Source organism: Polistes dominula, unplaced genomic scaffold, assembly GCF_049000335.1.
Source record: "Polistes dominula isolate Pdom_NZ unplaced genomic scaffold, Pdom_raw_medaka contig_29, whole genome shotgun sequence".
Classification (NCBI taxonomy): Eukaryota; Metazoa; Arthropoda; class Insecta; order Hymenoptera; family Vespidae; genus Polistes; species Polistes dominula.
In genome coordinates, this window is record NW_028300865.1 from 2,970,007 (window position 1) to 3,234,954 (window position 264,948).

At 31.9% G+C, this 264,948-nt stretch overlaps 32 protein-coding genes, 4 long non-coding RNA genes and 1 pseudogene across 55 annotated transcripts; 18 read left to right on the top strand and 19 right to left on the bottom strand.

The window, feature by feature from the left end:
• The first annotated feature begins 525 nt into the window (after window positions 1-525).
• LOC107066433 (uncharacterized) lies at window positions 526-20,237 on the top strand. Its single transcript, XM_089175326.1, has 6 exons — window positions 526-2,073; window positions 10,767-10,969; window positions 11,065-11,381; window positions 11,859-12,020; window positions 12,179-12,805; window positions 15,464-20,237. Exons 1-5 carry the CDS (start codon window positions 2,004-2,006, stop codon window positions 12,801-12,803), a joined length of 1,377 nt encoding a protein of 458 aa, XP_089031452.1. The 5' UTR covers window positions 526-2,003; the 3' UTR covers window positions 12,804-12,805; window positions 15,464-20,237.
• LOC149033777 (uncharacterized) lies at window positions 7,698-9,529 on the bottom strand. The gene is made up of 2 exons (XR_016178917.1): window positions 9,149-9,529; window positions 7,698-8,036 (listed from the first exon to the last, which is right to left on the bottom strand). It is a non-coding gene; the product is annotated as an uncharacterized LOC149033777 (long non-coding RNA).
• Window positions 20,238-20,390: 153 nt separating the features above from the next.
• On the top strand, window positions 20,391-27,487 carry LOC107066360 (uncharacterized). Its single transcript, XM_015320903.2, has 5 exons — window positions 20,391-21,665; window positions 24,978-25,246; window positions 25,316-25,655; window positions 25,769-25,906; window positions 26,007-27,487. Exons 2-5 carry the CDS (start codon window positions 24,997-24,999, stop codon window positions 26,143-26,145), a joined length of 867 nt encoding a protein of 288 aa, XP_015176389.1. The 5' UTR covers window positions 20,391-21,665; window positions 24,978-24,996; the 3' UTR covers window positions 26,146-27,487.
• Window positions 27,347-29,995, top strand: LOC107066458 (E3 ubiquitin-protein ligase RNF34). The gene is made up of 6 exons (XM_015321100.2): window positions 27,347-27,487; window positions 27,768-27,960; window positions 28,026-28,137; window positions 28,229-28,490; window positions 28,573-28,753; window positions 28,842-29,995. Exons 1-6 carry the CDS (start codon window positions 27,440-27,442, stop codon window positions 29,015-29,017), a joined length of 972 nt encoding a protein of 323 aa, XP_015176586.1. The 5' UTR covers window positions 27,347-27,439; the 3' UTR covers window positions 29,018-29,995.
• A 702-nt stretch (window positions 29,996-30,697) lies between these two features.
• mge (translocase of outer mitochondrial membrane 22 homolog mge) lies at window positions 30,698-32,137 on the top strand. The gene is made up of 3 exons (XM_015320960.2): window positions 30,698-30,976; window positions 31,205-31,310; window positions 31,386-32,137. Exons 1-3 carry the CDS (start codon window positions 30,869-30,871, stop codon window positions 31,589-31,591), a joined length of 420 nt encoding a protein of 139 aa, XP_015176446.1. The 5' UTR covers window positions 30,698-30,868; the 3' UTR covers window positions 31,592-32,137.
• Window positions 32,138-32,441: 304 nt separating this feature from the next.
• Window positions 32,442-33,443, top strand: mRpL17 (mitochondrial ribosomal protein L17). The gene is made up of 3 exons (XM_015320961.2): window positions 32,442-32,713; window positions 32,881-33,091; window positions 33,186-33,443. Exons 1-3 carry the CDS (start codon window positions 32,519-32,521, stop codon window positions 33,341-33,343), a joined length of 564 nt encoding a protein of 187 aa, XP_015176447.2. The 5' UTR covers window positions 32,442-32,518; the 3' UTR covers window positions 33,344-33,443.
• BckdhA (Branched chain keto acid dehydrogenase E1 subunit alpha) lies at window positions 33,422-35,905 on the bottom strand. Its single transcript, XM_015320969.2, has 9 exons — window positions 35,784-35,905; window positions 35,409-35,610; window positions 35,163-35,333; window positions 34,873-35,068; window positions 34,632-34,793; window positions 34,385-34,529; window positions 34,110-34,313; window positions 33,757-34,020; window positions 33,422-33,687 (listed from the first exon to the last, which is right to left on the bottom strand). Exons 2-9 carry the CDS (start codon window positions 35,469-35,471, stop codon window positions 33,612-33,614), a joined length of 1,281 nt encoding a protein of 426 aa, XP_015176455.2. The 5' UTR covers window positions 35,472-35,610; window positions 35,784-35,905; the 3' UTR covers window positions 33,422-33,611.
• AGO3 (Argonaute 3) lies at window positions 35,901-41,867 on the top strand. Of its 2 annotated transcripts, none has more exons than XM_015320967.2 (12): window positions 35,901-36,060; window positions 36,947-37,281; window positions 37,350-37,601; window positions 37,696-37,894; window positions 37,989-38,302; window positions 38,394-38,661; window positions 38,753-39,100; window positions 39,189-39,439; window positions 39,535-39,685; window positions 39,766-39,966; window positions 40,066-40,257; window positions 40,362-41,867. In XM_015320967.2, exons 2-12 carry the CDS (start codon window positions 36,968-36,970, stop codon window positions 40,689-40,691), a joined length of 2,820 nt encoding a protein of 939 aa, XP_015176453.1. In that variant the 5' UTR covers window positions 35,901-36,060; window positions 36,947-36,967; the 3' UTR covers window positions 40,692-41,867. The 2 variants fall into 2 exon arrangements, with proteins under 2 accessions (XP_015176453.1, XP_089035475.1); XM_089179349.1 differs by lacking the exon at window positions 35,901-36,060 and adding an exon at window positions 36,292-36,537.
• Window positions 41,868-44,510: 2,643 nt separating this feature from the next.
• On the top strand, window positions 44,511-51,777 carry chico (insulin receptor substrate 1 chico). Of its 4 annotated transcripts, none has more exons than XM_015320962.2 (10): window positions 44,511-45,003; window positions 45,538-45,683; window positions 45,750-46,038; window positions 46,460-46,573; window positions 47,589-47,885; window positions 48,612-49,024; window positions 49,120-49,541; window positions 49,651-50,062; window positions 50,164-50,404; window positions 50,510-51,777. In XM_015320962.2, the coding sequence occupies exons 1-10, from the start codon at window positions 44,517-44,519 to the stop codon at window positions 51,475-51,477; spliced, it is 3,789 nt and encodes a 1,262-aa protein (XP_015176448.1). In that variant the 5' UTR covers window positions 44,511-44,516; the 3' UTR covers window positions 51,478-51,777. The 4 variants fall into 4 exon arrangements, with proteins under 4 accessions (XP_015176448.1, XP_015176450.1, XP_015176451.1 ...); XM_015320964.2 differs by having other exon boundaries at window positions 49,123-49,541; XM_015320965.2 differs by lacking the exon at window positions 47,589-47,885.
• Window positions 51,778-53,451: 1,674 nt separating this feature from the next.
• Window positions 53,452-58,810, top strand: LOC107066394 (uncharacterized). Its single transcript, XM_015320970.2, has 11 exons — window positions 53,452-54,807; window positions 54,890-55,251; window positions 55,324-55,671; window positions 55,741-56,011; window positions 56,089-56,507; window positions 56,626-56,847; window positions 56,932-57,404; window positions 57,539-57,650; window positions 57,724-58,275; window positions 58,372-58,510; window positions 58,721-58,810. The coding sequence occupies exons 1-9, from the start codon at window positions 54,150-54,152 to the stop codon at window positions 57,877-57,879; spliced, it is 3,021 nt and encodes a 1,006-aa protein (XP_015176456.1). The 5' UTR covers window positions 53,452-54,149; the 3' UTR covers window positions 57,880-58,275; window positions 58,372-58,510; window positions 58,721-58,810.
• Window positions 58,811-59,019: 209 nt separating this feature from the next.
• On the bottom strand, window positions 59,020-59,880 carry UQCR-6.4 (Ubiquinol-cytochrome c reductase 6.4 kDa subunit). The gene is made up of 3 exons (XM_089179518.1): window positions 59,739-59,880; window positions 59,505-59,626; window positions 59,020-59,242 (listed from the first exon to the last, which is right to left on the bottom strand). The coding sequence occupies exons 2-3, from the start codon at window positions 59,543-59,545 to the stop codon at window positions 59,128-59,130; spliced, it is 156 nt and encodes a 51-aa protein (XP_089035644.1). The 5' UTR covers window positions 59,546-59,626; window positions 59,739-59,880; the 3' UTR covers window positions 59,020-59,127.
• A 73-nt stretch (window positions 59,881-59,953) lies between these two features.
• CNPYb (FGF signaling regulator protein canopy b) lies at window positions 59,954-61,315 on the top strand. Its single transcript, XM_015320888.2, has 4 exons — window positions 59,954-60,227; window positions 60,375-60,501; window positions 60,567-60,701; window positions 60,889-61,315. The coding sequence occupies exons 1-4, from the start codon at window positions 60,113-60,115 to the stop codon at window positions 61,172-61,174; spliced, it is 663 nt and encodes a 220-aa protein (XP_015176374.2). The 5' UTR covers window positions 59,954-60,112; the 3' UTR covers window positions 61,175-61,315.
• On the bottom strand, window positions 61,309-61,955 carry mRpS33 (mitochondrial ribosomal protein S33). The gene has a single exon (XM_015320972.2). It carries the CDS (start codon window positions 61,777-61,779, stop codon window positions 61,453-61,455), a length of 327 nt encoding a protein of 108 aa, XP_015176458.1. The 5' UTR covers window positions 61,780-61,955; the 3' UTR covers window positions 61,309-61,452.
• A 345-nt stretch (window positions 61,956-62,300) lies between these two features.
• On the bottom strand, window positions 62,301-65,761 carry Inos (Inositol-3-phosphate synthase). The gene is made up of 7 exons (XM_015320971.2): window positions 65,156-65,761; window positions 64,368-64,540; window positions 64,013-64,280; window positions 63,658-63,912; window positions 63,345-63,587; window positions 63,162-63,270; window positions 62,301-63,073 (listed from the first exon to the last, which is right to left on the bottom strand). The coding sequence occupies exons 1-7, from the start codon at window positions 65,273-65,275 to the stop codon at window positions 62,694-62,696; spliced, it is 1,548 nt and encodes a 515-aa protein (XP_015176457.1). The 5' UTR covers window positions 65,276-65,761; the 3' UTR covers window positions 62,301-62,693.
• Window positions 65,762-66,641: 880 nt separating this feature from the next.
• Window positions 66,642-70,469, top strand: LOC149033779 (uncharacterized). Of its 2 annotated transcripts, XR_016178901.1 has the most exons (3): window positions 66,642-68,729; window positions 69,078-69,128; window positions 70,198-70,469. XR_016178901.1 is itself a non-coding variant. In XM_089179487.1 (2 exons), exon 1 carries the CDS (start codon window positions 68,355-68,357, stop codon window positions 68,721-68,723), a length of 369 nt encoding a protein of 122 aa, XP_089035613.1. In that variant the 5' UTR covers window positions 66,642-68,354; the 3' UTR covers window positions 68,724-68,729; window positions 69,078-69,392. The 2 variants fall into 2 exon arrangements, 1 of the variants encoding a protein (XP_089035613.1); XM_089179487.1 differs by lacking the exon at window positions 70,198-70,469 and having other exon boundaries at window positions 69,078-69,392.
• Window positions 70,470-70,913: 444 nt separating this feature from the next.
• Window positions 70,914-73,247, top strand: CysRS-m (cysteine--tRNA ligase-like protein, mitochondrial). The gene is made up of 8 exons (XM_015321007.2): window positions 70,914-71,311; window positions 71,399-71,694; window positions 71,774-71,972; window positions 72,050-72,315; window positions 72,394-72,530; window positions 72,604-72,726; window positions 72,809-73,066; window positions 73,137-73,247. Exons 1-8 carry the CDS (start codon window positions 71,067-71,069, stop codon window positions 73,179-73,181), a joined length of 1,569 nt encoding a protein of 522 aa, XP_015176493.2. The 5' UTR covers window positions 70,914-71,066; the 3' UTR covers window positions 73,182-73,247.
• On the bottom strand, window positions 73,189-74,686 carry Non3 (Ribosome production factor 2-like protein Non3). The gene is made up of 5 exons (XM_089179455.1): window positions 74,495-74,686; window positions 74,282-74,414; window positions 73,761-74,200; window positions 73,531-73,675; window positions 73,189-73,455 (listed from the first exon to the last, which is right to left on the bottom strand). Exons 1-5 carry the CDS (start codon window positions 74,515-74,517, stop codon window positions 73,237-73,239), a joined length of 960 nt encoding a protein of 319 aa, XP_089035581.1. The 5' UTR covers window positions 74,518-74,686; the 3' UTR covers window positions 73,189-73,236.
• Window positions 74,687-74,773: 87 nt separating this feature from the next.
• Window positions 74,774-76,467, top strand: spict (magnesium transporter spict). The gene is made up of 4 exons (XM_015321010.2): window positions 74,774-74,997; window positions 75,075-75,197; window positions 75,285-75,427; window positions 75,491-76,467. Exons 1-4 carry the CDS (start codon window positions 74,901-74,903, stop codon window positions 76,214-76,216), a joined length of 1,089 nt encoding a protein of 362 aa, XP_015176496.1. The 5' UTR covers window positions 74,774-74,900; the 3' UTR covers window positions 76,217-76,467.
• Window positions 76,468-76,619: 152 nt separating this feature from the next.
• On the top strand, window positions 76,620-78,517 carry cni (protein cornichon). Of its 2 annotated transcripts, XR_016178882.1 has the most exons (5): window positions 76,620-76,946; window positions 77,127-77,195; window positions 77,282-77,538; window positions 77,622-77,757; window positions 78,081-78,517. XR_016178882.1 is itself a non-coding variant. In XM_089179473.1 (4 exons), the coding sequence occupies exons 1-4, from the start codon at window positions 76,866-76,868 to the stop codon at window positions 77,644-77,646; spliced, it is 432 nt and encodes a 143-aa protein (XP_089035599.1). In that variant the 5' UTR covers window positions 76,620-76,865; the 3' UTR covers window positions 77,647-77,827. The 2 variants fall into 2 exon arrangements, 1 of the variants encoding a protein (XP_089035599.1); XM_089179473.1 differs by lacking the exon at window positions 78,081-78,517 and having other exon boundaries at window positions 77,622-77,827.
• LOC149033780 (uncharacterized) lies at window positions 77,540-78,292 on the bottom strand. Its single transcript, XR_016178909.1, has 2 exons — window positions 78,161-78,292; window positions 77,540-77,753 (listed from the first exon to the last, which is right to left on the bottom strand). It is a non-coding gene; the product is annotated as an uncharacterized LOC149033780 (long non-coding RNA).
• Window positions 78,518-78,671: 154 nt separating the features above from the next.
• LOC107066411 (alpha-2-macroglobulin receptor-associated protein) lies at window positions 78,672-80,507 on the top strand. Its single transcript, XM_015321009.2, has 7 exons — window positions 78,672-78,872; window positions 78,963-79,104; window positions 79,186-79,356; window positions 79,430-79,540; window positions 79,641-79,755; window positions 79,828-79,984; window positions 80,071-80,507. Exons 1-7 carry the CDS (start codon window positions 78,672-78,674, stop codon window positions 80,272-80,274), a joined length of 1,101 nt encoding a protein of 366 aa, XP_015176495.2. The 3' UTR covers window positions 80,275-80,507.
• A 141-nt stretch (window positions 80,508-80,648) lies between these two features.
• Window positions 80,649-82,236, top strand: Dnali1 (Putative inner dynein arm light chain, axonemal Dnali1). Its single transcript, XM_089179521.1, has 6 exons — window positions 80,649-80,828; window positions 80,905-81,066; window positions 81,134-81,266; window positions 81,340-81,485; window positions 81,550-81,747; window positions 81,811-82,236. The coding sequence occupies exons 1-6, from the start codon at window positions 80,736-80,738 to the stop codon at window positions 81,844-81,846; spliced, it is 768 nt and encodes a 255-aa protein (XP_089035647.1). The 5' UTR covers window positions 80,649-80,735; the 3' UTR covers window positions 81,847-82,236.
• Window positions 82,237-84,786: 2,550 nt separating this feature from the next.
• scrib (scribble planar cell polarity protein) lies at window positions 84,787-112,674 on the bottom strand. Its single transcript, XM_015320909.2, is given in 36 exon segments — window positions 84,787-85,105; window positions 85,107-85,124; window positions 85,944-86,144; window positions 86,390-86,515; window positions 86,593-86,706; window positions 86,871-86,976; window positions 88,491-88,605; window positions 88,692-88,748; window positions 88,880-88,991; window positions 89,400-89,888; window positions 94,068-94,223; window positions 94,297-94,680; window positions 94,764-94,922; window positions 95,273-95,302; window positions 95,989-96,168; window positions 96,240-96,347; window positions 97,687-98,499; window positions 98,592-98,672; window positions 98,743-98,895; window positions 98,976-99,113; window positions 99,197-99,372; window positions 99,459-99,623; window positions 99,999-100,086; window positions 100,152-100,388; window positions 100,464-100,691; window positions 100,802-100,912; window positions 101,427-101,578; window positions 101,651-101,817; window positions 101,880-101,991; window positions 102,068-102,201; window positions 102,302-102,594; window positions 102,724-102,844; window positions 102,936-103,025; window positions 103,108-103,186; window positions 111,784-111,901; window positions 112,353-112,674. Coding segments are annotated over 36 exon segments (6,258 nt in total). The 5' UTR covers window positions 112,515-112,674; the 3' UTR covers window positions 84,787-84,820.
• Window positions 112,675-112,977: 303 nt separating this feature from the next.
• Pex11c (peroxisomal biogenesis factor 11c) lies at window positions 112,978-115,080 on the top strand. 2 transcript variants are annotated; one of them, XM_015320918.2, is made up of 5 exons: window positions 112,978-113,109; window positions 113,193-113,514; window positions 113,592-113,770; window positions 114,615-114,683; window positions 114,765-115,080. In XM_015320918.2, exons 2-5 carry the CDS (start codon window positions 113,284-113,286, stop codon window positions 114,982-114,984), a joined length of 699 nt encoding a protein of 232 aa, XP_015176404.1. In that variant the 5' UTR covers window positions 112,978-113,109; window positions 113,193-113,283; the 3' UTR covers window positions 114,985-115,080. The 2 variants fall into 2 exon arrangements, with proteins under 2 accessions (XP_015176404.1, XP_015176403.1); XM_015320917.2 differs by having other exon boundaries at window positions 112,988-113,109; window positions 114,762-115,080.
• Window positions 115,081-116,710: 1,630 nt separating this feature from the next.
• orb (polyadenylation element binding protein orb) lies at window positions 116,711-126,209 on the bottom strand. 5 transcript variants are annotated; one of them, XM_015320920.2, is made up of 13 exons: window positions 125,982-126,209; window positions 125,381-125,559; window positions 122,313-122,700; window positions 121,919-122,073; window positions 119,962-120,218; window positions 119,722-119,851; window positions 119,255-119,627; window positions 118,944-119,176; window positions 118,752-118,853; window positions 118,510-118,675; window positions 118,310-118,437; window positions 118,166-118,246; window positions 116,711-118,078 (listed from the first exon to the last, which is right to left on the bottom strand). In XM_015320920.2, exons 2-13 carry the CDS (start codon window positions 125,399-125,401, stop codon window positions 117,908-117,910), a joined length of 2,205 nt encoding a protein of 734 aa, XP_015176406.1. In that variant the 5' UTR covers window positions 125,402-125,559; window positions 125,982-126,209; the 3' UTR covers window positions 116,711-117,907. The 5 variants fall into 5 exon arrangements, with proteins under 5 accessions (XP_015176406.1, XP_015176408.1, XP_015176409.1 ...); XM_015320922.2 differs by having other exon boundaries at window positions 119,722-119,848; window positions 125,381-125,566; XM_015320923.2 differs by having other exon boundaries at window positions 118,761-118,853; window positions 125,381-125,566.
• Window positions 126,210-127,561: 1,352 nt separating this feature from the next.
• On the top strand, window positions 127,562-135,414 carry LOC107066372 (protogenin). Of its 2 annotated transcripts, XR_001475713.2 has the most exons (21): window positions 127,562-128,038; window positions 128,413-128,675; window positions 128,761-128,911; window positions 128,977-129,133; window positions 129,225-129,293; window positions 129,369-129,595; window positions 129,674-129,819; window positions 129,900-130,059; window positions 130,145-130,429; window positions 130,517-130,684; window positions 130,771-130,962; window positions 131,050-131,234; window positions 131,341-131,491; window positions 131,721-131,819; window positions 131,889-132,042; window positions 132,125-132,258; window positions 132,335-132,700; window positions 132,779-133,050; window positions 133,124-133,231; window positions 133,316-133,570; window positions 134,859-135,414. XR_001475713.2 is itself a non-coding variant. In XM_015320924.2 (20 exons), the coding sequence occupies exons 1-20, from the start codon at window positions 127,972-127,974 to the stop codon at window positions 133,514-133,516; spliced, it is 3,555 nt and encodes a 1,184-aa protein (XP_015176410.1). In that variant the 5' UTR covers window positions 127,562-127,971; the 3' UTR covers window positions 133,517-135,414. The 2 variants fall into 2 exon arrangements, 1 of the variants encoding a protein (XP_015176410.1); XM_015320924.2 differs by having other exon boundaries at window positions 133,316-135,414.
• Window positions 135,415-138,377: 2,963 nt separating this feature from the next.
• LOC107066374 (uncharacterized) lies at window positions 138,378-141,611 on the bottom strand. The gene is made up of 7 exons (XM_015320927.2): window positions 141,009-141,611; window positions 140,674-140,847; window positions 140,400-140,602; window positions 140,164-140,317; window positions 139,790-140,058; window positions 139,368-139,586; window positions 138,378-139,310 (listed from the first exon to the last, which is right to left on the bottom strand). Exons 1-7 carry the CDS (start codon window positions 141,055-141,057, stop codon window positions 139,257-139,259), a joined length of 1,122 nt encoding a protein of 373 aa, XP_015176413.1. The 5' UTR covers window positions 141,058-141,611; the 3' UTR covers window positions 138,378-139,256.
• A 457-nt stretch (window positions 141,612-142,068) lies between these two features.
• put (activin A receptor type 2 punt) lies at window positions 142,069-150,436 on the top strand. Of its 3 annotated transcripts, none has more exons than XM_089179395.1 (10): window positions 142,069-142,167; window positions 142,230-142,452; window positions 142,823-143,013; window positions 143,115-143,277; window positions 143,359-143,498; window positions 143,598-143,977; window positions 144,071-144,257; window positions 144,331-144,468; window positions 144,540-144,671; window positions 144,769-150,436. In XM_089179395.1, the coding sequence occupies exons 2-10, from the start codon at window positions 142,404-142,406 to the stop codon at window positions 144,967-144,969; spliced, it is 1,581 nt and encodes a 526-aa protein (XP_089035521.1). In that variant the 5' UTR covers window positions 142,069-142,167; window positions 142,230-142,403; the 3' UTR covers window positions 144,970-150,436. The 3 variants fall into 3 exon arrangements, with proteins under 3 accessions (XP_089035521.1, XP_089035527.1, XP_015176417.1); XM_089179401.1 differs by having other exon boundaries at window positions 142,070-142,163; XM_015320931.2 differs by having other exon boundaries at window positions 142,071-142,452.
• LOC107066398 (uncharacterized) lies at window positions 150,204-167,889 on the bottom strand. 6 transcript variants are annotated; one of them, XM_015320976.2, is made up of 14 exons: window positions 167,606-167,889; window positions 166,120-166,165; window positions 158,310-158,460; window positions 157,966-158,179; window positions 157,474-157,569; window positions 156,999-157,236; window positions 156,614-156,915; window positions 154,891-156,541; window positions 154,521-154,807; window positions 154,325-154,433; window positions 153,904-154,246; window positions 153,562-153,802; window positions 152,591-153,480; window positions 150,204-152,200 (listed from the first exon to the last, which is right to left on the bottom strand). In XM_015320976.2, the coding sequence occupies exons 1-14, from the start codon at window positions 167,609-167,611 to the stop codon at window positions 152,029-152,031; spliced, it is 4,746 nt and encodes a 1,581-aa protein (XP_015176462.1). In that variant the 5' UTR covers window positions 167,612-167,889; the 3' UTR covers window positions 150,204-152,028. The 6 variants fall into 6 exon arrangements, with proteins under 6 accessions (XP_015176462.1, XP_015176459.1, XP_015176463.1 ...); XM_015320973.2 differs by lacking the exons at window positions 166,120-166,165; window positions 167,606-167,889 and adding an exon at window positions 162,173-162,718; XM_015320977.2 differs by lacking the exons at window positions 166,120-166,165; window positions 167,606-167,889 and adding an exon at window positions 160,468-160,626.
• Window positions 166,248-167,597, bottom strand: LOC149033781 (uncharacterized). The gene is made up of 2 exons (XR_016178919.1): window positions 166,902-167,597; window positions 166,248-166,809 (listed from the first exon to the last, which is right to left on the bottom strand). It is a non-coding gene; the product is annotated as an uncharacterized LOC149033781 (long non-coding RNA).
• On the bottom strand, window positions 167,753-176,768 carry LOC107066400 (angiotensin-converting enzyme). Its single transcript, XM_015320978.2, is given in 16 exon segments — window positions 167,753-170,661; window positions 170,664-171,023; window positions 171,025-171,118; window positions 171,194-171,298; window positions 171,387-171,479; window positions 171,545-171,788; window positions 171,880-172,007; window positions 172,144-172,295; window positions 172,413-172,507; window positions 172,587-172,769; window positions 172,850-172,990; window positions 173,070-173,151; window positions 173,259-173,417; window positions 173,615-173,812; window positions 175,719-175,798; window positions 176,213-176,768. Coding segments are annotated over 14 exon segments (2,163 nt in total). The 5' UTR covers window positions 173,804-173,812; window positions 175,719-175,798; window positions 176,213-176,768; the 3' UTR covers window positions 167,753-170,523.
• Window positions 176,769-177,694: 926 nt separating this feature from the next.
• Window positions 177,695-186,202, bottom strand: LOC107066449 (putative peptidoglycan muropeptide transporter SLC46). Its single transcript, XM_015321083.2, is given in 8 exon segments — window positions 177,695-178,505; window positions 178,787-178,943; window positions 179,997-180,080; window positions 180,562-180,699; window positions 181,020-181,121; window positions 184,149-184,523; window positions 184,526-185,388; window positions 186,087-186,202. Coding segments are annotated over 7 exon segments (1,722 nt in total). The 5' UTR covers window positions 185,214-185,388; window positions 186,087-186,202; the 3' UTR covers window positions 177,695-178,327.
• A 5,766-nt stretch (window positions 186,203-191,968) lies between these two features.
• LOC149033782 (uncharacterized) lies at window positions 191,969-195,730 on the bottom strand (annotated as a pseudogene).
• A 1,470-nt stretch (window positions 195,731-197,200) lies between these two features.
• On the bottom strand, window positions 197,201-197,995 carry LOC149033783 (uncharacterized). Its single transcript, XM_089175365.1, has 2 exons — window positions 197,597-197,995; window positions 197,201-197,314 (listed from the first exon to the last, which is right to left on the bottom strand). The coding sequence occupies exons 1-2, from the start codon at window positions 197,993-197,995 to the stop codon at window positions 197,201-197,203; spliced, it is 513 nt and encodes a 170-aa protein (XP_089031491.1).
• A 24,007-nt stretch (window positions 197,996-222,002) lies between these two features.
• LOC149033784 (uncharacterized) lies at window positions 222,003-222,872 on the bottom strand. Its single transcript, XM_089175635.1, has one exon. The coding sequence runs from the start codon at window positions 222,870-222,872 to the stop codon at window positions 222,003-222,005; it is 870 nt and encodes a 289-aa protein (XP_089031761.1).
• Window positions 222,873-232,127: 9,255 nt separating this feature from the next.
• On the bottom strand, window positions 232,128-232,676 carry LOC149033785 (uncharacterized). The gene has a single exon (XM_089175697.1). It carries the CDS (start codon window positions 232,674-232,676, stop codon window positions 232,128-232,130), a length of 549 nt encoding a protein of 182 aa, XP_089031823.1.
• A 19,857-nt stretch (window positions 232,677-252,533) lies between these two features.
• LOC149033786 (uncharacterized) lies at window positions 252,534-253,205 on the bottom strand. The gene is made up of 2 exons (XR_016178804.1): window positions 253,026-253,205; window positions 252,534-252,584 (listed from the first exon to the last, which is right to left on the bottom strand). It is a non-coding gene; the product is annotated as an uncharacterized LOC149033786 (long non-coding RNA).
• Window positions 253,206-264,948: the final 11,743 nt, after the last annotated feature.

The following is a 264,948-nucleotide window of genomic DNA, read 5'->3' on the forward strand; positions in this document are numbered from 1 at the left end:
CCTGATGCGTTCTACAAAATGGCGACACGATCAGTTGTGATCCTAGAGACTTTAGTTCGTTTGATCGACACAGGGGCGTAAAATTATCGTACGCGCCGGAAAATTATCGTACGCCCCGGGAAAATTTGAAATCCGACAATTTCTCGGACGAGATTTTCAAAATGTGGAAAAAGTGTGCAAGTTCCAACTTTTTTTTTTAGTCATCAAGTTCAAAACCCTATCATAAAAACGATAAAAACGGCGGTTCGCAGGGAGATAGACTTGTTCATAGATGTTCGTACAAAGATCGTACACGGATCGTGGTGGTGGTAGGGGTGGTGCTTACCTTTCCAAAATTTGTTGACTAAAAAAAAAAAAAAGGTCATCAAGTTTTCGAAATTCCAAATTAGATCGTACAGGGCCTCAAATTATCGTACGAATGGGATCACTACGATCAGCGTTGGTGGTTGCGTGATGCCTGATGATGCGTTTCCGGGAAGGAGCTGGGGAAGAGAAGGGAAAGGCTCAGTGCTGCCACAATACTGCCATAACGCGCGGGAGCTAGGGAAATGAATGAATACGTTGAGCACTGCGTCCGCCATTGGTTGTCACTAGACTTTTCGTTTAAGCCGCGTCAGTCATTGCTGACTGAAAGCGTATAACATAATATTTGCAAGCGGCGCGCGTGGCCTAACGGAGACTTCCTTGAAAATGATGAAAACTAACTAAGTTGCTTTAAAATTAACTTCCCCATGCTGGTATTTGTTTCTACCGTTAGGTGGTGTGGGATGTTTGTCTCTTGTCAAGCCGGATTCAGTCGTGTTATTAACTCCGTACGAGGAGGAGTTCGATTATCGATATCACCACTCATACGATAAAAAAACCTCATCGAAATGTTTGATCGATTTCAAAGATCCTTCTTCTCTATGGTTTTTTTCATACACACACAATTATTATTATTTTTTAACCATTGTAATTGAGTATTTACTCTGTTTTTTTTTTCTTCTTTATTCTTATAATTTAGCCGCGTGCATGCATAATATATGCCGTATATTATTATCGTTTGACGTTCGATTTGTTGTATTTGTTTTTTTACCAAAAAAGAAAAGAAGAGAGAAAGAGTGAGAGATAGAGAGAAACAAACTAAGAATGTCACAATTATTTAGTATTATTATTATATCCCATAATCATTGTTGTTCTGTTGTTCCTGTCACGTGTGTGTTACCTTGTTGATAGATTTTTTTTTCTTTTTTTCATCAAGGACAAATATTACGTTAGAAGACTAATTCGAAAGTTTTATCAAAAGTTCAAGATAAAATCGAGAAGAAATCATCTTTCAACTAATAATAATAATATTAATAATAATGTTACCAGTAATGTGTGTGTATGTAAAATCCAACCAATTAAATAGAGAAGAAATTAAATTCATATGTATATATATCGCGCGCGCCGATGGGGTTTTATTATAAGTTAAACGTAATTAAAAGTAATTAACAAGGCGTCGTTAAAAAACCTATTTTTATTGTCATTGTCATTTGTAAATTCTGCTTATCCAAAGATTGTAAATTATTATCGTGAGTGGAACCTAAAAAGGGTTTAGAAGAAGAAAGAAAGAAAAAAGATTTACAAACTACTAGTTTTAATCTGTTTTTACCAGAAGATTAGATTTTGTTTTCAAGAGAAACAGAAAGGGAAAGATTACTATATCTTGTATATACATATATTTCACGCGCGCTTTACACGCGTGAGGACGTGATATTTCTTATATTTACTTTGTCAAACTTAATTTTGGAATAGTAATCGTAATTCATTGATATTAAGGCTAATAATACGTACTTTGACATTTTACATTGAACGCGTATTATCTGTCACTACTGCTAGTTGTGGGTATATTTTTTCTAAATTATTATTATTATTAAAAAAAAAATAAACAAATAAAACGACGACTATCGAATGAATTGGAGGAATGGGGTGGTGGTTGTAAAAACGATGAAAATGTAAAAGTATCGGATAACGAATTTAAGATGTTACAACGAGTTAATCAACGATTGAACGAGGAGCAGAACATTTTCGATGACACGAGGTACATAGAAGGTATGAATAATAATAATAATAATAATTCTATTAAAATTGAAGAAAATAGTAAAGAACAACATTTAATGACATTATTATCGTAATTGTGGTGTTGGTGGTAGTAGTGATGGTGGTTTAGTGGTGTTTGTGAACGTAATCGAAATAATAATCATTGTAATTATTATCGATGTCTTATTTGTCAAATGAAAAACGATCAAATAGAATCATCTTCATCGTTTTCATTTTCTTCATTTTCAAAATCTGTTGGTGGTGTTAATGCTGCTACGAACACGATTTTTTTTATCAGGTAAGAAAGATAAGTACATTTGGGGAATGTGTGTGCATAGTGGAGGTGAAAATTAAGGTCAAGGCGAAATTGAAAATGCATATGTTTCCACAATAAAATGACAAAAATTTGATGGCAGGTATAACATCCACTGGAAGATCGTAGGTCAGGATAGAAAAAAAGAAAAAAGTTATAAGGGATAAGAAAAGGTTCGTCTCCTTTGTACTCATTCAACTGTCATTCTTATTAATCCTCTCTATAGTTTAGTTTTTGTGTCAAGTTAGTTCGAAGGTTGGAAAGGTCCGAGAATTCCTTTCATCTCCCCCATTCATTTTTTCCTGGAAGGACTGAAAATGTGTACATTAGTATTTTCTTCTTCTTCTTCTTCTTCTTCTTCTTCTTCTTCTTTTTCTTTCTATTTTTTTTTATTATAAATAGAAGAAACAACAATAGAAAATCCCTTAGGGGCAATTTTCTTCAAGATAGATATTTTATAGTTCTCAAGTTTCTCAAGTGCTCCCTGCGATTCTTCTTCTCACTTTTATTTCCTTTTTTCAGTATCGTTCTGTAACCAACGAGAAGAAAATATAAATAATATTATATTATATTTATTATATTATATTATTTAATAACTCGATTGACAGAAACTTGAATGACATTTTGAAGCCACGTGGTGCGAAACAATGACGTTTGAAACTTATTGAGAGGTTACGTTTAGTAGCGGTGGGGGATAGTGGGTTGCGCAAGGAAAAAGTTATGCGTACACGATAAAACGACATAGGCCTTCGTCCGCATTCCCGTTCGACATTGTGTTTCTTGCATGAGCGACTAAAAGGGAAAGGGAAGGGAAGGGAAGGAGAAAGGGAAGGAAAGGGTCAAGTCAAAGGAAAAAAGGCAAAAGAAACACACATGTGGTTTCTGAACTTCACACAACACATTGGCAACCCAAATAATATTTTTCTCATGTGTTTAAGATCATTTTTCAATATTAATAAATATATAATATATTAAAATTTGTATTAAAACCGGAAGAAGAGAGAATATAGTTTTAGCATAGGCAAATAAATTCTAATTAATCTCGTAGACGCGTATAGATGATTATCGTAAACGTTAAACGCTATAATTGACGTATTCGACGAGTCATGGTCGTACTTAGTGTGTGTGTTTATATCAATGAAACGAAAGAACTATATAACAAGTTCCACTCTCTCAAAATACCGTTGTATGTTGAAAATAAGCGAGAGTAAAACTAGAATGAAAGAACGAGTAATCACCTCTCATTTTTTTTTTTTTTTAATGTAGCGTTATAGTGTGTATGACTATTAATAATAAAAAACCGGTGAAGAATAACATTTTTTTCTTTCCTCCGGGAGAAAAGCGTTAACTTTTTTCCCGCTGTTCAAAACGAAGTTGCCGCTTTGCGTAAACAAGAAAGCATCAGAGAACATGTTGGTTGACATTTCTTACTTTACCGCCCTAGCTGAGTAGTATACTATTTTTTATACCTATGTGAATGATGAATTCTATTTATTGGGAAATCCGATTTTTTAAATTTCCACCTTAAAAATCGGTTTCCTTTATTCCCATCAACTATTAACCCAACTCACATTCTCGGAAAAAAAGGAAACAATGTTACCTGATTTAGGAATCTCTTTTGTGATCAGGAATCTCTTTTGTGATCAGGAATCTCTTTTGTGATCAGGAATGTAGTTTCTTTTTTTATTATTCTTATTGTTAACTTGATCATATGTTCAAAATTTACTCTCCAATGGTAGAAATTTTGGATGGATGGATTTTGAATGGTAAAAAATTTGGATTTCATCAATAAATCAATAGCTTGACAGTAATATAAATTAATGATACTTATAAATAATTTAAATATACCCACTAGAAAAATATTACAAAATTTGTTGTAAAAAAATTCAAAGTGCATAATTGATAATGACACTAAAAGTGTCCTTGCTTGTTGATTCGTTCAACTTTGTTTACTCTGTTCTCTCTCTCTCTCTCTCTCTCTCTCTCTCTCTCTCTCTCTCTCTCATTCAACTTTCATCAGGAAGTGTAAGGAAAAGGATAGGATGACAATGATGTATTTATGCAGTGAGTAATCGGTCTCACCATCTTTAAGGACGAAATGCGAACGAACGCAGAGTAACTCGGACGGACGACCGTGACCCGTTCCATATTTAGATACGATTATGTAGTATAACGTTGTTCTCTTCGTGTATTAACATTATTTCCTTGTTAAAATATTCGATAAGATATTTGGAAATCAAAGAAAAGTTAATACTTTACATTCGTAAATGATTTTTAATATTATGACCGTTAATAGAAAAATTTTTCAACAATATTTCGATCATATGTCAAATTTATTGTATTTTTCGTTTTTTTTTTCCTTTCTTCGAAATATTTTAGAAAATAAAATATAGTCATCGATTGAGGAAATTCCGAGGCTTCCTTGTATCTCGTTGTCTTCTTCTTCTTTTTCTTCTTCTTCTTCTTCTTCTTTTTGACGTCGTTGACATCGTCTTACACGCACACGCATGAGCTACACGCTCTTTTCGTTTCACTTTTTAAATTACGTGCTTTTCAACGCTTGCTATCATTATTTTTCTTGATTTTTTCTTCTTTTCTTCTAAACAAAACAAATCTAATTGAATAAAAATTATACATTGTTATTAAACCAACCTGATGTTTTTAACTTACAAGAGGAGAGCAGCAACAGGTTTTGAAGTTTGAGAGTTTGTTGAATGTAGGTTGTTTTATGGGTATGGGTATGGTAGAAATGTCATTGAAAGTAGGACGGGGTATTGACGTTCTACATTACGAAGCAGTCAAATATTCTCAAGATTATATTTCAAGTTTTTGGTCTTCAAAAGAAAATATGATGACAACTACACAACTAAAAAGAATTGAAATATTTAGAAAATAAATGTACTTATAAAAGTAAACATTTTTATTTTTATTAACAGAAACAGATAGGTCCTTGTTTGAAAAGATAACATTAATAATGGAACCACAAATACGTCATTCTATTTTAATCAGGTAAAGATCTTGAAAGGATCATTTAAAATTCATGAAGAGTTATCGATGACGACAATGTCTCGAATTGAACAAAAGAAAAAAATAAGAACAAGATTTTTCACTAAATAAGATAGTATTTTTTCTTCTATTTTTTTTTTTTTTTTTCTAGTAATAATAATAACGATGCGCTTTTTGGTAATGTCGCGTTGTGTTCATCGATCGTTTTAACGATGCATATGTATTATTCTTCTTGTTCGATTTAACGTATGTAATCGACGTATTCAATGCAAAACGTTTGAGGGTGATGATCATCGTATACGTAAGCATATGTCAACGAGGTTACCGTTGTTTGTTATTCGTTATTATTCATTTTAACTATATTGTGTGTGTGTGTGTGTGTGTGTGTGTGTGTGTGTGTGTGTGTGTATGTGCACATATATCGCACAATGAATCGTTTACCAAGGTATATATTTTTACTATGTATTGAAATCTTACGTAGGGTCATTTATTATTACTATTAAAATTTATTAAATCACTTTTACCGTGTGAATATTTTTTTTTCACACACACTAGCAAATATTGTCACGTTGCTAATTTGCATAAGTATTTTACGGTATATCATGAATTTTTTGTCTGTATTTATTATCATTATCCTACGTTAATATTTTGCAACTATTTTTGTAGATTATTATTATTATTCGTATACATTTGTAATGGTTATATTTGTATATAGAAGAAATGAAGTTTAGCAAACATTTTACGTATGATGTGTTACCATGATTTATTTGCTTTAACATCTTCTCTTACCCTGACATGAGGTCAACCTCAAGTCACTAGTAGAAGTGTCATATTACTTAGAGAAAATGCCAAGGAATTTCCAAAGTAATGTTAGGTGGTCGCAGGTAGAAAAAAAAACGAATTCTTACAAAAAAAAACGACCTTTTTTTCTATTGTATAGGTGTCAAAATTTTAAAGGTCCTTGTTTCCTTTTACCTACCTGGTTAAAACCGGTTATTTTTCATCCTCTTTCTTCTTTTTCTCTTTCTTTTTCTCTCATCAATCTATCTGACATTGATCATATCGTTCTAACGTCAAATCTGACGTTTGGTAACAATTTTTCATTTTCTTTTTTCTTTTTTCTTTTTTCTTTTTAAAATGCCGAAGATTTTTAAAATGGCGTTGATATACATTGAACAGTGGTATATTCATATGGTAAATTATTAATACGCGTTTGTATAAAGGGGAAAGCTCTCTCGAGTTGGTATAGTTACTCTTGTCAAACCCTAAGAACTCGTTCGAAATGAACACGCAACTAAAGTAATTGAACTCGGTTGACTTTATAAACCAAGTTGGTATCGTTTCGCGTCTATACGATCATTCTTTTACAGCTTCTTCTTCTTCTTCTTCTTTATCATTATCATCATCATCATCATCGTATTTTCTAATTGTTACACGAACAATACTATATCGTTCGAAATGAAATATTTCTATTATATTATATATAATAGAAATTATTATTCCAACACCGAATGTGTCGAGTATTCTTGAAGATATTTGTTACACCACTACCACCGCCACAAGCAACTTCAACATTTCGGCCAAGATTCCTGACCAGATGCAAATAACATTATCGAACACCCCCGTTATTTGTGTTGTCCAGGTACTTGCTTGTTTGCTCGCTTAGCAATAGCAAATATATTCACCTAAGGTTTTATACTTTATTCTTAGTTTGTAAATGAAAATAATATGAGTACATTGTAGAAAAAGATATCATCATAGTTAAACGATGACAATGTGCGCGTGTGTAACTAAATAAACTAAACTAACTGCCAATCATTTTCATCCTACGCGTCATTCAGACACCTCGCCAAAATTCTAAGTGTAATTTATTTAACAGCAAACACACACATACACAATGTATATATATATTATTATTATTAACGAGAGCGAATCATCCCTTACGAGGACAAGATAAAAAGTTTATTTAACTTTTTGTAACAAAGTTGATAGAGATTATTATTACATCATATGAAAAAGTAGCTAATGAATATGTTTTGTTTTTATTTGTATTGCATTAAAATAACACGATTAAATGACATAACGAGTTGTTAATCTTGAATTTATCTTCCTTATGTGAAAAAAAATACATTTTTTTCTATTTTTTTTTATTCTTTTTTTAACTTATTTTTTAATTCATTTTTTGTTCTATATCTCTCTCAAAAATAGATAAAAATATATAAACATTATTTCATAATTTCTTTACCTTCGTTATGTATATCTACTTAAATTCATTTGAACATTTCGTATAAATAAATGCAATGTTGTACTTTGCTTCTTAGTTATCTATTATATTATTTTATTTGAACAAACTTGAAAACATATTTTTTTATCTTAAAAGTCACAAGTCGTGTCACGTTATATTTATCATATTATTGTAACGACCTTAAACGAAATAACTAATAAAAGTAGTTCGTAACTTTTTAAATGTATTCATTAATTAATTCGTTGTTGTACTCGTGCACATGCATCTCGAGTTGTAATGATGAACAAACATTTTGCTAAATGAAAATTCAATCGTACTAACATCCAATTTCCCAGACGATGAGAAGTGCAATTCTATGACCCTTAACAGTATTTGGATGCAATCCAACTCGAGCAACGATTCCACGATGATCTAACGCAGAAATAATATATATATATATATATATATATTCATTAATTTTTTTACTTTGTATATATATTGTTCTTTTTTTTTTTTTTGTAAAAAATTTACTTCTATTTTTTTTTTTACTATTTTTTAAAAATAGTGTAAAAGTTTTTGGAGAAGATATATCATTCATATGTTAGGGAAAAATAATGCTTAAGGTTTAGGGAATGGATGATTAATCTTTAGTTAGAGAAAATAATGATCGAAGAAAGTTTAACGTGACGATGATTCTCTGAGACACATATACTCATGCACACATGCACGCTGTATTATTGTGTGTGTCTAGTCGAGCCGTTTAGATCCTAATTTTACGCCGTCAGGTTACTGGACCTTACGTAACTACAAATCCGCGAGTTCTAAGATTAGGCGCCTATGCAGACCCAGAATCATGGATTTGGTTACAAGAAGTTATCTATTCTGCTTAAATGTATTATTTTTTATAGTATTTATTATTTATATTTCAATAAATTAACATCTTGTCTGTTTGTATGTGAAAATATCAAAACGTTTGGAAAATCATTTATTGAATATTTGTCTATATTAATAAGAAATACAATGAAATTTGATGAATCAAACACAACAACGTTAAATATCCTAAATGACATATTTTCTTCTCCCTGTTCTTTTTTTTTTTTTTTTGTACTACACCTAGAGACGAAAATACTAATTCGTTTGAAGATGTGCCCCCATCGTAGACCTGGGGGTAATTAACCGTTCTTAAAATAACTGATTGTCACGAACGTACGAGAACGAGTTTAACGATTTCACCTTACACCACCACCGCTTAAATTAGTTTAGTCTAGGAAATGGATTAGTGTAGGAATTTAACCTGGTCACAATTCACAATTGTATTCATGATTCATAAACCAAATCAGATAATTAAGTAAGGGATGATATTGAAGGGTGAGAAAATATATACAAAAAATAAGAAAGTGAGGGGTAAAATAATTGAACGATGTTAATTAAAAATATTCGTTCATAAAACTTTGCTAATACTTTCAAATACATGATCAAATGTTGAATATTTAGTGTTTTAATTGCATAGAAAATGATATTCTATCTATTAGAGACATTTTTACCTCTGCCTTTTACTAGCTTCTTCTTCTTCTTCTTATTCTTATTCTTCTTCTTATTCTTCTTCCGTCTCTGTCTGACCTTAAACGAGAGAAGTCAGTCACGACACTCGGCGGGCTAAATATGGAACCGGCTGAGAGCACACACTGGTTATTTTCAGATACAGAAAGATCTTCTGTAGCATTACCTAGCTACGTAAAACTACTACTACTACTACTACTACTACTACTACTACTACTACTACTACTACTACTGTCTCCTATCTTCCAACATGTAATCTGTTTTCTTCTTCCTCCTCTTCTTTATCTTCTTTTACTCAAGCAAATAGTCTGTGTACACCATAGACCATTATCACCACACCACCACCACCACCACAATTCACCCAACCAAACCACCAACCCTCTCAACAAAATCATTTGTGATGTTTTAATATTAATTTTTTATTATTTATAGTATTATATTGTCTTCGTTAGTATCAATAGATAAATATTTGTCTTTTTTTATTACATTCTCTTATTCACTGTTTTTCAACAAAACACGTGTTGTCACTTTTAATGTATTGATATATATATATATACAAAAAGAACAAGAAAAAAGAGAGAAAAAGAAAGTAGCAAGAAAAGCATTATTAATCAAGATTTCTTTTTTACTATTCATACATTTATTAAACCAATATCTCAACACAACTGTCTAAACAAGTCTTCTTAAACGAGAGGATAATATATATATATATACATCATTTGTAAAATAAATATATTTTACACAACAAATATGTAAAATAAAATAAAAACAAAAAAAAACAGGTCTCTTTCTAGATGATGTCAAACGAGTCCAAAGTAGGTGGTGGGGAGAAAGTCGTTAAAAAGGAAGGTCGAGATATATCCCCCACGTGTTTCAATTCAAGGTCTCTCTCATGTTAGATTCTTTTTCCTCCTTCTCCTCCTCCTCTTGTTCTTCATCGTATCTCACCTTATCACATTTTTGTTCTTTCTTTCTTTCTTTCTTTCTTTCTTTACCTATCTATCCGTAAGTTGTTGACTTTTATGTAAACACAAGAAAAGGATGAAATGAAAAAGAATGATGATACCAAAGCAAACCTCATTGAATTTGCCATCACGGATACTTGGTATTCTTCGAAAGAACATGCTAACGCACATATAAACCGGTATTCGAGCCTCCTCTATATTCCCATCTTTCTCTTCCTCCCCTTCTTCCCTTCTATCTCTTTCATTATATCTTATTCTATACTAAAGCAACACACTCTGAATTTACCGTTGGGTTCTTGTTCAAGTATACGTGTATATATTATTTGCTAAGACAGTAGGAAATACACCCTTCAAAGTAAAGTTAAGTCCTTGGATTATTATCATCCCCCTTCATATACTCACATAAACTCTATTTCGTTTTGTATACAATAGGGTGTTAGAGGATTTTATTCTTCTTCGCCCTGTATACAAATGTTTTGAGTATATTTTAATCGTTTGAAAATAGTTGTTCATAAGGTTGTCAAGTCCTTGAAAATAGGTGAACGTTTTGTTTTTATATAACAACATTATATACCCTTTTCCTTAGTTTATCTATCTCAGTAGTATCGTAACTAATTGTTTGAATGTTTGTTTTTAGATGAGGATTTAAATCATCACTCAAATTCCGAAGATGACTCGCAAAGTATGCAAAATAATGGTGTGAGAAGACGTCGTGGTAATTTACCAAAAAACGCTGTAAAAATTTTGAAAAAATGGTTATATGAACACCGGTATGCCGCATATCCGGACGAAATTGAAAAAACACGTCTCAGCATTGCAACGGGTTTAACCCAGTTACAGGTAAGATTTGTATTTATTAAGGTTATAAATAAATATTTGTAAAACATATTGTATAACGCAAATTTAATAAAAACTTGTGATTTTTCTATTAACAGGTATGTAACTGGTTCATCAACGCGAGAAGGCGATTATTACCTGAATGGATTCGGGATGATGGTAGGGATCCCGAAAGCTACACGATTTCTAGAGGTAAAAATGCGAATAATAAGCAAACTGCTGAAAGCATTAGAAGAAATTATCTAAATGGCAAACACCGTTATGAATCAAAAAAAATTATACTAATAATAAAAGAAAAAACTATAAATACAATACATCTAACACACCTAACCAAGATAATGATGGACCCAGCACATCTGAGATTAGTTTTGATGATAAACCTAGCACATCTGCTATTGTTGGTTATGGTGGACCTAACTTAATTTCCAGGACAGATTTTAATCATAACCAAATAAGTATAATGGACACAAGTAGGATCAATTATGGGTAAGTTAATTATTTGTTTAATCCTTTATATTGTAAGACTAATTATTTTTGGAGGTGGAAAACGTTTATATTATTTTTTGTATCCTTTTACGAACAATTGGAACGAACGATTGAACGAATGAACGTGTGTTAGTACGAGTGTGTGTTAGTAACGAGTGTGTTTCATTCATTTTCATTAATTCAGAAAAAAAGAAAAAGAACAAGGAAAAAACATCCTATTGAAAGAATATATGTTTTTGAAATAATGAAATATCATCATTAAATAACATGGAAAAAATGTGGTGGTGGTGTTGTTGTTGTTGTTGTTGTTGTTGTTATTGTTGTTGCTGCTGCTGTTGATGCTTCATACGTTAATATATATTTATTTATTAACTATATATCTAATCGTTAATATTATCTTATACAGAAGCGAAGAGGATAGTTTTCATGAATCTGGCAGTAGTTCGCATAGCGAAGAGGAACGAACTGTTAATAATTGTCAAAGTGTCATTGTATATCCTCGGTCACAAATGGTGCAAGAAGTTTTTGTACCGGATTACAACTCCCAACTACACCCAGCACAACGGGGGTAAGAAATAAAGCAACAAAAACGAAAAACAAACAAAATTCAAATATGCTCGGCCAATCGTTTCCCACCTTATTTTCATTTGATTATTATACGAAAAAATAATAATCTGTTTTCTTGAATTATCTTTCATTTTCTTTTTTCTTTTTTCATTTTTATAGATCAACGGGATACACTTGGAATGCACCAAGACAACACTTAACGTCAACACCTGATGTCCAAAACGAGACAGAAATATACAGTGATGTATATGACTATGATAATTTTACCAATACTGATTATCTACCTAATACTGATCATCCAAGGTTTCATAATAATCGTCGAGAAAGTCTTTTTAAATTAATTTCACCATATCATTTCCGCAACATTGATCACGAAGAATTGCTAAAAATAGTCAGGGAGCTTAACAATCGTGTCAATTTTCCAGAACAATATGCCTATATGAATATAGAAAATGAACTGGAATTAATATTTAGATATGAACAAATAATGAGATCAACAGGAATACCAAAGGAATATCTTATACGTATACAACGAGACTATGAACAATTAAGAGAAATCAACCTTAGACGGTTCTCAAATTATAATCTTCTCATACTTGTCGAAGTAGCAGTAAGAATAAAAAAAGCCGAAGAAGAAATAGAAAAGAAACGTGCTGCTGCTGATGATGCTGCTGATGATGCTGCTGCTGCTGCTGCTGCTGCTGCCGCTACTACTGGGGCAGAAACATTTGAAAATTTTATGAATGATTCTGAGACAACAGAAGAATCATTAAAAGAAGAATAATGGTAATGTTTTGCTACTGTCCAATTCTATTTTTTTTTATTTTATCGTGTATATATATATATATATATATATATATATATATAATACAAATTATAATATATTATATAAATATAAATATATATATATATATATTTCCTACTTTTTTTTATCTATTTCTTTTTTCTCTCTGCTTTTCTTATCAGTGAAGACAAGACAAGATAAAAAAAAAACTTAAAGGCTTTTTCACACGCGCCAATAATAGAGATAATTAAATTTATAGTTGTACTACGAAATATGAAAAAGCAAAAAAAAGAAAAGAAAAGAAGAGAAGAGAAGAGAAGAGAAGAGAAGAGAAGAGAAGAGAGAGAATAAGAAAGATGAAAAATATACATAAAGCATATTATTGTCGTAGAAAAAGAAAGAAGAAACAAAAAAATGGACATTTGTTGACGAAATAGAAAATGTTATTTTTCTGAGATATATATTTATTATGCTTGTCGAATAATTTATCATTCATTATTAATATCTCTAAAGAAACAAAAAAAGAAAAACATTGATATATATATTCACGTGATTCGATAATCGGACAAAACGGAACTTTCTATAGATAGTTCCGTTCATTACTATTATTACAACATTAACGTTAATTTAAAATTACTTAAATCTTTTTTCATCTCATATTAATTAATATTTAATCTCGTAATGTATTTTACGTTAGATATTATGTTCATCACTCAATATTTTTAGCACGTTATTATTATTATTATTATTATTATTTATTTTTTTTTATTTTTTTTATTTTTATTATTATAAATATTATTATTCCGTAATAATAGCTAAAAAGTCTTTTTCATTATTTATATGAGTTTTTTTTGGTATTATTGGCAAAACAAATTGAATTGAAGTTCCATATTTTGAAATAATGTTCTTCCTTCTTTTATTAGAAAAATTTCATCGTTATGATAATTGCATCGATAAAATAATAGGAATTATTGTTGTAATTACGTCGTGAAATGATTAATTTTACATTTACGAACAAGTATATAATTTGATCGAGATATTCATTTTTTCAATAATATTCTGATCAATTTTATTATTTTTGTTGCTACGATTATTTCTTTTGTTCTGTAAATTTCCTTTCTTTTTTTTTCACGCCTGTTTTTCTGTTTCATAATTGAATAACATAATATACTATTGTGTTATAGCATTATTTGATTTTCTATATGGTGTAAGATTTAAAATTGTAAATTACGCGAATTTAATGATTCTATATATAGCATTATTAATTCTATTCCAGAAGAGAGTGTTAAAACTGATCGTTTCTTTATGATTATATATGATTATAAAGTTATGTATATATGTATAAAGAAGAAAACAGAACAAAAAGAACAATTGTAGATAAGTGATAAAAAAAAGAAAGGAATCTTTTACATAAACTAAAAATTATAAAAAATACTGTGCCAAAAATAATAATAAACTCAGAGAGAAAAAGAGAGAGAATTAAAGACGAAAATGCATGTACATTTTTTACAACAACAAAAAAAAAAAAAAACATACATCACAAATGTGCCTCTTTTTTCTTAAATGAATCGTTTTGGAAAAAGTAACGTATCGAAATAAATTTTAAATTATTGAATTATTTGTAGACTTTGGTAACGACCTCAATCGACTTTTAAAACTAAAATTTTATTAGTCGTCAAATAAATAATAATAATAATAATAATAATAATAATAATAACAACATCTAACAACACGAATGTGTTTATACCATTCTAAATAGATTATTATTATACAGACAAAATAATTGGTACAAATACCAAAGACTTATTATAGTAAATATTAATATTTAATGATAAACAATAGATAAAAAAAAATATCGAAGTAATTAATGACGTTTCTGACTTTTTTTTGATAAAGAAAGAAAGAGAAAGAGAATAATAGAAAAGAATGAAATATACAAAGTACAAATTTCTCTATGTCCGAACATAAAATAATACAAAATAACTTTTTACATTACGAATAATATTGTTTTATTAGAAAAAAGTAAAAAAAAAAATTGAAAAAATATTGAAAAAAAAAACAAACAAACAAAACCGGAGCATTTTTGTATAAACGTATAAAAAAAAAAAGAAATGCTTGCCATGAAATGATACAGAATAAAAAACGAATAAGCAAAAGAAGAATATGTAAATGTAAAATGTTACATTTATTTTTTATTCAAACGTATTCTTGTGTATAAAGTAGTCGTACGATTAGAAGAAAAAGAAAAAAACGTAGTTTAGTAAGTTTGTTAATTAGGTTAATGATAAATTTAGACACGAGAAAAAAGGAAGAGAGTTCAAAAAAATTAGATTAAGAATATTGCATTGGTGCTTTTTCTTCTACTTATCTTCTACTTTTAACACCATTTTGTTGATCTTGCTTTTCACGATTTCATGGATACATTACTTAACAGTTACTTTACAGTACTTAAAAATACTTTCGACAATAATTATCTAAATGCATGATAACATAGCAAACAGGGATTTTCTGCTATTAATTCATTGAAATCATTCACTGCCACAAAGAAAAATATATTTCCCTGTTTCTTTTCGAGTTTCACTGTATACAAATGAAATTCTTTCTTTCTTCTTATTTTGGATATAAAAAAGTAATTTGACTGGTTTTTTTTTTTTTTGCAGCGGGATAAAGCTTATGTGTGTTCTGTGTATTAATTGAAGAATCTACACACATACACACATATGTATGTTTTTGAAATTTATTTTTCTCATCTTAAAAACCGACCATGAAAAACGTACAATATAAAATTGACTTGTTAAATCGACAAAAAAAAATGAATACGCCATTTGTAATTATTAGAGAAATTAAGAAGAATGCTGTGTGTCTGTCTCTATATATTTGCGTATGTGTCTGTGTGAGTGCCTTTTTATTCTTCCCATTTTACATGGGTTTAGAATTCATTTTTCTATACTTTATCAAAACTTTGATAGAGTAAAAAGACACAAACATTTAGTTCAATTAATAATTAACCTTAATCTTTAAGGATGATATTGTAATGCGTTGAAAAAAAAATTTTTCTATCGTGTTTTTTTTTCTCGTAAAAGTACAAAATTACAAATGGCGAGGCTTTTAAATTAAAAAAAAAAAAAAAAAAAAAAAAATAAAGCTAAAAAGAATAAAAAGGCGCACAAGCGAGTGCCGAATATATTCGGCGCTCGAAGCGAAAGGGAGGTAATAACAACCGACCTGGCTAATTATTTTAAGAAACGATAGAAAAATTCTTATAAGATATTTTAACTTGAAAACGAGTAACTCTAACCTCGATTCCTCTGTGAATCGAATATTACGCGCGAGTACCGTTTGTCAAAGTTTTCTGAGGATTTTTAAAATTCTTCCTTTAACACCTTGTTGACCGGCTATTTTTTCTAAGAATTTATCCCATGTCACCGACTATTACTTCGTAATTCAATTGAAAAGTAAAACAATATAAGTAATTTTTCATTAATTTCACTTATTATTAGACTTTAAATATTTCTTCTTCGTATGATAAACAATATAACAATAGTACAAAAAATAATAGTAACATAAACAAGTAACAATAGTATTTATTGTAATATTTATTTTCGCTGGGTTTATCCTTTTAAATAGCGTGATGCGAAAAAAAAAGCGTATCACGAGTTAACTCGGGACCGGTCGTCAACAAGGTATTAATATCATCACATGATTGTGTGTGACATTAGAACAAATTTTATTAAGAGTTCCAAAATGATTTAAAAAAAAAAAAAAAAAAAAAAAAAAAAAGGAAGAGCGATCAAAAAAAAAAAAATTAGATTAAGAATATTGCATTGGTACTTTTTCTTCTACTTATCTTCTACTTTTAACACCATTTTGTTAATCTTGCTTTTCACGATTTCATGGATACATTACTTAACAGTTACTTTACAGTACTTAAAAATACTTTCGACAATAATTATCTAAATGCATGATAACATAGCAAACAGGGATTTTCTGCTATTAATTCATTGAAATCATTCACTGCCACAAAGAAAAATATATTTCCCTGTTTCTTTTCGAGTTTCACTGTATACAAGTGAAATTCTTTCTTTCTTCTTATTTTGGATATAAAAAAGTAATTTGACTGGTTTTTTTTTCTGCAGCGGGATATAGCTTATGTGTGTTCTGTGTATTAATTGAAGAATCTAACACATACACTCATATGTATGTTTTTGAAATTTATTTTTCTCATCTTAAAAACCGACCATGAAAAACGTACAATATAAAATTGACTTGTTAAATCGACAAAAAAAAATGAATACGCCATTTGTAATTATTAGAGAGATTAAGAAGAATGCTGTGTGTCTGTCTCTATATATTTGCGTATGTGTCTGTGTGAGTGCCTTTTTATTCTTCCCATTTTACATGGGTTTAGAATTCATTTTTCTATACTTTATCAAAACTTTGATAGAGTAAAAAGACACAAACATTTAGTTCAATTAATAATTAACCTTAATCTTTAAGGATGATATTGTAATGCGTTGAAAAAAAAATTTTTCTATCGTGTTTTTTTTTCTCGTAAAAGTACAAAATTACAAATGGCGAGGCTTTTAAATTAAAAAAAAAAAAAAATAATAAAGCTAAAAAGAATAAAAAGGCGCACAAGCGAGTGCCGAATATATTCGGCGCTCGAAGCGAAAGGGAGGTAATAACAACCGACCTGGCTAATTATTTTAAGAAACGATAGAAAAATTCTTATAAGATAATTTAACTTGAAAACGAGTAACTCTAACCTCGATTCCTCTGTGAATCGAATATTACGCACGAGTACCGTTTGTCAAAGTTTTCTGAAGATATTTAAAATTCTTCCTTTAACACCTTGTTGACCGGCTATTTTTTCTAAGAATTTATCCCATGTCACCGACTATTACTTCGTAATTCAATTGAAAAGTAAAACAATATAAGTAATTTTTCATTAATTTCACTTATTATTAGACTTTAAATATTTCTTCTTCGTATGATAAACAATATAACAATAGTACAAAAAGTAATAGTAACATAAACAAGTAACAATAGTATTTATTGTAATATTTATTTTCGCTGGGTTTTTCCTTTTAAATAGCGTGATGCGAAAAAAAAGCGTATCACGAGTTAACTCGGGACCGGTCGTCAACAAGGTATTAATATCATCACATAATTGTGTGTGACATTAGAACAAATTTTATTAAGAGTTCCAAAATGATTTAAAAAAAAAAAAAAAAAAAAACAAAAAGCAAAAAAACAAAAAACAAAACAAACAAACAAAAGGAAGAATTTTATGTATCTTTTTAATTTTAATTTTAAACTTAGATATAATTGTTGTTTCTTTATTCCTTTCTACATATATATATATATAGAAAAAAAAAAAAATATATATATATATATATATATATATACTTTTTATTATACATTTTGTGCTTACAAGGAAAAAAGAAACAAAAAAAGAAGGCAATAACAAAATTATTAATAATCTGCCGTTACAATAACACTTTAAATATCTACATATGGACCGTTTATTTTGAAAGTGGTTTAAGCTCACTTTCTTCTGTTTCGAGAATATTGAAGATTTTTATATCAATGATTACTCAATTTCTTGTATCGATCAATTTTAAATCGTACAAAACATGGACACTCTTTAAGAAATTAAATATTAACTTGTTAGCCACACACAAAAAGTTTACATTAAATTAAGCATAGATTACGTGGATATCATCTAATTTTTGTAAAAAAAAAAGTGGACTTAACCACTTTCAAAATAAACGGTCCATTTATAGATATATATATATATTATATAGATATTATAATATATATATATATATATATTTTTTCAGACTTATAAAGCCCCATTGTGCATTTAAACTGTACTTACTACTTAAACCAAAACGACGATGACTACATTAATTTTCTATAACTGTCTGATATTTTCAAACGAAAAATATTTAATAGAATTGGGCTTTATTTTTTTTTCTTTTCATTATGGTCGATTATTATCATTATTAGTCTTCTTTTTTTATTATCATTATTAATCTTCTTTTTATATTATCATTATTAATCTTCTTTTTTTATTATCATTATTAATCTTCTTTTTTTATTATCATTATTAATCTTCTTTTTTTATTATCATTATTAATCTTCTTTTTTTTATTATCATTATTAATCTTAATTAATCTTAATTAATCTTCTTTTTTTAACATTATTATTTCATTATTTTACTTACATATGTTAAGCTAATCCTTATATGAGACGTTCAGTGCACAACATCGATTAACTCTATAAAACAAAAAGTTAAGACAAAAATGTTGCCGTTTAATGGTGTTAATCTTTATTATTGAGGAAAGTTATGACTATACCAAGTGCTTTGACACTTAAATTGAAGATTTTTCAAAAAGTGAAATTAATCGATGTGTTCACTGAACGGCTCATATTATAATCAATTTCTCTGAACGTTTTTTTGTAAAAGAACAACATTTTTTTCATTAATGTTTGACATTTTTTTCCTTTTTTTCCTTTTTTTCTTTCTTTTCTTTTTTCATTACTCATCAATAAAATTTGAAACATTATATAAAATGTCGGAAAAAATTGTTGCGATGATTCACATATCTTACTCGTTAAGAAAATAAAATGAATATCAAAGTAAAGAGAGAGAAGGAGAAGAAGAAGAAGAAGAAGAAGAAGAAGAAGAAGAAGAAGAAACACGCGAGAAGAAGAAGAAGAAGAAACACGCGAGAAGAATTCTATCATCATAGAAAGAACAAAATGATAGAAAATAATGAATACTGTCTCTTTTGATTCTCTCTTTATTTCTTTCTTAATTAATTCTTACGAGAAAGATGATCATCAAAAATGAAATAGAAAATAATAAATTAATCCTTCATCGCAAAACGTGAATAATTGTTTCTACTTTTTGTCAATATTAATTATAAATAATCCAATTAACCATCTTAAAAGGTATTCATAAATTATTTCCAGTTTTGTTGTTCTTGTAAATAACGATAAACATCGAATTAAATAAACCAAGCAACTTATTTCCGATGGAGAATTAATTTAAATGAAATAAAATAAATAAATAAATAGACAAAATGCATAATTAATTCAATAAAGTATATTATATTTTTCATGTTAATCCTTAGTATAATAAATATCATTATGTACAGGTGCCATAGTAAAATAAAAAAAAATGTAATGTTTCCGATTAATCTTAAGCGTATAATTCTGTTGTTATTATTATTATTATTATTATTATTATTATTATTATTATTAATTCTGTAAGGGATTTATATAAAAAAAAAAAAATAGAAATAGAAAATAAAAAAAAGCGCAAATAAAATGAAAAAAGAAAACAAAGAAACACCACGTTTCGTGAACCACGATGGTGGATGTAATGATCAAAGTTTAATAATAAGTGAAATTTATGAAAAATTACTTCTATTGTTTTATTTGTCACTCCAATTACAAGACAAATTGCAAGTCAACAATGTGTTAATATATTAAAAAAGTACAAAGAGGGGATTATTATTTAAAGCATGAATACTATATGGGATGACAAAGCCAGGAATCATTTTGTTACATGCCTCCATAGTTGATGTTATGGGCGACACCTATAGAAGGATTTTCTTTTACCCTAGGGTAGAACGCTTAGTCCTCGCCCTCGAACCCTCCTTCTATGCTACGCGATTGGTAATAGATTTAGAAATTTCAACTAAATGGAGTTGAGTCTCAAATGTCATTTATTTCATTGTTAGAAATACATTCCAAACATTTTCTAAATAAATAGGAACAGTACAATATTAAAACAAACACATCAAAATTGATCAATTTCAAGTGCAATGCGTCATTGATTTTGTTTTTTTTTAATACAAAAATAATGTCAAAAATAAATTCGAATGCGTCGTCGTCCACACACACACACACATATACACTCTCACACATGCACAGAAGGTGCAAGTGCGTGACCACCATTCTCGAAAGGATGTTATGGAAAAAAGTAAAAAAGAAGCAGAATAAAGTGGGGGAACATCATTCGTGTTGCGGATCGGTACACACTATTCTATAAACTCGTACGTAGAAGGCGGAAGGACTTGCAAGTGTTCGAATAAAGCGCGGTCAGTCTGAAAATCGACGTTATTCGTGTAACAACTTGCGTTTTTCCTTCTTCCTTCGTTAATAACAAACATTTTTTTACTACCCTTCTCTATCTTATTATATTTTTGTGATAAACAATGTTGCACTAGGCAGATATAATATAAAACGCGATTATTACAAAACGTATTCCGACTTAAATCTATCATCTATCAAGAAGAAAAAAAGAGAAAAAACACAAACACATATGCACTTAGTGTAATAGATATGAAGAGTGCCGTTGTACCTATCCGTTCGCGAGATTCGTAATAATCTAGTTTAGAATTTCCATCGGTGATTTATAGTAATAATATCTATTCCAATTGTATCAAATACTCCAGTCATTTGTGATACATTTGAAAATACTTATTGTAATACTCGTTGCAATAATTGTGCAAATGTTGAAACGTTTAAACGATATTACGTTATTATACATAGTGGGTGATAAATTAAGAAACAAACAAAATCATAAATAATATTTAATAGCGGCCTGCTTTAAAGCAGCCGCGTGCCAAAGAATTATGCCATAAGCCTTATTGATAAACGGTGTGAATCAAAATTAACCCAGTTAAAAATTGCAAATTATTTCGCGTTAACGAAAAATACTAAAATATAAATTAAAAATTACATAATCCAAGAAAAGAAGACAAAAGGTGGGTGGACGACATCATCTGTTGGACAAAACGATTAGGCGAAGAAACAATTTGGAGAATATATTACTTCATGCTAAAGGTACGTAGTAATACAATTTGTCAGAATTCTTCTCTTGTAGCGGTTAAGAATCCTAATTATTAGCTTGTTGCGGTCATCACCCTGACGGAAGAAGAAGCAGAAGAAGTATCTTCTATATTATTATTATTATTATTATCACTTGTATTGCGTGTATTAAATTGATGTAAGGGATAATAGAGCAAATTTTACTATGTACGCACGTTTTAAAAGTAGCCCAAGAATCTACAAGTGGGTGAGAAGGAGGATAAAGGGGACTCAAGAAAATGAAATAACAATCATTGAACGTTATCTCGAATAAATATTATATATAAATTAATAATTTTTTTTTTAAATAAAATTTTCCTGTTACATTAGCGTAAGTGCTGCATCTCGTGGCGTTTATTGAAACGTTCAAAATAGTTCTTCAATGTGAGCATAAGTGTCACTGTAAATATCAAGAAATAGTAATCAGATGTTCGTCGCGTAATATTTATTATTTTTTTCATTATTTTTTTTTTTCTGTAGTTAGGTCAATCCATGCTCGAGAGAGACTTTTTTTTTCTTTTTTTTTTTCCTTTTTGTTTATCCCATATATTCGTTCACGTCACGCTATGGTAAGTTAATGGCGTAGCTTCTTGTTAAAATTAAATTGTCGTAAAATATGAAACATGTAATAAACCGGTCAATCTTTCAACACGTATATATACTTCACGATATTGTAATAACTTATTCAATCAATGAGGAAAATTTTCAAACACGAAAAACTACCTATTTTATTGTAATTCATTTTTTTTTTGTTTTGTTCTTTTTTCTTTTACTTTTAATGTATTTCATTAAATTAATCGAAAGTGAAAATTAGAAATGAATAGTAAATGTAATATTGTTCTTTCATCTAATTAAATGATCCTTATTGAGTAATATAAAATGACATCTTTATTATGTCTAACCATAAACAGTAAAAAAAACAGAAAGAAAAACAAAAAACAAAAAAAGTATATCTAGCAAGGCGTGAAATTCAAATGTTATGCATCGTTAAAGTATAAAACATAAATGCTGCCGTGATTCGTATCAGTATGAAATAACGTAATATTTACGTTCATCATAAAAATCATTTTTATTATATCTTTTTGTTTAATATTAACGCGAAGAGAGTAACTTTCTAAGTTAATAAATTACAATTTGTAATTTAAATAAAAAAAAAAAAAGAAAACGAATTATTATAATACAGATTGGAGGTGGAATACTTTTATTTCACGAAATCTTGTTACAATGTAATCTCGTCACGCGCGTGCAAAAAAAAAAAAAGAAGAAAAACGCGTATAATGCTAATGCTTATCACGTATAACAAAATTACAAATTCGTATCACATTTTTTTCTTCTTTTTTAACACAAATAATGAAAATCTATTTCGTCCTATATAAAAACGAGTTAAAAATGAATTCGTAACAATTGACATATACATATAACATTTCAATCCCGAATAAATTGCACGATTTTGATTAAAAAAAAAAAAAAAAAAAAAACAGATAGAAGAAATATTAAAAAAAAAAAAGGTTGATTTTAGAATTGATAAAACTGTACTTACGTGTAACACAATTGACTAACCGTTAACCGAATATAAGGGAGACACTGGGTCAGGAATTTAGTAAATTTCTTGATAAAAAAATAAATAAATTAGACATAAGACATATATGGTTAAATCCAATACTCGATAGATATGGAAAAAAATATATATATAGATATTTTCCAGAATTTATGCAAATAAAATAATGAATAAAATTTGCATATTTAATTTAGTATCAAGTTAGCCGCCAAGCAGTTCGTTAGCCTTCCATAATATACTGTATACATATGTATGTTACGTATATTCATCCACGCTTGTAGCTTTCAGCAGGACGTAATAATGCTCCTTTGCGTAATAAATTTTTATATATATATATATATATATATGTATACATTTTTTTATACTCCGTGATTTCGGTTTAAGAGAAAAAAAACAACATTTTCGGCTCGTAAAAATTTGCGATATTTGGATCGGATACCAACATTCGAATATAACTCGCAACAAATACCGTTATTGATCGTAAACAGAAGGCCAAAAAAAAAATAAGAAAAAAAAGTAAGAAATAACAAAAAGTTGATATTTATATGTATTTTATAAGACAGTCGTTGTTAAATCTATTAGCTTGATGTTTTAAATTAGTAATACTGGTAGATAAGATATATTATCTAAAGACGTGATTCGAATCATATACCATCGCAACCATAATTATATATCATTATATCGCGTAGGTAATGTTATTCATGTGTGCTATTACGGAATAATCAGCGTCCAATTTGAAACAGAGATTAACCCCCTTTAAGGAAATAACAAGTTGATTTATACGAAAACTAGAATCAGATTTGGACAAATTTGCATTTAGGACAACTTTACTGGATTCTAACGTGAGAGGAAAAAATCCCTTAATATTAGAATTTCAAATATCAAGACGCACGATTAACGGTTTAAAGTCAAAAAACTGGTATCGATTCACGAATACCAAATTGCACAAGTAGTTTGATTCGTTGACTACCGGTCCAATTCAAGGTGGTACGTCGAAATATTCAGGTCGTTGGAATTTGTATTCTTACGGTGTGTGCTCGTTCAACTCTTTCCTACCTTCTACCTTCCTCTCGCCCCCTTTTTATCCATCTCTTTACCTTTTTCCTCGGAGTCTTCTTAACCGAGTTCGGTGATAGCCGTTATATCGACGGTCACGTTGTCTTTCCACGTGTAAAACTCCCTCATAGCTTTCCTTTGGATTGACATCAAATCATCAAATCACAACAAATCAAATACACTTCTTTTTCTTTTTCACCAATATTATTATGTACATATTATTAAGTATGTATAAAACAATAGGAAGATAATAAATAAATAAGATGTAAGAGAGTTGGCTATAGGCAATAGTTGCGATTACCGGTTACCGACTACTCTTAGAACGATCAAACTGTTAATCCGTGATACGTTAAGGTGTTCTAGGCATATCACGTTAGGCTTTTTCACCATAAAGAAATTCTTGACTTCTTTTTAGAGCAAATCACACACTAGGCTTGGTCACTCTCGACGATGATTTTGCAGACTATTCATACTGTTATATCGTACCAACAACAATCGTATAAGTAGGACGAAATTGAAAAGAAACAAAGACAAAATAAAAAATTTTCGAAAGTATTCAAAGGATAATTATTTCCAGTCACGTTGAAACAATCGAATTCGTAAACTGTCCTATAAATCGTGGCGATAATTTTAAACTTGCAAGTAATGAATATTCAATATGATTTTGGTTGCAGAATTTAGCAGAGTTTCAATATGAGAAGGAAGACTTTGGTATTATTGTTCGTTATTCTCGTATTAAAACGATCCTATTCGAGTTCTGGAAACGAATACGGTGATGGCAATCATCATCGACAAAAAAGAGTACTATGGATAACGAACGATGGTCGGATAGCTTTACCACCTGGCACAGTAATGACTATAACACCTACATTGGCATTACCTTTTGTCAGATATCCACCTTACGGATTTTTAAGTAACATGACTATTAGTCTACCCTTTACGAGTAAGTTGAAATTTATTCGAACTTAGAAAACAAAGTCACAGCATCATAATATTTGATTTTTATTTACAGTCGACTTTGACAAATTAGGATTAACGGATAATGAAAATCCTTATGGTGCGTTGCCACCAGCATTCGACAGAAGTGCACGCGGTAGAAAAGCTGGCATGATTATGGCAGATTTCATAGCGGCATTTATAAAACGAAGACTTCACAAAAGAGATACCATAGAAATCCCAAAAGATGCTTTTCACGGTGGAGAAAGAGCTTTACTTTATGGGACAGCCGAGGATATGTTGAGCACCATGGGTTTAGATGGAAAAGCTTGCCTATTGAGAGCCATTTGTGAAGTTCATGGTCATCCCCTCAACAATTTTGGTCTCATTGGAGAAATGTTAAAATTATTATTAACGTATGATAATTAAAATGAATTTTTCTATTTTATTTATCGGTTCGTGTGAAATATAATATACATATATACAATTGTTCATATATATATATTTAACGAAATTTTGATGAAATTAGGGCCAGCAAATCGCCATTCGCCAATATTCTCAACGAATACGTGGAAGCTGAAAATAGAGGAAAATTACACGGAGAATGTTGGCCGTATTTCAAAGATTGTCCCAAATCTTTGTTCCTACCCTCTATTAATAAATACACGTTAGTTAACTGTATCCAATCAATTTCATTTCTTTTATAATATACTAAGGTGAAACTAAAGTTTGTAAGTTTATCATTTATATTTCGTTACATGTTACAGGAGAAATTCCGTCCATGATAACGACGATACAGAAAATGATGATATGTGGAATCAAATTTCGCGAAACATCGAGGAAGATGTAGTCGTCGAAAGGATACCAAAACAAAATACTAAACATACGATACATCCATCTATGTAATAATAATCAACAATATAAGGATAGATAATACGATATATCATATCAATAATTAATTTATACATAAATCGTGATAATATTTGTTATCTATGTAAATGTTTATAGTAGCGTATAATTTGCATTTTTTACTGTGTCAAAGAATAGTCAATTCAAGTTCGATGATTTATATAATTTTTATTACACATATACCATTACAATATATTACTGTTCAATAATTGCCAAATAACGAATGTTTGTTGAATAACATTCATATTAGAAATAATATTTATAGTTATATCTATAATACGTAATATATGTAAGTGCAACAGATATCAAAAAACAAAATGATTATATTATTAACAAAATGATTATTAAAAATTATTTCAATTAGAAAATTTGTATTTTATTACCGACTAATAAAATATGTACCGTCATCAAGCGGTACTAGCTATTACTTCATTTTACCAACTGGTAAAAAATTTATCGCCATCTAGCGGTAATAATTATTACTTTACTGCACAAGGGATAACAATTGATAACAAGAATTAATTTTTTTAGTTTCAAATAATACTCCATTTAAAACGATCAACACATAGGCAATTGAATTGTTAACAATTTATGATCAAAACACTGATGAATGTTTAATAATATTATAATAATAAAAATGTGTAATATGACAATCATAATATGACGTCAAAATATGGTTGGTGGTAGGGTAGATGAAAGAGGAAAAACAAAAAGTGTGTCTGCTGCTACTGCTAACTCACTTCAGTGTCAAAATGTACGTTTTAGTGGGTGAACATGGAGTCAAGAAAATATTCTCATTGCGTCCAATTGATACTTGATCGTGTTAATGATATATTAAAATTACAAGAAGAATTTCATTATAAATGTTTATCGAAGAATGTTTAACAATTATTACCAATGTGACGTAGTATTGCATTATCGTTGTCATGCTCGTTTAAGAAAACAGATATGAAGAGGAGAGATAGATATCGCTAGGTGCGATATTATTATTATTAGTAATAGTATAGGAAAAACACGTCGGTTAACTATATTCGTTCGAATGGAATAATTTTCTAAAATAAAGGGGAAAAAAAGAAGAAAACTAAATCAACGCCAATTCTATTCGATGATTGATTAACAAGATATATTGTTCAATTTTGACGTTAGTCAATAATTTCAGCAAACAAATCCAGATAGTATCGAAATCACTAGATTTAGTGATACGTTTGCCAACACGGCAAACCTTGCTCATGTCATAACCGACAATTTTCGAAAAATTCTTAAACTTTAGGTACAATTAGATCATATAAAGATGGCTTGCGAAGCATGCAAAACTAAGTTTAATTTTTTTAAACGTAGAGTAAGTATATTATATATTTATTATCACATAAATAAAAAGAACAAAAACAAACAAACAATGTAACATAGAAATATTAACATTGATTACGATGCAATTATTAGTTTTTTGTCACATTATATAATTTTTTTTTTTTTTTGTAAACATTAACAATGTTTTTATTTGATTTATTTTCTGTTTTTTTTTATTTTTTTTATTTTGCTTCTTCTCTATATTCACATCTCTTATCTTATTATGTATAATACCAAAACCTCAAATTGTTCTAACAACTTTTCTATTTTAGAAACAATGTACAGGCTGTCTAAGGTATTTTTGTTCGGAATGTCTTATAAAACGTATCGACAAAACATTTAATTGCGAGAATTGTGGCATGTTATCGCAAAGGCCACTTATTCGCAGTCAGATTATGCGAATGCGTTCCAGGGATTTACGCCAATATCTTTTAGCAAAAAAAGTATCTATTAAAGGATGCGTAGGTATGTAATAAATAATATTTATATGTGTATGTTGAAATGTATTAACATTATCATCATCGATATAGAAAAAGAAGACTTGGTAAACTTACTATTGATATATGCAAATGGTTCAACGGATAATTTAGAAGAGGAAAGAAATTCTACGATAACACATAATACTGTTACAGAAGAATTGCCGTACGTATCCATTTATTTAAAATACAATTTTAAAGATTCATATAGCACAATAAATCATTGTACATATTAATTATTTATTTATTATTGATAGTCAAACAAGTACTGCAGATGTTACGTTACCTGATACACCAATACAATTAGAAAATCATACAAATGTAGTGACTGAGGAAGTAAATACAGAACGCATTGAATTGCAACCGGAATGCGTGACAGTTAATAATATAGAAATAGAAGAAGTATCGGCAAGTGATTGTAGTCCAGATAACGGACCAGAGCCTTTAATTACTGAACAAGATGAAGATTCAGAAACATTAGATATAAAACAATCGACTATGTTAACAGAGATTCCTGTGGTAAGTTTTATTAATTTTTAGTAATATATACGGTTTTTATTTATATCTAATATTAAGACTAAAAACCATTTTGTTGAAACAGTGGTCTGGTCTTGTCAAGCTATCAGATATAAATGAATTATCACAATTGGAACACTTAAGTGTGAAACAATTAAAAACTCTTTTAATAACAAATCGTGTTGACTTTAAAGGTTGTGTTGAAAGGTGTGAATTATTGGACAGAGCATCTAGATTATGGGAAGAACATAATCAAGCTAGAGCAGGTAATATTTCTAATATATTTACAATGATTACAATAATATTAATGAAAAACATTGAAGTGAATAATAATTAATATAAATATATTCATAGATATAGATAATATAGATACAGAAGATATTTGTAAAATTTGCTGGGATGCACCAATTGAGTGCGTAATTTTAGAATGTGGTCACATGGCATGTTGTATTAATTGTGGGAAACGAATGTCCGAATGCCCAATATGTAAACAATATGTTGTTAGAGTTGTGCGATTTTTTAAAGCTTGATGAAGTAAATCATTTTAATAACTGAATTTATAGTATTTCAATTTTGTGATGTACAAAGAACAACAGAGTATATAGAAAGAAAGAAAAATGAAAGAAAAAGAATATCTAGAATTATTGTGTTTGCTTTAAAAATAATTCATAATTAGCAAAGAATCGAAATAGTATTTTAAAAAATTCAATTCTATTAAAAAAAGATAGATAAAAAGAAGAGATATGTAAAGATTGTTTCGTTGATGTATGCTTTCAAAAAATGAATATTTTTAAATTTACTTTTATATATACGCATGGAGAAAATATTACATTAACAAAAATATTTGAATGTTATGTTTCTATAAATGAATATTTGTTAAAACTGTTTCATGTAAATTTAATTATATCTAATTATTTATCATACTTCATATTATTGGAAAGCATATACAGTAATTAATTATATATACATATATATATATATATATATATAAATATAATTAAATTTTACCAAGAGTTAGATCTCAATTACTAAAAACATTTGTATAAAAGCTGTGATATTGTCATATTATCACAAGTAGATAGCAATGTATAGATTTATTGTATAAAATGTATTCTTTAAATATTAGGTACCTTACGTACCAAATTTGTGATATACAGAATTTCCTGAAAGAGGAAATAATCATCACTTATTACCTCTAAAATAAACATGCAACATATTCTGTTTATTTGATTCATATTTAGACAAAAGTAAAGGTAATTTTTTATGTCTTTTAATAATAATATTTTTCAAATAATATAGTAATTTTTTATCATTAACATAACAAATGAATGTATTTTTTCATAGAGCATATTAATTGATTCTACGCATGAAAAGATGATGGTATAGATGTTATACTAAAATATATGTAAATAGCAGCAATATCAATGTTAAAGTATTGTATTGAACAAAATTATCAAATTAAATATTTCAGATAAAAAAGAAATAAATATATTATATTATCGCTGTTCTATGATTTATACAAATATTATTTAACTTCTTACTAAATATTTCATCCTTTTTTCTTATCATAATTTACAATCAACATTTAACAAATTTTTAAACACACAAATCTAAGATTATTTAATAAAAATATAAATATTAATAATGAAAATAAAAATAAAAAAATTATGTTGTTGTTATTGTGTTGTTATATAATAATATATATATATTTTTGTTTCATTCAATCTTTTAATGACCAATAGTGATTAAGAATGTCTTGAAAGAAATGTTAGTGATTGGTATTTTCTTTTAAATCACTTAATAATATGAACATATTCGTGCATTTGAAATATGACTTAAATTGTCAAAGATTACGATGCTGCTCGTTTCTTAAAATGAAAATAACTTTATTCGATTAATTTCGATATGTTAATAACGCACGAATATACGTTTTTCTGAAATAATATAAATCTAATTCTGGTCAAATTTAATGTTAAAGAGTTTCTCATTTGACATTAAATTCAGTGAATCGTATGTTTGTAATTTATAATTATTTATTATTTAAATAGTTTTTCAAATATTTTTTTGTGAAATAATTTTTATAAGAAATACGTATATATATATATTTTGTTTATAAATATTATTTGTTCGAAAATAAATTTAAATAAGGCGCGATTAAATTTGAGTCACGTTGTACCGGTATATTCTCCTATCAAAATAGGTACAGTAAGTACTAGAAACGTGACCGAGAGTTACTTTTGGTTATATAGTAGTACTTTGTCGAAGTTGGGTGAGAGAGAATTATTCGTAACCTTCTTAACAAGATTAAATAAACTCGTTTATTTAACATATTAGTATATTATAAATCACTAATATACTTAATTATATATACATCTGTATATATGGCTTCATTTGAAGAAGTAGATCAGCTGGACAGTGGTATGGGTAGCAGCGACGTTCGTTCCCCCGAAGTTAAATCTCTTCTTCCTAATGAAGAAGAAGATGAGGAGGTATATTTATTTTCTGCTAATATATCTATGATATTTGATCAAACTAATTTATCCCACATATAGCTATTATAATCTGTTTATATCTGTTATTATATCTGTTTGTTTCATTTTATGATTTTATAACAGTAACAAATAATAATTTAAAAAATAGTATACTTTGTGAAATTAAAAAAAAAATGTCAATACCTTAACTGTATATTACAATGTTTAGAATTTTCTTTCATTTAGGATGAAAGCTTTTCAGAGAGGTTATTAGGACTTACCGAAATGTTTCCTGAAAATGTTCGCAAAATTGGATATAATGTTGGATCTTGTATGTGCACTTGTGTCAAAGGTTTGTTATAAATCTAACATTTATTTTTCTAATTGAAAATTAGATTTATTTGAAAATATTTTTATTTCATTTCAGGTTTATATTCATTTTCATGTTCGGCAACATGGCTCTTGTTTAGTTCATCCGCTATTTTATTTGCACCAGTGTTCTTTGAAGTAGAGCGTGCTCAAATGGAAGAAGTTCAACGCGTTCAACAAAAACAGATGCTACTTGGACCTAATTCTGCCATCTCTAATGTTAGTGCCTCTGGTCTTCCAATGGCTCCACCCGTTCAACGATAAATAATTATAATTTGGCCACCAAATAAATGTGCATTAACTTCTGCCATTCAACTATTTATCAGCATAATAGTATCATTAATCGTAAATATCATCAGAGTATATATTGATCAAGTTATAAATCAATTGTATATCTTATGGTTTCAATTCTTCAACTCTAAATTCCAACATTTGCATTTGTTTAGTTACATATTTAGAAAATTATATTAAAACTATCTAATGACATATATTTTTTGGACTAGTAGAATGATAATGTATGTATAAAACTTTTATCTTCAGGTGTAATTTTTAATACATAGTGGTAGAGCGAAGAATTTCAATATTTTATCATATTTTTTATTCGTCTTGCATTTTTAAATAAATTCTAAATGATAGCGTGTAATGTGTCAAAGCACCATCACTGGGGTATCACAAGATCAAACTTTCATGAATAAATATTTACAATAAGTTATACTTTATTCACAGGAAATGAGTCAGGATGCACTGTTGTTATTTTTAATCTATATGTTATTGTAATATGTTAAATAAAAATAAAATTATATCTCATTAGATTTTCTTCCTAACTTAGTACAAGATTAGAATGTACTTGCTGGGAAACAAATTTTTCATAGTAAGAATAAGATATATAATATTTATTAATAATTTAAACAAATTACTTTTATATTTATTTATATGTTTTATATTTACCTTTTCATAAATTTATTTTATTTATAATTACAATAACAGTAGATATAGGTTAATGAATTCATTTTTATAAATATTTCAATTGATTAATTAAATTTAATTTAATTACACTTTACTAATTTTATCATTAATCATTTTTTTTAATAATAATACTCGAATTTATTATCTTTACTTCTTAATGATAATACTTATGATGTGATAGTAGTGCACTTCAGTCTGTTGCGAGATAGCAAGAGGTGTTGAAACATGAATCAAGCTAACGTCGAAAAATTAGTTTCTAAATTAAAATACAATGTAAAACCAAAACGTAAATTAAGAAACTCAGATGGTCCGGTAGGAAGGATTCGAAAAATTCAAAAAACTTTAACAGCATTGTTGAAATATGAAAGAATCGAATTAAATTATGGTCGAGCCGATGAAACAAGAGGTTATGTTGAACGTGTATGTATTTTATATTATTGTTCATTTATATGTAATTATTACTTTCCTTATTCTTTTTTTTTTAATAACATATTCGTTATTTGTTTCACAAAATGAATTAAGCATAAATAATTAAAATAAAATTTAATGTTAATTTGTCAAAGTAATATTTTCGATATTGTACGTAGTTAATATCAGAAGCTGTTCGTAATGGCCCGGATAATATAGAAACAATGAATGTGGCAAATTTCTGGATTCTTGAAAAACAACTTGTTCATAAACTTTTTAAAGTACTTGCACCAAGGTATAAGGACTATGCGGTTTCTTATACAAAACTTCATAAAGCACCGTACAATTATCCTGAGAGTAGATATCCAAGAGCTGTTTTAGAACTTAGAGGTAATATTTATTTATTATAATTTTATTGAGATTTTTATAAGAATTACAAATTGTTTTTTGTTTATGTAATAATACTATTCTTTTCAAATAACAGGAAATATATATCCAAGCGTTGAACAAAATAATCCAAATGAACATAATTTACTCCACAATATATTGCTTAGCGCAGCGAGAAAAGAATTTAGACTGGAAAAATACAAAGAAATTGCTGACAATATAACAAATAATAATAATAATAATGCAAATAAATAATAGAGGTAATTCAAATGTATTGATGTTTCGTTTTCTCTAAATTTAGTCCTAGAAAATATTTATTATAATAAATACAAATTAATAGTAATTATGAATATGATATTATTTGTTGTATTTCATATAAAAACTTCAATGTTTTTATATATTTATTACGTTTGCTAATTTATATTAAATATACTGCACACGATTGCAAAAAATGATAAAGTATGTAAACATATATAATTAATAACAAAATAATCATCATTTTACTATCTCATCAAAAAATAATTTATAAAGCAAATTTTTTCAATGGATAATGCTCTTGATATGTTGCAAGATGTTCTTCCATGGAATGCATTTGATCTCTGAAATACAGAATGTTAACCAGCATTATTTAGATGAAAAACATTAATCAGAAAAATTGTATAATATACCTTATATGTTCTGGCATGTTACAATAAGTGTCTGTAAACATTTCTTTCAAATGAGGTTTAGGTTTTTTCTCTGCTTTAGAAAAAGCATCTAAGATTTCTTTCTTTATCATTTTTTGCATATCATCTTCCTGTTCTTGATTCCAAAGACCTAAAGATTGTATATATCGTTTAAATCTTTGAATCGGTGCGGCATTATTCCAAAGAGAAATTTCTTCGTTGGTTCTATACGCTGTACTATCATCAGATGTGCTATGGTGGCCAGCGCTAAGGACAATATAATATTCAATATTTTAGATAAATTATTATTTAAAAAAATATGACTAGTATAGTATTAAACCGTATTATTTTCATACCGATAAGTTAATGCTTCTATTAAAACAGGTTTTCCTTCGCTTATGCATAAATCACGAGCAGCTTTTGTCGCATAATGTACAGCAAGTACATCATTCCCATCTACTCGAATTGTATCAATTCCATAACTCGGTCCTTTCGCTGCAATACCATCTCCTTTATATTGTTCATTCGTAGGTGTTGATATAGCATAACCATTGTTGCGACTTAATGAAATATTTCATATCATTTCAAATGAGGTTATTGAAATTAAATGAATAAAAATTTGATCATTTACCAGAAAAATACTACTGGGCATGCTAATGTAGCAGCAAAATTAAAAGCTGCATGAGCATCTCCTTCACTGGCCGCACCATCTCCGAAATAACATATTACGCATGATTTTCTTTTTTCCCTTTTATATGCGTATGCTGCACCTACAGCTATATACATATATGTAATTTTATATATATATATATATATATATATTAGAATGTATATTAATAATATGAATTTGTATAATATCAAGAATTATAATCGAACACCTTGTGGCAACTGTGTTGTTAACGGAGATGATATGGTCATAAAATTTAAATCTTTGGATCCATAATGAACTGGCATTTGTCTTCCTTTTCCTTCATCTTCGACATTCCCATAACATTGATTCATAAATTTTTCAATTTGAAAGCCACGCCAAAGTAATACACCTGTAATTAGAAACGATATTATATTCCAAGACAAATATTTGAAAAGTGTATTAATAGAATTGATTTTAAAAATTCTTACCTGCTTCCCGATATTGTGCATAAATCACATCTTGCAATGTTAAAGCAGATGCCGAACCAATTTGAATAGCTTCCTCTCCAGTATGTGTCATATAAAAAGATATACGACCTTGTCGTTGTGATTCGTACATAATTTTATCCATTATAGTGAGTGTTACCATATCACGATAAATTTTAATCATTGTTTTATCATCCAACTTTAACATAGAAAACAAATTTTGTTTATTATGATTTTTAATTGTATACAAGAAAAAGGCTTTGTAAATTTATACATATCATTAAAAAAAAAACCTTATTTTCTTGAAGAAAATGTGCTTGTCCAGTTGTATCTAGGATTCTATATATAGGAATAGGTTCATAATTATTTATATTAATAAATTTTAGGTGATTTGTAAAATTATTTTTAATTCCAGGATATTGTGGTTCAATGAAAACATTAGCAGTGTTACCATAATGTCTCACCTAAAATTATATGATATTATTATTATATTGAATATAATATAAAAGAAAGATTTTTTATTAATATGATAATCTTACTGATGTTTGCCATCTCAAAGAAGATAAACGTGATATTATTTTGATTAAAGAATATGTAGCCATTATGACTGTTTAAAGGTTGACTTCTTAATCAAAACTAAACATCTCAACTTATGCAGTCGTTATGTATACTATTTTATCATAATATGATTATTCTTACGACATCATACACTTTCGTCATCTTCCATAGGCGGCGTAAAACCTTGAAAAAAATATTATAAATACAATGAATAAACAAATATCAAAGACTCTCATGAATTTTTTGAAATATATATCATATATTAAAAGTGTTGAGTTTCAACAAAAATCGACAAAAATGATTGAAAATTAATATTTAATATTTGAATTATCGCGTTACTAATTAATTTAACATACATTATATTATAATTATAAGATAAAATGTATTTTTCTTTTTTTTTTTTAAGTCACTGTGTATATATAGTATTGTTAGTCATATATATATAACTGGAAAAAAGAAGAAAAAAATTGTAGATGGCAGTACGGTCAAAAGATAAAAATTGTAATGAATAGGCGGTATATTCTAAAAACAAAGGTTTTCTTCAAACTTTGTGTATTCTTATGAGTACATTAGGACAAGTTCTATTTACTATTGAAAGAACGATTCATCTAATCGTAAACTTCTTAATACGAGGTAAGTTAAATTACTTTAGTTGAAAATTTCATTTCTTTTATAAAATATATATATATATAGATATGAATATATACAAATGTTGTATTTATATGATTATATTTATCATTATGATTTTGATTAATTTTATAAAGAACAATTCCATATAATTATAACCTGTTTCAAATAATTAGCAGTATTATTCGGTAAAGAAATATATTTTTTTCAAACATTTCAACTCACTATTGTATATATATTAGGGTGGGTCAAAAAAATGACTTAATTTTTTTTTTCACGTGCCACGGAAAAATGGATTGCTAGACACCTTAAAACAATTCTCACTAAATATAAGCTCTTAATTTTAATAGGAAGATCCTCCGCATCGCAGTTTTTTATTTTTTTTCAGTCCAATAGATTAAAATTCATACCTCATTATTTATTGATTGTACAGAAAAATGTTCTAGACAAATTTTGTAGGAAATTTAATGCTCTACAAAAAAGGTATCTTATATTTTTACCGTAAACCTCACCATTTGAATGATATTGAAGATTTATTATATTTGATGATTTTTAGACAAATTTCATTTTTGTTTATAAATTTTATAACTCGACAATAAATGACTATTAAAAAGTGCACAATACAAATTTTTGTAGGAAATTAACTGCTCTATAAAAATGGTATCTTATGTTTTGGCGTTTAAATTAAGCGTTCAAAAGGTATTCATCATCAAACTTTCATGTGTACTGATTTTTGTCTCTGAATGAGAATTGTTTTAAGGTGTCTAGCAACCCATTTTTCTGTGACACTTGAAAAAAAAAAAGTCATTTTTTTGACCCACCCTAATATATATATATATATATATATATATTAATATTATATTGTAATTATTTTGAAATATATTTGTTTTAGATAATCGCAAGTAATAAAACAATGGCTGAAGAAAATAATAATGATCGAATGAAATATGGTATAGGCAGAAGTTCAACGCTTCTGCAAAAGATAAAACAAATGGCAAAAAATGAGCCTAAAGTCTCTAATTTATTCGGTGTATCTAGTTCTACATACCATCAAGAGCCAGTTTCATTGTCGCAGTCGCAAGCATCGAGCACTGTTTTGCCTATTATAAGAGGTGGAAAATCTTTTCCGTCGACTTTAACACAAATTGAAAGCAACGTAGAGGAAACCTCAACTACTTTGACTGTGGGTAAAGGAAGAGCAACTTTTAGTTGTCTTAGAAAAATAGCGTACGTGTTCATTTATTTCAATCAATTTTCATTTGATGTTCTTCTATATTGATATAATATTTGTATAGACCAATTGGACAGCCCCTTTTGCCGGAACAACAGACCAGAGTACCTTCGAATAAAACACAGCAAAATGTTATAAGACAACCTGCGATAATATATGAACAATTATCTGCTTCTAATGATGACACCGGAGTATTAGGGAAACTGTCACAACTTTCTGTCTATGAAGCTCCTTCTTCTTCTTCTTCTTCTACATTAACTACTGATGTAAACCAAAAATTACAAGTAATCAACCGTCAAGGTACAAGCGGAACTACGTAAGTACTTTTTAACATTTCATTTGTTATTTGTATGCTTTTATATTTATTTAATTATATCTTTTAAAAATCATGACATTTTTGGTATGTTTAGGGTAAATATATATAGTAATTACATCGATTTAAAACTAGAACCAGGTAGAGGAATATATCAATATGAAGTTAAATTCAATCCTGATATTGATTCAATAGCTCTGAGAAGAAAACTTGTAAATCAGCATGCAAGGAAACTTGGGAAAGCTTTGAATTTTGATGGTTCTCTTTTATATTTACCTCAGAAATTATCAGAAGAGGTAAAGGTTTTTCTCTTTTCTTTTTTTTTTTTTTTATTGAAACTTACATTTTCAAATATAAATGTATAAATAAAACATAATAATATTCTTCTAGAAAATAGTTTATAATTCGGAACATCCACGGGATGGATCTTTAGTGACTCTTACATTTATTTTTAAAAAGAAAGAAAGCATAAATAAAAATATCCAATTTTTAAATATTCTTTTTGGACGCATTTTGAGAGCTCTTAATTTAGTTCGTATCGGTAGACAACACTTTAATCCTTCAAACGCTCATACTGTACCGCAACATAAATTAGAAATATGGCCTGGCTATATTACAGCTATTAATGAACACGAAGGAGGCATCAAACTTTGCGTCGATATAAAACATCGAGTTTTGCGTACGGAAACAGTTTATGATATTATGTAAGATCATAATTATATATACATTTTATACATATTTATGTATACAACAGTAATATTGAAATAATTGAAAGATAAACATTTGATTTTTTAGGAAGACAATTTATAATAGAAATCCTACTCGTTACAAAGATGAAACAACATGTGAAATTATTGGTACTAATGTTTTAACTCGATATAACAATAAATCTTATCGTATTGATGACATAGCATGGGACAAAAATCCAACGTATAAATTTGAAAGAAAAGGTAAGATGACGACTATAATGGATTATTATAAAAATCATTGGAATATAGAAATTAAAGACAAAGAACAACCACTCTTAATAAATCATTCTACAGAAATGGCACCATCTGGAGAGGTAAATATATTCTTCTTTTATTAGATACTTTATAATTCAATGCTTTTACAATAATATCAAATAATTCAACAAAAAAATATTGTTTTTTCAGTCATTAGAAAAATTGACACTTTTAGTACCAGAATTATGTTACATAAGTGGATTAACAGACAGTATTAGATCAGATTATAGAATCATGAAAGATCTTCATCAAATTACGAATATTAATCCTAACTATCGCAATGATATAATAAAAAAGTTTATACAACAAATTAAAACAAATGATGTAGCACGTGAAATACTATCTCCATGGGGCTTAGAATTTGATGACAATTTAACTAAATTTAATGGACGTATTCTAATGCCTGAACCTATATATTTTGGTAATAATAAAATAATTCAAGGAAAACCAAATGCCGATTGGAATAATGAATCTACGAAAAATCCTGTTTTACGTGCTGTAAGTAAGAATTATCATGAAACTTCACTACGAGATTATATTAAAATATAATTAAAATTTATTAATAAAAAGCAAAATATTATTATAGCCCAGTTTGACGAACTGGACAATATTTTATTATCAAAAAGATACACCAAATGTTACGGCATTCATAAAAACGGTAATTAATATTTCATCGCAATTGGGATTAAAAATAAATAAACCACGTGAAGTTCCTTTACCAAATGACAGAACTGAAACGTACTGTCGTGAACTTCATAAACACATTAATAATGATTTGGAAATGGTAGTTGTTGTTTTTCCTACCAATCGTACCGATCGATATTCTGCAATTAAAAAGTAAGACGAGATTTAATATTATTAATATTATTCATTTATTATTATTATTATTATTATTAATGTGAATCAAATGAAATCGTTTAATATTGAAATAGGTTGTGTTGTGTAGAAAAACCCATTCCATCGCAAGTTATAATGTCAAGGACCATTTCTCGTCCCGATAAATTAAGAACTATAACACAAAAAATAATGTTACAAATAAATTGTAAACTAGGCGGTGCTCTTTGGGCAGTTGATATTCCATTTGTATGTATACATATAGAATAATCTTTTCTTCTTTTTTTTATTTCAAAAATATTATGAATAAATAATGAATTTATTTGTAGGATAAATGTATGGTATGTGGAATAGATGTATTTCATCCCGATCAAGGAAGTAGAAATCGACTAAGTGTAGCTGGATTTGTAGCTAGTATGGATAAATTATTAACATCCTGGCTCAGTAAAATTTGTCTACACAGATCTAATCAAGAAATAGTAGATATGTTACAGATCTGTTTTATTTCAGCTATCGATGAATATAAAAGAGTAATACATATTTACGCAAACATCATCATTTTGTCTTCATCAATTTCTTTACTTTTGTAACGTTACAAAATTATTTCATGAAAAAAACTATTATTTCAGCGTAACGGAAATTATCCAAATCGTATTATTGTTTATCGTGATGGTGTTGGTGATGGACAAATTCAGGTAATTACTAATTATGAAGTTAAACAATTATTGGAAACATTCACGCGAATAGATCCTAATTACAAACCGCAACTCAGTGTAATTGTTGTACAAAAGCGAATTAATACTCGTTTGTTTTATGAAGAAGTGAGTATAAAAACATAAATGATTAACATTATGAAAATAATTTCATGTGATGTATGACTATGTATAATTAAAATATTTTTGTCATTTTTTTTCCAAATTTTCAGAAAGGGAATTTAATTAATCCTGGTAGTGGAACAATCATCGATTCTTTTATAACAAGAGCAAATTTTTATGATTTTTTCCTTGTACCTCAAAGCAAAAATTTTGGTACAGTTACACCAACGCATTATATTGTTGCTTACGACGGATCAAATATGAAACCTGATCACATGCAACGTTTTACTTATAAACTTTGTCATTTATATTACAATTGGGCTGGCACCATAAAAGTTCCTGCTCCGTGTCAATATGCTCATAAACTTGCATTCCTTGTTGGACAAAATATCCAAATGGAACCGGATGAGAAATTGTGCAATAAACTCTTTTATTTGTAATTCATGGATAATCAATTAATGTATTTACTTTTTCAATAGACACAAACAGTATTACAAATGATATAGAAATAATACAAATCAATAATGATTTTATATATATTTTATGTTAAATCGTAGAACATATTTTTCGTACAATTTACAAGACTAGTAGACTAAAGATTTCAATTACAGAATCTACAAATATATTTTTATACATTGAAATATAAATTATATATTTTAATAATAAGAAATTATTATAGCAACTTATGTGTCAATGTTGTGCGTTTTTTTTTAAGTAGCATTACCAAAAGAGATAATTTTGTGAAAAAAAAACTTTCAAAATTTTTAATATCTTATTTTTGTTAAAAAAATCTTGTGATAAAATTTTTGCAGAAATGTACAATAGAAGGAAACAATTACGTTTAAAAAAACAAACTATTGCATAATTCTATCACAAGATGGCACGGAATACATTGCATCGTGTCGTGTCGTGCAAAATTCATGGCGGGACCGACTGTTGTGCATTATCGAAGAGTGGTGGGGGAACACGTAAAATAGGTAGTGCATTTATGTATAATAATGTATGTGTTTGTGTGTGTAAGTGTATTATTTGTATATATATGTATATCGATAGTACGACAGTCGTACTGCGTATCGAGTAATCGTTGCTGTCGACCATCGTTACCACTACTCAACACGCTGGCGCCTGCGTACATCTTGTTTACAAGCAACAGCAGCGCGAAGCTTCGCTGTACACATGACCTTTACAAGATGGATACGAGTGAGCACACCGTCTTTTCTCAGGCGTGTCGGTTGACGACGACGAGTACCTGGTAAATAAGAACATTACGGGTTGTGAAAAACAATCGACAACGAGGAAGACAACAATATATCGTTTGTTTTTCTCATATATATATATCATAATAATTCGTAGCTACATAGAGAGGTATATTGTTGCAGTGTCACGATTCGTATGGTACTTCGGTAGTGATACGAATTAGCGTGGGTTACGACTGCTTTGAGTGACGCGATATTTGTGTTCTTGCCTGTGTGTGCACGAGACTGCGCGGAGTGCGAGGGAAAGGTACCAAGTAGTGGGGGAAACTGAGGAAAAGAGAAATATAGAAAGAGAGGGAAAGGGGAGAAAGAAAGAAAGAAAAAGAGAGGGTGAGAAAAAGAGGAATAAGAGGAGAAACAAATTCTTACCTAGTAGTAGGTAGTAGGATAAAAGGAGAGGGAGAGAAGGAAGAGGGAGGTACGTGTATCTGCTGCGTATATTCATCAACGACGCCTTTTCGTTGTTTCTTTTTCGTTATCGAACGTGCAAAAAAAAATACCCTTCGTTATCGCGCGACGCGTTACATTTTTTTTGTCTCCCATTGTTAAATCCATCTCACATGGTGCGCGAGCGAAGTAGTGTTCTTCGATAAGAGAAAGAAAACAAAAAAACAACAAATTAAAATAAAATAAACATAAGTGGAGAGAAGTAAGAACGTGAATAAAAAAAAACAAAGAATAGAAAAAAAATGATGACCACTTCTAACACGACACGAGGACGACAACAATAAGGGTGGAAACAACAACACAACAACGACGACGACGACGACAACAACGACGACGACAGTAGTGACGGCGGTTTTGTTTTGACGTCGACCGTACGTACGGTATTGCGCGTGAAAGAATATCGGTGCTGCCCTTGGCAGTAGCCTATTTGTTCGCACGAGAGCAAGCTGCATTTGTAACACACCAGCCAGTCAGGCAGTCGGGCAACGATAAGAGGGGTTCAACCACCCACTTGCGTGTGCTTTCGCGTCATCTCTCCCTCTCTTATTCATTTTCCTTTACTCTCTGTATCTATCTCTCTCTTTCTCTCGTTCTCTTTCATTTTCTCTTCCTCCTTCCCTCTCTTTCTCTTTCTTTCTCTCTTTCTCTTTCTTTATCTATCTATCTCTCTCTATCTGTTTGTTACGCGCATGCGTAATGCATCTGTTCTCTTCCTATTTATCTCTTTTCCGTGTATACCGCGGTAAACTTGGCGCGCATGTGTATGCGTGCATCGCGTCGATGCAACACTGAGGCCTTCCTTCTGTTTTTCTTTCTCTCTATTTCTTTCTCTTTTGCACCCTTATACGTAGACACGAAAGAGAGAGATAAAGAAAAAGAGAGAGAGAGAAAGAGAGAGGAGGAATGGCGCGCGATCAAAGGCTCACGTAGTAAATCGTGCGTTCGCGCGATAAACAGGTGTAGAAAAGTCCTATGGTAAAAAGTTACATTTGGTTGCACTTTAAGAGCAAAGACAGTAAAGAGGAAAGTGAAAAAAGCAGGAAAGAAAAAATATCGAAATAAAGAAAGGAAATAAGATAAAGAAAGAAAGAAAGGACGACGGCCTTCCGTAGGCGGCGCGTGAATACTTCGTAGAGTGTCGTCGACCTGTTAACCTCTTGCGTTCCAAGATAGCGTGTGCAGATTCTTCGAAATTAATCGTTTAAAATTGAAATCTCTGTGTGGTTTGACAGGTGGACATTGTTGACATCGTGGGAGAAAAAAAAGGAAGAAGAAAATAGATACAATCATTGAATTTGTTCCTTGACGGCGCATTTAAAAAAAAACGTACGTTTAAAGGCGTATCGTATCCTAACCTCTCTCTTGCTTGAGTAAGAGAGAGGGTGGGTGGAAGAAAGTAAGAGATTTAAGTGTTGTTTTCTACCGTACTGTCGAACAGAGTCGTCTCGATCGTAAACTAAAGTTTGCGGAAGACGTTCGAAGAAGGAATGGTGGGATTGCAAGGGGAGGGGGAGCTCTGGATGGAACGCCCTTAACGCGCGTTGCGAGTGCACATGCACCGGGCTTGCCGTGCGGCGTGCATTCGCTTATTTACAATTGACACGTGCTTTCTACTATACGTCTTTTACGGTGCTTCGTTTAAAAGACTTATATATGTTTATCAAATGTTTCACTGGATTGCGTTCCTTTGAATAAAATACATTTAGTGTATCATCTACTTTATCAAGTGTGGGTGGTAGGAAAAAGTAAGTGTTAGAAACCGTACAAAGAGAAAAGTGTGCGAAGTTGTGTTTGACGAAGGAGGTGAAAGCTGGTGGGGATTTTAAACGAAGAGAAAAAGAGAGAGAGAGAAAGCGAGAAAAGAAATCACGCGCGACACGAGCTCCGATCGACGCGCGCGATAATATCGACAACGCGCACGTCATGCTCGAGAGAACGGTTTGGTTCTCGATCCTCCTACTTTCAATCAGTAATACGTTTAAATCGCGAAACGATAATTCAAGGAACGAGATAAACACGAAGAGAAACTACGAGAACAACGTCATCGTCGTCAACGTCCTCGTCAACATCGTCGTCAACGTCGTCAACGTCGTCATCTTCTTCTTCTTATGCGATTACTTAGTGGTTGTTAAAGTAGAAGAATCGAAGAAGAAGAAGAAGAAGAATAGTAGTATTTCCACCTGACGCGTGTGTACTACTATTACTACTATTACTACTACTGCTACTAGGGTGGGAACACACATTTGCTTTCTCTCTCTCTCACTTGCTTACGATAATTTTGCTTTGTGATATCGTTAACCAACTAAGGAAAAATAATAAGTGTACCACTCCTCTCTTTGCAAAACGCATTGCCGAGAACAACAACACACACGACGATGTCATACTTCATCCGCGTGAGCTACGAATCTCGGAATACGCGGCACGTTAAAGTTACACGTTCGTTCGAAAGTAAAATGTAAAGAGAGAGAGAGAGAGAGAGAAAAAAAAGAGATAAAAAGAGAGAGAGAGAGAGAGAGAAAGAGAGTGCGTGTGTGTGTGCGTTTGCGTGCATGTGTGGTGTATATGTGTGAGCGAGAAAACGATATTTACGCGCGACAGGAGAACCCGTCGGCAATTTTTTGGTTTCTCGCAAGGACGGCTTTTCCGATTGTGGCCGAGGCAATGTCTTCGGGCAACAGAGGTTTGGCGTCCCCATCCCGTGGGCCTATTGTGCGTAGCGGGCATCTGAAAAAGCTTAAAACCTTGAAAAAGAAATATTTCGTTTTACGAGGCGAGGCACCGGGATATCCCGCTTGTTTGGAATATTATGACAGTAAGAAGAAATTTGAAAGCAAGCATTTGCCTAAACGCAGCATCCTACTGCACAGCTGCTTCAATATCAACAAGCGTGTCGACACCAAGCAAAAACACGTTATAGCGTTGTATACGAAGGACGAATGCTTTTGTTTGATCCTCGATAATGAAAAGGAACTGAATGAGTGGTTGAAAGCAATGCTCCTACTACAGAGCGGTGATGTACCTGAAGGTGAACAGCCTCGCCCTACGTTCGGTAAAAAAAACAATATCTTATTATTTCATATTTTCTTTTTATTTTTATTTTTTTTTCAACATGTGCACGCTCTTTTACGTACGCTGTGTGACATGTTATAAAAAGCGCCAAAATCTTTCCCTTTAAATTATATATAAGTATATATATTTTGGATTCACTTCAAATAATACTTTTGATTAATATATATCGATTGGAACGATTTATTTTATCGTGATCATCGATAGTTACGATACGATTAGCCTTTATGATAATTGAGAGCTTCTGTTTACAATCCATGTACACGTGGAAATTATAAATAATATTTATCTCTTGCTTTTGGTTAAGTTATTATTATTATTAATAATAATAATATTTAAATCAAAGTATTTAATTATTAATTCATAATGATAAATATATTTAATTATCTGAAACAATATTTGATATTATTATTTGTATATAAGGTATCTAAATTAATATAGTCAAATTAATATACATATGTTTTATGTCATCATTCATGAAGAATCCTTTTTCATTTTATTATATATATATTGTCAGAGCACGTGTGGCAAGTTACTATGCAGAAGAAAGGACTTGGAGAACGAAAAAATATCAATGGGCCGTATAGGTTATGTCTCACTGATCGCACTCTAAGTCTAGTCAAAATTGGAGCTAAAGACAACTCCGATTCTATTGAATTTTCTGTAAGTATCTCATGTATTATTTAATAGATACAAACAGTCTCTTAAAAAAAAAAACTTAATTTGTAGTTAATCTGCATAAGGAGGTGCGGTTATATGGAACGCATCTTTTACATGGAAGTTGGTAGATCCGCAGTGACAGGAGGTGGTGAATTTTGGATGGAAGCCGAAGATAGTAACATTGCGCACAACATGCATGCTGCAATCTTAAATGCAATGAGTAATTCGAATTCCTATAAAGACGAAGTTGGACCTCGTCAAAGGATGCGTAGTTCCTCGGCAAATGAAGCAAGTAAACCCATCTCAGTGCTCCAACGACGACATACAGGGCAAAAATTTCATAGCTTCTCACCTCTAGGTAAACAGAGTAGTTACCGATATACATATATATATATATATAATAATACCATTTAAGTAACTTGTCTTTCATTTCATAATGTCAGTTATGGTTATTCAATGTGGTCAGTTGTCAATCAGACATGCTTCTACTCAATGTAAATATATAATATATTTAAAATGGTTCAAGGTGCACCATGTCTTATCTACTTTGCAGATGATTCTTCATTTGCAGGCTTGTGCATTTTAAGGATCTTTATTGCATTTTTTCTAGATACAAATATGAAGTATCCTCTGGGATATCATCGCTTACTTTGCATTAAACCATAACTGTGCAAATTTGATATTCTTTTTTTATGAAATATAAGCTGAATCACACTATATATATATTATTATTAAGAACTCAGCTTTAGAGTAACACAAGTGGGTTGCGGGCTTTACAGAGGAACAAAGGACGTGCAAGGAACAGGTGGATCCGTTGCAGGAACAGACCACTACTGCCTCTGCCCCCGCACAGTGTAGTCAATCTCAGAGTACTTCTTCCAATACGTTCACGGGTCTGTTCTCTGTCACAGTAGCTGTATGCTTCTTTTTACGGGATTTGCAAATTATAAGAAAGAAAAGATAATAACGCGTACAATGTGGCACGATATTTTTTTCAATATTTTCTTTTTATTTTTATTCTGCTTGTATTCAATTCTTATGTACGATTTTGGAAATATGTGGGTTGTAACATATAATAGGGTATTGTAAAAACGGTTGAGCCTTTGTCTCTGTGATAAGCAAAAATAGATCATTATTTATATAACAATAGATATTTTGATAAACATGGAATAATTTCTCCTTTTCTGAAATATATGAATTGACGAAAAGCGAATAGTTAAAGTATGAAATTCAAATTTGATCCATTTTTATAGTCTGTTTTTCTTACTATAACAATGTTCGTAGTTATCCGTTCTTATCTCTTCCTGTATTTGGAAAACAATCTTCTATTAATCATCTTGTTCTATCAAATCTAATCTACGGATCAAATATCAATTTAATATCTTAACTACTGGCCTCTTGAAAATTCATATATTACCTAGTTGAAGTATCTAATTCTTTCATATATATTATGGAATTTAGTTAAATGATCTAATTAGCATGTGCACTTGGGTAAAATGAACATGTTGGTTTAGTTTTCTAAATGAAATATTACTAAAAGCTAATATTTTCAATATGGTATTTATTGAATGCACATATATGTAAATACACAAATGACAAAGGCGAAGGTGTATATTCTATAAATGAGGCTTAATCATTTTTATGTTACATTCAATTTCATTTATATAAGGAAACTCTAAGTATTCAAGCGAATATGATTTCAGAATTCGGCATTTTCACTATGAAAGAGTACTTACATCATTTGAAACATTGTCATTGATTTCGTTAACCGATCATAACGTTCGAACGTTCGTCCAAAAATCAGGCTTAACAGCACGGCGAGTTATGTATGATGTATCTGATGATACTTACAAGAAATGCACGCAAAAAATGGTAGTTGTGCGACAGTGAGAGCTGTGTGGTTTGCAGTCGTTGCCGGTACCGGGGCTGGGACTGCTGGGATTGCCTCGATTAATGTCAACTGTGCCACTGCTACTAGACGTCGTCATTCGGTAGCAAGTCATCCCCATTCCGTCAATAATTCCCAATCCGCTCATGTCACAACAAGTACAACTACTACAACGACAACCATCACCATCACAACGACCGCCACCGCAACCACTACAACCACAACCGCAATAATATCCCATCAGAGAACCCTGTCGCTGCCCTTAGCTGCTGTTATTATCAATCAAACGCAATCATCCAAAAGATCTGTTTTACGCTGTATGTATTTTCGTTTCGTCATATGTTAAAGCAGTCAGAGATATCTTTCTTTCTCTCTCTCTCTCTTTCTCTCTCTTTCTCTCTCTCTTTCTCTCTCTCTCTTTCTCTCTCTCTCTTTCTCTCTTTCTCTATTTCTTTATTTATTTCTTTTCTTATATTTCAACTGTTCTGCCACTATACTTCACCATTTGTTTTCAATCCAATTTGACGCTCGTGATGAACACACTGAGCCACGATTATGATGTATTACCTGTGACTCGAATTTCGATGAAAGGCCATAGATGTAAGCTTCCGCTTGCATGTGTCAGGAGATGCACGATTTCTCCGCAAAGAAGACGATTTTTCGTTTTGATCTCCTTTCGATTCGATAAACCTATCTCTCTTTGCTGCTCGTCAACTATCGAGCCATGACTCTAATATTCTATCGAATATTTCTACGAATTATTTGGTACATATCTTCGATTTAATTTCATTGCGCATTGTTATATCACGTATCCTCTCACTATCATCATCCATATTGCTTGACTCATATATAAATATATATATTTTAAGATGACTAACCAATAAACAATATATGAACATATAAAACTATATATATATATAAAAATTGGATATATGCGAATAAACTAACCGCTGCTGTGCTGGGACAATGATATTGGCTTTTTATACTGTTCGTTATTAAAATAACACATTTTCAAGGGATGATTCTAATGAATATATTTTCAGGTACCACTGGACGTGACAGATGCGACAGTTTGCCATCAAGAGCTCGGACAACGAGTGAATGTCATCCAACAACAGTTGTCCTGAGTCATCCTAGAAGTTCTCATTTTATATCTCACGTACCCAGACCTCACTCTATGTATGGACGAGGTCTGTCTTATTCTCCACCAGTTTCCTCAATGCCGATTAGTCCAGCCTCAGGAGCATGCTCAACTGATTCAGCTGGGTCTTCTCTTTCTATGGAGGATGGTATTGAAAATATTTTAGAAGAAGGTACTGGCTCGAGATATGGTCATTCGTTGACTCCCGACGAGCCAGTCATTTTAGAAGAGAATGGGGACGATTATGCTGCATGGTCTACGACGCATTCGCATCATAAATACTCGCCAAACTTTAAATCCCATTCTCCGTCACAGGTGAATTAGTACAATTTTTGTTCAATTTATATTAACACGTTCGTTGTCCCATATTTTGTGTACAATATATTTATACGTATATTCTTTTTTGACAGCAGAGTTCCTATGTAGAAATGTATAGTCCTTGTGGTTCGAGTCCTGGACGTGGTGGAAATTACATGCCAATGAGTCCAGCGACGACAGCTTATTCCCATTCTCATGCATCGTCTCTTGTAGAGGAGTCGAATGTTTTACCTGATGGCTATGTTCCAATGGCGCCTGTTGGCGATGATGGCTATGTAGATATGGATCCATCAAGCAGTCATAATGGTCATTTTCCAGATGACATGTCACAACACGGTGGTAGTAGTTGCTCAGTAACTTCTGGCACACCTAGTACAGATTTACGTTTTTCCGAGTATCACCTAGATAAAGTAACCAGCTTCTTTGCACCAGGAGAAGATTTGCAAGCTAGACCAACTAGAGCGTATTCGGTTGGATCTAGACCAGAACCAACTAATAAGCATCGTAAAAATAGGTACGAATTCAATACTTTTATTATTAATGTATTCATAATACATATATAGAACATATATGATATCAATTTAATATCATATTTTTGTGTGTATATTTGTTTGAAATTATAGATTAGATATCACGCAGCAGGAAGCAAGTAGAGTGAGAGCATTCTCTGTAGGCAGTCGTTCAAAGAGACCTGAACTTGGCAGATTAGCTAATGTAGTTACAACTCCTTTGCCATCTAGTTCGGATAATTCCAATTCAAATAAATCAAATTCAGCGCCGTTATTATCCAGTTCTTGGGGTCATAATTCTGGTTGTTCTGGTACATCCGAACGAATGGAAGATCTTATGGAATTAGATTTTACAAGACAAAGCGTTCCAGCTACTCTTTCATCACCCCCTTCTTCCTATACACAGTCACAATCACAGTCATATTCTACTGCCACCACCGACACTAGTTCCTATGTCGATATGTCTCCTGGACAACCGCCTACATCGACCACTGCCTCGTACGTCGACATGAGCGGCTTAAATAAGGTATTTCATGTTTTTTAATGTGAACCTTATTTACAAATTTCTTATCAAATAAATTCTTTTAAATATATCTTCTTTTTTTTGTCTTTCTTTTTCTCTTGCAGATCAATCGTAATAATAACAATAATTCTATCACTGCCAATCAGAACCATAGTCACGTTCATGTAACATCTTCGGCTTCCACACACAAACCCGTCATAACAACCTTGAAACCAGTGGAAGAAACAGAGGGTTCATATATGAAAATGGACGGTAATATGGAAGATTGGTCGCTATCAGGTGCAAGTCCTAAACAAATTCCATCACCTATGCAGGAAGACTGTATTCAAACGAATGGCCCACCAGGTCGGTTAATATTTACTATTATATTTAACATATTTATTATCAACGCAACAAAAAAGAGAGTGACTTTATTTTCTATTAGGTCTTAACATATTGTTATTTATAAAGGTGGTGCGAGAACGGCCCCGGTTGATTTACCTCAACCTAGACGACCTCCTGAAGGATATGTAGAAATGTCCTTTAAAGCTAGGCCAAATTTAGAACAAGATTATATTAATATAAATATGAGTATGGTTGGACGGAACAACCGAAGAGTACGGGTAAACAACAGTCGCAAGGAAAACTCACGATCACAACCAATCGCTATTCAAGCTGGAAGTAAACCATTGAAAGCACCCAATTTCTTACCTCTTAATGGTAGTCCAACATCGGAAAGTCTAGCAAGTACACCAGCTTCTCCTCCACGTGCTACACCTACTGGCTCGGCAGCTACTATTTTTCCCTTCTCTTTAAATAGTCCTCAATCTCCTATAAAACCATTTACGCATCAACCAAAATCTGATGATACTTCTTCGAGGATTGATACGGATTTAAAGAATAATGATTATGACATTACGTCTGATAATACGACCAAAAAAATGAACACCATTAATCCAGTCTCGATGACAGATACTACAAATAATTCAATATCAAAAATTATTAACGACGAACCATTAAGTCGTAATACGGATCAAACACGAGTTATATCAAACTCGATATCTTCTCAAGAATGTACGTTGAATTCGTTAACAAAAAAATTTGCCGATCTTACAGTATCGAAGCCACGATTAGTTACTGCATCACCTAATACCAGTCCGACGTTATCGGGTTTTAAAACTGCTATGTTACAACAAAAATCGTCATCGCCGAAATTCATTGATGAAACACCGATACAAACACCTACGTCTACTCCAACTCCTACGCCTAGTCCTTTAGATAGCGATGGTTATGAGAAATTACAACCTGGTGCAACAGTTTTACATTATGCTAGTTTGGATTTACCTGAACTCGCTACCGTGGTACCCGTATCGCCCGCATCTGTTCAGGAAGGCTTCAGTTATGCCGAAATTGACTTTACAAAACTGAAACAAAATTAACTTTTATGGTTCAAAGGTGTGCCGTTGTATTTTACAATATTTACATCAGAGCTCTGTGTGTTTGCAAATTTGAATAGTAAGCAGACAGTATGTTTGATGGGTTTTACATCCTAAATTAGTTCGATGAAAATTATTGAATTCGTGCAAGGTTCCGGGTACCAGTTGTGTATAATTTATTTCTTTTATCCCAGCATCTGAAGTGTAATCATTTATTGGGTTTTTGTAAAGCGTTTTTTCAATTTCTCTCTTTTTTCTTTTATTTTTCTTTCTTTTTATTTATTAGTTTTTTTTTTTTTTTTTTTTGTAAAAAAGAAACAAAGAATTATTCGCACTTATAATTCTGGTATAGCATTTGGACGTCGTTATTGTATGAGAAGAAGATATTTATTTATATTATTTTTATGGAAACAAATATATATTGATATACATATATAACGTAATTTGCAATTATTGCGAGAAAAAGATAAATCTTGGATCTGATGTGCACACAACTGTGCGAAATAAAAGAAAAACTTAGGCAGTTATAGTTTAAATAATGTATATAGAATTTGTTCACAGCATTATGACATTCCAAGATAGATAATTTCTCAGATGAAAATCTTTTAATTCAAGTTAACTGTCCACGGGCAATTTAATGTAAAGTATCTTTTATACATTTGGCTTTTTAAAGTTATATTACATAGAACACTAATTTTACAAATTTTTAGATCTTTTGTGAATATATTTTATATTAAAAGAGTGTTGCATGTCATCAGTGTAAATTTTTGGTAATTATTTAAAAAAGCAAAAGAACAAAAAAATAAAAATTATTTTTAACTAATCTGTAATTATATGTAATTAGTTAATCATATTTTCTGGTAAGAATGATAATTTTACAGACATTATAAACTGCCTGAACATACAATGCGACTATTTAATGGCATTACCAGAAATATAAGAGCATAAATTGCTTTTTTTAAATATTTTTCATATTATGAAAAATCTGTTAATAGGGCATCGAGAAAAATCACAGTAATACGATTACAGACAAATAGACGCACCATAAAGCGAGGTATAAATATGTTATCAGCTTTTTCATATAAATTATGAAGTGTCAGAATACCTTGAGGTAAATTTGAATATATATATATATATATAATGTATACATATGTGTGTATGTATATATATTTCCACATATGCATACATATTTACTGGGTAATCTGTGAAAAAGGGTACAATCGGAAAAAGTGGTGATTGCTTGTTTAAAAATAGCTAGAAGCGGAAAAGAATGAATGTTTTTTAGCTTAATGAAGATTTGAGATCTTAATTATACATGTAAAAAGAAAGAAAGAAGAAAAAAAGAAGAAAGATAGAAATTTAGTTATTAATTAGGTATTCTTGTCTATTGACTACACTGAGTATAAATTATATCGGCGTTGTTAATATTGATTTGATGAGTATGCACTAGTTTCCATAGAGTATAATATATGCTATGATATTACGCTTGTTAAGCTACGAGTAGCGTTAAAGATTTTCGTAAACTCTCTTTGCTATTTTTAATGTCGCGTTTGACGTGAATCGTTTTTAAATCGGTGATCATTTTTTTTTTGTCGGTTATACCTTAACTTGCAGTATACCGCGTATATACATATGCATCGTCCAAATAATGCTATAAATATATAAATATATATATGTATATATATATTTATATAGAATAATATATGTATATGTATATATATATATATATATTTATATATACATATATAAAAATATAAATAATATAATATTAAGTATAACAATATATTAATAAATAATAAACGCGCAATGTATATGTACATATATATCGCGATCGTATGATTACTACAAATCCTTTAGAAAACGTTCCTCATACATACTTATCTTCCTCAAAGTTTTACACTTTTATTTTTTTGCAAAAGTATATAATTTTAATATTTAATATCATTTTGTAATATTTTTATTTTGCTTTTATAGATGAAGGATATCTGAAAACATTTTTGATGTAAATATTTTATTATTTCCTCAGGTAATCATCTCCGAGTTTTAATATCTAATTTTTCATTTGTAATTTAGTTATCTAATATATTATTGTTTGATTTGGACGTGATTTGTGATTTAATAATAATCAAGAATAGACAATTTAATATTACAATGATTATATGCAAAATTTGCACAATAAAAAAAGATGCATAGAATTTTTAGCAATGGCATCTTTAATAAACAAAATTTTAATATAAATGCTTATATAAAGAAATCTATGTACTTAAAATATGTATTTTTTATTTATTTGAAAAAGTTATTTGTACATGGATACTGTTGCTGTGTTTGAATTTTCCCGCGCGCTCGTCCAGTACAGAGGACGCTGCTGTATCAATTTGCTTCTGCGCGTCGCTTAGTTAGAAAAGTGCAGACGCCGTGTACACATCATTTCGTGTTCGGTAGTGTATGAAATATGTATATTAGTGGCGCCCCGTATTTATACGCGAAGTTTCAAATCCCACGTGTTCTTTAATTACTTATGCACATACATACATTACCAATTAATTGGTATTAATAGGATATAAGTGCATTAAAAATAATTTGTGAGAAATAAACAGAACGCACAAAGATAAAATAAATGAAACAGATAAAATTATATTATTTGAATTGTTTTTAGTATTGATAAATAATCCATAATGGATCTTCAAAATAATTTAGATACATTTACATGTGCTTTTCGTGAAGCTGTTAGATCTTGTAAATCAGACACCGCTACGTTGGATAGTACATTTAGAAAATTGCTAACCTCTGCTGGAAAGTATAAGAAAGAAATACTTATATCTTTTTTTGATAACTTTAATGATACACCATTTAATTTTGAAAATAAAATTGATAATGTTACATTGTTGGAATTCTTTCAACAAATTGTTGATGATATTTTATTAGTGAAAATATTGAGTCCTGTTGATTATAAGGTGCTTACAAAGATAACATATTTTTATCCTACCATCGTTGAAAAGAAAATTGATAATATTCTATATAAATTGTATTTACAAGAAACAACGATAGAACGTAATGATCTGTTCATTGGTATTTTGGATGCCAGCATTTTATTAAGACAAGAAGATAAATTAATTTCACAAGTTGTAACAACTTTGAAAGCAGTCATTGCTAGTGAAAATGAATTAGAAGAATCAGATTTGTCGGTAAAATCATTTCTTCCATTTGAATTTACAAATAAATTTACCAAATCGATCTCTTCGTTTACAAACTCGCATGTTTTGACAATATTAAAAACTTTGATAGATAATTTAAACAGATGTTGCCTGGCATCATTGAAATGTAATACAACTGGTTAGTAAGAAAATTAAAATATTTATAAATATTTCATGTCAATATAAATTTATAATATATTAATTCGTCTAATATCTTATAGGTAATTGTACGATATTGTTAAAAGCTGTGACAGAATTATTAATTGGATGTTTAAACGGTGTGTGTATCATTGGGAATACATCGACTTTGGCGTATCAACAAGAATTCATAAATGTTTTAAATGAATTAGGAAAAGATCTATCACGTTTAATAAAAAAAGCTTTGCATGTAAATCATAATGCTAATATTATTGCTGTTTTATTATCTGTTATATTGTCATGGAGCGAAATTCAAAATATGACAAGATATTATTTACCAAATATTCACAAGGATGAATTAATATTTCCTATTTCGGATGATCACTGGCAACAACTGATTCAACGAATAACTAATTTCGGTGAAGAGGAATGCATAAATAACATGGTACTTATAATCATTATTTCTTATTCCTTAATCATTTATTGACATAATACAAATATTATTATATTATTTCAGAACAAGCTTATAATACATCGTATCAAATATTACGGCACAGTTGATTCTACCATCAAATTAGATACCTTAATAAATGGTTTAAAATATTTTTGGAGTTTCATATTGAAATATAATTCAGAAATAATTTCATTATTAAATGATAAAGAACTTTCTGAATTGGTTTCATTACTTGTGGAGGATATGACGTTAAATGAATGTAAATTTAATGAATGGTTAGAAATAATAAGAAATGATCATTTGCAAGAAAACAAACGATTTGTAATATATCTTTTATGCCATATTCTTGTACAAATGGGAATGATACCAAAAAAAGGTGTAACCAAATCTATTTCGCAGCATGTAGACACAGTAAGTAAATCTCTTGAATATTTTTTTATAATGCATTCCAATATTATTCATTATTAAACTATTTTTCAGAAAGTAGTACTGTCTACAGAAGTTTTAGGAAAAAAGAAAATAAAGAAGATTTTAGAAACCGTCAAAGTAGAGATACTTCAATCTCAATGGGAACAAATGAAAAGTACAGAAATTGCTAAAATTAAATTGTATCTAAATATTCTTGTTAATATGCCAATAGCATATTTTAAAGCTAATGTTAGAGCTTTATTATTTATGATTATATTTACTGTCAACAAAGAATGCACGAAAAGCGAAGATGTAACAACTTTATGCAACAAAATATTTCTCAGTAAGTTTGAATTCATTGAATTATTCAAATACTTATATAAACTATTTTATTAATCATTTGTTTGTATTTATTTACAGAACTTTTTCAAACTACTGGTCTTGACATTTTACAATATATAGATCCTGTATCAATAATACATCAATTATCTCAATCTAAAGCTTTTGAAAAAGCGTTAGAACAATCACTACGAAATATTAAATCTTATGAGATTTTAAAAACATTAATAAATTCATCATCTATTAATAAGGAAACTATGTATATACTTTTACAATGCATAGAAAATATAAGACAGAAATTAGACGCCGATCAGAAATCTATTTTTAAAAAAGCAGAACATAAACTATGTAAGAAATTGTTGAACACATTACCAACACTTATTGAACTTCCTTATGATGTAAAGTGTTTAACATTGATATTAAAAATGAATGCCTTAAATAAGGAAACCGAGAGTAATTTAAAAGAACGTATAGAATTAACAGTAAATAAAATATTCACGGTAGGTGTATAGAATAATTTGTGATTTGTTATAGTAATGTAATTCAATGTATTTTACAAAGATTAATTATTAACAACAATTTGAAATAATATAATAATATATCTCTTTATTTATTTAGTCAACACAAGAAGCACATTCTAATGAGTTATTAGAAACAGGATTACAATTGGCAGCTATAATATTTCGAAATTATCAAGAATTTCAAATTTCTTCAGAAATTAGAACACAAATATGGTCTTTAATGTTAAATTATCCTTGTGAGGATTTACTTCCACCTCTGATAGAATCTACCGAAGTTGGACAATTGAAAAAAATTCTATATTTGATGCAAGCTATAATGGTAATTGAAAATATATTTATTTATAATTGATATATGTTAAAACTTCTATCCATTGAATAATTTATAATTTTATTTATATTACAGATAGAAGAATTACCTAAATCAAATAGTAACAAGTTAGAAAATATTTTTAGTGTTTTGAATGCTTTATTGAAATCAGATATGTCAACACAACGTAATAATCTTCGTACAGCAACTATTGAAAATTTATTTAAAAACATTCAAGTTGTAAACGTATCAGAACAACATTGGCCAAAATTATTAGAATCACTTCAGAATATACTCATTTCTAAACATTTATATGTATCTGATAATATTATTGATCTTAGTATGAATATTGCATTACAAGCCTTAGAAAAAAGAAATCTTTCAATATGCAACAATGTTTTAATATTATCTGGAATTTTAGTTAAAGTTAAAATAGACATAATAGTAGATAGATTACCAGTATTGCTAATTTTATTTAGACGTTTGATTACTATTATCATTCAATTGTCGAAAACTGTTGATAAAGCTCAAGATCATTTTTGTCGATGTCTCTTACTTGATATTGAAAAGTAAGTATATATATATATATAATATATTATCAAGTATACAGGGTGATTTTTCGAACGGAGGCGGGTAATAACTATTATTAATTACATAAATAAATACAAAATTTATACTTTAAAGAAATATTATTATTTTACAGATTTACAACATGTTTGGTAAAACATAAAAAAGATCTAATGCGTATAAGTCCATATGTCATAAGTGATTTGATTCGACTATTGTCAGAAGGAGGTTTAAAACCTTTTATAAAGGTAATTATATATACCTTAGTAAAATATATATCTGTTTCAAATTTGATAACATTTGTGTATTATTATTTTACAGATATCTTTGGAAAATACAATAGCTACGTTATTCAGTATTTGCGATCAACATGGCATTGCTTTATTATCTCGTACGCTTCCAACGAATCTACAAGAACTTTTCAAAACTCAATTTGATAATTATAATAAATTTCATAAATTTCTTGGAAAGATATGAAATAATAAATGAAATAAATGTAAATAATCTATTTTTAGATATAATCATATTACTTCCAGTAAAAAATTATTTCCAAATAAAATTACTATAAATTGATTACTATGATTATATTAACAAAATAACTTTTGTAAATATATATTATATATATATAATATTTTAATTTTTATTTGTATTTTATTTGTATTTGATATATAGACCAATAAAAAATATATTTTATATATTAATATAATTGTAAGATATAATTTAAGAAGTATACACATCTGTGTATACATCCTATTCGATATATCTATATATATAGATTATGCAAACCTATCTAAAATGCAACCTGCAATCTCTAATAAAATAAACGTGTAACAAATTTGAATTCAAATAATATTTATATCGCAAATAGTTTTTGTACGTTAATAAGATAATTTTATTAAGAAAATATATGAAATAAAATGATGTGACAATATTTCAAAGTTATATTAAAACATAAATAAAATTTTTTAGGTTAACTGTGATGAAGTTGAGAAGATCATTGAGATTTGATTCAATTTTTCTCTCTATCGTACTTGGTGTAATTGGTGGTCTTTACATTTGGGCACCTATATTGAAAGAATTAAAAATTAAAAATGACAAACGAGAACAGGTAAATCATCATAAATATATTGTATTATAAAGTCATTTATTTTAACCTAACTTTATACATACACGCGCGCGCACACACATACACACATATATAATATGATTATAGAATTTTGTAACTTGGTAAAATTGTCTAATTATTGAAAAATATTATTCTCTCAATATCTGTTTATATATTTTATTATATTAAATTTGTCTTCTTTATTTTGATCAGTCCATTACAGAAACTGTTGACAATGAATCATGGGAAGATTAAAATTGCAATCGGATTTATAGCAGTATATTTTTCTATTGTAGGAATCAAGTAAGTCTTAAATAATAAATAATTATATAAATAAATATTAAAATAAAAAATGATCTATCGCTGGATTGTTTATATTCCATTAATATTAATTAATGAATTCATTTCTTTTCACAACAGAATAAAATTACTACCATATTTAAAGAACAAAAAACTTAAAGAAGCTGAAGATTTTGCTAATATAATATATAGAAGTGAGTCTAAATAATACATTTTTGTATTAGTATACGTATATATTATATTGGAACTTTGTCATTAAATGACTTCACAAATTTGCAATACAATTGTTACATCTATATAGAAAATATTTAATATACATTTTATTCCTCAAATTTTCCTCCATAAAAAGGAATATATCTATTTACTGGTTTCCAATCCGTAAAATAAAGTAAACCAAACCCTGCCGCTGCTCCATATCCCATCAAAGATGGCATCCTGAAAAATGTACATATTACAAAATTAATCTTAAAATCAAATTAATCAATTCGTAATAACCAAATTATGAATTAAAGATTTTCAAATTAATAGATTATATTTGAAATATTTATAAAAATTCATTCAACGTTTTTTTTAGTAACATATAATATGATGTTACATAACTTATATTATTAACAAACACATTTGATATGATTTTCTTTTTTGAGAATTAATATCTCATGAAAATTATTGATTCCACTGTTAAGTTAAATAAGCTTACCAACTTCCTAACAATTCAACGTGTTTTTTGCCAATACGCATTTTTGACAAGTGATATTAAAATTAAGGTTTGCTATTAATTTGCCAATAGTGGTGTCACCTTTTCTTTCTAGTAGACGATTTCTGTAAAATACAAAATAGATAATTATAAATATAACAAACAATATTTTATATAAGAATAATACATAATACTGATAATAATTTGTTAAACATTTAAGAAAATATATAAACGTACGTCTTCGACTAGGTAAGACTGAATTCTTCAGCCAAACTAATGTAGAAGATAGTGGACGGTAGGGTAGATACTCCATCTGACGGCACCTCGATTCTTATACATATATATATAGACGTATAATAATATAATAATAATTACATATACAAATTATTATTGCCCATTTAACTTTACAATTGTTTCAGATAAAATATTTTGAAAATCTTTTATTTCTAATTGGCTTAAATTCCAATAATGTATTCTGATTGTAAATATCGATAATCGAACGATAAGATTTGAACACATTTAGTTTAACCTAACTGTATCTGTGACAGTTAACATTGTACAGTCAGATAGATATGTCATTTCATTTTTCTCTATTTTGTTGAGTTTCAATAATGTATATTAAAATGTTTCTTCTTTTTTGTGTGACATACTTAGTATTTTTTGTACCATGTTTAGCTAGTAAAGAACTAGAAGAACATGGGGTGAAATACGCTGATCAGTGTGAAGGTATAATAACCTATTCTTTTATTATTTCATAAATTATCATCGTTTGCTTCATTTATGAGCACATATCAATTCATGGCATTCTCCGATTGAATACACATAATAGTTTTTTCATTTCATTTCATTTTATTATATTATATTTCTTTACAGCATGCAAAGTCGTAGCTACTGAATTAGAAGCAAGATTAGATGAAACTGGGAAAACGCATGATGTACTTGAAATTGGTTATTCCGTTGATGATATCGCACCAAAAAAGAGAAAAGAATATAAAAAATCGTAAGTATTATAAATTATAATAAATACGCGCGAATAATTTATATATTACTTATTCTTCATTTTAGAGAATTACGTTTGGTAGAATCAATGGAAAATATTTGTGAACGTATATTACAATACAATATTCATAAAGAGCGAACGGATAGTACAAGATTTGCTAAGGGAATGAGTCAAACATTTAAAACCCTTCATGGATTAGTGTAAGTAAAAATGTTTCATTTAAAATACAAATGTATATACAAGGTGTTTTCTATGATTGCTTGTAACAGCGAGCATTCTTAATATGTTTATCAGATAAATTATAGGACACCTTGTATGATGTGTTTGTCATGTTTTTCATAATGAAATTATAAGAATAATAACATAAATGTTTTCTTTTATATATAGAGACAAAGGTGTCAAAGTAGAATTAGGAATCCCGTATGAATTATGGGACAATCCTTCGGTAGAAATTACTACATTAAAATCGCAGTGCGAAAAGTTATTGGAGAATCATGAACAAGATATCGAAAATTGGTATTATAATTATCAAGGAAAAGTTCCTTTAATGAAATATTTGTGTACGGATAGAGCGCTTAAAGGACAGGATGATTCGTGTCTTAAAGAAAAAGGTGATACTGGGAAAAATATTACGAAAAAGGCAAAAAAAAAGTACAAGAAAATAATAATATAAAAGAAGAATTATAATATGTACATTAGATTTTTGTATACTTATTATATTATTTTGTAAGAAAAATACTTTTATTTATTACAATAATCTTTAAAATGAAAAATAGATATAATATAATAATAAATAATTCAAAGAAGTGCCATATATTATAATTGTTTAATAGATAAAACAGTTAATATAGTTTTATATTCATTTTAATTATAAATACTAGATTTTGTTATTACACTTTGCTTTTTATACTTTACATTAGTAATGTTATAAGGAAGATGTTAAAGAAAGTTTTATTTTCTGAATGGTGGTGGTATCCATTTCTTCTTACCACGTAATTCTCTCAAACGATCATATTCTTCTTTGAAATCTTCATGCTCATCTCTGAATAAACCATAATCACGTAGATGTAACATCAACTTCTGTATATCCTTGTGTCGAGGATAATAATCTACGATTTCTGGTCTTTTCTGAACAGGCTTTTCACTAAAAAGCTTAACTACTTTAAGTGATTTTTGATTTGTTGGTCTAACAACTTCACCAAAGATACGATTACTCAAACGATTCATACGCTTGGCATAATTCGTTCCAACAGTCGCCAATTGTAGATATTTATTCATTTCAATGAGATCAAATTATATTTGATAATAATTTTAAAGTTAATTCTCTCTGAACATTGGTATTTATATCAAACAAATTGTTAACGGTACTACAAATGAGATAGAATCTGCTTGATATAACCTCAAATATATTTAGTTACTTTGTTATATCGTTTAAGCAAGTGTACCATCCTTTGAATACCGAATATCACTAAATATTTCTAAGAACATTTCTTTCCTAAAATCATATTTATTATTATTTTGTAATATTGATATTCAATAGTTTACATATTTCTTATTTATGAGGTAAGATTTATTTCATATTTATTAAAAGGCTGATACTTAGTAATAAGATATACGATGGCATCTCTTTTACTTATTATAATTGTTTGTATTAGGGGGACCGGAAAGAGAGTAAAAATTAGAAAATTTGAATGATATTCAAAATGTAATCTGCACACACAAACATTTTGTTAAAAAACCAATTGATTTTGTGTGATTGAAGAATATTCAATTTAATTAAAGGTACCTTTATTATTCACTTTGTTATACAGACAAAAAATATATACTTTTATTTGTTGTATTTATTACACATTTTCTATGCTTTTACAAAAATATTCAAATAGTACAAAATAAAATACTTATGTATCTTTTCATAGATTATAAATTTTGATTTCAATAAGGATATTGTCAATATATAATGCAGTTCTTGAGAGGATTCTTTTATATCATAAAGAAGTATCTTATACTTAGAATATAAACCGGAAATCAGGATTAATGGGATTTGGATAAACGAGAGTTCCTTTATACTGTTTGATTATATCCAAAATAACATATTTATTAATTTGACTTTGTTTTTTTTTTTTTTTTAATATATATCTATATATATTTATATATATACTTTACTTTAGCAAAGCATAAAAATTCATTTGATATTATGACTTTTTTAGATTAGTTTTATATTCCAAAAGCATGTTATTTTCCGGTGGTAATGAAAGACATGCTCTTAATAAATTTTCTATAGCAGCACGTTGTCTGAATAATGCATTTATCACAGGTGTACCTTTTGGTACCAATGGTGCTTTCAACAAATATGATAGGATAGAAAGAATACTATCAAAACGTCGTGATTCTTCTACTCCTTCATCCTCATGTCGGAATGTAATACGAGAACATAATTCAGCAAGTAATACCAAATCTAAAATAATTGGACTTGCCAATAAAGAATCCTCGCAAGTATTATGTACTACTATAGTATTATGACCACCAAGCATTATTTCTGACATGTATTCATCCATTGCCCTTTTGCTATCACCTATTTGTAACAAGATATATATATTTATTACAATTTAATATTAATCTAAATGATTGATAATATTATTATAATATGTTTTTAAACTTACCAACATATGGAACATATTTAATAACGACACAGTGATCTGGTTTTTCACCAGGTTCGTATAAGATTTGATTAGATTGAACCATATCATCTACTACGTTGCTTTTAGAAATCTGAAATGTATAAAACAAACGTTGTTTGTGTGTGTGTGTGATCTTTTAAAAATTAATTTTTAACAAGGATTTACCTCTTTCGAACGAAATTGTTGAGGTGCTGATAAATTGTAACCATCGTTGTTTCCAAGATGATTGTAACTGACGATCGATACTGGTTTTATACCTGCTGACACTAAGAAATCAACGAGAACGGATTTCAATTTTGTTTGGCCCGATTTAAAATCATCACCGCCGATAAACGTTCCTTGTCTTTCGGCCAATTCAATTGCACCCGGTACAAATGTATTTTGTGGTGAACCATTTATATAAGTGCACTAAGAATAGTTTAAAAGATTAATATTTAGAAAAAAAGAAAGACTGTAAAATAATGTTATACAATGTTACCCCTTCTAATGCCGCGGCTACGGCGAACATTGTACTCGGACTAATTTCAGGATGATTTTCATTAATGGCTTTTAATAAATTGTCAGCAGTATCATTTACTCCTGGATTAATATTTGAAAATCTCTCTGTATTAGCAGTCCACAAAACGATAACTTGATCCAAATTTTTCGACGCTTTAAATTCCGCAATATCTTTTCTAATCAATGTCAATTGTCCGAGTTTTGTTTCTTGTATAACATTATCAGCTCTATCTTTCTAAAAAGAACAAAATATTTATAACACATTTCGTGTTATAATCGATAAAAAAAAAAAAAAGAAAAAGAAAACAATAAATAAATAAATATATTTTACTAACTTGATTAGATGCGATAAAATCAGGATAATATATACTTTTTCTCGGTTTTATATGAATCATATAAGGTTTCAGTTGTTTTTGTAAATTAATGTCTATAACTTTAGCACGTTCCATGGCATCGGCAAGATTCATACTTGAAATATCCCAACCATCAATTTCAATATCGTTTGGATTAACCATTGGTAACATTGATGACATTGGTACAAATACATCTTGATTATCTTTGCTTCCTAATTTAACGGTTGATGCTTGAAGCAATGAACCATACCTATATATATATACATACACATTATTTAACTATACACACACATATTATTTAACTATAAATGAAAATAATTAATAATTACGATCATACCAATTAGCTTTTTTAATTCCAGTTTTAGTTTCCCACGTGAGTTTATGTTTGTTTGCTAATAAAGCTGCCGTTATAGTTGTACCATTGTTTCCACCCAAACCCACTAACATAACACCAAGTTTCGGAACTTTTATTTGGGTTCTTATCAAAAGTTTCGTTGTTACCGGTTTTACCTGTAATCATATATCGTATTATTATATACCCGTGTGAAGTTATAGGACACCCTGTATATGATTTGCTAATTTATATATATATGTATATATGCGTGAATCATTTCGTACACGCTAATGCTTATACGTTATGCACGTGATCAAAACAATCTTATTTTATTATAAAAAATGAAATAAATGTAAAGAATATTTCTTGAAAAATAATTGATACAAAATGACTCTATATTTTGAAATATTTTAAAATTCATATTTTAGTTTACGCGTAAAATATAAAATGTACGCACAATATATCTATAAACATTGGTATCACAAACAAATAAATGTTCGTACATTTACTAAAAGTAACACATTTGAAAATATGTGAGATAAAACAACTATATATGATAATAATAAACCGCGAACTGCGAACTCATTTAATATCGATAGTGTACCTTAGTCCTAATAAAAGATCTTCAAGGACCTTTTTTTTTGAAATGTATGCGAAAGCATCTGAAACTAGTTAGGGAAGGCTAGTTAGGCCAGTAGAGAATACAGTCTTAACATAAGTTATGATATGCCAACGTCGTTCGCATATTATAAATTATAAATTTGTTTGAAAAAGAAAAGAAAAACACTTACCGTGTACTTGTCGTGATCGTCTTTTGACACATTAGTTGTTTGATATTCGTATTCCGATTCGATATAATCTTCGGTATATTTAACTTTCGGCGAATCGATATGAATATTCAAAGCCATCATTTATTTATACTTTTTTCTTTTTTTTTAATTTTTATACTTAAAAATGAAACTTGAAAACCCGCACAATTAAACCAACCGGAAGATATAAGTATATACGTCAAAATAAAAACTGATGGAATATTCAATGTTACGATCGATCGAACTAGCTGATTACTGAAGACCTTCTACTATTTCAGTCTCTCTATAAACCTATCTATATTTATGTATCTATTTAACCAGTTTTACAACATATATATATATAATATTCAATTAAAATATATTAATTTATATATATATAATATAATTTTCAATAGAAATTGTTGAAATTTATTTTCAAGAATTTGCGTTTGATTTTATTGATAATAATATTGATTGTTATTATTATAATTATAGATAGATAGGTTTACGAAGGAGACGATAAAGAGAGCACAAGAGTATGGGAAAGTAGAGTGATGTATTCTATCTTAAAAGCTGACTTCGATGTTGAAACGTTAATGTGGCCAGGACAGGCAGGCATGCGCTTTAAAAAGTGCTTAACCGGAACCTCCCCCCTCGAACCCCTATCATCATGCTCTCTTTACACCCCCGTACCCTCCATTTGCCCGACCATTTGCGTTTGACTGGAACCTATTATATTTGGTTACCGGTTGACTTTTATTAACCACTACTTTGGTACTTTGCACGTACCAAAAACGTGCCAACACAATAATCCTCTTTCTTCCATTTGTGTCAATATAATATATATATAGAAAAAAAAAGAAAAAAAAACAAAGAAAATATTCAAATCAATAATGTATATAACGAGTAGGTCTGTTTTATTATAAATTGCTAAACTATGAACAACATCCTTATTCAAATGACTTGCTATTTAACGTTACTTTATAAGTTGCTTTTTATGATAACGAAAAATAATTGATTGTAAGAAAAAATATACTTTTTTAACTAAAAGGAAATAAAAAAAAAACATAGAAAAGATACGAAATAAGAGACATTTATTCATGAATACTTTCAGTCTCGGTATCTATGCTGTTTATATATATTTATGAATAATGAATGAATAAGTATTATTTATGATATTGATAAAAAGAAATAAAGAAATAGTTTATGATCTAATAAAATAGTAAGTTAATAAAATATGAAAGCTATTATTCATTTCTTGTTGCGTATATAACACAAGCTTATAAATTGAAATGTTTTTCCTTCTTTAAAGGTCGGAAATGAAATTTTCCTACAATGTTAATTTTATTTTAATATACTATCAATTTATTATTCATAATATATAATTGTAAATCTCTCTCTCTCTTGTTATATATGTATATTGTTTTTTTTTTTTTTTTTTTTTTTTTGAAACGAAATAAACCGATAATTTATTTTATTGAGCATAGTATTGAGAGTAAGTTTCTAGAAGGGTATAATAAAAGGAAGGCATCTTTCAGCCCCCAGTCTTTATTGTTAGTCGGTCTGTGAACTGTTCAATTACATCACGTGTTGTTGGAATGCATAGATTGTTTCAATCAATTGGCACTCGGTGCCTCTAGAACTTTCATAATGGAAGAATTATATTACCGAGTTACTCGTAAGTCGACGCCTGATCAACGATTATGAACTTTAACTTGTTTACAAAAGATGGTTTTATCTACTTCATTGCAAAAAAACACTTTCATTAATTTATTTTTCCTATTTATATTATTATTAATTATAAAATACAGATCATACAATCAAAATACAGATAAATCGATACAAACCGTAACGTATAATTTGTTTCAATGAAAAATTCATTTTATTTTCTTAATTAAATGTTTCTTATATAAATATAAATGATTACTCTATTAAATTAAGTATATTTATGAATATTCAATGGAAAGAAAAATTCATCAATGGCCAGTTGTTTGCGAAAAAACGAGAGTTGAAATTTCACATAGACGTGTATTTCTTTAGCTGTAGTAGTCTACAATAGCGGCGATGTGTGTGCCTTACAAGTCCTTTAATATTCACATAGGATTAACTTTGTTTATCTTTTTTAAGATATTTTGTCCTTTTTTTTTCTAATTCTCAATTTTTCCTTATTATAAAGTAGCTTCACAAATTTTTTTTAAAATTTTTTAGTACAGTATTTTACATTTATTTTATAAGGAATAAAAATTAAAAAAAGTAATTAACAAGGATTAAAGTAATAATGAGAATTAATTTTTAGTGTGCCTTGACCGATACATTGCAGAAGAGTTTTGTTAGAGGAAAAAGCAAATGTTATAATATTGTTAGGATACATTTATTTTTATCATATAAACAATGATTTACGTTGCATTCATTTTTAATCATTTAAAAAAATATATTGTCAAATCTGTATTTAATTACCGACAGGTAAAATATGTGCCGCCATCTAGCAGTACTGCTTATTACTTCATTTTACCGACTGGTAAAATATGTGCCGCCATCTAGCAGTTATAGCTATTACTTTTTTTTACCGACCGCTAAAATATGTGTCGTCATCTAATTGGACAAGGACGTAATAACTTAAAGGGACGTTCCACCTTGCAATTTTTAAAAAATTGAATTTTTTTTTTACATTTTTCGAATGTATATATATTTAGAAATATTGTGTTAAAATTTCAAAAAGATCCGATGTCTCTAACTACATTTTTTTGCTGCCTGAACGTTACTATCTCGGACCGCTCTCCTGAGCGTTCGGCGCGCACGGTTTTTATATCGGCTACGGAGACTCCAAGACTTTTAAAATGCTGCTTTATTATCATCCATACGGTGAAGATTTCATTGTTAAAAAGTTGAAGTGTATTTTGCATGTGGCAAAACGTATTTTTAAGCGCGCTAATAAGGCAAGAAAAGCTCTCATACAAAAGAAGAAAATTTAAAAGAAAAACGCCGAACCGCCAAAAAAAAAATAAGAACTGTAGCAAAAACAGTAGTGAAGAGAAAAATGACTGTTGTGAAAAAAGTTCCTGAAGTAAAAACTAAAAATTTACAATCAAATTGATGAAAGCACTCTCAGAGATCTACGGCTTAGCAGTCAGAAGAATTTTGAATTCTTCATAGGATATGCGTAACGAGATTTGGGCAGGATACTACCACAAAATTTCGACTGATGCCAAGCCGAAGCATTCTAAGTGTTCCATCGACTGGTGAAAGTACCTCAAATCTAAGGCACATGGCACCTAAACACATGTTTAACAGCAAAAAAGTTGTTGAAATTGCGTGCAAAGTTTCTGCATGTATCTTTAACGAAGGATTTCGAACAGTGATGAAGATAATGGAAACGATGGGCATGAAACTTGGGCCAGGAGCGATCGACTTTGCTAAAAGACGCGACGACCGACGTATCGAATCTGCGAACCGTCGAAGCTTTGAGTGCTCAAAAGATGCCAGATCAAAGTGGAAGAAGGCAAGACTGGAAGAAATTGAAGAATATGAACAAGAAGAAGGTCTATTGTACGGTCCAGGCATCGCAGATTAAGTTTAGGTAAGAATTTTTAACGATTTTGAGTAAAAAAAAACTTTAAACGCGTTTATCTCGAAACTATGTTTTGAAATACTAGCTCCATCGTATCTCACGAACCAGTAAACCGATTCTTATAAAATTTAATCCACATATTCTACACATGAGTTGTAACAAAGTGACGCAAAATCTTTTCTTAATTTTAATTTTTACTATTAATTTTTAGTCAAAAACAACAAAAAAAAGGTCATTTATCACGTTTTTTGTAATTTGTCAACCATTTTTTTATTTATTGATAAAATTTCATATATTTGCGTCACTTTGTAGCTGAAGTCATACAGAATATAAAACCATTTGATTTTTTTATTTCAGGTAAGCCGTTCTCAAGTTCTGATGGAGCTACCAAAGCACTACAGTTTTGAGGTGTTTTTTTAAACTACTGTTTTTGCAATAAAAAATTAATTAAAATGAAAAAACAAAAATTTATTTATGTAGTTTAAGACTCCATTTAACAAACCCAACAACTTTTATATCTGTATCTTTTAAAATTTTCTTGGAAAAAATTCGCGAAAATAGCCTTTTTTTTGGGTGCTTCAGGTGGAACGTCCCCTTAATAAATTTTTACGTAATAACTGTAAAAAATACTCTCTGTACGAGATTAAAATGAATAAAATATCATTAAATTAAATAAAATACTTTATTAAAATTATTCCTACCCTGTAAAAGCAACTGCTGAACCGTGCCACCTCCTGGTACATCATATTTTCCTGCTACAAAAGAAATTTTTCGACAAAGTTTCGAAAATTTCTTCGAAGTAAGGTCTCTCGGAAATTCTTGGAAATGAGGTCGATGAGGTCGAAAATTCTCGGAAATTGACCTCATTTCCAAGAATTTCCGAAATTCCAAGAAACCTCAATTCCAAGAATCGCCGAAAACGTGCTACCTCCCTGCACATCATGGGATCCTGTTACAAATTCAGATTTTCGAGAAAATTTTCGAAATTTTGTCGAAAAATTTCTTTTGTAACAGGAGAACATGATATGCGAGGAAGTGGCACGAAATTTCGGCGATTCTTGGAATTGTAGTCAATTTCCGAGAATTTTTCGACTTCCTTGACCTCATTTCCAAGAATTTCCAAAATTCTAAGAAACCTTATTTCCAAGAATTTCCGAGAGACCGAAATTTTCAAAACTTTGTCGAAAAATTTCTTTTGTAACAGGAGAACATGATGTATTAGGAGGTGGCACGGTTCAGGAATTGCTTTTATAAGATAGAAATAATTTTAACAAAATATTTTAATTCATTTCATGATATTTTATTCATTTTAATCTCGTACAGAGAGTATTTTTTACACTTTTTTAATGTACATTACATTTTTAACATAGATAAATTGTAATTTATATAAAAATTTAACTACAGAATGTAGTATGCTGTTTTTAAGCTGCTGATGTGTGTTAAAAATCCATTGGATATATTATGATTGTCTTTTTAGTACCAGGAAATGTTTCTAGCAAGGAGATGGAGGAGTTGGAGGAGTTGGAGGAAATGGTACGATCGTCCGTCCTCTGATTTGTTGAAAATTTGGCACACTTGAGAAGAACATAGATGAGAAGATCAATGTGCCTTTAAACTTAATGCAATAGCAGCGATGTGTGGGTCTGAGAAGTCACCAATACCTGTAAAGTAAATTATTGTAGTTAAAATATTAATTATATATATAATTTATATTTATATTTATATTTATATTTAGAATAAAGTTTGTGTTTTTACCTTTTTTAATTCATCCCCATCCTAAAGAAGTTTTCACTTGAGAAAAAAAGGGTTGTAATAAATATATAATGTCTAGGAAGATGACGTTGATATATTTCCTTTCTTTCGCCCCTAGCCCTCCTTCTTCCTTGCCCAAAATATATTTTTACTAATAAATTATTACGTCCTTGTCCGATTAGATGCCGACACATATTTTAGCGGTCGGTAAAAAAAAGTAATAGCTATTACTGCTAGATGGTGGCATATATTTTACCGGTCGGTAAAATGAAGTAATGGCCAGTACCGCTAGATGGCGTCACATATTTTCCCAGTCGGTAATTAAATTCAGATTGCACAATATATTTTGTTTCAACGATTAAAATTTAATACGAAACGATATTGATAATAGTCGGTAATGTATGAGATCATGTTACTATGATTTAAATAAACTGTAATCTTTGTCCGAAGAACTTCTAACAACAAGTAATTTACCGAAAATGAATGTGCAATTATATTTTATATATATTTAAAAACAAACATCATTCAAAAATCTGTTATTATCGTTTTGTTTTAATTATTATCTTTTTTTTTCCTACAATATAATTATTAATAATGCATCTAACATCAAGAAGAATATATTATAATCTTGTAAAACAGTGTCAATGTTTTGTGACAACTTCAACTAAACAGGAAAAGAAGTTTAAATGGATAGAACCTATGGGAGCAGATACCGGTATTAAATTGTACAATCCAATAACAAAAACTAAAGTTCCTTTGATATTAAGAAAAGAAGGTTTTTTAACGTGGTATATGTGTGGTCCAACAGTTTATGATTCTGCTCATATTGGACATGCGATGTAATATAATTTTCTATATAATTATACATGTATAATATTAAAATTATGTTACTTTATGTATTAACATAATATTGTTTCTTTTTTAAGTACTTACATCAGATCTGACATTTTACGACGAATTTTATCAGAATATTTTAAGGTTCATACAATAATGTTAATGGGTATAACTGATATTGATGATAAAATAATAAAACGAGCAGCAGAAAAAGGAATAGATTTTCGTGAATTATCCAAATTTTATGAAAATGAATTTTTCAACGATATGGAATTATTAAATGTTACAATGCCTCATTTAAATTGTAAAGTTACCGAATATATACCACAAATAATACAATTTATTATTAATATCTTCGACAAAAATGGAGCTTACATTGGAAAAGATGGTATAGCTCTTTTTCTTTTTATATATTCTTTCATATTCACACATATTACTTTTATTACATAATATTACATATCATATAGGATCCGTATATTTTGATACCAAATCATATGACAAATATGGGAAATTAATAATTCCATTTACTGATTGTAATCACTCGGATAAAAGATCATCGTTAGATTTTGCTTTATGGAAAGCATCAAAAGATAATGAACCATATTGGGAATCCCCGTGGGGTCGTGGAAGACCAGGATGGCATATAGAATGTAGTGCTATGGCAAGGTAACATTTGTTTCTAGCAACATTTGTTTCTATGATATTATTATTAAATTATGTAACATTTGATTAATTATTACTAGTGCAGTATTTGGAAAAACAATAGATATCCACAGTGGTGGAATTGATTTGATGTTTCCACATCATGAAAATGAAGAAGCACAATCCTGTTGCTATCATGATATAGAACAATGGGTAAACTATTGGTTACATTGTGGACATTTATGTTTAAAAGATAATATTAAAATGTCCAAAAGTTTACAAAATACTATTAGCATAAAGAAATTTCTTGAAAAATATACGGCTAATGATTTAAGAATGTTGTGTTTACTTTCTCATTATAGGAATGGTATGCATTTGTTACATTATTTTAATCTCATTGTCGTCTTATGCTTGTTGTATTTATTTTCTTATTTTTTTTTTGTAGATATTATATATTCCGATGACGTGATCGATCATGCAGTAAGTGTGACAAATAAAATTGAAAATTTTATTAACGAATGTAATAATTATTTGACTGATCAAATAAATACCGGTGATGTAGATGAAGCTTCTTTGATTCATGTAAGTATAAATGAAAAAGAAAAGGATATTTGAAGTTAAAAATGAAAAAATATATAAATTGATTTTTTTATAGAACTTACAAGAAACCAAAAGTATAGTACATATGGCTTTAGCAAATGATTTCAATACTGCACAAGCAATACGAGCTGTTTTAAATCTAATCGATACAAGCAATAAAATGTTGTTTCAAAATAATGTAAGTGCATATGAAAGATATTTTACCTTCTAAGGATATATACAAGTTATATTGTATATTTAACATTTTCTTTTCATTATAGAGTACTCATAATAACAAAGGTAAAACTGCAATAGCTGCAGTTTCCGTATACATTTCAAATATACTTTCCATTTTTGGATTTACACGATCTAAATTTACAATAGAAAATCGTCAAACCGATGATATCGTTAAATATTTTGTTGACTTTAGAAATGTCGTTAGAAATAGAGTATTGGAGCAAAAACAAAAAGACGAAATTTTATTGAATGCGTGTGACACAGCAAGGAAAAATTTATCCACTTGTGGAATTACCGTCAAGGTATTATAAATGTATAGTCATTTATTTAAAAAGAAAAAAAGAAAATGTAATAAATTGTTTGTATTTATAGGATCGTAAGGGTTTGTCTACGTGGGATTATCACAAAGTTACTTAAAATAAACCCAATTTTATGAAAGTTTATTTCAAAAGAATGGTCAAATAAATATTTATTATGAAGCTATCTCATTTTCTGTCATTTTTATCTTTTTACTATTATTCTCATTATCGTCTAAACTTTTCCTTTTATTACTTTCTTTCTTTTCTGCTAATGTTTTCTTAAGACCTTTCAATTTTCTTGTTTGTATTTTATTAATATTCTGTGCACCGACGTGAATACGACCGAAAGTAGTTCCAAGAGCATTAGTAGAAATATTCTTCTTTTTCTTTACCTATACAAATAAATAGAAATTTCTATTATAATCAGAAAGAAAGAAGAAAAAAGTAGAGTCAAATTATTATATTACCTTAAGGGTTTTCGGTTTCTTACAAGCCTGTTTAAAATGATCAGCGGACGCCAATTTAGTACGTCTACATGATAAATCAATAGATGGACCAATTTCTTCCAATTCAATACGTGGAATTCTAGTATTTGATTTTTTTAAAAGTATCCTAAAACAATGAACGATAAATTAAAAACCGAAAATTGTAATCAAAATGAGGATGTTAATCAATAAATTTGAATGTTTGTTTAAACCTGTAACTTCTTAAGTATATCTTGTTGTCGTCAGCGGTAAAACTCAATACATGTTCTAATCCTTGTAATCTGATTTTTTGAACTATTTCACGTTGAAACATATCAACAAATAGATTTTTTATTCTAATGTATTGTTGATTATTTTCAAAAAGTTCACCGTTAAAAATTAATATAGGTTTCATTCCTACGGAAATTTTCGGAACTTTATATTCCTTTAAACTTTTATAATTTTCTATACCAAATTCCACCATGTCTAATAACGTTTGCTCGTACATTCTACCAAATACAAGATTATGCGGACGTTTTTTATTATGCGAACCAAATATAAAAAGTGGTGCGTTCAACTTTATCGAAAATTTCTCAATAGCTGTTGCATCTTCGAATGGAAGTATGTCATTTGTTTTCTGCATCATTTGTACGTCAGGTTTTTTGAGATCATACTAGATGACAAATATTTTTATATTAATTTTATAACATATTATTTATATATATACAAATATAACATTGTGTTAAAAACTTACCAAATCTTTCATGCAATTATAAACTATTTGAGAAGTATTTCTACCTCGAATACAAAAAGCTTGTTTAGCATCTTCAATTAATTTCGGTTCTTTTTTTACAATTGCTTTTTTTCCCTTATGGGTGGAAGGTTTACTAAAAAAATAAAATTTTATTTGAAAATATTATTTAAACAATATACGATTATAATTATAACAAATAAAGAATGTACTTACACAACTCGTGTTATTACCGACATTGTTAAACGTATTTTAATATTAATGAACTATAATAAGTCAAATATTTATAACAGTATAAAATTAATTATAAAATGATTAAACTATTAACAAACTTGTATTAAGATTCTTTTACGAAAACACATGTTTCTGATACATAACCTTAAATAAATCTTGCACATGGATACGTCTAATACCAGTGATGCCAAACGTGGGACTTTTCCCACGCATGCGCACTATCTAATCCTCAGTAACGTATATACTTCACTCCTGTATGGGGTATCATTAGACCCCCGTGACAATTGAAATATAGTAGAAAATTACAGGGGAAGACATTTAAAGAAAAATAACATATTTACATTGATGAATAACATATTTGAATTGACAAGTAGTGAGTGTATCGAGTATGTATACGTCTACCGAAGTTGTGGTTAACAAATCTGATATTAATACGGATTTTTACATCGGTTTAGGATTAGCTGTTATTTCTAGCGGTTTTATAGGTTAAATATTTATTTATTTAATACATACACAGTTCAATGAAAATTGGAGAAGAAAAAAATATTAATATTTTTTATAGGTGCAAGTTTTATCATTAAAAAAATTGCTTTAATTCGACTTCAGAGATATGGTGGATTACGCGCTTCTTCTGGTGGTTACGGATACCTTAAAGAGTGGATATGGTGGGCCGGTTTGATTTCAAGTAATTATCCTTTTAATGTAATCTAAAATAAGAGAAATATTTTATTTCTAAGTATTTGATTTGTTAAATATACTTTACCTATAACAGTGGGCATAGGAGAAGCTGCCAATTTTACAGCGTATGCATTTGCACCTGCCTCCTTGGTTACGCCGTTAGGTGCTCTAAGTGTTTTGGTGTCTGCAATTTTAGCGTCAAAATGTCTTCATGAAAAACTTAATTTACTAGGAAAGGTAAGAAGGAATTGAATAGAGGAAAGTAATGAATTATATGTTAACATATAACATTTTTTATAGATCGGATGTTTCTTATGCATTCTTGGATCAACGGTAATAATACTTCATTCACCGAAAGAAGAAGAAGTTAATAGTTTGGATGAACTTTTAGATAAAATTAAAGCGCCAGGTTTTATTAGTTACGTTTTCATTGTAATATTATGTAGTTTATTTGTAATATTTTATTTTGGTCCTGCTTACGGAAATCAAAATGTAATTGTTTATATACTTTTATGTTCATCGATAGGTTCATTGACTGTAATGAGTTGTAAAGGTATAGGATTAGCCTTGAAAGAAACAATGTCATTTTCTGGCGCATTTTCTAATTTCTTGACATGGCTATTTTTATTCGGTATCATATGTTGCATTACATTGCAAATGAATTATTTAAATAAATCATTGGATTTATTTGATACAACTATTGTTATGCCAATCTATTATGTATGTTTTACAACATTGGTTATAGTAGCATCGGCGATACTATTCAGAGAATGGCAAAATATCAAAACTGAGGACATTGTAGGATCGTTCTGTGGTTTTTTTACGATTGTAGTAGCAATATTTTTACTTAACGCGTTTAAAATGATGGATATTAGTTACAATAACATTAGGCACATTTTAAGGCCGAAAAAAGAATTAGTTTCCAGTTCAACATATTGGAACATAAGAGATACAGAACGATTAATATCCAGAAATATTAATGCAGATCATTTTTATGGATCATCAGATATAAACAGAACTATATAATGTAATAATTTAATGTAAATAATTATATAACTATAATAAAAATAAGAAAGGAAAAATTTTAGATTTTAAATTATAGATAAAAGTATGTATAAAGTCGTATAAGTCGCCAGTTGTAATTAAAAAATATCATTATATATAACGCAGTACAAATTAAGATCTAGTCTAATGCAAATATTTATTATATTCTTGCAATAATGTAATAATGTAGTAACATACATTAATCGCATATTAAATTGTCATTATTAAACATATTCATTATTGATATTCTATGATTAATCTTTTATGTTAGTAGCTAATTTTTAAAATTTTAAATCAATGATCAATTTTAATTTAATAAATCTATTAATCTTTTTAAATTGTTATATTGTGTGTTGATAATCAGAAAACTAAAATACATACCTAATACGTTGATGTAATATGGAATATTTGGAATATAATTGTTAATATTTTATATTAATGTTTTAAACATTAAACATACAAACGATCATATATTAATGGTTAATAATGGTAAATACAATTTTAATATCATTTCTAGTGGCTGCACTGAATTTTCCCGCGCAATTAATCGATTTATGAATTCATTGTATAGTAAGCTTGTGCTCTCTTATATGGACGTGACGAATAAACGAGAGATATCGAATTTAACAGAATGGCGTTTAGTTTGGCTGCTTTTTCATACATTTTAGCTTTAATTGTAGATGCAATTTTAATATTTTTTGTAATATTTCATGTACGTTATTCAATTTTACGTATAACATATATCATGACAGAAATATTTCTGCATAAACCTGGTCACTTTAACTAATGTTACTTAATCATAACCTATGAGAATTATTATGATAACCTTTTCTTTTTTTTTCTCAAATAAAATTGCTTTTATTGAATTTTACGATGTACTTATTTTTTTTAGGTTATTGCATTTGATGAACTACAATCTGGACAGAAAAATCCAATTGATCAATGCAATAGTTTAAATCCGGTAAACTGTATACTTTATTATTACCTTATATTATGAAAATTGATTGTTATATTAAATGTATTAAATCTTATTTATTTATATTTCAGCTTGTACTTCCAGAATATGCACTACACGTTTTGATCAATTTTTTCTTTTTGATAAGTGAACAATGGTTTACATTATGTTTAAATATTCCATTAATAGCATATCATGTTTGGAGATATTCAAATAGACCTGTTATGACAGGACCTGGTTTGTACGATCCAACTAGTATTTTAAATGCATATGATTTAGCAATGTTTCAACGAGAAGGATGGGTTAAGTTGGCCTTTTATCTTCTATCATTTTTCTTTTATTTATATGGGTAAGTTTATATATATATCATTTTATTTATATAAATTATACAAATATTTGTAATTATTAATTCAATCAATTTTGTTGTTGTAGTATGATAAGTTCACTGATTCAATGAAATCAACGTAAATAATGTTTTATGCATAATTTTTTACTTTGATATAATGCAATGGCATTAAACAGCTTTTGTGCTACCCCAATGGTGATTCCAACATGGATAATACCCTAAGTATAAGAAAAGTTATTTTAATTTTGTTAATAATAAACATTTTTTTAATAAAATTAAATAAAAATATTAATTTATTTTTTTATAATATTCTTCTATTGCATAATAAATATTTTATTAATGGGAGATAAAACTCAAAACAAAAATCAAATTTGCTAGCATGAAGTAATAAAATGTATATCAATTTAAAATGTTTATAATTTAAATTGTAATTATATTTTAATTTGAATAATTACATAATTATTCAAATAATTTTATTGTGCAATTTAAGTGTACCGTAATTTTTGTTTTGAAGGGTTGTGTTAGTTTATTCTTGACATTTCTAGATGGCGTAAAAATTGTTTTTTTCCGTGGACCATTTGATTGCAAATGGAGTAAAAGACTGCTTTAATTAAAATGAACTCACCTGAAATGAACATTGTTCAGTTATTATAATCCAGGTGTAATCCCATTCATTGTCCACCATTATCTTCAAGACCTTTTTTCAATGAGCTACCATTTTGACCAATAAGATTAGTGGATGACACCCCCACCAAAAAGAGGACTTTTGATTTAAAACAGATAGTACATTTATCCTATATATATATATTATATATATATGCTTACAATAATACCACGTATGAGGATGATACAGGATGATACAGAAGGATATAAAATGACATTACAGTGAAGTGAATGTTAAAATCTTATAAACAGAAGTGTTTACAGTATTATTGTATAAATAGAAAAAAATCAAATAACGATAAATTTGTTGAATTGAAAATTCAGTGTGTCAAATGTCTTTTTAATATTCTTCAATTGATTTAATTAATAAAATAACATTTTATATATAAATTACGTTTTACGCAGCTCTCTAATAATAGTAAATAATAATCTAATTGTTGTATTATTAAAAAGAAACATTATTTTTCTACAAGATGATTGTGTCTATAGAAAGAAAGCTTTTCTTATTAAGTTTTTGTTTTATATTAATACATACAAGTGTAGCACTTAACAAATATTCTGCCAAAGCGAACAAACCTAAAGAAGATTTATTAGATTTTCCAACGTCATTAAGAGAATTAGATAGACCATTTCGAATGTCAAAATTAAATGTATTATGGGTGAAAGCAAAAAATGTTAGTATAAAAAAATACCATTACGTTATTATCAAACAAGATAAAAGATTTGTTTTATTTTAAATAATTTGTTATTACTTGTGTTTGTAGCGTTTAACAGATACTAAATTGCAATCATTGTTTAGCGATTTAAAAATGCATGATAAAGAAGAATTAGCGTATAAACATTATAAGGCTGATGGAATGGATCCAGATGGTTTGGAAGAAATTAGGTTGAGAAAAAAATTAATTGGTAATTTTGTGTATCAAATATTTGTACTATTATTTGTAATATTTCTTACTATTATAATTTATAATATTTTGTGTGTTTAAGGTATCATGAGTACGTATGGCTTGTTAGAATACTTTTTTGAAACAGAAGATCCAATGTTACTTAAAAGATATAAAGCCTTTAATGATGGTAGCAATTATGTCGCCAAGGATGTGTTTAAAGATTCTAGATTGAATAAACTTTGGGCTAAAGCTGAATTAGCAGGCTTTACTCGTATGTATATTTTACAATTGTTCCTTTTAAATAATAATTGCATTTTTAATTATATTATTATTATTTATTTCAGATGTAGAACTTGACGCATTAAAGGAAGAATTTGAATATCATCAAGAAAAAGTAGATGAATATATGAGCTTGTTAAAAGATATAGAAGCTGGTGATTCTGAAATGCACGAAAGTTTGTATTTTTGTATAATATATTCTTGTTCTATCTATGTTTTTTTTTTTTTTATTTTAACGTTAATGTTTACTATATATTTTATATTAATATCTTACAGATAGTTTATTCGACAAGCCAGACAGTTGGAATGTGTTGGAAGAGGAAGAACAATTATCAAATAATAATGTACCTGGAAAAAAGTTGGATTATTTAGGAAAAGCGAATTTACTTAGGTGAGAATTTTGTAAACAAGATTATTTAATATCTTATCAATTGATAATTAATTTTCTTTATATTTATTTTAGAGAAAAACGCTTAGAGCTTAGAAATGAGTATGATCGTTTGGATAGGCTAACAGCTAAAGGGCCTAATCATAAGGAATTTATTGAACCAAAAGTACAAGGACTTTGGAGAGTTGCATTGGAAGCTAGATTTAAACCCGATGAACTTGCTACTCTTAAGGTTAATTAGAACAAAAAATGTTTTGTTTAATATATTTGTGTAAAATGATAAATACTGGCAAATTTAACAAATTTCTGATTCTTTAGGAAGAACTTTTTATTTATGAGTCACGGTTACTCAAATTAAGACATCTTCATACGGAAGCAGCTTTGGAAGCTGCACGCAGAGGAAAGTCTTACGATTTGGATAATTCAACTTCGCAACAACATATAAAAAAACATGCTAGAGCAGTTCAAAAGCTTCATACGGATCTTGAGACTAAAATTATGCAAAGACATACAGAGTTATAATTTTTGTTATGAAATCTTTCAATAATTTCTGTAATATTTTCTTTTTATAATTATTTCAATAAATATCAATAAACATAGGTATATATAATTAATTAATAGAGAAATACATATCTAATATATTGTACAATTTTTGAATACTTTTGTAATAATCACTGTGTCCATTAACACATATAGTAGTAATTGTAAAATTATGAATTAAAGTTTAATGAATAAACTGTTCGAATTATTATATACATTTTGGCGTATAATAATTATATTTTTTATTATTATACCTTTAATTATGAGAATAATAAATATTAATGTCAATTTAAAAAATGTGAATATATTTGCTGTTACATCAATGTTTCTATGGAGATCATTTTCCTATGGTATATGCATTTGATACCACATCGAGAAGGAAGAGTTAAACATTTTTATAATTACACTTGTAAAAGTAAAGATTTAATTATATTATTATTGGAATGGCAACATCAGTTAAAGAACGTATTGTTCCTGCTGTAGATACTCTTGTTAAATATGACAATCCTATATTGGTTACAACTCATCCAGAAAAAGTAATAATTATAATGTTTTGTATATATTTGAAATATTTAATATTAATCTTATTTATCTAAGTAAAATTGTAATCAGGTACAAAAAGAATCAATGCTAGGTAAAGTAGGTACTCCTACTCTTTGTAAAGTTCAAACAACTCTTACTACGGCTGATGTACGTCGTGAGACCGGTGAAATTTTAAATGGAATTTTACCACCTAAAGAATGGGAAGAAGATGGACAAATATGGACGCAGCAAGTAAATTTAATTATTATTATGATACTACCTCTTATTATTATATTAATAAATTTATGGTTGCATTAAGGTTTCAAGTACTCCTGCTACAAGATTGGACGTTATTAATCTACAAGAACAACTCGATATGAAATTGCAACAGCGACAAGCAAGAGAAACTGGAATTTGTCCTGTACGCAGAGAACTTTATACGCAATGTTTTGGTAAGTTTTTGTTCTTTCTATTTATATATAGAAGAAAAATAATCTGAAGTTTAAAAAAAGAGAACTATTTCAGACGAATTGATACGACAAGTTACAATAAATTGTGCCGAACGTGGTTTGTTATTATTGAGAGTAAGAGACGAAATCAAAATGACATTGGCTGCTTATCAAACTTTATATCAGAGTAGTATTGCATTTGGAATGCGTAAAGCACTTCAGGTATACATACATTTGCTTTAAATATTATATTATTTTTATTATATGTTTGTTTATTATATTTTAGGCTGAACAAGGCAAAGAAGATTTAGTTGCAATAGCGGATGAATTAAGACAGCAAAAAATAGAATTAGAAAATGCATTGACAGAATTGAGACACAAATTTGAATTAACTGAAAGAAGAAATGCTGAATTAAGAGAAGCAGAAGAAAAGAAGTATACGGAAGAAATTCAATTTCTTAAAAAAACGAATTTACAATTGAAGGTAGAAATACATTATCATTCATTTTATATATTTATTATATCGGATTTAATGATAAATTTGTAGACTCAACTGGAGGGTATTATAGCACCAAGAAAATAAATAATAATAACCGTACCTACAATTATTTATGGAATGATCAAATATTTGATTGAGAGTACACCTCGGATTCAATGTATTGTTATAAACTTTGTGTGTGACCAACTATTATATAAAATTTTAAATATATCTGAGGTATTATATATATGGATCTGGTGTTGTTGTCTTTGTAAGATTATCATGGGATATGACATTTTTCAAGATAAATATATTTAAAATTAATATATAACTGTTTATATTATGATTAATACAAATCATTTTTTTGTAATATGTGTTTTTGTTCATCAATGATACTGCCTTTACAAATTCGTTTATATAATATTATAAAATGTATAATCGATTTTTTTTATTAGAGAATACAGTTAATTTATTTCTTTTTTTTTTTTTTATAAATAAATATACTTTGATATAGTTTACGTATTAATGAAATTTTTACTAATTTCTTCTTATCTTATTTTAAGCATTTAAATAAATTGTTGTTGTGTTTAATTGTATATCAATTTGTTAAAACAAAATATAAAGTTTAACAAAAGTATTATTTTGAGATATCACGTTTACAAAAATTATATAATTATTGTAGCATTTTTGTAAAAAGCTTATTAACAAATTGTCTGCTTGTTCCTTCTTAAAATATATATGTTATACTGTTAAATGATTCCAAAGAAATGTATATATCATTAATTTTTTCTCAGATCGTTTTTACATTATACATTTGAAAAATCAACTTCAATAAAAATACCGCTTATTTCATAATGTAAGTACTTGAAGAAATGATCATTATTTTTATTTTTGAGATTCCACAGATGCACTGTTAATACTATTATAAATTCCTTAATATGTATTATTGATAGATAATACGTATAGTTCTATTATAGGCTCTTTTTTTCTAAATTATTCTAGATAAATTTGTTAAGAATTGGCACTTAAACAATAATACAGTAAAAATTGTTCACTATTTTTATAAGGTAATAATGAAGGAACAATACTCAGATTTACACTCAGTTCAATGATAAATGAATTTGTCATTGGTCCCTTATTCTTAATCGCACTTTCACTCATTATATAATTCATATATTCATTGTTTTTATGTTATTTGCACGCACATTATCGCTTATAATATTAATATTTGCATTAACATCAAAATTATGTGGGATGATATCTCTCTCCACCGACCTAAAAATAACTCAATATAAACAATATTAAATAATAATATTTCGGCTATTAAGATAATTTTAATTTATCTTTTTTCAACTGTTTCATTAATTATACAATTTATAGTAATAAGTAACGGTGTAAATAATACTAACCATTCCGTATTTTTATTCCAATCTAATAATAAACTTTATTATTAATATATCAAATTCGAAGAATAATTAAATTAATGAAATTTTATTTCGATAGATTTTATATTGTCCTGTTTTTCTCAATTCTTAATATATGTTAATCAAAAATACTGTTTTGAAAATATATTTATAAAACAAAAGTAAGAAACATTATAATATATCATATTTGTATAAATATAATTTACATGATTTAAATTATTAATTATTATTATTATTATTATTATGTATTTATTAGTCATTACTAATATAATACCTATTATATATATATATATAAAATCAAATTAAAGTTTGGAATAAAAATACTCGATATTGAGAATATCAAATATATATATATATATATATTTTGTGAAATTATTTTAAATGAACGCATATAATTTGTAAATATAATCTACTTGTATTATATCTAAATAAATAGAATACTTTATATATATATATAAATCACATTATATGATATATGATTTATAATCTTTTATTTTTGTTTTACCATTTTAAATTGATTACGTATAATGAGCTTGAACATATTCAGGCATATGAGATGTGCAAAATTGAAGTTTGTTATCTACCTAATGACTGTAAATAAATACCCACTAATACGAAATTATTGTAATTACACATATATTATCAAATAAATAAGTTTAAGAAAATGTGTGTAGTTGCATTTAAACTATTTGGACCAGTGTCAATTTAGAATATGAATTTTGTATCAAAAATAAAGTAGGACCTTTATAGTTAATAACAGTGCATTAATCAGTTTTTTATCTTTTATCATATAGCATTGATCTTTAACATATTTATTAAAAATGGAATGTGTACTACATTTGTAAATATAAAAAATGATAACAAAAAAAAAAAGAAAAAAATATCAATGCATTTGAAATATATATATATATATAGATATATATAAATTTTTGTATTTATTCTAACTGAAAATAATCATCACCTAAAAATCAATAATTTATGTTGTCAATATATATGCACATATTCTCATTGATTTATGTATATTGTATACAAAGTACCCCTATAAAAATGCACCAGATTTTTTTAAATCTAGATTGCTAATAAATTGTTTACATATAAATTATGTAATTACAATTAATAGTCATATAAAAAAGTAGCAAAAATTCCTTATTTCTTTTTTTTTTTGCGATTACATGAATATAATTTATCAACAATGAAAATACGTTTTAAGTATGATCAATGCACCTAATGAATTATATTAACTTATTTTTGTAAATTCTTGGCATTTTATATTAACAGTGATACGTTTAAACAATACGTACCAATAAATATAATTGCAAAGACATTTAATTATATAAGATTAAAGTATATATATATATATAATAGTATATTATAGTAATAATAAAAAAAAAAAGATTGCATGATAATTTATACTAGAGATTCCTGAACTTATACATGAATTGTTAAATGTATAATAGCAAAAATAAGACGAATGATAAAAATTAAATGAAATGAAGTAATTTAATCGTATTACAGTCATGTTATAAATTAATCATATCAATGATTATACACACTGATAAGTCAGGAATCATTGGATCATATGTATGCAATGATCTAACTTATATGAGATTAAGAAATTCTGTCTTTTCTTTTAAGCAAACTTTTAAAAATGAATGTTAATATTTGAAGCCTTTTATTTGACTCTCAATGCCGATTTTTTTTCTACCTTGTTTTCTTTTCTTTTTCTTAGTCGTAGTAACAATAATATTCGTGTTTTGCTTGGATGAAGCACCTTCAGTTGCATTAGTTGAAATAAGAGGATCAGTTTTTTCTTCAAGCGTATCTTGGACAGAACGCTGACTTGCAAGTTCTTCATTTTCACTTTCAGCATCACTTGCTCCGGTGCCAGTTTTGCTTTCTATTTCGTCTTCAGCGTTACTTAATTCCAACGATATAATTTTTTTCTCTCAAAGTTTCAACCTATTTATACATATATATATATATATCTATATATTTGTTGTAAAAAGTCAAAATATAGTGGACAATAATAGCAACATTCTAAAATAGACACAAATTAAACAAATAGACAATACTCTAAAAAGAAAAAAAAGAAGAAAATCACAAACGAATATAACACATAAAACATTTATAACATGTAAAACAATTTTGCATTTTTATCTTTATAAAAAAAAGAAAAGAAAATGATATAAATATAATACTAAAATAATAATAATAATTTTAATAAGCAGCTAAAGAAGAAACATATATGTTAATAATTAAATTAGTAATGTGTTATATGTAAGAAAACTAAAACGAGCATTACCAATAGTATAAGAAGAAGATTTTGTTTGTTAGTGAACTGTGGAAATGAAATCATTTGCTCAAGGTGGTGCAGGTTGCAAATCCAGAGTGAGAGTTGGTTTCTTGGAACAGCAAATAGAAATATTAACTACTGTTACCCCTTATATTTTATAATGCTTAGAAGCTTAAAACACATTCAAGAGGCATGCGCATGTGTGTAATAAGAAGATTATCTGAATATTAAATTCAAACGTTTTCATAATTTGTCTGCAGGGTACACCATTATTACAGACAATTGAATCTCCAGTGAATAATTTGTTCAAAATGACTTATCTATCTATCTATCATCTACCTTTCGTTTTGATATTTGTAATTAAAAGAAAGTAGTGCTCTAAAAAGATATTGTGCCAAAATCTCATTTTTGTCCAATAGTATGATGTATATGAAAACAATCTGGTGCATGTGAATTCTGTGCTAAATTTAGAATCATCATAGTACCTGTCGCTCAATTAGCTTCTCGACGTATTCGACCGTTCGTACACGACGTTCACCTGTCACCTCATCCACGTATTCTTCAGTACGGCGAGTGACCTTCTCGTCCACTACTTTCTCAGATTCACGTATTTCTTTAGGAGGACCCACTTTGCTGCGTACAGCAAGTTTAGGAAAATCTGCGCTAGACGGCCGTAACGTAGTGAACTATGATAGTAAGACAAACGAGATAATAATACCACTGTAGTAATATGACCATTGTGGGTTCTCATAATTCAATTTGTTAGACGCATGAGAGCACATATGAGCAATAATTAGTAAAATAACCAAGTTAATACACAACTAATGATACAGTTAAAAAAGAGGTGTTAAATACTGTTTAAGAAAGAGACAGTTATATTAGATACTGCAATTTTGTGTGTTCAAGCTATCCTCTCATTCCCAATGCTTACTTCGGTGATCTTTTCTTGATCGGAAACATTATAAGGATCTGCCCTATCTTCCAACATTTCAGCTTTATCCGTAGTATCCATCATTTCGCTCATTTTTTTAATAACTATTTGTGCCTGAAGAGCATCCTATAAATCCAAATTTTTCTTTTCAATGTAATTACAATGATGTTACGTATAACATATTATTATTATTATAATAATACCTGTTCAAGCGATTTTAAACGAGCTTGCCTCCATGCAGCACGTTTTTCTGCTCGTAAGGCTCGTTGTTCGGCAGGAGTTAAATGACTTTCTTCATCTTCATCCGAAATCAAGCCCTAAAAAAGATTCAAAGAAAAATAACGTATACTTTATATATTGCCTTTTAACATATATCCCATTTTCTAGAAAATAAATCAAACGTTAAAACTTGACTTGAGAAATAATAATAATAATAATAATAATAGTACATGCATTAATACAATGGTATTAGTTGTAATACCTCTTGTATCATTCTCTCCTTCAATCGACGTTCTGCCTTCGCTGTCCTCACTGTGCTCGGTATATTCTGCAGAAGAGCGACCGAACTTCGCGAACTCAGTCTGCTACTGTAAGGTAATGAGCATGCACGCTGACAAATTACATTCGTGTCTGAATATATTCTAATGTTTATTTATACAAAAAAGAAAAAAAAGTATATTACAAAAGCGATAAACACACGATACAAAAAGATACAAAAAGGCAAAAGAAAATATACACACTACGTATTTACAAATATTTTTTAAAAGTAAAAGAAAACTAAGTGTCTGCCGGTCATATTACAGCGAATAAAATTGATCTACAATTCAAATTCTAGCGATTAAGAAACGATTGATTTTGAAGTGGCATCGAAGAAGAATTATATTCTAGTGAAATATAATTCATTATGAAGAATTTCTCAATGGTTGTTTTTATTGCACAACATAAACTCCTCCTAAGGCATACTTCCAATTTTGTAAACCCATCTGCCCTCTACTATTATACTTTAGTGATGACATATGCATTATAATTTGAATTTCACTAAGTGCTTCAGTGAGAGTGTAAGCAATATTTATTTTGCTAAGATATACTATTTTCCTATAGTAATTTCTAAGCTTATAAGCCAATATAAATGCCTTATTATTTAAGAAGCATTACATAGTAGAAATACGACCGTAATTATTTTGTTTAAAGCATGCAACAATTTAAGCATTTCAAGTTTACGAACATGTACAAAAGTTAAGATTAATCATATATTTTTATGTTTTTTATGTAAAATAAATGATATTCTTAAATGTAATATAAAATGATTATACATTTATCATAAGATAAATTAATTGTTTGTGTAATCCTATATTATCTGTGTTATTATTGTTACTTTTCCTATTATAAAAGAAGAATTTTTTTTATAATGTATACAAAAAAAATGTATAACTGTATAAAAATTAATTTTCGGAAATTCCTACAACCTTGCATCATTTAAGAATATATTTAGCTAGCTATCTAATTTTCAATGCTTATAAAATAAATGAAATATTACAGTGTACATTTTTCTATGACAAATATGAGTGCGTGTTATAATAATAATACTAATAATAATACTAATAATAATACTTATACTAATAGTAATCTTAATTAATAATAATAATAATAATAATAATAGTAATAATAGTAATAGTAATAATAATAATACTAACAATTATAGTAGTAATAATAATAATAGTAATAATACTTTGGATTTTTATATACAAGCGTAATAAATCAAGTATGAAGTAAGTATCTTAAAAATGGTGCATTATATGCGTGTATATGCGTGCAATGTGCTTTCATATACTTTAGAAGTGTATGTAATTCTTAAAAAATAAGCAGATATATATATATACTACGTTTTTACTCTAACCATAAGTGCTAAAAAGTGCAAAGTCTATACACTGGAATAAAAATCTGACAGATACTGTATGTAAGTTTGAATGAAAAAATGATAATGATAAATAATAAAAATTCTGTTTTTTTTTTCAATGTTAAATGTTTCATACACAGGACAAGAATAGATGAAAACGTAACGTGAAGATGCGAAGAATGGATACATTTATATATGGCTTACTTAGGACGCCTGTTATCCTGTTCTATCGAATCTTCCAAATCTTCAAGACCTTCATTTTCATCCAATTGGGCCCATGATTTTAATTCATCTCTTGTTAATGTTGCAATTTTCTTTTCTGCAAGTAAAGAATATAGCGAATAACAATTACAAAAAAAATATTATTAAATGAACAAAATTATTTTATACACAATATCGAATTACCTTCTTCTTGTTTCATCTTTTCAACTTCGTCTTGACTTAAAAAGCTAAATACTTTTTCTGAAAAATAATGTTTACAATATTAATATATATATATATATATATATATATATATATATATATATATATATATATATATATATATAATTATAAAATTTGTACCCTACGATAATTTACTAATAATTTGTTACCTGGTTTAGGAGAAGGTTTAAGATGTTCTTCCATGGCACTTTCAAACAATTTCTTCTTATCACTGACTGACATTTTTACTGGTGATGGTGATGGAGATGTTGTCGGTGAAAGCTGTTTATAAAATTTATATGAATAAAAACAGAAAATAATAATAATAATAATAATTATTATTATTATTACAATATATTATTTGAAAAATACATGATCAAATATTTTGGAATAATTAGAAATGATTATTTGAAATCAAAATGATTGATTATATATACTATCAAGAGAATAATCTCTTTATGCTGTAGCCTTTTTAAAATCTTGAATGAATAGAAAATTCGATGTATACATATTTTTCTTGTTTGTTTTCTTTTTGTTTTTTTGCTGATAATATCGCCATTAATCACAAACAAAATTTGATGCAATAATAAAGCTTTATATGGTGAATGAAACATATTCCTTGTAAATAATATTTCATAATTAGAAACAGTACATTAGTTTAAATAAATTACACATGCTTACAAAACCCACCTCAACCCGAACCTTTCCATCAACAGAACGTGCTATCTGTCGTTTGTTAAAGCAAGTTGAAGAAGAACCTAATTTCCCCATATATTCAGGAGCAGTCAAAGGTGTAGGAGGAAGTTGAAAACGTGGTTGAGTAATTTGTATTGGATTTGGATAAGTTTTCTTTGAATAGGAAGAAATCTGAGGTTGTAGTTGTTGTTGTTGTTGTTGTTGTTGTGTTAGAAAAGTTTCATGCATGGATGGGAATGATTCTTTGGATAATGATTTAGATTTGACAGTAGGCGACAAGGGAACGCTAACTGTGCTTTCTTTAGAAATTGGTGGAAGATCGGCAAATGTAATGCTACGTTTAGGTACTGCGGAACTCTTCTTTTTTGGGGAAGGTAATGTTTGGGTAGAAGCAGAGCGATTGAAATTTGCAGTTGTAGTAAGAGTAGAGACCGGAGATTTTGTTGAAGTACGATCCATTGATCCTCCAATTTGAACTTTCCACTGAATAAATAAGACCAAAATCATATTAGTATAATTGACATTATATTAAAATATGATGAGATAAATCTAATGAAAAATGATGTGTTAAAACAAAACTCAAAAAAAAGAAAAAAAGAAAAAATATTGTGATTAGAATTATGTTTCTACAAATCGTAAATGTACGTGCATATATTACGAAAATTGTTGTAATAACATATGCCAAAAAATATAATTTTTATTGTATAACAATGTTTTTGTAAACAAAATTGTGCATATGTGTTTTTGTTTTTAATACAACTAAAGAAATGATATATATATATAGTGTGCGTTCAAATAAATATATGCTATTTTCAAAGTTTTAACTATACAACATTGCAATATGCAATTGCATTTAATAAATCATTTCATATAGTCATAGAATTTATATTTATACTTTAAAAACAGATTTATTTTTGACACTACATGTCATACAAAATCTATGTTAGAATTAAAAAGGAATCAGTTTCAAACCTACTCATTTTTTATGTTTGTTTGTTTGTTCTTTTTAACACTCAGTAGTGTGTGATTTCATTGTACTATTATTGCAACAATTAATGCAGCTTTGCACATCATAATCTTATTCGTGTACTTTTTCCCTCAATATGAAAAAGTCAGTTTGTTCACTAAAGTTTCTTAAATATTTGTACCCTATCCCATTTTAATTAGAATCATATCAATGCATTATAGGATGCTCTGAAACAACATAAACCTTTTCAAATGATTCAAAATAATATTTCAATACCCAGGAACTGCTTGTTAGTTAATATGTTATTCAGTTTGAATTTATTTATCATTTACTAGCCTGTTTAATTAGTTATTAAAATACAACAAATATAACCATTTTCAGAATAATCCTATGCATCGATATATGAAAACACCGTTCTAATTGTGCTTCTATATCAATCAACAGGAGCTTTAACATCCTTTCATTTTATTAATAGATAAATATCTTATTTTTATATTCTGTAATAATATATAAACATCTGGTCCATATTAGAATTATGTTCAACATATAACATTTATAGAAAATTTATAAATTACAGTACACTGATTTATACCTCATTAATGATATGAGTTTATACTGTAGCAATGAACATCGTAGAGAATTAGCACTTTTAATTCAGAATGAATGCAAGTTTTGTTACATGCAACAATGTCTTATAAACAATACAATCATTTTCTTTCTTTTTATATTCTTTTTTTTTTTTTTTGCTGTACATGATTTTTATGATGAAATTTGTTATTTATGGATACATTATCTCTGTCAATGATATGGAAATACTTTTACTTTTTCTTTTTTCCACTGACTATAATAAGCTAATATATCTATAGTATAAAAAATAAAACTTTTTATAACAAATAATGACATTATGAGACATTAATTTTGAAATTATCCAAATTTCTACTCATCACATTCAATGAGGTAATATAATAAGTTAAATTAATACATTCTTTTTTTTTTTTTTTTTTTTTTTGAGAGAGAGAAATAAACTATACTAATTTGCCTTATTTTTTTTCTGTGCGTGATAGTAAATATATGATAAATATGAAATAATCAAATAAAGATTTGAAAAATGTTTCATGTTTTTAAACTACGTTACTAACGATATAAAAAACGTCATTTCTGTATATCAAGCATTAGTATCCATAATATGTGATTTATATAATTATAATATATATATATATATATATCAATTTGTCAAAGTGCTGTTATTGTAAATATAGACCTGTGCGACTTGTTGCACTGTACATATTTAATTGATCATTCTATAAACATATGTGATATCTTTAAGAAAAAGTTAAATATATCCTGTGTATGGCAAATGTTTTCCCATCCTGGAATATATATATATATATATAATAGTCACCATTAACAACAAGGGATTATCAGAAAATATCACTTTTGTTCATGGTACGTCAAATTCTATAATATGTGGAGATATGGATTTTATTTCTGTTAATAGAAACACACTGACTCTCAGTAAATTCAATTGCCAATTCATTTATATCACAATTTATGAATATTTTAAATTTTGTATCCTAGAAGCATCACAAGCTTTAAAGTCAGTCCATAAGATTCTATCCACTATATGCCTAACGTTTCAAAGATTAATTGGAAATAAAGCCTCAGAATCAGTGTATAAACGTTGCTAGAAAATATTTGATTAAAGTACGTTGAGAAACAACTCTGTGCTTTAACACTTCTGTCTACCTATCACAGAAATATTTTTCTCATTTATAACCGATACCTATAGAAACAAAGAGAAAAAAAAAAGAGAGAGAGAGAGAGAGAGAGAGAAAGAGAAGATGATCAATATATATATATATATACACGAGAATCTTTAGTTAGGAAGATATCACACACTTTTTTTATATAGTGTTAGAAAAAAATCTTTTGATATCTCTTGACATAAAATCAAAAACAATAATAAAAACCCCAATTATTTACGGAATGAATTAATCCCATTAGCAGATTCTCGATAAATGCTCCTAATGTTATATAATGGCAGTATTATTAAAAAATGCAATAACAATAGTTAAATTGTATAACAATGACATCATAGACGGAAACGCAATAAACAATGGATAATGAAGTTCGTGTCATGAATTTGCTTAGAATTATTTATATTATGGCACAATCCTGTGGAATCAGAGGTATGGACGTAGACACAGGGAAAATGAGTAGAGGGTCGAACGACTCACTCCTGTTAGAGGGCAGCCAAAGTAGCACTATCACCTTCCACTTTCTGTAAACACGTTAAATATCTCTTGTTTTGACGCTCAGGAGAGCATGCGACGCTAAAAACACTGACAAACGTACAACTCATGCGCCATGTAAAAGTAACGAAGATTAGAATGAATTAAGTACGAGATAGTCAAGAATTATATTCAATTTTTAACAGGTCAATTTACAATTTTCATTTTATTAATATGCTGATCTGAGTGATTTCAATCATCATTCTAACATAATTATTATTTAACACAGAAATGTGCTTTGATAATATATTACATATAAAAAATAAAAATTAAAAAAAAAACATAAAAAAAGAAACTATAATAAAACATATATTTTATATAACTGAAGTGGGTCTGGTAACAGGGTTTCCAAAAAGATTGAGCTTAAAGATAAAAAAAGAAGTTAACACGTTAGTATAAATTAGGCTTTGATCTTTTTGAATATCCTGTATGTAATATATAATTTTTCACGATGCATGGTATAGTTCATCAAAAGTGCTTTTAGTATTTCTACATATCTGTTTTCATAATGCACTATAAGTCAGTATAAGGATTATTATTTCATTTCATTTTATCTTTGAACTAACGTAACTATATTAATTAAAATATATAATATTATTTAATATTTTCAATCCAGAAGAATTCAATGGTCATTTGTACGTGTATGCATATGTATATACATATATATATAAAAAAAAAGAATAAATAGATAAGTAAATAAAAAGAAAAAAATAAGGCAATAAACAGAATGCTCTATACTAATAAAAAATAAAAAATTATCTATGTTATATTATATAAAATATTAAAAGTTCTAAGTAAAAACATTTGAATTGTGATATTCTTTAGTGCTTGATATACATATTTTAGTATCGCATGTTATTATTCATCATTCGTATTAGTACACATCTTTCTCATTTTCCCAATGTAGGCCCTACTTTTATTACAAGTGCAACATTATCAATGATGTTATATACTAGAGAAAAATAGTTATTATTACTATTAATGAGTTAAACATGTGAGTATGTAGATTTTGGCCCCTATACATATATACTTTAAGAAAAGTATATCAAAAAATACCTATATATACAACATTTTACACTTATATCTAAAAAGAGGAATTATAGCATATATAAAAATTTAAAAAAAAGTACTTTTTAAAATCATCACAGGAAAAAGGATAAGTTCTACAATACTATCAAATATATAGACATCGTTGAATAATAAAATTAAGTTAATTTATACTTTTTCAAACTATTAAATAATTAATAAAATAAAACACATGCTACTATATACTATGATAAAAAAAAAAACAACTATTTTAAAATATATATCATGCTTGCTAAAAAAAATGCTGCATGCATAACAAATTTAGATTCGTATATGTTGACAATAAACGAAATGAGATATTACAAATGAATTACTTACTGTTGGATTCTGAGGAGCTAACGTGTGTTTACTCATCACGATGGTGGTAGTTTTGAGATCCTTTGTACCACTCGGGGACTTTGGTGGTACAACCATATCAACTGGACTACTTGATTTATGTACTAAGGATTCTGCCGCTCTCACTACGTCTAAAACCTTTATAATAAAATGATTAGAGCACCTCTTTAATTACAAATAAAAATGAGTAAACTATAAAATAAACACATACTTTCTCAGGAGTGGATTTCTCCCTGTGTTCAATTAAAGCTCGTTCCCTCTCTTCTTGTTCCCACGCTACAAGCTCCGCTTTCATTTCTTGTTCTTGCCTAAGCGTTGCTGCTTCTTCATCGTCACGATCCAAGCTTGATATACTTTGCGATAATGATTTAATATCTTCTGTAGGTGGATCTTTAAATTCTCTCGACACCCTGATGGATTCTTTAGAATCTCTGCCATCGGATAAAGGTAATACTGACTCAACTTCATTTTTATCGTAACCTTTACAAACCACCAATGTGATCGTATTTCCTGAGCACCGAAGAATGTTTACAGCTTCTTGATGAGTTGCACCCAGTAAAGATGTTCCGTTGACTTCTAACAGCCTCATACCGACCTGTTCAAATAATATATTTTTGAAACTCCGATTATATAAAACCTTTTTTTACATTTTAATGACATGAATCTTATTTTGATTACCTTTAATCTACCATCTCTCTTAGCTGCTCCGCCTGAATTAATTTTAGATATAAAAACTCCTTCATCCGTATGATCAAGGGGGTTGCCTTTTTGGCCTCTAAGTCCTCCTTTAATATGCATTCCCAATTTTTCTCCTGGTTCTTTTATAATTACCAATTCCTACAAAAAATAATGATACATTATTATTTATATTTTACACGTGTATTTTGTCAATATATTTTATTTATTTTCATCATATATATTTCATGTGTGGAAATATTAAATATATCAATTTTTCTATATTTTTATAAATTTATAATTAAAAAAAATATATGTATATATATCTTAGGTATGATAATAAAGCATAGGAAGCATTTAAAAAGAATGCTATGATTTTTCTAGAAAACTTTTGCCTAGACATAAGCAATCATTTGTGAATCAGTGCTGAGCTTGTTTTACAGCCTTGTTGGTGTAGGAGGAAGCAAAATATTTCAAATGAAAATAACAGGTCAAATGCATTGAGTACTTACTGTCACAGGGATGTACTCTATTTCGACCAGCTTGTAGGACAAATTATACAAAAATTGCATTAAGTAAGGAAAATAGGTAAACTATTGAGTGCCATACTATTGCAATTTACGGGCATTTGTCAGCACAAGCATAATCAAAAATAGAAGAAAATTACTTCAATATCATATCTCTGTATGATACACAGGTGCAATGTTGTGATTATTATAGAAAAGTATTTTTTTTTTTTTTTTTACTTTTGTGTGTAGAAATAAACAAAAATCTATGCGAATAACAGTAGATACGTAAATATACGTACAAATTGAATAATGTAATATAAAATAAGAAAAATTAAATTTGTGTACTCAAACCGAGCATACTTGGAAAGCGTGTTTCGCTTCTATAAACAGAAAAAAAAATGAAAAAAAAAAAAAAATGTAGCGGTAAGCTTGTAATTAAAAGATTTGTATAAAATAACAAAGCATTTTGTAACGCTATTAAAAATGTATATATATATATAAATATATATATGAATAGATCTATGTTAATTAAGTATATTATATATAAATGGTATTTAAAAAGAACACATTATTTAGTAATTTGCATATAATAATACAATTGGGTTGTATTTTTATATTAAATTTCTTCATTAAGATTGCAGATGAAATATATTATAATATGATATAATGTAAAAAGAAATGTAAGTATTATGTACTTGAAAATAAATGATTTTTCTCACCTGATAACTTTCTGGAAGAGGATCATGCTGTACGGTAAGTACAATCTGATCTCCAGGTCGTAAAAGTTCCATTACGGCTTCCTGATGGGTCGCTTTTGTTACATCGGTTCCATTTACCTTCAATATTCTATCACCCATTCTAAGCTTACCAGATTTAGCTGCTATACCGCCAGGTACAACCTAATATATATGATGTATAATATTTTGTATATTTATAATTATAATTATATATAACGTGTGAATATACTTACGTGAGATATAAAAATTCCAGGTTCCTTTGCACCAAATGGAGTACAAGAATGATCGGTTCCTCCTATTATACTAAATCCAAGTGATCCTTCTTTCACCAACACGACATCCTAAACATTTATTACTTTGTAATTAAAACATTTAATAATAAAATTCAATGCATATTCAAATATATATATATATTCTTACGATAAGGAGGTTTTCTCTTTCTTATTTTTGCAAATGCAGAAAATATTGTGGTTATGTTCTTAGATAATATAAACATAATCACAATATGCACTTGTTTTGATATTTTATTAAATATTATGAATTTAATTGAATATAAGAGTAAGATGAATATTTAAAAACGTTAAATGTACATTAATATTAATGTGTATATATATACGTAAAAGTTATTAATATGAAAAATCTTGAATCTTATATATAAAACTGTGGGAGACACACCAACTTGAATACACATCGTATACACATTGTAAACACATGTATGTATGTGTATTTTCTTTTTTTTTTTTTTCAATCGGCATGATGAAGAGAGTTTTTAAATAATTCATTTTACTTACCTGTTTCCATGTCTCTGAGAGTAAATACTCATTATGAATAAATTTAAGCACACAAAATAATTGCCCATATAACCAAATCAAAACCCAACTAATTTTTGTAATAAAATATTATTTAAAACATTTCTTAAGTTATATAGAAGATATATATATATATATATATAATATGCGAGCATTCAGCATTGCATTCATATTTCGTAACCAAGTAATATTTAGTATATAGAAAATATTTAAAAAGCATGCAAACAAATTTTTCGATAGTTATATTGAATATAATAATAATCATTATATATATATAACAATAAAAAATTTCATATGAATTTATATTCTATAATTGAAGTATGAAGTTACAAGTAATTATTATATTTTTGATAGATATACATGATTATCATGCAAACTAGATTATTATAGAAATTGATTTTCTCTCATTCAATTTATTTGAAATAATATGCTCATTTAAGTACCTTCAAAGCATGGAAACAAGTTAATAAAAAACAGATTATATAAGCAAACATTCAGACATATTTTGTATTCCTAATAATAATAAATAAATAAATAAATACAATAAGTAAAATTATACATATAACTGTAAAGAAAATGTGATGATATGAAAAATATAAAGAGCAAAAATAATGGATATGGATTTGACAATAGGTGTAATAAAGTCATTATAGGAAATTATATTATTGAATTGTACTATTTGTAGACATAGTACATATAAATGCTTATTGCATGTTGGATGAAAAAAAAGAAAAGTAAAAAAAGTTATTCATACATAAAGTACATAATCCAAAGGAAGATAAACCCAAAAACTATATAAAAAAGAAAAGACATAAAGTTAAGAATAAAGTTAGAAATGTAATGTATGAACATGCAGCTACCAGGCACATACCTCGATAATAACTGGTTGCACCAGTTGATTGTCAGTCACTCTAGTAACGACGGTCTCTGTGAGCGTACTCTTTATGATGGTTTCAGTAACTTTACCAATTGTCGTAGGAGCTGGAGGAAAGTTAACATCTCCAGGTAGATTGTCAGGTTGCTTGATCGTCACTGTCACAATAGGACCTTGATGGGAATCTGGTGAAGGTGAGGATGTTGGATGTCGAAGGAAATGGGCAGGAATCATGGCTTGAAATTCCTCGTTGGTGATTGGCTTCGGTACCTGTATATCTTCCGGTAACGGGGATGTTGGTCTAGGTTCCGTTGAAGACGTAGGTGTAGAATTAGTATTAGTCGTAGATGCTGCCATTGCCTGCGTAACACTGTGCCTTGGAGCAGGTTGCGGATAAATTTGACTATTTGTTGGACTTAGTGGCACAGAAGGAGGAACACTTTTAACGTTATTTCCTGGATCACTAATACCATTCATTTTTGGTGCTGTATACATCATGTCTGATTTTAATGGCGGTGGTGTTTTAGAAGTAGGACTTGGAGATAAAGTTTTGTCAGCATCCATAGAACGACGATAACCTGCATAAGCCGGTCTATTTGCCATATAACTATTAGCATTATATAACCCTGTATACGGTCTAGGTGCACCAATAACGCGAGGTGATTTTTCAGATGGAGTTACTACCGTAGCTGGATTTGCTTGAGAAAGTGGCATTTCACGTTCGACAACTAATCGAACAAATCTTTCCAAGCCCGTAAGTAAAGCTACCGCTTGTTCATGTTTGGCTCCTCTCATTTCAACTCCATTAATCTAAAGATAAATTACATTTATGAGAATTATTCTGATAATAAATATTTTAAAATAACAAAAAAGCGGATTCACTTTTTCAGCTATAAACTTACAGATATTACTTTATCTCCAACTAATAACTTGCCATCTTTTTGTGCAACTCCACCATCAGTTATCCTCGAAATATATATAGCCTAAAATTTTAATATTTATATTATTTTATTGGAATATTGACTTTTTTATTTGTACTTAATATTGACTTACATCACTATTGTCTTTAACTGGTGGTGAACCCTCACCACCGGCAATACTAAATCCTAACCCATTTTGGTCCCTTATTAGTGTTGTATGTATAAGAACAGACACCATAGGTTCGCTACCTGTTTTTGAAGTTAATGCTTCAGGAAGCTTTTTTACCTGAATCAAATCCAATATAATAATAAAATATTAAAATTTTCTAAAGCAAAAAAACTAAAACATATATAAGAAGGATTTACCTTTGCTGCTTCGTGTGTACTAGAAGCATCACCATTTTCTAAATTATACGATAAAGCTGTAGATGATACGTAAGATGTTGCGCTTGGTGCTCTACTTGTGCTCAAACTAGAGCACAATGAGTCTTTTCTCATTGAATTCTAATAACATATTATTATTAACATTAATAAACAAACTAATGGGCATAAAAGAAAACAAAAGAATATCTTATAAAATAACACACCTGCTCATACGATGGCACTATTCTTGTTACTTCTCTTAATACAACTAATATCAGCACACGCCCACATGCTTTGAGAACTTCAACAGCATCATAATGGTCCACATTAACTACTGAAACTCCATTAACAGAGATTACTTTATCCCCTACTCTTAAACCAGCTAAATCAGCGGGTCCACCTAAAAAAATATATTATAATTTAAATATATTTATCAGATACAACGCGCGATATAGCTATGATTTTAAAAAACAATGTGTTTTGTACCTTCTGTAACTCTGGATATGAAAATTCCTTCATCGTCACCCTTAAATGGGGTTGATCCAATACCTCCTGCTATAGACAAGCCAAGTCCACCTGTCGTTCGTTCAATATGAATTTCATACTGTTCTTCCCTAACTTCTAACGTTGGTTCTGCATCCGATGTTGCACCTAACAACACAATTATATTATATTAACATTATTATTACATGCCATTTTATACTTGTTATTAATTGCATTACCTAACTTCTTTTTATTTCTAACAAAACACCGATACTTTTTAGGCATGATATAATAAAAGTTTCTGTGAATATTTTACTTGGGTATTTTTTTTTAACACGTTTTCTACGCATCCACCATCTTACAATATACTGATAAATGAGTAATAGATAAGATAATCTCTACAGAAACCATCTCTTATCATTTCTACTATCTACTAAGATTTTTTAAAGAAATTTTATTTGTATAAATCTTATATATATGCACCGGTTAAATCTTTATATCTAATAATTTTTACATAAAAATATATATATATATATGTATTACCTTGGCTGTGTCCATCTATGATTTCTGAAGATTCTGTTTGTTCAGGGACAATTGTTGCAGGAGTTTCGTCAGGTTTTTTCATTAATGCCTAAAGAAATAGATTTATTTGTTCAAAATATAATAAATATCTATAAAATGAATAATAAAATTTACCTGTGCAATAAGCGAAGCTACTTTTTCTTTGTCAATAGCTGTATGAATACGTTTATTTTTTAAATGATGTGGCGTATCTCGACGATGCAATCTATTTGGTTTATTCGTTTCACCAGATCCTTCGTAATCTGTATCTTCTATAACGGAAAATTCTACGTGCCTTTGCATATCTTCAGCTTCAGATTCGTCATCGTCCTTTCCTTTTAATTCCGATATGGTTCCATCAGAACCTGTATTCTGTAAAAACAAATAATCTAAGTTTTTATTATCAAGAAGAAATAAAACTATGTCAGAGATGTATTAATTTCTTACAACAGTCGGTGGTTCTGTAGCACCATGGGAAGAAAATACAGCGATCTCGTTGTTAGTTTGAGTATCAGTACTATCGGGTAATGTTTCCAATTCTTTTTGTTCCTCTCTAGAAATTTCATGCTCCGAAGATTGATCTTGTTCTATTATATTTTGTACTTCATCTTCGCTAGGTGGTTTTATCGGTGTTTCTGATTCAGTTTTATCCAAGCCAAATGTTTGAGAAACATCCTAAAAATAAATAATAATGAAACTTGTAGAAATGACATTTTGATTGATTCTTTTTATTTTATAAATTAGCTTTATAAATATTATAAAGGTAAAAACAAAAAAACAATTACCTGTTCTTCGGTAGAACCCGATCTACTGTCGTTTCTTCCTTTACAAAACAATTTATGAGCCTTCGCTTTTAGTTCCTTCGGATGTGGTGTATTTTGTCGAACAAATGGCGTCTGAAATAAAAAAATATTAGCACGATGAATTTTATATTTTGCATGATAATATTTAATATACAAATAGATGTGTAATATTTGATATAAATGTGAAACTAGTCATTGTTTTAACATATATTATTTTATTACACAAATATTATGTTACATTATGTACAAAAGTTTCTATAATATATTAAAACAATATATTTATCACATCATATGACACTAAATGATAAATCAACAATTTGTTAGTCCTATTAAACAATATATAAATATATATACAATATATATATATATGTATATTTAAAATTATTATATCTATATATTATAGTTCGTAAATATATCTTTAAATTGCAATATGTATATTGAAAGTATTGACATAATAGTAGGGGGAATATATTAATGAAAAATGTTTGGATGATTAATTTAACGACGTGTAAGAGTTAGATCGTTTCATGCAGTTAAATCGTCTGAATAAATAATGAAAAAATCGGGTAAAAAAAGAAGAAAAGCCTGCCAGTTGTGAACTGCTCACCTCCTTATCTGCATCTGGTGGTTCATCTGTGAATTTTACCGAATGTGTTCTAGATGCTTCACGTTCTTGCCACCCTTCGTCATCGCTAAGCTCAGGTATTTCTCCTTGAACGGATCTCAATCCAACCAACGTAGTACCTAATCTTCCAGAATCTATATTAAAAGATTATATTTATATTAAATAGTTGTTTTTAGTAATAAAATAAAATCCATCAAAATACATACCATCAGGATGATATTCTAATTGAGGTAAAAGGAAACAAGTAAGTACTTTTTCTCCAGTTTCTTCATCAATATCATTTTGAAAAGTTAACATAGGTTGAGCTTGATTTTCACTCAACCAAACTGCTTTCAAATTGAGATTTATTAAAGAATATGGCAAGTGTTGTAACCTGTAATATGATGCATTTTAATATTTATATGATATATGATATTAATATAAAGATAATTGCACCTGTTTCCAGATACATCCAAAACGTGTAGTGATAAACATTGGCCAACTTCTGCTGGAAGGTACTTCAATTTGTTATTTCTTAAAGAAAGTACACCTAATTGTTTTAAATTACCTACAATAAAATCAAATTTCAATATATGTATGTGATTTAAAAAAATGATATAAATAAATGAATTGTGCATCCTTACCAATTTCTATAGGCAGAATTTGTAGACTATTCCTATCCACATTTAAATTATTTAAATTAAGAAGATTTCCTACGGATGTTGGCAATTCTAAAAGAAAATTTTCTGTAAGAATTAATTCTTGCAAATTCTCGCATCTGAAACAAATATAATTATCTATTGACATATATCAAATTCTCTTTAAAGAACTTTGATTCAATTAATTGAAATAAAAAGTGAATTCAATGATAATTTTACCTTCCTATATTTGGATTAAGCGTAGATAATCTATTTTGATCAACTTTAAGAATAGTTAACTTTTTAAGATCACCAATTCCATCTGGCAACTTTTCAATAACATTTTGTGACAAATGTAAATCAGTTAATGATTCTAAACCACTTATTTCTTCAGGAAGATCTTCTAAACGATTTTCCGAAACATCTAAACACGCCAATGTCTTTAATTCACCAATTTCAGGAGGTAAGTGTTGTAATTGGTTGTGATCCAACCATAATTCTTGTAACGCTGGTAATTTTCCTATGTGAGGTGGCTACAATTAACCATAAGAAGAAGAACAATTATTTTGTCGATTCCAATGATAAAGGGGACTTGACAAATTCCCCTAACTCTCTATCAAATGTTTATAATATTTTTAAAAATGATATTTTTTAGGACTTACTAATTCTTCAAGTTCATTATCACCAAGGTCTAGTCGTTCAAGTTTACTCAGTTTCGAAAGGGATTCGGGTAAAACCTTGAGTAAATTTTCACGTAACTCTAACGACTGTAATGCTTCCAAGCTAAATCAAATTCAACAAATATAATAATGTTAAATTTCATCATATTCATAATTGTATAAATTATTGAAGAAATTTCGTAGAAAAATTGTACCTTCCAAAATCAGGTGGTAATTTTGTTAAGGACATATCATTCAAGCCAAGAATAGTTAAATTTCTTAGCTCTACGAAGCCTGCTGGAAGTCTGAAATATATGAAAATATATTGAATTAACAAAAAGAAAACAAAATGAATTCATATATAATAATAAAATTAATTTGACTTACTTAGGAATAGGGTTACTACTAAAATCTGCAATTTGTAACGCTTGTAAGTTTTTAATGTTTTCAGGAATGTCTGGTATATCTGTAATGAAAAAATACAACAAAATAAAATTGGTTTCTCTTATAAAAGGTAATATTTTTCTTTCTTCTTTTTTTCTTTGATAAACATTTAAAAAATGTCAGTTTAAATATTCTTTCATACGTAAAATATATTCTCTAATCTATCCCTGTTTTTCAGATCCGTTGCAACCATGAAATTCAATTTTCCCGGTGATTGAACGATGCTATTTTTCGAAACTCACGCTAGCTAAGTTTAATTCTCCTTCGTTTTCCAAAGTCCCAATCATATTTCATTAAAAAATTATTAATACATAAATTTCCTTTAACCTAACAAAATCCAAATGACTTAACGTTAATACTAAAAAATAAAAAAAAATAAAAACAAAGCAAGTAATTATTTTAAAGTTTGCAGAAGAATAATTATTATGTAAAGAAAATAAAGAAGCAAGTTTTTCGTAGCAAATAAGAGACCTGGTGTAAAAGAAGGAGAATTATTATATTTTCTTGTTTTTTTTTCTTTTTTCTTTTTTCTTTTTTCTTTTTTCTTTTTTCATCATAATGACCAAGCAAAATAAAGGTGCGTGCCGCGTGACGAACGCGTGTTTTACTCCTTTTATCATGTTTTTTTTTCTTTTTTCTTATTTTTTCTTTTTATTTATTCGTACACGTGAGAACACACGCACGCGCAAACCTATACACGTATGTATATTTTTCTATTTTTTTTTTGTATTTTTGTATTTTTGTATTTTTTTTACCGAGAGGTATTTATAATATTCGTTGCATTGTTGCATATGTTGAGAGTATGTATTATTACTGCAGTATTTTGCTGTATAACTTCGGAACAATTACAACCGAGCGTGATTCCGCTTTAAGGGGGTATATCCCCATGACCATCATTCATTTCCCCCTATTCCCCTTTCGTTAATCGTACTTTCCTTTGTTGGAAAAAGAAAAAAGAATAAAACTACTACTAAATATTGATGATGATGATGATGATGATGATGATAATGATGATGATGAGTTATTAATACATTCCGTTAACGGATTGATTTTTGTTCAAGCAATAATAATAAAAATATCAAATAGTTTGAACGAAAAGTTCAAAGTGGACCACCGTATATATATACGGTGAATATATATATAGGTATGAATTAAAGAAGATTGTCACACGTGTAACACTAGCATAATGTTATAATAGTTTGAAGTATCTTTGAAAAGCTTGCCTATGATAAATGTTAAAAGGCCGAGGGTGGATGTTACAAGTTATTTATAGTATTTATCCCTGTGTCAGGTTTTGCTCGAAACGATATTTTAACTATTTCTTGATATTTATCGAACACTTATATGGGGACGTAATCCTAATTTAGTTCTTTTTTAATCGCAATAAGTAAATATTTCAAACCTAGTTTCTATCCAATCCAATATATGAAATTCAGCCTAGTTTTTTATTTATTCTTTTTTTCTTCAAATATATGATTGCATTAAATGAGCATATCCTTGGCTAAAGGGCTTGGAAGATTACTGTGTGTTTGATACATTCGATACTATTTTACAATCGTTCATTGTACATACATGTCTCAGTTACTGGGAAAAACTCGACAGTTTAAAAGGCAATATGTGCTATTTTCACTATCGAGCTGTTTCTCACTCCGGACAGTTATGTGGGGTTTGTGTCCTAGTTTTATACTCACTTTAGCTTATAAAAAAAATAAAAAATAAAAAAGAAAAAAAAAGAAGAAGAAGAAAGAACAAATTTAACTTGATAAAAACATTGTATGAATATATCGTTTAAAGATGAATCATTCTCAATAATAAATGAAATATATTGAAATTTGATATAGAAATAAAGTGTAGTTGTTAAAAGCTTCCAAATTATTCCTTCGTATATTCCAGTCTTTGGTTATTTCATTTTTCTATATTATATTTTTAACATATAACTACATATTGTATTAAATATATGATTGATTGATATAAACTAAGAGACAAAATATATGGAATATGTATGGCGTCCTATGGATCGGTCGATGTATAATACATATATACTTGTCCTAGAAGAACTCGTTGCACGCACATGCGCATTAAATTGAACTATGCATGTGTGTGTGTATACCTGTTGCGTATCACAAATTACTATCTCTCGCACGCAAACGCAACGTGAAGATGATTTTTCCTCACGGATGTATAACTTTGTCATCCGTTATTTTACCTACATTAATTCAATATTATTCGATCATAGGAAACACGCGTGGAATTTTCATCTATATTTTTTCTACTCTTCTTTCTTTATTTATTTCTTTCGGAATAGAAACATGCAATGCGTGGGCGCTTTAATCATCAAGGTGTAAGTTTCCTGAACCCAAACCTGTTGCGGTCACGGTTTATCTTTTACAAGCTCACGCGACGAGTTTTCGCATGATCATGCGTTATATAGTCATTCTTAAATGTGCAGCAACACTAACAGTTAATAGTAATAGTAATAGACAAATTTCTAAACGGTAGATATTTTTTTTTTTTTTTAGAATGAAATGAAAAATTAATTAAACTAATACGAAAATAATGTATGTGTCTAACAATTATTAAATGTTTTTTTAATATTACAATCAATTTAATAATATCTATTAAAATAATAATAGGATAGGAAGTACCTTCCCGATCGACGTAAACCGTTCGACTGTTTCATTGTCCCCTATGAAAGTCGACTCGATTTATTTTGTTTACTTTAGTCGAGCATATGTATAACTAAAATAATACTCCTCTTAGGAATGTCGTATAAACATAATATTAAATCAAAGAAAAGTTCATAGAAGACAACGAAGCAATCTAACGGGAAATTGTTGACAATATACATTTATTTCGATGAGATGGGAAAAATGATTAAATCGAAAAGTTACTTTTAGAAAATAATCAAAGAAATGATATATTAAATAACGGTAGAAATGTAGAACGGTAGAATCGGTTGAGTAATGATGATAGGAAGGACACACGATCGTCTACCTTGCTATAAGAGCAAAACGAATAGATTACGTGGACTTTGAGGAGGACTTGAATTTTCGTCCGGTCTGCGTAATTTAATATTTACCACGGTTGCTTTTCTTAGCGGTTAATGAACCAACCGGTTTACTTGCTTCGTTGCAACAGTAACATGCAAAAGGCTAAAATTACGAAGGCGAAACGTATCACGTTAGATCGATATGTGTAATTATACGTTTGGTTCGAGTGACAGTAACGTTGTTAAGAAGTTCATTTGAACATAACTCGGGCTACATTTCCGAACTTTTAGTTAAAACCGATGTGTCAGTTACTCTACTTTGATTATTTCTTCAACTTGGCATTCACTTGGTATACAAGTTATTAGCAAGAAAATAGGCTAAGGCTATTACTTTTGTTAGTTAGCCTATTATAGAAAGACAGTTTAGTTAGTCAAAGAAATCATCGTAAGCTTATCACGGAAACGACGTTAATGCGTACTCGCATACCTAAGAGACATCAACGGAAACTCAAATAAGGATTGTACAATTGGGTTACGCAAAGCGTGCACAAGCATTTTGCTTCCCGGACGTTCCTTATGTTATAAAAAAACGTGTCTCGTTCGGATTCTAACACGTATCCCGAGATAGAAACACCTGCATAACTTGTGACCTCACGAAAAACTAATACTCGCTGCCAAATACAATGAAACAAACCAGTAACAATGGTGCATTCTGTATATTTTAGGTAAGCGCTTCTCTTTCTCTTTTTTTTTCAAATAAGGTCGAGAGAGAAAGAAAGAGAGAAGCACCAAGTATCGATAAAACGATAGTACCAAGTGGTATGTGTGTGTGTGTTGGTTTGACACACGTAATCGTGATGGCACGTAGAATAACGTAATGACCGTATATGCCTTCTTACAAGAATGTTTCAAAGCACTAGGATTACTTAATGCGACCATGACACTCGCTCTAAAACATTGTATAAATGCGGAAAATTACTTGACACGATGTTTCCAATTTAACATGATTAAAATGATCGGTTTTATATCACAAAAATTTTCAACGAAGTATAATAAGAAAAAAAAAGAAAAGTAGGAAATAAAAAGGTATGGCAAACATTTAACTTAGTCTCTTGGTTTCGATTGGTTTAACCTTTATCTAGAAAATAGTGTCGTTGTTGAACACACATAAGGCTGATAATAAACGTAAAAACCACACCTTCTTAATAATACTTTACGTTTACTCAAACGTACCAAACCCCCCTAAGAATTAATTTCATATTATCATTGCAATCATTAAGAAATTGATGGTAATGGTGTAGAGGAGAAAAAAAGAAAAAAAAAAAAGAAAAAAATATTGTACGCTTGAAATACAAGTTGATATTCATTGAATGTTAGACACCTGCTAAAGCTTAAAATCGGGCTTCGGCATGAGTTGCGTTGGTATTTATTTATCAATATAAAATCTTATTCGTCTGTTGCTGACGTTAAGAGCATTTGAATATAAGCAAAGCCTGTGTAATGTGTTTCAATCCCTGACATTCTTTTCAAAGCTATTTTAAATCATGAATGCTTACCAAATGGTTCTACTAACTTTGTATTGTTTCTATTTTTACACTAATTCAAATTGTTTATATTCATACTGAGACGTAAGAATAAACGTAAGAATAAACGTAAGAATAAAGAAAAAATCATAAAATGAAATCTAAAGAATAGAAAAAATTGAATTAAAAGGATTTGGTGATATATAATCAGTCGAAACACGAAACGACGACATATTTTAAACCGGATGTATAACATTTCGCGGTAATAAATTGTACACTAACATAAGAACCATGTATTTCGATATATTCGGCCCACTTTATTTCTCGCCAATATTAAATGAAAAGTTTACATGTGATTACGACAACAGTATATTCGGTTACAAATGTTAATAAGCTGTATAGCAATCTTTTTATTATTATTACACAAAATATATATTATTCTCGTGTTCATTGAAGTTCTCTCCTAACTGTTTTTAATAAGCTTTCTGTACCAAACTGCCGTTATAAATGTCATTAATTTTGTCATGGTACCGCGACAATAAACTATCTGGAACCAGGAAATAGTTGATGGTAAAAAAGATACGTTGGCTAGCACCACTTTGCAGATCAACTGGATGGAAATATTACACATCTTTTTTTTCTTCTTTTTCTCAGAAAAAAAAAAAAAAGAATTATTTGAAAAATTGGGTTTGCTCGTATTAGAATGATGGCCCCCTTAAGAATCGTAAACGTGTGCTGCTTTGGGTACCATATGCACCACGATTGTGTTCTAAAATCGTGTCGGTTGATAAACAAAGTTAACTGCTCGTTATCAAAGAGAGAAAGAGAGAAAGAACCGATCAGCTTTAGCGTACTACTGATGGCAAAGCCGAAAATAAAATCAACGTGTGTGTGTGTGTGTGTGTGTAGAAATGATCATCAATAAAATTCAACTAGTATCGAGGTAGTATACCCTCTTTGTTTAAAATAAAAAAACTAAAACAAAACAGGATTTTGTCGATAGGGAAAAAAGTATCAGGACGTATAATCACTGATTTACAAATACATATAACATTTAAGTATCAAGCATACATGTGCAATAACGTTATCTTTGAATGCTTTTAAGTCGAGATTGACGCATATAACACATAACAGTTTGAAAAGCTTCCAACGATACTGATAATTGAACCATGAATTTACCACTATAATCAGAATAAGAATTACCATTAAAATACTGGACAATGATTAATTATTTTCCAGTAAAATATATCAATAAATATTGTCAAATAAAACCAAATAAAATAAAAAAGAAAAAGAATGAATATGATCACATCATTCATGCGACATAACATTGAAATGATTTTTTTAGTTTCTAACCGATTGTTCCGACATTGAATCTTCCATTTGAAGCTATTTAAAATGCAAACTTCATTCAATATTAATTGAACGTATTAAATGATAAAAGCTCGTTCCAAAGTGAATAGTAACGACGATTATTATTATTATTATTATATTAGTATTACAATATGTTGAAATCCTACGAATCGTATTCTTCGATGGAATTTTAACAACACAATTATTTATCGATAAACGATTAATAATAATGGAATCGTTAAGCCCCCCTATTATAAAGAACATCTTTTTTATCTTTATTTGAATGCTCGTGTGGAAATGTTTACTTTGTGTTTTTCAAACGATTAAAGGAAAGAACAAATTTTAATCTCTTTCAGAGTTTCCATTGAATCTCTGTTATGTCTAAAAATATTTCCACTTTCTACGTTATAAGATCAACAAGAGATATGGAATATATATATATATACGACGAGAATACGTTGAATCAGGCTATAAATTTTCTTCACATTTTCTAAAGGCAACCCTTTCTTCTTTTCAGTACGAAGGTTTCAAGAAATTTTGGTGAAAAATAAAACCTGCTATATACAATGAAATAATATTCATTCTCCCCACTTCTACCCTAATCTTCCTTCTTTTCTTTCTTTTTTTCTTTCTACTTTTCTTTATTTTTTTTTTGTTAGTTGGTTTTTGTGATGTCTGAATATTTTTCTAAAAAAGAAAAAAAAAGCGATTAGGATCATTCAGTTCAATTAAAAAAAGAAATAAAATGAAAAAGATTCAAAAGGTAAAAACGTTGAGATGAAACGGTAAGTAAATTCAAAGTGCATGAACCCGATGAAGAACGGTAAAGTATAGTAAAGCAAAGTAAAGTAAAGTAAAGGAAAGGAAAGGTAAGGCTTCCCTCTTAAGAAAGTACTTGTAGCCATGAACGAATGAGTGAAAAGGAGAAAGAAGACCAGGGGAAACGTTTCAACATGTCTTCGCTCTTACGAGCCGGTGAATCTTTGTTAGAAAGTGAACAGGATGGAGTAGACGTGCATATATATACATGTGTGTATGTGCGTATGTATATATAAATACTTATGAAAGACGATTTGATGAATACCTGTTACACCCTAGTAAGAATGAAATTATTTTTACTACGTATGATGCATAACACGTGATTATATCAATTATTATACTACGTTTTTTCCTATATAACCTTAATTACCATTAATTATAACATCTGATCGTGGTATGTAAATTGGATTTAAAAAAAAAAACAAAAAAAATCAAAAGAAAATCAATATAAAGGGATAATAACGTTGACCGGAAGATAGATCTTTTTATAACATTAATTAGTATTTATAGATATCAGACATCGATATCAAGATTAAAGAATAGAACTTGATAAAAAGTTATATATCTTTACACGTTAGATTTAATCGTGACGTCATTCAATAGTAGTAGTAGTAGTAGTAACTCGATTAACTTTTTTTAATTGTTTCATTTGAAAAGAAATAAATTTTATTATTAAAAGATCTATTTGTTTGAATGTTGTTTTCTACTTAAGTATTATTACAAATTGATTGAATAAAATTGATGGAGAGGAAAACGTTTAGCGTATAAAATGACAAAGTTACAACACAGATAAATAGATAGTACATGAACAAATACATGCATACATATATATATATTGAGCAAACACGTGGTTGCTCTGACTCAATACTACTAATGTTGACAGTTAAAAAAGTGAAAAAGGATAAAACATATCAAAGAAAAATAATAATATATATGACTACATGAATTTTTAAAAAGATAATTTTAGTATATATATGTATTTATCGTTTACCCAAATATTTCATCTTTTATAATATTACTACTACTACTACTACTCTACTACTGTTAAAGTCATAATACCTTATCTCTCTGTTTATCTTTTCTCTTATACTTCTCCCACCAAAAAAGCTCTCCCTCTTACAATCCGTAGTACGACGAGACGTAAAGATAATATCCCGTTAATGAAACTCGTCCGTTCAGTCCCGCCTTTTTTGTTGCGTAAACTATATTATAACTATCAGTTCTACGTTGTGCATTAATATATATAAAACACAGATGCATACACATGAAACCATTTTTCTTATCTTTCTTCAAGTATCATACAATCTGAGTTTTTCTATTTATTTTATAAACGTGACGATAATGACAACGACGACAACGACCAACTTTTCCAATAGATATTTCCCCTGTGAAACCTTCGAAGGGCCTACGTCGATCGTTTCCATGACGAAAGAGTAAAAGAGAAAGAGAGAGAGAGAGAGAGAGAGAGAGAGAGAGAGAGAGAGAGAAACCGATCGAGTGTGCTAAAGAATCGTGCTTGAAAGAGGAACATGGTTGTGTAGAAAGTAGTGGGAGAGGGATAGTGAAAGAAAAAGAGAGAAAGAGAAAGAGAAAGAGAAAGAGAAAGGAAAGGTAGAAGCAACTAAAAGAATAAGAGAGACAAAGATGAAAGAAAGAAAGAGAAAGAAATAGTGAAAGAAAAAAAAGAGAAAGGAAATAAAAAGAAACCCCCCAAAGAAGAAAACTCGTGCACGGAACATCCAAGAATCTTTATAAGCTCAACCGGTATTGGCATTTATTGCTTTCTGGAATGCCGTAGTAGATCCTTAACTTTTTTTTTCTCTTTTTTTTTTGGTTGCATTCTTCAGTTCTCAATCCTATTATATATCCTCTGTTGGAAAATGCAGTGTGAAAAACGAAAGAGACTATTATGAAAATAATACAGCTCTCTCTCACCGTTCCTGGATACGTCCAATTCCACGAGGTTCTCAAAATTTTGTATGTCCGGTGGCAAACGACCAATTTCATTGTCGCTTAGTCCGAGTTTTCGTAGCCTCTGAAGACGGAAGAAGTTCTACAAAAAAATATTTTAAAATGTTAGATGATAGTTTTATTAATGTACTACTGTATAACCGATAAGATTGAAAGATATATGTAGATAGTAGTAGTAGTGTAGTAGTAGTAGTAGTAGTAGTAGAGTAGTAGTAGTAGTAGTAGTAGTAGTAGTAGTAGAGTAGTAGTAGTAGTAGTAGTAGTAGTAGTAGTAGCAGTAGTAGTAGGAGTAGTAGTAATATAATGACAGAGTATAGTATAGTATACAGAAAAATTACGTCGTAAGCGTTCCACGTCTATTGTAGCGCAACGGGACGAGACGTCATGGAGGCAGTTGGAGAAAAAGAGAGAAAAAATAAAAGAAGGGAGAAAGAACAAGAGGGAAGACAGAGAGAGAGAGAGAGAGAGAAAGAGAGAGAGAAAGAGAGATTGGTACAATAAAGTTGGCATGCGGCAAGTTTATAATTGCTTACCTTCGGTAATTCGCGTATATGATTCGCATCGAGTAAAAGTTCCTCCAAGCTCCTCGAATATCTCAGGATATCGTCGGGGACGCTAGGCAGAGAGCAATGACGCTTGTCAACGTATTCCACCTGCCTGTTACACCCTTTAAAAATTGGAATGTAGCGAAACATGGTATTCCTCCTCTATCTATCCTCTCTTTTTTTTTTCTTTCACTTTCAATCACGTAAATGCAGCACCGAACATAATTGTCTCTGATAAGCACGGAATATTAAAAAGGTGGATTTAACGCGCACTTTTAACTATTTGCACATATTTTTTGTTCAGGTAACGGGTGCGTCAAATAAAACGCGGAGCGAAATAAGCGGCACAACATACACTTTCACGCCCTACTCGGCTTTAAAACGCGCTCACGGCTTGTGCTTCCAAATCTGACGTCATCACGGCCACGAACCATGAACAGCGTCGTCTTGATCTCGAACTTATAGTCTACCGTCGTGCCATCACGTGAATATTTCATGAACTACATAGACTACGTAATCTAATATGGCTACCTACTTAACCATTTCTTATGTACATTTTACGAACACACTTTGGGAATGCAATTTACATGCTATGCGATTCTTTTCTTACTAAATAAAATTATTAATGGCATAAGAAATAAATACAATGATAATTTATGTGCATCGTGTCATATGTCACGTAATGTCAAATATATGTAATATATAAATACGAATGTAAAATGTGATGGCTGCAAATAAAATATATGTACGAAAATATAAATATATATAAAAATACATTTCTCTCTTTGTACATAAATTATTATACATAAACATGATTTTTCATTGCAGAGCAAATTTCTATTTATTGATGATTCATTTAGAATAATTTGTTAATAAATTATTAACTATTTATTTATATATTTATTCCAAATACAACATTATGGATATAGAAATCTTATCAAATTATTTGGACACATACCGTGGACGAGATAAAATTTTAAGTACTTTATCATACATAGCAAAATTAGCTACTGTGGTTACTACATCTGAAATAACAGAAAATAAATTAAAAATATTTAGCAGTAAAATAAGCGAATGTAGAGTAGCCTTACGTTTATTAGATGATTTACCAACGTTTCATTATGCAACAAAATATAAATGGGGAAAACAGGTATTTTCTTTTTTTAAATTCAAGTGATTTTTTTTCTTTTCATATTTTTCTTTAAAATTTAATATATGATCTTGTAGGAATCTGATTGGTTTATTAGAAGTATAGAACTGATACAAATTGGGGTAAATATGATTTTTTGTCCTATAGAACATATCTGCTGGGCTGGAGAAAATAAAATTGTATCGCTTAATTCTAAACTATGGAATAACGTTATTATATGGTTTTGGGTAGTGTCTCTTCATCTTTCTTTGACAAAGTAAGATTTCATTTAAAATTATCATATTTTATATATATATATATATATATATATTAGGGTGGGTCAAAAAAATCAATTATTTTTTTTACAAGTGCCACGGAAAAATGGGTTGCTAGACACCTTAAAAAAATTCTCACCAAATATGAGCTCTTAATTTTAATAGGAAGATCCTCCGCATCGCAGTTTTTTATTTTTTTCTCTGTCCAATAGAATAAAATTAATACCTCATCATTAATTATTGATTGTACAGAAAAAAGTTTTGAAAGAATTTTATAGGTAATTTAATGCTCTACAAAAAAGGTATTCAGAGACAGAAATCAGTAAAACATGAAAGTTTGATGATGAATATCTTTTGAACGCTTAATTTAATCGCCAAAACATAAGACACCATTTTTATAGAGCAGTTAATTTCCTACAAAAATTTGTATTGCGCATTTTATAATAGTCATTTATTGTCGAGTTATAAAATTCATAAACAAAAATGAAATTTGTCTTAAAATAATCAAACTTAAGCCTTCAATATCATTCAAATGGTGAGGTTTACGGAAAAAATATAAGATACTTTTTTTGTAGAGCATTAAATTTCCTACAAAATTCTTCAAAAACATTTTTCTGTACAATCAATTAATGATGAGGTATGAATTTTATTCTATTGGACTGAGAAAAAAATAAAAAACTGCGATGCGGAGGATCTTCCTATTAAAATTAAGAGTTCATATTTGGTGAGAATTTTTTTAAGGTGTCTAGCAATCCATTTTTCCGTGGCACGTGAAAAAAAAAATAATTGATTTTTTTGACCCACCCTAATATATATTACTCATTTTGATTTATTTTGCTATTTCAGATCATTAAGAAAACTAAGTCGTTTGAAGTTAAACGAATCTCAAGGAAATGGAATGTGTGAGAATTCAAAGTGAGTAATATCCCTTAACAATTTACTGTGAAATTTATCTATTATTTTAAATGTCAAAAATAATAACGAATATTTCAGCAGTGAAGCAAAGGAAAGTATTAATCGTGATATTCAAGAAGAACTACTAACATGTTTATGTTTGTTATTGGACATAACTTATGCAGTTAATTATCTTCCAAGTGGTGTACTTTGGGGAGGATTTTTGAAAACGTGGCATGTTGGAGCACTCGGTACTATATCGTGTTGTGTTTCTGTTTATCGAGCATTGCACCAGAGAGTAATGCAAAAAAAGAAATTATAACGATAAGAGTATTGATTGTATCTATAATGAATTTATAATTTTGTAATTATAAATGTATTATAAGTAAAAAATAAATAGTGTACTTTATTTTAATAAGCGTAGTTATTTCAATATATCACTTTAATATAAGTAGAGAAAAAAAGGGGATTATTAAAGAACGCTTTATTTAGTTGAATAAATCAGATTCAATACAGAGCACCTGTCGAACAAGGGTACAATACGAAAAGCTAAAGCGTCATAAATTACTTATATTGTTTATAGCTTTTTCATAGTCAAGATAAAGGTATCGAATTTGTTTTCATTACAATGTTTACTACTGTGTAAATGTTCGTGTTAAAGTGATAAAGTTAAATCGTTGCTATAATATGTTCTAAATTATAGTCATATTAATTCTTATTATTAATAAAAACTAAATAATAGGAGAGGCACTTTTTCTTGAAAATTAAAATAATTCCATAACTATAGTTAAATTGTTTAAAAGTTTGATTAAATTGTTTAAAAGTTTTAGGAAAGCTTGACATTATGCGTACCAATAACAGTCTTTTTCAATTAACACTAAATCACCCTGTGTATTGCGCGTGGTATCAATGATTTAAAAATAATTTATTTTCTCTCTCATGTTTGAATAAAATCTAAGAAGATTATATTAAAAGGCACGACATATTAAAAGTTTGTAAAGGAGACATATTTTAGATAAAAGAGCATCTTTAAAATTTGTGTCAACCTCTAAATTCTCTAAATTGTTAATGATAGCTCGATACTTTTTGTGCAAGTAAGTATAGACTTGTTTTTTGTTACTTTACTTTTTCCGTCCTAGCAAAAATGACTTACGGGCTAAAAATAGTCCTAACATTAAGTCTTTTGGAAGCCTGATCAAAGCATATAATTATGTATATGCATTATATGTTAAAACAATTTTCACGTGAATTTTGTTTTATATAACAACAAACACGTTTATCTTCTACTTCGTCATTTCTTCAAACATATTGTAACATAATACATAATATTTTCAATCTGTTCAAGTATATTTAAGAGTATCTTCTTTGTATATTATTATTCTATAAGAGAATTTATAATTATATATATATATATATATAGTAGATTTTTTTTCTTCCTGAACAGTCTTATATTCTTTCAACATTATTTTCTATTGCATTCATTTTTCTCAGTGAATATTTCTACCATTAACAATGCGTTACTGTTTGTTTAGGCGCGATTAGATTATTGATGAAATGGACAAGTTATTAGGAAGAAAGAGAAAGAGTGAGAAAGTGAGTGAGAGTGAGAGGCTTAATTTTTATTAGAATGCCATTATTATCTTAGAAATTTGTTGTATGCTTTGACAAAAAAGGCACCAACGTAATTTCAAATTAAAAATTGTTACAATAGTTTACGAAATAACTTCATACATAATAAAAAGTATATCATTTGAATTAAAAACAATAATAAACGTAATCGAATTAAGTAAATAAACTCTCTTGTAGCAATAATATTAAATGATATATTATTATAATATTGTTTGATAGGATAAATGAAAATAATGAATTATTTTTTAAAGGAAACAAAAATCATGATGACATGTAATGAAGGAAAAATCAGAAAGGATTTAAAAACAAAAAGAAAAAGAAAAAATCAAAGACAACAAAAGAAACACACACGGCGAATTATGAAAGGAGAATAAAAAAGAAAAAAAAACAACAAAAAATGAGAATAACACATTATAAAATTATCTGCAAAAATATAACTTTTAATTAATTCAACAAAATGATATCAAAACATAATAAACGCGAGGTAAAGAATATACGACGACATTTTATCGAAAGAAAATATATATGTAACGCAATATAGTAACAAAAAATAAAAACAAAATCAATTCACTATAATGCGTGCCAGAATCGTAGACCGTGTACTTCTCCATTTCGTCAACAGTTTAAACAGTCCCAGCGGATAAAGGCTTATTAAAAAAGCTTAGCCCGCTTTTCCACAACTAACAACAATTATAAATTATTATTAACTACGGTGGGCACGAATCGGTATTCTTTCTCTATACTCTATAATATAAAGTAAAATTAACGATGGGTGTATTATTTATTACTAGGCGACTGTTCGAATTGGAAGAACGGCCTGCGTACTGGAGATAATACTTTCTTCAAAATCGATTCTCTTACCAATATATTACTATCATTTAGTATATATCATGTAGTAGACCGTACAAAAAAAATAACAAATACAATTGTTAATTCGCCCAATTAGAAAAAAAGGACTAAATGTATAGTCTCGTTAAAGTAATAATTAACAATTAAGCGTAAATCTTCTGCCAAGAAGTAGTTATTATCATAATCCATCATCATGGCGACAAGAATATCGCAAATAAATTCTAAGCTTTTAACTAAGCTTATCCACAATCTCATCGCTATACATTTTAACGACTTTTCATTTGTCGTATTAAAAAAAAACAATATTATATCACACCATAAAGCCATCATTCAGTCTGTATGAAAATTTAACGAAAAGGCGACAATAATAATACTACCTTATATAACGTATAATCTCTCTCAGTGCAATTCTGGTGAATTATTGACACGATTACTTTTTTTTTTACGTAGTAAAAATAAGAGCACAAGAGCACCACAGACCCTAAGTAAACATACTAAATAAAAGTAATATGCTTGTCTCGAATGTAGCCCAAATACACCAGATTCATCGCCACATTCTTAAATGATAACAACTTAATCGTTGTACAATTTTCTAAGAGATAAGCTGGAATTTTCGATATATATCCGTCCAGCTACCTACAGCTTTTTATAATAAAAACTAACATTATACCCTGTCAATAAGTCAACCAGTGCAACGTCCGTATCAAAACAAATAGTCAAAAGAGAACTGAACGTGGCTGCACGGGGAATGAACTTCCATTATTCTTTCAAATACAAAAATTCGAACTGCGGGAACTACTAGTGTTAATACCCATGTTAGGTGATAATTCGATCACCTGACTTTTTTTAGAATTACGCGTTAAAGGCTTATGATATCGCATTGATTCCATAGAATGTTGCCATAACCAGCATCTACGGCAAAAATACCTGAAACATATCTGAAATTAAATAGTAAATATAGCGTTACTTAACGAATTCTTTCTTATTAAATTGATGAAAATGTAATCATGATTTTTTTTCATTACTTCTTCACGGCAGAAATAAGTTCCCTGTTGGACGAAACATCCAGAACACATGGAATCTTCAAGATAAGGATCAACTTGTACCTAACAATATGACAAAATAATATAATAATGTTGTATTTTCAATAAGCTATTATATATATTTACCTTTTTTGTAAATTTAGCAGTTTTTATTTCTATAAAAGCAGCTGACACTGCTTTTTTGTACGAACTTTTCGTACTAAAGGTAACACGACCTGATCCTATTGGATACTTGTACTTATCAGTATCAATACCTGAAAATACAAATATTTTCGTTCATTTAATCGTTCATTAAATCTTTATTTCAATATCAAATTTCAAATCACCTGTATAAATAACTCCATGAAATAAATCATCCATAATCTTGGCTAAACCTTCGGCAGTTAACATGCCATGCAATGCACCAACAAAAACTGTTTTGTGCGGGTCAAGCTTTTGTGATGGTAATTTAACATAATTACTGTCGTTAAGAATCCATGGAATTATTTGAACCTAGCGCATTTATAAAAACGTAACGCATTAATTTATATTTATATCAATAAAAATGATAAAAGAAAACTATTCTTACGTAACATACTTCTTTTCCTTTCATACGTTTTGAAGAAATTCTATAATACCAACTTCCACCATTAGTAACATCGTGCGTACAACAGGCCAACAAAGATCGTACCTAAAATCATTTATATTTACAATTAATGTAAGATTGTTCCTTATGCGCGCACATGCTTCTTCGTAAAAAAATACAATACATATATAATACCTGTTTTTCATTATCAAAAATAATATACGCGTAGCCCTTAGGTTGTGTAGTAGATTGTTCTTTTTTCGGCCATTCAACGCGAATTGGACCAAATTGCTTGAACGTAGCTATCAAAAGGGATTCCGTAATATCCCATGGAAGACCACCAAGAAATACTTTAGAAGAATATCCTGTTGGTTTTTGTATACGTTGAGGCAATATACCACTCCAAGTACAAGTTGGGTCACAAAGCGCTGAAAAAAATCATATATGACAATTTCAAATGTTATGTACATAAAAAGTTGTTTATCATTAAATTATTGATTTACTACCAGCTGCATTTCTATGAAACTTTGCCGCTCGATCCAAAGATATTTGTGGATCAGGAATATTGAGAGGAGAATTTAACATCATATGAGGATTTCCCGTTGAGCAGCAACCCTTCTCGTGATTTAAAATTGAATTCAAAAATGTTCCAGATGGCGGGGAACCGCAATGGTGAGGAGTACGATTATTTTGTCCGTGTGTTTGTTGATGATACAATGATGATAAATTTTGATGAGACGAAGATAAATATTTTTTAATCGCCATACGTTGCAATGCCGCTGTCCTATTATTTCCATAGAGATCTGTTTCTGGTGACATTAATGATCTTAAAGATTGTGGATAACATCTGTGAGACGATGTATTTAATGACAAACAATTCTGTAAATAAAAAAAATATATCATTATATTTGTTAACATTTAATTTGATAATATATAAAAAGAAACAAAAATAGTTTAATTTATTAATAATTACCATTATGTTAGATAAAGAACCATCCATACTATTAGAACCACTCGTCTCCGAATCTGCTGGTGAATTGGATCGTGATACATGGCAACCTGCTGTATGAGGAGGATATTCTAACGTAGGACTGCCGCAACTACTAAAATCAAATACACACATGTATATATTTATATACATAACATACATATATATTAAATTATTTTTTGATTATGATCATTCATCTATCTATCTAACACCTGCATTGCATACCTGTATGGTGGAGAACCACGAATAGCTCTGCCATATGGTGAATGAACAGGTGATGGAGGAGAGCCTACATGTTGAAGCGACGAACGACTTGCTGCCGATGATCCTGAATACAAGCTGTTAGCACTTTGAGGAAAGGTGTATGGATTGGAGTATAAGCTTCCAGGTGTACTTGGACTTCCAGAAGTAGTCATCGAATTTGGCGAACCAGGTACATCGACCGTAGACGAATTAGAATAAAATCCGTGATTGTCCTCGCACTATTATAATTATTAATATTTTTCATTAAATATCCTATATATCCTATATGCATTTTATTTTGATACATCGCATCTTCGTAAGACGATCCTTGGAGTATATCCAAACTATTAACATAGCGAATTATCACGAAGGATAGACGATTTCGAAGGAATATAACAAGTTTACGAAAACCATCATCGGAGGTAGGACAAGAAAGAAAAGTGTGGAATAGAATCGTTTGGCTCAAGTCTGCAAGTACTTGGCAAAATCGAGGCCAAAATCGAGGTCGCTCCGAGGCGTTCCGCTGCTTCTATGTAATTTACTTTACTCTACGTGTTATAAGCCGAGCCTAATGCACACATTTCGATGTTCCAAGGATCTTATTCTCTGCATAACATTAACTACTAACACACTAATGTATTCAACAAGAGAACAATATTTATTTTCCTATACTATCCTATAAAAGGGCTTTAACTTTTGATAATCTTATAACAAAATTATTTTAGGTTCACCTTAATAATAAATTGAATAGATATCTTCAAATTTTGATAATAATAATAATAATAATAATATATATATATATATATATATATATATATATATATATGAGTTGAGTAACAAATGAGTGGCAGTTTATATCGATGATCGATATGGCGGGTTGCCGTTTGAATTGCGAAAAATTAGTCGGTCTGGATAGAATAAGGGGTAGTTGGAGTTACTCCAATGGGGATAATCATTGTTCCGGTTATTGCATTGGCAGCAACCAGACGTCTCAAGCACAATACTGCCTATTTCACGTTTGACGTTTTTATCGCAACCTAACGCGTAATATTTACAGTCTGCCAAAATTGTTGTAGGCTCCATTTCTTACATGTATATACACCACAACAACCAATAACCACCAACCACCCCCTTCTATATTATCCTCCATTATTATATTACGTCTTTGAATTATCCGACATTTCGTGGAACTTCATAAACGATAAAATAAAAAAGTATGTTAAAAATTCATCCTCGGGCAAATAAAAGTCGACATTTTCATTCAATAAAATATTTAAGTTACTTTATCGGTTAATTCTAAATTTACTTTTGAAAGTAAATATGTATATATATTTAGGATATAATGTTTTATAAGGTTTAAATTTTGAGAAATAGTATTTTTAAAAATTGTAGAAAATGATTGTCATATTAAAGTTAAGAATTGTTATCTTCTATAGTTTAATCATACAAGTTTTATTATCGTATTTAATTTCTCCAGATCCACCTACTTTGCCAACGAGATTCACACAGTTAAATGATCCTACGAATCACCGTATAATCGTACTTTCAAACCAGTCTAACAATTATATGGCTTTTACACACATAATATATATATATATATATATATATATATATATATATATATCATAAATATAACCATAAATATAATCATAAATTTCATAGAAATAAGCAATTTCTCTTGAGATACGCGATTCAACCTTTAATAATATATACTTTATCTGTATAATATATTATTGGTACGATATTCACCGAAACTAATTTCAAATTTGTAACAACCGATTGAACGAACAAGTTTTATTACTAAAACACGACTAGCATAATAGAAGATATTCTATGAATCCAATTCTGGTTATTGGAAGTCTAAGGAAAACTTTACGCGTGAGACAAATTTCAACGACACAATTAAAATTCTACAAATATATATAACACATTGATTTACCTGATAACGTTGATGAGAGGAGGACACCTGATTATTACGATGTTGTCCGCGTTGTTGATAATTTCGATAATTCGATGAATCGACTGCAGTTTGATTGCCCATTAATGATCCTCGAGGTAAACTCAGACCAAATAAATCCGAAATGTTCATATCACCTATAAGAACAAAAAATACAAAGAAAATTTTTAATAGAAAAATCAAGAATCGATAATTGTATCGATTATTTTCGAAAAATTCCTTACTATAGTAGTATCATGTAATCTCGAAGTAACCATTTAAACGTTATATAATTAACTTTTCCATTCAGTTTGATATATTAAATTTGATTGAATTTAAATGTTACATTTAAGATCTAATTAATTAAATATAAATAAAAATAACATTATAAGCTCACTTTCTATATTAGAACTTTTGGTAGATTGCGAGCAGGAGGCATCGTGTGAATAATTTGAATACAAGCTCGACGTCGTTGGTAAATCTAGCAATAAATTGTTGATAGATTGCAACTGATGCAATTGTTCGCGTTCCCGTTCCCGTTCACGTTGCGAATCTCTTTGTTGTTGCTGCTGCTGTTGTTGTTGTTGCTGCTGCTGCGTCTTTTCACGATATTGCTGCTGCTGTTGCTGCGCCTGTAAAAGTTGTCCTCGTTCTCTTTGCTGCAACTGCAATTGCTGCATCTCTTGATCGTGCTGTGTATGCAATTGCAAACCCTGCGTCGTCGTCTCGTTACGTTCCGAGCCTTCCCACGTGTTAGTTCCATCTTCATCGTACGGCAAAGACAACTAGGAAAGGAAAAGGGGAAAATAATAAAAACTAAATAAATAAACAAATAAATAAATAAATAAGAATGTAAGATATAACACTTTTCTTATTTCATTTGAACAAAAACGATCATCTTTGTTACTATCTATACGCATTCATTCGTGAAAATAATACGTACATACATATGTAAATAAGTATGAAGCGTATTTTACTTATTCATATACACACATACATATAGATCTACTCGAAGAAAACATGAAAAGATACAAGAATAAAAAAAAACCCCAACACACTTTTTTTTACGAGTCATATAAATAAAATTTTCGAACAAACACATTTGTGGTCCAATAGCGTGCAGAGAGAGTCACGATGTGATATAAATAAATATATAGAGAGAATACAGTAAGGTGAGTTTACGTACCCAAGAATTTTTCGACCTCATCTCTCTGTAAACGACACCGATCAAATGTGTGTGTGTGTGTTTCTGCAAGCTTTCGATAGAGACAACACGAAAACAGGACACGACGCCAAGGACGTCACTTCCAGCTCGTGTTTGTGGAATTTGCGAAAAAAAAAAAACAACACACTTTTCTCTCGGGTCAGGAGAGATAACGAGCAAATATCTATTATTCAATATCTCTTAAGAGGCAAACTAAACTTCTTGGAATCGTGTCCTTTCAAGTTCAAAGTAGTGTGAGAGGACGGTTTAACAGAAAACTTCTTAGAAATTGTACTTTCTCATATATAATCATCATTGTTAACACGATGCTAAGGTTCTATTCCGATATTTATATATACATAAACATATGTATATTAATGCGTATCACGTTTCTAACAACACATTTCTTCATACGATACAATATAATGTAATAAAAAAACAATATTATCCATAATATATATAGTAAGCGTAAATAAAGATAAATAAATACAATAGAGAGGAAGGAGGAGTTTTCTCTTTTGTTCCTCTAAATACGAATAATAGAAACTATTCTCAGTTTTAACTTTACCAAACATCAAAAGGGAAAGAAATTAAATTTGTATGGCGAATCTGATGTTTCCTTTCTTTTTCTGCATAATATGACATTATCGCATTGAGAAATCAAACACCTGTCGTAAGCAGCGCATAATTATTCGCTGATTCGTCAAAAGATATATATATAGAAATCTTTGAATAACATCTTATATATATATATATATATATATATGTACTACTTGTTAATCAAACGAACGAACGAACGAACGAACGAACGAACGAACATAAATGTATCTAAATAATTAGATTTGTAAGGGTAAACAGTTATTTGAACATCGTAATATCTTGATATGATATAAACTAAGCAAACAACAAGCGAACAAGTACAAACTGTGCAAGACTAAAATATTGAAAACACTATTTATATGTTGTAAACGACAAATTTTGGTAAAAGAATAAAAGAAACAACGAAGAAGTAGGAGCAAAGATAAAAAAAAATAAAAGAAAAAATTTAGTTTGTTTTTTTTCTTTCCTTTCTATTTCTTCTTTATTTTTTTACGCTTTTGATTTTACATATCGAAACTAGTATAATATCTCTTAACACTTTATTCTTTCTTTTTTTGAGGAATAATTCTGTTTTCTAATTAGTCAATAATATCAAAGTACGCATGCGAAATGTTAATAAGAATAATATATGAATAAAGAACGAATTGAATATGAAACATTTTAAATATTATTAATGTAAAATTAACACGAACGGTGCATATACATATACGCGATTATTACGCTTATGTAAGATCAAATTCTCGATAAGGGGAAGTTTCTATAATAAAAATCAAATTTTCGAGATCTAATCTTATTAAATTATGATTTTAAATCTAATTTTATATATATATATATATATATATATAGCTAATTAAAAAACTCTACCTAATGTCTATTATTCTTAAATTGTAAATTTATTGACGGAATAGAAGAAAGAAGGTCACAATTGCGTTAGAAATTGTGACGTAACAAAAGGAGGAAGTAAAATACAGGTCATCACGTCGGTTATCTCAGGATTACGGGGGAAAAAAGGGAATTACTTAAATTTTTTTTCTTTATATTATTTTCTAATTTATCGATATTAATTATCGTAGGATAAATATATATTATATTTCATAATAAAATTGGAAATTCAATGGACGGTGGTTGTCCACCACCTTTGTTGAAAAAAATGCGTATTGTAAGCGTGAAAGAAATAAAACGTTTGTTTTTTCTTTTCTTTTTTTTTTTTTCAAAACCCAAGAAGATAAATATAAATGAAACAAAGGGGAAGAAGAAGAACAAGAAGAAAAAAAAAAGGGGAAAATAAAGTCAGAGGGCGCAACGATGGTGACGGCGTGAAACGATAAAGGTAAGATTCGTCCATCAATCCGCGGGCCACGCAACGTGTTTTGCACGTGGTCTTTTCGCAAGAAAGAAAGAGAAAGGAATATATGATTTATTCATCTATATATACGTAGATATCTATATTAATAACAATTCATCCTATTTGTTTATTATCTTTGAGGACATATCTTTTGAATTTAATGGATGCTTCAAATCGATTAACAATTCTTCTTATAGTTTAATATAGAAAATGAAAAGATATTAAAGCTATAATAGTGATTTCGTATTATTATGAAAAACAAATATGTAACAGAACATTTGAATGATTAATATATTTATTATACGCGTATACTTACTGGTTGCACCAACGTAGGCATGTCCAGATCGTCCGTTTCTTGAGAACTTTCGTCACACACTCTTCTTCTATCGTTCTCCAAAGGACTACGTGTGTACGCCGATTAGACTGGTGAACTATTGATAAGGTTCGGCGTTTAGGGTTTAGCCTATCTCTTCGTGTTTTTCAGTCAAATCACACCTAATGTCTAACGAAATCGCGTATAAATCGTAATGAGCATTTTATAATTTCATTGAAAGAAAAAGAAAATAAAAACAAAAGAAAACAAAAAAGAAATACTGAGAAAGAGAGATAGATGGATAAAAAAAAAGAGGGGTGAATGAAAGAGAGAGAGAGAGAGAGAGAGAGCGAGATAAATGAAAAATAGAAAGATATGTAAAATTATAGAAAAAAATACATAAAAAGAGAGAAAAAGCGATAGAAAAGAAGAAAATAAAGAAAATGAAAAATATAAAAGTCGATTAAGACAATTGCAAGATTTTCTTGAAAGGGGTTGTACCCGAAGGAAAGAAAGAATAGACAGAAAGAGAAAGAGAAAGAGAGAGAGATAAAATAAAAAGAAAAGGAATAAAAAAGAGAAAAAAAGAGAAAAAGAAATAAACCTTGTATATATCTTCAACGTGTGTTTTTGTCTTCCATTTGTAATATTTGATCTTCTTGCTAGAAGAGGACCTGTATCTTTCAAATTTTTTCAGTTGTCACACTAATATACAATTAGAGATTGAAGAGACACTGGAAATACGAAGAGAGAAATTTAAACAGCGACGTAACGATGTCGAAGGCGGAACGACAGTTCCTCTTCACATTACGCCGCTTCGCGAACTGAATTGCGGATATCCCCCTTCTACCTCTTACCCCACCCTTTCCCCACTATCTTCTCCGCCCTTATCATCCCCACCACTAGACTTACTTCTCTTCTCAGCAAATCGGAAATCCTTTCTGAATTTCATCGACGCAAATCGTAACGTGCCTTTTATCTATGTGGTGGGTATATAGATTTGAATCTAAGAAAATCAGCACTTCCGATCGGTATTGACCAATTGCCCGTTACATTTTCATCTTTGTCGAATCATATTCGACTAACGATCGATAACTTCATGTCACAGACGTTTCAAATTAGTTAAAAAAAAAAAAAATACGCTAAAAATTCATATTAATTATAAGATGTTAATATGACGCTACTTTATGTGTCATTGTATATAATAATTAATAAGATTTACTTACGAAAATTACGATTATGTATATTAAAAAACTTTAATTAATAAATAGAGTACTTTATAGAAATGAATTTCTCTATATAAATGAAATATCAATTATCTATATGATTTTCAATTGTTGGAACAATAGTTGCAACTTCCAGGACTCTTCTCGTACTGTTGAAAATACTTTTTTCTAACTAATACTTAAATAATTAGCGATTTTTAAAGAGAGAATTTTAACTGAGCGTTGCAAAGAAACATTTTTAAAAATCTATAGTTGAATATCGTAGTGTTCTATCATATAAAGGGGGTGTTTTTCATATTACGTATATAACTTCAAGTCAAAATCTTAGCATTACGTGGGTTTATCATTCTGGAATGATAAAATTAAAAAGCTTACGACGTTTATTGTTAAAAATAATGATTATAAATATAATGTGAAATAAATTAATTAATTACCTGCGATAGACATTTTTGAAATTATTTTCAAACGTAATAACATTTTTCGATTACAGCGATCCAAGTGACATCGTAGTTAACTAGGTAATTTAAGTACCTTCTCATTGCGCTTTAAATGTAAATGTCAAGACAAGATAACTCAATCGCGCCAACACTTAATGACTATATAGTTAAGATAATTATAAATGATTTTACCTATACGAATTACACTACATTAATCTATAAAAAATTGAGAAATTGTATAAACAAATATATCTAATGAAATATCTAATTAGGATAAAAGCATAGGGTCAAAGTAATTTTGAGATTAGATTGCATCAGATTAATCAATATTTCAAATGCACCAATCAGAGTGTAGTCTATATATGTGAAGATCTCTGATTGGATGATGTAAAACCGCTCTATTTGACCCGATTTCCGTAATATGATCGAATCCAAGAGAATGAGATAGTATGACTTTGGTGTATTTTCTACTGTTGACCACAGGATGACGCTGTCGCGCTTGTCGTGGCAGAGAATTTTGAATCATTTTCTTCGGAGCTTGGATTCTGGGTGGGAGGGAGGCAAGGAAGATGATGGCAAGGGAAGAACGAATCGCGTGCTAACGCAAAACTAAAGCAGGCGTTACTGGTGTGGTGGTTGTTGCATTTACGACGGCAAACGTGCGGTCAGAGTAATCGACTATTGCCGGTTGAATATTTTAAACAACGACGCGATGAATAACATATTTTTGTTGATCATGTGAAAAGACAAGGATTTATGAGGTCAACAGAATTTTTTAATTAACTGCGAAAGAAACCAGGGCCCGGCCAAAAACACTCCTACGAGACGATGTCAAACATGCGGCGAAGATTTTTTCTCATGAGTCTCGTTATACGACGGCGTGTTTCGGCTAAGATTTGTCAGTGAAACCGGTGCCAATGAGCGTTAATATATGGCGGCGCGAGTATTTTTGCTTAGTATCTTGTTTACAGAAGTACTAAAGCCCGCTTGTGCTGCAGGTGCGTCTTTTACTGTTGCCATCAGATCTGTTTGTTTACACTCATAGCGATGTCGCATGGCAATTCGTTATTGCGGAAATACTTTGCTAATAATCGTTTATTATGTTTACTTTTAATTGCACGCATTAGTTTTTCTTGTTTTTTCTATCAACTTTTTCTCTAAACTTTTTCTAAGAACGTTATATATATATATAACGTATATATGTATATATATATATATATATATTTTATTGATTTGCATTTATAATAGTAAATACAACAATAACAACATCAAACAAATTATTTTTCCTTTATTTAAATGAAATATTTCATTAATATGATGTTAATTGTTATTTATGTATATATATTGAAAGATGATTATTTATATTTTACAGGTGTCAAAGGTATTGGAACAAATATAAATAATAGAAATGTATCTAAATCGGATGGTTCTGATGCAGATTCGACAAAAGGTTTTACTGCGACAACAGAAATAGAACCTAGTGGTCATGTAATATTGGGAAAGAAATCGATAATACTTAATTGTTTAGCTGATACTAATCAAACTATTTCTTGGTTACGTAATGGAAAACCAATACCACCATGTGGTTCTACCCGATGCTCTGTACAACGTAATGGATCTCTTCTTTACATTAAGGTACTTATGAGTGCTCTAATATAGAAAAAAATACTTTAAATCGAAAGTCATAAATGTAATTTGCATTAAAAACAATTTATCGTAGAAACAAAATTTTCAAAAGTCACAAAAGTTCAAAGAAAAAGAAAATACCAGCCTTACTAATATTAAGAGTCATATTAAAGATGAATATCGTTGTATAACACAAACTGATTCTGGACTATTGAGATCTTCGCCAACATTCATTGAAATAGCAGGTAAGTTTATTATAATGTTTATCCATAAAAAAAAGACTTAATATTTGTACATTTGATTATTATAGAACTTGGCCATGTATTTAAAGAATCACCAGAGAATGTAACCGTTCAAGAAGGCGAAGTAGTAAGATTGTCTTGTATCATAGATAGTGTTCCCTTTCCATCTAACGTTACATGGGAACATAATGGAAAATCAGTTCTGCTTAATCTTAATAATTCAAAGTTAGTAATATGCTTAATTAATAGAAAAGGAAAATAATGATTAATATTTGAAAAACATACATACATACATAAGAATTATTTGATATTGCAGATATTCAATGGTATCACCAGGTGTTCTGTATATAAGTACAACACAATTATCAGATGCTGGTTCTTATAGGTATAAAATATTAGTAAAAAATTTCTATAAATACCACTGCCATTGTTAAGATATTTTTCTTGTTGGTTATTTTAGATGTGTAGTGACTAATGAATTCCTAAAAAAAACCAAAAAAAGTAAAGAGGCACAACTGACTGTTATTGCTAGATCGGAGGATGAAAAATCACATAAATCATCATCATTATTTCCACAAACGTCATATAACCATTCGCTACTTAATGGATCAAGCCTTAATCTAGCATGTGCTGCATCTGGTTATCCACTGCCTCTTATAACATGGACTTTCATACCTCGATATACAGGTATGTAATTATATAATCTTATTGAATTTTGTATAAATTATATAAATACTATTATTTTATAAAGTTATTTATTTAAAGGTAACAGCAATGTTCCACAACCTCGCATTCTTGTTAATTCTACTACTGGCATTGCTATATTAGAATTAAGAAATGTAAGCATTTTTGATGCTGGCATCTATACTTGTTCTTCAAAAAATTCGATAACAAATGATTTGGAAATTCAGGTATGTATTTAATTTATTATATAATTATTTGTATTTATAATCTAATTTAATAATGATCAAAATTTCATTAATCATTACAGAATATAACTGTAGATATATCGGTACCTCCATCATTCTTGAAAACTCCTGTAAATCGAGTTTGTCCAAATGGAAAAACTGCAAGATTTGAGTGTCAGGCACAGGGTTTACCTGAACCACAAATTTATTGGCTAAAGGATTCTCTAAATGTTACAGTCAATGGTAATAATATAATTGAAGTATCAATCAAGTATCAAACAAAGTTTCCTAGATATTTGTAAAACATACAAATAATAAATAATTATAGGACGTAGAACAATTTACGTAAAAGATAACAACAAAAGGGAATTGGCAATTTCGGCAACAGTTCCATCAGATTCTGGTCTGTATCAATGTGTAGCTGTAAATTCAGCAGGAGAAATATGGGCTGCTGGTCGGCTTCGAGTAAATTCATCTCGCAATAGTCCTGCTGCACCTACCTCTTTAAAATGTCACGCTGTGTCCCCAGTTAGAATTTTGATTTCATGGGAACCACCAAAGTCTCTACCGTATACCAGTATTACAGCTTATACCGTCCATTATAGCCCTGCTGGTAAGGTGGTTTAATAATTGATTTGTTATCAATTTAAATGAACAAAACAAACAAAGAATTTACATGTATATAATTTTTGTTAAAAAGAAGGTGGTAAAGAAGAAATTTCTCCTCCTGAGCCAGGAAATTCCACATCTGTAGAAGTAACAAAACTTTTAGAACCATTTACAAATTATTCCTTTTACGTACGAGTATGGAACATATATGGCGCTAGCGATCAATCTGCCACCATCTTGTGTACTACAGCTCCAAGTGGTATGAATATTTTCAAATATATTCATTATTTATCAATTTTATGATGTACCATTGACTAAAGTAACATTATTCATTGTTTTAATTAGTTCCTAAAAGCACACCGAAAATAAATCTAAATATTATTAGTAATACAAAATTAAACGTATCATGGGAGCCTTTAACAGAAAAGGAATCACGTGGCACCGTGGTAGAATATAAATTACAATGGAGATTACATCAGCATCCATCATCCAGAGTAGTTTTTCTACCTGCTAATTTTGAATATTATATTCTTTCTGGTAATACACTTCAAATGAATAATTATAAACTATTTGAAATGATTCAAAGAATGTAGTATTTTATAAATAAAATCAATATTTTTGCAGATTTAATAAGAGGAGCTAAATATGATGTACGAATAATAGCAAGAACAAAACAGGGATGGCCTAATTTGAGTGAAATGCAATTAAATTGGAGCACTGTAACAATGCCTTCTATAGATTCTAATGAATTTAACATTAGAAATTTTGTAGACATGCAATTATTAAGTACCAAGATTTCATCAGTTAAAGTGAGAATTAATACATTTAACATAACATTTAAAAATAATTTGTCTCTAAGTGATTTCGAAACGAAAACTGTGGAATAGTTTTTTATTTATAATTCATTTTACCTAGGTCATCTGGAAAATAGATTCGAAAGAAAACAGTAAAGTTGAGCCAGAATTCGATTCTTGGCAAATTTACTGCGAAGATTCAGATGGATACAAATTATTAACAGTTTCTCTTCCACGAAATGCTACAGAATATACATTAGCCAATAATCTTGGTAAGAATTAAACAAAACAAAAATATTTATTTTATGTATGCATGTACTTTGAATTTTTTTCTTTGCTTTTAACAAAACCATGGTCCAGACGATGGTCTGGAGACAGTGTACAAAACAAAATACAAAATGTTTTTTTCTTGTATTTTCTTACAACTGCGTATAATTCTTTTTCAATTTCATGTAAACGTGTAATGATATTAAAATTATTATTTTTTTGTGTTCTTCACAGAAAGGAATTGTTCTTACACTGTGGGTCTTTGTATGGTAAATTCTGGCGAAGTAAAATATTGTTTAACCAAAATCATTGATGTTACTCATTCTGGTTCCAGTAAGTAATTATATCTTTTATAATTTAAAATACATTCACACGATTTTTATCTTGAATTTCTTTATTAAGGTAATGTATTCATGGCTTTGGAGGCTATTCCTGTTTCATCTACCTCTATAAATGTTACGTGGACAGTAACTGAAATGCATAGTGCACATTCCTTTGAACTTTGCTATCATGCGGTTCATATTGAAAATTCTGAGGAATCCAAATGCATTACATTGTATGAATTAAATCTAATATAATTTATATTATATCGGTTTATATAATAATATAATCAAATTTGTAAATACTATGTTTTTCAGAGATGATACTAAGATGACTGTTGATAAGTTGAAACCATTTACATTGTATCAATTTAAAGTAAGAATGATAAGACACGAAAATAATCAAAGTTACATTTACAGTGAATCTGTTGAATGTTATACTTATGAAGATGGTAATATTATATATATTATAATGATAAATATAATAGAAATTATATGGAACATCGATTTATTTGATAATTATTTTAGTTCCTGGAAAAGTTGAAGATATTCAGTGGTTTTTGGGTAACAATACTAAAGTTCGTATTGCATGGAAAGAACCGAGTAGTATAAATGGAGTGATACAAAATTATTTTGTTGCGTATACCATGGATTTAATGGACCCTATTGAAAGTTGGGGAAATGTAACAGTTCCTGGAAATAAAACATCAACTACTCTTCCAGGTTTAGTTCCAGGAAAACGATATTTTGTAATTGTACAAGCAGCTACAAAAGCGGGTTATGGTAAATCATCAGATCCTATAATAATTATTACTGGTGGTACAGCAATCAAAATTCCTACATCATCGAACGAACAAAAGCCACCGCAAAATATTAAACCTGATCAAAGCTTAGGTATTTACTATTACAAAAAAAAAACAAAAGTGTAATTATTTACAACAAGTTTTTTACTATATTTGTTTATTTGAATAGGTATTATCCTGGGTGTAAGCATAAGCATAGTATTAATAACAATTTGCTTATGTAGCATTTATTGTCGAAATAAATGCGAGAGTTCTCGATCTTTAAGAGATGGTGCTCAACCTCTAAAAGGACGTATTTTAGTGCGAAACGGAAATGGATGTTGTATCGAATCTACTGCTCCTGTAAATCAACAAATGAATGTTACAGTTTCTTCTAATGATGTTGAACTTGCTGGTCTTTGTCCATCTTCGCCAGTTTCAAATCCACATTCAGATACCAAAGTAAATCAATTTTAATATGCTAAGTAAATCACCCTATATATTTACAAATTTTATATTAAATAATTTGATTTAGGGAGGACATACCAATGGTGTTGTGGAACCTTGCGTAAAGGAACCATTATTATCACCTTGGGATGTAAATGGAGAATCAAAGAATATTTGTCTTACGGAAAACCCTCAGGTATTATATATAAAGACAATATGAAGACTAAATTGTTTCTTTAAATTTCATTTAAATATATTATTATTTTGAATATAATTATAGTACAAAAGGCGTGATAGTACCGTTTTAAGAAAAAATGATGAAGAAAGCCAAGATTTGGATGACACACAGTTTACTATGGTCAATTGTACTTTAGACAGTAACAGTGGCAGCCTAAATAATAATTCAGGATGTCAAGATAATGATATATCATCAGAAAACGTTACCTGCACATCTGTTCCAGTACTTGGACCAAATGGATGAATACGCTCTAACGATCTTGGCTGTTTTGCATTTGCGTGAATTGGAATACAGCAGGTAGGAATATGACGTTAATTTACACACACACAAAAAAAAACGAAAACAAACAAACAAACCTGTTACAAAGTTGTTGTAAATGAGTAGAAACAGAAATTATGGAAACAAAAAAGGTAGAGAGGAAGTTAAGAAATAAAAGTTAATAACAGTTCCATTAGATTTATATGACATTATATATCATATAATTCTCTCTCTTTCTCTCAAAAGCAAAAAGAAAAAAAAAGGACATCGCGTTTGAAAAAAATAGTATTCAATGAAATTTTCAAATAATAATAATCTTAGTATTACGAAGAAAAAGTAAACTTGTTAAAAATTCAGGTTTTCTAATTTACATCTCTGATTGAAATTTGAGAAATTCTTGTAAATTATTCTACACTAAAATCGAGTAACGAGATCTTTATAATAAAGTTTTCGAATTTAGATATATATGGATACCTGAGTATGTTTGGTTACAGTCAACTTTTACATCATGCATGCATATTAATCCTCAGGTATTCATAATTAAGTCTACAATTTGTATAACTAATGATAAAAGTGTACTTGTTTTTACAAATTATTTTTAACATGTAAAAACGAAAAAAAAGTATTTATACGAATATTCGAAAAAATCGTTCCTTATAAATCAGAATGTGACGTATATGTCACGCATATAACATTGAAATACCTAAAAAAGAACAACTTATAAAATACATGGTATGCACACATTATAATTATTAAATTATGACTGATTGATAAAGAAAAAGAAACTGTATAAGTCCATAACTACATTAAATATTTAAGTGTGCAAGGCCTATACAATTTTATAATTGGCTGCAAAAATTAATAATGTATTTTAATTTTAATGATTATTATACTAGCCATTCCATGATTTTATTATTATTATTATTTTTTTTTTTTTTAAATAGTTTAAACGTAAAGATATATATGATAAAAATTTCTTAGCATTAGAAACTGAAAGTAGAGTTAAATTCGATACTATATGCGTATGAAAAAGTTAGTTGATATGATTTTTTTTACTTTACTTATTTCATGAATATATAGATAGTAATTATACAATTATGATATGTAAGTTTAAAATTTGCTATTCAAAATGAAATGAGAAGCCCTAAAAACAAATGACATTAACAAATTAAATAATGAATGAAATGCTTCACATTACAAAAAGAAAAAAGAAAATAAGAAAATATATAGAATTTACATCAGTAGAATCAAGTAATTTTGACAAAATATCATTGTCACATAACATTGACTGTAGATCTTTTAATTTTGATATAATTCCAAATTTCAGAAATCCTCTGAATGTAAAAAGGCAAGTTTAATATTGTAAAATAAGATGAGTATTACAAATGAACTTACTTATACATTAATTTAGATACACAGAACGATTATATACATATATATATAATAGATCCTCATGGTGAACATGTTATTTGCATTTAAAATATCTTTATAAGATTTTCCACATGAATACAATTTCAATTATTTGACCATTGTAAATGATTCTTACAATTTTAATCATTTTTCTACAATATATTTGTAACTATATGAAAATAATTTTAATTTTTTCTATTCATTGAAGTATTAACCCACAGTATACAAAGTAAATTTTCAAAAATACATTCATATAGTTATATATATTTTATTACACATAGATAAAACATTATTGTAATTAGTACGTATTATTTTGTCGTTAGATAAAAAGTAAGTTTCATTTACAATACAAATTTAGATCCGTTTTGATGTATTTGTTCATTTTATAGGAAAATAAGTACATCAATGATTAAATACATTTCATGTAAAAATAGCAGACATAAAAAGCAGTAAGAGTTCTGTGTATCATACAATAGACAAAGGAAAAAAATTTGCAAATATATATTCCAGACTGGTGCATGTTACCATGACAGAAAACCCATTACAGTACCTGATAGAATAAGGTGTATCTTGTAGAGTGAGACATAGACATGTCAGTGTTGTTACTGTACCTCCACTATCTGTTATTTATTACTTTTAACATTCAGTGATATTTCACAAAATCATATTATTACACTGAACCATGCAATAATGTAGTTGCCATGAGCACATAATTAAATCAAGTAAAGATAGAATTATATTGGAACCTCTGCGCATATTAGAATTTCAACTGCATCTTTATCATATAGAAAATATCTATACTTCGATATAGAAAGAGAATTTTTTCAAGTGTTTTTTTTTTCTTTTTTAATCTTTCAAAAATGTTTCCATTTTTATGTTATTACAAACAAAAAACTGCTATTATTTTAAATTTTGTGTAGAATGTAAGAAGATTTTTGAGAATATAGTCCTTCTACATTTCAATTTAAATATACAATAATATTATTTATGTATTTATCATCGTCATTACATGCATATAGATATCTCTCATTAAAAAAGAAAAAAAGAAAAAAAAAAGAAAAAAAAAAAAGAACATTCAATAACATTCTACAGAAGAATAATAATAGCTTTATTTTAGACAAGATGCATAGAACTCATTGCATATATCTTAATATTATATCAATTTTATATTTCATATACATTATTATTAAGTTCGTATATCATCCAACAATAATTGCAATAGTTTATGTTCAGCAACATATATTACACATTCTCTGATGTTTGTTTTGTGATTTTATATAGATTTCTCATTTGGTATTACCTTCCATTAATTATACTGTCTGTTATATCTTATGTTATTTCTGTATAGTATTGTACTTCCATATTTGTTAAATATTTGTTACAAAATTTGTTTTAAGAAAAGGGCAGTTATATAATTTATTGAACTATCAAAGACAGCTCATCATTATTTCTATGAATTTCGTTTATTCTATGTTTTTTATATACATATATATATATATAATATTCTTCATTAAAAATATACAGATAGTTCTCACTTTTACGAATTAAATTCGTAACTGATTATTCTATTGCTAAGTGTAAGAACTTATATTAAGTAAGAATATCTTCTTTGTTCCTGATAATTAAGTTTTTTCATTGAAAATCTTAATAATATTAAAATGAAAACAATTCTCTTCAAATTGACAATTTGTAAAATATGAATTCATAAAATGGGAACTATCTGTACATTCAATTTTCATATTTAGCACACTTTACAATGCAGATGTTACATAATACAATAATCTATATATACATATATATGTGTATATATATATATGTATGTATGTTTAAGATTGTATCAGTGTTTGGGCTTCTAAGTAATGAAACATTTACTAAAAATGTTAAGAAAAAAAAGATAAATAAAATTAGGCGTATACAAATAAATTGAAATTATCGAGAGAAGGAAAAAAAATTGAGTGAAAAAAAAAAAGAAAGAATAAGTTTAATTTTATAAATAAAATTGCGAAAAAAAGTTTTATATTATTTTGCATTAGGAAATATTTTTTATACAAACTTGGAGTATATCATAATTTATAGCATTCCAGTTGTGATATTTACGTTTTCATTATATTTATAATATCCAAGGCTATATACTTTGTAAAAAGCTTTGTTTCTTTCTTTATAAAAGAAAGTAAAAAAAAAGAAAAAAAGAGAGAAAACATAAATGATATCTAATATTAATAAAAGACTAGCACTGGTATTTTCATTTGAATGATAAACATTAAGTAATTATATAAATGTGATAAGTTTTAAATTGTAACAATCATGTATAGGGTCGCCGTGCTACTGTATGAAAATAATAATTACCATGGTAAAAGAGAAGAAAATAACAAGTTACTTTTCTAAGGTAGAGACATGATATACGTGCATTTGTATTATTGTGTAGTATATATCACATTATTAGTCTCCATATTATTTTGTTTGTTTATTATAGTTCAGTCAATAATAACATTATAATTATTCATCTAGTTTCCACGTTTAGTTCATTGTTTTGATTTATTTTGAATTTAACTTGGAAACTAGGCCCACACACCGCATAAGAGAATCTCCTAGCTTTAATATGAAATAAGCAAGATAATTTATATTCCATTTACATTGCACACACAATAGGCACCGATAATAATTAACTATAACACCGATTAATAATGTTGGCCATATACTGTTAAAGTATTAATTCTATTGTACGGCGACTCTAGTCAGACATATATACCTCCTCAGTTATCGCTCTTGCAGAGTGACTTACATTACTTAATTTTAACTTAATGTCTGTACCTATTAGACACGATAATTTAGACTTACGCAGTTTACCTCGACAAACAAAAAATATATATCTTCATGTTCACAGTGATTAAATGTAATTCAGACATTACTTACTTTATATGAGAAATGAATTTGTAATTATGTTGATTGGTATTATATATTTGTTATATGTAGCAATTATTGTGTATCACAAGTAAATATTAATAATTTATTTTCACACACATACAAACACACTGCTCTTTATTATATCTTATTAAAAGTATCTTTAGAAAAGTATATTATAAAGATTATGGCGATTTTTTTTTTTTTTTTGTAGAGCGCATTTGCTGTGTACATATATAATACTTGTAGTCATAATTGTACATATATTATTTCTGGAAAATATTAAAAGTATATATTTTAATATATTACATATAATTAACCATATAAAATTATAACCTTATTGTTTAAAGTATTAAAATTAAAATGATAAACAAAATATTTAAGAATACTGTTGAACTTTCAGAATACAGCATCTTGTTATAAGCGAAAATGAAATAAAATTAAGATATAGAGAAATGAAATTGATTTCCTTTACATATTTTGCCTATACCTTAGAGTAATGATATATAGTTAATGTAAGTGAAAACACCAAAAATATTGATAAATGAAATAACTTTATTATCAAAATGCTCGCATGTATATTTTTTAACAACAGTTTTCAAAAAGAAATGCTATTACATTTATCTAGCATTTTAATACTAACATGAATTTTTATATCATTTTATTTATGCATTCACCTTATGCAAACATTAGGCTTTTACTATGTATATCTAGCGATTTTGATAAGGATTAATATCATAAGAATAAAATCTCCTAGCTTAATCACGTTGTTTGTACTTGGCTTAATACGTTATGTATGAGTTAAGTACCATATTAAGTACTACAAAATATATTCATAATTATTTGGAATAGAATGATTTTCAATTTCATTCACATCACACAGCACTTGGAAGATACAAATAGAACACAATAATTAAAAAAAAATCATGATATATCTTCAAATCAATAAACAAATACCAATAGAAAAAACATATTTGGCCAAGTATTTCATCATTAAAATTAATTATCAAAATACTTTATATAGTATTATTATATTATTTGATTTTGACTATAATAAATACGTCTTCGATAATTTTTGCATTTTTTTTTCTTTTCTTTTGTTTTACCTGCATTTTAATAACAATAAAATTAAGTACATTAATCTCTACTTTATCACATTGGCAAATAAGCCCATCTATGGAATCATGATGTTTCTTTTTATCTGGAAAGAATGCTATAAACAACTCACCTAATCGTATTATTAAATTTGTAAAATGTGGTTATATAAGAATTCAGTATATTACTAAAGTATATGTAACTTTCGTACTTGCGTAGATCACTAGGCACAAGGTGAAACGTTTCTATGTATAATAATATGTGTAAATTATTATAAGCATCCAAAGTATTCTGTATAAAAAATTCTTATCGATAAGAGTTAAAGTACTAAGGAATGTGGAAATATTTTCATGGTCACGTAATCATCGAGAACCTGAAAATTCAAATAAGATTATACATTCTGAAGAAATGGATTATATTTTTAACATACCTCTTTGAGTAATTCTTTTGTGAGTTTAGGATGTATATAAGTAAAACCTGTATTATTAGATAATTTTCCAGGTTTTAAATATAAATGCTTGTTATAAAGCAATTCTTGATCTATGTACGGCGAAAGAGGACTATTTTCTACTCCATCTTTGTTACAAGCATCGGCCCAAGGACCCATATGTTTGTCATTAACCTCTTCAACGACAGAACTCATATCGGTCTGAAAAATAAATATAAAATAATGTGTATTTCTTTTACAATATTATTATATAAACTAACCTAATATTATTTAAACATGTGATTGATCTTTTTATTAGAAGGGCATATATAATAAAAAAAAAAAATACTCATTGAATATTGCCTCCAATATATATAAATATAGATAAAAACATACTAAGAATAATTTTAAAATCCTTCTCATACTTTAGCCAGAGTAGATAATGTAGTACCCCAATAATCATGGTTGATGTTAAATAATTCGGAAACGATAGCACTTATTGATCCTTGAGTAGAATTTCCTTCATCAACTACGTTATATATTTGTCCTATTGTATCAGATCTGTTCGCCACGTGCCAAATAGCTCGAGCCATGTCTCTTACATGAACTGTATTCATGCGAAGATCTGGTCCCCAAAGTAATTTCATCATTTCTCCTAGATGTTTATAAACCGCTCCAACTACTAATCTTGGTGCTGTATTAATAGCATAAAGTAACAAATATCAATTATATTCTTGATATCATCCATATCAAGGTTTTTAATGAAAATAAAATGCTTCATATCTTATATTTGTAATACCTAAGCCATTTCTATCACCAAGTCCATAAACTATTGCCGGTCTTAGAATAGTATATTTTAAATCTGGTATATTTTTCAGATCGTTTTCCACTTGTAATTTATATTTAGCGACAAATGTCCATGGTTCTCCGCTTTCTTCTTCCACGCAAGGTACCTTTATACCAATAATATGTGATATAATAAATGAAATCATGAATGTAATTAAATTATATATAGGATTAAATAAGAATTATTACTTTTTCAGAAGAACTTAAATTGCCCGATGATATTTCAACGAAATGATTGGCTTTAATTTTGGCAGCTTGTTGAGCACAATTAATACTTAATTTATAAATTCCTTCTTTGTAAACTGGATCTGTTTGACCGCATTTAGTTTCTCCGGCACAATTAAAAACATAATCGATGGGTTTATCAGAAGCAAATGCATTCTGACACGATGCTATAAAGAGATGTTATATGTACACACACATTTAATCTTTTTACATTTAATTATAACATAATACAGGTTACCTGTATTTATTAAATTAGCGCTTTTAAATTCTAGCAGAGGATTTTCAAATAATTTTCCATGTTTTGAATTTAACCATGCAGTTTGCGGAGGCACTTTATCTACAACACGAAGGTATGATACCAAATCATTATCCAGTAGATATTCCACGAGATTACGCCCAATAAAACCGCATCCTGTGAAAACCATTCAAACACATATTATCTATTTGTATTCTTTTTCTTTTTTTTTCTTTTCTTTTCTTTTTTTTTCTTTTTTTTCTTTTTTTTCTTTTTTTTTCTTTTTCTTTTTTAACCTTTAATATATTATTTAAAAGAAATAAATCAATCACTCTTACCTCCTAAAACGATCACTCGCGGTTTCTTATCAGTGACGGGCGTTGCCATAACTGCTTAACATTTAAATTTCTTCCTTAATTATCAATTTATTGCAAATAATTATTTACCAAGTATTATCACAGTGTTACACTTTCGAATTAACCTTAAAATCTCTTATTTATATATTATTGAAGAAAGAATTGTTTTTCTACTAATTTCCTACATATGTCAAAATCCCTGATTACAGCTGATCATAGATGGTGTTTTGGCCCAATTTATTCCTTTAAACTGTTAATAGTTTTCTGGTGATAACATGTGATGGCGTATATTTCGAATTTATCTCTACTTCTTTATTTATTCTACAAAAATGATATTTCCTTGTATGTATATAAAAAAGTGATAAAATAGAAGAAAAAAAAAACAATTTATAATAGGACAATGATCCGAAATCCTTAGTGATATGATTAGTGTTTGATTACAATCAAATTATAAACTTGTCTTATATTTACAGATAATATTATTATATGATGACAAAGTAATAATAATATAAATGTGTAAGACTTTTATCAAATATTGCTTTATAAACATATGTGTAGAATAGTTTTATATTTTCAATCCCCTATAAAAGTAAGAAGAAACGAATTGTCGTGCATGCGCATAGAGAATAACATTTCTTACCAAATAAAGAAAATAATAATAACTACACATGCATTGTTACGCCATCTAAAAAGTTCCTATAGTAGTATATGATTAGTCATCATTGGTTCGTTTAGTGTTCCAAAGTAGGTCTCTAATTGGACAGACATTTAACCCTAGATGTGTCGATATTGAAAATAATATCTTTGGAGCTTGTAAATAATTGTCAAAATTGCTTTGTTATATTTTGAAAAAAAAGGTATGATGTTAATTTTTGATTTGTAATATCTAATATTAGTCTAAAAGAACTTATTTTGCATTTATTACCGAATGAAAAAATATTCTAGTAATTTTTACTATTAACCAATCAAGACGGTACGATAGAAGGGATGAATTTTAATAGATGTGTTTCCTGACAACAGTGATCACATAGTTTATGGTTCATCGTCAATTTGTTCAGTGCGTCCGCCGTGTATTTTTGTAATAATACGATATGAGAATATCTTATTTTAATTTGTATTGAAGAATTCGTGTTAATCGTGTGTACGTTTATGAAATCAAACAAGGTGTCAAGGATAACATTATAATTATTTTTTTTTTTAAAGGTTACAAGAATATAAGTGATTTAAGAGTGAAAATGACATGAATTCATGCTGTGCGCGTTTCGATATCAAGTTGGGAGGGGGAGGAAGAGAGATGTGTCGGTGGATGAATTACTACAATTTGCTTAATAGCTAATAGACTCAAAATTACTGGTATGCTTTTACGATCCATTCACGATGTCCGCATATGTGACGATACTGCCATACCTATTCCTAGGATTATTAGGTAATTGATCATTGTATCATTTCAGTCTAACACTTGTAGTTATTATTTTAATTGATATTTTTTATTTTCAACACACGTTCAAAGGATTCTGTTGATTTTATTATTATGTCAGTAAAATATATTGTTTACGCATCTCGATGAGTATGTGTATAATGTATATTACTTTCATATATAAATATTTATACTTTGATATTTAAATGGGCAAACAATTATAGTTTTAGTTATATTCTTGTGCATACATTACAAAATATCAGTTATATATTAGGAAAAAAAACAACATACAAGATTATATGTACGTTAACATTACAATGTTGTTTTTTTTTTTTTACATAAGAGTTGGTAAAATTTGAATAAGTTTTATCTATTACAGGTGTTACTTTAGGACATGATGTTAAGGGTTCTAAATTTTGTGAATTTTACAATGAAACTATGTGCACGGAAAGTCAACAAGGATGTTCGGGAAAAGAGGAATGTGGCCCGCATGATACAGATAAACGCAATCATTGTTATGTGTTATGGCATATTGACAGCAAAACCGAAAAGACTATAATTAAATTGAAGGTTTGCTTGGACGAACTATATTCTTTTTTCATATGTATCTTATTTTTCATAATATTTGTTTTCATTAAAAATGTAACATTATATATTCTCCATTATTATAGGGTTGTTTCTTAGATAGTAAAGAATGTTATGACAAGCCAAAATGCGTTGAGAAAAATCCAAATAAGGACAAGAAATTGTTTTTCTGTTGTTGCGATGGTAATATGTGCAACCAAAACTTTACATGGGATCCGCAACCTACTCAACCTCCCCCCATTGTTCACGGTAATGAGTTTTGTAAACAAGAAATATATATGTATATAAATATCAATTATAATGTTATTTTATTCGATGAAATATTTTCAGAATACGAACCTGTTCCAAATACCGAACAACAAATAATAACACTTGCTTTATCCATATCAATTCCTATGATCCTCCTTATAATAATAATATCCATTTTGTATTGGTGCTATCGTCGTAAAAAATTGGGATACTTCAATGAGGTTAGTAGAAGAAAAAAAAGAATAAAAGTTTAATTTATATAATGTTTATTAATTAATATAAATATATACACACATATTTGATTGATTTTGATTATTTAGGTGCCAACGTTAGAACCATTACCTTTACCCCAGCCGTCTCCTAATTTAGGATTACGACCAATTCAACTTCTTGAAATAAAAGCTCGAGGAAGATTTGGAGCTGTTTGGAAAGCCCAATTGAAAAATGAAATAGTTGCCGTCAAAGTTTTTCCTATGCAAGATAAACAATCATGGCAAACGGAACAAGAAATATTTAGACTCGCGCACATGGATCATGAGGACATATTACGTTTTATAGGGGTTGAAAAAAGAGGTGATAATTTGCAAGCTGAGTTTTGGTTAATAACCGCATACCACGAGAAAGGTTCTTTATGCGACTATTTAAAAGCTAACGTTGTAACATGGCCTGAAATGTGTAGAATTGCAGAATCAATGGCACGGTATTGAATTATTTATTAATATGATCATTGTCTTTAAATGAATATACGCTATCTACTTATTTGTTTATTTATTTATTTATTTATATGTAATAGGGGATTGATGCATCTGCACGAAGAGATACCAGCTAACAAAGTCGATGGTTATAAACCAGCAGTTGCTCACAGAGACTTCAAATCGAAAAATGTGCTTCTTAAAGCAGATATGAATGCTTGTATAGCTGATTTTGGCTTAGCATTAATATTCCACCCTGGAAAACCTTGCGGTGATACACATGGACAGGTAAATACCTAACATACAATTATTTACTTTTGAATACTTTCTTTTTTTATTATTAATTAACAATGAAATATAGGTTGGAACAAGGAGGTATATGGCTCCAGAGGTTTTAGAAGGGGCAATCAATTTTACCAGGGATTCATTTTTGCGAATCGATATGTATGCGTGTGGTCTTGTACTATGGGAATTAGCTTCACGATGTACCGTACAAGATGTAAGAAAGTATACCAAATAAATGAAAAAATTCAATAATACGAACAAATATATATTTCTTTATCTTTCTAGGGACCAATTGGAGAATATAGATTACCATTTGAAGATGAAGTTGGTCTTCATCCTACATTAGAAGACATGCAAGAAAGTGTGGTACATAAAAAAGAAAGGCCACTTATTTTAGAAACATGGCGTAAACATCCGGTACAATTCTATTGATTTCAATATATTTATGTTTATATATATATATATTTTGTCTTATATCTATTATCATTATGTTAAATACCTTTCGTGTTCGTAGGGACTTTTATCAATTTGTGATACGATGGAGGAATGTTGGGATCATGATGCCGAGGCACGTCTTTCGGCTTCTTGTGTAATGGAGCGAGTGGCTACATTGAGTAGGACACTTGTTTTTAAATTTAATTCATTTAATTCATCTACATTAATTCGCGTTGATAATACCAACGAGTCTATCAGCACTAAGGAGTCTAGTATGTAGTTAGTATATATGTATTATAGTTTTAGTTAAATTGCACAACCATTTCCTGTATCATAATTTTATCATGTACATATGTGAGAAATGCCAGAACGTCAAATGCATGAGCATTATTTTAATCATCAGAATTTTATTATTATGGATTATATTATTTTTTTATCTCTACTAATATATTTCTCTCAGAGACACACACATTTTAGATTATAATTTATAATTTATTACATTAAGATTTGTCGATAAAAAGAAAGCAAGCAAGAAAGAAAGAAAGAAAGACAATTAACAGCTTTCAAACAATTAGTGTTTTTGTTTTTATTTTATTTGGCTGTGTATAGACATGGTTTGGTATATTGTTTTTTTTTCTTTTTTATTATAATTATTTTTTTATTTGTCATTTTTTGTTGTTGTTGTTTTTCATTGCATGCAGCTTGATTATATATTTTCTGTTTGTACAATAGATTGTTTTACTCAGAATGATTATATATTTAACAGTATTTTCAGCATACATTTTACATTAAAATCTGTGAAATATATGAAATAACAAAAAAACAAAAGTTGGTTGCTTGTACATATATAGAGGAGTGATACATACATTCAAACAAATGCACAGTTGTACCTGTATAATGAACATTTTGTTAAAAACATTTTAATAGAAATATATCAGGGTCATTTTTTGTTATAATTTTTACAATAAATGATTTATTTTCAATAGTTAAAGAACTTTTGAAAATATAAGTTTAAAGATTAATATGTATGATGTAATTCTCTTGACTCTGATATATGTATATACAGTTGTATGACAGTTCAGCTTATTCATTGAAAAAATTTGATAGTAATTTTGATTTAAATTTAATTTAAATTTAATTTAAAATCCAACATTCGATATAAAACAATGTTTGGAAGGGAGTATTATTAATAGATATATTTGTTATTAAGTCAGATTTGATGTTTGATATAAAAAAAATGACATAACAGTACAGGTGCAACATGACTGCATTGTGTATATTAAGTTTGATGAATAAATTCAAGTACAAGAGTTTAATTATGTAGTATATTAATATGTCATTATATTTGAAGCAGAAATGAAGATAATTCTGATCAAATGCATGACCGTATAAAAATATCCATTATAAAATATTATGTAAACATTATGAGACAACAATTTTCATATATCTTAAATCGACTAAAGTTATTTTGATAATTGTAGATTTATCAATTTGACTGTAACTTTTTCTCAAGCATTAGAATCAACAATTTCTCAATGCTAAACAAAATTGAAATAAAATCGTATTTGTTAAAATGTTTATTATGACACGCTTGACTATTACTCATTGCTGTAGATATAATATTAATACTCTATGAGAAATTTGGAGAACAATTAAATGTTTTCAAAAGAATAAAAAGGATAGATTTATAGTTGCATTTTTTCCTGGATTAAGTATAATATAATTACACCAAACGAATTTATAAATTATATATATCATGTTGAGATCAGATTAATATCTCCAAATTATCTCAAGAGTAACTGTATAAAACTGTAAATGATATGGCATCCTATTACACGTGAGAAATTTGATTGCAGAAATACGTTAAATAATTTTTATGAAATGACACAAATATTGTACCAACCAGTAAAGTGATGAGATAAATTATTACTTTTAATAATAGGGTACAATTTTTATTAACTTTAATAATAATATTAATAATAATAATAATATATAGATAAGCGAAGAATATGTAGAATTATATTACATTATGAATTACATTATTTGTGAATAAAAACATAATACTACATATTTATCTTCTGACTATGGTTTGTATGTTATAATTGCAATCAAATGTTAATGCAAATTTTAATTTTGTTGAATCATCAATTTTTGAACTCATGAACTTGGAAGAACTGGCATTTCTCATCAATGATCGTTAACATAATAATCATTTCGACACATTATATAATATGAATAAAAATAGAAAAGAAACAGAAACTTTGACAGTGTGAAAAAAACAAACAAACATTCTTTTCAATGTGTATTGTAAAAACTTGATATAAAAATCTTATTATACAAAGTACCTGGTAGATACAATCGAATAATTTCGATTGGAAGCCACAAGGAATTTATTATTAATTATCGTTGCACAATATGTGTTATTTATCAATTTGGCTATTATTCATTTAGAAAATTTCAATGCACACTTCAATGATCATTTTATTATTATTTGCTTGAATTTTTCTTTTTGAGATTATGAAGAAAAGGTTTGCGACGAATAATTATTTTCTGAGAAAAATAAAAAAAAGAACAATTCGTTACGTATTCTCTGTTTTTTACGAATGATAATCTTTTGATTTTTTATCAATTATTATTTTTAAATATTCATTCAATCATAGATATATGTAAGTACAATAAAATGCTCTGTTTTATATACAATTTTGATTGCGCTTTTAATGCTATTTTTTACACGTTCAAAAAAGAATAAAAAGAAAAAGAAGAAGAAGAAAAAAGAAAAATAAACAAAATCTATAGAACAATTGACATACTGAATTAATATAAAATATACAATGCAATAAAAAAGCATTTAGTCATATTTCAAAAGAGACTGGTAAATGTTACAATGTTTATTCGACTTGTTCTTTAACTCAGGATGAGACATTATATTTAATATAATTTAAACGCAATGTGCTTACTCAGTCTGCATTAATTCAAATAATTAAATAAATAAATAAATAACAGTAATGGTAATGGTAATGGAATGATGTTATGCCCATATATAAATGACTTTTCCTGAGTTAAATGTATTATTATGAATAAACAAAAATAGGAACGAGTTTACATTTTTTCTTTTTTTTTTCTCTTACTTGTTCTGTGCACACGATTTTTTTTTATTACTTATTTATATTAAAACAAAACGGTTCGGCTATAATATAGTTTATGTAAAAATAAACAAAAATAAAAGATTGATCAAAGTAATAAATATCACAGTTAATATAGGCATCCCTTAGACTGTGATAATAATAAAAAGGGCCTAATATAATATTCTATACAATTATTTACAATTTCTAGTCATTAACGGAACAAGCAAGAGGATAATAATAATAAGAATCTTTTTCTTCTTTATTAGCAGACTTGAGTAGTGCCAAAAGATGATAATATACGCATCCAATTGCATATGTTTATGTATTTATTTGTACTTAGTACAAATAATATAGTAAAATACATATACACATACAACAAAATTACAGGAGCATATACTTTCATATTGTTAACAAAAACCAATGGTAAATCTTTGATTATTCATACTGCCATATTAAATAAAATCCGGTTATATATGAAGGATTATTATAATTGATAAAAATAACAAACAAAATGTTCATGTATATAGGTACATATTTGTGTGCATGCATATAAGTTAATAATACGTTGAAATTTTTGATATAAATATTATTCATTTTCTTCTTCAAATAAAATAATACATATAAAATGTGTGATTATTAGATTTGGAATTCGACAGAATTTTATAATGAAAGAAAAAAAAAATAATAAAAAAAAAATATATAAAAAAACAAAAAAAAAACACATTAGAATTATAACGAAATATATTTGGACTTCTACATATCGAATAGTAGATAGATATATTTAATTATAAAATCATTGTTCTATGTAACTCTTTTTAGTTTCTTTTTCTTCTTTTTTTTTTTTTTGTAGAATTAGTCAAGTGTGAATAATAACTCATTGTCATTGTTTTATTAAATAGTATCTACCTGTTCTAGGTTTTTTTTTACAATAAGAAAAAAGCCATAAAATATAACTTGGTTCCTTTATATATTTCTCTATAAAATATTTAAATATAATACATTGGTTTTAATCATTTATCATAGAAAAAGTAATATTAATAAAAAAAAGAGTTAATATATTTACAAATTTATACCTAACATTATCAGCATTGTAATAAATTCTATAAATAGTCTTAACATTAGTTCATGATTCTTAACAGTACCTCAAAAGCATTCCAGTCAATATAACATCAACATTGGTAATATACATATGCCGAAAATAACAAGATTTTTAATCTGAAACAACTCTTGTATATTTTATGTAAAATTTCTCTATTTTTTATTAAGACTCACTCGATCAAATATGCAAAGAAAAAAAGAACAAAATATTGTATAATTTTTGTATATTCCAATGGAAAATAATACACCATAAGAATGTATAGAAAATATACAACGGATATAGTTATTGCATTGTTATCAATAAACGAAAATTATAATACAAATAAATAAAAACTTTCTTATTATGAATTTGAAATGAATATGTATATAATTAGGGGATTCCCCCTTCGATTATGTTAAATCAGAATTATAACACAATGCTTCCAGGTACTTCTGTTATTATTCATTAATTATTTGTTTTAACGCATACACATACATACAATACACATACACACGCGTATGAGCGATTAATTAGTTTTATTTGAATAATATAATTTAATTGTGAGAACAAAAATGTTTATATTTAACTATAACTTGTATAATATTGAAATTATAATTACATATAATAGAAAATATACTACAGGCGTATTCTGTAATAAGTTTTTCTGTAGACCTATTGTAAATAAGATTAAATAATATGTAAACGAATTAAGGCTACTAATATATATACAAACAAAATAATGACTTATTTATCAATAGAATTAATATGATTTATAGCAATAGAATGTTCCTACGCACACTGAATGTAACTGTCTTCTTCAAGATGAACAAAAATATGTTAAAGTTATAATAAGACTTATTACACTACGTGTTATAAAGACCTGATCAGAAATATTTCAGTACAAAAAAAAAAAAGAAACAATTAATAAGTCTACATTTTAAACGAAACTTATTTCAACATATTAAATGTGTTTGTGTCTTGAATGTGAAATTGTAAATCATCTATATAAAACGGAAAAAAAAAACATAAAACAAAATGGAAATATTAATTAATCTAATAAGCACTTATATGTTTTTATAATACATATTTTTTTTTCGTATAAATTATGGTAAATATATATATATATATATATATATATATGCATATGTGTAAGAGCTTTTAATAACATTAATTAAAGATTTTGTTTTATTATGTTTTAAAAATGATATTGAATAAAGTGAAAAGCTATATTTTTATTTTACCAATTTAGAGACCAAAATTAATAGAAAAATTCATTATATACAGATGGGAACATATTATAAAGATATGTAATATTATAAACATGGATATTTTATTTATATATACATATACAAACATACACAGTTTATGATTTTACGAATAATGCTGTTAAAATGGTATGAGGCAGATATGTTTTAAGCAACTTGTTTTATCTTTTTTTTTTTTTGTCAAATTTAAGGATTCACAATATTATTTTGTTTTATCAACGAACGAAAAATGTTCTTTTCAACAAATTCTTAAAAAAAAAAAAAAAAATACAAAACAAAGAAATAAAATGATAATTCCTTCGGTAGTGGAAATTTATTATATAATTATTATTATTATTATTATTTGTTGTCTCTGTTTTTTTTTTGTTATCATATATTATCATTATTATCAATTGCTCTCTCTCTCTCTCTCTTTCTATATTTATATGATAATACTTATATTAATATCTTGAAAATATGCTATTATAGGGAACGATTATCACTGCGCGAAGAAAAATGGTACAGTGATATAATATGTCTCATATATTATAATAGATTTTATTTGAATACACAGTATGTATTTTCACATACTAAGAAATACATGAAGCAAGTAAAAAAATGTGATTATTGCGATTCAAAAGCGCACGACACGATAATAAATTTATATGCTTAAATAAAACCGATAATAATTATTTAATGTTTTTATTTTTTGTTTTTGTTTTTTTTTTTTTTTACGATGATTGGACGTGATTGAAATATTAAAATAATATAAAAAATCAAACAATGTTATTTTTTTTTGTTTTTGTTTTTCTTTTTGTTTCGAACATTCGCATCAATCAACTTATGCACCTATTTGCTATGATCACAGTTACATTCATAATATTATATATATATTTATATATGACCGTTGCGTTTTTATCATCATATTACTGTATATATGTACAATTTTAGTTATAAATAGGTATATGTTCATTTAAATATATTGAGGTTTTAAAAGCTTATATGACTAGCAGTACCTCTAATATTTTTTTCTTTTTTTCATTTTTTTTTCTTTTTTTTTTTTTTAGTCACGACCATAACCGTCAGGTATTATCTTATATAGAGTCATCATAAAGGAAAAAAGATATTGTTTTTCGATAGAAATAGAATAATATTCTGTAATCTATATTATAATGTAAAATTTTGCCTAATATTTTTAAAAAATAACTTTTGTTCAATTTGCTAAAGTAAATATATATATATATATATATGATTTATAAATGACGGTCGTGTCTAATTGCATAAAAGCTATAAAATAAATTGGGTAGCTATTATGCATACAAAACAATTACTTAATATGAACATATAATGGTAATATATAATGATAAAATTAAAGGAGATATGGTGTCTGGGTATGATACGCAAACCCCAGTGAAATTCAGATCGAAAATGGTATGAGAAAAGAAATAAAAAAAAGCTGACCGTCAATATACAATATATATATATATATAATATGCAAAGAAGCTTTTTTCTCACTGGGGTCCCAGAAGGCTGCTGTGTTGCGTTGTTTGTCAATGATATTATGAGTGTTAAATATTATCTCACGAGTCTATACGAACGAAGCTTTAAATAATAATGACTCTTAGCGAGCAACATCATCATCATCATCATCATCATCATCATCATCATCATCATCATCATCATCATCATCATTATCATCATTAAATAATAATTTTAAAAATCATTTAACTATGCCTTTTTCTTTAATACACTGTACATACGAAACCGTATATTTCATCTTTTTTCTTTCTTTCTTTCTTTCTTTCTTGCATTCGTTCAAAGCTAAGCACATCACTTTCACTTTTTAATCAACTTACTTAAGAATTTCTCTGATTAATATCAACGAATGGGCGCTAAGTCTGAATAGTATGCACACACATTCTTGGAACCAAACCTTTTCTATCACCTCTTTCACATAATAACCATTTATTATCAATTTCTAATATAACTTTCAATCTTTCACCTTCTGCAAATGATAGATGCCCATTATTCGATGGTGCTCTATTTGTAACTGTGCGAACGTCTCTGGAATCGATATGGACGAGAAGCGTTATTTTACTAATCTAGGAAAAGAAAAAATATACAAAAGTAAGAAAACTGAAAAATAACAAGCGATACATAAATGATACAAAAAAGAAAAAAAGAAGAAAAAAAAACAATATAAATTGCAAATAAAAATGATTACAAGCTGACAGATACATTGATTATAAAAATTAACATATCTTTATAGATATAGTGTATCAATAAATTTGTTTGTGTGTGTATGTGTATTCTGTGTATGTGTCCTGTAACGAAAAATATTGCCTTTTAAATTATTGCAAATGAAATTGAAAACGACGAATAAAAAAGGTTGAATTAATATATAACATATATGTTATTATTTGACAAGTATATAGATAATAATATTGGACCTACTTTAAAGGTTGTTTCCTCGAAATATTATTTCGTGTAGCTGTATTTGGCCTTGGTAAAGAAGTGGAAGCAGCTCGCCTTTGAGGTGATACGAGATTCTTTTCTTTCGACATAACTCCATAAGATTTATAAGGTAAAGAGCTAGGTCGTGACAAATGTGTCCGCGATGTTCCAACTACGTCCTGATCAACGCGACTGGTACGTCGTGTTTCTGGTATACCTTTCCCCCTTGTTGTTTCTATTGGTTTCATTAATACTGTTTTGGTAGTTGACAATGCAACCGGTTTTTTCAAAGAAGGTATCCCAGTCATAGGGGACTTGACACTTTTAGCAGATCCTATTGTTACATTTGGCTGTTTAATTGGCGACGTTAATAATCGTGGTATTTTTGATTTTCCTAAATTTGCGGGTGTTCGCATTGGTGACAAGGGTGGTAACGTCGTTGGTGCAGCTTGATTTTTTACACTCTCATCTTTACCAACCATCGATTCCCATTTTTCTTGTAATTTTCTAAACTTAGCTTCCCCAGTAATCGTATCTTCATCCTCCATTTTTGAATCTTGAGTTAATACTTTAATAGGAATAGTTTGTTTCGCTGCACCTCTATTCAATGGTGAATGTTCAAGGCTATCTGTATAATCTTCAGAATCTTCCGATGCTAATTTTTCTAAACCATGTAATACTTTAGTCGTTCCAATAGCATTGTTGAAACGTTTTTTAACAACACTCTCGTGATCAATTTTATGCGTTATTCCAGATTTATCGTCATAATCGTTATAAACAACGCAAGACCGTGGACGTATTTTCCTTGGACTTGATACAGTTCCACAATTATCCGTTTTTTCATAATGATGATCCTTTTGATGTAAATCTATATTTCGAAAATTTGTTCCCTGCAATAGAGGAATAGCAAATTGCTCATTACGAGACGAAAAAGAACAAAAAAAAAGGATATTTATTTTATTCATACTTACGTTCAAACTATAATTGTTCATATTACCAAAACTATTATGCAATTGTCGATATTGGTATAAAAGATCAAGCTGAAATGGACAAAATGCTAAAGGATGTAAAATATCTAATAAACTATCAACAATTTCACGAATGTCAGTATTTCCTAATGCTCCGGTAAATAAACTATTACTGTTATAATGTTTTCGTAAAATTGATTCTCTTGTACATAAATATGCAAACCATGCATCCAAAGCTCGCAAACTAGAAACAAAAAATATTATAAAGATAGGATGATTTTTATTTCTTTATGTATTCTTATGTAAGATATAAAACAACATATAAAAATTAACGTTAAAACTCACTTCAATAAACCAAATACAAAGGCGTGAAATTTAAGCATTCCTTCGGTAATAATATCCTCGCCATTAATCTTTTGAACTAATTCGTTCAATGTTTTTGTAAGTGGTCCTTGCTGAGCGGAAGCCTCAACAACTTGCCATACGCTGTTTGCTAGCGGACCAAAAGTAGATTGTAAATGTGGTTTTAGACCATCCGACATAATAGTATACAAAGCTGGGCACAGATTACTTAAACAAAGTTGTGCACATTCATTTTTATCGTTGTAATTTTGTCGGCCATTAGTAGGTTCAGTGTTCCAATATATAAGTAATAAATCAACAGATTTGCTTACGGATAATATCATATCTGAAATAATATTTAAAAATACAAAGTGTTATATAAATAAATTGGAGATAAAAAAATACGTATAATATTGGCGCGTACTTCTTTTTTCTTCTAAATCCATTTTGTTCTCAGGATTGATTTCTTTGTTCGTATCTTGAAAACATTTATCTTTATTGTACTCGTTCGTCGTAACGCTTATATTATTTGGCTGCAATTTGAATATATAATTTCATTAATACAGTATTATAAAATAATATATACAATATATAAACATGAAATATATAGAAATAATGACCTTTTCATTTGAATATCGTTTTCTTTCGTGTAAAGCAAAACTGACGGTTTTTTTCTGCGATTCGGCCATATCAATATTTTTGACAACATCCTTGTTCATTCTAAGAGCTAAAAATTTTCTCACGTATGATCTCAATTTAACTTCGGGATCTTCATTGTCACCTTCGCTACTTTCTGACGATAAACCGCTACGTTTTAAAAATTCTTCTAATTGCTTTACATCGTCTTCACTATTTTGAGAAATTTCATAATCTACATTTGTATTATTAATAGCTTCGTTCAGTCTCTCTAAAATAAAAAATGTTATTGATGACTTAAAATATTAATAATAGAGTTTTTAGCACTTTTTAGCAAAATAAATTGGACTTTACCTGTATTACATTTCTCCTCTGTCTCATCAACGTCTTTTTCCGAATCGATAATTCTCCCACGGCATAACAATTGCAAATCATTATTCATATAATAGGGTTCATGTAACGACATTCTTTTATTTGGTTCGGGACATTGATCTTCTACCTCGTCCACTCCTCCCATTTCAAACATACTGTATCTTTTACTCGTTGGTACTTTATTCTTTCTTAAGATACTTCTTGGTAAGGGAGGTCTCGGTGGTACTTTGCCGTTGCAGCAATCAGCCTCTTTATCTCCATAAGGTAATGAAATGGACCGTTTAGGTAAATTAGGATAGACTTGTTGTTTTGCTTGATTAACAGCCCTATGCATTTTCTTGTCATTGCTCACTAAACTAGCTTCAGAACTAATGCTATCGTAACGATATAAGTATAATGGGTTAGCTATATTATTAGAAAGTAATTGCTGGTTCGTTGAGGAATCCGTTAATATTGTAGATGAGCCTCGATATCCAGAAGATGGTTGTGTAGCTGTACTACTCGTCGAAGAACTATTATTTGGTATAAGTTCACTTATCGGTCTTGTTTTATGTCGCATCGGTGGGGACAAACAAAACAATGGTTTCTTAATTTGTTCATTTATATTGATATGCTGCGAAACTTCTGGCACATCGTGTAAGATTTTTTTATATTCAGTAGGTAAAAGGAATGTTAACGACTCCCAATCCTTAACGTGTGAAAAACCACGTTGCTTAAGCGCATCAATATCATTACAAGAGAATGGTCGGCTACATCTATTTGAATGTTTCCAACCTGCTTTACTTTTGTCATAACATTGAGGCTTTAATGCAACATTGTCCAATTTCGTATCTTTAATATTAAGAAATGAAAGATCTGGTAATGTATAATTAGGATATACAACATAAACAGGCCTTTTATTAACTATCGTTTCCCTTATCGAAGGGCTATCTTTTTCTGCAGGTACTTTGTAAATTATTGACGTTTGAACTTCGTTATCCTCTGTTTCAACCATTGCTTGTATTCCTGTTGTTTTAACTATCGTACATTTATTTTCTGCTTGTAAAACTCGTACATTTTTACCACGACTTTCCAAATCATCCTGTGAAATTTCAAAATCTATTTGTTCTATATCACTGTCATGTACGAGTTCCGATTTAACTATGCTCTCCGACAATTCTTCGACCGAGGCAGATGAAATCATGCCATCCTTATTTTCTTTATTGCTTGGAAAATTGTTTGGAATGTCAGCAAACTTATCCTTTTGACTTTCTATTTCTTTGTTAGTATAACAATCGCTACGAACCCAATTTATAGAAAAATCTTTCTCGGGAAGCGGACGAGTACACGTATTGTTTAAATTTTGTCGCTGTATTTGTGTATTTGTATTCGCAGTTGCACTATCACTAGCACTATTACTCGTAGGCCAACCATTATCACTTATAGAGTCAGATTGATCTAAAGTAAGACTCATTCCTTCGGCGCTCATACTTTTTTGTTTCATAAATAATTTTACTAGGCTTAAATTTTGTAATTTTTTTCCACAACAATTATTTCCACTACCATCGGAATTTTCTTCATTTACAGAACGACTCATTGCAGATCCTGAATTGTTTGATTGTAACGGATGGTTATTCGATTCGGCAGAATCGACCTGTAAAAAAAGAAAAACAATAATTAGTATAAACCAAAATAATTTCATTTCATTTAAATAAGAAAAATTTACAGAAAAATTTAGATGAATGTTAGCAGGTGATTCTTGAATTCGTGAAAGATCTGGTAGGCTTTGGCTTCTTTTATTGTTTATAGATGTAATTGTGTTCCCTGTTCCATGTAAAAAGTTTGGAATAGTATTGTTATTACCCGACGGATGTCGAGTAATAACCTTATTCATGGATGTATGTTTCAAATTACTCCAAGTAGTGTATATTTTAGAATCGGAACACGCCATTGACGAATCTAATATATTTCTTCGTAAGCCCTTTCTTTTGTAATAAATTTCTGGTACCTCATACGTTTCTGGTTTTTCTGAAAGAACAATTTAATATTATACATGACAAACATTGAAAACTATCTACGTGCAATATTGTGTTATTACATTATTGATTTACCTTGATGTTCAAAATCTGGAGAACTATCGGAATACATTGTAATGCTAGCTTCGAAAGCAATAGTATAATTATTTTTATTATTTGCTTGACAAGTTAACAGCATGTCTTCGCAGTCCAATGAATCTACACTGTAACTACCTGCCGGCGGTAGCACAGGTGTTTCTTTCACAGGAGAGAATAGTAACGATGATTTGCATATAGACATTGTATCGGTTGTCGAACAAGCAGATTCTTCTCCCTTTAAATCAAAATTATAAATAATTAAAATATATATGCATATAATTATCTTTATATATATACATATATTATTTTTATTTGTTACTATAGTTTCAGTCAACAATTAACATTATTATAATACAATGCATTACAAGTTAGAATATACATAAACCTGTCCTATATATTTTTCATGGGTTATAGAATGGTTTCGTAAATATTTGTTCTAATAAGTTTGGAAGTTGCACAGGTATTGTCATACCTGGCTGCTGGTGTGAGGGCTGATCGAAGAACCAATGTCAAGTTTTTCCATGACGGAACTAGATATACTGGCATAACGTTCCCTTTGATAGTTAAACTGTCATAATAATGGAATATATTTTTAACATTTAATACGTATTAATTTGACTAGTTGATCGATTTATATTGTAACTTGTTGTAAATACTTTATTTTATGTATCTGTTTGCTTTAAATATATTATATTAATTAAATGAACAAACGTATATTTTAAAGAATATCAATTTTGGTATATAATAAATCAAAATAATGTTTACTAAAAGTCCTTTGAAATGCATGGTATTAATGATAAATAATACAAATTCAAAATTTAATAACATAATAGAAATGAAAAAAAAGATTAAAATAAAAATATGTGCGGTGTGTGTGTGCGTGTGTTTGTGTGTGCATATGTGCCTTACAGATATTAATATATAAATAATAAAATATAATGATTTATATTAAATATATATTAACCTCTGAATGTTGAACTGGATCTGTGCACATAACTGGCAAAGCAGTAAGAAGAGTGTGGATGTCTGCGCTACGAAAACTTTCCATATCAATTTCTGCTAAATTAGCATCCAAATTACGCGACAAGTCATCGTAATAACCAACATCTTCCCTAGTATATGATGCAGAGAGCGTTGACAAAACACTTGGATGGACATGTAATCCTCCATCTCTGTATCTAAAAAAAAGACAAAAAATAAATCAAAATATCTTTTTAAATGATCAATATCACACGAAAAACTAGATTATGTAGAATTTTGTGTCTAGTAGTTTGAGTATACTTCGTATATACACCATAATCTTCTCACCCATAATCTGTACACCATTGATACTCCACATTGTCTTGTATGAAGTCAGAACCGATAAGATCCTGTTGCATAGAATCTGTTGCAGGATTGGAATTGCAATCCGATCCTGGTGTCTGTGGATCTTCCATGACTGCAGCTCCTTTGCCTGCACCTAAAACAATTTATAACTATTGTATTGTATTGTATATTTCTTATATCTATGAGATCATTAAATCATTTCTAAGGCTCATATATTGCTATATTATATAATATATTATACTATAGTTATTATATTAGAATGTTTTATTATTTTATCTATCTAATTGTTGATACATACAAATAATTTGCATCGTTTCATTTATATTTGTATTACTTCCATTGATTTTTGAGTACTAATAAGATGTGAATTTGTTTACAGTAGTATTTATAATCCACGTGATCAAAATAATAATAGAAAAAAAAGACTCCCAAAAAAAGGTGATGCAATAATAATGATCGTAACAAAATTCTACAGTTCGTTATTAAAATTAATTGTTATTTTGCACATACATATACGTTATAAATTTTTAATTCGTATCAATCGTCATCGCGAAAGAATGTTGGAGATAAAAAGGAAACTTCATTCTTCACTTAATCTTGATTAACGATAATTAAAATAAAGCGTCTTTGACGTTGCTTAAGAAAAACAATTGATACAAATAACCTATAATCATATAGAATAATTCATTTAAAATTTACATAGAATCAAAATAAATTTCATTCCTATATAATTAAAATGAATATGTTTACTATATAAAAAAGATTACTTTGTCAATGATCAAATTATCTCCGAGAAAAACTTCCATCGCATTTGTGTTATTTAATATTCCTCTCTCATATTATTATTATTATTATTATTATTAATATTATAATTATTATTATTATTATTACTTTGAAAAGAATTGCTTTAGATTGCTTGTGATTATTATCTAGTCACATTTAGTACTGATCTGTCATTGGTGCATCGAATACTAATCAATTTTAAATAGATATATTTTTGTTTGTTGCTTTTAATTAATTAAGAAGAACGTTAATTATATTGTTCGTAAAAACAAATAAGTAACTCACCATAAAGAATGTGTTTAATTTAATGACATGTTTTGAAAGAGAAAAAAAAGAAGAAAAAGAGAAGAGGGAAAAATCTTGACAAATGAAAGCACCGCTTGAGAAAATTAAAAAAAAAAAAAGAGAGAAAACAAAAATATTTGTTCTTTCGCAATATACACCTCTCTGCGTTAAGCAGCAGCAGCAGCGATCGGATTACAATGCGTCGATTCTCCTTACATGGTTAACGTTCAATCGATTTCTCGTTCGCTTAACGACAAAGATGAACGACATATCTTTTTAAGGTCACGATCGGAATGATCACACGCTCCTTTTCTGCTCCGAATCGACAATACCAACGACGAAACACTGATAAGAAGAACGTTTCTTACTTTTTTCTCCTCCTTCCCGCCCATTACGATAATATAGAGGTATGGCAGTAGTGACGTCATCACGGTACTTGGCCAATTATCGGCCAGAACGAACAGATATACGTTTCGCGCGCCAATTTTAAAAGTATTTGCATTTGAATGCAATTGAATATACGAAAAGTACTTAATTTTGTTTATATGTAATTTTTACATTTAATATGGGAATATAATTTTTAATTAACGTATTTTGTTGTTGTTGTTGTTGTTGTAAAAATATTTCTTTTATCGTATCGCTTGTGACATTTTTGTTTGAACGAAATAGAAAGCTTTCTGTATGTTATCATTTTGTATTCATTGTATATAAATATTTGTCACGATGTATTTGTCACGGTGTATTTGTCATGGCTCAGTAAGAACTTAAAAGAAGTCAAAATATATGCGCCATTCGTAAGCCGGAAATATCAATCCTTATTTGTGACGTCAACTCTCTTAAGCAGTTTACTATCTTTAGCTGTCCTATGTATATTACAATCTAATAATTAATAATCAATAATTATAATTATTCCCTAATAAATATAATTAATATTTATATAATGAAATAATAAACAAAAACGAATTATGTAATTCATATGGGCAATATAATTGATTATTAATTTATTTTAATTGAAGAAAAAAATTAGAAGATAAATAAAAAATGTAGAATGGACAAATTATTATACATGTACCTGAAGAAATTGTAATCCATATCATGCCGTGGCCGCGGCTAATTGGTTTTGCGTTTAGTATTTACACGCGATAAATGCTAACCGAAAACACCACCCATTTTTATTCGACCATATGGTGACGAGTTGCCTGTCACTTACACACTACTGTTAGAAAATTCATTTTAACTGCGCCTATGGAGTAGCATGATCGCTCATGCGGCGCATGTGCGTTGTAGGATTGAATGTAAAGGGTGAGCAAATGGAAGTCGGATACAATCGAATGTATATACCAATACTCTATACATATATACATATATATCACATATATATATATATATATATATATATATATATATGATTATGTATGTTCTGTCGGCTTTAAAGACTTAAGTGGTTTCGCTTGATCGAAGCTTTGATTCTTGTTTCAATGATCATAGAACGTCATTACGTATGAATTATATGCACATTTTGTTCCATAAATATCATCCTATTTATTTTTATGAAATATTTCTAAAGTTTTGTTATTTCTTAATTTCATGTTATAATAAACTAATATGCATAATTTGCATAATATGAGGCAAAGTATCAGATGCTGTTATACTTTGAGTTAAAGTGGTGCACATGTTGTTCATTATTCAATTGTTTCGTACAACGATGGTTAATTTAATCCTTTAATAACTAATTAAAATATGTTTTTCCAATGTTCGTATTATGGGAGTAACCTTGGCCTTTTTTCTATTTCTTTTTTTTTCCTTTTTCTTTTCATTATTCAGCATATGATGTATTGTTGTTCGAATATACGCGACCTACGCTTTTGGTGTTGGCACGTGCTTACAATATTAATTCGATTAAAATATCATGCAATTTTAATTATATTTTCATGATTCAATTTTACGGCAATGAACATTTATTTGTTTTTCATCCTAAGTAAAAATAAATAAAAAGAAAAAAAAAACTAACCGATCTTTCTTCACGAAAACAGTGTCGAGGGGAGTAGGATAATTTTAGAGTCAAGCAAAATGTCGGAAATAAGTGGTCGAGAGCAGCCAAATTTCACTACACGTTGCAAAATTAAATTAAAATGCAACGCGTGAAACACGATACAAGAATTTGGAAAATTTAATCAACCCATTTTATCTTATTCAATATTTCATGTTATTAATAAAATACACCGGTTTTTTTTTTGAAATATGATGAGTAACATTGAAAAAAAAAACAAGGAGAAGAAGAAGAAGCATTCTTTTGACCATCCTTCGAAAAAATAAAGGGGGTGTTTTTTTTAAGACGCAAAATAGTAATAACCACTCTATTTATAGCAAAAGAAACCGTATGCGAGAGAAGTTCGTTATATATACAAGGTCTATCATATCCATACAAGAAAAAAGAAAAAAAAAACGAGAGAGAAAGAGAGAAAGTGAAAAACGCATATGTGTTAGTGTGTGTGGAGGTATTTGAACTGTTGAAAAAAGATCGTCTAGAATTTCCCCATATGTTGTCTCTCAGCGTATTTAAGAATATTATACTTGAAATCATTTGAAGATGAGCTAACGTTGAAATGGTTTGATCCTTTTTATCCGATTATAAAAATACTAATATTTATTTGAAATATTATTTTGTTTTGTTAGACGTCGTCTGATGATATCATTTAGACATATTATTATAAAAGCTATGTGTTGACTTTAGGTAAATAGAAAATTAGAAAGATTAAATAAAAAAGGTTTCTTACATTGTCTTCGAAGAAAATACATGCATTTATCGCATGGTATTCGATAATAATTCCAATCTTGTCTCAAACGACATGACATGGAAGTTGGTGATTTTTGTTGTTCATGTTGTTGCTTTTGTTGTTGCTGCTGTTGTAACAATTGTAAGGGCGGTGGTTTTTTTCTTTGCCGTTGTTTTTGTCTGGATGATTGTAATGTTGGACTAACACGACCAGCAGAAAATTCTGCTATCTTCATGATGACGCACAACAAAAGCACTATCATCATTTGTCAATCTTTGCAATTTTGTCTTTTTTCTTTGTTTTTGTTTTTTTTTGTCGTTCTAACGCTGCTCCTACAGCATAGCACGACACGTTTTTTTTTTACACTAAAAAGTGTATATATCACATCACATCACATAGGGTTACCCGCACCCCTCCATACACATATGTTAAAGTTATTTACTACACTACTACTACTACCTTTCCTTTTATGTCTTTTCAACCACTCGCTAAATTCGCGTACATCAAAGTGTACCACAGTTAAAAAGCGTTTTTTCAAATATCCCTTTTTGTTTATTGTTTTTTTTTTTTTATATCATTCTTATTTTCTCGTTCTTCTTTGACTTTTTAAAGTATTTTAAAGTATTTTTTCCATATCACTTTTCTTTTCCTTTTTTCTTTCTCACTTCATTCATACACGACGAATGTTCGTTCAAAGCAATTCTTCTAACATTATTACACTCTCTTTTATATCTTTTTAACTACTGTCCTTTCTATTTTAATGGAATTGGATGAAGAAAAAAGAAAAAAAGAATAAAAATGAAAATTCAATCGTAATTTTGTGTATATTAATTGTATTATTCGTACGGTATATGATAATGTTGCTTAATCAAATCTTTTCCTACTATATACTATACTTGTTCGATTATACTTATTGTTAATTGTCTTTGTGGGTTTGTCCATATCGCGTGGGATTAATAATACTAAATCCTGTTATGTCTTTACGAAACTATTTCCTGTTGAAGATAATCGAAATCTTGTTCTTTTATCAATCTCTTTTTAAATATTTTTTTATATGGATTAAGTAAATAATAAACAAAGTTATTATTATTACGTTAGTGTTTAAAGAAAAAGAAGAAGAAAAAAGAAGAAACGCGTTATTATAATAATGTACGTAGTTCTTCGTTAAATAATAGTTGTTGAAATGTATGCAACATGTAACGTGACCTTCATTGTCAATAACGATATGATTTATAATACGTCACGTCGTAGAATTTATCGTTCTTATCTATTATATCGTTTTGAATAATTTTTATCTAAACGAGTTTAAAAGAAAAAAATAAAAACAATTGATTACAATAATTATAAGGAAAGTTATAGTAATTATAACTTATAATATAGAAAGAAATTATGTGATTGATATTTTATTTTTTATCTGTATGAATAAGCTTCTACGAAAATTATTAACGCGATAATAGAAAAATAAACATGATAAAGTGGAACGTAAATGATATCGTATCGGTACAAAATTTCATACCTAATTGAAAACTAACTGAATGACACTTTTTATGAGAATATAATAATGCAATAATATTTTCGTATTAAGTGTATCTATTTTTGGAGAATTTGGTATATAATGTTAGGTATTATAGTAACACTGTCAGAGTATAGTTATTGCGTCGGTCGATACGTTTAAACGTTTAAATTACAACAAGTGGTCAGACAATTGTTTCGAGTTAAATCGAACGTTCGAGTATAATAATAATAATAATAATACTAAGGATTTTCGTCGTTGTACTAAATTTGTAATTGACTTTTTTTTACGACAAATTAATTGTTAATTTATCAAGCAAAAATTCTGAATCATTCGTAGAAGAAAAATATTCTCATATTTTGCTATAAAAATCGTAAGATGGATGAAAATTTCAACGCCCTAAGGTTTAGATTATGATAAAAGAAAAAAGCTGACGTAGTAACAACTCGAATAAGTAACCATCTGGTAAATATCAAAAATTCTACCCCGTTCCAAGACTAGGATGATTATACCGAACGGATTTGAATTTTAAACCTATTTTAAACAATGTTCCGTGGTCGTCCTATTAGACAAAATTCTCGTATCCGTTCTTTTTTTTTTTTAAGTGCGTGGGTGCACTAAGTCGTCTCTTTGTTTTATGCACTAAACTTGCACTTAAATGAGCACTACTACTACATGCAACTTATACACCACATCACACCACATCACATCATCACGATGAAACACACAATACATCTATATATTATAATAATAATAATAATAATAATAATAATAATAATAATAATAATAATAATAATAATAATAACAAAAAAGACAAAAACTAGACACACATACACATAAACATAGTTCTGTACGGAAGTACAAGTATAGAAATAAAAATGTTTATATGTGATATTATTGTTATTGTTATTATTTAAAATCCGTACACTCTTTCTCTAAATGGTGACACGAATGAGATAAATAAACACTTAATCCAATGATTATTATTCCTTGAAATGTTGCTAGATCAAAGTTTCTTCAAGTAATAATATTCACATTGAATGCATTACATGCATTATTTAAAGGGAAATGGAATAATATTCTAATTCTTTCACTATTTATTTCTCTCTCTTTCTCACACTCTCTCTGTACACTAAAGTTTGCTCTTTAACAACTATCTTTATTTCCTTATTTCTTTATTTTGTTCTCTTTAGACACACAAGTTTCGTGTTTATTTCGGTGAAAATGGTGTTCTGGACCCACGGGTCTGAGTCAGACTGCCCTAACGGCGTGTGCCCTGCGCGGGAGAGTTCTTGCACACGGCACGACACGACGCAGAGTTTAATCTCTATTAATAAATACTCGGGTTTGTCTGCTGCTGCTGCTGCTGTTGCTGCTGCTGTTTGTGCTGTTTGCTGGCCCCTACAGCCGGAATAGAGAGCAAGGAACAAGACTAACTAAGAGAAAGATAAATGATAAAAAAAGAGTTGTATAGAGAGATTAATTCGCAGAACCTAAATGCATTTTTCGAATATTATCATTGTTAAAACAAGGAGTATAAATTCTTAAGGCAGCAATTGTCAGGCAATTGCATTATAGATAATGAAGTAAGAAGTGGGGGAAAAGGTACTTCTTCTTTCTCTAAAGAGGGATGAACATGCTAAGGGAGAATCATAGTACAAGCCCTTTTTTTTAGTAGCGTTAGTCATGCGGATATAACGATGACGTAGTTCTTATGAAAATCGAAAGTCGACGACGTTATTGTTATATCCACTTATCAAATTGAATATGAATAAATATTCGATTAAACCTAAATGAAGCTTTAATGTTGTAAATAATAATGCATATAGGATGATATTGCATGTTCCACAAATCGTTTGAAGGATGTAAATGCAAATGTAGATTCGCGAGTTGTTATATAAGTGTACAACGACCTTAACACTTATTGATTTTCACCATACAGGTTCTTTGCTACACTAGCCGAGGACAAAACTAGTTCGTTAACGAGAAACGATAAGAGATTTCTTTTCTTTTTTCTTTTTGGTTCATTTCATTTATAAAATGATCATCCATACATTACTATTAAATACAAAAATTACAAGAGATACGTATAGTTATATTATAGCGAATCAGAGTGTGTCGTTTATCGATTCAATGTACAATAGTTTGAGGAAAAGAAATAAAAAAAAAGAAAATAGAAAAATAATAATATTCCCAATGGTAAAACGTAATCGTACGGATGCTTTGTGGCCATTGTAATGACCCTGTTTAGAATAAGAATACCGTCGATGAGTAAAGATATATTTGTATGTATCGATTTCCAATACTGTTGCACCTATATAAGGGAGAACCATCGTCACGAATTTGAATTATAAAAACTTTATTTAATTTCTTGTTTATTTAAAAAATAAATAACAATCATATTGAAATAAAAATAATATTATTTTACACTTACCAATACGTAAATCACCGTTGCTATGGACAATATCCGTTGTCAGGGCCTAGACAAAAAATTAAATAATTATGTATATGTGTAAATAGTATATGGATCACATTCGTAATGTGCATGAATTATCAGATATATTGTTTTTTTTTTTTTTGCTATTTTTGCTCAAGTAATTTCAATTCTTTCTTAGTTCAAGTCTTTCATAGTTTCCTGCTTGCGAATCAATGCTTTATTTTCAGCCATTTATATACTCGAAACGCAGGAGGGGTTAGTATTTTTGGACGAATCATAGGAGAGAAAGTGCATTTCCTCTTTGTGACTCAAGAGTCACGATTCATTTTGTTAGATGGGCTATTTTCTTATTACAATTTCATATAATTTCATTGTAAGTAAAACATATTTGAAATGATAGTTGATAAAACAACAAATATGACATTATACGATGAATTTAATTGTTAATAAATTGTTATATACTTTTTTTTTTTTTTTTTTTTTTTAATAGTTCTCGAGTCATCTCTAAGAGAGACCGGTAGAAGTAACGAAATTGCATAAGTTTAAGTGTACTAAGAAAATGAGGCCACGAGATTCTAATAAGCATAACTATACACAACGTTAGAACGATAAAACGTTGACTGATATACATATATTAATACACGTCCTTACGTGTCGTTGTACGATTAGAACATTTCCATGAAATTTCTATTAATAAATAAGACATTATATAAAAAGTTAATGCATTTTACTTAAGATCGAATAATTGAAAAATCTATTTCTTATCTAAAAAATAATACCATTGTAATCGATAAAACGCATATTGCGCGTTATGAATCTAACGATTTTTAATATTTCTTGGCATGCTATGCATTCAATGATACTATCGTTTAATTTTCTATAGATTAACGTAAAAAAGAAAGAAGATAGAAAAAAATAGAGATAGAGATATAGAGAAAAAGTCAAAATCAAAGAAAGGAAATAAATGAACGAACTAAACCACCACGTCATCTTCAATTTTCAAAATTATTCTGACTGAATGTAACATTAAAAGGCGCGCACGTCGGTGACGAGATTAAAGGTAACCTTCTCATCGATTTTCAGTCTTCAAGGGTCAACGACGTATTACGTACATAAAACTATTCAAATAAAACAAAATTTAAATCATAACAAAACAATAAATTATAATCTTCCAAAACTTGATTACACACATCTCTGAAGAAGAATAACAGCGTAATGAATTTGAAAATTAAAAATGAATAAAATTGAATTACATTTGTATTGACGTAATAAATAAATTTTTTTAAATATATTTATTTAAAAAAAAAAGTAATACTTATTTTTACTTATTATTCTCATGAATCTTAAACATATACAAGGACACAGAAACGCCCACATGATAAAACCCAGCAAGTAGAACCAGTCGATATCAGAGAAGGTAAGATGAAAGAGAGAGAGAGAGAGAGAGAGAGAGAGAGAGAGGGAAAAATCTTGGTATACTAACGTTCATGTTTTAAATACAGCTGACAGTCGATTCACGAAACACTCACTTCCACAAATTATACGACATATTGATAACATTTCGCAAAACGTTTTTTTTTTGTTTTTTTTTTTTGTTTTTATTTCTCACTGACTTAGGATTCTTTTTCACTTTTTATCTTTTTTTCTTTTTTCTTTTTTTTGCTTGTGTATAGGTTTTTATTATTATTATTATTATTATTATTATTATTGAATTATTCACCGGACAGTGTAACTCTGAAAAGAAAAATTTGTGCACCGGGGAAATGTTATCGAGAACGTGTATTCTCTCTGAGTAATTCTGAAGAGAGGTGGAGAGAGAGAGAGCCCCTCCTGACTGCAACAACCCTCTGTTATAATACCAAATGCGCATGCCTAGATTTCGGGTTGATGATGTTTCGGCCCCAACTGAAGAAGGGGTGGTTTACGATTATTCTCAAAATAATATATATATATATATATATATATATATTATTTTTCTATAACGACAAAAATTACGGTAACTTTTGTAACGTTGTAACTAAAAGAAACAACATTTTTCTTCCCTTAAATTTGGACCCTTTCATATATTTTGTTATTTTCTTGGTTACAACGTTACAAAAGTTACAATGATTTTTCTTGTTAAAGAGAAAAATAGAATAGTGTAAAATATAAAAAATATTTGTCTTTCTTTCATTTTAAAATTAATAATTATACCGCGCGCGTAAACTTATATTTCTTATATGTAATAAATAACAGGTATAGCATCTGTTGGTAAATTTTGATTGAAAATTATAATAATATTTGTCTTTTTTTCTTTGTTTTTCTTTTAATTTAATTTAAATTTATTTGCGTGTATGTGTGTGTGTGGCAAAAATGTCAACTATATACTAGAGAAAAAAGTTAGAATGAAAAGTTAAAGAAAAATGAAATATTGTATTTTTTATCTTAATGAATGATTATTTAACAAAAGATAAGATTGCTTTTGTCTTGTTTTATTTCAATTTGACTATTATTTCGATATATTCGTACTTTATTTTATCTTCTACTAAAAGTAGCACGAAATAGTGTCGCGACTACAAGACGGCTTTATATTGATTTTCCTAGCTTTGATGCTTTTAAACCGGAACTTCTCTACTTCTTCCTATACTTTGATTCTTTTTTTAAATCGCAAATAGATTGCAATTAGTGTAGATAGTTGTAATTGAAAAATGTAGAAACAAACTTTTTTTTTTTGTAAAGATTTAAACTGTGTAGAAAATATTGGCAAAAAAATTAACAATAAATAACAATTAAATACTAATACTTTTCATTTTTATTTTCAATTTTTTCGATAGAAAATAAATAATTATATAAAAAATATAAATCCTCTAAAAGTTGTATATTACGAATAAATTATAATTTTTAAATATTACACAATTTAGAAATTTATGGAAAAAAATGTATAGAATCTAAAAAGTAGTTATTTTTGATATTCTATTTAGAAATAGTCATTTATACCCTTTCCTTTTTTATCTACTAGTATCCTTATATCGTACTAGTGGTTATTTACAAAGTTTACAAATATATTAAAATATACTGTGCGTTTTCTTTCTTAAATATTTAATATATGTAACTATACTTATAGAATGACTTCTATAGAGGAACTGATGTATTAAGGGAGTATTCTGGTCTAGAAATTTGAAAAAATCGATTTTTTTTTTCATATTTTCAAAGCTTAACCTATTAAAAATATGTCCTCAAGAGGATTTTTCAAAATTCAATTTATTTTTGGAGATATAACTGTTTTAGTGACGCGGTATCCTATATCCTACCCTTATTACGCGAAACTTTGAACGCGTTTTTCTCGAAACTGTTTTTTTTTTTTTTCACAAATGTCAAGATATCTCATGTTCTACTAAACCGATTTGCTTGAAATTTGGTGAGAGTCTTCTCTATGCATTTTTCTATCGTGTAAATTAAAATCTTACAAAATTGTCAATTTTTACTATTTTAAAAAAATTCGGAAAAGTAAAAAAAAAGTGGTAAAAATAATGTATCTTTTTTTCAAACAGCTGTAATTTAGCGAAAAAAAAAACTTTTTTCAATTCTTTTAGTTCGAACGATAGCGGCATTATTCTTAAGTAATAATCCGTTGTAATTTTTTATTTCATATTACCAGGAGAGCTACAATCTTGACATTTGTCGCGCGCCGTTTTTTTGGGACCTCCCACTTCATCAGCCTATATCTTTTTCAATTTTGAATTTTTTCACACTTTTTAATTCTATGTATTCTCGAAATATTAATGAATATTTTGTAATATTATAGATAGTGAAAATATTATTCGATTTTTTGTTACTACACTTGAAAAAGTACCTAAAATTCATGCCTCTAGACCAGAATACCCCCTTAAAATATATAAGAACTACATGTGAATATACTTCAGTAATTCTTAATTAGAATTAAAAACAAAAAATCTATATTATAAATAAATTATAAACTTGCTAATAAAATGATGTTATTGAGAAATAGATACTAACTCGGAGTTCTAAATTTGATGTCGTTGTATTTTTTAGCATTGATTAGCCTGTTGTGTATCGGTTAATTATAGTTTGCGAACATATATCATTTCCAGATATTTATCTTGTCAGAAGTTGCACATTTTGATGATCGCATAAAGTAAACAAAATATTTGATAAAAGAATTGAAAAATAAATCTTGAAAATTTTCTTTTAGAAAACAAAAACACCCAAAAAAAAAACAAAAAAAAATAACAATTGAGGAATGTGTTTGCGTACGAAATTATTCAAAAGTTAAAAATTCAATCTATAAAAGCGAATAGATTTTTTTCTTTTCTTTTCTTTTTTATGAGAAATAAATTATACGTGATTAAAAAGATACTTACATGCTAAATGCGAGAAAAGAAAACAAATGTTCTAATATTATTAAACGTAGCGCCTATTTTTGGATGTTTTGCGACATTTTTGTCTACCAAATATCGCAATAATACAAATAATAATAGTTCCGATGAGAACAGCTGCAACAATCCATACTGCTTTGCTGGTATGCGTCTTTGGTTTTTTTCTTCTTCGTTTTCTAAATCACTAAAGTCAAATGATTTTTCAAAAGGATTTACGGTTACAGAATCCGTATCACTTTTTGGTTTATCAGCTTGAATGTTAGAAGATAAATCAGAATCTAAAGGTTCCTTAGATTTTGACAAATCATTTGATTTATCCGTTACGTATTTCTTCTTTATTGATAACGTAGTCGTTTGGATTTTCTTTGTCGTTGTAGTACTAGTCGGCGTTGTGGTTGGTGCATTCATTTCTTCGATAATCATTCGTTCTACTTTTTCGAGTTCAGCTTCGCCATTGGACTTCAAATTATGATCATTTTCTTCCTCGTTCATTTCTTCGATAAAACTTTCTAACGGTGAGAAAAAAGGACGTAAGAGAATATTTCGATATATCGTCTATTTCAAGAACTTTGTCCAACGCATCCATCCAACTTTCTGCCGATCCTTTATGAATTACTTTTCTGAACATAACAATATTCAATATTTTAATTGATCGTTAGAAATATTAATTAATAATTGATATATCATATACATACATTAAATTTGAATAGACTTTTTTTGTACTAATATCGTATCTAACTTCAGTTGATTTCATAATATCTTCATAAATTTGAAATCCAAGAAGTATTCCAACAAATTTACTACAATCAACATAATGTTATTATTATTATTATTATTATTATTATTTTTTAATATAATCACACAAGAGATTATTGTAATATTACTTACGAAAGATATGGTTTATTACTTGTAATATATTCATCGTTTAAAAATGTTGGCACATCAGCAGATTCGGGTTTACTAATTCCTTCATATTCTGACCTATATATAATAGAAATAAATAATAATTAAGATATTATTTCATTATATTATATATTATAACATACCTATATTCCCACCAAGTTTTTATTAATTCCGCTGAATCTGTAATATTCTTTTCTATAGCATTGATTCTCCATAAATCTGCAGATATATAGTATGCTAATCGTGGCAAAAGATCTAATGCGGTAATCATCAAAGAAACTATTTTTTGGTCTGAATCGCTTACGTTATAAATTAAGTGATTACGTTGTAACCATACAGGACTAGCAGATAAAATTCCAAACAATTCGGATATGGCTTCTTCCAAAGCTATGTTTCAAAATATTGTATTATAATTAATAATTTGATTTTGTCAATTAATTTCAATGAATAATATTAAAAGCATATTATAAATAATTACCAGAATATCTGTTAGCCGTGTTGAGAATTGGAGTACTTTCAACAGACATTTGTTGAAACAAAACTTTACCGATATTTTTATGGGTTAAAATATAATTTGCGATAGTTGGCTCGAAACAAGTGGATATTCTAAAATTAAAATGCAAGTTATTTCATTATTACTATAGTATGATATATATATATAATAACTAGTCATTTCTTCTAGTAAGAACTCGTACAAATTTGTTTGAGTATAATATGATGGTATATAAATCAATTTTCTTACTGTGTAATCCCATATTTACAAAAGTTTATTAGCTTAGGCGGACAATGCTGATAAAATAGACTTCTTTTCCAAAAAGTAGATTGCGGTACTTGACCTAATAATATACTACCCATATTAGATGCCGCTTTATATAATGATTTTCCTAATAGTTTCTGTAGAATTTGAACATAACGTTTTAAAAATAAACTAAAATTAATTATTAAAAATATATAAATCGTATCGACTAATATAATTTCATATTACATATTAATGTTAAAAACATATTTTACTTTTCTCCATAAATTTTTTCTTATATCAAATGTTATTTCCGAATATGGTGATACATCTAACGAAAAAGTACTCCATTCGTATCCTTGCAACGATCCTGAAAATATAACAAGATTTTCGATAATATTAATAATATAAATATGAATTATTATATATAAGTATTGTATAATATGTACCAAGTAAATGAGCTGGTATGGTATCGGTTAAATTAATTCCATACTTTTGTGACAAATGATTTCGAGAAAATTCTAAAATATTTTTATGAAGATTCAAAATTCCGTTCCATTGCGATTTGATTTGTTCGTAACCTTCTGGATATCCTGATAACATTTCCCAATATTCTACAGCACTATTGATACCTATAATAATAATAATAGTTTTGTTTTAGAATATAGAAATAATTGATCATGCTATGCACATTTGACAATTGAAAATGAACCATTCGCTTTTGCAGCTTTATCAACGAGATGTAAAATCTTGGAAAAGTTTCCAACGAGTGGTTTCAATCCTTCGTGCCAAGATTTCCATGCATCATATTTATCTTTCTCAAGTCCGTTATGCGATAGTAATCGGTCAACATCTGCAAAAAGGTAGAAAGACATTTTTCTTATTATTATATATAATTCTATTTCTAATTGAATGATGAACAATTTCATTACCTTCTCTCGTATAATTCTTTGTTTTATCAATATATTTAACGGATGATCGTAAAACTTCAGCACTACTAGAAAACTGCACTAGCTGTATATATTTATATATAAACGAAAAATGATATTATAAGTATAAGTATAAGTATAAGTAAAAGTTATATGAAATATTTAGGTATAATTAAAAATGAAAAATAATACCTCTTTGAAATCTTGTTCATCTAGTAAAGCATCGCCAGGTTTTTCAATAATATTATATTTGTAAGCAAGTGAAGGATTTTCCGATATTATTTCCGAAATACTGACTATTTCTTCTTTTTGACTTTTTTTGTAGTTTCCATATTGTATTTGTTTTTCAACCTATAACAAATATTTATTATTATTTTGTATAAGTAGGAAAAAAAATGTGAATTTTTGCCGTGGCCCTAATACGTTATGGAATGTGTACTTAAATTACTCGTAGTTAAAAATAATTGCTTGATTGGATTAAAGCTAAGAAAAAGGGGCCAAATAAAAAGGGAAAATAATATATTTTTGGAGATAAACTTTTGACTAACCCATATCGTATAAATTGTTTGATTTTTGAACGAATTGATGAATGACCATTCGGCAGTAGAAGTATCATTGCAAGTATCCTCGTAACCAAGTTCCGTTAATTCTATGGTTGGTTTCGCATGATCGCCATATGAAGTTGCTATGGCGCATATGAAAAGATTAACAATGATCCAGGTACATTTTGGTAGCATCCCTTTCAACTGCATTGAAAAATAAAACGATTAAAGTAAAGAAAAAAAGCCGTATTTTTAAATTAAAATTAAAAAGCAACAATATAAAATAATACAATAGTATTATTACATTTATTCAGATATTGAGAGCAAAAAGGTAGTAAGAATCTTGCAACAAGTGTGTTTGTTTGTAACATGTAACAAGTTTCAACGATGGTTTAAACTGTCGCCATTTTAATGACGATTTAACATAGGGCAAAGGTTAATTGAATTAAATCGTGAATTAAAAGTAATTCATACGGTTAAAAGTTATAAGGAATTATACGAGTCATGAATTTCTTCGAAACATTCCTTTGATGTTTTATGTTTTATATATAAATTTGATCTTTTAATTAATAACTCACTCGTGTGAGTTATAGTTAGTTTTATTAATGAAAAACCAATCGAAATATTTCATTCAAAGCGTTTCTTATATCGTGGTTTTGTTCTATTCACATAATAAAAAAGAAATCGTACGATAGATAATTATAGAATTTTGATGATCTCAGTTAGCAATTGGGAATAACTTGAGTCATATTATAGTTCATTGTAATTATAAATAATGGAATAATTCGTGGAATCATTGCTACGATTTATTTTCATTTGTTACTAAATAGTATTGATTTTTTTTTCTCCTTATAATAACGTGATTGATGATATTATATTATATATATAGTTAATATCAATAATATATAGTGTTTATAGAGTTTTATTGAATTTAATCTAGATTCTTTTTTTATGTTCTGAATTTGCTTTAAATGAATAAACATTTTGTTTTCTCCTTCATTAATGTGCATAAAATTAAATTCATTCGAAATAAATTTTAAATAGAAACACCTTTCTATTCTTAGTATTTTAAAAGGAAGAAACAATCGAAAATATTCTTGTGGATTATTCCTTTTTCTTCACATCAAGTTTCCTTTTTTTACACATATATTTCTATTATTGTTAAAATATTGTACAAGTAATATATAAAATCATTTAATATCTTTTTTTATTTTTTTTTTCACTGTTTCAAGTCATGCAGGAAATTTGTATCCATCGTACAGTTATGTAATTTTATTATTATACTTGTCCTTGTTTCATAACTTGTAATTTTGTTTTTTAAAAAGCAACAGATGGAAATGTCATGAGAAAAAAAAGAAAAAGTTAATTTTTTTTCCATTTTGAGCTCATTTATAAATATAAAGATTAAAAATTGCAAATTGTATTGATTGCAAATTGTGTTGTTGCATGTTGGATATTATTGACAATACTTCGATAATTTATTGAAGAGTACAATTGGCAAGTAGTAAATTTCAATAGACATTTTTTTATTTTTTTTATGTTTCGTAAGGTCAATAATAAAAAGTGTTTAAATCAACTTTGAATAGTTAATTAATATTCTGCGAAGAAGATAGATGAATACAAAAGTCGTAATTCAATAAACATAGTATAAATTAAGATTACTAAATGAGCAATTATTTGTTACGCATGCGCGTGATTTAAAATTTAAAAAAAAAATAACAACCGGATACCAATCTAGAAATAGATTGTTTTGGATGTTGAGAAGATTGGACGAGGTTAGTTAGCAGCAAAAATAGAAGTTAGTACATGTATATTTGCAAATAATAAATTAAATTTAAATAATATAATGAAAGAATATATATATCCTATAATGTAACGAAATATATATCAAAATAATTGTTACTTAGGGTAGGTGATAAAGATATCACAATAGATAAAAAAATCAATGAAGAGATTAAATTAGTAGGTTATCGTCATACAATAAAAAATGATAAAAAAACAAACAAAAAATAAGAAAAAAATATAAAAAAAGAGAAAGTAAAATAAAAAAAAAAATATATATATATATATATATGATTAAGGAGACAAAATTTCGTTAATGAGAACTCACCTTTGATCGTCGAGCGTTTTTCACTGCTCGACACAATACAAATACTTGTTGTAACACTCTTCTTTCTTCGTATAATGGCACTGTTATAATAATAATATAGTAGTAATATAGTGTAGTAGTAATATTAGAAGTGTAGAGAAAGAAGGCAAGATTCAAAGATAACTAAAGAATAAAGACAATAAGAATTGATTTATGATTTAAAGAAATACTGCAAAAAAATAATAAGAAAAATTAGGAAATAAAGTACAAAACGTATGTTCAATCACAAAGAAAAAAAAGGAAATCAAAATTAAATATATACCCTCTTTCAAAAACTAGTTTCTTGGTCAGAGGTTATATTCCTTAATTGTTCTAAGAAATATAATTAGAATAATTGTAAATAGTGAACACTCCGTATACGTGCAATTAATTTCACCAATGTGTGTTATTAGATTTTGATTATATTTAAGAGAAAATAACAAAAAAAATATATTAATAATCTTTATATGATTCACCTTAGATATCAACCTAATAATGTACAAAGTTCAATATATTCGAATTTTTAACCAAACACCACACACAGCAGTACGCGGCGTCACGATGAGTGAGAGGTGTACTATGATGGTATCATTATTACATTTAACACGACCATTGAAAGTTGAAGTATTTACAGACAGTATATACAGTATATAGTTTTTCATCAATTCACACTTACGCGATCTTTCAATGAAAATTGTAAGCTTAATTTATTTTGTGTTGTTGTGTAGTAGCATTGTGTATCGTCGATAAAGTAGAATTCTTTGATTTTTTTAACAGCATCGGTCGGTAAGACAGAGTTTGTTATATTATTGATTATTTTTTAATTTCTTTTTTATTTTAATTTATTTTTATTATTAAATTAATTCGTATTTCGATACATATTATTTATGTTAAAATATAGTTTAACTTTCTTGCCACTTAATATTTGAGGTTAGGGGTAGGGTGAAGTGGAGGGTATTTAGAAAATGAATGTTTTTATATTATTTTTTGAATAAACAATATCTATTTTGTAAAACTATTGGCTGCTGCATGTGATTTGATATTACTTCATTTGTTTAAATTGTCTCCTTGTAATTTCTTAAGTACCAAAAATTAATCCTATTTTAACATTCACTACTAAATTCCTTTTTTTTTCATAAGGGTTCTTACTAAACTGTGTTTCTGTATTGTTACATTAAAAAATATAGTTCTCGTTGACAATTAAATGTTATTATTTTACTAATTAACAAATATTAGGTTCGGAATTCGTATTAGTTAGATTAACAATGAATTAAAAGTTTTTTAATACACATATCAACCAAAGTTTTGCATCGGTTCCAAGATTTCCTGAACGTAGACCTTGACTGTTCATAGATGTGGTTTTCATGAGCAATAAAAAGAGCTGAAATGTTGTTTGTGTTGATCTCTATTCCATTTGTATATAAAAGTTCCAGAACTCTTTAAACTGAAGTAATACAGAGCTTTTTTTGATGTGTGTATTTAAATAAAACATATTCTTACGCATATTTATCATTAATTTTGGCACCCTACCACTTGTGTGTGAATAATTATCATATTTTACATTTAACAATTATTAATTGTGTGACTTCTGTTTCGTTAATTAAATCTTATTACGTTCTATTATCTACTATTAATAGGCTCATTTATTTAATTAGCATTTTGTGTAGTTTTTTGTTTGTTAATATTGAGGTAGAGTCAATGTTAAAATGATAATAAATGCATTTGTAAAGTAATGCTTTATAATATATATATATATATATAATAATCTTAATATTGTCTCTATTATTAAATCTTAACCACCATCTAAGTAACCATTTTATTTAATGGCTACAATTTCATATAATAATTATATAAAAGCAAAATGAGCTTCCTGTTTTATAATTGTATATTATTTTGTTGTCTTTGTTGTTCTACTTAAAAAGAAAAAAAATACGTCTCACGAAAAAATATGAGTCCTATTACTATTTCAAGAAATATATTATCTTTTGGAAATAAATTGACAAAATGAATTCAAACAAATTATAAATAACAATAATAGTGATAATAATAATAATAATAATAATAATTCTATAATCGATTTCATTATTATATTACCTTTCTATTTTTATTTAAGCGATAAACATTGATAATTTCTTAAATTGTATTTATCAAATGAACATTATTATCGTGTTTCAACTCATTGTATAATACTTCCATATCTGTGTTAGTTTTTTTGTTTAAATAATAATAAAATGAGAATCCACACACACATTAGATCTCTTAAGAAAAATCGTACTACTTAAAAGTAACAACACCTTGAAATGAAATTCTAGAATTTTCCTATTGAATTAGTCCTACATTTTCTTGGCCAACTTTAATCATTTAACTTACTTTACTCGAATGACAAAATCGTCTCGAGTTGTTCTTACGTTTTATTTCTTCCCTACGTATGTGGTGTGTATCTGTCTTCTTATTACCAAGGACAATTTTTTCTTTTTTTCTTTTTTTATTATATATTGTTCGTAATAAGCTGAACATTTGTTTATATCCACTGATTGATTGTACGTTTGAACATTACATAAAACCTTCATTACAACTAAATACAATTCACGTTATAGGTGTTCAGTTTCAAATGCCATATTCTCGATACCGTTCTTAGCACAGCTTTCATTTATCTCACTTATGGTTAACACTTTCGTTATTTTTTCATCGTTTTCTTTGTCGTTTAATTTAGCTTTAGTTTCTCTTTCCAATTCTATTCGATCTTTTCTGTGTTCCGAGTAAAGCCATCTGATCACAAATTGTTTAAACGTATAAATAATTATTAATTATAAAGTATTATTTTTAATTGCGATTATTGATTTACGATCAAAATTACGTTATAATTTTATTTTTCTAACAAGATTTTCTTAATTCGAGATGTATAATAATTAATAATTTATATTATACATCATATAATATATTACTTATTTACATTATAATGTATTTATAATATATTTCCAATTTTATTTATCAAATTAAAAAAAAGAGAGAAATTGATGATAAAAGAAAGAAATAAAATGAAAACTTACAAGAAACCGAAAACAGCTGGTATAGTCATACAACCACCGACGATGAAAAATGCTCCTGGAAATGTATTCATGGTCGTGGCATAAATAGAACTATACATGGGTCCGTAAACCAATGGCATCAATGATTCACAAACGCCAAATAACGAATTAACCTTGCCTGAAAATAATCTCGAATTATTTTTCAATTACAATACGTTTGATTTATTGCTACTTGGTCAATGTATAAAAAAAGAAAAAAAAGAAAAATGATATTATTGTAAAAATTGTTCACAGTTATTAGGGCAAAGACAAGCAGCAGCAGGAAAGACTTCATTAGACTTCGTTCACTATGAAGAAAAAGTTGGTGGGAAAATTGCTATGTTAGGCGTGTTGATATACACGCTTGATAAAATCTTACGAGATTATCCGATTTACTCCGTTCTTCCAAGAACGACGACATTATTTTAACGATATTTCGAGTTAATTTTTAAATTACGATGATTTTAAATCGTTGGATACTTAATTTTTTTTCTTTTTCTTTCTTTTCTTTTCTTGTAGAAACTAAACTATTTCTTAAAATGATCAAATGGAAATTATGAAATAATAATCGCGTATATTATTTTTCTTTTAAGTTTTTAATATTTTCTTTGTTTTTTTTTTCATTTTAGTATTACCAAGAAAATCTATAAAGAGAAACTACTTGATAGTACGAAGTTTCCTAGTTGATTATTAAAGTCAGTCATGTAAATAACTAAGGATTATCTCTAAAGAAACGGAAGAATTTCAATGGTATTATACATGTGCTTATATGTGTGTATGTTATATAATATATTCTATTTAGTATTGTAAGAGTGAAAGTGAGATGTTGTATATTTGTAACAACTAGGAAACGATTGAATCTACTTTCATTCTACGTTCATTTTACGTAACATTATGTCTGCAAGTGTGTATCATGTTAATAAGAAAGAAATAGGAAGTGAATTATATGCACATATAATTCATATATATATATATATATATATATATATATATATATATATGTATATTATTATATATGTTCTTATATTTTATTATTTTCTTTTTATTTTATATTTTCTTTTTTATTTATTTTATTTTATTTATTATTTTTATTTAGTAATAATAATAATAATAATAATAATAATAATAATAATAATAATAATAATAATAATAATAATAATAATAATAATAATAATCATATATATCCACTTACCAAGTTCATCAGATGGTACTAATTTCGAAGCAATAGATCGCATTGCAATAAATGATGTTCCATTTACTATTTCAACCAAAGCACCTAAATAAAATATACAAATATAATAAAAGTTATTTATTTATTTATAGATTTAAAGAAATAATATAACAATAAGTAAGAGATAGAATATGAAGAGTAAGCATCTATAGCGCCCGTTAATTGCCTTCGTCGTCCTTATCTACCTATCATCCCCCACCATTGGTCCTTGCTATTTCCTGTGTACCTTCTCGAATTGTCAAGATTATTCCTGATAAGCTAAAGATTGGATCTTTCGAAACTTCCGGATTGGGAATATTTGGGAGACTTGGGCGCATTCATAATGCACAAAGCAATGTTATCAAATGGTGTCACATTTCAAATACTATAAAACGCGCTCGCACACACACATTCACATTCACTGGCGCACGCACCAAATAAGGGCATTTCCCAACATCCAACACACGCACTCTTTATCTCTCATCTTTTCTCTCATCATATACAATTGGAAGAAAAAAGAAAAACGAATTGAAATAATTTCTCTTACCTAAATAAATCATCCAATCGGTCGTTGCAAATGCATATACGAAACTAGCTAATATTTTACTCATACAACTCATTATTCCAACTATAGCATCGTCTACCTTGAGTATATAACTAAAAACACCAACGGATAATGTGGTTCCTGTAAAAATCATCGATAAAATTTAATATACACGTTGCATATTTCAAATGTACATTTTAATCTATAAATGATCGATATAATTATCGTTTGAAAATATTTTTTCCACATAAAGAAAAAGAAACCAAATAGAAAAGAAAAAAAGAACATTGTTCTTCTTAATGTAACTACATATTACCACGATTAATTCGAACAATAACTAATTGCTTTACTTGTTATTCCTTTTTAATAACACCTGTCTGTTATTTACGTAAGATCATCTTGTTTGGTATTAATATTATTGATAAAATACTATGAAATTAAATTTTGAAATATAATCTTACCAATAAGATTGGTCACCATACCATATGTTGACCACATACTAAACTTAACTTCATTCCAATTGTATCTATATCTCATATATAAATATAATACTGCCATTTCACCTAAAATCAAATTCGACAATTATGATATATCATTAAATTATTTACTAAATTTTCTTTCATAGGTTTTGTCATTTTAATATATAATTCTTAATATAGTATAGTTCAAAGTCTATCTAAATGATTCATAGAATACATTATCGGATTATTTTATGCATGGAAAATGTTTACAAAACCTTGAATATAACTATGAATAAATTAACTTTTTTTTTTCCTTATCATTCCGATTTGTCTCATTTTTATTTAAATAATTGAAGATTTTATATTGCATAACGAATGTTGGTTGATGGAAGATTTTTAGATGTTACATCTGTTTACTTTTAAAGTGTGATTGATTATTATTATTATTATTATTATTATTAGGCGAAGAGGATATAATATTTTTTTTAAATTACAAATTTGCATGAATCTTTTGAAAAAGAAAGAGTTATTCAACTGTGTGACCTCCATTGGAAGAAAAAGAAAATTAATTTATCCAAAATATCCAAAATTTCTCAATGAAATTTCTTCGTAGTATCCTAATGAAGTATCCTAATGAATAAATTATCATTCTAATCGTTTAAAAATTTAATCCTTCGTGAATAGAGTTAAGTTATACATATACGTATATATGTATAGCATTAGTAAGTTGAAAGCTTCGCACGGTCGTGGGTGATGTAGGAATTCCGCTTAAATTCAGTAATTTTCACGTGTTATTACCTGACATTACGTAAGAATGCAAGGTTACACAACAAGTTCGTTTATCACGGTCTTCATTTAATCGTTTCCGTCGAGCTCAGGTCTTTATCGCATTTATCCTTTTGCTCTTCTTGCAACCTTATCCATGCCCCGCCCCACTCAATACCATTTTAGGATTCTTACGTGTTTAATTTTGCTTCTTTAAATGTCTCTTAAGATGGAAGTTGTTTAACTCTCTTTCTTGATACGTGTTTGAATTATTAAAACAATGTTTGACTTATGTGTAACACCACAATTTTCATTTTAAATATTTCTTACATTTATTTCCATAATTTTAAAATAACCCTTTGAGTGTTTAATACTATTGACTGAAGTGTTTAGTTGTTGGGATACTTTATTTCTATGACACTATAATTTTGATGAAATAAAATACATACATATTGTAACATATATTACATTATTTGCATTTAATATTGACGAAAAAGTAGTAATTCTATATTCGAAAAACGTGTACAAATATTTCATATGTAAACGTGTTAGAGATTTTAAATTTTCTTAATGCTACTTTTTTTGGGGAATAGGACAGAACTTGTTCATTTGTTTGTCTTTTTGTTTTTTTTTCTTTTTTAAAATGCATCATTAATATTTTTATTAAATATCTACAAAATAATCGAATAGAAAATGTTCTCTCTGTGTTTCTCTTTCCTCTTTTCTATCTCCTTGACACAGATTTCAAATATAATGCTAATCCATGCGCATCTTACGAGTAAAATAAATAATCATTCGTAAAAAAAAAAAAATATTCGTGTCTCCGACGTACCGTACGATTTCATTTCAGTATCAACGAATCAGCTACCGTATTCAAAAAAAAAAATAAAAAAAAAACAACAGAAGGATTTATTTTATCGTATTTTAATTACTACTTATTTATTTATCTATTTATCTATAAGATGTGAAATGATCAATAAATCATGATGATTCGCGTACATACGTTCGATTCGTTCGATATTAGCATAAGTATTATAGTGTCGCGTGTTGCAACGGTAATACTATCCTTTCTAAACGGAAGAGAAAGGTACTGTGTAACAGTAAATACGAGACGTGTATTATTATTACTATCGTAAAATAATAATCACACGGATTTGTACATATGAATATGTAATTTGAATAAAATAACAACAAAAAATATATAGTAAATCGTATAATAAAACTTTGATCTATATATTTATCTTTTACTATCATCATAATCAAATGAGATCTAATTGAATTAATTAAAATTATTTTACGAATTTATAATAATATAAAATCAGATAATAATTAAATAATAATAAAAAATAAAAAATAAAAAAATAAAAAACATAAAAAAGGGAAAAGATCACGACACGGTTGTATGAAATAACGGAAATGAAAGTAAAATTCTTTTTTTCACGTACGCTTATTGCAGGAGATAATATGTCATTTTACGTTTCAAATCTAATATATATATATATATATATATATATATATATATATATATATATATATGCATAGAGGTACAAATTAGATACAAATGTAGTAGTCATTGTGTCTAAGGGAACGTTAATGATATTAAATCGACTTACATATGTAAGTATAATTTAGTATTCGTCCAGCGTGCTTATTCGAACGCTAATTAATCCATTTACATTTGCATCAATATAAGGTACCATCATAAAGCAAAATCTGTATGCACATATGTATACGAACATATTGAATAATGCATTGCTATAATTAATGCCTTTAATTTCAATCAATCGTATAATTATAAATAAGTACGTATAATAATACAAAATACCAATAGGATCGATGATAAATAATTAAATCTTGTATAACGATTAATTTTCCTATAATCTGTATAAAAAAATAAATAAATAAATAAATAAATAAATAAATAAATAATGTTAGTAATTAATTTAAAAATTAGTAATTATTTAATTTATCGATGTAATTTTTTGTACTTTTTGCAAAGAAAATCATTTTCTACAAACAAATATATAGTCAGTTATTTAGGTCTCCATAAGTGTCTACAATTTAAAGAATACAATAGAGGTATTTAAGATAATTTTAACATCCGACTCGATAATTACATTTCCACGTGATTTTCTTTGATGAAATGGTAATTGCATACGCGAGTTTCATAATCTCTCAAGTATTCTCGATTATATGATATTTTGTCTACTACGAATAACTTCGTATATAACTATATAATATATAAATAACTAAGACATAACTAAACAAGTATAATTTACAAATCAACGCTATAACCATATTGAACAATATATCAACAAGAGAAAAAAATAAGCGAACAAGAAAAGAGAAAAAAGAAGAACTCACCATACAATGGTCCAATGACAACCATCACAATGATCATAAGCATGATGACCCTTTTCTGTCTATTATTAGCACCCTTTTTAAAGGCAACGCTAAACGTTTCCTCGATGTGTTTCAATGAAAAAAAGTCCTTGGCAGATGCAAAAAAAGACACGTTCCTTTTATCAATCATCATGTTCTTATTTAAAAATTGATCTTTATCAATAGGTTGTTTATTATTAATTGGTCTTCTTGGTGGTTCTTTGATAACAACCAATCCGTATATGAAACTCATGACATAACACATCATGGATATACTGAATACACCATAGAAACCAAGTTTTATATACAAAACACCGGAAAGGGCCATACCTATTGGTACACCGAGCGAAAAAAAACATTAGCCGCACCTATTCTCAATGTCCTTGATTCTATCGACGTTATGTCTGCTATGTAACTGAATACACCCATAAACATAGTGAACCAACCACCAGCCAATGAAGGCCATAATGCTTCCAAAACACCCGTAGCTTCCATGGGTAATTCATAAAACCAATAGGTGCATGCTATCAAACTGACACTACTCAAAAATTCACCAACTATTGGCAATAACATACATGGTTTTCTATAACCAGTTTTATCGCTCCAAGCACCCATAAATAATATCAACAATATCGGTAAACCACTTTGCAATGCTGTTTTCCACGTTTGCATACCGGCAACCAATTGTTGTACCGCAGTTTCTTCCATTTCCAAACCTGTCGTATTTCTTGCCGCCAAATTCGTACAAATCTCATCTGAGTATCCTAAATTGACTCTGCATGCTTTTTCTAAATTTAAATTTTGTGTTGCCAATGATGCCAACATACTTGGTATAACGTAACATGCTATCATTGGTTCCACGGTTATGTTGCTCGTTAAAAGTGTCCATTTTTGACGTAAACTCATCGATTTCCATGGTATTGTTATTTCTTCATCTTTTATTTTCATCGAATCGATCTTTTTTTCTGGATTACCACCTGGTGGTATTGTTGTTGTTGTTGTTGTTGCAGTTGCTGCTGCAGTTGCTGCTGCAGTTGCATTTGCCATCTTGCCAATGAGATGGCTCCCAATTTATTTGTATGTGTGTATGTTGTTAAACAAACAAGTATAGTTGTATAGTTTTTTTATATATTTTTTTAAAAGGGATATAATTAACATAAATCGTAGCAAATTCCGTGATGGTGGTGGGTACGTAACTGTGTTGGTTTTTTTCTTTCTTTATCTGTTAAAAAAAAAAAAAAAAAAAAAAAAAAAAAAAAAAAAAAAAACAAGCAAACAAACAAACGATATAAATTTAGAAGATATAAGGGGGTACACCCGTTAATGTAGAAGAACCGAATGCTGCACGAATAGTGGTACTCGATACAGTCAGAACTCGCATTAAATACGTTCGCACTAATGCGTAGTACAAGAGCGTGCGTGTGTGTGTATAAGTGCTCTTGCAGTGGTACGAGTCAATAATAATTGCTCATACCAAGATATATAAAAGCAATGTTGATTTTTAGTTTTTTTCTTTAAATATTTCATTAATGAGAAAATTTGTATATGAACTTTTTAAAGCTTTTCTTTTATCTACATTTCTTTTTTTCTTTCTTTTTTTTTCTCTTAATATTTCAATTATGTGCTTTATATATATATTTTTAAATAGAAACTCATACTACATTTATATTAATTTTTTATTTTTAACGAGTGATGTTAAAAGACACTTTTCAAAATTTTTAACCATTATATATAAAGATACAAATTATTTTCTAACTTTATATATTTTGTTTTTTCTTTACAATTAATTAATTATCTTAAATTTTTTCGTATGATAATTATTGTTCAAATTTATTCAATAAAATATATATATATATATATATATAAATATTATTATTATCTATAATATAATATAATAATAAAATTGTTCAATGTGTTTACTTATTAAAAAGTATCTCTATATATATTAAATTTAATCGAGACCAGCGGTCCGCGAGATACACCGTTCGCGTTGCTACTTCTGTCTAATGCACCATTGTAAAATCGTGTGATACGCGTGTTGACTCCTTCCCTCCATCTTTTTCCTCCTCCTCCTTCTACTGTTTCATCTCATCCTGTGTGTACCACCACCATCATTACCACCACCACCACCTCCACCACCACACCACCGCCAATATTACTGTTCTTTCTCACTCTCTCTCTTTCTCTCTGTTTTCTGTCTTTTACTTTATCATCAGTACTTTATCATCATTTTTCGTCTCTAAGGATAAGACATTTTAAAAAAATTCTATTGTTTACAAATTGTCACCACGCTGTAGTGGTAAGAAGTTATAAATAATGATGATAATTATATTAATCAATAAATATTAGTCAAATTCTAGAGACATGAAAAATTTATTACTTTTGTTTCTATTTGAAAAACGAATGATGACGATGACTATGACGATGAGGATGACGATAAGAATGATATAAGATTCGTGAACAAGAACAAGAAGAAGAATCATACGAGTACGCTTAAGAAATTCTCCTCTCATTATTCTTATTGTCGATATAATGTTTTTTCGGGTCAAGGTCAGCCCAAGCGTTCCCTATAAAACATCAAAGTCCGTTCCTATAGTCTTTATTTATGGTACTACTTTGTAATTTCTTGGCCTTGATTTTAAGCAAAACTTTCTTTTTTTTTCATAGTTATTTCATTTCAATTTATTGAATTTGTTTCCTCTCTTTTCTTTTTATTTTTCATTCGTTTCTTTTAGATTGTTTTATTTTATATTCTTTATTCAATGATTCTTATCAGTCAATATGGCCGTCAAAATAATAATACACATGAAATAACAAAAACAAATTAAAAGAAAATCAACTCGATTACGTTAGTTAAAATCCATAATGATTGAGACAATTTTTTGTTAACCTTCTGTCAACCGAGACGATTGCGCTAACATAAATCATTTGCGATCATTATTACGAACTCGAACAGAAATAGGTATCGATCCTTAAAAAAAAAAAAAATACATTGCTTACTAATGGATTTCATTTTCTTCCGTGATTACGTGACGTATCGTCTCGTCACTAAACAACCATTTATTTATTTCCTTTTCTTTTGTTTGTAGTTGTTAAGGTTTTCTTTTTTTTCCATTTTTTCCTTTTACATGATTTGCATAATCGAACCCGTTATTCGTTCGATACTCGTAAAAAGAAAAACCTCGTCACGTAATTTTTTAACGTGTGTGTGTGTGTGTGTTTGTGTGTATATTATTATTATGTATTACCTGGAAAACGAGAAAATATTAATTCACTTTTTATTTGATATTTATTACACTTTATAGTATTACTTTTATGTTAATTGTTCTGTTCTTCTTTTTTTTTGCAGTTCTGTGCAATATGTGCATAATTAATCAAAGTTGCATTTACAAAATAAATATAAAGAAAATAAAAAAAAATAAAAAGCACTTCAAAATGAAATACGAACAAATTATACTGTTAATATAACGAAACAAAAGAAAAATAAAAACAAAGTTAAAAATAACGTCTCGTATTAAATCAAAGTACGATTAGAAATTATGACTATTCGAATCGAAATATAATGGATTATTTGTTCTTTTTTTCAGTAGTATGATAGTGAACAATAATATTCTACGAGCACACACATTATTATGCACCTACTGTCGGCCCTGGCTCTTAAGTTGATTGTATATGACGTCTTCAAGTGAGTAATGCTTGCAATTCGAGTGATGCTTGTAAAATATTCGATTCGATTCATGTCAGTTCTATAATAGTTTTGTTGTGTTGCAAAATTTACAAAACGACCGGTGTACAACTCAACCACAACCCGTTCTTTCCGTTTCTTCTATCCTAGATAGAATAGCCCTCTTGAGCCACAATTAAGTGGGGGGCCTCTTCGGCATTAAGCCTTTATCATTCGTCACACGATTTCGCCATTGCTTAAAAGCTAACACCATGAGTTTATTACATAGAACGATGACGAAAAGAATTTCCAACCTTGACATTATAAATGCATTTTTTTCAATAAAATTTATTTTACTTTTAAAAATGATATTTTTCAAAATCGTTCAAAACATAATAATAATATAATGATTTTCGATAGAATAACAAATTTTTTGTTTCGTTTGAAAGTCTGCTTCAAAAACAATTGAATGACTTCTATTTTTAGTCTTGAGCAATTATTTCTATCATAAATTATATAATGTTCTCAGAGTTTAATTATTAAAAGTATTAGTACAAACACACACACAACAGACTTTAAATACTATTTTTCATATATATGTAGGGATAATTTATTTAGGGTGAGAGGTGCGAGGTGAACATACACCCAGTTTAATCCTACTAATAAGATTTATTTAAAACAGGTATTAGAAAAAGTACAATATTAGTTTCACAATCTTACGGTTACAACTTAGATGAGCGACTGAATTCTTACGACTGTTACAACTGATATCTAACTACGGCTACGACTGCTACTGTTCTACTTCTACGACTGAGACTACTTTACTTCTACGACTGAGACTGCTTTACTTCTACCACCGAGACTGCCCCTTTCTTATTTCTTTCCATGTCTTTTATATCAGAAATCACCTACACCCCTTTTGAGAGGGAAGAAGCTTACAAATCTTACTGACCAATAGCATAAGGATCCACCCCATAGTCCACCGACAGGTACAGCCTATGGTTTTCGGTAGTGGGAACTATGCATACAGAAACTTAATCTAGCACATCAGAATGTTACCTCTTTTTATGGCATCGCATATGTTTACACAGGTATCGGAAATTCTTCAAAGGGTCCCTACACTGCACACATGGTTTTTTATTACACCAATATCCTAATAACCCTCAAGGTTCGTTTATGGTTTTATGGCCCACCTAATCTTTTCTTTTAGTCTGAATAGATTTTTCCTTTTCAATAAGATAAGATCTACAGAAAGGACTGAATACTAGTTTTTGTCTACCTCTGCTACACTTGAAACTCTCCTACATATATATATATTTTAGTTTAACAAATTATTTGAAAAATCTAAGATTCATTTGATTATTTTTAATAAAATTCATGTGTCAGAAGGACCAAAAAAAGTTAATAATAATTTAAACATGTAAATGAATTTACATTGAATCTAGCATAGCCATTTGCCCGATAGTACTTGTGTTACATAATTTACAATTAGATTTGGAATAGATCACAAGCAATATCGACCCAGGTCTCACCGCGAGAAGGTTGCTGTGTTCGGAGGCCCAGGGGCTAAGAGACTTTACTTTTATAATTATCTTTCTAACTAGTACATTTCATTAGACATTTGTTAGAAAGAAATTTCTAAAATTCAAACGCGGAAAATCGTGTCACCAAATTTTTTATCCAACTTATTATTTAAGTTAGATGAAAAATCATGTACATCGTTTTAAATCGACCTACCTACCCGATTTACAATCCTAAATGAACGCAACATGTAAAAATTGTGACGTAGATTCGGTTAAAACTTTAAATAATATAAAACACAAGTTCCTATTAAACAAACGCAAAAATGTAAACTTACAATGTAACACGCAAGGTGTTATAATATGAACGCACGCACGCATTTATGTGCACTAACGTGCATTGACTATTATTTTAATAATAATAATAATTCATAATGTTATAAAAAATACTCCTAATATTATTTAGAACCTGATACAAATATTTTAATTTCTCGTTGGATCGAAATATTTTTATGATTATTAAATTTATATTTTATTCTTTTATAAGATTAAAATAATTTAAAAAATTCTTTTTGCATTACTCATCTTATTATAACATCATAAATCAATAATTTATTTTATTATCTTATCATTTAATATACAGGTAAGGAAAGTTCGTAGGGTGGATATTTCTGAAAAGTTCGTAGAGAGGATATTTCTGAAAAGTTCGTAGAGAGGATATTTCTGAAAAGTTCGTAGAGTGGATATTTCTGAAAAGTTCGTAGGGTTGATATTTCTGAAAAGTTCGCAGGGTAGGAGTTAATATCTGATTCATAAAACAGGGGAGGTAAATTGGAAGTGTCTACTCATTACTATCAAGAATGATAAGAAGAATCTAACAATACTGCAACAATGAAAGATTTTTGAATGCACTGTTCTTATTATATTTACATTTGGACGAAACCTTATGCAGCAATATTCTATCAAAAGAGTACCAGAAGAAATGCATCCTAGTTATCACAAATTAAAAAAACAAATGGTAAATATATTATATTAGGAAACTCTATTCTTGTACAAAATCTTTTACCAGGTTTTCTAAACGATAATGGAAGATATTATTGTTCATTTACTGACAAGAAAAATTTATGTATTTATATAGAATGCAGCTGCTCTGACTAAAAATAATCTAGACAATAATATGTTTAAAGGTAAATATAATAATTTTATAATTTTTTTATTATAATATTATTAAAATACACTTATTTTTATCATATAAAAAATGATTTAAGTTGTATTAATTATTAATCAATTAATAAAAATTTATTGGGAAATCTGTATTTTATTACCGACTGGTAAAATATGTTTCGTTATCTAACGGTATTATTTATTACTTCATTGTACCGACTAGTAAAATCATGCTGCCATCTAGCGGAAGTAACTGCTACTATATCTTATTGACTAGTAGAATATATGTCGCCATCTAGACGAAAGATAATATATCGCTAGGACAAAATCAACATGGCTACATGTCAATGTACTTTGAATACCGTAAATACAGGCTACGTGTATTGTAAAGCATTGAATTAAAAAAATTCTTAGTGATGCAATAATCAAGTGAATAATATTTTTTATTTGTATTAATTCGTTTCATATTCTTTTTTAGTGATCGCCAATTTTGAATGAAAATAGTTAAATTGGATGAATTGCTGTGGGACAGTGTTATGTCATAACCTAAGAAAAATAATTTTCTAAATTAAATCTGAGAATACAGATGAATTTCAGACGTTCTCTTTATCAAATTATTATAACAAATACTAGTAAGTAAAGTATATATTTTTTTATACATATAAAATTCTACTAATTATTTAAATATATGGATCATTTTGTTTTTTAACTATAAGCATGATCTAAACTTTTTTCTCTTCAAACTTATTTTAGTACACATATAAATTTCTTTCTTAAATATTTTTAGATAAGTATGCAGATCTATATTTTTAATTCCAATCCAAGAACGTTATACTCAAGAGAAGAAGAGTTAATTATACCATTTGATCAATGGATATATATTTCATTTTCTTACGGCTAACGATTAGAAGATTTGTATTGATTAAGTCATCCTAACAAGAGTTTTATTCTATAATATTATGTAAATAGAATGTAGCTGCAGTAACAAAGAATAATCAAGACAAGAATCTGTCAAAAGGTAAACATTACAATCTTGTATTTGTAAAAAACAAACCTATATTAAATTGATTGATAAACTGATTCATACAACAGGGGAGGTAAATTGGAAGTGTCTACTCATTACTATCAAGAATGATAAGAAGAATCTAACAATACTGCAGCAATGCAGCAAAAAGCATCAAAGCATCAAAAAGATTTTTGAATGCATTGTTTTTATTATATTTACATTTGGAAGAAACCTTATGCAGCAATATTCTATCAAAAAAATACCAGAAGAAATGCATCCTAGTTATCAAAAATTAAGAAAACAAACGGTAAATACATTATTTAAGGGAACTCTATTTTCGAACAATATCTTTTACCAAGTTTTGTACACGGTAATAGAAGATATTATTTTTTCATTGACTGACAAGAAAAATTGATGTATTTGTTAACTAACATCTTCTTTGTAGAGATGCAATGTGAATTATTATGCGAATAGAATGCAGCTGCAGTGTCAAGAAATAATCAAAATTATTAATTGAAAAAAGGTTAATGTAATAAACTGTATTACATTATTTGTATTTATAGAAAACGAATATTATATCATTCTTAAGGGGTTATACGCAGTTGCGAGGCTCAAAAAAGACGTCTTTTTATGAATTTTTTATAGAAACAGTTTTTATTTATCAATAACAAGTGATGGTTATTCAAATAGATCCTACTTTTAAGAATACAGTAGCGCGTCGATCATGTAAAAATATTGATGTGCACCGCTTCTGTAGATGATGTCTCGAACGACCTCCAAAAAAAGGCGTTTAGCGATGATTTCTATTTCGGCAGTTTGGATTATCTGAAATCAACATATGTGGTGGATTCTTTTAAAGGATAGATTAATGCAGGTATTAAACGAAGGAATAATAAAAATTTTGATTTTTGACAAAATAGCGTCTATTTGAAAAAAATTTTTCGTTTATGACTGAAATTTTCGCTCTAAATTTAAAAAAAAATAGTAACAATTTTTTTAAATGTTATTCCCTCGTTCAATACCTGAGGAATATATTTAAAAAGATTGTGTAAAAATTTGATCCTGATCGGTTGAGCTATTTCTGAGAAATCGATATTACCGATTTTGAAAATACCGTTTTGAGAAAAACGCGTTTAAAGTTTCAGAAGTAGTTTACACATAATTAAAATTTTTTTTCTTCAACTTACATAGTATCATCTATTCCAGAGCCATAAGAGGGACCTTCTGCAGTATTGGTAGCTTCTAATAAGTCCAGCATGGTGTGGTCGTCGAGCCATTTTTCCTTCTCGCGTGCTCCCATGCGCTCTCGCGTCGAAGATCATCACACGCTCTGCATCCTTTTTGTCGACATAAGCATGAGCTGCGGTGCCTAATAAACGTCCTAATGCACACATAAAGTACAATAATGATTTTGTACCTTCATTGAACATTCCAGCTGCAATGTAAGCCGCTATTTCAACAACTTTAGAGCCACATGGAACAATTTTTGGAGTTATTTTTCATATTAACTGATTATAACTCTCATTATTGTTTTGTGTAAATCCACCCACACACCTTTCCAATAATTTTACGTTGCTAAGGTCTTCATAAATTGAATATTTAGCTTCAGCAACATCAGCTGGTAAAGTTGGATAATCATGGGTGTAAGAAGATAATGTTTCTGTTGCTAACTCTTGCTGCCAACTACACCATGAACCTTCTCCACCTGGGCACATTTCGTGTTGAGGCTTCTCATCAGTCGAACAATAGTAATAATATGTTCCCCAAATTGCATTATACATATTATCTACAGAATCATAATTTCTCCTTATTGCCAAACCATAGTAAACTGTCAGCTTATCTATTAGCTTAGCCGTGAGTTTACCTTTCCCTGAAAATACTTTTTTTGCAATGTTTTTCCGCCTTTTTCATCTGATTCTGTATTTTTTTTACTAGCTCGCGGAGTCGTGAGTGCAGCTGTTACTTCGGTTCTTAATCTACCTGCTTTTTAACACTGACGTAGCCTTACAAATTCAGGTATGTCTCCGAAAATATTTATCGGATTAGCTTCAAATTTTCAGAGAATATACTTAAATATATGTACATTCCGAAAAATGCAAAAAAAAAAAAAATCGATTTTTTGAAAATTCTAACTGCGTATAAACCTTTAAACCTATATTATACTACATTAAACCTATATTATACTATATTAAACCTATATTATACTACATTAACACGTTCACGCCGGCGTCGATTTTCAGTGTTTGCGCTGTGAAATTAAATACCATAAAATACAATAGGCAGTAGGTATAAAGTATCGTTTACTTAAAGATTAAGATATTCTGAAGGGCCATAAAATCCGTAACCATCTAAATGATCATAAAAAAATATGGCTTATAAATGTTTTCAATGAATACATGTTAAATTTTCATTCATTAAATTTTCAGCGTCTAATAGCACCGTTTAATAGCACAATTGAATGCGTAGTACTGCTGGTAGTACACACTGCCCAATGAAAAAATCTAACGCGAACCACCGGTGGTACGCGACGCCTGATGAAAAAATGTAGTGCTGGCCACAGGTGGTACGTGCCGGCGTGGACGTGTTAAGTGTAGAAAAACGTAGCCGTTTTTCTAGAAATAATCTTATTTTTACTTTAACGAGTGCCTAGTAAGTAATGTGCAGATTGACTAGGTATTTAGCATTTTACCAATTAGTTAAGCATAAACATTTAATATACGCCTATATTTACATTTACTCGAACCTTTTTATATATACCAATTTCTTATTACTTTTTATTTCGAAAAGTTATATCTCCATTGAAACGATCTAAATCATTTTCTGTTTTTATCTGCTATGCTCGGAAGTTTCGAAGCAATTGTCAGTTCTATGTTAATTTCCTCAGCCAATAAGCTTCGTGGGCGTCGGTATAAGTATCCAATGAGAAACAAAGTTCACATATCCTAATAACTGATTCGTTGTTGTATGAAAGTAGCAGGTCAAAGAAGTGGGAGTAGGCATAGGTTTGTAAATATCAGGAAACAGTGCTGGCCATTTCTTTTTTACCTGTTGAATCTTGCGTTTTAATTTTCCATTAGTAAGTGTGTCTCTTTTTTTATTTTGTCAGTGAATTTTTTTTATTTAGATTGATCGTAAACATGAAAGAATAAATTTAAAGATAATCAAATTTGAGAAAATATATTTTAGTAATATTATATATGTATATTTTTATCAGTAGTAAAATATTATTAGTCGCGGGTAATATTTTAGTAATATTTATTGTTCTACGTGACCAGTATTATTTTATTATTAACAATTAAAAGTGTGTGTGTTCTGGAAGGCCCAATCCACAAGCCACTACAAAAACGGGGTAAGAATTGTACTTTAATTTTTAACACATTGCGTACAGCTTTCTGTTATTTCATGGTCTGCACATTTTTGGATGCTCTTTTAGGTCTAATAACATTACTTAATTCAAGAATGTCGCTATTAACACTAACGCATTTTCATTTATATCATTATTTAGTGCATTCGACCAATCTTTAAATAATAATTTATTTCAACTTTTATTTTCTTCAGTATTATGCGCGTCATTTTACTACATTTTACAATTATTGACTATTTCATAAAATAATTCTTATCGTAAACTATAATTGAAAGACTAAAAATATAATTGATTTTTAAAAAGATGTTTTCCTTAAGAATTATAAGACGTGATTTTTGAAATAACAAAATAATGTACAACAATAAATGATTTTATAAGATATGATGTAAAGCTATCGATGTAATAATAACTGTGATAGTCGGAGAGGTGAGTGGTAAAAAAATGCAACAGTTTTCGAAAACCTGATATTTCGATATTATGTAGTATTTAGGGTGTATAGTAATAGCCTGCCGTCAGTCAGCCAGTTTCTTTTGCGATTAGCGGGGGACGGCTTCAAAGTTGTGAAAAAACCATGTATGTCGCAACAGTTTTCTAAAATCTAAAAATTGGTATACAAGTTCTTAATAATGGGAAAAATCAAAAAACATAGTCAGCCTTAATTTTTATTCATTCCTTTTTACATTATTTAAACATTCCTGTGTTTTTTGTACTTTTTAAAATTGAAAATAAAATAAATATGAGTCATACTAGGTCGATTTACTCTTGATATTTTATGTTTTACTTTATATTAAAAACTTATTACAATTTTTCTTTAGTTTGTCATAATTAATACATAGGAAGTCCTGTACTCAATACATAATAGATATAATAAACGTTAGAATCTACAATGTATTTTAAAGTAGATGATTAATTCCTCATACTTTATAAATTCAATTGTTTCTTTTCTTTTTTTTTAATTTAAAAAAATATATATATTAATATGTTATATCCCAGTTTGACATAAAATTGAACTACAAGCTTGACTCATGTTATTTAAGTCCAACCTAATATTTTCTTTGTTAAATTTTCTGACTTTTTAATTCAACATCTTTATTTTAACCGTTCATTCCAATATACTTCTCACACTTAATTCTAACATCCATATTTCTTTTCGTTCATTACAACATATTTATTCACACTGTCTTATATCGACCTTTATGATATCACCCGTGTCCTCACGTACACATACACTATACTCACATATTCTCCTTCTTCAGAGTAACAAAGGATTATAAAAACAAAGGATTATATATTTCTTATATATTTCTTATATTTTCACCTAAATAGAAAAACATCTTTACGTATCCTAGAGTATCTATTTACACTTATAAGAAGGTCGTTTTAACCTTTTATAAAACCATGTATTTTCTCTTAATGTGTGAGAAACGTATTTATATTCTATTCTCAAAATGGGTACTTAAAAACTAACTACAAGAAAACCATTGGCGTACGTATCTAACGTATGCATGACACAATAAATTTACTTAATATTTTAACAATAATATAAATACTAGATTAATTATACTAAAGAAAAGCGCTTTAAAACCGACATGGTTTTCTTTATATCTTCACCCTTAAAAAAAAAAAAGACAATTGCACCTGACAGTGTATGCAATTGTTTATTTACTAACAAATACTGGAGATAATTTTGTAATATCATAGAAATTTGATTCTGCTTTTTTGTGTTCAGAACCAACTTCATAGATGGAAATTATCTTGAGAATTTTGTATGGTCCGATACTCAATTCATCCATTTTTTCCCTATTAAATCGATTTTTGTTTTCTACGTAAACGCTGTCTCCTACCTCTAATTTATATTCTTTCCTATGCAGGTTAAATTTCTGTTTATTATTATTATGGGATTGTTAAGAAAAGAAGTCGAAGATACTTTTAATGAGTTTTATTAGAAGAAGTATATAATATAATAGAACACATATAACTAATCGCTCTGAAACAAGAAGGCCTGTCGCTGCCCTTTTTATCGTGTTTATATATACATTCGCCCACCAATGGTCCTAATCACTTTCGTCAATCCTTCTCGAAGTTTCTAGATTATTCTAAATACATTTAAACCAAGGACCTCTCTCCGATTTCCGGTTCGAGAATATTCGGAATATTTTCGTTTAGCTTACAAAACAATAACAACAGTCAATATAGTTATACATATACTTATTATGAAGGTTATATATATTGACAACTACATTCTAAATATAAGCAAAAATTTACTTAACACATAATATTTCAACACACCTCCTTAAATTTATGCTTAACATTCACCTAAATAATTCCAAGTTCTTTTCTGAAATTTTCAAACTTATTTCGTGCCAACGCTTTAGTCAAAATATCGGCAATATTGTCTTCCGATTCTACCTTTACAATTTCTATTATTCCCTATTCATAACATTCATTTACAAAGTGATAGTGAACCTCTATATATTTCGAATTTTTTGTAAGATTTCCAAATTTTGCTGTCGCGATTGTTCCAGAGTTATCCTCATAGATATTTATCGGTTTTTCAGTATCTATCCTGAAATCTTTTAATAAATTTTTAATAACTTTAATTTCACTTACAGATTCTGATAATGTTACATATTCAGCAGCTGTTGATGATTTAGTTACACTTCACTGCTTCTTAGATTTCCAGTATACGACATTTCCATATATTTTTATTACATATCCCGTCGTAGATTTTCTATCACTTTTATCTCCTGCCCAGTCAGCATCAACAAAACAATCCATTACATCAGCATTTAAGTTTTTCTTATACGTTAACTTGAGATCCCTTGTTAAATATAAGTATTTCAATACCCTTGAAGCATATCTATAGTGAGTCTCATCATATGCATTTTCGAATCTACTTAGATAATTTACACTATAACTCACATCTAATCTTGTTCCCGAACCAATATACAATAATTCCCCAATTAAGTTTCTATATTTTAAATTATTTGATGCTGCCTGTGCCGGCTCCAAACTTAAATTTTGTTCCATAGGAGTACAATAAAGCTTCGCATATAAAATATTGTATCTCCTTGCCAACGAATCAATATAATCACTTTGATCTAATGTCATCTTACCATTTATACGATCATATTTAATTTTAATACCTAAGTAAGTGTCTATCTCTCCCAAATCTTTCATGGCAAATTTGTTTGATAATTCAGCTTTTATCTCATTAAGTTTTTTTTCGTTTTTTCCACAGATTAATAGATCATCCACAAACAATATTAAGTAAAACGTTTCACTTACTTCATACCTCATATATAGGCAATAATCACTTTCACTTCTTTCAAATTTCAATTTTTTCATATATTCATCAAAACACACTCATACCAGGCTCTCGGACTCTCTCTCAAACCGTACAATGCCTCTCTCTTTTCTAATTTATAAACCTTATCTGTACCATTAGTCCAGTCAAAATAGCCCTGAAATCGGGTTTTTGGCCTATACGGCTGAAAAAATATGGAAATAATAAAAAAAAATGCGTCAAAAACTGTGGGCAAAGTAAAAAAGTTCTCAACCACCGGGAAAGGGGTGAAAAAAATTAAAAACTACCCCAAAATATGACTTTTGGATTATATGTTGAAAATATCAAAAAAAGTTTCAAATAAAAGTTGAAGAGCATAAAATTTTAGGCCTATCTCTCTCAGACCATTTTTCCCCTAAAACGCACCCTTTCACCCCATACGACAGTTCAAAGTACTGAAAAAATGAAAATTCAATAAAAAATGTAAAAATTGGACTTTTTAAATTTTTTTTTTTAATTATCTTTAAAAAAAACTACAAAGAACAATCGTAGGGGAAAAAAAATTTTTTTTTCATCCCTTCTATTAAAATTTAAGGGGTGAAAACGGTTTTTGCTCGATATTTCGCTTAAAACGGGTTATTTAAAAAAAATTTTCTTTTTCATATGAATTTTTAATTTATTTTTTAAATTTTGGTGTTGGATTTATATTTATAGATATTTACCTGTAGGAAATATCCCAATTTAAAGACAGGTATTTAGTCCCGTAGTCCTACGCCTTTGTAGAAAGAAACAGAAAATGAAGCTATTTTGCTCTTACTCATTGTGACATAGGTCGCCATGGCACGTATGCGCAAACTCTTAGCTTACATGCGTGCAAGAGAGATAGACAACCTATTGTTGGCTTCATCTCAATGAAAACAGTATAACGCGACAAAAACACTTTTTCTTAAATATATTCTCTTTTTCTTCTATATTCTCTATAGCTCGAGAGTCTCGCGCGCATCTGTGACAGCATGATAGATTTTTGAAAATATCTCAAAAAGTAAGCGAGATAAAGCGATTTTTTATTAATTATGTTTTGTAGACAATTTTATTTGCTACAAAAAAGGTCTTATACAAAGACATTGTATTTCCCTTACTTTTAGTAAAATAAATAATCAATGATTTTCGAAAATCCTAAAATGTCGAGACAAATTTAATTTTTTTCGGAATCAGAAGTATGTGTTCTTCAGCATCGATATGTTTATTGCAGGGTACATTCAGATTCTCACGTAGGGCTGGATCACTGTTTACTCTCTATTCTCACTTGCGAAATGCTTTTATTGTTTTGTAATAAATATTATTCTGTACATATGGGGGATTCCACGCCAAATCGGATGGTTTTAAAAATTTTTATTTTTTATTTACGCCATTTTTTGGTATCTTTTAGTACCCACTGAAAAACCCTTCCTCCTAAATTGTGGCATTTTTTTGATCATCCGTTCTAAAGATATCGAATTTTCAAAAAGCAGCTCTTTCTGTGGTTTTTAGCCCGTACCTTTTTTAAAACTCATCCAAATGAAAATTACCATTCTACATAAAAGTTTTGTTTTTCAATGTTCTTTTCGACAAAAAATTCAAAAAAATTATTTAAAGTGTCTTAATACGTAATTTTCGATTTTTAAACTTTAAATTGCATTTTTTAAAGTGAGTGCATATTTTGATTTTCTTCAAAAAATTTTTATAGCAAACTACTACTAATTTTACAATGTTTCAGGGCGGTTTGGCCGTGGGCCTTCGATAGCTACTATTTTTTTTCGAGTTTTGAAAATTAAAAAAAAAATTTTTTTTTTATTTTAATAAATTTTGTCATTTATTTCTCTCTATTAATGTATTTTGAAACACTTTACATATTTTTTTTTATTATAACAAGCGTAGGAAAGTCTTAATCACTGATTAGGATTAATAATTAACAAAAAAAAGAAAAGTCTTGATATATTTTCGTGATTTTTTAAGAGATTTTAGCAGTCTAATCATTGATATTTATTTTGAAAATAGTGAGAATTGAGAACATATACAAATGCTAATGAAAAATAAAACTCTTATAAGGTTTCTAGTCATTTAAGACATTTCATTTTCAACTTATTTAAACTCTATTATGTATCTTTACATATAAAAATAGAAAAAAAAAAAATTTACCTCCCAAGATTCGAACCCTTGAAGACTCGGCCACTATTGGAACGAGTCGCCGAATCGTCGTCAATATACTAAACCTATTACATTCCATTGCTTACTTCAGAAGTAAATTTAAACACTAGATAGCATCATAAGCATTTTTAATTGCAAATATCTCAAAAATTATTGAGTAGTGGCCCCAATAACCATATATATTCGTAAAAAGGGAAGCAAAATCTATCATCATGCAAAATTTGAACAAAATCCGAGGGGGCAAGACCTTGTGCTGTCCTTGTCAGTGGTGAAGCTTAATAAAAAGTATCAGGTAAGAGAGTAATCATATTTTTTTAATATATCTCGAAAAGTAAGGAAAATACAATATTTTAGTACTGGACCTTTTTTGTAGCAAATAAAATTGTCTACAAAACATAATTAATAAAAAATCGCTTTATCTCGCTTACTTTTTGAGATATTTTCAAAAATCTATCATGCTGTCACAGATGCGCGCGAGACTCTCGAGCTATAGAGAATATAGAAGAAAAAGAGAATATATTTAAGAAAAAGTGTTTTTGTCGCGTTATACTGTTTTCATTGAGATGAAGCCAACAATAGGTTGTCTATCTCTCTTGCACGCATGTAAGCTAAGAGTTTGCGCATACGTGCCATGGCGACCTATGTCACAATGAGTAAGAGCAAAATAGCTTCATTTTCTGTTTCTTTCTACAAAGGCGTAGGACTACGGGACTAAATACCTGTCTTTAAATTGGGATATTTCCTACAGGTAAATATCTATAAATATAAATCCAACACCAAAATTTAAAAATAAATTAAAAATTCATATGAAAAAGAAAATTTTTTTAAATAACCCGTTTTAAGCGAAATATCGAGCAAAAACCGTTTTCACCCCTTAAATTTTAATAGAAGGGATGAAAAAAAAATTTTTTTTTCCCCTACGATTGTTCTTTGTAGTTTTTTTTAAAGATAATTAAAAAAAAAAAATTTAAAAAGTCCAATTTTTACATTTTTTATTGAATTTTCATTTTTTCAGTACTTTGAACTGTCGTATGGGGTGAAAGGGTGCGTTTTAGGGGAAAAATGGTCTGAGAGAGATAGGCCTAAAATTTTATGCTCTTCAACTTTTATTTGAAACTTTTTTTGATATTTTCAACATATAATCCAAAAGTCATATTTTGGGGTAGTTTTTAATTTTTTTCACCCCTTTCCCGGTGGTTGAGAACTTTTTTACTTTGCCCACAGTTTTTGACGCATTTTTTTTTATTATTTCCATATTTTTTCAGCCGTATAGGCCAAAAACCCGATTTCAGGGCTATTTTGACTGGACTACATCATCGTATCCGATGGGTTGTTTTACATATACTTCTGACCTAATATTTCTATTTTAAAAGGCTGTCTCTACATCCATCTGCATAATTTTTAAACCTTGTTGACAACAATAAGACAATATTAATTTTAAAGTTTGAATTCTCGCTACCGGAAAGTATAAATCTTCTAATATTTCTGTTTGTTGAAAACCCAACCCCTTGTTCCATTTTTAGATAAGCTATTTATTTCTTTGTTCATGTCCTCTTTCCATTCATTATTTTCAACACTATTAATTGCCTCTTCATAACTTAATGGGCTATCTGCGCTTACAATATTTACATAAATATAATTTGAATTTTCACGGCTTGCATTTTATCTATCAGGCTTTTTCTTTTCCCGTATATACCTTCTTAAACTATATTCATTTTCATTATTTGATTTTTCATTTTGATCCTCATTTTCATTTTCAGTATTATCAAAATTTTCATAATCATCATTTTCATTTTCACCTTTGTAACCAATCAATTTTGCATCATTTTCAATATCAACATGTCTGGCTCTAATTATTTTACTATTTATCAAAACTATATCCAACATGATCATATCCTAATAAAATTCTTACGTCAGCTTTTCTATCCCATTTCGTATTTCTTTTTATTTCTGGTACTCTAACAAAAACTTTATTCCCGTATAATCGCAAATTGCTGATATTTAGTTTCTTTTTGAAAAATATTTCATAAGACGTCTTATTTTCAATAGTGTTTGCGACCGTTCTATTCTTTAAATATGCTGCGGCTTTAATTACCTCCGGCCAATATTTACGATCTATCTGAGCCTCACTAAACAAACATCTAGCCGAATTCATTATTGTTCTATTATATCATTCTGCCGTTCCGTTTAGTTCGTGTACATTCAGAGGACGAGATTCTAGCAAAATGCCCTTTTCTCTTATAAACCACACACACAAAAGATATCTTTATTTAAATATTCAGTTCCATTATCACTCATCAATTTCTTTATTTTTTCCTCGGTCACATTTTCAATTTTATTTACATAATCATACATAAACATTCATAAACTTCAGACTTTGCTTTAATTGTATAAATTACTGCGCATTTGCTATAATCATCAATAAACGTTAAAAAATATTTTGAACCATCAAAACCAGTGGTTGTATGTGGTCCATTTAGATCAGTATGTACTATTTCTAAAATCTTCGTCGCTCTAGTTCTTTTATTTTCGAATAGCAGATTATTCATTTTTCCTTGGATACATGTTTCGCACTTTAAATATGTTGATTCCAGTTTATCCGGCAAACCTATAGCTAATTTATTTTTGCACATATTGTCCAGATAACCTAAATTTACATGACCCAACACTCTATGAAACCTTTCTTTTTGTGTCATATTAGCTTCACTATTCTCTATAGAATAACATTCTTTTTTTTCAATAAAACTATACATTTTATATAATCCATATTCCTTGTATGCTATCACTATCAATTTCTCTTGTTCGTTATAAATTTTTGAAGTATTATTTATAGAAACCATCTTATATTTGAGAGTTATCTTTGCATAACTTATCCATTTCTTTCACATAATAAACATTTGATATAACAATAGGATTTTTTATTCCATTTACTTCAAAACAGGTTAAGATATTACCTATCTTAGTACCTTTTAATATTCTTCCATCACCTATTTTTACGTTTATCGGCTTTTTAAAAATAATCGACTCAAAAAAATAACATTCATCATTTACTATATGGTCAATACAACCACTCTCTAATAGCCAGGTTATTTTCTTCGCATCGCAAATATACACGTTTACATTATTCGCGCGATCTATCTGTGCTAAAAATGATCCCGGTGATACCTGACTCGTATTTACATCTTCACTGTTGCTACCCGTCGCATCGTGTTGCCTCGCTATGTTGCCACGGTGTTGGTATCCTCTTCCTCTGTAGAAACCCCGTTGTTTTCCTCTACTGCTTCCTCGTCCCCGGAACTGCTGCGTTGGCCGTTGTTGATGCCAACCCCTAGCACCTCCTCGCACATGTGCTCCACCTCTTCTAGCAGTCCCCTTATTCCATACACTTTGGCAGTCTTTCTTGAAATGTCCAGGTTTGCCACATCAAAAACAACTATAATCTTTATTTTTTTCTGCTTTAAATACACTGGTTTTTTTCTTACCACTATCGATTGTGTTCGAACCTTCCCACATACTTATTTTATTTTTTAAAAATTCACAATTTCTGTCTTTTTCTTGCAATGTGTCTACCAAATCACCCACGTAACTTAACGAGTCCGGTAATGTTCTTAACATGTAATTTAACTTTTCACCTTCGTTCACTTTACCACCTGCACTTTTCAACTCATTTATTAACTTTTTAAATTCTGTGAAAAAGGAACTAGAACTTTCAAAATCTTTTAGTCTTAGTCTATCTAATTTATTTCTAACACATATTTGTAAAGCGGACGACTCCTTTAAGTACAGCATATCCATTTTCTTCATTATCTCAAACGCTGTATTTTTTTCACTTACAAACTCTAACTGATCGTCTGAAATACTACTATAAATATAGTTCATTGCTTTCAGATTCTTTTCCTCTCATTGATCCCCATCGTCAGTTGGCCATTTTTCTCTAATTGCCGGATCAATGAATTTTTTTAACTTTTACAGGAGTAACACCCTTTTTTCCCAAATACTATAGTTTCTACCGTTAAATACCGGAACTTTAATGTCCTCGTTGCTTGTCATTGCTCCTGTTTCTTCTGGCTTGGTTCTACTAGTTTCTTGTAATTTATCGTCGTCTTTATTATCGACCTGAGTGTATTCGTTTAACTACCTTCTTGGCGTTTCTTCTTCTTTATTTGTCTCTTCTTCTTTACGTTTATTTCCAGATGATTTTCTATTAATCTTCTGCTTATCTTTCTTAGATCATCCAATGTCAACGAATCATAAATCTCCTCCTTCTAATATTTAGACAAAATCTGCATCAACCCTTCCTTATTTTCTGTGCCTGCCCTACCTTTTTCTTCAGTACATCTGTACAGCTTTCTTAAATCTTCAATGGACACAAACTTTGACACTGATCCTGTCTCGAATACGCACAAAAACTCAATTAACTTTTCCTTTGTAACCGTATACACCCATCTTGGAGTTTTATTTTCCAGCAAAATTCCAGCAAATATTTTGCTTCGATACTCATTAAGCTTTCTTACATACTTATATGAGTTTTCCTTTGCTATTTTTTTGAGCACGAACTTGATTCTACACTCACACTTTTCTTTATCTTCTTAGACGAACGGTTTTTTCCTATTTAATTACTTGTAACCACCATTACCATTTTTTTATATCGTAATCACGTAACCACGTAACAACGCTCTGCTACCATGTTAAGAAAAGAAGTCAAAGATACTTTTAATAAGTTTTATTAGAAGAAGTATATAATATAATATAACACATATAACTAATCGCTCTGAAACAAGAAGATCTGTCGCTGCCCTTTTTATCGTGTTTATATATACATTCGCCCACCAATGGTCCTAATCACTTCCGTCGATCCTTCTTGAAGTTTCTAGATTATTCTAAATACATTTAAACCAAGGACCTCTCTCCGATTTCCGGTTCGAGAATATTCGGAATATTTTCGTTTAGCTTACAAAACAATAACAATAGTCAATATCGTTATACATATACTTATTATGAAGGTTATATATATTGACAACTACATTCTAAATATAAGCTTAAATTTACTTAACACATAATATTTCAACATCTACAATTATTGCTAAGTTGTTCCAGATCTCGAAAAAATGTTATTGCTTCTTCATCTTCTTCATGGATTTGGTTTTTGAATGTTCTTCTATATAATACATGTGCCCGTTCAAATTAAAACGTATCTTGCAATAAACTTGCAAGGCTTTGATATGGTAATTCGCTCAGATTAGTTGAACCTGTTGTTTACCTAATTGTAGTTAAAACATGGGGTTTGATTAGTTTTATTAAGACAGGCACTTTTACCCTCTGGGGAACTTTAAGTCTACGGACCACTCTATTAAAATAGTATTCACAATAGTATTCACAACTCTGAGAATTTTGGATCAACCTTTCTTATAAGGTTCTGGCTGCTCCCAACTTTCTGGTCATCAGGGAGCTTATCTCCTTCCTCTAGAGCTCTCTTTTCAGCCGAGCTATCTCCTCAGCCGTCTGCTCTTTCTCCTCCCTATACCTACCCTCCACTGCCCTCATCTCTGTCCGGAGCTGGTAGATCGCCTCCTGACTCAAGGTGGAGTCAGTAGGCATAGATCAGAATCGCTTTTCTAAGATACTGACAACGTCCAAAGCCCCCAAGTGGCAACTGTTCATTCTGCCAGAGACGTCTCTTTGAGGTTGGCTGATCTGTTTTTTTTTCCATTTCTACACATTCTATAAGGTTTTTTTTTTGTAGGACCCTTCATGTTTTAAGACTAGAGACAGGCGGGTTCCAATCGTCATCTGTTCCAAAGGTCCAGCAGGTTCGATCACCTCGTTCTCCTCTGAGGACGATATGATCCGCCTGGCTCTCTTGTATTTCCTCGCGGAAAACTCGATCTTTTCCAAGCATTTTGCTGCACGTTGATCGACCTGCTGGCCATCTACCGACTAAAAAACCTCTTGTATTTCCATTTCATTGTATTTCATTGTCCCGTGCCTATCCCGAGCGAACCGGGACAGTATTCCCCTAGTCCACGACTAGCACTATCACAAACACTAACTACAGCACTAACACTATCACAAGATCACACTCGACTCAACGGAGGTTGACTCCGGAGTTGGTCTGCTCCCTATAGATATACAAAGACCGGTTACGCGCCCCATGGCGTAATGACCGGGTTAACTCATACAATACGCACACAATGTGCTCACTCTACTGTTGAGGGTGAAGCAGCGCACCGGACTCAGTCAGGCGCCGCTAAGGCTGTCCGCAGCCTCGCCCGTGGCGGCCGCACTGGAGCTATTCTCCTGTGTGGCCTCGCACGCACTCGTCCGCCAGCAAACACACGGACACGCACCCGTCCAGTCATACCATTCCTCTCTCTAACTCTCTCCTCATCTTCTTTTCGTCTCATTACGAGTCCTTAGAAGGACTGGAATGCAGCTCTCATCTCCCCCCCCCCCGAGGGTTATCCAGGGAGGCCCTGAAAACCTCAGGGAGAGTGGTCCGCACCCCACCTATCGCCGACACCAGATCGCTTGTGTCGTCTGCCTACGCCGGGCAGTCGACCAGCGTGTGCTCCGCATCGTCAATTAATGCCCCGCAGTGAAAGCACTGTGGGCATTGCCTCTTACCTATCTTATAAACGTACGCGGAGAAGCAGCCGTGGCAGGTCATCAGCTGAGTGACGTGAAAGGTCGACTCGATAGAGTGCGGGCTTCCAATCCACTCAGCCAACCTATCAGCTAAGGTTTCCCAGACGCGTACTCCTGTCGCATCCGGAAAGTATGATATTTATTATATCATGTTTATAAATCATACAAAAAATTAAGAAAACTTAATGGTATATAATTTCCTGAGTAAATAATTCACTGTTAATTATGAATTAATTTAATAAAAATGTACTACATGCTAATATGATAAACATAATTATTTTTTTGAGTTATGTTTAAGAAATTCGTAAAATTCATTATACAATATCATGTAATAAATATACTCATTATCTATCAGTCTTATTATCCCAATAAATCACATCCAAACAGTACAAATTCTTCTCGTTTTAACCAAAAAGGACAACCTTCTACACGTTTGGGTGGTACTTTACCTTACTCCCTATTAAAAATTTTATATGATTCTATAACTTCAGAATGCGCCAATTCGAGTTGATTGATATTAAAATAATGTATTTAAAAAATTTTTCTATATTCAGGGAATTGTTTTCGCAAATCCGAATATAGTCTGAATGTAAAATTAGATAGATTTGTATTTCCTCCGGTAAGGATAATATTCGAAAAGCAATTAACCCTAATATCTTTCGACAAACCCCACGTAACTTTTTTTATTACTTTTGGTAATCGAAGACTAACGTACATAATTTCAGGTGCAATGTATAATTGTTATGATTGCCACTCACAAAAAAAATAGAACGAACACTCAATATTTGAAAAGTAACTGAATAGTTTATTACTTATTATTATAAATGTATAATTACAATTTATTAAGAATGAATACACGGACTCTAATACTAAATTCACTCTCGCAGCACACTGCCTTTTTCTAAAATACAAACGATGCCTGGCATTCAACGAAAGTACTACTTTTCCTTTTCGAATCGTCAAACTCTTCTGCGGAGCGCAGCTCCCAAGAGAACGCTGAACGTACACGCGACTCTCACGCCATCTATTCCATCGCACACGCACATACAACTAAGCTTACATACTAAATCTTTTATATTATTTTAGTCTCTAACATTCGGCCATTCTATGTTTGTTTGGTCTCCAAACATCTTACATCCTCTTTTTTTTGTGTTAGGAAAGAAAAGGAATTTACAATGTTACGCTTCGTACAATAATCGCTGATATAAAATAGTTCTTAAACTAGGTATTCTTTCAAATACTCTGGCTTACGTCGATTTCGTACAGGCCGCTCATTCACGTTCTTTTCAATTTCGTTAATAATAACAGGATTCTCTACTTCCATCGATAAATTGTCTACATCAGGAATTATACTTTTATTTTCATTTCTTATTTCTAAATTATCATTATAGTTTGAATCGGATTGTATTTCGCTATCGCTATCGTTTTCAGAGTTTTCGGAATCGTCACTTTCATAGCCTCGCCATATTTTCAATTGACTCACATTCGCTGTTGTTATATACCCACGATCTCCTGATTCATTCAGTTTCTTAACCCTATATGTATCGCTCGGTCCAACTTCTACAATAACTAAAGGTCCACTAAAGACATTTTGGAGTTTCGTAGATTCTCCAGTAGATATAGGATTTCGCTTCATGTAAACAATATCGCCTATCTTATAATTAATATTCTTCAATCGATTTTTATCATGGTAACTTTTATACTTTTGTTGTTCTAACTCAATATTTTTGCGAATTTTAGACTGAATCTCGTTAGGTTGATTATAATCTTCGCAATTCTCTGTTAATACTCTAAGATTTCTATCATTAAAACGTGGTAAATAACCGAATAACGCTTTGAACGGTTCCTTCCCAGTTGCTGCACTAACTGTTCCATTAATATCGCGTTCGACCTTTTTAACATTTTTATCCCAATCAGGGTGTTCACTGATCCTTAAAGACGGTACTAAGGTTTGGTTCATTCTCTCTATTAATCCATTGGCTTGTGGATGCCTACTTGAGTTAAGAGTATGTTTAATACCGTGTGTCAAGCAAAACTCTTGAAATAAATGGGAGGTAAAAGATGTTCCCCTGTCGGATACAATTCGCACAGGTGCTCCGAATCTATCAACAAATTCTTCCATTTTTCTTACTGTTATAAGGCCTGTTACATTTTTCACAGGCTCGAAAACAACGAATTTTGTCAAATTATCAATTATTCCTAAAATACATTTATTTCCTCTTGGAGTAGTCGGAAAGGGTCCAACGTGGTCGACATGAATAATTTCAAACGGTCTTTTTCCTGGTGGAATCGGGTGTAATTCACCTTCTCCTGGTCCAACTTTACGCTTCGATAAGATACATTCCAGACAATTTTTAATATGCATTTTTACGTATCGTCTTAACCGAGGAAAATAATAATATTGTTCAATACGTTTAACCGTTTTTGTAATCCCGAAATGACTGTTTAAATCGTGATATTTGATAACTAAATATTTTCGCATAGCTTTCGGTATTACGAACAATTCAACTACCTTATCATCTCTTACTACTTTCTTAAATAATAAACCGTCTCGTAAAACTAAATCTTTTACAACATTATTTTCTAATCGAATTCTTTCTTTTTCAGGTTTTCTTAATATATTTATTTGTGCTAAAATAGATTAATCGGATCGTTGAAATACGAGAATTTCATCTTCTTTCGTTTTAATTTCTTTGATAACATTTATGCGATGTTCGGATTCAACTTCTACAACGGGCGCCCTTGATAACGCATCAGCGTGCTACATCAACTCGCCTCGTTTATGTTTTATCTCTAAATCAAATTCGGATATCTCTCCCATCCATCGTGAAATTTGTGCATTTTTAGTCTTCCAAGCATTTAGATAAACAAGACTCTGACAATCAGTTACTACCGTAAATTTTAACCCGATAAGAAAAGTTCGTAAACGCGACAAAGACCAAGCTATCGCCATAAGCTCCAATCGACTCGAATGATACTTCGATTCAACCTCAGTTGTACACCTGCTTACCGCATAAACTAGCTTTAAGGGTTCTCCGTCAAAATCAGCTTGTAATAACATGCCTGCAATTCCAATAGAAGAAGCATCTGTATGGAGTTCCGTCTTATACGCATTAGCATTATATAGTTTCAAAACCGGTCGAGATACAAGTAAAGATTTAATTTTTAAAAATGCTGTCTCCTGATCAGCAGTCCATTCAAATTCAACATCATTCTTTAATAAGACTGTTAGAGGTTTTGCGACTTCTGCAAATTTCGGTATGAAACGTCGAAAGAAACTAGCTAAACCTACAAATCGTCTTATTTCATGTTTGTCGCGCGGTGTGGGAAATTGTTCGATCGCTACGATTTTCCGATCACCTGGTTTTAGTTCACCTCTCCCGAAAATATAACCTAAGTATTCCATACACAATAAACCAAATTTACATTTCTTCAAATTCAACGTCAAACCCGCTCTCTTTAAACATTCTAATACAAATTCAAGATTTTCCATTAATTGATCCCAAGTAGTTGCATGAATAAAGGCATCGTCAAAGAAGTTAAAAGCAATCCTTTTTCTCTTTGCCGGTCTCAAAGCTATTTCCATTAATTTAGAATAATACATAGGAGCACACGTCAACCCTAACATTGCTCTTTCAAACTGCCCGGTAGTGGTCTCTGTAATAAACGCAGTTAACTCTTTCGCTTTCTCCGTAAGGGGCATCTGCAAATAACCGAGATAAAGATCTAAGGCTATAAAATATTGAGCTTCAAAAATTTCTTGTAATAACTCATCAAGGTTTGGGATTGGAAAATGTACGCGTTTTGTAATTTGATTAACTTTCCTATAGTCTATTACCATTCTAGCTGATCCGTCTTTCTTTCGTACGACGAATGCAGGGCTCGCATGTTTAGAGTTTGTCTCCGTAACAATTCCTACTCGCTTATACTCGTCAATCAAATTTTCTAAATCGTGTCTATCCTTAGCATTTAATCTATAAGGTTTTGAACAAATAGGCTTATCATCAACGACCTCAATATCCATAGTTACTAAATCGGTTTTTCCAATTTCATCCAATCCCTTAGCTATACAAATTCTATAAGTATTCAATAAATCTAATAATTTTTGTTTTTGTTCAGTCGTCACGCTAGGATCTGTTATAATTTCTTCCGATTTAATTGGTTCATATCTAGGTTTTAGTTCAGGTACCGAGGTTATCGATAATACTGATTCGCCAATTTTCTCATTTATCTTAATATTTTTCATCTTACTTGAATCATTTACAATCGGTACTTCTAATTCATGTGTATCAGCTTGAACTCTTACAAATCTAATCGTTCCTGGCTCTACATTTACATTATCTAAGGAACGCATTTTAAACGTTGCCGCTTCCTGTATTTCATTTACATTAACAACAGAGAATTTAAGTTCATTTCCGTAACGAGTATAGGTTATATCGGACGCTTCGGTAAATGGTTGTCCTATAATTATATCTTCTTTCTGAGCTGTGTCAGGTACAACTCTCAATGTAGTATCGCGCGGTTTCAAATTATCTAACTGAATTGGTACAATAACAACACCGGGTGATTCTACTCTCTGACCTCCAAAGCCTTCTAAACTAGAACGAACATTGTTTACTTTAAAACCAGCACATAAAACAGCAGTCGCTCGAATCGTACATACTGTAGCTCCCATATCTATAAGCGCTGTAAAACTCTTAGAATCTACTTTTATTTCGCGAATGAATTTACTTCCTACGTCAGAATTATTTACTTCACTTAGTACATTTACCACTTTTTGACTTATTAAGAGAACAACGAGTTGCAATATGTCCGGGATGTTTACAAAGAAAACAAGTGATTTCGCGTTTCGGTTTAGTGCACGCACGAAAAATATGCCCGATATCTCCGCAATTATAACACTTTACCGATTTTTCTCGACCTTCAAGTGTAGACGCACTCGTAGTTGTAGCAGTGCTGTCAGATCGTGGGTAAATTTTACCCTCTCCCTGTGCCACTGGGATTGCACACAATGAAAGTTTTCCATGTCCGTGTGTTTGGGATGTCGAAAGAAGTCGAGTGTAACCGAAGTTGGCGGGCACGCCGGAGTGGCACACTATGAAAGCGACTCGTGTCGTCCAAACACATGGACACGAGTCGCTTTCATAATGTGCCACTTCGTGGCCAACCGCCAACTTCGGTTACACTCGGCTTCTTTCGAAATCCCAAACACACGGACATGGAAAACTTTCATTGTGTGCAATCCCAGTGGCACAGGGAGAGGTAAAATTTACCCACGATCTGACAGCACTGAGTTGTAGTTGCAGTTCTGCTAGCCTGAACCTGGCTTGTAGCGCCATCTTCCGTCGTAGCTCTTGTAGTTCTTGTAGTCGGAGCGCTTCCCGCGCTTTCTGCTTTCAAATTCTTATTTTTATTATTATCCCTTTGGTTAGGATTGTGGAAGTTGAAGATGTTCCGACCAATCACCGACGCCGGACTAAGGCCAGTGGAAACTTCCTTTTTTTCACTAGTGATCCACACAGAGAACAGAAGTGACCAATAGAATAATTGGACAAGCACACGAGCGAAAGAGACACAGAGAATTTAACGGTTAAGAACTGGATATCTTGAATTCACGAGAGTGAAGAAAATATCGACTGAATTGAGCTATGTGCCGCACACGAATGACCGAAATCGATCCAGCTTCCGCTGGATCCTAGATCATCGGGGCGCGGAGGACGACGCGCCGAGATCACGCCACGTTGATCCGCCAATCAAGACCTCGGGTCGAGATCACGCCACAAGCTCCGGCCAATCCGGCGCTGCCACCCTCTGGACCGGCTACGTGGCCGAGCAGATTTTTCCCCCACCGGAAGCGCGCATTTCCGGCGGTTGCTAGTGACCTGAAGGTTGGTGCCGGTATACAGAAAGGTGTCAGCACCGTCCTGGTGAGAAGCGCCGCAACCTGACGAGTCGACCGAGAGGTGTCAGCACCGAGGAGGTGCGGGACGCCACAGTCACTCCCCCTCTGGACCGGACGCCGGAGGCGAACGGAAGACTATGTTCTTCGTAGGATGTTCGGTCGATGACGTCTTCGAAGTTGGCCGCTGCTGGAGGTCGCAGGAGGTGACCGAGTGGTGGCGGTAGAAGTTGTTGGTGGCGAGTTGATGACAGGTCTGGAGGTCGAAGGCGAAGTCTGCACCGTAGGTGGAGGTCCGGGAGCAGCCGTAGGACGAGAAGACGACGACGAAGCCGGAGCCGATGTCTGTGCTGGCGCGTCGAAGGTGTCGAGGTACGCTGGTTTTAAAGCGTCCGTTGAGACAGTCCGTCCCAAGCCGTTGACCTCGATGACGTAGACCTTGTCATCTATGCGGCGAAGGACCCGATGAGGTCCGCTGTAAGACTGTTCTAGGGGTCTTCTGACGGTGTCCACTCGAAGAAAGACGTGCGTACATGTCCGCAGGTCTTTGTAGAAGAAGGGACGACGTCGAGAGTGGTCAGAAGCCGGCGTGGCACTCAGGGCTCCCATGAGGGACCGAAGACGGCCGATGAAGGAGGTGTGGTCGACAGGCGAGCTGCACGGCGCGAAGAAAGCGCCGGGGATCCTCAGCGGCGTGCCGAAGACCATCTCCGCTGGCGAAGCCTGAAGGTCCTCTTTGTAGGCGTTCCGGAGGCCGAGAAGCACGAGTGGGAGTGCGTCAGGCCAAGGAGCCGGGGCGCACATAAGCGCCGATTTGAGCGTGCGGTGAAATCTCTCGATCATGCCGTTAGCTTGCGGGTGATGAGGCGTCGTCCTGATCCTCGTGGTTCCCGAGACTTGAGCAAGCGCAGCAAAGAGAGAAGACTCGAACTGAGTGCCCTGGTCAGATGTGATCGTGAGCGGGCATCCTTTGTCCGCGATCCATGCTGACGTGAAAGCCTTGGCGACGGTCTCTGCCCGTATGTCCTCGAGCGGAACAGCTGCTGGCCATCTGGTAAAACGGTCGATGATCGTAAGGCAGTATCGGTAATTTTTTACCTGAGGTAGCGTGATGATATCGACGTGGACAAGCTCGAAACGGCTCTCCGTAGCCTGGAAGCGGGACAGCGCGGCACGATTGTGCCTGGAGACTTTCGAACGCTGGCACGGAAGACAGAAACGTGCCCAGACGGTGACGTCCTTGCGCAGACCGGGCCAGACAAACTGTTGCGAGATGTCCCGTACCGTGGCACGGACACCGGGGTGGGCGAGACCGTGTATGGCCTCAAAGGCGGTTTGCCGAAGAGTCCGAGGCAGGTAAGGCCGGACTCGACCGCCGTGTGAATCGCAGGCCACCTTGATTCCCCCAAGGATGAGGCGTTGGATGTTGAGGGAGGTGCGTGCTGCGAGCGATGGGAGCTCGTCGTCGCGAGCTTGTGCATCCGCGATGGCCTCGAGACTGAGCGCTGAAGGCAGGCTGACTGTGGCGCAGACAGGAGCCGCTGCTGGAGGCGACGAGTTGTCCGAAGGCCGATCCGGGACGGGAGTGTCCTCCAAGGTCCGGGAGAGGGCGTCGGCAACGACGTTGTCTGGGCCGCTGATATGTTTGAACTTGACGTCAAACTGGAGCAGGAAGTCGAGCTGCCGTTGTTGACGCGGAGAGGCCTTATCCGAGGGCTGGCGGGCTGCGTAGATGAGCGGCCGATGATCCGTCACCACCGTGAACGAACGACCCTCCAGGATTCGCCTGAAATGATGCACAGCGAGGAAGACGGCCAGGAGCTCCCGATCGTAAGTACTGTAGCGAGCCTGAGTCGAGGACAGCGTCTGGGAGAAAAAACAAAGGATGGGCCGCCAAACTTCGCCGACAAACTGCAACAACGCAGCGCCGACGGCCGAGTTGGAGGCGTCGGTGGCGAGACGCAGCGGGGCGGACGGCGAGAGGAAGGCTGTCTCCGTGGCTGTCGCGAGGCTGCGACGGGCGTCTTCGAAGGCACGGTCAGCTTCATCGTTCCAGATGAGCGGTCGACGACTGCCGACCGGAAGACCCCGGAGGAGCTTGTTGAGCGGAGCCTGGGTGTGTGCGGCCCGTGGCGGGCTCCGCCTGAAGAAGTTAAGCATCCCCAGAAAACGCCGCAAGCTCCTTGGCGTTGCGGGTTTTTGGAAGTTCCGTATCGCAAGGACCTTGCGCTCCGGAGGACGAATACCACTCGAAGAGATCCGATACCCCAAAAAGACGACGCTCGGAAGTCCGAGCTGCAGTTTTTCGACCTTGAAGGAAAGTCCGGCCTCCCGCAAACGAGCGAAGAGGACCCGAAGATGGTGAAGGTGCTCTTCGTGCGAGGAGGACCGGACGCAGAGGTCGTCAATATAACAACGGACGAAGGGGAGATCTCGAAGCAGCGAGTCCATAAACCGCTGGAAGGTCTGGGAGGAGTTGCGAAGGCCGAGCGGCATTCGGAGGAACTCGAACAAGCCAAAAGGCGTGGTTACGGCCGTTTTTTCTATGTCTGACTCCGCCATGGGAACTTGGAAGTAGGCCTCCTGAAGGTCGATGACCGAGAAGACCGAGCTACCAAAACTATCCTCGAGCAAGTCCTCAATGACGGGGAGAGGGTAGCGGTTAGGCAGCGTGATAGCGTTCAGGCGACGGTAGTCGCCTGTCGCACGAAAACCGCCGGTGGCTTTCGCCACGAGGTGGAGGGGGCTTGCCCACGGGCTGGAAGACGGCCGAATAACTCCTTGAAGGAGCAGGCGGTCGAAGGTGGACTTAGCCTCGGACAAGCGATCGCCGGCAAGGCGACGCGGACGTTCAAAAACGGGCGGTCCAGCCGTGACAATGCGGTGCACCACACTGCAGCCCTGGAGCAGAGCCCCGGATTTCGACGGCCGAGCGAGGTCAGCGAACTCGGCGAGAAGCGAGTCGTAGGCGGCTCGGTGGCGTAAGTCAGACGAGACTGCGACAGAAGCAACCCCGTGGAGGGCGACTTTTCGGAGGTGCAAGGCCGATTCTTTGGCCGAAGATGGATCAACGAGGCGTTGGCGACGAATGTCGACCAAAAGGCCGGAATGGTTCAAAAAGTCAGCCCCGAGGATGGGCTCGGGCACGTCGGCCACCACGAAGAGCCACTGAAACTCTCGCGAAAGACCAAGCGAAAGCGTCAGCAGGTGGCGACCGAAGGTGCGAATCGGGGTGCCGTTGGCAGCGACAAGACGAAGTTCGTCGCAGGAGAGCGATTCCGAGACGAGGCGGCGGGGTAGGAGAGAGACTACCGAGCCGCAGTCGATTAACATGGGCAGCCGTAACGAGCTCTCGAAAATGTGAAGGCGGTAATCTGAAGAGATGGATAACTGGCTACCGATTACCGCCGAGTTGTGCGGTGGCGCAGTTAGTTTTTTCTGTGCGTGTCCTCTCGAAAACTGCATGGTGGCTTGCAGTTCGCCGCCCGTTCCCTGTATTGTTTATGATAGTGGCATCAACGGTGCGACGGAGGGAGAGTCCTTATAGTCAGAGGCGGTCTCGAAGATTGTACTGGCCTGACTGCCGACGACGATGAAGACGCCGATCCCGCCGAAGGTGGAGGAGGCGCGATCGACGGTCGTCGCGGAGGCGGTGACGAGCAGGAGATCGTTACTCGGCTGAAAGCCGCTAGAATCTCCTGCTGCTGGTCAATTGACCGATTGATCGCCGAAGTTAAGTTTGACAATTCTGCACACACTGCATCCAACTTCTGCTCCGACGTGCCCGGCCGAGCACAGGAATCTCGCGAGGAAGTAGTAGGTTTTGTGTCGGGCGAGGAGCTGCGGGGAACACGCCGAACCACGCAGATGTCACGTGGGGCATGCTCCATGAGGCTGTCGGCCGTGGCCACAAGCTCGTCCAGCTGGGCTGAGCGTATAAGGCGGAGGAGTTGGGTTATGTGGGGGGGGGGGAGAAGATCAAGCCACCGGACCCGGAGCACGTCGTCACCGACGGAACTCCCGGCGAGGTGGCGCATCCGCCGAAGAAGCTGAGACGGAGTTCGGTCCCCCATTGATAATCCCGAAAATAAGCTGTGGAGACGCTGATGGATAGTGTCCCCAAATCTGGCCAACAACTGCTTCCGCAGGTTGGCGTATTTGTCGAGCCTCGGAGGGCGCTGGAGAATGTCAAACATCTCCTCCGCCGTTTCGGGATCAAAAGCTGACACGGCCGCGTGATAGCGGTCCGCATCGGAGACCACGTCATTATGATGGAACAGCGACTCCATCTGCACGAGCCAGACCTCCGGACTGCGACGCGAGAAGCGCGGCCACGGATAGCTCGCGGGGCGCCGAGCGTCGAGGGGAGCGGCAGCAGAGGAGGTCGCGGGGGCGGGGGCGGAATAGCCCAAGTGTGCTTGAGAGGTCTCTCCAGGACCGGTCCCCTCCAAAACTGAAGCTCCGACTGGTGCGGAGGCCGTCCCAGGAGCCGGGGGGGGCCGGGGGGGTAGCCTGCTGACCACTTGGGTCCGTTGCAGGCAAATCACGACGAGCAGACGCGCCCGGCGTATCGCCGGTGACGCGCTGCGAGGCTTCTGACCGCGTGATCGGCATGCTATCGATGAAGAAAGAGAAAAAAAAAGAGAAAAGAAAAAAAAACGAAAAAGGAAAAAGAAGCACGAAGTGTACAGGCGAGAGAAAATCACGAGAGAGAAAGATTAAGACGAAAAGTAACGGCAGAAACGAAAAATAACGAACGAGAAACGGAAAGGGACGAAAGATAACGACGAAAGTCGAAGGGTACCGAAAATAGCCGAGAGGTACCGAAGACAAACGAGTTCGCACGAACGATCGGTCGCACACGAGAGGTGTCCTGCGATGACGTGGCAGGCCGAGTGTGCGAGAGGGGACAAGAGACGAGAGACGAAGGTACGAGAAGACAAGATGGCTGCCGAATTCAAAACCACGGTCGAAAAATGGCCTTTAGCCGTTGCCACAAATCAAAATGGCCGTTATATAGGGCAAGCCAGAAATAGCAACGAGATAGCGTTTTTCTCTGCCGATCACAGGCGAAACCGTAAAGAAAAAATTGAGACAGAAAAAGAGAAGAAAAAAAGAGAGAGACCAATCAGACCTTTTTCTGCTGGATCACGTCGGGGTCACCAATGTGGAAGTTGAAGATGTTCCGCCCAAACGCCGCGCAGCGTGGCTAGTTACTGACCACTGCAATTGACCAATCACCGACGCCGGACTAAGGCCAGTGGAAACTTCCTTTTTTTCACTAGTGATCCACACAGAGAACAGAAGTGACCAATACAATAATTGGACAAGCACACGAGAGAATGAAACACAGAGAATTTAACGGTTAAAAACTGGATATCTTGAATTCACGAGAGTGAAGAAAATATCGACTGAATTGAGCTATGTGGCGCACACGAATGACCGAAATCGATCCAGCTTCCGCTGGATCCTAGATCATCGGGTGCGGAGGACGACGCGCCGAGATCACGCCACGTTGATCCGCCAATCAAGACCTCGGGTCGAGATCACGCCACAAGCTCCGGCTAATCCGGCGCTGCCACCCTCTGGACCGGCTACGTGGCCGAGCAGATTTTTCCCCCACCGGAAGCGCGCATTTCCGGCGGTTGCTAGTGACCTGAAGGTTGGTGCCGGTATACAGAAAGGTGTCAGCACCGTCCTGGTGAGAAGCGCCGCAACCTGACGAGTCGACCGAGAGGTGTCAGCACCGAGGAGGTGCGTGTAGAGGGTTTCTCTATAGTAAAGATAATATTAGACTGAATTTGTTTTATGATCTTTATTGTTAGGATGCGACTTGCTTTTCTTTGTTGTACACTTCTCGACGGCTACGCACAGACTGTACTCGTCTGGTGACCACACTTGCTAGCGTGGTTCCCTAGCCTTCTAGTAACTTAGATGGCGCGACCATCGGTCGTACCGCTACATTACTCCCTTCGGAGCATTTTTCTTATTACATAAAATGCGAAACTTAAAATTATAGATGTTTACAAGTATATAAAAATATAAAAATATGTAAAGATATATAAAAATATTGCATTATCTCTATCCTAACCTAATAAGTTTTAATTGGTACATACGAATCGGTATTGCAATCTTTTTCGACAAACGCTGGTTTTAGTCTTTCTATAGATACATTTATATGTTTTCCTTTATAGTTAATTTTGAAAATATTATCTGTAAGTCTTTGTATAATTTCGTATGGACCTTCGTAAGGTGCTTCTAATGGTTTTTTTACAGCGTCGACCCTTAAAAATATGTGCGTACATGTATACAACCTATCCTGGATAAAATGTTTCTTTTTGACATGGTGTGCTGTGGGTATCGGTCTGATTTGCCTTATATGTTGTCTTAATTTTTCTAGGAATATGTGTGGATCTTGTAATAGCTCTTCGCTGAGGAAAAATTCTCCTGGTAGTCTGATGTTTTCACCATATACCAATTCCGCAGCTGAAGCTTTTATATCTTCTTTTAGACTTGTGCGTAGGCCAAGGAGCACTGTTGGTAATATTCCTACCCAGTCTTTTTCTTCGTGGCACATTATTGCTGCTTTAAGTGATCTATGCCATCTTTCTATCATTCCATTTGATGCAGGGTGATATGCTGTTGTTCTAATTCTTTTCGCTCCGACTAATTTGGTTAATGCTTCAAATAGTTGACTTTCAAATTGTGTTCCTTGATCAGTTGTAATTGTAATAGGAGAACCAAATCTCGAAATCCACTGCGAATAGAATGTTGTTGCCACTGTATCTGCTGAGGTATCTGGCATTGGAATTGCTTCTGGCCATCGAGTAAACCTATCGATCATAGTTAGGCAGTATCTCATATTTTTAATCGTTGGTAATGGACCTATTATGTCTATGTGCACATGTTCGAAACGTCCTTGTGGTACTTCTATTTTCGAAGGTACCTGTTTGTTATGACGGCTTATTTTGCACTTTTGGCATGCTAAACATGTACTTGACCATTCTGCGATATCTTTGTTCATCTTTGGCCACATGAAGCTTTTTCCTATAAGGTGTTTTGTTACTCTGCCGCTGGGATGTGACAAATTGTGTACGTTCTTAAAAATCTGCCTCCGTAAAGAGACTGGAACGTATGGTCTTATGCTTTTTCCTACTATGTCGCCATATATGTATTTATCAGAGCTATCGAGGAAAATCTTCTGCAGGTTCCATTTTTCTTCTGCCAAAATATTCTTTAGTTCGTCATCCTCTTGTTGCTTTGCCATTAGCTCTTCTGTTGATACTAGGACTGTCATGTCTATGGTTTCCAGTCTTGACATAGCGTCAGCTGCCACATTGTCCTTTCCAGCAACGTAAACAATTTTGGAAGTAAACTGTCCTACGTAATCCAACTGTCTGGCTTGTCTTGGGCTTGCTTTGTCCGTATTTTGCTTAAAAGCGTATGACAGTGGTTTATGGTCAGTCTCTATTATTAATTCTCTTCCTTCGACAAAATACCTAAAAAACTTTAAACTTTTATAAATTGCTAATAATTCCCTATCATACACACTATATCTAATTTGCGCTTTTTCTAGTTTCCTTGAGAAATATCCTAGTGGTTCCCATTTGTTATCGCAGAATTGTTCTAAAACTGCTCCAATTGCGTTATCGGAAGCATCAGTCTTTAATTTTAATATCGCTTTTTCTTTTGGGTATGCCAATAATGTTGCTGTGGCAATTGCTTCTTTGGCTTTTTTGAAAGCTTCTTCCGCTGCTTGATTCCATTCTACCAGTCTTTTGTCGTGCTTCTTGGCACCTACCATATATTTGTTAAGTGGATCAAGCCATTCTGCAGCCTTTGGTAAGAACCTCCTATAAAAAATTCACTACCCCAAGGAAACGTCGCATATCTGAAACAGTCTTTGGTTTTGTATAGTTTTGTATAGCGTGGACTCGCTCATCCAACGGCGCTATACCCTTATTATCTATCTTATAACCTAAGTAGTTAACGCTATTTTGAAAAAAATTGCACTTTGAAATGTTTATTGTTAGTCCATATTGCCTAAGTCTATCGAATATTGCACGCAGATGTTTTTCATGGGATTCCTTATTTTTAGACGCTACAATTATGTCATCTATGTAACAGGCACAAAAATCTAATTTGCTTAATACTATGTTCATAAACCTTTGGAACGTTTGCGCCGCGTTACATAAACCGAAAGGCATCACTGTGTATTCGTACAGACCAAAAGGTGTGATTACCGCTGTTTTTTCTATGTCTTCCTCAGCCAACGGAATTTGGTGATATGCTCTAGACAAGTCTATTGTAGAAAATATGTTACAGTCACGAAATTGTTGCGTGACGTCGTGTACATGTGGAATGGGGTACCTGTCTGGTACCGTAACGCTATTTAGTCGCCTATAATCTCCACATGGCCTCCATTCGCCGTTTTTTCTTTGGTACCATATGCAGAGGGCTCGCCCATTGACTCTTGGACGGGCGACAGATTCCTTCGTTGACTAGTTGCTGAAATTCGGCTTGTGCGATTCGCAGTTTTTCCGGATTTAGCCTTCTTGCTCTCTCTGCTATTGGAGGACCTTTTGTGATTATATGATGTTTCACCGTGTGGCTGATGGGTTTCCTTGAAGTTGGTTTCGTTAAATCTGCGTACTCCCTAAAAAGTTCTAAATACGGACTATTACAGTTAATGGTCAAAATGGTTGGAACGTCAATACTTACTAATTCTGCTTTCCTAGAAAGCAATGTATTGCCGTCCAACAATTTTTTGTTTCTTAAATCAGGTAATAAATTATAAAAATGCAAGAAATCGGCGCCTATTATTGCTTTAGAAACATTCGCTATAATGAATCTCCATGAAAAATCTCGACGGAGTCCAAGATTTAAGTTTAAAAGTTTTTTTCCGAATGTGTCTATTTCTGCACCATTTGCCGCGTATAACTTACACGTATTGTCTTTGGTTTCACTTATCGAAGTACGTGGAATCACTGAGACGTCTGCACCAGTGTCTATCAGAAAACATGCTCCTGTTTTCCTATCATTTACCATGAGGCGCAGGTTTCTCGTCGCGTCGTCAACTGCCTCTATTTGAGACGCTTGCATTAGTTTTCCGAAGGCTTTCTTTTATCCGGGCCTGTCCACTTGCACGGGGGTCTGCACTTCCACGATTGTTCCGCGAATTTCCAGTGGTAATAACATAGGCCGTCATTGTTTCGGTGTCTGCTTGATGATCGGCTTCTACTTCGGGATCTTCCGCGGAAACTTCGGTACCTTCTTCTGCCGCGCATCAATTTTTCCATCTTCTCTGTTAGTTGCGCGATTTCCCGCTTGATTTCCCGCCTGACTTCCGCTACCTCGCTGTTGATTGTTGTTTGAGCGGTACTTCTTATTGGCGCTGCTTCAGTAATGGCGGCCGTTTCCGGCAGACGCTCTCTCCCGAGGATCTTGTCACCCATTTCCGCTAACTTTGCAGGTGACGTAATTTCGTCTGCGATGGCGAGGATCTCTTGTATCCTGGTTGGCATCCTTTGCATCCATAACGTTAGGAGCATTTTTTCGCTAACACTATCACCTGCTAGGCGTTTCATTTCTCTCCAAAGTTCGGACGGTTTTTTGTCTCCTAACTCAATTCCCATTAACAATCGCCTTAGCCGTTGTTCGTCGGATTTAGTTAGTCTGTGTATTAAGGCTTCCTTTAAATGTGTATACGTACATTGCTCGGGGGGGGATGCTAAGATGTCGTGTACCTCTCTTATCAGCGTGGTATCCAAATTCCTTAGCACCGCTGAAAACTTTACGGCATCCGATTTAACGTTGTACGCCGTGAATTCCTTTTCCAACATTACGAACCATAAATTTGGTTCCTCTTTCCAAAAAGCTGGAAGCGTTATATTTCTAAACTCACTGGCGTTGACTTCCTTTGTGTCGGTATCGGCACGGGCCACGTTGGCTTCGCTGGTTGATTGTGCCATTGTTCTTCTTTTTATTATTTTTTCTATTTTAGTTTTTGTATTATTTTTTTTATTTTTTTACGCGGACGTTCCCGGGTTTCGGCACCAATTTACTGTAGAGGGTTTCTCTATAGTAAAGATAATATTAGACTGAATTTGTTTTATGATCTTTATTGTTAGGATGCGACTTGCTTTTCTTTGTTGTACACTTCTCAACGGCTACGCACAGACTGTACTCGTCTGGTGACCACACTTGCTAGCGTGGTTCCCTAGCCTTCTAGTAACTTAGATGGCGCGACCATCGGTCGTACCGCTACACGCATGTAGCGGTACGACCGATGGTCGCGCCATCTAAGTTACTAGAAGGCTAGGGAACCACGCTAGCAAGTGTGGTCACCAGACGAGTACAGTCTGTGCGTAGCCGTTGAGAAGTGTACAACAAAGAAAAGCAAATCGCATCCTAACAATAAAAATCATAAAACAAATTCAGTCTAATATTATCTTTACTATAGAGAAACCCTCTACATGCGGGACGCCACAGGATGTAAACTCCGCCGATCGCGTTGTTCCGTAATTCGTTGAATTCGACCACTATGCACTTTTTCAATTCGAATTAAATCTTGTAACATAGAATCGGTATTTTCATATTTCTGCCCAAGCATGTGTTGCGTTAACTCCCTTGACCATAATCCTGCGGCCACTTCATCACGTACGTCATCTATTTCAAAATTCAGACCTTCGTACAGCCAGACTTTATCAAGAAAGTAATCTTGAATTAATTCATCGCGAGCTTGTACACGGGACATCATGACTTTTAGTTTTTCACTACGCGAACGCTTATGTGTGAACGCAGATGTAAACGCGTCCTTGAAAGCAACAAAAGTAGTCAATGTTGTTGACTTGGTCATGAGCCATTTCCATGCGCGGCCCTTGAGTCGCGCTTTTGCTACACTCAAAACAACAGCGTCCGTCCAATTATACAGTGTTTTTGTATTCATTAGTTCGTTGATCCAGGCTTGCGCCTTTTCTGGACCTTCATTTCCATGAAATTCACGAATGAATTGTTGTGCGTTTGATGCCGATATAATTTGTCCTTGATCACTCTGTCCAAGGTTACGTAGAACTTCTTGAAGATTTACAAAGGTTTCGGATTGTTGACGTATAACATCTCCTAACGATGAAAGCGCTGTCGATAAATGTTCCGATGTATCACTATTCATTTTCTGAGAACTCATAACTGACTGGCTATTTCGTTGAATTTCAGCCGTAACCCTTTGCATTTCTTCTAATTTCTTCTCATACATGTTGCGCTCTTCTTGTCTTCTCGCTTTTAGACGCTCGATTTCAGCTACAGCTTGTCTTAGTTGTTCTTCGGCAGACATTTTTGCAGATAAAAAGTCAGACAAATTATGTTTTTGAACAAATGCATCAAATTCGTCAGCAGCTTGAGACATCAAACTCCCATCTCACGCACGTAGTCACACTGATTCTAAGAATTCGTACTCAAACAAAAGTCTTTTAGCTTTTTCCAAAATTTCAATTCCAAACGCAGCAGTAGCACAACAAGTAAAGTCACAGTCAATTCTCAGAACTAAAATTTATTTTATTTAACTTTTGCACTAAAGTTTTTTTTTTGTTATTGTGGTCCCACTTCTGAATTGTTATGATTGCCACTCACAAAAAAAATAGAACGAACACTCAATATTTGAAAAGTAACTGAATAGTTTATTACTTATTATTATAAATGTATAATTACAATTTATTAAGAATGAATACACGGACTCTAATACTAAATTCACTCTCGCAGCACACTGCCTTTTTCTAAAATACAAACGATGCCTGGCATTCAACGAAAGTACTACTTTTCTTTTCGAATCGTCAAACTCTTCTGCGGAGCGCAGCTCCCAAGAGAACGCTGAACGTACACGCGACTCTCACGCCATCTATTCCATCGCACACGCACATACAACTAAGCTTACATACTAAATCTTTTATATTATTTTAGTCTCTAACATTCGGCCATTCTATGTTTGTTTGGTCTCCAAACATCTTACATCCTCTTTTTTTTGTGTTAGGAAAGAAAAGGAATTTACAATGTTACGCTTCGTACAATAATCGCTGATATAAAATAGTTCTTAAACTAGGTATTCTTTCAAATACTCTGGCTTACGTCGATTTCGTACAGGCCGCTCATTCACGTTCTTTTCAATTTCGTTAATAATAACAGGATTCTCTACTTCCATCGATAAATTGTCTACATCAGGAATTATACTTTTATTTTCATTTCTTATTTCTAAATTATCATTATAGTTTGAATCGGATTGTATTTCGCTATCGCTATCGTTTTCAGAGTTTTCGGAATCGTCACTTTCATAGCCTCGCCATATTTTCAATTGACTCACATTCGCTGTTGTTATATACCCACGATCTCCTGATTCATTCAGTTTCTTAACCCTATATGTATCGCTCGGTCCAACTTCTACAATAACTAAAGGTCCACTAAAGACATTTTGGAGTTTCGTAGATTCTCCAGTAGATATAGGATTTCGCTTCATGTAAACAATATCGCCTATCTTATAATTAATATTCTTCAATCGATTTTTATCATGGTAACTTTTATACTTTTGTTGTTCTAACTCAATATTTTTGCGAATTTTAGACTGAATCTCGTTAGGTTGATTATAATCTTCGCAATTCTCTGTTAATACTCTAAGATTTCTATCATTAAAACGTGGTAAATAACCGAATAACGCTTTGAACGGTTCCTTCCCAGTTGCTGCACTAACTGTTCCATTAATATCGCGTTCGACCTTTTTAACATTTTTATCCCAATCAGGGTGTTCACTGATCCTTAAAGACGGTACTAAGGTTTGGTTCATTCTCTCTATTAATCCATTGGCTTGTGGATGCCTACTTGAGTTAAGAGTACTTGCTTAAATGCATAAAGTGTATTATAAAATCGAAGAAGAAATCTTAGGCGACAATCAGTATTAGATTTTGATAATCCTACTTTCTTAAGTAACCATTCATTTTTTTTTTAGTATAAATGCCGGTGTATGATAGCTTTGCTTATTAACTACTTGTACTTCCTCCTCCACATGTTCTTTATCCATTGGAAAAGTAATAATAGAACAATTCTCCTCTACTTTATGTTATATATACACAGTCTTTGTATATTTATTCCCTATATCAATTACCACTCTAAAATTAACTGATTTTTGGCAACTACATGTATATTCTTCGCAATGACAACACTTTATAAAACTCTCACGGTTACCATATGTCAATAGCGTATGTAATCTATAACACATTACTTTAAAATTGAAAGGATATGGTTCAAACTGGGATAATTCTGAAAACTGAATCTGTACTTTCGATGATGACTCAAACCATTTTTTTTCCATATGTGTTGAGAATTAATATTTAATATTTCTCTTAAATATTTACAGGTTCTACTAAGCGCAATACTATCAGATACATCGCAATCTATTAAAATTTTAATCCAAATATCTTCAGCAATGATAGTAGGATCCATTTTCACTAATAAAAATTGTTAAAAACGTTAAATTAATAGCTATAAAACTTTTGATAATACTGAATACGTTAGTCAGGTTCGAGTCAGACTTAGATACTTCTTCTCCCTCGGTCCGTGGAGATTCGGAAGGATTCTCTCAATAGACCTAAGGATACCAACCTCCACCTTAGGGATCAAGATTTCGAAGTGGGGCCTGAACGTCATGCCCGAGTCCAAAAAAAACTCCCAGGTATTTAACCCTGGACTCTATACAGATAGAAGACCCCCTAAGTCTAATCTTAGGGGGAGGGACATTCCTGAGTCCGCGGAGGACAGAGGCAGGGGAGGCCATGGCCTCCGTCTTGTGCGGTGCTACTTTGAGGCCCAATCCTTCGATTGCACTCACAATGACCTCGAGGTCACACTCGGCATTTATAACTGCCTGCGATAGGTCGTCCCGCCCCGCTGACAAGAGGGCCGTATCGTCCGCATAGCAGACCACACGGGAGCCACCTGCTAACGGTACGCGGAGGATACTGTTGTAGGCCACATTCCATAACGTGGGGCCGAGGACAGATCTCTGCAGTACCCCACAACGCACAATCCTACTCGCGAGTTCACCGCCCCTAGTGCTGTACACTAGCTTGCGGTCGCGGAAATAGTTGTGCAAAATGTTCAACATGTGTTGTGAAAAACTCTTGCGTTCTAAGGCCTTCACAACAACCGGCCACGGTAGCGAGTTGAAAGCGTTGGAGATATTCAAGCTAACGAGTATCACCACGTTTCGATCCCGCACATTCGCGTCCACGAAGTCTTGACGGTCAGGATCGCTTCGATTGTCGATCCGCGTCCTAAATCTTTATTGAACCGGTGCACCGGAGACAGGGCCCCGTTTTGTTCCAAAAATCTGTCCATTCAGCTTCTTAGTACTCGCTGGAACAGTTTCGCGATGTCATTCACGACACATCGGTCTGTACTATCCGGACTGATCCAGGGGCAAGTCTCTTCTCTTCTTTATCAGCACCAAACTGGTTTCTTTCTAGCTGGAGGTCCCTTCCTCCAATGTCTCGGTAATGAGCGGGGCCAAAAGTCTTACCTTGCTCATGTAATGTAGCGCTCCACCGGGCCCTTCAGACACTGTGCGATCTCCTGAGTATCCTGCTTTTTCCTGGCCCTGGTAAGTCACATTCTATATGCCGTCGCGGCCGCGCTGAGGTCAGCGATCTCAGCCGTCCACCAGGGAACGTACTGGCAAGTAAATTTACTTTTAAGTAATAATAATAAAATTTTTAAGTAATAAAAAAATATAAATAAGTATATATATATATATATATATATATATATATATATATATATATATATATATATATATATATTTTGCGCAGAAACCCGCGCAACTAACTCAGGACTCCATCGAAGCCGTCCCGCCATAGTGTCTTCGGTAGCAATCTTTCGGGGTTAAGCCTCTCCACTCGCGCCTTATATTCCAAGAGACTCTCATTTGGAGTTGTCTCATTGGGAAAACAAAACTGAGGAAAGGGGTTCCATTCCTCATAGTTACGTGCCTCATTCTGCCTAACCGTTGCCGTAACAAGGGCAGAGGTGATGAATGGTGAAACGTAACATTCATACGCATTATGGTTCTCAGCGGTGACCCTTCAAAATGAGCCTGATGGCAAAGCCTGCTGTTCTCCAGCCTCAGGTATTGGTGGCTGGGGTATACCGGCGTTAAGTATATTGACCTTAACCCTTTCGCTACGGGGCGGATCTCCGCCGCGGTACTCCCGCAGTACGGCGCGCTACACCGAAACAGTGCAAGGTGCACGCAACCGATCGCAGCGGTCGCATCAACGCCTTATTGTAACCTGCGTTCTTGGCTGGTACTTTCGACGAAAAAACTTGTTTTAAAATTGAGTATTTATAATTTATTAACATGCGCACTTTTATTTACTGAGATCAAATGATATTACACAATATAATAATATTATACAACATGATATAAGCGTATGATTAGAATTGATTTTAATAATGATACTGCGTGTGGTATTTTTCAAAACATGGTGTTGCGCATAGGCCAACATCACAAATCTTACATTGATATCGCGATTCCCTCCTCTTATCATTTTTAGTACAGACTACACACTTTTGCAACGGGTTCTTACGATTTGTAAGCACTAACGTAATCCGCACAGACCGTTCGAGCCGGTGTCGTAAGACTGATGATCGAGGCATTTGGTTTTTGGGAATTTCCTTCCCTAGTCACTAGACGCGTTAAGGTGCGTTCTCCTTAACGCGAGGGACGGGCCGCGGAGAAAGGAATGGGCCAATGAGACTCCGTGTGGGGGAAAGAAATTTCCGATTTTTATTTTCGATCCCTTGGGACGAGATTTTATTTATCGGGCGTAGTGTGCCACGTGTTAACGTAAAGAAAATACACAGATTTAATTTTTATACAAAAGCGCGATGAGAGGAGTGCGACCAGCCGGTACGACGGACGAAGTAAAGGTGAAGGTGTTTTTGCGTATGCACCGCCACGGCGATCCAGGCATCCGGAAGTAGAGAGGGCAACGGTCGCAATGGTCACTCTGCCGCTCTGACCAATCAAAGGCGTGGTCAGGCCAATCAGATGCCCCTGCGGAGCCGCATCACGCGGTGCTTAAGTACGTTAGTGCTGGCGGCCGAGAGGTGTCAGCACTTTCCTCGCGCGCGCTGCTACAGCTGCGCGCTGTCGGCCGAGATGTGTCAGCACTGTGCTGGTGCGAAACGCCACAGGTTTATTATTAAAGCCCGTAAAAAACAAATGATGCAAAACGAAAGACTCACGCGGCATGTCTAGAGTGAGATACTCTATACATAGCAACTGCAGGCGCTTATCATTTATACAATTACGCGACATCTTTAGTGGGAGCGACTATAGCCGCTCGTAGTATCTCAGCAGCATCACATGGAAAGCGACTATAGTCGCCCATAGTACCTGAGTGGCATCACATGGAGAGCGACTATAGTCGCTCGTAGTAGCGAAAGGGTTAACAAGATCACCGTGTGACGTGACGGAATTTGCCACGCTGCGCATATATTCGGCTATAGGTCCTGGTGCGACGAAGTCGTCAAGAAAAAGGTTAAGCGGGGACTCTTCATCCGCAAACCTATCCTCGGCATTGACCGACCGTACGTGGTCAATCAGAATGGCTTTTAGTGCACTCACATAGACGTGCTGAAATACGCAGTAGGGATCCTTCCTCCGGAGACGAGGGTTCTCAATCTCTAGGTCGGCGTATACGCGCTCATATAATAAAGGAAACATTGAAAAATCCATATTATGAGAGTAAATGTGCCTCTCAGGGAGCGTACCATTATACGCCCAGTTCGCGTAAAGTGGCTCATCTACGAGCTTCTCAGTCTGGGCCTTCCTTATGTTAGGAACTAGTCTCGCAGCCCTTACTTCCGCAGGATCTTGAATGACCGGTGGTTTGGCCTTAGGCATAGGTCTTCCTCGCTATCCTGCACTACGGGGTGTGGGCCTACCGCGATTAATCCTGAAATCGGGTCTCTGCGGCCGCTGTTCGGCCTCGACCTGGTCATGCCAGTCGCCACCCTCTTCTGCTTTCTTCATATTGTACTGCTGCATTCTACGCTGCTGACGGTTCATGTTTTCTTCTGAGTTTTCTCAGGCAATTGAGGTTCAACACTGTATTAATTAGAAGCTCCGCTCTAGTATATTGAAATAAACTTTAATTCCGAACGGAATAAAGGATAAAGCAAGTAAAAACTTTTATTTATTTATTATTAAATAAATAAAAAGAAATAATAAACATTTAAAAAAAAAACCAAAAGTAATATAAAAGTATTTAGATCTCGAAAATAAATAAAAACAATATATGTCGTAATTTATAATTCAAAAAAGAAAAAAAGAAAATAACCGACCGAATTCAAAAAAAAAAAAATAAAAATAATAAGCATTAAGAAAAAACCAAAAGTAATATAAAAATATCTAAATCCCGAAAATAAATAAAAACAATAGACCAACATTTATATATGTATAAAGTACCTGTGTAAATGTATATTATGTTTAATAGAAATATAATAAATAAATAAACAATTGGTTGCCAACGGTAGGCCTACACTCATCATACATTGACTCATTGATATTATACTCAATAAGAAACCCTATCTATTCTGAAATATAATTATTATACTTTGATATCTATATAAATAGATAGATACACGATATATACCTTACATGCGAACGATATGAATCTTAATATCTTTGCGTGCATAAATGCATGGATATACAGAGTTGGGGAATAACTATTAGCACCACAGATATCTTCGAAACTATAAGGTTCACAGAAATATTTGCTGAAATAAAATTGCACAGTACGAAAAGGACTATCCGATAGCGATAATAGTTTTTTTGCAGGTGGAGGTACTTTGGACATTTGAATGTCACCTCCATTTTTTCAAATGGATCGGTATGTTTTTGTTTCTGTATCATGATAGAGGAGCTTAAAACGAGTTCAACGACCTATCACATAAGGTCATTAAAGGTCATAGAAAGTACATAAAAGCGATAATACTTACAGTTTTGGCAGTAAATAAAATTATACGTTTAGTAGGTGTTCGAAATGATAATACTTACGGTTTACTTCACTAGAAATAAACATTGTTTCAAGGACACTTCAATAAGTTTGCAGGATAAGATAAACATGATAAGATTAGTATCGATAAACCGGTCAATCGGGCACAATGTATCCGTTTGAAGAGCAAGTTGATATGCTTCTTATTTATGGCGAATGCCAACAAAATTCTGTAAGGGCGAAAAACTTGTATGCTGAACGATATTCACATCGGTCCCAGCCTTCGCGTCAAACATTTAAAAATGTTTGTGATAAACTTAGGCAAACCGGTAGTTTCAGTGTTCGTAAAAGTGAACGCCAGAAACGAGTAACAAATGAAGAAATGGAAATCGGTGTGCTCGGAAGTGTTGCTAAAAATCCGCGACAAATTTGTTATACATAAGTAATAGATACGAATGTAGGTATTAGTGTAGGTATGTCTTTGCTTGAAAAAATAAGTAAAAAAGAAAAGCACGAAGAAAAAAAATCTAATTCCATTGCATGACTGTTGTTACTTTCTTTTCTTCGTGCTAGGAAAATAATTATTTGAAAAGATGCTAATTATAAATATTTTAGGACTGTCCTGAACATGGCAACGTCGCACGCCTGTCTCAGGGTGTCCCGTGCCCACGTTACACACTTACGCGCACTATCAATAGCACTGTCACTATCACTAGCACTAAGCGCACTTCCGCACATCATTTCCCGGAACTATTCCTCCGTTAGGAGTGCCGTGGAGAGTGGGCTATTTCACCCAGCGATGGGAACCATTTCCCGTCTCTCTTAGGAACCCACCACGGCTTCGCGACGATCGCGACACTGGCTCCTGTTTCGGACATGCGTTGCGTCAATAGTTCCTGGGTCCGACGCGCATGAATTAAGTTCACTTGGATTACAGGCTCCATTATGAGTCGATTTTTTGTCTTTCGGGGGAGACCCTCCTGGGCCTCCTCCGTCTCACTGTCATCACTAATGTCTATAGTGTTGGGAGTATGAGCGTCCATGTCAACCTCGTCCAGCACCCGTGTTTCCTCACAAGCCCCATTGTCCGTAGGGGTAACGCTAGCGTCCCGGAAAACTCTCACCTCCTTCTGTTTCCTTGGGGGGACCGTGGGGGTTGTCCCACGAACACGCTCGGTAACCACTTCAGGGCCGCCCTGCAGCCGAGCATATTGGGCAGTGTGGCTTGTCACCAAACGTTCTAGCCTTGTGTTTCGGTTTCCCGCACACGAAGCAGAGACCGGACCTCTCCACCGTCGATGGGCAGTAGGCCACGACGTGTCCTCTGCCCCAACATCTATGGCACCTTACAGGTCTCTGCCTGAGCTCTCTCACACGGACCGTCGAGAGCCCAATCACGATTTTGCCCTTCGCTAGGGCCGCACGAGCCATAGCCATGGGAACGGAGACGGTAACTCGTTCCGAACCTCCCCGACCCATACTTAATTTGTCGACCCTGATGGAGTTCGAGTCCATACCCGATTTAACCTCCATCAGCGCGTTCCTGATCGACGTGCTCGTCACTATGACGTTCAGCCCTATGAGCCGTACGTCAATCATACGCTGAGGCCTCGCGATTTTTGCTTCAGGGAGGATCCTCTTTAACGCTTCCGTGACGTTATTCGCCTTGCTGTCTGCGTTAGATTCCCATATCTGCCAGATAAGGGCCCCCGAAAGGCCCCTCTGGTATCTCATCTCGGTCACGCGGAGATCCTTCAAGTTCAGCTTTTCAGTTGCCCGGAGCACAGCATCCCTATCGGAGCCCTCGCTCTGGCACGTTAGGGAGATAGCCGCTGATCGCTCGTTTCCCCTGTCACGGTTGTTCTTCTTATTTTTCTTATCTTCTTCCCCCCTCTTTCTACGGTGGCTTGTTCGTTGGTGGTGGTGGTGATTGGGCCAGGCGCCGGTGCGCTTATCAGTGTGGGCCGCTCCCTCATTGCTCTGCGCCTCTTCCTTCCCAGCACCACAGTGAACTCCCCACTTGTTTGGTGCATCACACTCGTTGCTGCCCTAGGTGCAGCTCGCGATGCGACGATAACCGGACACGGCACAGCACTCACTCGCGAACACGCTCTTGTCCCAGGCATACTGCCCGTTCTCGGCACGGTAGCGGATTTCCGTGCAAGTGAAGCCGTCACTTTCGCCGTAGCACCCGTGGGCGTCACTGGAGCAATCGCTCCACCGATCATCACTTGTTGCATATCCACGACAGTTTTAACGAGAGCCTGAACCTCCGCCATAACCTGAGCACTCACAGACACACTCCTGGTCGCCCCAGTAGTTGGGACCGGGTCCCGAGCAGGGGAAGCGGATTGCAATCCCTTATCTTCTGACCCCTCTCGAGTGTCCTGATCTTTCCCAGGGCGAGGTTGTGACAGGCCCTGCAGGTCCCTTATCTCGCCCCGGAGCTGCAAGATCGCCTCACTTTCAGAAGAGGCCCGCGCCTTTATCGATGAGGCGACGCTCCATCTCCTCGACCATACTAAGGGCATTGCTGAGGCTGCTCCAAATGCGCTCAGAGACGTCGTTATTCAGATTCCGGGATATCCTCCTGTCCTCCTCTGCAGTCAAGATATATTTCTTTGCCCTCTCTGCGAGTCGTTTTGACTCTAGCTAACTGGACCGAAGATACCGTTGGTGTCTGATCTCCAGGATTAGTGAGGTCCATCACCGATTCGCCATCCTCCTCAGGTGCAGTGGCCTGCCGCCTCTACTTCTGCCTTCTGTTGAAGACCAGGGAGGCGTTCCCACTGAGCCTTAACATTTCGATGGCGCGAGCAGCCCTCTGCCACTCCTCCAGTCCATTCTCTTCTGTCCTTCCTGACGCAAAGCTGACACTGTAGGCCAGGCTGCCTACCTGCAGGGACCTTCCCGACGCATTATCCAGAGCCGAGGCCGGGTTGCTTACCCCAAGCTCATGACAGTAGCTGGCTGTCGACGACGGGGGCCCTGGCAGACCACCACCCATAGTCGCCGTCGTTCACGTATCTCTTCCGGACTTACTATTCGTCGTAAGTTTACCTGTCATATTTAGAATTTTAATTATTTTTTGGAGACAAGCTCCGATGGGGAAAGGAAAGGAATAGAAGGAAGATTAGTAGAGCAGAAAGAGTAGAGAGTGGGATAGAAAGAGTAAAAGTTAGGAATAGCCATCCAAGAGCTTTCATACTACACACTCACACAGAAATTGGGAAGAGAAAGCTACGATGAGGAGGGAAAAAGTGATAGTAGGATCATGGTACACTCGGCAAAGGAAGAAGTGTTTACCATGCCATCGCGAAGGCAAGGGCGTAACCTTGAGCCAGAGCACTATCCTGTCAGGGCCACAGGACAATGATGACCGCTACTTGGTCCCCTTTTAGTCGCCTCTTACGACAAGCAGTGGATACTGTGGGAGAATTCTACAACTCCCTACCCACGGGAGGGAAGGTCGCTTTAACACTAGCGCAAGCTTCGGGAACTTGAAGCCTCATGACTATAATTAAAATAATCGTCGAAGAGAACGTCACTGACAGTCGATGATCTGCACTTAATGTCTTTGACTCTTAACCCTTCAGGCCAAACGCACGTCGAGTGATCATTCCGGTGAAATAGATGTAGATTTATCCGTTTGGCCCATACGTAGAGTAAATCGCTCCGTGGATTGCTTCTGTCTTTCAGATTCCATCTAGAGGACTGTGCTTTAAAATTACCAGCCACCAGCACAGGAAAAGTTTTACTACTAAACATATAAATATCCTCATTGGGCGGAAAGTAAACTGAAATTACTAGCGAGTCTCCCCACTTGATAGTTACAAAGGAGAAACCCTGACGCTCCAGGCTTTGCTTTAATTCGTTGACGTCAGTATCCTTTTTTCTCTTTCGTTCTTTTACAATGTGAGCAGGCTTTATACGATCGATCGACACACGCACGTCTTTTTTGTTGATTCGGATCACGAAAGTTTTCATTGATCGGTTGATCATTCTGAAAGGTCCGTCGTATGATGATTGAAGAGGTCCTTTCGCCGCATCGTAACGGAGGAAGGCGAAAGTGCAAGTCTGCAAATCCTTGTACACTAATGTCTTCTGCGGTCCATGTCTTGATGCTGGAGTTGGTCGAACTGCTCGTAGGTGTGTCTTTAGATCCGTAATGAAGTTGGATATCGTTTGTTCTCGATGCTTACTAAAGAACTCGCCTGGTAGGCGGAGTATAGCGCCGTACACCAATTCTGCTATTCTTAATCCTATGTCTTCTTTCTGAGCCGTTCGTATGCCTAGTAAAACTGGTGGCACAACATCATTCCACGCTTCGGTTTGGTGACACTTGATCGCATCCTTCAGTTAGCGGTGAAACCGTTTCACCATGTTGTTTGCTTCTGGGTAGTATGCTGTCGTTCTGATGTGAATTGCTCCTGTTAATCTTGTTAATTCTTTGAAAAGGTTCGATTCACCTGGCGTCTTTGATCATTTGTTATTCGTACTGGTGTCCCAATCCTCGCTATCCATCCGTTGATGAGCGCGTGCGCCACGGTCGCGGTTTCATTGTCGTAAAGTGGGATGGCTTCCGGCCAGCGTGAAAAACGTTCTACGCACGTCAGACAGTATTGGTACTCGCGCGAAACGGGCAGACGTCCCACGACGTCGTTGTGGACATGCTCATATTTTCCGGAGGTATACGTGAATGTGCTGATGCGTGCTTTCACGTGCCGTGTAATTTTTGACCGTTAGCATGGTACACACGTTCTTGCCCAAGTTCTGCAGTCTCTTCGGACATCTGGCCCGAAGACGTACTTGTCCATGACCAATTCTTGCGTGGCTCGGCCGCCTGGGTTCGAAAGACCATGGAGCTAATCGAAGGCTTGTCGTCGTTTCCTTTTTTTTGGAACCTGTTCATAGCGCGTTAAATGGTTGTTGTAAGGAAGCTGCGTTGCGAATGAATCTTCGATAAAAGTTTCTCATTCCCAGATATCGACGCAACTTCTTGATGGATCGCGGTTTTGGAAACATACGTATAGCCTTTTCTTCCAAAGGACAAGTTCTTTCACTATCCACCGTGTAACTAAGGAACTGTATTTCCGGTTGACCGAATACACACTTCGACGCGTTGACGACGATCCCGTACTCGCTCAGGCGTTTGAAGAGTGTGCGTAGGTTTTCTTCGTTTTGTTGGTCGTCGCTCGAAGTTACGAGGATGTCGTCAATGTATGCGTAACAGAAGCCTAGTTCTCGGAGAGCTTCGTCTATAAACCTTTGGAAAGTTTGAGTTGCGTTCCTTAAGCAGAAGGGCATCTGGCAAAATTTGTAGAGCCCGAAAGGTGTCGTCACGGCGGTTTTCGGAATATATTCCTCTGCTGCCGGTATTTGATGATACGCTTTAATCAGATCTATGGTTGAGAAGATCGTTTTTTCAGTCAACAAATGCGAAAAATCTTCGGTAAGGATAAAAATGTGCGGTACAGGATATCTATCCGGGATTGTCCGTTCGTTCAATGCTCGATAATCGCTACAAGGTCTCAATCAAGCTCCTATCTTTCTTCAGGGCGAGGTGCAATGCTGAAGCCCATGGACTCTTAGAGGGCCTGATGATTCCTTGCCTTAACATGAGTTCATTCAGTGCATCTCTTACACTCCGCGCATAATGTGCTGGACATCCGTAACCACATCATTTGGCCAACGTTTAGTGGTACATTTTCTAATAAAGTCCCCAATTGATTTCGTATGAAGAATTCATATCGTTCGCCAGTAAGAGTTTCATCAATAAAATGCGGTCCGATTATCCGATCATGAACAATTCAACACCACACATTAACTGACCATTGTCGTTGATGTTCAATCTGTAACCAGTGTGGATTATCCGATACTCCAATAATGCATATTATGAAAGTTGATATTTCTACGATTAGTGAAAGTTGCTTCATCGGTATATAGTATCGAAGGAAAAAATGTTATATCAATTTGTATTTTTTGTAGAGCCCACTGACAAAATGCGACACGATTCACAAAATCCGTACCATGCAACTCTTGATGAGTAGTAACATGATATGGATAAAATTGACGCCGCAAAAGTATTCGCAGTACACTTGTGGAAGTTGAAGATGTTCCGCCCAAAGACCGCGCAGCGTGGCTAGTTACTGACCACTGCAATTGACCAATCACCGACGCCGGACTAAGGCCAGTGGAAACTTCCTTTTTTTCACTAGTGATCCACACAGAGAACAGAAGTGACCAATACAATAATTGGACAAGCACACGAGAGAATGAAACACAGAGAATTTAACGGTTAAAAACTGGATATCTTGAATTCACGAGAGTGAAGAAAATATCGACTGAATTGAGCTATGTGGCGCACACGAATGACCGAAATCGATCCAGCTTCCGCTGGATCCTAGATCATCGGGTGCGGAGGACGACGCGCCGAGATCACGCCACGTTGATCCGCCAATCAAGACCTCGGGTCGAGATCACGCCACAAGCTCCGGCCAATCCGGCGCTGCCACCCTCTGGACCGGCTACGTGGCCGAGCAGATTTTCCCCCACCGGAAGCGCGCATTTCCGGCGGTTGCTAGTGACCTGAAGGTTGGTGCCGGTATACAGAAAGGTGTCAGCACCGTCCTGGTGAGAAGCGCCGCAACCTGACGAGTCGACCGAGAGGTGTCAGCACCGAGGAGGTGCGGGACGCCACAGGATGTAAACTCCGCCGATCGCGTTGTTCCGTAATTCGTTGAATTCGACCACTTTGCACTTTTTCAATTCGAATTAAAGCTAAAGAAAGAAAGCGCCGGGGATCCTCAGCGGCGTGCCGAAGACCATCTCCGCTGGCGAAGCCTGAAGGTCCTCTTTGTAGCTGTTCCGGAGGCCGAGAAGCACGAGTGGGAGTGCGTCAGGCCAAGGAGCCGGGGCGCACATAAGCGCCGATTTGAGCGTGCGGTGAAATCTCTCGATCATGCCGTTAGCTTGCGGGTGATGAGGCGTCGTCCTGATCCTCGTGATTCCCGAGATTTGAGCAAGCGCAGCAAAGAGAGAAGACTCGAACTGAGTGCCCTGGTCGGATGTGATCGTGAGCGGGCATTCTTAATCCGCGATCCATGCCGACGTGAAAGCCTTGGCGACGGTCTCTGTCCGTATGTCCTCAAGCGGAACAGCTGCTGGCCATCTGGTGAAACGGTCGATGATCGTAAGGCAGTATCGGTAATTTTTTACCTGAGGTAGCGTGATGATATCGACGTGGACAAGCTCGAAACGGCTCTCCGTAGCCTGGAAGCGGGACAGCGCGGCACGATTGTGCCTGGAGACTTTCGAACGCTGGCACGGAAGACAGAAACGTGCCCAGACGGTGACGTCCTTGCGCAGACCGGGCCAGACAAACTGTTGCGAGATGTCCCGTACCGTGGCACGGACACCGGGGTGGGCGAGACCGTGTATGGCCTCAAAGGCGGTTTGCCGAAGAGTCCGAGGCAGGTAAGGCCGGACTCGACCGCCGTGTGAATCGCAGGCCACCTTGATTCCCCCGAGGATGAGGCGTTGGATGTTGAGGGAGGTGCGTTCTGCGAGCGATGGGAGCTCGTCGTCGCGAGCTTGTGCATCCGCGATAGCCTCGAGACTGAGCGCTGAAGGCAGGCTGACTGTGGCGCAGACAGGAGCCGCTGCTGGAGGCGACGAGTTTTCCGAAGGCCGATCCGGGACGGGAGTGTCCTCCAAGGTCCGGGAGAGGGCGTCGGCAACGAAGTTGTCTGGGCCGCTGATATGCTCGAACTTGACGTTAAACTGGAGCAGGAAGTCAAGCTGCCGTTGTTGACGCGGAGAGGCCTTATCCGAGGGCTGGCGGGCTGCGTAGATGAGCGGCCGATGATCCGTCACCACCGTGAACGGACAACCCTCCAGGATTCGCCTGAAATGATGCACAGCGAGGAAGACGGCCAGGAGCTCCCGATCGTAAGTACTGTAGCGAGCCTGAGTCGAGGACAGCGTCTGGGAGAAAAAACAAAGGATGGGCCGACAAACTTCGCCGACAAGCTGCAACAACGCAGCGCCGACGGCCGAGTTGGAGGCGTCGGTGGCGAGACGCAGCGGGGCGGACGGCGAGAGGAAGGCTGTCTCCGTGGCTGTCGCGAGGCTGCGACGGGCGTCTTCGAAGGCACGGTCAGCTTCATCGTTCCAGATGAGCGGCCGACGACTGCCGACCGGAAGACCCCGGAGGAGCTTGTTGAGCGGAGCCTGGGTGTGTGCGGCACGTGGCAGGCTCCGCCTGAAGAAGTTAAGCATCCCCAGAAAACGCCGCAAGCTCCTTGGCGTTGCGGGTTTTGGAAGTTCCGTATCGCAAGGACCTTGCGCTCCGGAGGACGAATACCACTCGAAGAGATCCGATACCTCAAAAAGACGACGCTCGGAAGTCCGAGCTGCAGTTTTTCGACCTTGAAGGAAAGTCCGGCCTCCCGCAAACGAGCGAAGAGGACCCGAAGATGGTGAAGGTGCTCTTCGTGCGAGGAGGACCGGACGCAGAGGTCGTCAATATAACAACGGACGAAGGGGAGATCTCGAAGCAGGGAGTCCATAAACCGCTGGAAGGTTTGGGAGGAGTTGCGAAGGCCGAACGGCATTCGGAGGAACTCGAACAAGCCAAAAGGCGTGGTTACGGCCGTTTTTTCTATGTCTGACTCCGCCATGGGAACTTGGAAGTAGGCCTCCTGAAGGTCGATGACCGAGAAGACCGAGCTACCAAAACTATCCTCGAGCAAGTCCTCAATGACGGGGAGAGGGTAGCGGTCAGGCAGCGTGATAGCGTTCAGACGACGGTATTCGCCTGTCGCACGAAAACCGCCGGTGGCTTTCGCCACGAGGTGGAGGGAGCTTGCCCACGGGCTGGAAGACGGCCGAATAACTCCTTGAAGGAGCAGGCGGTCGAAGGTGGACTTAGCCTCGGACAAGCGATCGCCGGCAAGGCGACGCGGACGTTCAAAAACGGGCGATCCAGCCGTGACAATGCGGTGCACCACACTGCAGCCCTGGAGCAGAGCCCCGGATTTCGACGGCCGAGCGAGGTCAGCGAACTCGGCGAGAAGCGAGTCGTAGGCGGCTCGGTGGCGTAAGTCAGACGAGACTGCGACAGAAGCAACCCCGTGGAGGGCGACCTTTCGAAGGTGCAAGGCCGATTCTTTGGCCGAAGATGGATCAACGAGGCGCTGGCGACGAATGTCGACCAAAAGGCCGGAATGGTTCAAAAAGTCAGCCCCAAGGATGGGTTCGGGCACGTCGGCCACCACGAAGAGCCACTGAAACTCTCGCGAAAGACCAAGCGAAAGCGTCAGCAGGTTGCGACCGAAGGTGCGAATCGGGGTGCCGTTGGCAGCGACAAGACGAAGTTCGTCGCAGGAGAGCGATTCCGAGACGAGGCGGCGGGGTAGGAGAGAGACTACCGAGCCGCAGTCGATTAACATGGGCAGCCGTAACGAGCTCTCGAAAATGTGAAGGCGGTAATCTGAAGAGATGGATAACTGGCCACCGATTACCGCCGAGTTGTGCGGTGGCGCAGTTAGTTTTTTCTGTGCGTGTTCTCTTTAAAACTGCATGGTGGCTTGCAGTTCGCCGCCTGTTCCCTGTATTGTTTATGATAGTGGCATCAACGGTGCGACGGAGGGAGAGTCCTTATAGTCAGAGGCGGTCTCGAAGATTGTACTGGCCTGACTGCCGACGACGATGAAGACGCCGATCCCGCCGAAGGTGGAGTAGGCGCGATCGACGGTCGTCGCGGAGGCGGTGACGAGCAGGAGATCGTTACTCGGCTGAAAGCCGCTAGAATCTCCTGCTGCTGGTAAATTGACCGATTGATCGCCGAAGTTAAGTTTGACAATTCTGCACACACTGCATCCAACTTCTGCTCCGACGTGCCCGGCCGAGCACAGGAATCTCGCGAGGAAGTAGTAGGATTTGTGTCGGGCGAGGAGCTGCGGGGAGCACGCCGAACCACGCAGATTTCACGTGGGGCATGCTCCATGAGGCTGTCGGCCGTGGCCGCAAGCTCGTCCAGCTGGGCTGAGCGTAGAAGGCGGAGGAGTTGGGTTATGTGGGGGGGGGGGGAGAAGATCAAGCCACCGGACCCGGAGCACGTCGTCACTGACGGAACTCCCGGCGAGGTGGCGCATCCGCCGAAGAAGCTGAGACGGAGTTCGGTCCCCCATTGATAATCCCCAAAATAAGCTGTGGAGACGCTGATGGATAGTGTCCCCAAATTTGGTCAACAAATGCTTCCGCAAGTTAGCGTATTTGTCGAGCCTCGGAGGGCGCTGGAGAATGTCAAACATCTCCTCCGCCGTTTCGGAATCAAAAGCTGACACGGCCGCGTGATAGCGGTCCGCATCGGAGACCACGTCATTATGATGGAACAGCGACTCCATCTGCACGAGCCAGACCTCCGGACTGCGACGCGAGAAGCGCGGCCACGGATAGCTCGCGGGGCGCCGAGCGTCGAGGGGAGTGGCAGCAGTGGTGGTCGCGGGGGCGGGGGCGGAATAGCCCAAGTGTGCTTGAGAGGTCTCTCCAGGACCGGTCCCCTCCAAAACTGAAGCTCCGACTGGTGCGGAAGCTGTCGCAGGAGCCGGGGGGCCGGGGGCGTGGCCTGCTGACCACTTGGGTCCGTTGCAGGCAAATCACGACGAGCAGACGCGCCCGGCGTATCGCCGGTGACGCGCTGCGAGGCTTCTGACCGCGTGATCGGCATGCTATCGATGAAGAAAGAGAAAAAGAAAAAAGAAAAGAAAAAAAAAAGCGAAAAAGGAAAAAGAAGCACGAAGTGAACAGAAGTGAACGAAGTGAAACGAAAAATAACGAACGAAAGACGGAGAGGAACGAAAGACAACGACGAAAGCCGAAGGGTACCGAAGATAGCTGAGAGGTACCGAAGACAAACGAGTTTGTACGAACGATCGGTCGCACACGAGAGGGATCCTGCGATGACGTGGCAGGCCGAGTGTGCGAGAGGGGTCAAGAGACGAGAGACGAAGGTACGAGAAGACAAGATTGCTGCCGAATTCAAGACCACGGTCGAAAAATGGCCGTTAGCCGTTGCCACAAATCAAAATGGCCGTTATATAGGGCAAGCCAGAAATAGCAACGAGATAGCGTTTTTCTCTGCCGATCACAGGCGAAACCGTAAAGAAAAAATTGAGACAGAAAAAGAGAAGAAAAAAAGAGAGAGAGACCAATCAGACCTGTTTCTGCTGGATCACGTCGGGGTCACCAATGTGAAAGTTGAAGATGTTCCGCCCAAAGGCCGCGCAGCGTGGCTAGTTACTGACCACTGCAATTGACCAATCATCGACGCCGGACTAAGGCCAGTGGAAACTTCCTTTTTTTTACTAGTGATCCACACAGAGAACAGAAGTGACCAATACAATAATTGGACAAGCACACGAGAGAATGAAACACAGAGAATTTAACGGTTGAGAACTGGATATCTTGAATTCACGAGAGTGAAGAAAATATCGACTTAATTGAGTTATGTGCCGCACACGAATGACCGAAATCGATCCAGCTTCCGCAGAATCCTAGATCATCGGGGCGCGGAGGACGACGCGCCGAGATCACGCCACGTTGATCCGCCAATCAAGACCTCAGGTCGCAATCACGCCACAAGCTTCGGCCAATACGGTCTGCCACTTCCTGAGCCGGCTACGTGGCCGGGCAGATGTTGCCACCACCGGACGCGCGCACTCACGGCGGCTGCTAGGGACATCTGCGAAGGTGCCGGCGTACAGAAAGGTGTCAGCACTGTCCTGGTGAGAAGCGCTGCAACTTGACGAGTCGACCGAGAGGTGTCAGCACCGAGGAGGTGCGGTGTGGGGAACAAGGTCAACGGAAAAGGTTGATCTGGAGATTTACGCGATAGTCGTCAATTTAAGTAACAAAAATATATAAATTTATTAACAAGATACAACTAAACTCTTGGACGCCATATATAGGACTAACTTACATTTCGACCGTTACGTTCAACTTGGGTTTAGTTAGTCTAGTACCCGCATAGGGAGGAAGGGCGCCAGTGTGCCGCGTCGATACACTAGGCACGTATCGCCACATGCGGGACGCCACAGGACTAACTTACATTTCGACCGAAATGTACATATCGAACAAAAGATAACTTGTTGCCATTTTGAAGGTAATTTCATTATGCTTCTCTCATAGAAGCCCCATTCCCTATTGGCAAAAAAGTGAGACAATCAATTTTCACAAGCCTCTTTTGAGGGCAGCTTAGTACTGCCAAGAGCATTTTGCATGCACCGGAAAAGGTGGTAATCACTTGGTGCCAGGTCCGGACTATACAGTGGATGCGATATAACCTCCTATTCAAGTTTCTGGAGTATCGGCTGAGTCGTCAAAGATGTGTGCGATCTAGCGTTGTCCTGATGGAACACAACACCCTCTCTATTCACAAATTCTGACCGTTTTTGGTCAAGCGCCTGCTTTAATCTGGTCAGTTGTTGACAGTATATGTCCGAATTGAGTGTTTGGCTATAGTGCAGCAGCTCATAGTAAATGATTCCCTTCCAATCCCATCAAACACACAATAAAACCTTCTGGGCCGTCAACCCGGGCTTGGCCGCCGTTTGGGATGCTTCGCCGGCCTTTGACCACGATCTTTTGAGCTTTACATTGTCGTATGTGATCCACTTTTCATCACCAGTCACTATCCGCTTCAGAAATGGGTCGATTTTATTGCGATTCAGCAGTGTATCGCATGCATTGATGAGATCAAAAAGGTTTTTTTGCGTTAAGGGGACGTTCTACTCGAAGCACCTAAAAAAAAGGCTATTTTCGCGAATTTTTTCCAAGAAAACTATAAAAGATACCGATATAAAAGTTGTTGGGTTTGTTAAATGGAGTCTTAAATTGCATAAAAAGGTTTTTCTTTGTTCATTTCATTTAATTTTTTGTGACAAAAACAGTAGTTGTAAAAAACACCTCAAAACTGTAGAGCTTTGGTAGCTCCATCAGAACTTGAGAACGGCTTACCTGAAACAAAAAAATCAAATGGTTTTATATTCTGTATGACTTCAGCTACAAAGTGACGCAAATATATGAAATTTTATCAATAAATAAAAAATGGTTGACAAATTACAAAAAACGTGATAAATGACCTTTTTTTTGTTGTTTTTGACTAAAAATTAATAGTAAAAATTAAAATTAAGAAAAGATTTTGCGTCACTTTGTTACAACTCATGTGTAGAATATGTGGATTAAATTTTATAAGAATCGGTTTATTGGTTCGTGAGATACGATGGAGCTAGTATTTCAAAACGTAGTTTCGAGAAAAACGCGTTTAAAGTTTTTTTTACTTAAAATCGTAAAAAAATTCTTACCTAAACTTAATCTGCGATGCCTGGACCGTACAATAGACCTTTTTCTTGTTCATATTCTTCAATTTCTTCCAGTCTTGCCTTCTTCCACTTTGATCTGGCAATTTTTGAGCACTCAGAGCTTCGACGGTTCGCAGATTTGATACGTCGGTCGTCGCGTCTTTTAGCAAAGTCGATCGCTCCTGGTCCAATTGTCATGCCCATCGTTTCCTTCATCTTCATCACTGTACGGAATCCTTCGTTGAAGATACATGCCGAAACTTTGCACTCAATTTCAACAACTTTTTTGCCGTTAAACATGTGTTTAGGTGTTATGTGCCTTAGATTTGAGGTACTTTCATTAGTCGATGGAACACTTAGAATGCTTCGGCTTGGCATCAGTCGAAATTTTGTGGTAGTATCCTGCCCAAATCTCGTTACGCATATCCTATGAAGATTTCAAATTTCTTCTGACTGATAAACCGTAGATCTCTGAGAGTTCTTTCATCAGTTTGATTGTAAATTTTTAGTTTTTACTTCAGGAACTTTTTTCACAACAGTCGTTTTTCTCTTCACTACTGTTTTTGCTACGGTTCTTATTTTTTTTTTTGCGGTTAGGCGTTTTTCTTTTAAATTTTCTTCTTTTGTATGAGAGCTTTTTTTGCTTATTAGCGCGCTTCAAAATACGTTTTGTCACATGCAAAATACACTTCAACTTTTTAACAATGAAATCTTTACCGTATGGATGATAATAAAGCAGCATTTTAAAAGTCTTGGAGTCTCCGTAGCCGATATAAGAACCGTGCGCGCCGAACGCTCAGGAGAGCGGTCCGAGATAGTAACGTTCCGGCAGCAAAAAAATGTAGTTAGAGACATCGGATCTTTTTGAAATTTTAACACAATATTTCTACATATATATACATATAAGACATATTCCCTTGTCTTACGAAATTTGGAAACAACGTCACCAATAAATTGTACTGCGGTTGATGCTAGTAATAACTGAAATATATTTACACTATATACATATTCAAAGAGCGATTAGAATAATTATAATACAAGATTGTACGCAGGTTTACCTGAATCAACAACAAGTACAGCTTTACTTGATTATAATTATTAATATATAATTATTAACTACTTATTAAATTTACTATTACTATAAATTGAAATTAATAATATTGCTTGGCGACAGACACCATGAATCTCCCACGTATCTCAACGTGGTTTCTGCTGTTATCACGCAGTTACGACTGACGAGTGCGAACGGCCGCGTATTTCGCTTGGTATGAGTGTCGAGCAGGAACGACCTCTGACGTGTCGCGCTATAGTTTGGACTAGACCAAACTTACATACATTCGAAAAATGTAAAAAAAAAATTAAATTTTTTAAAAATTGCAGAGTAGAACGTCCCCTTAAGTCGTGTGGCACCTAAACATCCAGCTTTTTTTTGTATCCAGCCTTACTTAAATGGTTCAAAATGATTGTATGAGTGGTATTTAGTTCCTGGACTATCGATCGAATGCTCACATGACGGTCTACCTCAAATAATTCCATGATTTTATCAGCATTTTCGACGATTGGCCGACCAGAGCGTCGTGCATCTTTGACATCGAAATTTCCGGAACGGAATCGAGCAAACCATTCCTGTGTGCGACGTTCACTTACAGCATCCTCACCGTAAACTGTACAAATTTTTCGGCATGTTTTTGCAGCGTTTTAGCCTTTTTTTTTATAGTAATAAAGCATCACATAGTGTATTTCTTCGAAAATTTCTCTCATTTTCAATGGAATATAACTTTTGACACGCATGACGAATTGCGAAACTGTCTTTATAGAGAATGTAGCTTAAATGTCATCTTTCAAACGGCGTATAGTATAACCTGATACGAATCATACAAACCGAGATATCGACGCTAGCACCATCTATTAACAAATTCCGCGGATACTTACTTTCCAATCCAATATGTCGACACAATTTTTTCGTTAATTAGTACCCTGAATACCGCATTCACAAATTTTTGAAAAACAGCCGGTGAGTTGCATAAGCCGAAAGGTACTCTCAAGAACTTATACTGCCCATCTGGGACGATAAAAGACGTATACTTTCGATTCTCAGGTTTTATTGCGACATGAAAAAATCCGTTTTCTAAATCAAGCGTACTATACACCCTTGCCTCTTGCAACGCATCCAGCTGATCCTCTATTAAAGGCAACAGGTAACGATCTTTTATTATTTTCCCAATAAATTGCCTATAATTAACGCATAATCGTGATGAACCGTCTTTTTTTTGCACTAAAACGACTGGACTTGCGTAATCTGACAATGACGGCTGCACAATCCCGTCTCGCAACCATTCTCGTATATGTTCATTCACTTCGTCGCTCTTCCGCATAGATAAACGCCTAGCACGCTGGTAAATAGGATTCTCGTCTTGTAGAACAATTGATCTTTTGCTCCCATACGTCAATTTGAAATGCGTCAAGCAGATCGTTTTTCGTCGGCTGAGCTTTGCTTGGTCGCCGAATCTTGATGTGCCCGGGTTTAATTGTAAATTCTACGGTGTTTAGAAAATCTGTGCCTAAAATAAGGCTTTTATTCATAAGTGATTCGGGCACAATGTGTATCGTGATCCCTTATGAATGCCCGTCTATTTCGATGGTAGTGGAAAACTTATCGATGGTCTTATTCGTCCATGACCTACGCCATTAAAACTAACCTGATTACCTAACCGCGGTGCGTCTATTTTGACATAAACGTCCACCCTAATGAGCGTGATTTGACTACCTGTGTTAATAAGTGCCGGTATCTCCGCATTGTTTATTACTACCATCTTCACATATTCTTTCGTTGGAGAAGCTTCAGCGATACAGCTATTCGTCGCGGCTGGTGTCTTCTTCGGGCATCTGGCTGAAATATGGTCAAACTCTTGACACTGGTAGCACTTCATCCCTCTTGCTTTCTCTGGACAAACATACGCTCGATGTTCTTTTGCTCCGCAAATATGACACCTCTCGACGGCTGGCTGCTGTCCATTCATCGGATTCCCACTGGCTTCCTCAGGGGGCGGCTTGTCTCGGCTCTCGTTGACAACTCAATTTTCTCGAACGCGACGAAAAGCTCGGACTTCGTATTGAACCTCCCTATTCGGGTTTGGTTCCGCAAAACCGCGTTCGGGATACTCTCGATAAGGTATTCGAGGATCTCTTTCTCGTCGATAGGCACTGTGTTCCCCAGTATTATCTTCTCATGATAATATTCGCTAAAGCGTTCGTTGTACCTCCACTGACGCTGCTCGAACCCTCTCTTCCTCGAAACTCTGCTAGGGAGATGATGGAACATCGCTCTCATCTCTTCGAGCAATCTGTCTACGGCCATAGCCGAGTACTCGGGTCTCGAACGAAATCATTCCGCGGCCTTTCCTCCCAAGGGTAAGCCTAAAAGTACCGTCGCTTAGTCGTCCCTCAAACGGTTTATTCTTCTTAGTGTTAGGAACTGCTGTTCCCAACACTCGTATGGTGAATCGCCATTAAAATAGCCCAATAAATCGACTATAGCTCTTACGCTTATTCAATCTCGATAAGCTTCTTCGTATATCGTAGCGGGTGGAGCATCTCTACGCACACTCGCTCCTTCGACCATTTGCTGGATTTGGGCTGCCGACAGATCCCGTTGTCTCATTTGTCGCGGCGCTTCTAATTCTCGTCGCACTTTTTCTAATTCTCTCATGATCATTTCTACGTTGTAACCATTTCTTATTTCTTTGTTTTTTTTTCCACACATACACGCGTGGGAAAGTTATTTACAATAACTTCCCCGGTTAAAGAGTATTAAAGTACAATATTTCCCCGAAGGGGTTCTTTACAATATAATTATGTTACACATATTTCTTCGAGGGGTGTTTACATCAAATATAATAAATAAAATGGGCTTTCTTATGACGTATTATCAGCTTTACGTGTAATACAATCTTATACAATAAATAATAAATAGTAGTACAGTAATATAAAATAATAGTAAATAATAGATATAAATATGGTATAGTAGGAAAAAATCCAAGTAAGTATAGATATAAATATATATAATAAAAATGCCTACTTCGGTTATTAAAAAATAAATAGTACATAAAAAAAGTAAATAAATATAAATATAAATAAATAAATAAAAAAATAGAAATATAAATGTAAGCTTTGTTTATATATTGTACGTTTATATATCTACGGTTATACTTAAGAGGTCGACTTAACGGATGAGTGGTTTGAAAGGAGAGAGTAGAATATCAGAGCAGAAGAGATATAGACAAGATAGATAGAAGGGTTTATTTCGGTGGTCCCAAGCGCCTAATGCTCCGACGATACAGGGGAGGACCATTGGTTCATAGCTGCGAGCTCGGAGATCGTCGGCAAGGGGAGAATACTTCTGTATTTTTCGATCGCGAGCTATGTCGAGGGTTTCCCTTCTGTTCTCGAACAGCACCGCGACGTCGATGATTATACTTTCTTTTTCCGCTTCGTTTCTTATCACGATGTCCAGTTTTAGAAGCGCGTTTGGAGGGCCAACACCCTCAACCGCCTGGTTCACGCGGACGTTCCCTGCACGCGACTTACTTTAGCTAGTCTCTCTATTATCGCGTCATGTCGGAATTGTCGCGCAATTTGTGATCTCCCCCCACCAACATGGAGGGATGCGCATTTCCTGGCGTTGAACCTGAGGCTGGCCGAACGTGCCTCGATCGCACCTAAAAGAGCCCTCATTTCTGCCGGCAATTCTGCAATTAAAGCTATATTGTCCGCGTAAACCAGGTTGTTGTGACGTTGGCGTAATATACGGTTACCTGCATTTACGCTCGCGAGTGTTCTTACTAAGAGTTCGAATGCTAGATTGAATACAATAGGGCTGAGGGGACAGCTCTGTCTGACGCTGGAAAGGATGGGAATAGAGTCGGTTAGACCGTTTACCGTTCTGAATTTAATGGTTACACCCTCGTAAAAGTTTTTTAGGAGGTTTAGGAGTGAGGGTGGGATCTGGTGGCGATGGAGGGCCTCAAATATGGTCGTGTGGGTGACCGAGCCGAAGGCGTTGGCTAGGTCCAACCACACGACTACTACCTCTCTCTCTCTCTCATTCTCGCGTCTGTAATTATTTCTTGGAGCACAAAGTTGTGCTCCAGGCACCCCTCAAAAGGGAGGAATCCCTTCTGAAAAGTGCTTAATTTACCTCCCTTCTGTGCCCAGGTGGTTAGTCTATGGGTAACTAGCGCCGCGAATAGCTTGGGGGTTGTATTCCCATCGCTTTCAGGCGCCAGTTGTCCAGGGACTTTGGATTGCCCCCCTTATGAAGGAGGAAGGATGTGGACTCCTTCCAGGAGTCAGGGACAGCACCTAGTCTCATGCAGGCGTTAAAAAGGGATGTTGGGATGTGGCATCCTGGGTCCGCCCGACTCAGGTCGGAGTAGAGGACACCATTAGTTCCCAGGGATGAGTTCTTCATCTGCCGGAGCCTGGTGGCTATCTCCATCCTTCCCAAGAGGGCGGTCAGGGCCACGTTGAGATCGTCTGCTGGGTGCTGCCGTGGGAGTATGTCAGGCAGCTCGCCCCACTCTTTCTTGTTTGGTGTAACTCTAGGTAGTGGTCGCGGATCCGCCCTCGGTCAATGTTACATGCCGTTGACGGTCCCGCGATCACCTTCCTTACAGCCCGCCGGCGGTTTTTTCGATATAGTTTTTGGAGACAGGTCGCCTGACGCACTCTTTCCTGACCCCCTTCTGGGGGAAAGTTCAGAACGGACGCTGGGGTGATGTTATTGTGGTCCCTTCTTCTTCTTCCCTCCACGCGGTTGCCTACTCCTTGACGGGGTTTCCCTCCCCCCGCTGCGCATAGGAAATAAAGAACTTCGCCACTCTTTGGGCGGCGATCTCCAATTCCTCACCGGACCCCACCGCCTCGATCACCCGAATCAGCACCTCCTGGCCATCGTTGGGCGAGTTGGGGTTAGAGCGACGACGCCTAACCCCTCTTCTACCCTCCGGTGCCCCAGGAAGGGACCGACCGGTCGGACGGCAAGGCCGGCTAGCGCCCACAGGGGGAAGGGTCTTCCCCTCAACACTTCTTAAGCTATTTCCTCCATCGTCATCCAAAGGAAGTGAGAGGAGCGGGTTGTTGTAGGTAGGGGGGAGGTTTTGTGGGGGTAGGAGGGTGTCATTATCAGAGACAGGACAGACCTCGCTGATATCCTGGCTATAGGCCATGCTTTTAAATGATTAACATCTGAGGATCGTGAAGTCAGGAAGTTAGCGTGGGATTCGCTGAGGAAGACAGTAGCCTTCAAATTGAATTGCGATCCAAACGGTGATGACCTTGCCCGCTACTTGTCCAGGAGTATCGAGGGAGATTTCTTCAGACTTTCAGTAGGCACTTCCTCGCTGTGGTCAAAGACTCACAGTGCCACGAAAAGGGGGGCAAAGAATTTTGGAATCCGGTGGGAAGAGTGTGGGGAAAGCTAGGAACTCTCCCTGGTGTTACGAGGTGGCAGTGACCATTCGGTCGGCGAGAAATCAGTTCATCGGCAGGCTGAGAGCGGCAGTGGTGTCCTGGTACCGTGGGAGGCTTCTCGCCAAACCCGATCAGAGTAAAGTGTACGAGGTCACTTCACAGTCCAGAATAGCTAATCACTTCATGCGGAATGGCAGAAACACCCGCTTTGCTGATTAGCGCTTCGTTCACTGAGATCACCACGGTGTTCACGCCCCGTTAGAGATAAAAAACGTTAATGTTAAAAGTTTGTTGAGTAAAATAAAAGTTTATGAAATGGTCGATTATTTCTTTCAAAAGTATAAAGATCTTTTTAATGATGAACCAGGATTGTATAACAAAAATAAAACCAAAATTTATTTAACACTAAACTTACCATGCGCGGTCAAATGACAGTTTTTAAAATTTCGTTTAAAATTTCTCGCATACAACGTTACTGTATCATCATGTAGCCTATCGACTTTTCCTAAAATTTATATATGTGGCGTCCCGCACCTCCTCGGTGCTGTCACCTCTCGGTCGACTCGTCAAGTTGCAGCGCTTCTCACCAGGACGGTGCTGACACCTTCCTGTACGCCGGCACCAACCTTCGCAGATGTCCCTAGCAGCCGCCGTGAGTGCGCACTGTAGAGGGTTTCTCTAGAGTAAAGGTAATATTAGACTGAATTTTATTTTATGATTTTTATTTAAGAGATGCGACTTGCTTTTCTTAGTTGTACACTTCTCAACGGCTACGCACAGACTGTTTAGTCTAGTGACCACTACTTGTTAGCGTGGTTCCCTAGCCTTCTAGTAACTTTAGAGGGCGCGACCTTCGGTCGTACCGCTACATTACTCCCTTCGGAGCATTTTTCTTATTACATAAAATGCGAAACTTAAAATTATAGATATTTACAAGTATATAAAAATATAAAAATATATAAAGATATATAAAAATATATAAAGATATATAAAAATATTGCACTATCTCTATCCTTACTTACTAAGTTTAAATGGGTACATACGAATCGGTATTGGAATCTTTTTCGACGAACGCTAGTTATAGTCTTTCTATAGATACATTTATATGTTTTCCTTTATAGTTAGTTTTGAAAATATTATCTGTAATTCTTTGTATAATTTCGTATGGACCTTCGTAAGGCGCTTCTAATGGTTTTTTTACAGCGTCGACCCTTAAAAATATGTGCGTACATGTATACAACCTATCCTGAATAAAATGTTTCTTTTTGATATGGTGCGCTGTGGGTATCGGTCTGATTTGCCTTATATGTTGTCTTAATTTTTCTAAGAATATGTGTGGATCTTGTAATAGTTCTTCGCTGAGGAAAAATTCTCCTGGTAGTCTGATGTTTTCACCATATACCAATTCCGCAGCTGAAGCTTTTATATCTTCCTTTAGGCTTGTGCGTAGACCAAGGAGCACTGTTGGTAGTATTCCTACCCAGTCTTTTTTTTCATGGCACATTATTGCTGCTTTAAGTGATCTATGCTATCTTTCTATCATTCCATTTGATGCAGGGTGATATGCTGTTGTTCTAATTCTTTTCGCTCCGACTAATTTGGTTAACGCTTCAAATAGTTGACTTTCAAATTGTGTTCCTTGATCAGTTGTAATTGTAATAGGAGAACCAAATCTTGAAATCCACTGCGAATAGAGTGTTGTTGCCACTGTATCTGCTGAGGTATCCGGCATTGGCTTCTGGCTATCGAGTAAACCTATCGATCATAGTTAGGCAGTATCTCATATTTTTAATCGTTGGTAATGGACCTTGTTGAGGAAATGAGTGTTCTAAATGATAAGAATGCCGAGCACTTGCAGTGAGTGGTCAGATTTATGTAAAATGCGTACGAGTACACCGCGTGTTGGTTGAGATTTAAATTGAGTAGCCGTTGAGCGGACTACGTTCCGAACTTTACACTGAGAATATTACAATGAGTGGACTTGAGACGGCGTGATTATATTAATCACTTTTGAACCGGACGATGAGGATTATATTAATCCCATCGAACTTGTAACTTTGTGAGAAGACGTAAGACAAAGTTGAGAAGACGAGTGTGGTTGGAACGAGTCGTTGAGAACAATTGAACAATGGCTGCTTGAGAAGCCGGCGTCACGGCGCTTCTTCACCGCCGTGATGAGTTATGGCGAGTCTACATTGAGCGACAACTGTTGAGCGTTCTGATTGGGCAGATTAATTCCCAAACAGACCTATTATATCTATGTGTACATGTTCGAAACGTCCTTGTGGTACTTCTATTTTCGAAGGTACCTGTTTGTTATGACGGCTTATTTTGCACTTTTGGCATGCCAAACATGTATTGGACCATTCTGCAATATCTTTGTTCATTTTCGGCCACATGAAGCTTTTTCCTATAAGATGTTTTGTTACCCTGCTGCTGGGATGTGACAAATTGTGTACGTTCTTAAAAATCTGCCTCCGTAAAGAGACCGGAACGTATGGTCTTATGCTTTTTCCTACTATGTCGCCATATATGTATTTATCAGAGCTATCGAGGAAAATCTTTTGCAGGTTCCATTTTTCTTCTGCCAAAATATTCTTTAGTTCGTCATCCTCTTATTGCTTTGCCATTAGCTCTTCTGTTGATACTAAGACTGGCATATCTATGGTTTCCAGTCTTGACATAGCGTCTGCTGCCACATTGTCTTTTCCAGCAACGTAAACAATTTTGGAAGTAAACTGTCCTACGTAATCCAACTGTCTGGCTTGTCTTGGGCTTGCTTTGTCCGTACTTTGCTTAAAAGCGTATGACAGTGGTTTATGGTCAGTCTCTATTATTAATTCTCTTCCTTCGACAAAATATCTGAAAAACTTTAAACTTTTATAAATTGCTAATAATTCCCTATCATACACCCTATATTTAATTTGCGCTTTTTCTAGTTCCTTGAGAAATATCCTAGTGGTTCCCATTTGTTATCGCAGAATTGTTCTAACACTGCTTCAATTGCGTTATCGGAAGCATCAGTCTTCAATTTTAATACTGCTTTTTCTTTTGGATATGCCAATAACGTTGCTGTGGCAATTGCTTCTTTGGCTTTTTTGAAAGCTTCTTCCGATGCTTGACTCCATTCTATAAGTCTTTTGTCGTGCTTCTTGGCACCTATCATATATTTGTTAAGTGGGTCAAGCCATTCTGCAGCCTTTGGTAAGAACCTCCTATAAAAATTCACTACCCCAAGGAAACGTCGCATATCTGAAACAGTCTTTGGTTTGGTATAGTTTTGTATAGCGTGGACTCGCTCTATCAAACTTCACGCACTATCAAAATTTCAGTGTACAATAGAAATTATAATTATATTATAATAAAAATTATTACGTGGTATGAGGGATAGTTTCGACAAATTCAACAGAGCCAACAATATTTTGCGGTATGAATTACAATTGTTTTTTTATTTCTGGTCTCAATGTTTTTGGCCCGTCCGATTTATATTTTTATATTTTAGTTTTTACTTTATCATTTGCCTATTCATCCCCCAAAATGTCAAGAAATTCGAGGAATATCAATTTATTAGACAAAATGAATAATATCGACGGGAATTGTTCGGAAGATGATCAAGAAGTTTACGATATTGATGATGATACTGCAGAAAATTATTGTGACTAATTTGACAGCGATACGGACGAAGAAAATATTTTGAATGTACGAAGAGGACAAAAAAGAAAGAGATCTATAGTTAGTTCCGAAAGTGAACATGAGGAAGAAATTGAAACTGCTATGGACGGAACTGTTTGGAAAAAAATAATAGAAGGGTCTAACAGTGGAAGAACATCGTTTTATAATATTTTCAAGAAAATATCAGGATCGACAGGATACGCTAAACGAAATATTATGAAGGGCAGAGTTAAATCAACATTTTCTTTGATTATTGATCATAAAATGATTGAACATGTTAGAGAATATACGGAATCAGAGGCATTTCGAGTTTTGAAAGCGAAATGGAATTTATCTATTGCAAAATTATATGCATTTATTGGACTTCTATATGCACGCGGCGCATATGAGGCTAAAAATATTAATTTATCATATTTATGGAACACGAAATGGGGTCCGTCATTTTTCTCGACAACTATAAGTCGAAATGACTTCGCAGAAATCATGAGATTTATTCAATTTGACAACAAAAATCAACGAAGCCAACGCTTACAAAACGATAAGTTCGCATTGATTTCTGAAGTTTGGTATAAATTTATCGAAAACAGTCAAAACTGTTATAAACCAGGAGCAAATCTTGCTATAGATGAACAATTGTTTCCTACAAAAGCACGTTGTAGATTTACTCAATACATGCCCAACAAACCGGACAAATTTGACATAAAATTCTGGTTAGCTTCTGATGTAAGTAGTAAATATATAGTAAACGGCTTTCCATATTTGGGAAAAGATGAAGGGAGAGAATCATCAATCCCACTTGGAGAGTTTGTAACTTTGAAATTAGCAGAACCATATACGGGCCATGGGAAAAATATAACAGTTGACAATTTTTTTTCAAGCGCGTCACTAGCGAGTAAACTTCTAGCAAAAAGAACTACGCTTGTTGGAATTATCCGGAGAAATAAAAGAGTGCTACCAAAATTAGCGAGACAGGCAAAGGATAGTATTACACGCTTCTCAACAATATTATACAAATCGAAAGATTTTATTCTTACAATTTATAAAGCTAAACCCAATAAAAAAGTATTGATACTTAGTTCGATGCATTCATCCGTTGAAATTGAAAAAAATGACACTCGTATAGCAGAGACAATTAGATTTTACAATAGCACAAAATTCGGTGTAGATATAACCGATCAAATGGCCAGAAAATATAGTGTAAAATCTAAATGTCAAAGATGGCCTTTGTAGGTATTTTTCAATATCTTAGATTTAGCCGGGATAATTGCTTGGATTTTATATAAAGAAACGACGGATGAAGAAATATCGAGGCAAGAGTTTTTATTTCAATTGGCAGAAGAACTTGGGACCGAATATCAGAAAGAGAAACAAATAAGCAAGGAATGCTCATCAAAAACAATAATAAACACAAATACTGTTTCTTCTGAACGGAGATCTTGTCAAATAAAATATTGTAAAGTCAATAAAACAAACAAAATTTGTATAAAATGTAAAAAATACGTATGTGGAAAATGTGCAATACAAAATACTGTAATTTGTAATATATCGACAACATTTATATAATGGGTCGCACGAAGGAAGAAAATATTTAGAGAACTAAAAGAGTATGCGAAAGATTAATCGAATGCGGTTTAAAGTCGAATAAGAAATGTAAATTTTTGCAGGGAAAAATCGAGGTTCTAGGATTTGTAGTCGATAAAGATGGCTTGCACAAGGCAAAGTCTAAGTTGAAGCGATGGTGAAAGCACCACAACCAAGTAATTTCAAGGAATTGTACTCATTTTTAGGATTAATAAATTTTTATGCACGCTTCTTGAATGATAGATTGGATAATTTAAAACCGTTGTATGATTGTGCAAACGCGAGTGAGTTTGTATGGGATAAGAGTTGTGAAAAGGAGTTCGCATGGGTGAAAAATGAATTGACATCACCGCGCGTATTGGCTAACATATGATCCGAACGAGCAGATAGTGTTGGCGTGCGACGCGTCAGCATACGGGCCATCAGCAATTTTGTCGCATAAATATAAGGACAATACGGAAAAACCAATCGCGTACGCGTCGCGAAAGATTTCAAAAAAAGAGTTGACCGTTTTACCGCGTACACGACTCTTTTTGGCCTTTTTAATTGATGGAGCTTGTGGTAAAGGCCGTATTTGTAAAGGAGTAATGATATTTATTTGTTCATGATTAGTTTTATCACGCAATATACGATCACTGTTGTCAATTGGAGGAGTCAAGGGTAGAGTAGCAATGTGATGAGGATTATCAACTGAAGTACTGCATGAGGGAGCTGATTGATCAGGCTTTGTATTTGGTAGTAGAATATCAGAAACAGTGGCAGGTGAAAACTCTTTTTCAGAAAATATGTTAGGATTAAATGGATAAATACCAGTGCATTTAAAACCAGCTTCTATATTTTCTGCTGTTACTGATGAAATAGCTTCTGCAGTTACGGAAGGGATATCGTAGATTGGGGTTGGAGTTTATAAGCCGTGTGGGGTGGAAATGACAGCATAGTTATTAAATTTTCTCGGCAATAGTTGATAGCTGAGATAAAAATATGAGAGCTATGGTTATCAAGAAGCAATAAAACTCGATTTTTTTCCGATGGCTTGGCATGGATAACAAAATGTTATAAATATAGCAAAAAGTCCTCTTCTTGCATCCATCCAGATTGGTTTGCTGAACCAACACAACCAGTAGGATCGCCATTTAGAAATAGACGGAGAGCTGGCTACATGAAAATGCATTTATCCGCTTCAAGATTCATTTCTATTGAAAAAGGTACCTTTGGTATAGCTGAACATAAATCTGCAAGTCTGCAATCGCAAAACTGGGGCCTAAAGCGGGGGGGGGGTACGATTAAAAACGTGAAATTTAGGTGTACAAGAACTGATAAGCTTCAAGGATTATAATTATGGAAAATGCTTGTATTTATATTAAGGAATCGCGAAAAAATATTGGCAGACAATTTGCTCGGGGTTAAAATGTCGGCAGAGCGCGCCAAAGGGGTGTAAAAATAATAAAAAAAAATTGACAAGGTTCATGAACAAAAACTTTTTTATTTTATTATTTAAACATTAGGAAACAATTTACAAAATGGCAGACAAAAATTTTGGGGCTAAAGCCTTGGCTGACGGCTTGAAAAAGCGCGCTATAATAGAAGGTTTGTAATCGCGCTCAACGCGCTTGATATTTAATTATGGAATAAATATGAAATTATTATACTGTGAATATATTGTTAGAAAGATAAAAAGTGACACTATGTTATATATATTCATATCTTTAATAATCGAATACTGCAAAAATATTAACAGATGCTAGTCAATTTCGCTGGCAGTGTCTGACTCAGATGGAAAATCATCTTCGCTTTCATATATCGAATCTTCCTCAGATTCGATTCCTGCATCATCGCCTGAAATGTAGTAGGATTTTTACACATTGAAGTAAAAAGAAATTGTATATATTCTATGATAAAGTATTTTACCTTCAATAATTTCAGTATCAAGTACATCTTTTACTGTACTGGGCAGCTGCGGTCCGTCGAACCAGTTGAATTTATATTTGTCTTCCGATATTAACCATCCACAATTCTCTGGTTTTAAAATTGATGGTATTTTTTTGTAAGCATTTTTCCATATTGTGGCAATATATTTTGTTCTTAATAAATGCTGCGTCAATTCAGCCTGGCTGGGCGGAAAAGTCGAAGCATCAAAATTCTGTAATTTTTTTTTCTGGAATGGTTCGTCTAAGTCGTTTACTTTATAAGTTTTTAAAAATAATGCGAATCGGGCACTATTTACAGATTTCATAGACTTAAAACTATATAAATTGCAAACAAATTTCTCGAGCACCGTAAATACGCTATTTTCGTCACAGTCTTCAGAGCCTATTTGATTAAAAGCTTGTTAAAACTCTTCGTTTTTTTTGAGTATCTGTAAAGGGCGTTGCTTTCCCTTCCTGAATAATGCAGGATTAAAATCGCAGCCATCGCAGCCAGTTAAGGCATGAAATCCTGGCAATGATTGACAGAATAAATCACCTAACGTTTCATACAACGCTGAAACGTCAATGATTCTCTGTTTATTCCAAACTCCTGTTTGTATAAAAACTTTACTACCTTGTCGAACAATAATGATATTAGCTAACATTATAATTAAAATGTCTGTATCGGAGGATTTTATTAAAATATTTGCTGTTGATTTAATATTGCACGCGTGGTATACAATTTTTGTATCTGCTTCTTCATGCAAATGGAGCGTAAAATTATCATTAATAGAAAATAAAATGCTCTCATTTTGAATTTCATATTGATAGCATTTATCGAAATTAAGTAGAATTTTTTTATTTCCTAAAAACGGAATCATTTCTTGCTGTTTCCAGTGATTTAATAAAAAATTCACTAATGCTTCTTTAAAATAACTATTTCTCAGCTCTTTATTAAAATCGGCTGATCTTGCTTTTTCTGGCCCAGAAATTGCGATTACTAGAGAAACCTCCTCGCTGTGACCTTTCGTAGTCTTTGATAGAAGGTGACCAATATCTATTAAAAATTATGTGTATTTCTTGGGCTTTGTCGTTAGTTACCATTTGCAGTATTTTTTTCGAAACACTGCCAAACGTCTTTGGAAAGTCCTTAATACAATGGATAAAAAAAAATCCATCTATTAAACAAATGTCGGTATAAGTCGGAGCCTTACTTTGAACATCTCTTTCCAAACATTTAAATAGAGCAGATTTATCTGTTTTATAAATAGATCCATCCAAGTGACACATAGACATTGGAACGGGTGTTAGAGGGTATGATAGAATTTTTTCAATATAATGTTTTCACTCATCGATATAGCTAGCATACGTCCGAATAAGTCACGCTGCAATCGTACCTCTTGAACTTTATTATTCACCCTCACTAATCTCTTCTCAGTCGCAGCAGCAAAATTGAGTATTTTATTTTGCTTTATTGTCATTTCGAATCTACTATCAGATTCAGCACATTCAGAAATGAATGTTTCTCTCAAGCGATGACCAGTTTTCTCAACACTAAATAAAAATTCAGTTACTTCTTGCGATGCTGCTCGTCCTGTTGCAATATTAAATAACTGATCGCTCTGAATATCTTCGATGTTGAAAAAATTCATGTTTTGTTTCAAAACAGCTATAAAATTTTGAAGCTGTGTACTGTCTTTTTTAATTTGGTGCTTTTCTAAATCGCCGGTGATGACTTGCGCTTTTTTTAATCCTGTTATATCGTACGTATGAGATACTATGGTCGATCGGATGCCATGTCTTTTAGCCCATCTTTGCCGAGCTGAGATTGAGTTTGTAAAGTGCGTGATACCTGTTAATCGTCTGGAAGCAGTAGCATTAACAGTTTGCTCCAACGTTAAATCTACAGGAATTCTCGAAAATAGTTTGTCGGTTCTTTTTATGCCGAAAAATCCATTTTTGAAATCTTCTTCGAGGTTTGGATGCGTTAATTGAACTTTTAATAAATTTTCGTGATACTTTAGCAACCATCGAGAATAATTAGCTTGATTAAAAATAAAAAATAAGTTTGCTAATTTCGGTATTACTTTTTTATATAGTTCAAAATCTCCGAGGCGAATACTTCTCGAAAACATTAAATAATAATTGACAAAATGAATGTACATGGCATAAAACTGTGCAGTCTTACCATGATCGCCATTCAACGTTGACGATTCAAAATTTAAATAGTCATTTAATAAATTATTTAACGTTCTATCTTCAATATCGAAATTCGTTATAATTGTTGACTGAAATTGTTGAATAATCTCAATCAAATCGGCGCTAATGGTCTTTTTTTCTTGTCTTAGAAACTCTTCAAAAAGTAACGATCTTAATCCTAAAGATACTAATGGGTGCAAACGTTTACAGCGATTAAAATGTTTTCCGGTTAAAAATCCGTTTACTGATCCTGAAGCCAATAAACCACTTTCGACCATCATGTACGGTAATCCGCACTCATCAATAAATTTTCCTATAGCTTTAAAATAAGCCATCATTATATGAAAAGTGCCAAGGTGAATAAAAAGATTGTTTAACTGCGGGTTTTCCGTACACTGGATTTGGTAAGCTACTTTTGCTATCGCTAAGTCATACGTCACTTGTATGTAGTGTTGCGAACACTCTTCAGCAATTTGTTGATTTTGGCGCATTGTTTCGAAGACAACAGAAATGTTTGTAGGTTAACAATTTATCGGTGTAAGATAGGAAACTTGTTGCTTCACTGAACGATCATCAACAATCCTGCTATTGTACCCGACCCACATAGATGTATTAGCGGTTTTTATATAATGTGAAATTACCCAAGTCAAATCTAGTTTCTTATAAAAAATATAATTACCGGCTTCAACAATACGTAGATCACTATCAAGCTCAATAATTTATCTGTCAGCTTGGGTTTCTTCAAGTAAGGAAGTATCTCCGTAGATATGACTTCGTAAGTTCTTCTTCTTTTCGTCGGTGGTGCACTGGCGACATTGTCGATTTCAGATTCGGGAGTGTTTGAACAACCTGCTTCTACATTTTGATATATAATTCCCACTGTGTCATGTAGCGTGTCTTTCCCGCTACACGTTTCAACAAATCGATCGTAATTATCGAATGCTACCCTTGTGCTGTAGTAAGGGGATAATTGAATTTCTTCAGGACAGATTATTGACTTACTCAAGGAGGAAAACGTCGCCTCTGTTTTCAGTTCCTCAACAGTATTATAACTAATACATTGGCCGTATTTATTAAGCAAATCAACAATTTTTCAGCTACTTGTCATGCTTTTCAAAGTCATTCCAAGAGTAATTTGTTTTGACGTTTTTATTTTGCCATGATGAATCGCATACACTAAATCTTGGGCTATAGAGTTAACTTTTTGGGTACAGCTACTACTTTTTACTGACCTAGGGTCATTCCCGCAAATTAAAGAACGAAGAAATTTTAAAACATCTGCAGGAATTTCACATTCTCCCTTCATCAATTCAACCGTTGTTAACTTTTGAGGCAGAGGATTTTTTTTATAGACATAATATTTTTTCTTAAAACGAATGCTGCTTGTTGCAATATCTCGCTTTCCCCGAACTCACTAAATGATTTTTCGGATATAATGCATCCGTCCCTTGGAGCTATAATTTTACGATTGTACATTTTGATTATTTGCAATTCATCACTATATTTATTTTTCAAGCACTTTGGAATTTGTTATAGACGGTTCAATAGTTGTATATTTTTCCGAAAATAATTTATATAATGTAGTTTTACAGTACTCTACTAAGAATTTTAGCGAATAGCATTGCTTTTTCTTGATTGTATTTTCGGCTACGAAAGAATAAAGTTTATTACCAACTAACTTACAAACGTTTCTTGCAATATGCCAATCTGTCTGCTTTCGTTCCACAGCCGTAATATTTTTTCTAAAATACGTAAATTTGCATGTATTGTGGTAAAAAATATCACGACTTGCCCCTAAAGACGTAATTTTCGATAACGTCTCACTATCGTTTATTGCAGTTGCATTCGTGATAATTTTTTCAATTAAAATTTCGTTTGAAGATTGTGTCAAAGGAATTATTTTTTGTCCTTGCTTCTTCCTTGACTGATTACAGAAAAAACAGGTACCTATATTTTTTACATTAGAATCTTGAACTACAGGTTGTACTACGTTGATTCTGTACTTACAAGCTCGTCGTCAGTGCCTATTGCAGATGACTGAAAATTATCATCACTTTTCACTGTAATAATTTGATTTGAGCTGAGCGTCTCTGATTCCGAAGTAGTATTTCCTGGCTGCTGCATTTTGTCGTATTTATCAAAATAATTTTTCTGCACAGATGTAAATGTTTTGTAGCAAGATGGGTGGACTTTTAAAATATACTGGCACTTCAATTTGTCTTCTTCAAAACTTGTTATCTTGAGATTGTCCTTAGCACAAATAAATACACACTTTTTTTTATCCGAAGACATGATGCGAACGAAATATCAACACTGAGCGACTGTATTCTTACAACTGATCACGACTTACAACTGCGACTGTTACGACTGATTACTAACTACGACTACGACTGCTACTGTGACTACTCTGTGACTACAGCTCTACTTCTATGACTGAGACTGCTTACTTCTTATTTCTTTCCACGTCTTTTATATCAAAAATGACCTACACCCCTTTGGAGAGGGAAGGAGCTTACGAATCTTATTTACCAATAGCATAAAGATCCACCCCCATAGTCTATCGACGGGTACAACCTATGGTTTTCGGTAGTGGGAACTATGCATAAAGAAACTTAATCTAGAACTTTGGAATGTTACCCTTTTTATGGTATACCGCATATGTTTACATAGGAATCCGAAATTCTTCAAAGGATACCGACAATGCACAAAGGGTTTTTTATAGCACCAATATATCCCGATAATCCTAAGGTTTTTTTATGGTTTTATGGCCTTCCTAATCTTTTCTTTTAGTCTCTGAATAGAGTTTTCCTTTCAAAAAATAAGATATAAAGAAAAGGACAGAATACTAGTTTTTTGTCTATATCTGCTACACTTAAAATTCTCCTACATATATGTTAGGTGGTTAGGTACATAGATTTTTAAGTGTAGCAGATGTAGACGAAAAACTAGTATTCTGTCCTTTTCTTTATATCTTATTTTTTTGGAAAGGAAAACTCTATTCAGAGACTAAAAGAAAAGATTAGGAAAGCCATAAAACCATAAAAAAACCTTAGGATTATCGGGATATATTGGTGCAATAAAAACCCTTTGTGCATTGTCGGTATCCTTTGAAGAATATCGAATTCCTATGTAAACATATGCGGTATATCATAAAAAGGGTAACATTCCATTTTTATTACTTGAATTTGGAAAAGTGTTGTTTTTTCCACTATTCTACCCAGAGACTACACCGGTGACCTTTATTATATATGGTTATAATATTATAATAAATTAATCCTACAATTATCTTACTCTTAAAACTGTCCATTCGTCTCATTCTCTCGAAACTTAGATTTTTGAAAGTTTCACTTCTAACTCGTGTGATCTGCAAACATCTTTTTTATTTTATAATTGGTACCCATTTTCACTTTAAAAATTTTATGAGCTATTCGCTTTCAATTTTACAAGCCGAAGAAGCCGAATACTATCAAATGTTTATTTATTGTTTAAATAAAACTTGATTTATACAACAATAAATAGATAGATTACTCTATCAGTAAAATATTTTCGAAAATACCTTGTAGAAAGATTTTTTAGAAACCTTTTTGAAAGGTTTAAAGCTTTTCAAGAAATGTTTTAGAAAGTTTTTATGTTATGTGGGCTATTATAGCGCGCTTTTTCAAGCCGTCTGCCAAGGCCTTAGCCCCAAAATTTTTGTCTGCCATTTTGTAAATTGGTTTTTTAATGTTTAAATAATAAAATAAAAAAGTTTTTGGTTATGAACCTTGTCAATTTTTTTTTATTATTTTTACACCCCTTTGGCGCGCTCTGCCGGCACTTTAACCCCGAGCAAATTGTCTGCCAATATTTTTTCGCGATTCCTTAATATAAATACAAGCATTTTCCATAATTAGAATCCTTGAAGCTTATCAGTTTTTTTACACCTAAATTTCACGTTTTTAATCGTACCCCCCCCCCCCCGCTTTAGGCCCCAGTTTTGCGATTGCAGACTTGCAGATTTATGTTCAGCTATACCAAAGGTACCTTTTTCAATAGAAATGAATCTTAAAGCGGATAAATGCATTTTTATGTAGCCAGCTCTTAGACCAAAAGTGATCTTCAAAAATTTTTACGAGGAAACACAAAATACGGAGGTATTGAATTACCAATCGCAATTACAGCCAGACATATTGTAACTAATGTGCCTCGTTCATACGATGTGATGGACCCTACTTGCTTCACACCTTTTTCCGCAATAATAGCAATTGGTTTTTGTGAAGTAGTTAGCGCACTCTCGTCTAAATTCCATATATTTCCTGACGAAAAATTAAAACGCTCATTCAAATTTTTCAAATTTTCAAAAAATTTGTTAACGTTGGGCTTATGGAAGTTCATTGCTCTGGCAAGGCTTGTAGCCTTGGGCACTCTAATTGATATCTCCAGGTGTCTTTTTTATGATGTCTCTACACCAATCAACACCAGCCTGCTTAGTATCATTCCAAGTTAAAGGATACTTGATATTATTCGCAACTGCAAATTCATACGCTAATTTTCTCAAGTCAACCGTTGTTAAGCCAAAATATAATTTTGTTGAAGTTAAACAATAGTCGATGAGTAATTTTTCTTGCTCTTATTATGATCTTATTATATCATTTTTCGTATCGTAAATTCTGTGTCTTCGTTCCGTGTGCATTTCCTTCTTGTATAATTTGTGAAATCTGGACTATGAGGTCACTAGTAAAAAAAAGGAGAAATCCCTGGTCGTGTCCAGCCTTTCTATTAGTCGTTACAGTGGTCAATAACTAACCACTCGGCGCGCGGCCTGTCGGATTT

Bases quoted from the DNA above. Each gene is read 5' to 3' on its own strand.
- LOC107066433 (XM_089175326.1), top strand. From the start codon at position 2,004: ATGTTACAACGAGTTAATCAACGATTGAACGAGGAGCAGAACATTTTC. The intron at 2,074-10,766 runs GTATGAATAATA...GTTTGTTTTTAG, and splicing joins TGACACGAGGTACATAGAAG to ATGAGGATTTAAATCATCAC. The intron at 12,021-12,178 runs GTAAGAAATAAA...TCATTTTTATAG, and splicing joins CTACACCCAGCACAACGGGG to ATCAACGGGATACACTTGGA.
- LOC107066360 (XM_015320903.2), top strand. From the start codon at position 24,997: ATGAGAAGGAAGACTTTGGTATTATTGTTCGTTATTCTCGTATTAAAA. The intron at 25,656-25,768 runs GTATGATAATTA...TGATGAAATTAG, and splicing joins ATGTTAAAATTATTATTAAC to GGCCAGCAAATCGCCATTCG. The intron at 25,907-26,006 runs GTTAGTTAACTG...TACATGTTACAG, and splicing joins CCCTCTATTAATAAATACAC to GAGAAATTCCGTCCATGATA.
- LOC107066458 (XM_015321100.2), top strand. From the start codon at position 27,440: ATGGCTTGCGAAGCATGCAAAACTAAGTTTAATTTTTTTAAACGTAGA. The intron at 27,961-28,025 runs GTATGTAATAAA...TCATCGATATAG, and splicing joins ATCTATTAAAGGATGCGTAG to AAAAAGAAGACTTGGTAAAC. The intron at 28,491-28,572 runs GTAAGTTTTATT...TTGTTGAAACAG, and splicing joins TGTTAACAGAGATTCCTGTG to TGGTCTGGTCTTGTCAAGCT.
- mge (XM_015320960.2), top strand. From the start codon at position 30,869: ATGGCTTCATTTGAAGAAGTAGATCAGCTGGACAGTGGTATGGGTAGC. The intron at 30,977-31,204 runs GTATATTTATTT...TCTTTCATTTAG, and splicing joins ATGAAGAAGAAGATGAGGAG to GATGAAAGCTTTTCAGAGAG. The intron at 31,311-31,385 runs GTTTGTTATAAA...ATTTCATTTCAG, and splicing joins TATGTGCACTTGTGTCAAAG to GTTTATATTCATTTTCATGT.
- mRpL17 (XM_015320961.2), top strand. From the start codon at position 32,519: ATGAATCAAGCTAACGTCGAAAAATTAGTTTCTAAATTAAAATACAAT. The intron at 32,714-32,880 runs GTATGTATTTTA...TATTGTACGTAG, and splicing joins CAAGAGGTTATGTTGAACGT to TTAATATCAGAAGCTGTTCG. The intron at 33,092-33,185 runs GTAATATTTATT...TTCAAATAACAG, and splicing joins AGCTGTTTTAGAACTTAGAG to GAAATATATATCCAAGCGTT.
- BckdhA (XM_015320969.2), bottom strand. From the start codon at position 35,471: ATGGCTACATATTCTTTAATCAAAATAATATCACGTTTATCTTCTTTG. The intron at 34,314-34,384 runs GTAAATGATCAA...TATTTCATTAAG, and splicing joins TGCCCAGTAGTATTTTTCTG to TCGCAACAATGGTTATGCTA. The intron at 34,021-34,109 runs GTATGAAAATAA...TATTGTCCTTAG, and splicing joins ATAGAAGCATTAACTTATCG to CGCTGGCCACCATAGCACAT.
- AGO3 (XM_015320967.2), top strand. From the start codon at position 36,968: ATGGCTGAAGAAAATAATAATGATCGAATGAAATATGGTATAGGCAGA. The intron at 38,303-38,393 runs GTAAGATCATAA...TTGATTTTTTAG, and splicing joins GAAACAGTTTATGATATTAT to GAAGACAATTTATAATAGAA. The intron at 39,686-39,765 runs GTATGTATACAT...ATTTATTTGTAG, and splicing joins GGGCAGTTGATATTCCATTT to GATAAATGTATGGTATGTGG.
- chico (XM_015320962.2), top strand. From the start codon at position 44,517: ATGTGTGAGCGAGAAAACGATATTTACGCGCGACAGGAGAACCCGTCG. The intron at 45,684-45,749 runs GTAAGTATCTCA...CTTAATTTGTAG, and splicing joins CCGATTCTATTGAATTTTCT to TTAATCTGCATAAGGAGGTG. The intron at 46,039-46,459 runs GTAAACAGAGTA...CGGGCTTTACAG, and splicing joins TCATAGCTTCTCACCTCTAG to AGGAACAAAGGACGTGCAAG.
- LOC107066394 (XM_015320970.2), top strand. From the start codon at position 54,150: ATGGATCTTCAAAATAATTTAGATACATTTACATGTGCTTTTCGTGAA. The intron at 55,252-55,323 runs GTACTTATAATC...ATATTATTTCAG, and splicing joins AGGAATGCATAAATAACATG to AACAAGCTTATAATACATCG. The intron at 56,848-56,931 runs GTAATTGAAAAT...TTTATATTACAG, and splicing joins ATTTGATGCAAGCTATAATG to ATAGAAGAATTACCTAAATC.
- UQCR-6.4 (XM_089179518.1), bottom strand. From the start codon at position 59,545: ATGCGTATTGGCAAAAAACACGTTGAATTGTTAGGAAGTTG. The intron at 59,243-59,504 runs GTAAGCTTATTT...TACATTTTTCAG, and splicing joins GTTGAATTGTTAGGAAGTTG to GATGCCATCTTTGATGGGAT.
- CNPYb (XM_015320888.2), top strand. From the start codon at position 60,113: ATGTATATTAAAATGTTTCTTCTTTTTTGTGTGACATACTTAGTATTT. The intron at 60,228-60,374 runs GTATAATAACCT...ATTTCTTTACAG, and splicing joins ATACGCTGATCAGTGTGAAG to CATGCAAAGTCGTAGCTACT. The intron at 60,502-60,566 runs GTAAGTATTATA...TCTTCATTTTAG, and splicing joins AGAAAAGAATATAAAAAATC to AGAATTACGTTTGGTAGAAT.
- mRpS33 (XM_015320972.2), bottom strand. From the start codon at position 61,779: ATGAATAAATATCTACAATTGGCGACTGTTGGAACGAATTATGCCAAG.
- Inos (XM_015320971.2), bottom strand. From the start codon at position 65,275: ATGATGGCTTTGAATATTCATATCGATTCGCCGAAAGTTAAATATACC. The intron at 63,913-64,012 runs GTTAGTAAAATA...TGTTCTTTTTAG, and splicing joins ATTTTATCGCATCTAATCAA to AAAGATAGAGCTGATAATGT. The intron at 63,271-63,344 runs GTAAATCCTTGT...TATACATTTCAG, and splicing joins AACAATTTCGTTCGAAAGAG to ATTTCTAAAAGCAACGTAGT.
- LOC149033779 (XM_089179487.1), top strand. From the start codon at position 68,355: ATGCCAAGCCGAAGCATTCTAAGTGTTCCATCGACTGGTGAAAGTACC.
- CysRS-m (XM_015321007.2), top strand. From the start codon at position 71,067: ATGCATCTAACATCAAGAAGAATATATTATAATCTTGTAAAACAGTGT. The intron at 72,316-72,393 runs GTATGCATTTGT...TTTTTTTTGTAG, and splicing joins ACTTTCTCATTATAGGAATG to ATATTATATATTCCGATGAC. The intron at 73,067-73,136 runs GTATTATAAATG...TTGTATTTATAG, and splicing joins CTTGTGGAATTACCGTCAAG to GATCGTAAGGGTTTGTCTAC.
- Non3 (XM_089179455.1), bottom strand. From the start codon at position 74,517: ATGTCGGTAATAACACGAGTTGT. The intron at 74,201-74,281 runs GTAAGTTTTTAA...TTTGTCATCTAG, and splicing joins ATAATTGCATGAAAGATTTG to TATGATCTCAAAAAACCTGA. The intron at 73,676-73,760 runs GTTTAAACAAAC...TCATTGTTTTAG, and splicing joins ATATACTTAAGAAGTTACAG to GATACTTTTAAAAAAATCAA.
- spict (XM_015321010.2), top strand. From the start codon at position 74,901: ATGTATACGTCTACCGAAGTTGTGGTTAACAAATCTGATATTAATACG. The intron at 74,998-75,074 runs GTTAAATATTTA...TATTTTTTATAG, and splicing joins TATTTCTAGCGGTTTTATAG to GTGCAAGTTTTATCATTAAA. The intron at 75,428-75,490 runs GTAAGAAGGAAT...CATTTTTTATAG, and splicing joins AACTTAATTTACTAGGAAAG to ATCGGATGTTTCTTATGCAT.
- cni (XM_089179473.1), top strand. From the start codon at position 76,866: ATGGCGTTTAGTTTGGCTGCTTTTTCATACATTTTAGCTTTAATTGTA. The intron at 76,947-77,126 runs GTACGTTATTCA...TATTTTTTTTAG, and splicing joins TATTTTTTGTAATATTTCAT to GTTATTGCATTTGATGAACT. The intron at 77,539-77,621 runs GTAAGTTTATAT...TTGTTGTTGTAG, and splicing joins TTTTTCTTTTATTTATATGG to TATGATAAGTTCACTGATTC.
- LOC107066411 (XM_015321009.2), top strand. From the start codon at position 78,672: ATGATTGTGTCTATAGAAAGAAAGCTTTTCTTATTAAGTTTTTGTTTT. The intron at 79,541-79,640 runs GTTTGTATTTTT...AATATCTTACAG, and splicing joins TGATTCTGAAATGCACGAAA to ATAGTTTATTCGACAAGCCA. The intron at 79,985-80,070 runs GTTAATTAGAAC...CTGATTCTTTAG, and splicing joins ATGAACTTGCTACTCTTAAG to GAAGAACTTTTTATTTATGA.
- Dnali1 (XM_089179521.1), top strand. From the start codon at position 80,736: ATGGCAACATCAGTTAAAGAACGTATTGTTCCTGCTGTAGATACTCTT. The intron at 80,829-80,904 runs GTAATAATTATA...AATTGTAATCAG, and splicing joins TTACAACTCATCCAGAAAAA to GTACAAAAAGAATCAATGCT. The intron at 81,486-81,549 runs GTATACATACAT...ATTATATTTTAG, and splicing joins GAATGCGTAAAGCACTTCAG to GCTGAACAAGGCAAAGAAGA.
- Pex11c (XM_015320917.2), top strand. From the start codon at position 113,284: ATGGATATAGAAATCTTATCAAATTATTTGGACACATACCGTGGACGA. The intron at 113,771-114,614 runs GTAAGATTTCAT...TTGCTATTTCAG, and splicing joins CTTCATCTTTCTTTGACAAA to ATCATTAAGAAAACTAAGTC. The intron at 114,684-114,761 runs GTGAGTAATATC...CGAATATTTCAG, and splicing joins GGAATGTGTGAGAATTCAAA to CAGTGAAGCAAAGGAAAGTA.
- orb (XM_015320920.2), bottom strand. From the start codon at position 125,401: ATGCCTACGTTGGTGCAACCA. The intron at 119,628-119,721 runs GTAATTATTAAT...TTTTATTTACAG, and splicing joins GTTCTTTATCTAACATAATG to AATTGTTTGTCATTAAATAC. The intron at 118,079-118,165 runs GTAATGAAAAAA...ATTTAATTTCAG, and splicing joins CTTATTTCTGCCGTGAAGAA to ATATGTTTCAGGTATTTTTG.
- LOC107066372 (XM_015320924.2), top strand. From the start codon at position 127,972: ATGGCGGCGCGAGTATTTTTGCTTAGTATCTTGTTTACAGAAGTACTA. The intron at 130,685-130,770 runs GTATGAATATTT...TGTTTTAATTAG, and splicing joins GTGTACTACAGCTCCAAGTG to TTCCTAAAAGCACACCGAAA. The intron at 131,492-131,720 runs GTAAGAATTAAA...TGTTCTTCACAG, and splicing joins TACATTAGCCAATAATCTTG to AAAGGAATTGTTCTTACACT.
- LOC107066374 (XM_015320927.2), bottom strand. From the start codon at position 141,057: ATGGCAACGCCCGTCACTGATAAGAAACCGCGAGTGATCGTTTTAGGA. The intron at 140,059-140,163 runs GTATTACAAATA...CTATTAATACAG, and splicing joins TGGTGATAGAAATGGCTTAG to CACCAAGATTAGTAGTTGGA. The intron at 139,587-139,789 runs GTATGAGAAGGA...TTTATTTTTCAG, and splicing joins CATTATCTACTCTGGCTAAA to ACCGATATGAGTTCTGTCGT.
- put (XM_089179395.1), top strand. From the start codon at position 142,404: ATGTCCGCATATGTGACGATACTGCCATACCTATTCCTAGGATTATTA. The intron at 143,014-143,114 runs GTTTGCTTGGAC...CCATTATTATAG, and splicing joins AGACTATAATTAAATTGAAG to GGTTGTTTCTTAGATAGTAA. The intron at 143,278-143,358 runs GTAATGAGTTTT...AAATATTTTCAG, and splicing joins ACCTCCCCCCATTGTTCACG to AATACGAACCTGTTCCAAAT.
- LOC107066398 (XM_015320973.2), bottom strand. From the start codon at position 162,437: ATGATGATAGTGCTTTTGTTGTGCGTCATCATGAAGATAGCAGAATTT. The intron at 157,570-157,965 runs GTTAATATATAT...TTATTATGACAG, and splicing joins ATCCAGTTCAACATTCAGAG to TTTAACTATCAAAGGGAACG. The intron at 152,201-152,590 runs GTAGGTCCAATA...TATCGATTCCAG, and splicing joins TCGAGGAAACAACCTTTAAA to AGACGTTCGCACAGTTACAA.
- LOC149033783 (XM_089175365.1), bottom strand. From the start codon at position 197,995: ATGACATTAGATCAAAGTGATTATATTGATTCGTTGGCAAGGAGATAC. The intron at 197,315-197,596 runs GTAATAAAAATA...TGTTATGAATAG, and splicing joins GAAAATCTACGACGGGATAT to GGAATAATAGAAATTGTAAA.
- LOC149033784 (XM_089175635.1), bottom strand. From the start codon at position 222,872: ATGGCACAATCAACCAGCGAAGCCAACGTGGCCCGTGCCGATACCGAC.
- LOC149033785 (XM_089175697.1), bottom strand. From the start codon at position 232,676: ATGAGATACCAGAGGGGCCTTTCGGGGGCCCTTATCTGGCAGATATGG.